Here is a 288358-nt window from a genome sequence, read left to right as displayed (position 1 = left end):
CGACTATTATACTGATTCTGAAGGAGTGGGTTCACGTACGTTAGTCATGGGGTTTTAGAAAATGCTTGTTAATTAGCATACATTCTTAGGAACTAGTTAACAAAGAACTTAGCATTACAATGTTTTTGAAAAAATCACCCCTGGTTTAGAAATTGATATTAAACAACATATAGACAAACGTTTTGGGACACCTGTTCATTTTTTGTTTCTTCTGAAATGAGTATCTGTCTCTACTGTCTGGGGAAGGCTTTTTACTAGACTGGCATTGCTATGAGGACTGGATTGAGGACTGGAAGACCCTTAGTAAGATCAGGATGTTGGACAATCACAACATCCTCATTCCTAACTCCCTAACTCATCCCAAAAGAATTGGATGGACTACCATAATTCCAGAGAATTGCAGATGTTTTCACATAGTGTTTACATAGATACATAGCAGATGTTTTGAACCGTATGGCAGTATGTAAGTCTAAAATGATACATTTGACTGCTTAAAAGTAAGTATTAAGCCTTGAGATGTCATGTGTTACAATGATTTTGCTCCAGTTACAGTAGTGCCTAATAGCCCCTTATACACTTTTCTATACTGTATGATAAAATACATCTATTCTAAACAAGCAGCTTAATTGATTGGCCTGTTATTAATAATAATCTCAATAAATAATACTGTAGGCTATGGTTGCTGAGCAATTAAACTGTCTATGATCAATTTATAATAACTGATGTGTCCATCCATATGTCTATGCATGTATAACAATGGTTTTGATCATGGTTCAGCCAATAATATATTAGAAAGAGAACTACTCATTTACAACTGACAATTAACTGACAGAAATTAATGTGGATTGATCATATCATATCTGATCATATGTCAGACATGGGTTAAGTCTAGCCCTAGATTTTACTTTCAGTGGAGAATTTCCATTTAGAATCATCTGAAGTCCAAGACTGGGCTTAATCCTTGTCTGGGAAAGCGGCCCATATTCTTACTCAACACAACTGACCTGTTACAGTCATGAAGTTGCCTGACCCTCAAATCTGTAAATATTATAGACATTTACGGAACTGTTACAAACAGATTACAGGAACTTTGCATTTAGAAACAAAAGTCACTTAGAGGAACAGAAAGCAGTGTGTAGTACACACAGTCACTGGGTCAGCAAGTCAGCGGCACTGGACCAGAATTGGCTTGTGTGTAGTAGTGAATGCCGGCAAACGCTTCCTCTGATAGTAAAGCCATTCTGTAGTCCATCAATCCCTATAGTAACCACAGACCTTTGGTCTGGACAGCTTTAATCTGCACCACTGCCTCTCACGTCTTCCTGTAAGAACAACAATAGAAAAGCCTCAGTGGGGGCTTCCTGTTTCTCCTCGTCCATCTGGCAGTCTGTTTCCACATGGCTGGCGCTGATGATAATGAGGACTCTAGTCTCCAGACACTTACAGTAAACCATAAGTGTTTTTCAATTAGTATTCTCAAGTTGGCTCTGCTGTGAAAGAGCATTGTTAATTAGACTTACTCTAATGACTGTTTTGATATGAGCAGATCAGAGTTAATACTGAAGGCAAGATGGGATGCAGAACAGTCTGATGTGCCTGTACATTATAACAATATGATTATATTCTATAAACTTGGAAGAAGGGTACTAAGCGATGACATAATAGAGCCATGTTTGGTCCTTAAATGTTTGTAAATGAGATGTAAATAAGAAATGAACATTTTGTATTAAGTTTTTCTTTTTTAGAAACATACACCCAGGCAGAGAACTTTTTAGAATACTTTGTTATACTCTATTCTCCCACCATTATATTATACAGTGATATGTTGCCTGTTGTTGTCTTTCATAGACTCATGGCTGTGTTATTGCAACAATCGACACTGTGTGAAATAAATCATCAAGACAATGAGGTGAGAAAGTGTTATGTATACTATCACTATGATTATTAATAACACTACTACTTTATTACTACTATCACTGCTACTACTTCTATTACTACTACAACTATACAAACTAACACATACTTTTGGTGAAAATGTAGGGTGCCAAAACTTTTACCTAAAAGATAGTTGGTTCAATAGCTCTTCCAATCATTTGGCTAATAGAGTTGTGTCCACAAACCTTTAGCCAGAATGTAGGGTGCAGACATACAGACAGACATAATATAAAGTTATAATATAATATAAAGATATAAAGTTGTAGAGATAGACAGACATACAGACAGAGTTGTAGTGAGATAGGCAAACTGACAGACAGATAGTTGTAGAGGGATAGACAGACTGACTGACTGACAGACAGAGTTGCAGAGGGATAGACAGACATACAGAGAGTTGTAGACAGAGAGTTGTAGAGAGATAGATAGACAGAGAGTTGTAGAGGGACAGACAGATAAGGTGATAAAACTTCTCATTTTATGTTCATGAGAAAATGACAGTTTTTCCATAATATCTTAAAGTACAAATATGAATTATGGAAGTATCCACCGTGGCATTTACAAGATCTGCATAGATCTACAACAAAGTTTCTATGTTAAGCAGTTCTTCTGTTATTGATCCTGACAGAACAACAATAGTAAAAAGAATAATAGACCAGGGGATAACAATACTTTGCTTGGCCAGCACTGTATTTAAAGAATTTGTACTTTAGTAAATGCTTGACCAACAGTTGTTTGATGACCTGAGGGATGTAAACAGGGACATATGTAACTGTATTGTGGCAAAGAGAGGTGAAGACCATGAAAAAAATTATGAGTATGGGGACTTGTGGGCATGTGTGATGTGGTCTCTCAGTTTAGTGTGTGTGAGAATTCTAGCAGTGGTGTTCTGAACACTCTTAGATTAGAGAAAGAGATTTTGAGTTAGTCAGATAAGAGAGTGTTGCAATGATCTAGTCATTAGTCAATAATACGTTTCTCACCATGTGCATAAGAGAATGTGCTGGTTTGTCACATCACTGAAGCTGAGTTCACTATCAGTCACTTTAATCACCTTTGTCACATTACAGAAATATCTTCCTCTATATTTTAGACTGATGTAACCTGTCTCCTTAAAGCCCCAGTCATGACTCACTCTTGGCTATCATTTCATGCGCAGTGACATTTAAAAGTCATTGAAAACCAGACGGGTTGGATCATGCTGGCCTGTAATTTTAATATTTAGCAGCCTGTACTTTATGTTCTTAATGGACTACGGGCATAGACTGTCAACAGAGGCACCATCAAAGAAGAATTTACTATTAAAGCTCCATAATTTCATTAATGATTTGAGATCCTGTGCATCCGGTCCATTCAGCTAGAGAGTGCATGTGTCTATTTCTGCATCTAGACCGAAAACAAGGATTAAGGTCAGGTGATTTTTCAGCTCGGTCAAAGTGCCTCAGCGTTCCATCATGTCTGTACAACCATTCAACCAGACATGAAACAGAAGTTAGTGGAAAGTGTGGGCTAAAGTGGGCAAGAAGTACCTGATCTGGCAAGTACATATAGACTTCCATTTGTGGCTAAGGGGTGTGTTTCTGCAATCTTGTAGGGGAGAGCAAGACACAAATTACATGGGATAGTGTATTTAAACAGGTCCATGTAAAATGTACTTTATACAGCCCTGCCTTCTCCTATTCATAGCAATCTGTATATATTGACCATATCCTGACATATATTGCTCAAAACGTGTCCAAAAACACACAAAAAAGTTTTTTTTTTCCACCAAATGTGTGTTGTGTGTGTTCAAGTAACAGAATTTACACAGATATTATTTGAATCCTACAAATGCAAGGACGCAGGAAACTGCAGGAAATATATGAATGTGAAGACCATGGCGGTAGATGTTTGAATCAATGAGCAACATGTAATGTATCCGACAAAAAAGAGCGGGCTCAGCACAGATCCCTGAGGAACACCTTGCATAGCAGTATCAGCATCAGATGTGTGCTGTCATAGACATTTTAAAGATTGTAGGGGGAAGCCGTGGCCTGAAGGTTAGAGAAGCTGCCTTGTAATCAGAAGGTCGTCGGTTCAAGCGGCCTTCTGAACTGACAGTACCTAACTGAAGTGCCCTTAAACAAGGCACCCCACCCCCAACTACTTCCTGGTGCCGTAGCCAGGCTCGCTGTTTCCTAGTGTTTGTGTATGTGTGTTCACTGCACAGATGGGTTCAATATAGAGGACAAATTCCTATGGGTGCAGCACAAATGGCATATTAGTGGTTTGCCCTACTTAATAGCTCATAGTTCAAGTATTTTATTCACAGTATCCTCTAAAATCCATAAATATATTACAATATATCATGCTTATATTTGTTGTTTTCATCTGTGCTCAAATATTTGACATACTGAAACAGCTTTCTTTAATTAAAATTGTCTCTATGTAGAGAACGTTCTAGGTGTTCTAGACCCAATGTAATAAAAGCCAGTATCTCCCATGATTCAGGACACAATCTGAAATTCTGCTATCAAAATACATTTCTGATTATGCCTTGGCAGGGAATGACCGCCCTTCACTGGGCATCCTTCCATAACCGCCCAGAGCATGTGCAGGCCCTGCTGCAGAAAGGAGCGGACCCCACGCTGGTGGATAAAGACTTTAAAACCGCACTTCACTGGGCTGTGCAGGTAGGACCGCTCATACCCTCTTTTTCACCATGGGATGATACGCTAAAAAAGGAAAGAAGAGATGTTTATGTGCCACCTCAAAAGTGTCACAGCTGTACTTTCAAAATGAAAAATGATCTGCTCATACAGTAAAACATAGTATCATGTTTCTTATATATTACATTGTTGTATGGCTGGACTGTGCTGAACTCATGAGTGCTCTGATTTAAAATTAGCAACGTGTGCTTTGATATGAACATGTATTCATCTGTAACAGCAGAACTGCAAGCTGTAGAAAGTAAATGCAGATGGCAATATTGCAGAGTGCACTTGATCTTTTAGTAGAAAAAGCTAAAGAATAGGGATGTTGAAGTGTGTTTTGTTTTGATTTGAATCCACTTAAATGCATATGTGTGTGTGTGTGTGTGTGTGTGTGTGGAGTGTCCCACTGAGGCCTGATTCAGGATGCTCTGTGTGTTAATGATGCACACTCAGCTTGCTTTCCCACAGGCTGTCATTGCTAAGTGAACACATGAGACTTCCTGCTCTCAGTCTGTTCACTGAGACTTCAGAGTGAGCTAATGAAGCTGGTGCCATATCACTGATATTATTTATGTACATTCAGCATCACAAAAAAAAACTTTATTCTACAAACTTTTAGAAGAGAAGGAAACTTTGCAAGAGAAAAAAAACTTTTATAATAATATATTATTTTATTCCAAGTAATTTTGGAGCATTTCTATTGGTCCTTTTGTCATAAAACAATGTTAAAGACAACTGCAAGATTCAAAATATATCAAAAAGTAATATATATATATATATATATATATATATATATATATATATATATATATATATATATATATATTATTCAACATTTTACACACAATATATGGCTTCCTATAAGGTAGTGTATAATTTTTGTTATCTATATCCCTCTATAATCAGCTTCAACTATCAGTATTGCACACAAGCCCACAAGTAAATGCTGGCCCAATGCAACTGACTTGCTGACCCAGTGACTATGTGTGTGTGTGTGTGTGCACTACGTGCTGCTTTGTCATTGTGGCTTTTTGTTCTAAAATTAATCTGAAAAACGTTTAAAGTTCCTGTAATCCGTTCACAACAGTTACTGTAAAAAATCTGTAATATTTACAAAATTCATGACTAAGCATCTCCAATGGTTTGCTATTTTCTTATAGCCTTCTCCTGCTTAGTGGGCATCAGGTATTTTAATTTTGAGTGCTAAGCAGCTGCTTAGAGGAGCCCATGGCTGCTGATTGTTGGTAAAAAAAAAAGTCTCTGAAATGTGCATCTCCTGGCCTTTTCCTGGCCTAAGAGCTCAAATATGTCAGGGGTGCCCAAAACTTTGCATGGTGCTCCTTCCTTTTATCAGTTCATTTACTAATAACCCAACTATTCACAGACACAGATCATTTGACCAGGGTGCTCCATTCTTTTGTCTGTCAGTCTGTATATCTCTCTAAACTAAAGTGGTGTGTTTTCTTTTCATTATCAGAGTGGTAGCAGATTTATGTGCTCACTGATTCTTGACCATCACCTTGGCTCCTCCGTTATCAACTACGATGATGAAAACGGGAAAACCTGCGTTCACATTGCCGCAGCTGCAGGCTATAGTGACATCATCTGCGAGCTTGCACGCGTCCCAGAGACCAACCTGCAGGCGCTGGATGTGGATGAGCGGTAAGAGAGTGTGTGTTATGCAGCATCTTTGCATCTTATCATCTATATCAGCCCCAAAAAGTGCACAGGATTTCCGACTGCTTATCTCCTCATTTGATACCTACCTCCAGTGTTCCTAATAACAGCCCTGACTCTTCCGACCCTGTGCAGTGCATCTGCTGAAGAGCCGAGAATGAAAAAGCACATTTTATTTATTGTTGTTTTTGTTGTTGTTGTTGTTTTTCCATACAATGTATTATCACAATCAAACAATTACAATTGATTGATACAAATAAATATTTCTATATAATCACACCATGACATGATGATGATGGGTATAGATGGACTGATGTGGGAACCCACAACCCCAGGCCCCCAGAACTTTGCGTCACGTACACTAATGTGCAATTCAATAATAAGAACAATGATAATAATAATAAACTGTATTTAAATATCACATTTTAAACATCACAGCTTGAAGTGCTTCACAACTTAAAATAAAACCCAGTAGAACAAGAAAAAGCAGTATAATGATAATAGTAATAATGATTGAGAAACCAACCCTTAAAGTAGCTGAGACCTTTAGTTCTCCTTTAGCCTTCCTACCAGCCTGTTTACACAGAGGATTCCTATCTTCATTCTCACTAATTGTAAAAGCTGAATAGAGCTCCAAAGTTTCCATCAGCAGTTTGCTGTAAACACTCCTATACCACAGATCTGCCACAGAGTTCACTCCATCACTCTGCCAACTGCTGTTGATGAAACCTCAAACCACAAAGGTACTCAAATTAACTCTTGGCAGACGTAAAGGTTTCAGTGAAACTTTGTAACAGTAAACTTGCTGTTTGCTGCATGGAGAACAGAGCAGTTAACAGAGAACAGGGCAGTTCTACCATAAACACATCTGGATGACTGTAGTTTGAGTCTGAACTGCATCAGCAGGCTTTAGTCATTCAGTCATAGTCTGAACTCATCATTTCTTTCATTTTTGTATTATTTTTACACATTATTTACTCATCACCACTGTCAGATCAAAACCTCATAAACTGCAGACATTTAGTTTGGCTAGCTCTTGATTGTTGAAGTGAGATGTATCACCATGGCAAAATCCCAGAAAGAAGGTCGTAGATGCAGATCTGAGTCTGAAAGGATTTAATAACATCTCACAAATGTAATCAATTTAATCATTTTGTTGTTGTTTTTTAATTAAAGTTAATTAAAGTGAAGTTTTGTTTTGAAGTCCAGTAGAAATGTGTGGGTTCTGAGGAGTGCTAGCACAACAGCAAGGTCTTGGTTTTGTAGATTTTCACAAAGGACATGGGTAGGATCTGAATAGCTTATCATGTAATATAGATAACTAGGTGTTTGGTGCCCCTGCACATTTGTCAGACAGTGTATACCATGATGTATGTGTATCTGTGTAACTCATGTTAGGACCCCTCTGCACTGGGCAGCTGCAGCAGGGAAGGAGGACTGTGTGCAGGCTTTGCTTCAGCTGGGTGTGGAGGCTGGCCCCAGAGACATCAACGAGAACACTCCTCTGACTTACGCCATGTACTGCGGCCACACAGCCTGCATCAAACTCCTCTCTGCTGAAAACAGGTTAGGGTCTCTGTTTGAAGGGTGCTTTTCAAGTGAACGTTAAAGAAAAACATGTTATTGTACTTCTTAACAAGGTAGTAGGTAGGTCAGTTTTAACTATTTGTCAGGTTTGCTTTAGCCCTTAACACTCCAAGGCTTATTATACACTAAGGCATATTAATCAGTAACTACAGAGACATCTGTGCAAGCTGGTGAGGCTATTCTTCGGTAAGAGAATAAAACGTTGAGGGGGTTAAACAGTAGTAAATGTTAAAGTGTGACATTTAATTTAGTTAAACACATTCTCATTGCAAAAGGACATGATAAGTGTGATAAATATAGGTGCTCCTGCACCTGGCCAATTGAGGTCCCACAACCCTCCAAGCTCACTTCATGGGATTTAACAAGATTTTACTTACAACCTCAGTAACACTATACCAACAGCATATGCACAAAACAGCCTATATCTCCCACCATGCTACACCTTCAGTCACACACTTTCCTTCCCTGTCCCACCTCAGCCCCTCTTATCCACAACCATTGACTGGATCTTCCAGCTACATCTGACAATTGCTTCATGGCTTATGGCGTCTGAATCCAAATTCAACCAGCAAAGACAAAGCTGACCTTTGCTACAAACACCTTTCTTTACTTCTCTAATATATGCCTGCCACCTACACACTCTCACTTCAGCCACAAAATCCACCTAACTTCTTCTTTTCCTTTCAGACGCTCTATCAGCTTCATCTTCCCATAGAACTGTTAGCTCTATATAATAAACTATCCATTTGCTCTCCAAGTATAACACCCTATCCGGCCTCAGTGAAGTTACCGCAATGCAATGTGGAAACTGTAGTTCAATGCCTACTTAAGCCATCACCCCTTTTACCAATTTTCACAGCCTGCACTCGTTCTCCTTTACAATGCTCCTCTCACACAAATCTAATTGCCTACTGCCACTAACAGTCAGCATGCTGTTAACCTCTTAAGTCCTTCTTATCAAATGCACCTGCTAAAGATGTAGGTACCTAATTTTCTCTCAACTACTAATCCTTACATGCTGAAAAAATGTGTTTCAACAACCCATTCTCAGCACGTAATTTACAGCCCACTGCCCAAGGGTGGTAAATCTGAGATTTTGGGTTAACTCAAAAGGTTCAATTAATATATTCAGAGTTATTCTAATAATGTATTTGTGCAGTTCTAACATGCAGCAGTGTTTAGTACCTTAGTACTAACCTTAGTAAACTCCTACTTTTGGGAAAACCCTGATTGGGTTTTCCCAAACCCTAACCCTAACCCTAACCCTTGACCAACCCAAATTAAACTGAAGAAACTCCAGAAAGAGGAGGATCAGGACAAGGGAAGGTTTCTGAAAACACATAGTCAATCAACAGTTATGATCTTCTTGTTTGCAGGTCCGACTCAGCCCGACAGCTTCACTCTCAAAGCACCGATCCGACTATTCGAAAAGAGGGCAAATTCCGTGTGCTGAACCACATCTTCTCCTGTAAGAAGAAGAAAGAGCTGCATGCGGCGCGGCAGAGGGAGCTCAGCCGAGAGCGCCACCTGCAAGAGGAGACCTCTGAAGTGGACGACATCATCACCATGTTCGACTGCATCGTTGACCTCCCGGGCAAAGAGGAGAGCAGAAAGCGCCCCAATGAACCCGAAAAGCTCCATCTGCTGGAAGACCCCGCAGCCAAGGACTACAAGAGCCTGCCGCCCATACGCACACAGAGTCTTCCACCCATCACTCTGGGAAACTCTCTGTTAGCCAACTCCCACACTGCAGCACACAGAACTGTCTCAGGGCAGATGGTCAGTCATTTGGCCCACAGGTCGCAGAAGAGCAAGAGCGAGCATGACTTGTTCGACAGCAGATTGAAGGGTCAGAAAGCTTCTGGTCCTGCATGGAAAACCGAATCGAGCCAGTTGTTAACCCACAAGGCTTGGATTTCGCCTCCATCTGACAGGCTGCTGGATAAACTGTTGCACGAAACGGCTAGTCCTATAGACGTGCTTTGCTCCAACCACACACCTTACATTCAGAGGAACGACCAAGGTCAGTCATGGACACATCCTCTTATTATTGAAATGTGTCTGACTGTACATATATAATGCCTTTTACCTTTTTCTCTTTTTAACAGCTGCAAACACACACCTAGTACCGCTGAGGACACGAGAATCTGGCCTGACACGCAACAGTTTGGCTCCTATTCGTGATCACTGCACTCACAGATGTAAGACATTTCTCTGAAGATGAAACTCTACTTGGTCTTGTCTAGATAAGAAAGGTGCTTAGGAATGTTCCTACATTGTTTCAGTCCTTTTTGACACAAGTGGAGCAAAAGCTGATTATGAATTTCTTCCTTAAACGAAAAAAGATTGAACCCAATCTGGAGTCTGAAATACACTGTATATCCAAATGCATGCAGATGAATGCATTCAGCTACTTCCACTTGCACACATTGCTGACACAGATCTGCAAATACACACACACATAGCTTGCCTAGTTCCTGTAGAGGAGCACTGCCAAAAAATTGGACTCTGGAGCAGATAAACATCAAGCTATCAGCATTCCTAATGCCAGGCATGTGCTAGAGGGGTATAAAGCCCCCCAATACTGAGCTGTGGAGAAGTTCTCTGGAATTATAATAATGATGGCGCTTCATACAATTCTTTTGGAATGAGTTGGGGATAAGGAGGGGTGGTGCTCAGTAACGTTTTTACCAATATATGCAATCAAATCTTCCCAGCAATGCTCCAATATCTAATAGAAAGCCTTGCCTGGATAACACAGACAGTTTCACCAATGGAAGAAACAATAACTAAGCAGGTTCCATCACTTTTAAATCACTTTTGTCCATATAATGTAGTTAATCATAAAATTGGTTGTAGGTGTAGGGGTGGGGACATGAGGGACTGAGTTCAGCACTCTTTGCTAACTGCTGGTAATTCGCTGTTGAATTGAATCAGGTTTGTTTGAACATGAATTCCAGCCTTTCTAAATTGTTTGAAGTTAAAGGAATGGTAGTGCCACAATTCACATAAACAGCAAAACAGGACAGTAATACCCATGTTTATTAATGCTAGCAAGTGAAGCAGCTGTTGGCTCCATCGTTGAGAGATTGCAGGTTTGATCCCCTGTGACACTACAGCCATCTGTGCCTGGAAGTCCCATAGAGCCCAACTGACCTCACTTTATCTAGACAGGTAGGTTTATGTGGGAAGCATAAACTTACCCGTCAGTTGTAATTGGTTGGGTATGTATATCAGTTCTAGGCTTTAAAATGGATATTCATATTGGAAATATGTGCTATTGTGCCATCTCTAAGCAGGGCTGGGCAAAATGACTATATTGTTTATTGTGATAAATTACAAAACAACACAGTGAATCAACACAGTGCTTTTTGAGCATATGGTGGATATCGTCGGTAGTTCTAAAAACTCCCCAACTGCCTGTTTCTTTACAAAGAGAGCAGAAACAGTTCTGGTTAACTGGGTTTAATGCAGTTTGTGACACATTGAAAGAAAATCAACGTTTACAAAATGTTTTCACTCAATTCTCTTCTCATCTTCAGTCTCTTTGCCACCTGATCAAGTCTCTCAAGGAGTAAAGAAGTCCAAATCTCTGCCCCTCAGCTCTCTGGGACGGAATCTTGCAGGACTCCCGCCCCCCTTGACCTCCAAAACCCAGAGACCAAGCGTCCACCAAAGCCAGTCTCTGTTATCCTTTCCTGCCCCGCTGACCACCGAGCCTCTGCGAAACATTCAAGTTCTTCCTGCAATTCCTCATCAAAGAAAACGAAGCCCTTCACCTCCAAAACTTCAGAAAACAACCCAGAGCAGTTCTGACAGCACTACCTGATAGAACTGGTGACAACAGTGAAGGAGGTGATCTCGACTCAGACACACCGCGACCGATTCCTGTCTGTAAACTTGAATTGATAAAGATCTTCAGGTTTTGATGAAAAACTATTGGACTGCAGGTGCCAGTGCAAGTTGTCCATACATGAGGAGAAGACTGAAACTCACTGCTGAGATGTTTGATAAAGTTTAAGAACTTATCTGCCTATTTTTTCATACATTTTTACAGAATAATTGATTTTTTGTCTATGGCATGCACTGTGTATTCTCTGATTTGCTGGTTTACCTTGTAACCTTAACACTTAAACAAATCGTTTGAGTGTCTAATGTGAATGTTTAAATTAACATGATTATCATTCATAATAAATGGTGCATCATTTTTTCAGCTTTGCTTTTGTTTTGTAGTTTTTTTTACTCACCATTTATAAACATCTGTAAACATCTGCATTCTTCACTACTATAAAGAGTAAATAAGCCGATTTTCAGTGCCGCCACATAGTTGCTGAATAGTTGCTTTAGCATGGCTTATTATTAAGTTCTGAAAAGTGCAATTCAAAGTAGTTGAAGACAGATGCAGAACTTCTGGATGGTACTAGGCTCTACATCAAACTATTTTTGCATCTGCTAGAAAAAATCTACTCTCATCTATAATCAATGCCATCTAAAAGGAAATGTTATCAAAGCTTCGCCACAGGCCTGAAGGCCCAGTACCAGGCCAGGCAGTGGTTAAAAGACAGCACTGAATCAACGAAGACTGGTGGTATTTTCACGCGGTTTTGTGCATTTATATGAATGATTTCTCAGCTGTAGTTTGATACTCTGTAGCTTATCCAGAGGGATTTGTCTATTATTATAAAGTAACCACATTTTTGCACATAAATAATACAACCTTTCCCCCAAATTGACTAAGCAATCTAGCCAGCCAAAGATCTTGAATAAAAGTAGGGTGACCATACTTTAGGTTTTGAGAATCCACCATGGTAAGGATGTTGTGGCCAGGGAGCTTCCTTATCATGTAGGCCTACCTAAGTTGTAGGACCATAGCAGTGTGTATGTGCGAGGGTGGGAGGGACTTAAATACCTTTAAAACTATGCAGCTAAATTAGTACATTAACATATACTCAATTACTTAGACCAATAAATAACCGTAAAAGCCTATATAGCCAAATATTCAGTTCTTATTTTCAAGTCAGCTAGCTTAAAAAAAAATGAGGACACGTTTCAGTCCTAATGTATATGTGTGAAAGGCTATATTTGTGTGTGACATTGGTCTGATTATTAATTTGGACATTTCAAAATATATTTGGTCTACTTCACGTTCATTACATTTTAATTGTGCTGAAATTTCATTAAGAATGGACCAACAGAAATGCTCCAAAATGACTTCAAAAATAATAATAAATAAAAGTTTTTTCCTTATCCTGTAAAGTGGCCAATCTGGAAATATGAGTATGTTATAAGTGTTTTATTTTTTGTAAAGATCAAGTGTTTAAAGTTGTACAAATCTGCACACTGAATGTGAAGTGATTGTATAATGGCAAACACTGAAATCAAAGCCAATTCCCTAATAAAAGTCCACACCATGTTCACACCATCATCATCGCTCCACTGGTTCTACCAAGACACCTCAGACTGGGGCAGGGTTCGCTGGAAAGGCATTCCAGTCATTTCACACTGACTCACTGTTTCGCGGAAGGATCATTTCCTCTGTTTCTTTATGTCTGCTATTCCTCCTGAGCCGCCAGCCCTCCCTTTTCTGCTCTAAGGGCGATTTCGGGCAGCAGGGCGGAGAATAACTGGAAATGTAATAGAAACAGTCTGACGCGACCACTTTTCACAGACTGACGGCTCAACAGCCCAATCACAGACGTCCGATCTCCTTCATTCATAAGCGCTTGCTTCCGCCTCTTCGCCTTCCGCAGATCTGTAAAACATACGTACCCTCACGGGCGAGGACGAACACCGCTCGCGGTGATTTATAAATCGCGTAACTTAGCAACGTGACATCCGGCTGGCAACTTGAGCGAAGGAATTGATGGATCGCGCACAACATCTCAGGATGGTATTAAAACAAGAAGAGGTTAATTAGGCACATTAAAGCGTCTTAGGACCTCCATTAGAAGCGTTTGAAGCTTGTAAGTTACTAACCAAGACACGTCAGGGGGGATGTACTGAAGGAAACCGCCGCGACCCAAGGTAACGTTAAGCGATGTTGGCTAACAGAGCTACGCTAGCACTGACAGTGTTTGCTAGCGTCGCTTGTTTTTCCATCCAGCTAACTTGGCTAAGGCTTATCTCGAGGTATAGCTAGCTAGATAAAGGAAGGGTCCCATCGACTTCTTGTCAACCAGAAGCCCTTTAAGTAATGAATGGCATCTGCTAAATATAAAATAATCAGTTATCTAGAGACTAAGCTAGCTGGCTAGCTAACGTGGTGCTGTTGATACGGCTTTTCGGTAGCTAGCTTGCTTGCTATCTGAAAAAGATGTAATTAGCTTAGCTACAAATTAATATCCTAAACCTATTAACTTCTTTTTTAGTTAGATAGCTAACTGCCACTTCGTTAAAATTATTAAATTAATTATTAGCTAATGATAAATCTATAGCTACGTCAGTTCGCTTACTCATGGTCCACCACTGACAGCTGTTTGGGTTCTCTTATGGGAGAATATGGGTTTGCTAGACAGACATAGCCAGCTAGATTAATAGACAGCTAAGTTGATTATTACATGAAGAAAAGAGACAAATAGGACAAATGAGAGATTTTAATACATTAAGAGATTATATGAAAGTAAATGCAGGGAGTGCTAAAGGTGCTATGCATATATTTAATATATATAATATAGATATATCAATCGGACACTATTCTGTTCATCAGTATGTACTGCCACACAGCTCTGTCATCTGCACTGCCACTTTAAAACTCTATACTGTAATGATACCCCAGGATGCCTTACATCACTACATTATATTAATGTAATTACTGCACTGTTACATTACACATAATTCATTCTGTATATTACATTATATTAATGTAATTATTACTGCACTACAATCACTTTTTACGCTTTTATGCCTCTATCATGCTGCTCTCTTGTTTGATTTTGCTGCTGTAAAAACTGACTTTCCCTGTGGGATAAATAAAGTGACCTATCTATCTATCTATCTATCTATCTATCTATCTATTTACACTACTACAACAACTACTATAAGCATCAAGTACAGTGCCTCATACATATGACCTGTTCAAATGTTTGTGGACACCCCTTCTAATTAGTGCAGCTGCTTTAAGTGAACCCATTGCTGATACAGATGTGCAAGTGCACATACATGCACTGCTTGTCAACTACCCATAAGAGAAGTATTGGCAGTAGAATAGGACTCCCTGGAGCAGTTCAGCATGAGCCTATTGGCCTTCTTGCCACCATGCCTACTGCCAGGTGTTGTTTAGAGGGCTGTCAAGCCCCCCCTGCATTGAGCTGTGGAGCAGTGAAACTGACCTCTCTGGAATGATGGTGCTCTATCCAGGACTTTTTGGATGAGAACATCCTGACCTCAGACATTCGCTTGTCGCTGAATGCTGAAGGAATCAGTCACACAGCAAAGTTCCACAGCCTAGTAGAAAGCATTCCCTGGACACTAGAGACACAAAGGATAAACCTTTTTAATGCTCTTGACTTTGTAAGAAACAGTGGATGAGCAGGTGTCCAAATGCTTTTGTACATGCAGTGTAGGTATACGTGCATTAGCGCAGCAGTGCATTGGGATTTGAGCAGGTTCCTGTTTTCATCCATAAAGAGGGAAGCAGAACACTGCAGTTCACACACCCACATGTTGAGTAATATTGAACATTTTAATTTCCCACATTAAACTTTCTACTGTAATGTGGGTAATAGAATGACTGACCACTGTTCAGCACTGCATATTTAGACAAGTATATTTCTGCACTAAAGCTCCTGAGTGCTTATGTTTTCAAAATGGTGTTAAATCAGCATTAATGAACAGGATGTTACTCCTAGAAATGCTCTATAGCTGCATTGGTATCTTGTCATATGCCCAGCTTTATACATATAATGATATGTGACAGCACTGTTTTTCAGTTATTTCAGATTGTGTCCTGCAAATCTGGATGTATAGTAACCTTTGTTTTGTCTGGAAGCTGGGTTTGATAAGCAAGTTACCTTGCTTTGATTTGTCCAGGCAAAGGGAACATGTCTGTGTTTTTGGGGGAAGGACATCTTATTTTTCTGCCCTTGCACAGTTCTCACTGAACGTTCTAGCTTAAATAAATTGTGATGTAAATCCAGATATTCAAGCTTTTGATGAGTAAAAATTTCAAAACTGGCTGAGTTGTTTTACTCTGTATTAAAAATTATACTTTTACTTCTGTTTGAGTATTTTAGCGAGAACAAATGATCTGTCTTTAACTTTTGTCACATTTAGTAACATTTACTTATTCATTCCTTTTGATTTGTTGATGGCCGCTTCAGTACCACTTCTGAGATTTATCCTTTAAGACTAATGGTCTCTTTATTTAAGTAAAAATAGATAATAAAGAATTAATAATGTGCAACAGGGGCTAAATAACAATACTGAATACAAAGCAGATAAATTACAATACTGAATAAACATGTGCATATATTGGTATTTAAGTAAAGTGTAAGTAAGTGTAATAATATCTGTATTTAATAATTTATAATATCCAATAAACATTATTTATAATATCATTTACAAGACATAAGACAGATATTTTCCATCATAAAAACACATCACGTGCTGAACTTGAGTTTGAGTTGTGTATGAAATGGTTGAAATTGTTATAGATTCTCTTTTCTTCACACATTGTCCGCAATTAAAGAATACATTTGTTAGTAGCTGAGCCTGTGTTTGGAGTAGAAATCTACTCACTGCAGAATTTAGAGAGGAACCGAAAGCAGTCCTTTCTGACAACTCAGCTGTAAAATAACTTACCAATACAGGCGGTTTTCAGTTTCAGTTTATATATATATATATATATATATATATATATATATATATATATATATATATATATATATATATATATATATATATATATATAAAATTGGATTTTATTTTTTCCCTCCACAAATGAACATTTGCAAAAAGATTTTCACCACCATAAAAACAACCAGCTTTGCTTGCAGAAGGCTAACTGGCGTACACACACACACACACACACACACACACACCATCATAAGATCTGAAGGATTTCGCCTACATAAGCTGTCTGTCTCACTTTACTATATTTAAACACCTGTACAAGTGTGAAGAAAATCTGAATGTGTGTTTACTGTTACAGTTAGAAACTGATCTTTTGAGTGTTTTTAACAAGGGGAAGTCTTTTGTAACCATGTGATTCTTAAAATAGTGACTGTGGTCTGAGTTAGCACTACATGTAAAGCAATGATAACCTCTCCTTCCTCCTCTTTGTGCCAGGTCTTTTGTTTCGTTTGTGAGTCACTTCATACTTGCTGTATCTTGATTCACGCTGCTCCTTTTAGAAGTTTTCCATTTCTTTTCATTTTTATTTAGTGATTTGATATAAATACAATTTTCATTTTTACAGGCACTGGCAATCATCACAATGGGCACTTCACTACAACCTTTATTGCTCATCTCCTGTATCTTCTTCGGCTTTGCAGTCGGTAAGCAGACTACTGTAATACGTGCGTAGACTTAGAAGTGGAGAAAAGTGTGATGCTGTCAGATCACATGAAGATATCCTGTGTTAATCATAACACATTGCATTATTGAGCTGCAGATAAACTGTACAGGAAATGATACTGTCATTTGGCCTCAAACTTTACATTTTAAGCAAATTCTTGTCATGGTATGGAAAATTACAGTATAAAATAAGCAGTATATTTGAGTGAGAAATTGCTGTTGAGTGGCAGCTGAGATATATCTTTGCTTTTCAGAACACCGACCGCCTGCACAATAATGATTGACACAATGTCCAACCTTCTTATTAGACATGAAATCTTGAGGGTTTAACACCAGGTCTAAAAGCTGTGTCTGGGTTAATTTAATGTAAATCTGATTTTCAGAATCCTTTTTGTCTGTTTGTAGTTTGCTCATTTTCAGCCTTATGTGTCTTAACTGATCTGTATGTCTAAATCTTGGAAAGCCAGATTGTTTTGGAATAATAAATTTTTTCTTAAATGTTAAAACTTGTGTGGTACTTTAGAACCTTTAAGCTTCACATGGCAGTGTTACAGTATTTTGTTATATCATGATCAGTTTTATTATTGTGATATCGTTTTTTGAGCATATTGTGGATACCGTCAAGGCTTAAAGAACACTGAGCAACTGCATGTTTCATTACAGACAGTGTAATTAGTCCTGTTTATTGTGACAGGAATAAAACTTATATGGACTAGAATTTGGATTGCTTTTAAATCTGCAGCTACTTGTGCGTGTTCATTTACTTTTGTCAAAATATCACAATAAAAATTATGTATCATGGAAATAAAGATAAATTAAATATTGTGATATGATTTTTACCATATCGCCCACCCCTATCTGGGTGCTGTTAAATGGCCTGAGTTTAACATTTGACGGGCATAGCAACAGCAACTGTAATGGGAAAATGAGTTATGGATTCCACACTTCTGAATGTGTTGATCTGGGATCGCTGGCTTTTTGTGTAATTTGTACTTTGTGACTTTCAGTCTAAAATGGATTGTTCCTTCTGTCCCCAGGTTCTATTCAAAGTTGTGCAAAAATACAACCAGACTCTCCAACACACATTCCGGTTGAGCTGGGAAAGGAATTCACAGCTACATGTTTGCTTCAGGAGGATTCACGTTACACTGCAGATGACATTGAATGGTTTTTTGCAAATGTTTCTGTTCCTCGGGAGTTTTACAAGAAAATCAACAAATCAGCTGTTGCTGTTACTTTGAATATCAGCACTGGCATGAAAAGCCCATTAAAGTGTAGTGCTTCCAAACAAAGTCCGTCATATGAACCTCCATGTACATACGGGATCTACCTTTCTATGGGATGTGAGTTGTTTTTTGGTTTTTATATATATATATATATATATATATATTATGTGTGTGTGTATGTATTTCTTTCTAAATATATTTGATATGATATGAAAACTGTAATTTTATTGTACTGTATTTTATTCATTTTAGGAATGCATTATGTGCTGATGCATTCAAAGACATGACAGTTTTGCTGTTACTGACAAAATGGTGACATTGATGTCTTTCAGATCAACCCTTAAAGCCTAACAATCTGACTTGTATAGTGGTTCAAGATGGCGACAGGATGTCACCCAGTTTAACATGTTCATGGGATCCCGGCACCAGAGATCCACTTATTCCCACCACCTATATCCTCTATGCAGGGTTCGTTTGGGTGCTTAAAGTGAATAGTAATGAATTGTTTTGTAATCCTTATAAAAAGTATAAATGTCTCTTAAACTCACATCTATGAAATTCATTACTTTCCCTTAATAAATGATTTGAGAGAAAGTCTCAAACATAAATATTTCTGCATAACTTTGTTTATTAACACTTTATTGTTCCTCTCTGTTGCAGGGCTCTATTGTCAGAGAAACGTCACAGTTCTTCTAGTACCAAGCCTCTCACTAACAAACTCGTCGTCAATTTAGGGACTTTTCCAAATCATATGGAATTGAATGCCTGGGTCGAAGTGAGGAATGCACTGGGGAATGAAAGTTCAGAAGAACTGAAGAAAGAGGCAGAATGTTTTGGTATGTGAGAAAAGTTGATTTTTTGAAGATGACGTGTTACGAGTGAAGTTAAAAAATGTCTAAAATGCCTGTTTTTTTTGTTTTGTTTTTTTGTTGTTTTTTTTCCTCTCCAAGTGAAACCAAATCCGCCATCGAATTTGAAGATTATTCCTGAAAGCAACTTTCCAACATCTTTAATGGTGAACTGGACACATCCCATTCACAGAACAGCCTTTCAACTCATGTACAACATCAGATACTGCCAAGCAGGATTCGTCAACTGGACAAATGTAATCCTAAGTACTTTGTAGTTGTGGACTGAAGGATGAAACTAATTAAATCATTAATCATCAAATTTGAATTTAATTAAGTTTTTTTCTCTCTAATATTCAAACTGAGTTTTCTGAGGTAGAGTAGATTGTATATTAACTCCATTCAATACGATTTCAACTTTTGCTGAAGATGCTGCATGGTTTCTTAGTTTGGTACTTTAAGCTATTACCACAAATGGCTGTCTGCCTATGAGTTAAACAAGTTTTCGGTTAGCCATTTTTCATGTGATTTTACGTGTTTTCTGAGTTTGAACTTTTTCTTTTAGGTATCCCAGAATGCCACTAAAGCTTATACAGAATCCTTCAGGCTGCAGTCCCTTCAGCCATACACTGAATATGTGGTTCAGATGCGCAGCATTCACCATAAAGAGTTTGGTTACTGGAGTGACTGGAGTCACAACGTGACCGCTCGTACCCCAGAAGCAAGTGAGTTGCAGTTGAATATGGATGTAGAACAAAAAAAGATAATAGGAGTTGCTACACCAATTGTTGTTTAATATTTAAAGTTGATCCATTGAGGAAGTGTCATGCAAATATTGTAGATTCCAAACAAAAAGTATATATAACCATACTTTTCATGGATTGCTCATTCTATTAAATTTTTTGTTGTTGTTGTATGTTTGTTTTAGTTCCTGAACGGGGACCAGATCTGTGGAGAGTTTATGGGGGTGATGACGGACTTGTGACGTTGATTTGGAAGGTAAAATGCTCATTTTTACAGTATGTATTTATTTTTTTATTTTTTATTTTTATTAGAATTATTTGTTTGTTCTACTGTTTCTCATTGATTAGTTATTCTGTATGGACGCTAACCATTTTGATTTCTGATTCTGTGTTATGGCGCAGGAGCCTGTGAGGTCTAACGGAAAAATATTAGGATATAACCTTTCAATTGAAGAAGATGGGTTCAGTCCTCAGAGGCTAGTTGTTCATTCTAATGAGCACCAGTTCCACTTAAAAGGAGAATGGGCTTATATCAAAATGACTGCAAACAATTCCGTAGGGGTTTCTCCCTTGACCACATTTAAGATCTCTAAGCAATGTATGTCATCCATCATCTACATCATTATCATTCATCATAGGTAAATATAAATGAAAATAAAAGTGCCAGTGAGCTGAGCGGTTTTGTTGTTTTTTCATTCTAGATCGTCCTTCAGGAGTAGGCCACATTCGTTCCACAGTCCATGGTGGGCTGCTGAGGGTGGAGTGGCTTATACCCACAGAGGCAAACAGACCTGTCCATGAGTACTTGATTGAATGGGTGTCAGTTCCAGACAAAAAGAGGGACTGGCAGAGAGTGTTGGGCAGTATGAATAGTACAGATCTTAAAGGTGAGAACTCGGACTTGTTAAAGTAATTGCAGCACACACATTACAGCTCACTTCATGCACATTATAATGTTTTTTTACAAGCAAGTGCCACACTTATATGGCATATCACATGCTAATTTAAACAATGTTCTCACTGGAATGAGTGGTGTCCAGTATGGTGGCACTGATGAAGCTTGATTGTTTTGAAATCTGTCAAGATAATATTAAGAATATTCTCTGTGATGTGTGTGTTTTTTATTTATTTTTATTTTTATGATTTTTTTTTTTATTTATTTTTTTACAATTGCTAACTACATTTTACAATTTTACGTGTATAGGTAACTTTGAGCCATTCAAACGCTACAACATATCTGTCTATCCGATTTATCGAGAGAGGCTCAGAGGCCAGCTTTACAACGTCCAAGGGAGAAATGTACCAACTGTAGAAGCTTATCTACAACAAGGACGTATGTATCATTCACATTCTTTACACATTTATCTGTGATCTTTTGAGTCTGAATTGTATAGTCTTGTTATTTATTTTGTTCACTGGTGATTTGTTCAGAATGGCCTTGATTTGCTAAGTATTTTTTTAGTTGTTGTATAAATTGTAAAAATGTGATTTTGTTTGTTGTAAAAAAAAAACGAACAAACTAAACCTTTTTTTTCTTCTTTTTTTTTCATTTATGGTGGACAGTGAGCTCTGCTTTTATTGTCTGGTTTACGACACCATGAGTACTCACAGATCACTCCACTATCTTGGTTATCTGCTCACGTTAATGGCTTTAGCTTCCTCAAATTGCCCTACTACAAACACTGGTACATGAAAGGCTGCAGTAACAGAAATTGCCTAAAAATCTTTTCACACATGCATGGTAACCCAGAACTTTTCTGGACATTACAGAGAGGAGCTGTATGTGTGAATGCAGATGTTTTGTTTGATCAGTTGTATCATTTAATACCAGGACTTTATACTGCCAGCCCCTTAGTGCATAGTCTGGTTAATGTCCCACTGAGCCCATGTGTGAATGGAGAATTCACAGTGGGTCATGCTGTGTCTCCTGCACAAGGAACATTTTCTGTAGTGAGAACGTGTCCCACTCGGAAAACCTCCAGCTGTGCGCTGTATGTGTGAACAGGCAACTTCATACGTTCATACGTGAAAACAGCTTGAAAGTATCAACACCACCATATACTTTTGAAGTGGCTGATGGATTTTGACTAGGGTTAGCTGGGTTTATGTAAATTGTGTGGGTTTGTAAATAAAACAAGTCAAGACTGTTATGAGAAAGTTTTGGGGGTTTGGAATTACAGTTGTCCATTCTAGGGCACCTTTAATGCATTTTGTGTGTAGAGGAATGGTTTAGAGGTAAATTAATTTTGCCAATTTTTTGTTTCACTGTTGTTAACATCTCAATCTGCCTAATAATTCCAGCTCCTCTGAAGGGTCCTTCTGTTGTTGGAACCAACACACAAAAGAACAGTGCTTTATTAAAATGGGAGGAGATTGCAATTGCTAGTCAGCAAGGATTTCTCACCAATTACACCATCTTCTACAAAACGGGAGACAATGAGCAATGTAAGTGAAACGGGGTTGGATTGATTGGTGAAGATTGTTGTTCACTCAGCAGTTCTGAATGTGAACGTTGTGTTTGGTTAGACCAGAAGAATTTAGATAATCTTGCACAAGACCAATAGTGTTCTAACTGGTACTGAATACAAAGACTTATTCATGACCTTTTTTGTCTCATCATTTGATCTGATTGGCAGCTGTTGTGGTCGACAGCAATGTCCTCTCATACAAGCTGACTGGACTGGCAAGCGAAAATAAGTATGAGGTACACATCATGGCATCAAATGAGATGGGCTCAGTAAACGGCTCCAATTACATTTTGTACACTAAGAAGTACGGTACGTGTTCCTTCGATTTTATTATTTTTTATATTTGGATTTTTTTTTTTTTTAGCAAAATGTTAAAATGTGCAACAAACTCTCCATGGCAAAACACAGCAGCACCCCAGACCTTACTGAAAAAGTTTAGTTTAGTTCACACATCTTAACGCTCATATGTGGTGTGTACAGGCAGTCGTAAAAAAAAAAAAAAGTGTGAATTTCAGGTGTGAACTGGTAGAAGGTACTTTCCTTAAGCCTGCTTGAAAAACGTATTACTCATTGTTCTGACACCAACAAAAAAATGCCTTTTAACATTGTAATATACATCGTGGGTAAATAAACTTGAGTAATTTATGATGCCTCACTATTAATTTAGTTTGGACTGATGTGTGTATTTTTATCTCTTCTGCAGATGTTGGTGAAATCGAGGTGATCATTGTGTTTGTATGCTTGGGCTTCCTGTTCTTCATAGTTTTCATAATGATGTTCTCCCTCAAGAACAGAGAAGTGTGAGTCAACGACATGTGCCAGCATGCTTTTTACTTAACTTGAAAAAGAAAGCTGTTAACCAGAAGCACACCATTGAATTTACAAGAAAAGGAAGTGCACTTTAGAGATGTAAAGCTTGTTTATTGTAATGATTTAAGTTGTTTTAGAAATCATCTCAACTATTTGAGCATGTTTTAATGATTAATTACCACCTGTTTGTAGCTTAAAGAGCTTGTTGATCATTTATTTCCTTAGGATTAAGAAGCATTTATGGCCACAGGTTCCAGACCCCCACCACAGCACTATTGCTACCTGGTCACCTGACTGTCCCATTAGGGTGAGTGAGCTAAGATCAGAATCCTTTCTTACTGTTTATACAGTCTTGTGTTTGTATTTCGAACTTGGTACCAGATGATCTCACAGGTTACACAGTGTCAAAGACAATTTAATTGTTTTGTAAATTCGTATTCTTTACCTAGGTTTCTTGAAGGTGACTGCTGTTTGGGTTGCTTTGCTTTGCTTTTCTTCTTATCATTTGTATCTGTAATTACACTACTGTTAACATTTTCAGTGGCGTCACAAAAAATATATCCCATTTGGTTACAGACTTTTTCAAATCTAAATAACCGACATGGGCATTATATAGAGATTACAGGTTCTGAATGTTAGTTTTGATTAATTGCCCAGCCCTATGTGTAGATGATTCTAAAATGAAGCTACAGAAAATAAAGCTAAAGTTAAATAAAGTGGCATAAACTCCCTTAAACCTTAATAAATCTTTGCTACCAGCGACCGGAGTCAGCACGGTTGGCCAAAAAGGGAAAATCTTTTAAAAATATATATATAATTTCAATTGGTGGTGGTGGTGTTTAAATTTCTAAATTTAAATATTGAGTAAAAAAAAGTGTGTAGTTTAAAAGACTGAAATTAAAAGTTTGGAAATATAGGCTTTGGAAGGGTAGAGTGTATTGTGGTGGTGTTTTTTTTTTTTTTTTTTTTTTTTTTTTTTTTTTTTTTTTTTTTTTTTTTTTAAGCAAAAGAACAAAAGGTCCATATATAATTACAGGAATGATATATAGAAAGACAGCAGTAACTAATCAGTGTCCTTGAGTTTCTTTTACCCATTCTGAATGCTACCCAAAATTCAGTTTAAATAATTCCATAAGAAGCTAACAGCTCTCTGGTTTCTCTCAGACGGACACTCCAAAAGAAGCTACACTGCCTGATGTGAGCGTGGTGGAGGTGGACGTTTTTGACAGAAAGTCTTTATGCGAGGAGGACAAAACCATGTTGCCACTGAAGAAGGACAAATACTTTTCAGAAGAACACAGCAGCGGCATTGGCGGGTCATCCTGCATGTCTTCCCCGCGGCAGAGCGTTTCCGACAGTGATGAGGGCGACTCTGGCCAGACCACTGCCAGCACGGTGCAGTATTCTTCAGTGGTGGCCAGCGGCTATAAGGGTCAGACCCCCAGCCTGCAAGCCCCTGTCTTCATTCGATCAGAGTCCACACAGCCTCTCTTGGACTGTGAGGAGCACCCTGAGAATATGCTGGACAGCAGCAGCCACCAGAGAAACTCTTATTTTAGACGCGGAAGAGGCCTGGAGCAGCTGCAGCCGCAGGAGGCAGAGGAGCCAAGCTGCTTTAGTCCAATGGAGGAAGAGGACACGCCCACACTTACAGAGGATCCTCCAGGCCCCGCCCCTGGGTACATGCCGCAGCAAAACGGCTACCGACCCCAGTGAGAGGACAGTGACCGCTGCTGCTTCTCAGTGTTAACACAATCCTGTGCCTTTGTTCAGTTTAACAGCCTTTTTAAGGCTTTACATGAACTGCTGCTTAAACCAAGAAAATGTATTTCAGCATTGTCTCACAGAACCTCGTATCTCCAAAATGCCAACTGTTCTTCTGTACTTGTAATAGAAGTCAGTTTTAAAAGATTTGCTCTATTCATCATGAATTGATGAAAAACAGCAAAAATAGAGATACAAGGTTTTTGTGAAACAGAATCAATTTGTTGGTTTGTGGCTGTATCAGCAAAACTGTTACAGTCATCAGGCTTAAAACACGCCAATGACGTGTGCCTGGAAAATTGAGCTCTTTTTCATTTTAATGTTCTTTTTTTTAATAAATATATATTCTATATGCAATACTTATACAATTACTGCTTTCACTGGTTTACTGAATTGAGAGGTAAAGATAGGTAATGTGAATGTATTGTTTTTAAAAAGTGCATTAAGGACTGCTTTGCAATTCTGTGGCCACAAGTGCTTTCAGTCCTAAAGAAAGAATACCAATTCTTGCCTTTGCCTGCATGGGCCGTTAAAGGACTGCAGCCTAAGCGTGTCTGGAATTAAGTTTAGTGTGAATTCCATCTTAATTCAATCTCCACTAACACTTGGACACCAACTTCCTAAGAGTATGCAAAAGCCCTACTGTGCATTTTAGCAAAATAGTTCGTAATATCTGATAAAGCTGCAACATTCACTGTTGCTCCTGGAGTATTATTGCACCTTTTTGTGTCATGATATGCTGTTTCATTTGCTTAATTAAACGTTTTCTAGTTTGTGCAGCAGAAAATGAACACTACATTATCAGAAGTGACTGTTGAGGATTTTAATGCATGCCTTTTCACATGTATCTTTTTCCATAATGTCACATACAAGTTCATCACTGATATTAAACTTTGTAATGACATTATGAGAAATAATAAAACCTCATTTATCAAAACAAACCTTCTCTTCCTTTCCTCCCTTTCCCTTTAATCCATTACAAGTGTTTACAAAAGTGCTTCAGAGAGCAGCACACACAGTAGCAAGCTCTATAAATGAGAACACTAGTGCCATTCTTTAAGATACAGTATTGGACTAGAAAGCCAACAGCCAGAATTGTCTATCATATGAAATATTAAAGCATGAATTTCAGTGTAACTACTGCAGTGTTTAAGACAATAACTGTAGTGAGGCTGCCGGAAAAAGCTGGTAATTCAGTGTACTTATACTTCATGTATACTTTTTCAGCAAGGGGCAGGGTGGCACTTTATCATTGTCCTAACAACCATACCATTCACTGCACACCTTGCTTTTTTGGTCCTTTACCCTGCACAAACATGTCTACTGTCACATATGTGGCAAGTAAGGCCGTATTATGTGGCTTTGGTTTCAGCAGCGTCTCTGTTTCTGAAGAACGAGGTTTTGCAATTCCTTGGAAGACTCTCGTTGGTGAGTCCACAGGGCTGGTCGCAGGAGTTTGGTTCCTGTAAGGAGAATGAGTATGAACAGGATGAATTTGTGAAGTCTGAAGGTCCACTGCTAGCAAAGGCTGCCTCCTTTCCTCCTTGCCATGAGATACCAGTTCCATTTGATTAGGCCTGACCAGAGCAGTGCTTTCTTTCTCTGGTGTCGTCGTCATTGTTTCCTGTATTGTGAAGTTGTGGCCTGTGGAGGCCTTCAGCTTACCCACATCTCTGTCCTCAGCTTCTACTTGACATATGAGAATCTTTTCAGACTCACAGCCCCAATGCATGGGTAGTTGGGTCCAGGGCTGGAAAAAAAAACAAACAAAAAACAGTACATTATGAGAATATATATTCTTTATTTAATGCATATACTGAGCTGCCAGATTATACCTTCACTCATTGGCCATTTTATCAAAAATAACACCCAATATATAGGTGCATTTTGCAGGGTCACAGGGACCATATGATATTATGTGGATGTTGACATGGTATGCATCAGCACTACCTTTCTTGTGCGTGTACAGTTAGACACTATAGCTCATCTTTTTTGTGTATGCTGTAAGTGAGTCAGTCATCCTCTAGTCTCAACCATAGGACCGTATGACCACTGTTGGCTAGATGTTTATTTAAAATGGTGTTCCTATGAGGTTCCTATGTTGTTCTCTTCTGATTGAAAGGGAAGAGGGAAGCTGATGTGAGTAACCTACAAAATGTCCCTGTGATGCTTCTGATAAAAATGGCCAACGAGATGAAATACAGCTCAATGTACACCCCTTTTACCTTTTTTTGTGAACAAATGACCAGCATTCAGTATAATTGTCATTTCATTCAGTCCATTACTGACATATTTACAAAAATATGACTAGAACATAAAATCGTAAAAAGACCTACATTTTTACATTTCTGTGAGGACCACAAAGACAGAGAACTAAATCGTGGGTCAGGAAACTTTTCACTCAGGTATTCCTTTCGTCTGTAGATACAATGAGGAAATCATTAGATCCGGACAGTCCTCCAGTTAACAAACATGAAAAAGAAGTAATGGAACACCAATAACTGGGAAAGATGAACTCACAACACAGTGAAGAGCACAGCAAGGACAAGCAGCAGTGTCAGACCAACACCACACACAATGAGCCCAATAAAGTAGTCTTTTCCTGCAAATGGGAAAGTCAGGGTCAGAGTAAGTGTTTTACCGCAGTAAGATTCATATTCTACAGTACTGTGCAAACATCTTAGGCACCTGTGAAAAGGTTTATTCAACAAAACTAAAATCAGAATAATCTGGGGAACACATCCTGCTGGCATGCCTTGGGGCGTCCAGGATCCAGAACCAAGAACCAAGCTTTGTTCATCAAACTAGTTCACAAGATCTCAACTACTTTCTTCTAAAGCAGAAATTCTTCTTTCTTTTTTATGGTATTTATGTTTACCTGCATCCTGGAGGTCTTTTTGCTAAAGGCACTTATGCCGAGATCAACAGTTTTAAATAATGTGCTTTAGGTACCTAAAGCCTCTGTGCAATACTGTATGTCTCTAGATAAGGCCTAATACTTAATGTATAATGTATAAAATGTCAAAAACAGAGATGCAAGGTTTTTGCAGCAATGATAAACATGTAACTTTAAGGAATTTAATAACACTGCTGAGGAATGTCTATGCCCAAATGAATGTGTATGAGTATGCCTGTGTGTGCATGTGTTGTATGGGCTCTGGGCTGTCAGCCAGTCTCACTCCTGATTGCTTAGTCTTAAATCATGGGGAAAAACCCTGTCCCACTGTGTTTAGACCCACATTAAGCAAGAATTCATTTGCATCACTGAGTGTAATTAATCCATGCCAACAGTAACCACAGCCAAAAAATGAAATATAACACTGATTACCGAATGGCTTTGTTGAGAATCTGTAACAGTTCATCTTTGAAGAGGCAGCCGCTGCATTGGCCTGGACACAAACCTCATACAATGTGCTTGGCTTCAGGTCATTCAAAATGACACTGTGCTGATTTCTATCCACACTCACATCTGTGCAGAAAAAGAGGGATGACTGTACACTCGAATCAACATACCAACAATATGTAAGAATGCAACTCGATGACTCAGACAACACTGCACTTACTTCTGAATGCAGCCTCTTTCTGTGTTTTATAAAACACTGTGTAGCTCACAACTAATGCACAGCACTCCGTGAGTAATATGGGCCGCCAGCGGATCTCAGCCTTCCTGCTGCTAATTTTCTCTGCTTTGATATTTGACACTTTTGCTAGATCTATGAGAAAACAGAAGAAATGGCTATTCAGATGTTTCAGTGAGAAAACCGGTGCGGTTTAACAAGCTTGCAGTCTCCGAACAGAATGTACAAAATGTACATTCCTCGAAAAAAAGGAAACCTCAAGACTTCTTAAAGAATCAAATGGGAATATTTCAAAAATGTCAGTAAATATTACCAGCCCTGGGCATCTGATAGCAGAGAATGCAAAATAAAGACACAAGAGGGCGCTGCAGAGAAAGCTAAAAACAAAAGGGGGTCTGTGGTGACATTTTTCCCCTTTTTTGACATAGGATATCATAAAACATGTCAATACTGTCAACTGGGTGGTCATACACAGGATGTATCCACATGAAATACTTATACACAGAATCAGAGCATGACCTGCACAGAGGGGCAAAGTAGAAGACCTAGAAGACCTAGAAAGTAGAAAGCAGAAGACCTTCTCTCTCCTAGGTTCAGGGATAGGGCCTGACCTCACCTGTTGGCATCCTCTTCATTATCCATAAAGCATCTTTTATCATCTAACACAACTCACTGTACTTCTTTGTGGCTGCAAAATGAAAACTCTTGAAAACATTTGAAAGCATCTGAACTCTAGTAATAGCAGAGCTGATTTTAGGGGAGCCTCCCACTATGCACATAAACAGGTGTAATGTGAGGAGCAAACTGCAAAGTTGACTGAAAAACACCATCACAGGGGACACCATCCCCAATTGATTTAACTTTAACTTTGGAAAGAGGGATGTATAAAAAAAACAACAACTAAACATATCAGTACTTTTCTGTTTTTGTACAAAACAAGGAGGAGTGCCGAATAGTTGGTAAGCTGATCAGCTCTTTGGTTAAAGTAGGTAAAACCTTTCAGTAGTAAAGCAGTACACACTGACATTAATATAAATAACATACAGTACTGGAAGCCTATTTTGTAAACTGCAGATTTTTTAAAGGTAAAGGTGCACGTATTTGTCACTGTACTATATACAGTGAAATGTGTCCACAAGATTCCACAAGATGTTGTAAACGCTTTGTCTTTTAATATTCTGGTCCAGGTTCACATGATTACGTCACGTAAATCCTGCAGATTTCTTTCAGGAGCGCTCATCCTGTGAAAATCTGGTTCTACCACATGCCTAAGGTGTTCTATCGGATTCAGACCCAGTGACTGGAAAGGCCCCTGAAGAACACTGATCTCCCTGTCATGTCCATAAAACCAGTTTAGGTTTGTGGTCCATCCAGGTTCATGGATTCATGTTGCTGGTGCCGAATTCTGACACTACCATCTATGAGCCACAGCAGAACAATTCATGAGACCAGGTCAAAGGTCTCTTCAACTGTGCACTTTTGGTGGGCCTTTGCCCACTGCAGCCTCAGCTTTCTGTTCTTGGCTGCAATAAGTGGAGCCCAACATGGACTAAACTCTAAAGTCTGTTGTGCTGAAATTCTCAGGAGATCAGCAGACCATACAGCAGGACATGGTCATGCCAGCCAATCTGGTGCCAACAATTTTGCCACGCTAAAACCTCAAAATATCAAATGTCTTCCATATTCAGCTGGTTCTGCTGGAATTACCTGAAGCTGCTGGCTTATATCTGCATACTGTCATGCATGTTACTTCTGCCACTTCATTAGCTGATTAGATAATTACATAAATGAACTCTTGCAAATCCCAGTCTTTAAATGTCTACTATATTTTCATCTAGTATCCAGTGCAAACTGCTTTACTCAATCACTTAAATCAGTTCTCTCACCAATAAACATGCAGTGGTTTAAATGATAGCCTCATACTCCCCAAAACCAAGGCTGTTTGCTTCAGAAAGTAAAAAACAAAAAACATCAGACAAACTTTTTAAAAAACTACACACTACCCACAATTAAAGGCTAGTCAAATATTAGCAACTTTAGCTGTTTAGTTCCATTAATTCCCATTCTTGTGCACCCTCTAGCATTTTGCAGTCATACTTCTGGTGTAATAGAGTGAATAAGAAGTGAGCTGGTTTCCCCTTTGTCAAACGAAAAATAAAATAGGCCTTGCAGTAACTCACCTTTTTCTTGAGCATAACTGTGAAGTTTGATTTCACTTCCAGGGCTGTTTTCATAGAGTGGCATCAGAGATATGGTGTAGAGGGTGAAGTTTTTACCTGTGGTCATAAGAAGCACTTTGTTTAAATAAAAAGCAAAAGCTGACAATAATAATGCTAGCTAGTATTTCCAAAGTGCAAAAACCTTTTAGAGAGAAATGTGTTTTTTCAGTTTGTTGCCACATGTGGTTTCTTTCAGTAGTGTTCCAGACAATTATGTAACCACTGACAGTGAGGTTGGGTTTGTCCCAGGTAATGTAGATCTGACCGCCACCGGCAAACATCTGGACATTAGTAACTGGAGGTAAATTAAAATCTGACCAAGTGAAAAAAAAAGATGAATTAAATTACAGGAGTGTATCAACACCATCACTGTCCAATGGAAATCATGGGTCTCCAAAATGACTTTACAGGAGAGGGCAAAATGTTCTTAACTCTGAATGGCAATTCATGTAAAAGAAAAGTTAATTCCAAGTATTCAGAGCATTTCTATTGATCTGTTCTCTATTGGAGAAAACTAAACTTAGACAGCATGGAGAATTGGTATAATCCGTCAGACATGAACAACCAAGACAAGAACCATTTAAGAACGGTCAAACTTCTCACCTTCTGCTATGGAAGGGATTTCAATGGACGCTTCACCGAGCCACTTGTTATTACGGAACGCGGCCACAGAAATTCTGTGCATGTTTTCATCTAAATCAATAAAGGTATGATTCCTGGATGGATCAAAACTTAACATGGTTGAGTTGTAAGTTTGGTCAATGAGACGATACTCATCAAACGCTTTACATGATGGAGGGACTCCCTAAAAGAAAAGGGGAGGGGGAAACAACAGTGAACATAAATTTCATTCAGATCATGACCATTGTAACCTTTGAGAGAACATTCTTACCTTCCACATTAGGTGTACTTTTCTGTTTCCTTTGTCAATTGTCACACTTCTCGACCTCCAAAGATGGAACTTTACATTACTGACTGTTAAATAAAGAGTAAAGGTATTTGGCTTTACTTTGTTTTTACAAATCTCATGAAAACGTGACATAATGTTTGAAATTTAACAAGCATTTTTTCCCAAATGTAAAAGTTCCATATTACCATTGAGATGGGTAAGACGTATTACATTCTGGCTCCATTCACCCCAGATAAAGATCTTGCAGCGCACTGAGATAGAGTAATTGGTACACTCCTTCATCTCAGTTAGTTTAACAGTACTCTCTGAAGTATATGGCACATCTTTCACCACAGGCTAAAAGACAGAGAAATATGGTAGGACTAAATAAGCATTATTAAGTTGGTTTTGCGTGACTATAAAATATTCCCTGAAGTAATAAATATTACTTAGAATATAAGCTGTGTGACTGGGCGTGTTCCAACTTGACTAACTGCAACAGGTTGAGGAGCTAAAAATATACACTTATACATTTTTAAATAAACGGTTTATTTACTACTTCAGTTTATTTGCAGCAAATGTGTAGCGTAGTGCTGAGCAGAAGTTGTTCAAGTTACAGTTTGTTCCACATAGTTTTTTTTTTATATATAGTTTTATAGTTGAGGTAGCTGGTATAGCCTTAAGCATAGTCTGTGATAAAAAAAATAAAAAAAAAACTTAAGCCCAACTCTCCCAAAGAAAAGACCCTTTTGATATGAAAGAAGCAGGCGGGTCGTCTAGCTCGTGTGTTATTTGCACTCCCCAAGGTTACATTTTTACCTTGTGTCGTGTCCCGCTCTCACTCGTACGGAAAAATAAAAACTTAACCATTAGCAAAGTCTGCACTAGACACTTACTGAAACACACAAAACAGCACAGCAACAGAGCAAATACAAGCTTCCCCAAAGGAAGAGGCTTTCTGTGTAGTTTAAAACACTTTACATGGAAACTCTGTGATCCTTTAAATCCTTCAGTGTTTTTGTCATGAACTCTTTTTCAACACTTTTGTAAAAATAACAGCAAACTAAGTGTGTAGAAAAGGAAACGGTTAAATGGTTAAATGCTCCAAGGTTTTCCAGCTAATCAGCGCAGGACTACAAAGTAAGTCTGTTGCTTACAGTTCCTGGGAAAAGCTGGTTAAGATCAATAAAGATAAATGACGCATTTTACTTGCAGTTGATTCCACAGACCCCATCACCTCTTCTAGCTTAAACACGCCATGATGTTTGATGCTGCTTTGGGAATGTGAGCAGCAAAGGTCTGCTTTTTGGCTGAAGGCAGTCATAATTCATATTAACATAGCAGATTTTCAGAAATCTGAAAGGAGCTGAAACTGGATTCAATTTTTAAAAATTGTATGTAACAGACTTTAGGATCAGGATCACAAAGTCTTCATGATGTTGAAAAAAGTCGCAGATGTGATATACAACCTCCTAACATCAGCACACAGCACAGTAGTGTGTGAATTTGATTTAGTGGTTAAAATGAACTATAGTCACCTTATTATTAAAACAAGACTGGGCAAGCCTAGTTTTGCCGGAACACCATCCGCTGCATAGCGTTTGTCATACAGGTGTCATATCAATGTCTTTGTTTTATGTGATATAAACTGTTATTTAAAAAAATACCTCAATGACTTTATTTATCCTAATATAGTGATTTACGCTACCCAAATATCTTTCCTACAGTTCTGCTAGGAGTATTCTTTTAGCCTATCAAACCTCGAGCCCATCCTACCAATATATACTATGCTAGCACGCTTCGACAAGGAAGCCCAACTTGACAGCACAATATATATAAAATAATGTATGTAAAAAATTAGAGCTGTCAATTTTAATGTGTTAACCTTTTTTTTAAACGCAAATTAATAATTTTACCAAGTTTGTCCCCAATATCCTCTTGCAGGTCCTTCACTTTACAGAGCCTAGTGACATACTGGCAGTTTTATTTAGCCATGTTAACACTGCTGTTGAGCCCAGAGGATAGATTACACTTAATTTATGCTAAAATATGCATTAACATATAACGCATAACTAACTCTAATTCTCTTACCCCTCGCTCATCTCCCTCTCTCTCCCTCTTTCACACACAGCTGCTCATCTCTTAGTTCTTAGCTTAATTCAGCCCAACGACTGATCATCCATTTATCTCTAATAAAGTTGTTGAAGCTTTTTCTCTATCTGAGCTTTGTTGTGTTCAAGGCTGAAGTTCTCAAAACTTCATTGAGATATTATAAGAAAAGAAAACTGGACTCCTCCACACATTTTGTAGGCACACCAACCACACACTTATTTGTTCTCCTGCTCAATAATTCAAGGATGTGCTAGCTAGAATTTTAACTTCACAGAATGTTGTTGTGATTAACAGCATTAACTTTTGAATAGATTGACACCACTTATTTAAATCCATTAAAACAGTATTTTGCAAAAACAAACAAAACAATGGTGCATTTACTCAAATCAGCATCATTTCTGATGTCCTTGTTTGAACACACACATGTTCTGCCTTAACTTGTTCAAAGCTCAAATTTACAACCTAGGAAAATATGAATGCAGTTTCCCAACACATCTGGATTAGATTATAAGGAATTTGCTGAAAGCATATTTTAATGACTAAGGACTACATCATGCAAATGCGTGACTCACCTCAGAACCTTCTGCAAGGGACCGCACTTGACAGGAGGTACTAAAGATTAACTCATTCTTCCACGTCACTCTGAGGCCATTCAGCTCAGCTTCCACAGTGATATTTTTCGGTGGATCTAACCGAACTAAAGACAGCAAACAAACATGATTCATTGCACACTCTTTGCTAATTTTAGAAAGACAACTCATGTAAACAAAAGAACCAAATTGTGTGTATTATCTTCAGTATTTTCACATTATACACATTGTTTTCTCTTTGTGTGAAACACACTGCACAGTACAAAATCTTTAAGCTGTCATGCCATAAAACCCTCTCAGCGGTGTGCATGTGTCTGTAAATTCACCATAGTAAATTTGGATAAATGTAATGCTTTTTCTTTCAAAAGCTGCAGAATGGTACATCTATAAGCATAGCTGAGCATCGTGACCCGTTTGAACACAAAACAGAAGTACACAGTAAAGTGCAAAAACACAGTTAAACAAAAAAAATAAAATCATTTAAACTGTAAAATGTGAATTTATCTTAAATCTAACATAAAGTAGCAGATCAATTCTGAAGTATCAAAATATTTGCTATTTACTAACATTTAATCATTTCAATTATTTGAGTAAAATATCAGTTTGTAAAAATACAGTGTATAAGAACGATTTTAACAACTGAACTGGCATAAAATTTCAATTACGTACCTGTTTCAAAAAAATTAGCATAGGTAACTTCTTCAGAGGGAGCTTCGACAGCTGGAGTCTTAGCAATCACAGTTATACTAATGTTTTTGTCATAAATCAATTTAGTATTTTCTATTTTAAAAGATTTTTCTTTAGATGTGTAGGTGTGGTTCCTATCGTTTCTGTAAATAAAACAACCCATAAGAAGAGTAATATATATTAATATATATATATATAAAAGGATACAATGCAGAAAATGTTTGGAAAAGTGTGGAAAAATCCAATACTGTAAACCATATATGCACAGGAGTTTAGCAGTCAATTTTGTTTTTATTTTTTAAAAATATATATTTTAAAAAGTTATTTTCCTTGCCTCACTGTAAGGTCAAGGCTCATCTTATATTCTGGGGTAAGAAGCATCTTTGGTAAATTTAAAAAATCTACTTTTGAACTATTTTCTATCAATGTTTTTTTATTTAAAGATAACACAAAAAGATTAACTATTTCATGCATGGTTTGCTGGAGTGGACATATATTCATATTTATATCAGATCATCTTCCAAACTAATAGAGGGGAATCTCTTAAATCTTTACTGTGTTGCTGAATAATCATTGTCTTTATTAATATTTGTTACCCTGAAATATTACATCAGTTCAAAATAACTGATGGTAATGAACCTCTGGAAAATCCACAAGATTTCACAAGATACACAAAAAAATATTGTCTGATTAACTAAATTGTAGGGAATACTTTTATTAAAGTTTCATCAATGTGTGTGTTTGTGCTTACATTCATATACACAACTTCAATAAAAAGTTAGCTACATTATTTCAAATATTATATATATATATTCTAATAGAAATCATTGACCATTGTTCTTATGTTCTGGTCATATTTTATCTCATACACTAGATCATAAATTGATATTATAATATTACAGAAATGCCATGAAAACTTAAATAATGTTAAATTATGGCTTGTAAACTAAGTATTTGTTCCACACAAGTGAACAAATTGAATTAATAGCTGGTGAAAATGAGTAACATGTAGCTTACAGTACTTAATTTTAATGTTTGCTAAAAAAAAAAAAAGAAAAGAATAAATTTGCTTTGGTCTGAGCCGTTTCTACTAAAACAGAACATTTATTGATATCATTGGACAGTTGTGTATCTTAATGTGAATCTTGTGTATTAAAATAATAGATATAAAACAAAAAAACAACTGGACATGTTTAGGTCTTGCTTGAGGGTAAAACAGGCTTTGAAAAAAGACAACTCTGTTATTTAATAATTCATGCATGAAACGGTTAACATAACAGCCTGACGGACAGTGAAAACAGTGTGTGTTGTAACTACAGTTGATGCTATACGCCAATGCTATAATAGACCTAATGAGTCTGGACAGTACTAGTTGCTCAGTGTACTGATAACAGCTAATCCCCACTCGTCAACTAAGAACAGCTCAATTAACATGACCATACTTATAAGTGCAATATTACACATATGTACCATCATGTTTCATGGATTTGGCAAGAACCTAATGAACTTACTGTTTCAGAATGACTATGTAGCTTGTGTCCGTGGTGTATTGGTCATGATCCCATGTGCAAATCAAATGGTGTTCGTTTATACTTCCAATGCATGAGATATTCTGGGGAACCGCTAATTAACACATTAATGCAGTTAGCATTCATCTGCATTATTTTTTTTATATTATTTAATGCAGAATAACAAAAACACCAACAAAACAACAACAAGAACGAATAATAACACTAATAATAGCTTGGACAGGCTACTTACTGTATGTCCGTATGAGAGTACCACTTAACACATTATCATCCATTAGGAATTCAACTGTTCCTGTGGTCAAAGAGAAATTCGGAATGGACACGGAGAAGGTGGAGCTATCTGTCATATTGTAGTAGTCTTTTGCTATCATCTGATTGTTTAGTTTCCAGGACACTCTGCTGGGGTCAAAGCCGGTCTTTTTGTGACAGTCGCTGTTGAAGGGGGCTCTGAACAAGACCACCACATCCGACCCATATTTCACCAGTTGGTTTTTTGGGAAAACTACACATATTTCCTGGCCTGGTGTGGAAGAGGTTGTGAATTATTAAACAACGTTAAGTGCGTTAAGTCATCGAAGAGTCATGCATATGCAGTCATAAATGCCTATTAGCCAACATTGCAAATATCATTAACATGCTTTTTGGAAAGCCTGCATTAAACCATACATTAGGCAGCGGTGGAGCAGATGATGAAGTCCAGGCTTAATGCTGAAAGTGATCTCAGGCTTAATGCATTATTTGCTACTTTACACATTTCTACTTTCTCTTTTCTTTTGCACTTATTGACTCATTTCCCCTAAACAGCTTTTTTAGACCATTACTAAGTTCCTTTTGTTATTTCCCCTCCTCTTCTTCATTACACTGGTATTTTCCTGTAAGCTTGGGTGGTCCATTGTGTTTATAAACAATAGCCTAAGTTACAGTAAAAAAAAACCCTGACCATAAATCACTTTTTTGTAGAACAATACAAATAATAATAATACAAACAACAACAATAATAATAATACAACAACTAATAATAATAATAATAATAATAATAATAATACAACTAATAATAATAATATTATTATATAAAAACACTCACCTTTACACACTGCATGGAGAGCTACGACCATAATAAACAGGGAGGTCTGCATTATCAGTCCGATTAATGATCCCTAGTAAACATAATGTATTCATCCAAAACATCCAACAGAGAGAAGTACAGCCTAGTCAGTCTGATCTCCAGACTTCAGTAAAGACATTATTTCAGACTACTATAAATGGGTTGGGTCCAAATCCTGGCAGACTTGAGCCAAGCGTTCCTCACCTGTTCAGAGCTTCACTCACTCTCTGCTAGACTGTAGATCCCCAAAAAACGGACAGATTTCACAGGAAAAAGTGACCATGACCTTCATCACTGTTGAGGTTAAACCTCATGGTCTTCAGTCGTTATCTGAAGCAGCAGAAACGAACTTTCTCTCATGATAGGAAGCGCAGTGTTGCTGTTCCTCTTGCGAAACCCCTCTGCTCCGGGATATGAGGAAACACCAGAAACACAAGAGCAGCTGGAGCACGTCCTCCTCCAGTAAAGCTGAAACAGAGAGGGCAGTAGAGAAGCTCGAGTTCACACAGAGGAGAAAATGATCATGCTCAGTCCCGGAGCAGAACACCCCGTTTCACCTGGCCTGTATCTGCATTTACAATCAGTAGTCAAAAAAATTGGCAGTGTGGCATGGAATAAGCAGTCATATTTAGTGCTGTGTTGTGTAGCTTTTGCATGCAATGACTGCTGGAGGGTGCTGGGTATCTTCTCTGGTGCAGTAATGCAGCTATCTTCAGCTCCTGTTTGTTGAAAAACACCTTAGTAGTATGTTTGGGATCCATGTCTTACTGTAGGATGAAGCACTGCCCAATAAGTTTGGAGCCCAAGCCATGACACCCCACTGGTAGATAGGTTTTCAGTTTGTTTGAATGTTTTGTCATGAAGTACAGACAGGATAATGTTATTCTGTTGGTTAATAATCACAATTGTGTAATTATTGCATCAGATAGAAAAGTGTACCATATGTATAAAAAAAAGCCTGTAGATAACTTAAAATTGCAGTTAGAGGTCTATGTAAATGCAGAAAGCCTGAGGTGGACATGGACCATACCAATGTCAAAATCAAACCTACATCTTTGATTTATTGGCACATCTCTAGGCCCCATGTTAATCATTCTTGACCGGGTTTGCTGCATGTATGAATAAGCAAGCACACCAGTCAGTTGTAGAAGAGTGCAAAAACAATGGTCATGGAGAAAGGACGGGATTTGGCTGCACTTTGACCACCTTCCAACGGCCCAACAGCAGTGCCATATGGATGCTAGAGAAGAGCGGATAACTGTAGCGAGTGATAAAAAGCAAGCTACAGTAGAGCAGTTAACCGCTATAATGAGCACCTGTCATCATCTAAACAGTCTAGGCCACGTTGTCTTGCTCAAGTCATTTGAGCAAAGGCTGGTTACTGCCATTATTAGGTAGATGGTCATAATATTCTATATGACTGGGTATACATTACTAAGGTAACCACCCCTCCCCCAAGATCTTGGATGGTGGGTCATTCCCAGCAGTGCAGTGACACTGACATGGTAGTGGTGCAAATGTGTGCCTCCTGTAGACAATCTGGAGATGACTGATTAAGGACTAGCAGATGACCAACAAACTGTACAGCAACACACAACTACATCTACAAGGTGGGTCAACTAGGTAAGGGTGTTGAGTGTTAAACAGTTTTTAACTCTTGTAGCTTGTGTTCTAGATCATCTTAAACATTATTAAGAAGCAAATCCCCTTATTTCCAAATCAAAGACCAAGAAAAAAAAAAAAAAAAAAAAAAAAAAAAAAAGGTTTTAATGACTGGACACCTTTCTGTGTAAATGACCATTTTATTTGCCCTCAAATATTCACAACTTAACTCTAAGGTCTTTACACAAGCAACCAGAAACATTTGGCACAAAAGAACTGCTTAGTCAGCTGAAAGTGCAGGGGCAACCTTTAGTTAAATGCTTACATGTTAAATGTGCTAAAAAAAAACCTCAACTAGAAACAGCTGCTGCTAGTACTACAAATCCACTCAATTTCCAAAGGAAACACAATTAAGTGCAAAAAACATCAGCAAAAGTGATTCATCCCCACATACTGCCCAAAGAGCAAACAAGCAATCCTTGATTAATACCCAACATTCACATTAAGGAATCCAAACCTCGTCACACCATCTTCCAGTGAATTTTTTTTTTTTGAGCCTTCTACTCTTTTCTGCACATTTCAACGTGGAGCCGTTAAACATAAGATAAAATCTGAACACAGGAAATTTTACTACAAAAGGAAAACCTAAAACAACGCAGGAGATGTGTAGATCTACTCCCATTCTTCATCGTCTCCTGCTGCACTGGTGCTCTGAACAACTGGCTGTGGTAAACGCTCTTTCTGAAAGGATCCACCCTGTGAGCAAAGAAACCCAAATTAAAGCAAACCCACACGGTACACAAGTTAGACATTAATCTCCAAATTTGTCATGTTCTACTTTAATTGTCCAGCAAAGTGTTCAGCCACAGTACAGACCCAAGAGTTATTCATTTTGCTACACAGCATGGTCAGGAGTAAGCAAAGCAGCATAAGATCAAATGAATTAACCTCAAATTACAAGTGCCAAAGAAAATGTTAATTACAAAATTTAGTAATTGCAAATTACTAAATCTGTTAAAGTTTACAATTCTGATATAATCAGTTTCATTCAAACTATTTGTATTTATGATGCATTTTAAAAAATATGGCCTATGCAGACACTGTACTTCATTACATGTACAAGTCACGTCTGCAGTTTCCAAAACGCAATCAGTAGGTCTCTTACTTTTGTCAGAATTCTTAGCAAAAATGAGTGCTTTAGTGATGACAGGTGGTACAGGTTTGATTTGATAATGGAAGATACTTGGTCTAAAAAAAAAATTAGGGAACCACTGGGTTACTTGTTGCAACTCTGGAAGGGTTACAGTTCAAAAGGAAGAATCGTTTGTCAAGAAATAACTTTTAGAACTAGCCAGTTCATACCTTGCGAGTGTCTGTAGAGGCAAACACTCTTCCACGTGGGTTAAATCCTGTTGTGCCATGTGCACTAAATGCAATTTCCTCCAGCCATGGTGGGACTTCCTGATGGGCCTAGTGACACAAATAGTTGAGCTTGAACGAAAAATAAAATAGTGAAGACACATACCAGATTCTTGTGTATACTGGATTCTAGGGTCGCACAGAAACGTGAAATAAAAAAATAAATAAAATAAATTTAAAAAAATCACAAACCCCTGAGAGAACTTTGATCAGAGACCGAGCAAGAGGAGTATCAGATTCCGGGTTAAAGAAAGAAACAGCTCTTCCGGTGTTTCCACAGCGGCCCGTTCTTCCAATGCGATGAACATACTCCTCAATGTTATTTGGCAGATCAAAGTTTACTACATGCTGGACATGCTCAATGTCCAGTCCTCTAGCCGCAACAGATGTAGCCACAAGCACAGGACATTGACCTGTGCGGAAGTCACAGAGAGCTTTCTCACGCTCTCGCTGTTCCCGGTCTCTGCAGACAACATAATACAGATGATACAATATGCTAGATAAGCTTGATCTTGTCCAGGCTACTAGAAAATGTATTAATTGAACTACTCTAATCCTTCAGACCTTAACAGAATTCTACATTTAAGAGTTTTGGTCTTTTGGTATTTTAGAGAAAATGTCAAACCAGGAAGTTGAGAATTTTAAAAACATAGGCAATTCCCATCTTTAAAAAATGAACTAAAAACTAAGTTAGAAAATCAACTACTAAAAGCAGTTAGCCCAAGAGAGAAAGTACAATGGACTAACAAAACAGTTCTTCCCAGCAACTATTCTGCCAGCCTAAGACACAGTAAGCAGCGTTTACCTATGTTACACGATCAGAAAAAAAAAAAAAAAAAGTTTACAAAGTGAAACCATGTACATATTTGCTGGGCTTTCAGTTTGATTTCAGCTACAGTACACCCCCCCCAAACCAGTTTTGATAAAGAGAATAACCGGAATGAGGAGTGAGCAACTCTCAGTAATGTATGTTTGTGAAAGAAAGAATATTACATATTAATCTTTACTTTTTTTTATTTTTACTTAAAATTCATGACCCCTTGTTTTGTACTCAAATTTGTCAATACATGTTTACCCACCCATGGATGCTTGTAGTTGGTACTTTCTCCTGACACAAAAATGTTGCAATGAAATCTGCACTTCTTTTGGTTTCAACAAAAACCATTGTTCGCTCAGTCCCTGCAGTGGCAATAACAAAACAACTTACATGAGCAACTGCAAAGTAGCTTTGCATATAAACCTTTTGCCTTTATTAAGAAACAAATAACATTTAGAATAAAGGGCTCACAGTAAACTGACAGGAGCAACTAGTATCAGACTCCCAAAGGTGCTAGAAACTGAAACAGTTTGAAGTCTGATATCTGCCTGGCAGAACTAATATCTAGTTGAAACTGCAATAACACTATTAACACGTATGCAGAATAACTTCAAGCACCTGTGGTCTTGAGCAACTCCAGCAGCTGCTCCCTTTTTGAGTATTGATCCACCTGAATGATATGCTGTTCCACATCACTACATGCTCCCCCCACCACGCCCACGGCAAGGAACAAATAATCCACCTTTAGGAAATCAGCTGCCAGTCTAGCAAAAAGCACATAACAGATGTTATGCAAACAGACTTAGGCAATCAGACAATTCTGCTTAAAGCACACTAAGAATAGGCCAACCAGTCTCAACATGTACATTTCTAGAACCAACCTAAGCATATAGGGTGACAAACCTTTGAATATCCTCTGGATAGGTGGCACTGAACATGAGGGTTTGCCTTTCTTCTTTAGTAGGCATGCCTGGAGAGTTCACCAGCTTTCGCATATCTGGTTCAAAGCCCATATCAAGCATACGGTCAGCCTCATCCAAGACCAAATAACGAAGTTTACTTAGTCCAATCTGCAAAAAAAAAAAAAAAAAAGAATTAGCGTCAGTATACATTCTTATTGAACCAGAGCACAAATAATGGAGAAGATTCTGCTAAATATTATAAAAATACCTTTCCACGGCCAATAATGTCCAATAATCTTCCAGGTGTCCCACACAACACGTTGCAGCCCTTCAACACCTCTCGAATTGTGTACCCAGTGCTTATACCTCCATAAACCACAACAGGACGCACACAGGTCCTACAAGAAATTCCCAATACTACTTTACAGACATACAATTATTTTACAGCCAGCATCCATATTGCTCCATTAGGACAGTGCTTCAGCAATACACGACCAGTAAACATGAACTTCAGAAAGGGTTTATACTGTTTAAATCCCACCAAAGATCAAAACAGTTTGCCTTCAACATTTAAGAAATGTTCATACCCATATGCAAACTTGCGGGCCTCCAAATATATCTGATTGATTAGTTCTCTGGTAGGGGCGACAATGATTGCCTCAGGTTCCTGCACATCACTAAACTTGCTGGCTGCCACACCATCAGTCATCAGCTGTTGAAGAATGGGAAGCAAAAAGGCAGCCTGCAGAAGGAAAATAACCAGAGTCAAGAATACAGATTGCTCGACCATAGTCCATTTGAACAGAGTGTGTCTTCATTACAATTACAAGACAACAATAATAAAGAACAATAATTTGAAGTAATAACAAGATTAAATATATGCCTATGAAACATAAGCAGCATAAGTTTTGGCTGTATCTTTGCTACAACAATCAGCAAAGCCTACAAATTAGCCTACAGCATGTGTAGATACGACTTATTACCAAATGGCGTACAGGGTATAGGTTCTCTTTGTGCATTTCAAGTCACCTCACTTACTTTTGGCAATAGCAGGGGAGGTAGGATCCATTTTTTTAAATAAACAATAGCTTACAAAATCAAGCCTCAAATCTAACAAATACTTTAATTCCTACATGTTTGCCGTTATTTATTTCCAAGTGTGCACTTACAGTCTTTCCTGATCCAGTCTGGGCACAAGCCATGAGATCTCGTTTTGCAGATATTATGGGAATACCATGTTTTTGAACAGGAGTCGGCTTTACATATCCAGACTTGGCAACATTCCTTCTGAGCGTCTCACAAAGACCAGCTTCCTCAAATGTCTAAAAAAAAAAAAAAAAAAGGGGGGGGGGGGGGGTAAATGTTTTTCTTGTAAACAGTACTTTTAAAAGCATTACAGCCCACTTTCTCCTACACCAGTGGAGGACAGAATTCCTGCACAATTTTGTGCTTTCCTGCTCAAGCACACCCAATTCAACTTCTTAACTGCCAGGATTAGTAGGTCTGTTAAAGCAGGAAAAATGCCCCTACCTATCTCACACAAAAAGAGAAAATAATAATAAATAAATAAATAAATAAATAAATACATAAATATATAATAATCACATACCATGATTGCCTTCGGAGGGTTGCTTCCACTTACATCCACAAGGATGTCATCATACTTGTCAAAATTGATGCCGGTCTCATAGTGGGCAAAAATAGAGCTCTCCTCTTCTGGTGGAGGAGGAGGTACATATATGACTTTGGGTCCTGTGGGTCGGAAGTAACACAAAAGACAGTTTAGTTACTAGACTTAATTGTAGGTCTAATTTCAATGTGATCTTTAAGAAGTCCTGTTTTAAAACTTACAACAAAGTAGGGATGAACATACCTGCATTTACATCTTTACCATCCTCCTCCACCACTGAGCCTTAAGTTAGCAAGGGGAAAAGTAAGAGAGTAAATAAGCAAGGTGACTTATCTTTAATTAATAAAAGGTGACAGTTAAGATATTGACCTACCCTTGGAAAACACCTCCTCATCTGCTCCCCTGTAACCTAAAACGAACAAATAAGTAGTAGATAAATAGTCTTATCAGGCAATGATTGTGTGCAGTCATGCTTTACACTGACAACATGCCTGTCCAAATATGAATAAACCAAGTCACCTCCACCTCCTCTTTCTCCTCCACCACCTAGAAACAAACAGAAATCGATCACTACACCATGAAGTCGTTCTATAATTGTATATATCTCCCAAAACCTTAAATACAGCTAACTGATTAATTCCACATGCAAACACTGAATGTAATTATGCACTATTGGTGATCAGCACAGTAGCCACTTCTACAAAAGAAAAAGTTGTAAAGACTTCTGCACCCCAATTAACTAACCTCGTCCAAAACCTCCACGGCCTCCTCTGCTCCCGCGACCTCCCCTACCTCCAAAACCTTTTTTGAAACCTGCAATAACCATGCAGATATTCAGACTGAGCATTGGAAACATTCATAAAAAGGACCACTTATCATAAAGAAGTCATTACCATCATCATTGCCATTTTCGTCAGCCTCTGTGGAAGTGCAAATACATAAAATTACTGAAAGGTCATTTTCAGACTACCATTAAGACCAAGCAAAATTAAAGAAAAATTACCAGAGTTGTTAGAATTCCTAAATCCTCCCCTGCCTCTTGATCCTCTCCCTAACAATATCAAACACAAGTCAGCACTGAGTCCTGCCAGTGAATATTGCCTAAACGTAATTTTGTCTGATTACATACCTCTGCCACCTCTACCCCTGAATCCACCATCATCTCCACTATTACTGTTCCAGTATTTGCCTCCATCTTCTACAGGTAGAGAACACAGTGGGTCAGTTGGATGCAGGAGACACACAGGAAGGGCTATACCATTATCAGGGAATACCAACCTTCACTGTTGCCATTTTCATCCATTCCTGTACAAAAGGACAATGCATTTAGTTACATGTAAGCAACATACTGGTGTAATATTTACAAGAAACACTATGCAATTGGGCAAAAAAAAAAAAAAAAAAAAAAAAAAACCCAGAAAAGCATACCAGAACTGAAGCTCTTGAAGCCTGCACCACGACCTCTAGAACCCCGACCTAATGTCAAAAACAGCAGTTTCAGAGAACAGCTAATTCATTACCACATGACCTTAGAGAGCTTCATTAAATCAGCTGGTTCACCTCTCGTACCACCTCGGAGCCCAAAATCGCCACTGTCCCTTTTCCAAGAGCTTCCCTCATTGTCTACAACAGATTGAGCTTTAAATTCTCAAAAGCTTGGTTATAGCTCCAACCAAAAAAAAAATAATAATAATAAATAAATAAAATACAATTATCTTAATAGTAATTACACCCTACCACTGGTTCTGAAGCCGTTTTGCTGACCCCCATTGTTCCATGAGCTCCCTGAATTTCCTAACAAAAAGAAATGTAGGTAAGCGTATATGTAATATTTTACTTATTTTATACATGCAAGTGCTTTCATTAGTGACGTGGCTCTGTAATATCTGCTAATCCAGGAAAATACATTTACCACAACTTGAGTTGCTCACAGCAGGGCTCTGTGGATAAAGGCAGACAGACAAAAATAAATAAAAGCACTAATTTATACAGACAAGACCCTGAAGTCCTGACAAGATGGTAGGCTAAAGCCTTAGTTTTTACACTGCAATTATAAAGCTCTGTCAGAGTGCGCATGAGTTAGTGCTTTAAACTAGTATTTCCAAACTGTGCCAAGGAGCCACTAAATAACCAGAATAGCTGTCATAAATGAGAAACTATTCCACTTCACCGCAGGTCTTTTTTTCTGTGCAGCCCGAAACAATGTAGACACCGTCCAAAATAAATAACACCCTCAAATCAACACAGGATCAGTGACCAGATTAAAAGGTCTGTACAAGGTCACTCTCCTTCATTCACTTTGGCTCATTTGCTTTCGAAATGATGCTACAATGTTAAAGAAGAGTCTAGAACGCTCTCCTGAAGAACAACTTGAGTATGTTTCATAAGTTTGGCTATATTTCAATAATTGTGCTTTACTCCCTGCAACGGACAGTGCATCTCACTGCAAACTGTCTCATTTAGCCTGAATACAAGATAAACACTTATGAAGTTCACTCATAAGTCCCTAAAAATATGATTCACCGTAGCATAGGGACAATTTAAAAGGTTTCACATTATGACGATTAACTACTGCGTCACAACTTTCAAAAGTAGAGAAAAGACCAGAAAAGGCCAAAACACAAACAAAAAAATCCCACACAGCAGGAATAAACATTAAAATGGGGAATCCACTTTTGCCATTTCAAATTGACAGGGTACTTTATATTGTATAAAAGGTCATGAAGAATGGACCAAAGTGAATTATTTACTTCCATCAAGTCATTTTCCCCACTTCCCAAGTTAATTTTGAGATACAAGGTGTCGACCCAACAGCGACTACACACTAGAAGAGCATAAACTGGAGAGAACGTTCTAGATGAACACACTGTCTGGTTGGTGTGCTCTGGGCTCATGGTTGTCATTTCCATGGGTTTATATTTCAATAACTGTGGTTTTCTCCCTTCACCAGAACACTAATCTGAATTGTGAAGTCTGTTTTACATATGATGAAGCATTTTTGCTGACTGGATCACATTCTGATTCACCCCGGGACGCATCGTGAGGGGATTACAATCAGACCACATCTGTTAACTGTGGATGAGGTGCAGAAGTGTGAGAGTAATGCGTTTCCTGTGCCTGTTAGGCAAGCAGAAGTGTTCGTATGTGTGCAGGACAATTTACTGACAGGTAAGAGAGCAGTATTACAGCAGGACCTCCTTTATGGTTTAAACAGCCCTCAGTTTCTCAGAGCTGTTACATGAATATATGGACCATCTACTGTTCCATCGCTCCCCTGGCTGGCCAACTGTTCAGCTGTTCAGCTAACCTGATGAGAAACTGTTGTCCACAGAGAGTAAACAGGGGGGATTAGGTAGCACTATACATGTTGAGCTTTGTTTAAGGTGGTAACAAGTAAAATCCCACCACGTGGTCACGTTTTCACCAGTATGTCGTGCCCACTTCAAGTTTACACCATTCATTAGTGTTCATTACCTGCTCTTCTTCCTCCCAGTCGTCCATACCTGACCACAGGTGTGTGAGCTAGCCAAATAAGAGATACAACAATCAGCAAGGCGTCGATAAGGATATAACTAGTACAGGAGGACTGTGAAAGGTCACGCATTACAACATGAAGGTTAACAACTACCAACTACCCATTTTTAGGTTTACTGCGCTAAACAAACAGCGAGAAACCTACTCCAGCTAACTGACCACGCTGGCGGGATTTCCCAGGCAGGCTAGCGCTGACCACGCTGCCGCTGGCGTCCTCCCATTCCACCTTAAACCGAACAGCGGGGGTGTTCAGGCACCTGTGACTGCTTCACCATTTAAGGTGGAATGGAAAGTTAAATTAAGAAATGGACGAAAACCGAAAACTAGGCCAGCTCCGACCTCATTTATTATTATTTAATGCCCCCACCCCTCAGAAAAACACAAAAATAAATAAATCTGATAAAACGTTCAGTGCTTAAGTTAAGGTTTCAGTGAGTTAGCAGACGCTAGCTAGCATTAGCACGAACGGATTTGGCGGCTAATCTAGCGAGCAAATAAAGAAAGCGTTAAAACACACTAAACGTTTTGATTGTAGCTAATATGAAAATCTTATTAAATTTGAGTTAGAACAAGAAAAACAGACTGAAAATGAACTTCGCTAAAGCTAATTTATTATTAAGCTAGCACAAGCTAGCACTAGCTAGCTAGCTAACTGGCGAATCCATGGGTCACGTGTTGAGTTTTAAGATTTTAACATTTTCTCAATTTTCACTCGTGAAAACATTTTAGCGACATTATACATTATTTCCCTACATACATTTCAAAGTACCACTCGTAGCCTCGTAGCTAAGCTCGTGTGTTTTACAGGCTTGCCCCGAAAGGTGAGGGAGCGCTTCCAGCAGGGCCGCAGGAGAGGCGCGGAGCGATCCGAAGAGGGAAGGGAGTGAGCGGGGCGCAGAGAAGAGCGCTGGGGGAAGTGGGCGGGAAACGGAAAAATCAGAAACAGAAAATAACAAGTTTAGGATCTTTCACATAACTTAATTATTTAATATCTTTGTAGAAAAATAGTGTTGATTAAAAACGATTTATTTGATGTTAAAGTTGGGCAATAGTGACAAATCCAGCTCCAGAAAGCGGAACTCTGCTCCAGGATTTCCTTCCGACCGCCTGGAGGCCTCTGCTGCAGCTCAGCTGCAACGGAACCATTTAGGCAGTCGGAAGAAAATGTGGGGCGGATCCGGGGTCTTTCTGGAGCTGGATTTGCAACCTCCGAAATTGCGAAAAGTGATAAGAAACAATAAAAGTATGAACTAAACATTTACTAATCTGCCTTAAAACAATAGTTTGGAGCTTACATAATTACAATGTCTGAATTTGTAAATCTCATTCTGTCCATATAAAAACCCTCACATTTAGATGCTCGTCCAAACAATAACAAACAATTTATCACTTTAGACACTTTAGTTTTCAATTGAACGTTAATATATATATATATATATATATATATATAATTAAATAAGTTTTAGATCAGATCAAGTTCTGTGATTTCCCCCCCAATTTATCATACTTAATTAATTAGGTTAAAACGAGTTAAAGTAACTGCCGTACTTTTTTTGCTTTTCTTTTCTTTAAATCATGATTTAGGAATAAGAAATGCGGGATGAACAGAATAAAAACAAGTACAAACAATTAATTAGATACTAAAATAATGAATTAAAAAGCCACAAACTAACAATTAATGCGATTTAGGTTTTTTAGATTTGTCCTTAACTGCATTCGGTGATTTGCTCAATAGATTAAACTCTAAAGTCTTTCAGTGGTTTAAGCTGTTATCTTAAAGCACTTGTTACTGTATTAATTAGGTAATTAATTAACTAATTGCTAGCTAATTTATGAAGCTGTTGTATGTATACATGTGGTCGCCAAATGAAGCCACAAGAAGAACTGCTGCTGATTATTATATTTTATCATTTTGTAGCTCACGCTATTTCTTGACTAGTGGGCTTAGACTGAGGTGTCTAAAATAAGAAGATGGATTTATTCGTTTGAATTGGAATCGAGCCGGAACAAAATACAAGGGACGTGCCCTCCAGGGGAATTATGGGTATTGTAGTTCACTGTACGTTCTCACAAAAGGCAGTTAGGTCGTGCTGGGGCGCAGCTTTCACTACAGGTCCAACAAGAACCTTAACCGGCGTGTGATCACGTTACGGGTCCTTTTCAAAACAAGTTAGCTTGGCAAGACGAATTGTTTCTTCGCTTTCTCTTAGGAGGTAAGTTACCGAGCTGGCGAATACACCATCGTTTCTTCACAGGAGACAAAAATAAATACAAAACACAGGATGAAAAACATCGTATTTAAAGCGTTTAATTAATGTCGGAACCTGAAGAGTGAAGGTGTCAGCAGGAGGACACTGCTTGTTTAGCTAGCTATCTAACATCAACCAGACTCATTTACTCAGTCAACAACAATCTTCAGCATAACTGTCCTGGCAGGGTTTTAAATACAGGTTTAAACCCTTTCCTGCCTCTGTGTGTCCCGTTTACAGTTCTGTAGCTGTATGAAATAACTGTGCTCGGTCATATACCAGCTCTTCTGCTTGTCCAGGTTTAGCTGATCACACAGTTTTCAGAAGCTTCTGCTTTTTCAGAAGTCTGATTCAGCAGCCTTGTCCTTCTGTGAACTCAAACATGTTGGAAGACCAGTAACGAGTATCTCTATATTATTCATCTGTTCTGGGAATAATGTTAAGACGGTTAAAGGAACGGTTGTGTAGCTTTGCATTATCTTGAGGAAGTAAGGTTAGTCGTTGTAGATTTACCATGTTCTTGGTTCTGGCACATCAGCAGTTTCCTTATTCATAGTTTACAGTCCTGTGAATGGTGAAGCCAGGCACATGACCCTCAGTATGGAGATCTGCTTCTGCTGCTGGAGTCAAAAGCTGAGATTAAGCAGCAATTTTCCATCCTAAGAAGTTTTCCTCAGGTTTGAATACTTGTACCCAGGACTGATTGGGAGTGTTCTGCTTAACTCGGCAAATCAGCTTGTTTGTTTATTGTTTGTTTATGAATTTCCAATAGTAGTACATCATTCTGATTCATTGATTAATTTGATTTGGCACATTAATTAAACTATATAGAATAATTTGAAATAATGAAAGAGCTGAGATACTTGATGGCAGTGGTCGAAAGCCAATCTGCACCAAGAGCCCTTCGAGCTTCAAGTACGGCACGGCTCGATCCACCATCCCTCAAGATCCACGGAAGACAAGCGTCCAGGCTTTTTTCTGTCCTGCACCAAAGTGGTAGAACGAACTTCCCCTGGGTGTCAGAACAGCAGAGTCGCTCGCTGTCTTCAAACGCAGACTGAAGACCCTCCTCTTCAGAGAATACTTTCACCTTCACTGGTCACCTTATTGCCTTGTGTGTGGTGGTGTCTTAACTTGGAGGTATCTTTGAATTGTAGCCTATTCAAACTAGCTGAGGTTATACTTAAGTAAATAGAAAAGCACTTTTGTAAGTCACTCTGGATAAGAGCGCCTGCTAAATGTCTTAAATGTCTAAATAAAATAAAAAGTGTCTTGAATTCACATGCCCATACCAGCTGCTGGGCAGGAATGTCGTAAGCTGTTGATTTGCTCTCCTCACAAGCATAGTCATGGTTTAGAGGGTGGATGTAAAGTGGCCTTTCATGTTAGTCATGCTCACGTGCAGGGATGGGGCGTCTTTCTTCTCGAAAGGGCTTGCACTGAGTTGTCTCCTCAGATTTGAATAGGGGCGCCAATGTGTTTAACCCTGTGAACCTTTCAGAAAGTTCTACATAATTAAATGGTTGAGATGTAAACATCATTCAGAGTGGTTTCATGTGAAATGAACTTCTCCAGGCTGAATTGTTCACAGTGGTGGTGAGTGGAATAAGACGTTTAAGGAGGTTTAATGTCTCTGAAAGTTCCTTCACAGAAATTCATTACACATGTTTAGAAATGCACTGCCTGATTTTGGAGAATCTGTTTTGCAATAATTTTATGAACAGCTTTCAAATACATTGTAAATACATTCATGGAAAATTCATGGAAATACTGTTTCAGACTACGTTAACGCTATCAGTGTTGCGTAAAACTCATGAGACATGAGTCAGTAAAGAAACCAGGATTGTAACTAAAATAGAATTGATGTTTATCTCTAATCCAGTGTTGTACATCACACTATTATGTATCATTTAGAATAGATGGTCCGATTCCCTTTTAAGCCTTTGGAATTATTGGAATACCAAGTTTGCCTTGCTTGTGGAGGGAAAATGTGGAAATGTATGTAAGATCCTGGATTGGGCTTTGATTGGGATTTGTATTTCACCTGCACAGGTAATGTTTTTTAAGTGAACCACTGAATTGGAGAAGACCATGGAGGAGGACTGGAAACCACTGTTGGGCTCCATTCAAGCAGGAGAGTACTATTCGGACCCAGTAGACTCCCTGGACCCCAGACAAAGAAGGTATGGCTTCAGAAGTTGTTCACATTGTATGCCCTTTTTACCACCTTCCACACTCCCTCACTAATTGCTTTCAATGGGAGAGATGCATTTTACTCATTGGTTTTGCATACCGGAACTCTTGCGTTTTATGTACTCTTATGATTTTCAGATCAAAGGTAGGTTATTGATTGTATACCTGGAGTTCTCTAAACTACATGATTTCAAAGATTTATTTTGATTTGGCTTGTGTTTGCAGGCAGAAACCTGTTGGCCTGCTAATAGATCACTTTCAAAAAGCTGGCGATTTCAACATGTACTTTTTAAAAACCATAGTTAGTCAGCACAGGTGATTGACAGGCAGATTGTTGCTTAACAAAAGAGACATGCAGCCAGAGTCAGCATTAAAAATTATATACACCGTATTATCTAGGCAATGACATAAGTGTTGAAAGTACATTAACCTAATGTACTCTTTAACTCTAAAGTACATCAGGTTTTAATGACGACTGCTTAGCTCAGCCACAATGTGTCAATAAGACATTTACTGATATCCTTACCAACACACTGTTGTGCTCTTTGTTTTAACACAAGTACAAAACCCTTCACACAACTTTTAAGTAGAAACAGCCTCTGTGTTAAAATAAAAGTCTTGTATAAAAATGTGCTGAAGGTAAAATATTTTGTGGGTAATATACTTGGCCTTAACCACACTGAGGTAAGCAACTTGTCCTCAAAACCCACTTGTTTGTATCTCAGAGCAGGCATTATGTGAATATTACAATGCATATCAGTTCCAAGAAACACTATTGCTTTCCCCATCCAATGGTGTGTTGTTCCAGCATCACAAACAAGTCAGCCTGATTGAATCCCGTTTGGAATTTCACAAACCCTGACCAAGATGTAGCTCTCTGAATTGTGTGAGTTATATTGAAGATGTTTGTGGTCTTGATTTCTCAGAACTGTAGCATGCTTTATTGCTGCTTGAGATTTAAAGAACCCTTAGCTAGTTTGTATCAGCTTGGATCCAAAATATACCTCTAAGCTTAAATACTGTTAAACACAAAAGTCAGTATGAATGCCATAATACTCAATATACACTACACTCTGCCTAAGTCCTCTTGAAAGAGGTGGGTCTTCAGTCTGCCTTTGAAGACAGCAAGCGACTCTGCTCTTCAGAGACCCAGGGGCACTTTAGAAAAGTTTGTTCCACTTCAGTGCCAGGATAGAGATGGTTGTAATTGTTTCCCTCACAAAATGCAGCTGCTTGCATTTAGTGCATGTTCAAACTGTTAAGTGTTCAACAAATTTTATTTGTTTTCCTCTGAGACAATCAATTAGTTTTTAATGGCTCAGCTGTTAAATACATGATGAATTAAATGATGTAATGAAATAATAAATAAAGTGTTGCTCCTTTTTTTAAGCATGACCTCACTAAAATCTAATTTACAATGACTGGCAGGCCTTTCCATGTGGAGCACAGGAACATAGTGGAGGACTCTGCTCAGGAGCGAGTGTCAGCTGAGGCTTCGGCACTGAGCAACAGGGTGCATTACTACGGACGATTGACCGCCTCCTCAGACAGACTGCTGGTACTCTATCTATGCTCTCTTCCCATCACAGAACCTACTATAGCAACCACGAACTAATTTCTAATTTCAATCTACTGCCTGTAACTGTACTGTTCAAGCATCTGGTTCACAGCAGTGTTTCTGTCTGACCACACAGCAGTTCCATTCAAGGAAGAGGGAGGGAGGGAGGGAGGAGGGGGGGTTGAATAATAAAAGTGCATGTTTATTTAATGAGTAATATTTATATATACAATTCTGTACAGAAGTTTCAGTGGCACCCAAGTACATTATTTAAAACCATTGATGTAGTCAATAGGAGTCTTTTTGCTCAAAAAATCAATCAAGAAGAACAAAGCTTGGTTCCAGTTTTCTTCTGAATATTTTTAGCTAGCGCGTGGATGTGTTCAGTGACCAGCTCTCCTGATTTAACATGGTTAAGAAAACTGATTTTCTAACTATACTAGACTCCCATGAGGAGAATTTTGGAGATGTTTTAATGAACACCTCGAAATTAATACAAAAAGTGGTGATTTGACATTTATTGTGTTTATTCTAATATCAGTGTTTTACTGGGCACTTGGACAAGTACTGCCCAGAGGAGCTTTTTCATTCTGATTTCCACAGGTATGTAGTGTATATATGCTATATAGACAAAAGTATTAGGACATGATGCCTACAAGAGCGCTTATGATATCCCATTCTAAATCCATAGGCATCAATATGGAGTTGGTCCCATCTCTGCAGAGCATTGGTGACCTGTGAACTCTGTGACCCTGCTCTGTTCCGTTGCTGTGGTTCCTTAACGCTTTCACTTTTCAATAATACCACTCCCTGCTGATGGTTGAATATCTAGGATATTCTCCAACTGCCTTGTTGCAGCAGAGGCATCCTATTACATTCAGTACCATGCGGGAATTCAGTGAGCTCTTTAGAACCACCCATGCTTTAACTAATAAATGTTAAGGCAGAGTGCTTGATTTTTATACACCTGTGGCAATGAGACTAAATGAAACTCCTGAATTCAATGATCAAGAGGTGTATTTTTGTCTATATAGTGTATGTATGTGTGCATGTATAAGCTTATAATTGATTATAATTCAATTCTAACATGAACTAAAATTATGTACACTGATGTATTTTTCTTGTTTTTAACCACTTAGTAAATGACTATTAGTCAATGGATGCTTAATGTGGTTGAAGTCCAGAGATAATCCCGTTTTCTCCCTTATCTCAGCTTTGTCAGTGTTTGCGTAACCAGAATGTCACACTAAATAAGATTTCATGTGGTTTGTGTTGGATCCCGAAGGCACTGAATTGTGCTGTACAATTCAAATCAAACAGGATTAGTCACAGATGTGCACTGATTCATTTCTTAAATCTAATGCTATTGCATGCCTTACATGAGCCATGTTGAGAAATGTGTTAACATGCCAACAGCAGACAGCGGTTGGCTCAGTGTCTCCTGTCTGCCAGAAGTTGTTATAGACTTGCCACATATACATTATCAGGTAATGATTTTGTTTGTTGTGCTCGTGTTCTGCAGGCTCCTCCAGACCATGTGATCCCCTCTCCTGATGATCTCTACGTTTATAGCCCTCTTGGAACAGCATTCAAAGTGCGTGGGAAAGATGGCGCTGCAAAAAACCCCAGCATTGTTACCATGTATGTATTACCTTTGCATGCTTTCACCTAATGAAACCTTATGTGAACACATATGGTATCAACTACAGATATTAAAAAATACAGTAACTGATGTATTGGAAGTGTTGGAGTTTGTATTGATGAAGGCTGTTGTGTGTAGTTTTGCTATATGGAACACAATGATGGGGACTTCTATATTGAGCATTCCATGGGGAATAAAGCAGGTATGTTTGAAATGTTATTTTTACACAAAATCACAGCATTACCTATACATACCTTTTGCCTCAATCTCCAGCCTGTAACTGGACCTTTTTTTTTTCCCTCAGGCTGGTTTCACCTTGGGGATAATCATTGTCATCTTAATGGGCTTACTGACCCTCTACTGCTGTTACAGAGTACTGAAATCAACTAAATCAATACGTAAGATACCGGCACCTGGTGTTCCTTCACCAAATCACATCACTTAATAACATTGACAAGTGATATGTCAGGTAAAGGGCATTGTCCAGGTGGAATCTCTGGGCCTTGTCCATGATCCATGTCCAGAGATCTATAAGGGTCATGGGGTAGTACACGCCTTTCTGCAGTGAATGAAAACAGATGGAGGAGTGTCTCTTAGCAGGTCTTTGAGACATTGCTGAGCTGTTTACGGCTGTCAGCACAGGACTGAGGGAATGCAGGAATGTTCTTGCGTCCAGTCCTGTGGATTATATACTGTACTATTAAGGGAGAGGCAATATAAAGACATGATTATAATTATGGCGAGCTTCTCTGAGAAGACCTAAAGAGAACTGATTAACAGCCCTTTTCTCTCACTTAAAGCCCTGTAATGTTGGGGCTTTGCCTAACCTAGCATAGTATAGCATAGCATATCTTTGTGTTTTTTTTTTCCCTTACTGGATAGTGCTGCTGTACTGTCTGATTCCTCTCTGTGTCTAGTTGGTACGCTCTGTGGTTACCTAGCTGAAGAGGTTGTTGCTGCTGATCAGTCTAGCGCTCCATAGGCTCCAGCGTGCCAGTCCTAACTGCATCAGCCCTTACTTATGTCAACTAGCACACACTTTTAGCTTCTTTTTTTTTTTAGCCAGAGTTCCCATATTCTTCTGAAGTAGCTGTTGCATTTATCCTCAAATGGCCTTCACTAGTGGGCTGGGTATATTTTACATTTAAATAAAAAAAATTGAGACGTCAGTAAAATTAACCTAGACTACTGTAACAGTTTGGGGTTTGCGGTTGCCCTAGGGTTTTCCAGTTGTTTTGTTTTTTTGAAAGAGGACACAGCAGTGTTTGAGGTTCATACTTTTCCATGTACTGAACTCTCATTATTCAACTATGACAAGATAAATACAGCATTTCTTTTTAGAGCACATATAAGCAGTATTTTACAGGGATGCACACATTGAACAAGATGCCCATGACCGACTTCTTTCTGAACCATGTTAACCATAATCAGACATGACGGTAGTTCCTAATGATGTATCAGTAACGTGGTTACTACCGTTCATGGATGAGCCTGCCCTGTAACTTCTAAGTAAAAATGCTCTCTTATATTTGCATGTTTGATGCTTCTTGTCACCCGCCCTTAGATGAAAATACTATAGTTGATGGTCCTTATATTTCATAAGTTTCCCAGATCTTATCAAGCTGCATTCTCCTGTACTATGAGACACGGTCATCTGAAGAAACAGGCTGAGCTCCGGAAATGTGATTTATACCTGCAAAGACACCATGGTGAAGTTAGCTGTTTCTTCCCCCTTGCAGCTTATATGGATACCTCAGACTGGGAGTTTCCTGATGTATGTAAATATTACTTTGGGGCGTTTGGACAGTGGTCCAGTCTGCTCTTCTCACTGGTGTCGCTGATTGGAGCAATGGTGGTCTACTGGGTTCTAATGTCCAACTTCCTGTTCAACACCGGGAAATTCATCTACAGTAAGCATCTCTTATGACGGTCATTCTGTATCAGTTATTGCCTCCCTCATATGTGATTTTTAGTTTCTGTGTGAATTTAAAAGTGCTTTTTCCCTTCAACCAGACTATGTTCACAACGTCAACATGTCTGATTGGGAGTTTGGAACAAATGGAACTGACGGAGGTGAGTATGTTTTAAAGACTTTCCCTCCTGTGCTGAAAAGCCATTTGCTTTTTCTGCCTGTTTCTGAGCCTGAAAGTGACCATCTGAGCATACTGTTGCGTTTTTAACCGCAATTAGTCTTTCCAGGAAAGTCTGTCCACTTGGCAGCTATATTAGTAATGCACATGAGGTTATTTTCATCTGTATTCTCCTTTTTAAATGGGGAGAGAATGCCCAAATCTGACACAATATCTGAGTGTTTTCAGGTAGTTTCTGCTACTATACATGCATGCATCCTGCTTATGCCTTTACCAACAACTTTTGTAACGTTACCAACCAACTTTTGTAATATCTGTGCTGTAACTAGGTCATTTAAAAGACACTGGCATCAAGTGATATCATTGGTCTTATTTAGCACCAATTTATCTTTGTTTACGTTTACATTTACATTTACGTTTACGGCATTTAGCAGAGGCTCTTATCCAGAGCGACTTACAAGGTAACTCGTATTACAGAGGTGGGCCAATGTAGTGTTGGGAGTCTTGCCCAGGGACTCTTATTGGTGTAGCACAGCATAGTCACCCAGACTGAGAATCGAACCTTGGTCTCCCACATGGTGTAATAGCTCACTAGCTGCTAGTGGTTTTATCTGTTGTGCCACACCAACCACTGTTTACGTTTGCTGCTGAACTGAAAATATTCAATAAAAGATTTTAAAAAGTGCCTTGAGGGGATTTGATTGGTTACTGATTGAACCCAAAGAACCTGCCTTAGAATCGAGAAGCTACTACATCCAATTGTTGTTGTTTTTGTTTTTTTTCCTCATACAGTGTTTTATTTAGATCTTCATCAAAGCAAATAACCGTCTAGGGACCTTTTTTATTTTTGAGATTGTGGCAACATTAACTTAAAATTAACTGCCTCACCACTTCCTCTGTTCCAGTGGTGTGTCCGTACCCGGACTTGGATCCAGACAGAAACGGCAGCATGAGCCTAAATTACTCCAGTGACAACAGCACAGCTGTGTTTGACCGTTGGTGGAGTAAAACCAACACCATCCCCTTCTACCTCATCATTCTGCTGCTGCCGCTGCTCAACTTCCGCTCAGCCTCCTTCTTCGCCAGGTTCACCTTCCTGGGTGAGCTGCCATCTCAACACCATCCCTTTCACTGCCTAAGGATATGTGGTGTATATATATGTGTATGCCAGATTTAGTGGGTGTGCTAGAACAAGGACATTACCAACATCTGGCCTTTGATTTTTTTTTGCCCTTGACCTAGAGTTACATTTTATTATATTATTGTTAGTTTGTCCTGTATGTTGTGGGGTCCTTTACAGTGTAATTTAATGTATTTGTGCTGAATCGTACTTGTAATGAATACCTTAATGCATTTTTTAAATCATTAAAACACATTAAAATAAAATGTGTTTTAATCTTTCTATAAAGCATTTTAGACTTACTGACATTTATTTATTTATTTATTTATTTATTTATTTATTCATTAATTTAAAAACCTGCCATGGTTTACACATTGCCCTACCATCATCAGGAAATATGAGATGATATTCAAACACAGACTTGTTTGAATATTTTGTTTGGGTATGATAACGTGTAAACTGTGATACCTTTGATGCTGTGGTCATGTGTTTTGTATATCAGATCAAACTGTTTTTGGGAATATATGGGATGTGCACAATATGCTTGTCTATGCAGGCACAACAGTTTGCATTCTCATATAAAGGATGTATTGATTTGTTTGTGCTGTTCCTCCATGGTAACACACACACTTTTGGCTGCTTGGTTGTTTTTTCCCATAAAGTTACTCGCATGATAAGGCCACTGATAACAACCTCTCATTGTTGTTCACAGGTACCATTTCGGTGATCTATCTTATCGTGTTGGTCACCCTCAAAACCATTCGATTAGGATTCCATCTGAAGTTTTACTGGTTTTATTCCACTGAGTTTTTTGTTCCAGGTAAATGCTGTACCAGTATTTCAGTATGCAATGAACCACTGTAAACAACACAGTAGAATACACGTACGGGAACGGGAGCACGATCCAACCTGTCTGCTATTCACTCATAATGAAAGGCTGGAAATCAACCGCTTTGTTTTTCTTTTTGTTGGAGTTTTAAAGACAAAATACAGGGGAACTGTCATTTGTGACAGTTATATAAACACACTCGCACTGCATTTGAATGTTGTGTGTGCGTGTCTGTGCATTCGGTAAGCAAATTAAGAATATCTTGGTTGCCTGTTGCTTTCACAAAGATTTTACCTATAAAAATCAGACACTTTATTATGTATAATAAAGAATAAAATAATAAGCCAAGATCAAGCAGTGCAGCTCCCAAAAGTAACCCATCTTCTAATGCTCTAAAAGGACTACTAAAGCCATAACCTTTTGACCTAAATCTACAGGCAGGAATGAAAATATGAAATTATGACTTGTTTCACAAAGCTTTAGATTAATTCCAGCACTGTGTACACAGTCTAGCATGTAGGTACCTTTGTAAGCCTCATTCTAGGAACCAGTTCAAGTTTCATGTCTCATGGAGATGTTTATTGCACTTCAAATGGATTTGAAATGACTAGTTAATTACTTGGGATTCCTGGGTGTGGACAATGATTGTGCATTACATGCATTTAATAAACCGGATTTCTGTAGTTACCTGATTATTCAAATGATCTACCAGCATGCTTTGATTTCTTAAATTGGATTAAGACCTAGAAATTCAATATAGAGAGCTGGAGTTTAGCTCAGTAGACTGATTTCTTAGCAAATGTATACCCTTAGACTGATTTTCTTTTGTTTTTCTCAGAGAAAGTAACCCAACTGAGGTGTGTAGCTAGCTTTGATCCTCCTCATCTGATGTAATGCATTTTCGTTGTTGTAATCATGAATCAAAGTTACTACAGTTATATGCTTGCAATAAGATTTTAAACTCTGTAGCCATAATGTAAGTTATCTAGTAATAATAAAGTAAACATTTTAAACAACTTGCCCCCAGAAATCCACCACTGTAGCAGTTGTGGTTCAAGAGTTTCTCCTAGCTTCAACATAGGCCAGTTGTTAAAGCAGATCATTTTGCTCCTGACTGCTCATGCTGCACACTGCTGTTATTAGGAATTTTATAAGCATACTGACATTCATAAGTGTTTCACTGCCCAGTATGTATCCTGATATGTTTTTTTTCCCCACTTATGAAGCCAGTTAGCACAAAAAGGGTAAACTCATGCAAATAATAGGCATAGGTCAACTTTTGCATGCTGTTAAAACGCTAAACTATGCTGCTGGGGTTAATGCCCTAAACTATGAGTTTTATGGACTTCAAAACAGTTTATGGTGGCAATAGGTTCAAAATGTACCTCAGAAAGCAGGCTTCTAGTGCACTCTGTAGTAACAAAGATCAAGCTGTAGTGGTACTGACCGCGTGTGTGTGTGTGTGTGTGTGTGTGTGTGTGTGTGTGTGTGTGTGTGTGTGTGTCTTTGTCTTCGTCTTTGTGAAGAGTTCCGGCTACTGTTTCCTCAACTGACTGGTGTACTTACTCTGGCCTTCTTTATCCACAACTGCATCATCACCCTCATGAAGAACAACAGAAATCAGGAGAACAATGTGAGTGTCCCTAATGCCCACGCACAGTCCTGAAGCTTTACACTCTAGTGGATTTTTTTATTTTTTATTTATTTATTTTTGAATAGCACAATACAAATGTATTTGTATTGTGCTACTGATTATATTTATATTTATATTTATATATATATATATATATATAAATTTCTATATTATTAAAGGTGTATGTTTTAACTCATACTGTCCCAATATTTCCATGACCTTTATATCAATGATAAGTCTATTGTAAACTTGTGATTGTAACTGTATTTAACACAAATTTAAAAACTGTGATTTCTACAAATTTAAATAGATGTGCTTACTGACAGTATTTGGCAACTGCCCTGTGACATTCTGTTGTAAGTGGTTTTGCAGTCTGTGGATTGAGTTGCAGAGAAATGTGGAAATGTTATGTGTGGTAACAGACTGATGCAGCCTATAGGTGAGGGTGGGCTGGATTCCTGCACAGTTTTGTAATTTTTCTGCTCAAATACCTGATTCAAATCCTCTGTTAATTGCCAAGTGTAGTAGGTTTGTTCGAGCAGAGAAATCAGAAAACTGCATTCTGCCCCCTGTTGCCCACATCTGCTACAGAGATTAGATAAAAAACCCATTTTATTGATTTAAGAGCTGCCAGTAAGAAACAAATGGGACTGTGTTTTTGAGTCTCTGCTGAGGAGTTTTGACCGTTGTTAATAGGAAGGCTGTTGCTTGTCAGGAAGTGTCCACTGTGGCCTCATCAGTGGAGAACATTTAAAGCAGTTGTCAGCAGAAGTGGGACACTGTTTTTTTGCATCATGGTTTTTAGGGCATTTCCTGCTTTGTTTCACATCATGTTTTATTGCAGTGTTTTCTTCACTTCTTGGTTGCATGCATTGCATTGCAACTGACAGTTTGACGGTTAATGCGAGCATTTTACCTGTTTTTAAGAAACAACCCTAACATACCATCCTTTCCCATTTAGATACATGAATATAAATATAAATATAAAGTATCGCACACTGATTTTACGAAAGCTTACGAAATGCTCTTAATAGTTGGCTCTTAAAAGTTCAAAACTATCACAGGTTCATGGGAGCAGGTTGTCTTGATATAGCTGTAAACTACAGTAAGTTATTTTTGTGAAACACAGGAATTAATCAGAGTGGCTTGGCAGCTACACTGGCCCAGGGGTTGGAATTCGAATGGTTGGTTCGTTGGTTCGAATCCTGAGCCATGACGCTTGGCCATAACCGGCTTCCTAATACTGGGAGCATTGTTAGTTCTGCTTTTGGGGTGAATGGGGTCAATAATAAAAATAAAATTGGTCCATGATGAGGCATTCAAATTTCAAAGACATCAAATTTGTAGAAAATTCTTGAAATGGAACATGCTGTGTTTTTGTGTTTGCAGGTTCGGGATTTGTCCTTGGCCTACCTGCTAGTGGGCCTAACATACCTGTATGTGGGGGTGCTGATCTTTGCTGCATTTCCTTCTCCACCACTGTCTAAAAAGTGTCTTGAACCAGTAAGAATCCTTTCTTTGTTTTTTACCAGACTAGTATAATCCTAGAGCAGTGTTTTTCAAACCAGTCCTCTGGTGCCTGAGATGCTTCAAATTTTTTTTCTATCCCTATCTGTTGCTGGGTTGGAGCAAAATCTGAACCGGTTTGAGGTGTGTGTGTGTGCATACCCATAGCTTAATATGGGTCATTAGTCAACAACAGCATTGCTTGCTCATACATTACATGAATGTGTATTTTTAACTGTAGATTACATCTTCTGTATCATTTGCTTTCATTTTGACACAGAACTTTCTGGATAACTTCCCTAGCAATGATGTTTGGGTGTTTGTGGCCCGGACCTTCCTGTTGTTCCAAATGACAACCGTCTATCCGCTGCTGGGTTACCTGGTACGAGTGCAGCTTATGAGTCAGATCTTTGGTGACCAATACCCCAGGTGAACTTCCTTATACATCACAGTTGAAACAGGATCTCATTATAATTGGAGATGCTATGCTAATGTTGTTAACAAAAAGAACACTTGGGCAGTCACCAGTCACCTCTCTGTATATGGACCCGACACTCAGAACATCTCCAGATCTTTTACTGGTCTCATACAAATCAGTGAGGTTTAGAACAGTGTTTCTGAACCCTGCTTCTCGAGGCTCACTGCCCTGTGCGTGGTAGTGCTCCTCCTGCTTTATCACCCCCATTTCTAACTCAATAATAGACTGTTAATCAGCTGATGAGTTGGATCAGGTGTGTTGGGAGCAATGTGGGGAAACACTAAAAAGTGCAGGGCACGTAACTGAATGGTGAGGCAGCCACTGGAACCAGTACAATATGTGGCATCACTTCATGCACTGCGGTCCAGTTTGAAAGCAGAATAGGACTACAGAGTTGGATGCTATGTGAGATGTGTTCTAATTTTAGCTTAAATGTTTAACAAAATGCTAAATGATAAAACCACACCTTTTTATACATGTTTATGTTGCTTTGTGATAGATTATTTAAGCTAATGCAGTACATTAAGATTGTGGAGTATTTACCAAAATGAGATTGGTGACAGTCTAGTGTATGTTAGCAATGTTAGGCTAGCATCTTCCATTATTACCTAAAGATTACTATTCCTTGAAGAAACACTGATGTGTATTAATGCAAGCAGCTAATGTTTTCAAACAATATAGTAAAAATGTAGTTACAATGTTTTGATATAACCCAGAAGATACAGACTAGCACAGTTTTCATACTTCTATCACCTCAGTCAGCTGATTTAAATGCTAAATTGGTTTACAGTACTGACACTGCCAGCATTGTGTCGCATGCACACACAAATGTTTCTCCCTATCAGTAACGGTTGCTTATGAAAATCATTACTTTTATGCAAATAAATGCAGCATTGGGCTCCATTTGCTTAAAAAAAGGTTATGATGTACTTTGTGTTTGCAGACTAGACAGAACTGTTGGAAAATACATTTTACATAAGAATAAACAGGATAAATAAAGACAGAATACAGCATGCTGCAGTCTTGCTCTGTTCAATTCCAAAAGCATCTTGATGAACAGACAATAAAGTCTGTAAATAACTGTAAAGATTTAATAAATGAAGTTCATAAGAATTAAGCTCTGTATTACTATAACTTACATAGTTTAATTGTTAACCATCAATTCTTTTCTTTTCTGTTCTTTTCTAGTTTTCTCCATGTCTTCATACTAAACACCCTTGTTGTAGCTTCTGGGGTACTTATGGCCAAGTTTTACCCCAACATTGGTTCCATTATCCGGTAAGTGAGGAGAATGACCAGACTATACAGTGCATCCGGAAAGTATTCACAGCGCTTCACTTTTTCCACATTTTGTTAGGTTACAGCCTTATTCCAAATTGTATTAAATTAATCTCTTTCCTCAAAATTCTACACAAAATACCCCATTATGACCATGTGAAAAAAGTTTTCTTGAGAGTTCTGAAAATTTATTAAAATTAAAAAACAAAGAAATCATATTTACATAAGTATTCAAAGCCTTTGCTTAATACTTTGTAGAACCACCCTTGGCAGCAACTACAGCCTCAAGTCTTTTTGAATATGATGCCACAAGCTTGGCACACCTCTCTTTAGGCAGTTTTGCCCATTCTTCTTTGCTGTACCTCTGAAGCTCCATCAGGTTGGATGGGAGACGTCTGTGCACAGCCATTTTCAGATCTCTCCAGAGATGTTCAATCGGATTCAAGTCTGGGCTCTGGCTGGGCCACTCCAGGACATTCACAGAGTGGTCCTGAAGCCACTCCTTTGAGATCTTGGCTGTGTGCTTCGGATCGTTGTCCTGCTGAAAAATGAACCGTCGCCCCAGTCTGAGGTCAAGAGCGCTATGGAGTAGGTTTTCATCCAGGATGTCTCTGTACATTGCTGCATTCATCTTTCCCTCTATCCTGACTAGTCTGGCAGTTCCTGCTGCTGAAAAACATCCCCATAGCATGATGCTGCCACCACCATGCTTGACTGTAGGGATGGTATTGGCCTCGTGATGAGCAGTGCCTGGTTTCCTCCAAACATGACGCCTGGCATTTACACCAAAGAGTTCAATCTTTGTCTCATCAGACCAGAGAATTTTGTTTCTCATGGTCTGAGAGTCCTTCAGGTGCCTTTTGGCAAATTCCAGACGGGCTGCCTTGTGCCTTTTACTAAGGAGTGGCTTTCGCCTGGCCACTCTGCCATACAGGCCTGATTGGTGGATTGCTGCAGAGATAGTTGTCCTTCTGCAAGGTTCTCCTCTCTCCACGGAGGAACGCTGGAGCTCTGACAGAGTGACCATCGGGTTCTTGGTCACCTCCCTGACCAAGGCCCTTCTCCCCCGATCGCTCAATTTAGATGGCCGGCCAGCTCTAGGAAGAGTCCTGGTGGTTTCAAACTTCTTCCATTTACGGATGATGGAGGCCACTGTGCTCATTGGGACTTTTAAAGCAGCAGAAAATTTTCTGTATCCTTCCCCAGATTTGTGCCTCGAGACTATTTTGTCTCAGAGGTCTACAGACAATTCCTTTGACTTCATGCTTGGTGTTTGCGCTCTGACATGCAGTCAACTGTGGGACCTTATATAGACAGGTGTGTGCCTTTCCAAATCATGTCCAATCAACTGGATTTACCACAGGGGGACTCCATTTAAGCTGTAGAAACATCTCAAGGATGATCAGTGGAAACAGGATGCACCTGAGCTCAATTTTGAGCTTCATGGCGAAGGCTGTGAATACTTACGTAAATGTGATTTCTTAGTTTTTTAATTTTAATAAATTTTCAGAACTCTCAAGAAAACTTTTTTCACATGGTCATAATGGGATATTTTGTGTAGAATTTTGAGGAAAGAGATTGATTTAATACAATTTGGAATAAGGCTGTAACCTAACAAAATGTGGAAAAAGTGAAGCGCTGTGAATACTTTCCGGATGCACTGTATTTCTATGGATTAGTGAAAGAAAATATGGATTGAATCTCTTAGATGGAAGTGTTTTATATTGAATCAGATGCTAAATGAGCAGTTTTATAATCTGACAAATCTAACAAATTAGCTACAAAACCACACAGACTCCATATATAAATACATTACTGTATATAATGGCAAGGGCCCTTGAGCAAGGTGCGTGTGTGTGTGTGTGTGTGTGTGTGTGTGTGTGTGTGTTTACTGCACAGATAGATTTAAAGGTGGAGCCCAAATTCCATCTGTGTCCAACACAGTTGAAGAATATGATTGTCTTGTTTTGTCACAATAACAGAATTGATCACAATAAATTAATCATATTTCCTACAGCTTGAATCACTAGAGGCGTTGAAGGCTAAAACAATTTGCCATATATTTTTGGAATCTGTCAAACCAGTCTGTCAAAACAAGTCTGAATGTGTGGTGTAAGACATTACAGATATGAAGGAATGTAAGCATGTATTTAGAGTAAAGGCTCCATAACCTTTGTTTGCCTGTTCCTGCAGGTACTCCGGCGCCACGTGTGGGCTGGCTCTGGTCTTTGTCTTTCCCTCAGTTGTTCACATGATTGCCCTGAGGCGTCGTGGCGAGTTGCGCTGGCCTTCTGTTTGCTTCCACAGCTTGCTTATTGTATTAGGGGTGGCCAACCTTCTGGGCCAGTTTTTCATGTAGCACTTTGTTTAGTTTTCTTCTTTTCTTTTCTGTACCACACTCATCACTCACTTACACTCAAGTGTCCCTCCCGCACTATCTCACTCATTCAGTGTAGAGAGCATGGTTCTTCTCTTGGTTCTGATACTGTACAGGGGTGTGAGTTCTGGTAGTGTACTGTAGGTGGCAGTACTAGTATTTAATGGTGTGTTGAAGTTTTCGGTTTGTACAGTAGGTGGCAGTTGACATACGTTAGTATTGCAGGAGAGGGTATTTGTTTGGAAGATTTTCAGAGCAATAAAGCTGCAGGATGTGGACCAGTAAGAATGTACCAGCATTGCACCACTGTGAAAATGGCCTTTAATTTATTTACACTCAGTAGTCCTCTACTCAGCTACTGATACATCTAATGCCAAGCACCTTCAAGCAGCATTCCTCTACTCTTCTATATACTAGTGGTTTGAGGTGGACAAATTACCTCAAACCAAAAGATGTAGGTATATGGTTTAAGCAGGTGTCATTTTCTTTTATATTTGATTGTACAATCACCGTACACATAACATTTAACACCACCTGCCTGATACTGAATACTTCCCTTTTGTACCATCACAAAAGATCTGAGCATTCGAGTCATGGACTCCACAATACCTTGGAAGGTCTCCTCTAGTGTCTGGCACAAATACGTTAGCAGCAAATCCTTTAAGTCCTGTAAGTTGTGAGTCGGGGCCTCCATAAATCTAATTGCTTCAATGAATCCTAGGTGCCCATGACCTTGTCACCAGTTGACAGGTGGTTTCTTTCTTAAACCACTTTTGGTAGGTACTGACCACTGCATACCAGAAACACCCCACAAGACCTGCCTGATGTTTTGGAGATGTTCTGACCCTGTCGTCTAGCCTTCTCAGTTTGGCTCTATTGTCTAAGTAGCTCAGATTCTTACACTGCCCAATATTTCCTGCTTCCAACACATCACCATCAAGAACTGACTGTTTACTTGCTGCCTAATGTAGCCAACCCCTTGACCGCTGCCACTGTAGATAAAGATAATCAATGTATTTCACTGTGGAGTGGGTGGAGTTACCTTTTAGATTTTTTCCAATTTTGTTTTTTTTTTACAGACCTTTCTAACTGACAAATGTTACTGATCCTTTTACATGCTGACAAAGGCACACCATTTTCAGATGTGATTTGCTCACTTTTTTGGATTTACTTATAGCCATTTTAAAGCCAGTGTCCTTCAATAATATGTTCAAAATCATGCAACTTATGTATATTATTGAATTAAAGGAGACTTAAGTTCTCCAACTTCTGTGGAATTGTGGGTGCTAATGAACAAGTGTTCCTAGTCAAAACAGAGCTTAATGTATTATTAATAGGATGACTAAAGGGATACTGCACTGTCTCTGGAAACGGGTAAGACGAGCAGACTGTAAGAACTGTGATTCTTTATTACTGTGTACGCAGACCTCGCTGGCCTCTTGTACTTTTGAAATGCTCATGCTCTCTTTTGATCGCTTTGATTCTTACTTTTTAAAGCATTAGAAAGTCATCAGTATATTTGTTTGCAAGGCTTCATTTTGCACATCACATGAATCCCAAAGCTTGAATCCCTTTAAAATGTATATAGAGATTTTGATTTGGCAGGTGTACTATGCTGCTGTATGTACTTTTAATAAATATTCAAATATCACCTTAGTGTTTTTCTGTATTTCCTGTTAATTGCAAAGTGGTAAGGATGGCTGATTAAAAACAGAAACTTTGTTTTTTTTTATTTATTTCAATTTGAATTTAACCTTTTTAACCAGTTTTTAATATAAATTCAGTTAACAGAACGTCTAGTGAAATACCAAATACTAATCATCCTTCCAGTTGGCACTCCCATATCAATATCACACTAAAGTGCTTTCTGTAAACAGTTCTGATGGTGCAATACAGTACTGACAAAAGGGTATTCATTAGTATTTCCATTATTAATGTACTTGAACAGATGCTATTTAGAAGCAAGTCCATGGTGATTCATATCTACTGGACTTATAATATAATATATATCTAATGGACATAGTATAATAAAAAACCACAAATCCAGAAAAGAACAGGAAATGTCTGTTCTACTGTTTTGAACTGAAGTTCCACTTCTATATTAATGACTACATTACAAACTTGCCTGAACAGGACTAGGACTATAATACTGCAGTTGTAAATCTAAAACTGCAAAACAGAAGACCTTCTGGCCCATTATCATAAAGTGCGTACGGGTGGCTGCAGCTATCTGTCAAGACCTCCTAGTATAAACGAAAGCACTGTGTTCTTCATTGTTCAGACTGTAGATCATTGAAAAAAGATGTTAAAATGCTAATTGCTGCATCTGCAAAGGCAGCGTGACCAAAACCAGCGTTCAGTCTGCAGTCTGCAGTCCTCCGTGCTCTGCTTTTAGAGCTCTACAGCATGTTTAAAACAACATCAGGAAATTCTCCTGTGCTGAAAGACCTGATGAGCAGGATGAGCCTCTGACCCGTTCATGCTGGCTGGACCTCAGCTGAAGAGATCGGCATAGTCCAGCCTGCCAGGCTTCTGTCCACATGCCTTCAGCAGCCGCTCCCCTCCAGATGGAGTTAAAGACTCCCCCTGGTGGCAGAATTGAGAAATACTTTGGTGAGCTGCTTTTGTTTTTTGTCCTTGTTTCATAATAAATTCTACATTTACATTAATGGCATCTAGCTGACTCTCTTATCCAGAGCGACTTACAAGGTTACTTGAATTACAGAGGCGGGCCTATTTAGTGTTCAGAGTCTTGCCCAGGGACTCTTGTTGGTGTAGCACAGCATAATCAGACAGGGAATCGAACCCCAGTCTCCTACATGACGTGATTGCTCACTGATGGGTGTTATCTGTTGCGCCACACCAACCACTTTTAACCAATTCTACTATTTTAGCAACGAACAGAACCTTCATGGAAGGAATAGTTATTGACAATATATGGACAAAAGTATTGAGACACATCCATTAATCATTTAACTCTGTGTTTCCTTCAGTCCCATTGCCACAGGTGCATAAAATCAATCACCAAGCATGGCAGTCTGCCTTTACAAACATTAGTGAAAAAATGGGTCTTTCTAAAGTCAGTCCGTGTCATTTCTTCCCTATATGTCAAACCTTGTTAAGTTACAGAGCGTAGGCGCTGAGTGCTGAGGAGCTGAAGAATTGCAGACCTGCTGTTAGAGCTGCAATTAATGTCTATGGATTCAGAATGGAAGGTCATAAAAGCTCCTGTAGGTGTTCAAAAACTTCTGTCCATATAGTGCAGTTACTGCAAAACACAACAGCACTGAATGATCATCTACCTCGTGGTACTCCACTAGCTCTCCCAGAGAAGTAAACCTGATCTGGTCTCCTAGCAGCATGTAGCAGCCATCTGTGGCATCAATGAGGAAATGCTTGAATTCGTCTTGGCTTCGGTAAGAGAGAACATATCCAAAGATCCTCTCGCTAACACGGACCAGGAAACTTCCAGCACTGCCTGTGCTCAGCAAATCCTCTGCCTCCTCACGGGAAATTATACCTGTGTACAAAGAGGAAGTGGTCAAACCAACTACTGTTCATGACTCTGCTTCTTTTCTTGGCATTTTCAGACATTTGGTTTAAGATTAGTTTCAGAGTTTGTGTACTTGTGTACTTTGTGTATATATTTGTGACTGATCGTGCATATTTAGATTTTTTTAAGATTATTAAATAACAAACAGATATTAGTAATTTTAACATAAAATGACACCCTATTAAATACATATTGAAACATATGGATATTTGATCTTTATTTGAACAATATTGAGAGATGGAGATAATAAATCTAAACACACAACAATTCTTAAGCATTTGTAAAATGTAATTAATAGAAATGACATTTTCTTGTGAGGAAGTTAAAACACCACAACATTTACAGCTACCTAAAATCTTAAAAAAAAAAAAAAAAAAAAAAAAAACTGAATCGGGTGCAGCACGTTAGCTACTGACAATTAAACGGTTAGAACATGGAGGAGCCAGTCTTATTTAAACCTCAGACATTTCGTTTACTTGCTCTTGATTGTTGGAGTGAGAGGAATCACCATGACAAGATCCAAAGAGCTTTCTGAGGCCTTCAGAAAGAAGGCTGTAGATGCTTATGAGCTGGGGAAGGGATAAATATCAGAACTACTCAAAATCAGTAATTATTACAAGTAGTAATAATAAATGTGGGGGTGTCATTACTTTTTGTCTCACATAAAAACAGCATTTCTGTTTATTACATTTGCCAAATTATTAGACATTTATAAGACATTTGTTTTGTTTGTTATATTATTTCTAAATGCTTAAATATGTTTAAAAAGACAATGTTTTTATGGAGTGTCATTTTTTTTACAAGATTGTTTTATCATGATACCAATATTACAAAATAATAAATCTTAATTGATTAATTAATTTATATTCATTTTTTTCTGCCTTAATACAAAAGAAGAGATCTAAATCTTACCAGGACAGATATAAACACTGAGGTAAGGTGTAACTTGGCTTAAGGGTCACAGATGGTCCACACCATGAACTCACCATGAAACCAGGGTGCGACGCGGCTCTGGTCCTGCTGGAAGCAAACTCTGAGGGCCAACTGCTCCTCTTTGAACCAACGGATGATTTCCTCCCGGCTGGTTGATGACAGCGAGCGGCGCATATCTGGCCTCCTGTCAGTCATAAGAGGAAAACAAAAAAAAGTAGACTGAAGAATGTCATCAAAAAGTCTGACTGCCTTTGTCATACTGGAATGTCTTGTGACATCAGTTCCCGTAACAACCCCCAGGAAACAATAGAGAGTTAAACTGATGAGCACTTTAGACATAGTCTAGAGATCAGCTATGAGATACTGCATGTCTTCTACGTCTCATCTTGGGTTTCAAACTGTCACTTCCAGGCCTCTATTCAATCATTGTGTCATTATGTCGTCCTCTCACTGGCAGTGCTGACGGAGCTGATACTGTTATTGTTTAGCTCTCCGGAGAAGGTTTAATAAGATCACAAAATGATGAAATTGTGTATTAAACAGTAATATATGAATTATAACAGAACAGTTTTCACTTAATGTATGTTCCCAGCTGAAAAGCCCACAACATGGATTGACTGTAGCCAAGCTACACAAATATATAAGGACACCATGCCGTGGTGAATCTGTAGTAATTAATTATTCATTCAGGGTAATGACGCTATTAAGGATGCTGCAGCCAATGTACCCTTATTGTCTACCAGTTAAAAGAGTCAAGTGAAAATCCTTGCACTAAAATGCTTTTAAGGAGCATTCAATCAATCCTAGCTGTAGAGTTTAAACAGACAGTAACATCCCTTAACTTAAATAGAAACAAAAAAGTATGTTCTCAAGACATACGTATAGGAGCTAATGGGTATGTGCTAAATGTGTTTTGAGGCAACAGGTTTTCTGTTCTTTTAGTAAAGTAAGTTTAGTAAATAGTTGTTTAAAGTAATAAGCCATAAGCTAAAGATTCGACAGCGAGTAAAACAGGGTGAAAAACTCTGGAGTACTGCTTTGAGATGACATTCAAAGGACTCAGATTATGCAAGTGGAAATTTGTAATCAGTTGTAATAAGAACGGTAATAATGTGAACTCACTGTTGAATGGGCTCGCTGGTGAGAGTGAGGTTTCTAGGCTTGGGTTTGGGGCCTGAGGCAGATTTCTCTGCTCCAAAGGCTTTCATCATAGCTGCCACTTTTCCTCTCTCCAGTGCCTTCACCGAACGCCTGCGATGGTCCTCTATGGTCTGTTTAGCCAAAGAACGCCTGCGCTGGTCAGCCGCTTTGGATTTACGCACTGAAACACACATACACAAATACACCTTTTTATTTTATTCATATTATCTATCTATCTATCTCTCTCTCTCTCTCTCTCTATATATATATATATATATATATATATATACCTCTCTCTCTCTCTCTCTCTCTATATATATATATATATGTGTGTGTGTGTGTGTGTGTGTGTGTGTGTGTGTGTGTGTGTGTGCTAGAGGGATATTAAGCCCCCAAGCACTGTGAAACTATGTTCTCTGGAATGATGATGCTTAATCCAGTACTTTTGGAATGAGATGGGAAGTTCTGACATCCTGAGCTCACTAACGCTCCTGTTGCTAAATGTAATCACACCCCTTACAGCAACGCCCCAAAATCTAGTAGAAAACATTCCCTGGAAAGTTACTGTCTGTTGTTATATTTAATATACTTGATGGCAATGGTCTAAAGCCGATCTGCACCAAGAGCCCTTCAAGCTTCAAGTACAGCTCGGCTCGACCCGCCATCCCTCAAAATCCACAGAAGACAAGTGTCCAGGCTTTTTTCTGTCCTGGCACCAGAGTGGTGGAATGAACTTCCCCTGGGTGTCCGAACGGCAGAACGACACTCGCTGTCTTCAAACGCAGACTGAAGACCCACCTCTTCCGTGAATACTTGGGCGAATAGCAGAGTGGTCACCTTATTGCCTTGTGTGGTAGTGTCTTAACTTGAAAGTATCTTTGAATTTTAGTCTATTCAAACTAGCTGAGGTTATTCTTAAGTAAATTTTTACTACTTTAAATACTTTTACTATACACTATTTAGACACACTATAATTGAGGTCTTATGTTTGAAAATGTGTGAAAATGTTCAACACTTTGTGCTTAGGACACTAGATGGTGCAGATGAGGAGACTGCTCTTTTTATAAACTGGCCACATGTTCTCAATCTGTGTTTTCAAAGTGTGTCCTTTTTGTTCAGTCTTAAACGTCTGATGAAAATGCTGACTGTGGAATGATCAGACAAAATCTGTTCAGCAGGTTTAGACTATGTGTGTCACTCGTTAAAGATGACTACTCTCTTACATGAATCCTGCCAGGCTTTCTCCTCCTTGTCTTGGTCTTTCTTCTGGTGGTGCACCTGCTTCAGGTCCTTATAGATCTGCTGGGCTCTCTCCTCCTTTAGCCTCTTCACCTCCTCCTCCGCCTTCCTTCTTTCCTCTGCCTCTCGCTTCTGGAATAAGGACATGATACAAGTGGTCAGAAACAAATGAAGCCTTGGTCTCACATTTGAAAATTTGGAAATATGAATGAGATGAAGGTTTATGTGCCACTGGCCTGCCTACAATACAGTATGTGTTACACTTCAACTTCATTTAAAGTGTTTGTTTTATTGCTGGGTTCTGCACAGTGACATCTGGACTGTCTACAGTCTGGGTAGTTCTATAGACCTCCTTGGTAGGCTGTTTCAATTGACCTATCCATGTTCCAGAGCTATAAATGCACTCATTTGTAGGAGCTGTTGGACAATAGGACAAGTTTTACTAGACACTACCAAAAAGCTCATTTCAGAGCTACCCAATCCATTCGTACAGTGTCACCACTAATAAGGAACCAATTAAAAAAATATTAACACACTGTTGAGTGAGTACTGTTAAAAGGATTAGGTCCCCCACACAAATCTGTAAAACCATTAATCTGATCCATAAATGTGTTTTTATTTGTAACACAGTAAAAAGATAAAGAAATAGAAAAACAAGGTTTGGAAACAAGTACACTAATGCACACATAATGACTACCTGTCTGTATCTTAACTTAAAAAAAAACCTTAGTCGATTTCCTGTCCAGTATTTGCTTTATTGCTGCTTCCTTTGCCACTGATAGTCACCAAACAGCTTGAACTGTTAAGTCACCAGAGTGACCGGTGGAGCAAGTGAACAGGGGAAACCACCTAAAGGCGTGAAGGTATGAGTGTACAGGAATTTAGTTATACCAGTATACCTTGAGTTCTTCCTGTTTGCTCTGCTCCAGGGCAGCTGCCTTTCGGGCCTCCTCTTTCCTGGCTGCCTCCTCTTGCTCCAAATACAGACCAGAGAAACGCTTCTCCAGCTCAGCCTCTTTCTTAGCTCTGCACATTATTAAAAAGACATCAGTTTTAGAGAGTCTGTGTAGAGATGCTGTAGACTACTCCATCTACATTTAAATGCAAATCTCAAATGCCACTGTTGGAATGTCAGTAATTATATGGTTGGTAAATGTCATCTTCATTACAAGACGGCAAAAGAACTTGTGGACACCACCCCTCACGTTCACACTGAGCAGATAAGACATTCCATGACCTAATGACGTTTTATTGTCAGAGCAAAAAACAAGAACTTTTTCCTTCAAATAAAATAATAAAAATCTGTTTTTTGCAAAAGGCAACCTCAGAATAGCTGAATTACGCTGTACAAATGATAAAGTATATGACTACAGGGTGTTTTTTGAAGTACCTCAACTTATTTTAGTCACCCAAGTTCACCTAACTTAGTTCGGATTAATAATACAGTTGAGCATCAAACTCATTGGTAAATGAGCTGCAGCTGATTTTGCTTGAATACTGTGAAAGGTTTAGTTTGTTACCTCCTTGTCAATTTGTTTACTGTTTATATTCCTATCTGCAGGTTAAGACTTCACTTATCACATCACATCTTCAGACAGAGCGGCTTTTGACAATCAGGCCCTCGGCCCTCGCAAGGATTTGAATTAGTGATCTCCTCACACCTGATGAGCAGCAGTTAGACTGTAGGGCCACTCTACGGTGTTCTTACACTACATAAAAACACAGTCCTGAGTAAATTTACCTTTTTTTGGACACAGATATAAGATAAGTACATAGTTTTACAGCTGCTTAACAGGATAGAATTGGAAGGCGGATGGAGAATGTATTTGTATAGCGCTTTTTACAATTGGTGTTGTTCCAAAGCAGCTTTACAGAATCAGGAATCAGTAAAAAGACAAGAAATCAACAACATAAGACATGAAAACCTAAGACCCCCCCAGTGAGCAAAACAAAGGTGACAGTTGCAAGGAAAAACTCCCTTTAGAGCTGAAGGAAGAAGCCTTGGGAGGAACTAAGACTCACAAGGGGACCCATCGTCCTCTGGTCAGAATAGGCTTGTGACTGAACTAAGTTGAATAAAACTCAAAAATGCTCTGTATGTAAGTTTTAAGAGAACTTGACTTTTTAAGTTTTTTTATTTTATTTTATTTTACGTTGTCCAGTTAGTGTCTAGTATTTCTAAGAAAAAACGTCCAGCAAACTAGATGAGAAAAAACTGTGGCTAGTATGAATATCAAATGTACGCTCACAGGGAGTGCCCTGAGTCAACAGCCTGAGATTAGGTTGGGGAATATTTAACTAAAGAGCATAAGAAAACCCTACAAGGACAATTAGTGATTAACTGAGACCTTTATAGAAGTTCATTCCATATAAGAGCTAAAGCGTTGTGGTAGAACCCACCTCTACACAGCCAAGTTGCAGCTTTTGCTGGAACCATACTGGTTAAAGGTGTCTTAATAAAAACAGATACACTCCTGATAAGATAATGCAAGGTTCCATTGTAAGTAGTGAGAGTGTGTTGTGCGTTAGTATTATTGCTTCTTAGGGAGTGGCCTATGTAACCATGCACTAAATGGAAGAAAAATGAACTCCAAAACAATTAGTATATTAATGTCAATGTCAATGATTAATGATTGAAAATAATGATTACCTCAATACATTTAGACAATGTTTTGAATGAAAATCCGGGAAAGTAACACACTGTTGTTGAATGAATGGTGGTTGATCTAAGATCTGACTGGGAGGAACTGTATTTCCTAAGGGCATCTCTAGTCCAGAGGACCACTAAGATGGAAAAAAGAGATATTTCCTGTTTACTGAACTCTTGAAGTAAATGGAAGCATGTACACACACACCTGAGCTCTTCAGCTTCTTTCTGAGCCTGCAGGGCTGCTCTCTTTGCCATGATCTCGTCACAGATCTGGTCGTAGGGCTTATCGTCCGGGTGCTCTCCCATAACCCAAACCCAAATGTCACTGTCCGAACTCTTCATCCAGGACACTGTCTTTTTTGACACTTTTTGGACAAACACAGAAATACAGGTTTAAATTATACAATAGGAGGACATGAAGTCATATACATATGGCCTATTTGTATAACATATACAGCTGGACAGCGACACAATTTTGCCCCTGTACACCACCTCAATGACTCTGACATAAAGCAATCAAGATGTGACAGAAGATTTGTCTGACTAATAATAATAATAATAATAATAATAATAATTTAAGCTTTAATTTAACCCGCAGGCAGGCAAAAGGGTTATTACAAACTTCTGTTACCAAAGAATAGTATCACCAGTTTGTACAGAAGTCCCTGTAGTTATTGAGTAATACACCTTAGTGTGTAATAAGGCTTGGAGTGCTAAAGTGTTAGGTAGTGTTAAGAATTACAGCCATGTTTCACACAGGGACATATCATTTTTAAAATGTTCCCTTGTCCTTTAGACAGGGCAAAGCAAAAACAAGTGCACTACTCTGTCACTGAGGGGTCATTTACACAAAGAGGCTTGTATGGAGACATTGGTGCTATTTATGTACATATCGACTTGTATAAAACATATTATATGTAAGTACCTATATGTAATAATAGTTTGCATTAAAGTTATATAAATATATGTATATATGAGTAGGTGTCAATTCCAATTTTAAATATTGCAATTAATAATTTAATTGTGTTTTTAATATTACTACAATTAGTACACCTATTAGTACTGATCCTGAAGCAGTAATTTGGCTTACTAATTAATCTCCTTCCTTCCTGTTGGAGCTTAGTAGCGCACCAACTGATAACGGACGAAGCTCAAGCTCGAATAACAAACATTACTTACTGCCCTCTAAACATGTTAGCACCATGTCAGGTGTTACAGATGTAAGATACTGGAAATGTTTTCATAAATGCTCAGTAAAATGATATGATTTAGTGTTTTTCTTTTTTTTTTTTTTTTTTTTTTTTTTTTACATGCACAAGTTATTGGGACAGGCACAATTACCTGTATGCAAATGTTGCCTATATCTTAGATTTATTAGGGTTCAAAGTAAAATGGGTCTAATAAGGCATTTCGGTTTTAAAAATTAAAAGTGTAAACTATACTTCAGGTCAAGTTAAGACCGTCTTGGTCAGCCAAACCCTGGTTTCCTCTTGTTTTCCTATTAGATATTAAAGAAATGTATGCAAACAAACACATAGAGGGCACAATACCTAAACAAGGATATATTTTTAATACCATTTCAAGTAGCAATGTTCTTGTGTCCTTCAGACAGTATAAAGCAAATATAAAGCAAATACACAGCAGCAGCAGCAGCAGCAACACAGCCTTTGTTTGTTATAACTGTGACTCACTGGATAGAGTTCTCTGCTTTCAGGGTGATACTCATACTGTTGACAGTACTGTAGACAGAAAGTGTTACAGGTGGGTCATTCTCTTTAAAATCTGGGATGGTGGAAGTCAAAAAAAAGATAAAAGTTTGCCTGAGAACTAAGACACATTTATACTGGCCAACACGGGTTATCTTCAGCTGCTTGCTATATATTTAATCCTGCAAAACAGAAGGTTACCTTTTTTAGTCTTCACTCTTCCAGCCTCCTCCTTCTCCAGCCGTTCCTCTCTCTCTTTCCACCTCCGGACCTGCTCTTCTCTCATCTTAAAGAACAGCACCTGCTTCTGCTCCTCATTGAGCTCTGCCAGAAGTTCTGGTTCGATGTACATGTCTTTCAAAATCTGCTGCAGCATTGTTATGGTCCCGTTTCTCCTTGTCTTAGTCAGGAATAGTGTCCACAGAGTCAAGAAAGGAAAGGCCAACTCCTTCTCATTGATTCCTGTCCATCACTGCGTCCAATACAATCCAGTACTGCCTGAAAACAAAACATATACTATATGGTACAACAATCTGAGCCCAAAATGGTACATGGGCTGTCAATAATGGAATAGCCTGAATAATCCCTATAGATCCCTACAGTCAGACTATTTCAGTCACTATTATGTGGTAGTCAGTGAGTCAGCCCTATTCCACTGAGAATGTGAAGCTGTATGCCAAAGCGTGCACGGTTCACAATCCTGTGCTTCAGTCCAGCCTTACCTACAGGCTACTTCCTCATTCCAGAGATTTACAAAGGTCTGATAAAGGAATGCAGTGACGGAAAGTGCACAAAATTCTCACAAGTGTCCGCATGAAGACATAACTTTTTCTCGTAAAAGCATGCCGAAGCTGATTATGCATTTCTGTATCTACTCTGCCACACTCATTTAGTCGGCCGAGTGATGTGAATCATGAACGTTGATAAAGTAGAAATATGAGGAAGACTAAAGAGGGTTCATGGTGTCACTTCTATCATGTCATAGAATAAAAAAAGATACACACACAACTGCAGCTCCACAATCGGAAAGTAATCTGGCTGCCTTACAAAGGAATTGCACCACATATCCAAATTTCTGCATGAGTAAACAGTACTGATGTGAAATGAGGTTCTGGAAAATCATTTGATTTTTAATGTCTCTTAAGCTACATCATAGAACGTTATTAGACAAGTTAGTTGTAGATACACTGTCTGATGCCTAAGACACTGTCTTACAGTACTTTTTTAAAGCGTTTCTGTCTGCGGAGTGGTATATGCAGGGGTTCTGTTTTCAGACAAAGGGTTTTAAAACTGACCACTGTTTTACTTTTATCGATGTTACAAATTAAAAGCTCAAAAAACAGATTCACTGGCAGTTTCAGTAGTAAAAGTAGTAAATGAAATGGTTACTTTGTGTTGTTAACATCTCAGCCTCTGTTTCCTAACACCACCACTGTAAAGGCAAGCCCAGTTCCTTCACATCTTAATGTACTGCTTACTCTTCAATGACCAAATGAATCAATTAATTAAATTCCCATTGAATTTTTACATCTGACCTTAAACAGTAAGCTCAGTATGTACAGAATGTATAGACAGGCACATACTATTGTCCTGTTAACCGTATTAAAGGTTTGACTGAATTTAAGACAGCCATTCTACTTAAAAGCAGATAATCTATTTAACAGTGCATCATGGTTACTGTAGTTCCCTGAATAGAAGTAATAGAAACTATCAAATAGGACATAATTTGATCAGTTACACCTCCAAGAACATTCACTATTATATTAATTGATTATTTCATCATGACTGTACTCTGGAGTAATGTGGGGTCTGAAGGCATGTGGGTTGCTACACTCTTACCCATATACATATACATGTACACACTAATGCTATAAAATGCACCAAGGTTCACCAACACTAATCTGAAACTGCTGCCAAAGCACACACACACACACACACACTTACCTATTTCAGAAAGTGTGCCAGGTCACATTTTAAGGTCAGGCAAGATCCCACACGTTTCATGGTGGTGGTTTGCTCCAGTAAACAGCTTTCAGAGGCAGGATCAGCAGCTGGGAGACTCAGCTCAGCACTTTCTGTCGGACCTGTGTCGAGTTCAGGGAGAGCTGACTGACTCGAACATGTCTATGAACACTGCAGTGTTTGTGGTCTTAAACGCGGTCATTGTAGGCTTTTAAAAACGGGTCGGGTAAATATTAAGCTGCTGGGATTTCTACAGCTGGAATGGGGCTTGTTTTCATTTCTAATTCCGCATGAATTCCTGCAGGCCACGCCTCCTGCGCTGATTGGTCCGGGATGTCAAAGCCTTCTTGGGATTGGCTATTTTACCTTGTGGAGGCGGGACTTGTGTCAGGTGGGAAAATTAAAGGGGTGGTAATATTAGTAATATTATTTAACGTACAAAACGCCTTTCTAGACAAACTACAAGTCAGAACTGAGAGCTGTTCACCTTCAAATCGACCTCACATAAAAAAAACCATGTATCTCCAAAATAACTATTTTACAGGAGAAGGCAAAAATGTATTTAACTTTAAATGGAAGTCATTGTAAAATAAGAGCTTACTCCAAATAATGTGGAACATAGCTATTGGCCTGTTCATCCAGAATGATTTACACAGCGTACAGAGCAGCCACACTGTTCAAACCACAGAGAAAACTAAAAATGGACAAAAATTGAGATACATGTTTTTTTATTGGACCTAAAATTAGTTATGAATATGTTTACAAAAAACAAAACAAAAAAACAGAAGTAGACTGTGGGCTTTTCCAAGGCTCCACTGTGTGCACAGTTTGGCTTATCTGAATGGAGAAAGGCTATAAAAAATGGATGACCCTGGATGAAAGAACAAAAGAACAAATCTGGTTCCTATAAAAATAAAGGTTTTTGAGCCATGCTAGAGAAGAACCATTTTTTGGTTCCATAAGGAAGCATTTTTGTAAAGAGATATATGTGTGGTATGTGTGGCTTGTAAATGTTTTAAAAAGTCACTGTAAAAAGTCTTCCCCTATTTAAAGGTTCTCTTCCCTCACAGCTCCTTTATTAACATGTTTTTATTGTGGGTTTTTTTTATATGGTTCTCCCTCTGTGGCATTATTTAAAGAACCCTTTTTAGCACCTTACATGCAGACTTACATACAAGGAATAAAAATCATACATGCCCGAAATTTGCCTTACCCCAAACACAGCTGAGAAATATTTGGTGTCTGAAATGTGCTTATTTATAGTTTACGTTATTTTATAGTCTAAGATTTTAGGTGACTTAGATGACTTCCATTGACTTCCATTAAGCTCACAGCACCAGTGTGAAACTAAAGAAACACACTTCAGACTCTAAACAGGTCTTTGCTGGCCAATTACATTTACAATAATGTGAATATTGTGTAAATCTGGCACTTTACTGAACCGCTGTGTTAATTAAACGTTCATGGGCAGTGTTTTGCCCAGGGAAGAGCAACAGCCAGTAAAAATGAAGACAGAAGCTGAGGGCTTTGAAATATGAGTCATCCAAATGATGTTGCACAAATTCCTCTAGAACTGCTTAACCTGTACTATGGCAATGAACTCTACTTGGTCAGCTGGTTGGATGAGTTTCAGAAGTGTCATCATCCTTGCAACCCTTGGACACACGCTTTTTACACGAGCTGATCTGCTGCTTGCAAATGTCAAACAAGTGGAAAGTTACGGGTTGTTAAATCCTGATGTAGAACCAGAACTAGATGTGTGGGGTTTGGAGAGTGCACTGGCAGCTGCAGACGAAACATCACTGTCATCCTGCTTGTCTTCAGCTGTGCACTAGGTGGCACTTGTATCACACATTTAGAAAAAACAGCTTCAGAACTGTAGGAAACAGCTGCCCAGAGCTTGCTCAACATCCAGATGATGTATCTGTCACATGGTTTCCATCATCACCAGTAGAAATTTCCTGTTTCACACAGAGTGGGATTATGAATTAGTGACTGGGGAAGGTCTGCGCTGACAGTCTGGAGCAGTAGTCCAAGTAAAAGTTAACTGAAAGGGACACCAGTGCAGTTTCATTGATATTCCCTCTTTAAACGTTCCACCCAAGGCGCCTTTCTTTGCCTAGAGCTTAGAAGTCATTGGTATTCACTTAAAGCCGGAATTGGTCTTAGCTTTTCCGGAACTTGTTGTACTACCTTTGTACTCCTTTCTACTCTTGTTTACACTGTGACTCCGGCTAGAGGGGCTTGATGGCTCTGTCTTTTGCAACACTGCTTTAAAGTTTCTTAACCACTTGATGACTTCATCGCTGTGCCTTCAGCTTGCCGTGATGTTAACCCTTTATTGTGTCCCACAGAGTATTCTGACCATACTCATTCAGGTTCCAATTAGAAGCAATTATAAGAGCCGTCATGTGTTTTTCACCACACAGTTGGTGTAGACTGATCTTATAGAACCCATATGATCTTCTTTTCACTGACTTTATGAAATAGTGGCTTAATAAGGGTAATGAAACTGGGCACCTGTGGCTCACAGAAGTCTGTCCAGCTTAAGGTTTGACGTGTTGTGCATTCTGAGAATACCACAATTATAACTTTGCATATCTGAGTTACTGACTGATCTTATAGAACCCATATGATCTTCTTTTTACTGAGTTTATGAAATAGTGGCTTAATAAGGGTAATGAAACTGGGCACCTGTGGTTCTAAATTACTTTTATATTGGTCTTGTGCACCTCATGTTGAAAGCATTACAACTAATGATGCTCTTGACTATTCCAAAAAACATACTCTAAAACTAATAAACTAGAACTGTGTTCAAACAGAGACTAAAGAACCTCCTTTTCCAAGAGAACTTGGGCAAAATGTAGTGCATGTGTAGAGAATCAGGGTCTCCATACTGACTTTAGCTAAGCAGTATCTTTTGGATACCAGCCAATACAAACTAGCTAATATTTTTGGGTGAACAGTGAAGCCCTTTCGTACATCACTCTGGATGAGAGCGTCTGATAAATGCTGTAAATGTAAATGAAAAAGAGACTTTCAACGACAATGTTTCACAACAGTGACAGGAAATCCATGATTCATTTGTAATCTGACTGTTGACAGTATAATTTCCAAACACACACACACACAGATATATCTATATATTTTCGGGCGGCACTTTTAATTCTCTGAGTGGAAAGGCCACTAAAGAACACAGAACCTATTGGCATGTTCATAAAACCAGTTTAAGATGGCAACAGTACTCAAGCAGGCTGTGGTGTTAAGGTGAGAATTGATTGGTATTAACAGGCCTACAATGTGCCTGGGCTTTTGACACAAGACGCAAGGTGTCCACTGCAGCTTCAGCTTTCAGTTCTAGGCTCACAGAAGTCTGTCCAGCTTAACGTTTGACATTCTGAGAATACTACAATTATAACTGTGCTTATCTGAGTTACTGTACTGTAGTTCTTTCAGACCGGTTCTCCAACCGGTCTGGTCATTCTACGTTGATCATTCTGTGAACGGCACATTTTCATATATACCTTCAATACAGGAAAATCTTCACATGATAACTCCCAGACCACCTCTGTGGTGGTTCAGTATTAATGCTCTGTTAAATTGTGCTTTTTGATTAGAATATTTGGCCAGCCTTGCAGACATTTGCCATGTGGCATGACCACAATGTCCACATCTGCTCTGCTCAGAATCCACAGGCCTCCATCTTAATTTGGTGTTTGTATACAAAACATAGAGTTGGGAATAGTACTGGGCATTAGCTCAAAGGCTATAATGATTTCCTGCTCCATGCTGGAACGGAACTCTATAATTTGTCCATGTTTATGCCATTGCGTGATGGTATCTCTCTGGAGCTTCAGTAACTCATGGATAGGGTATCGGGGGTGTAATTAGTAGAGGCCTGTGATGGGTCGTGCACTGCTCAATGTTTAAAGCTGACAATTTTGGGAGGTGCACATGACACGGCTAGGACATTCCTGTGCCGTGCCCAGGAGAGCAGCAATTTTGGACAGGACATTTACAGTGCAGATGCAGTTTACCCAGGGGGAGGGCGAGGGCCCGTTATTCAAGCTCAGTGGATCTGTGGAGATATTGCTGTGGAATAATGTGAGCTCATCATGGAAGCCATCCATTTCATTTCAGAACACTCAGCACTGCCCAGTACACCACCTGTGTTTAATTTCGGAAGGCTCAATTTTCACTTATTAACTTTGAGGGATAATTAAGATTTATTACCTAGTAATGGATGCCTTGTTTACATATATTAGGTCCAAAAGTATTTGGACAGTCATTTTTAACTCTGCACACCACCACAGGTTTAATCCAAGGGGCCTAACAAAAATATCGCACTGTTTAGGAATTTCCTCCATTTTTACACAGGTCTTCCAGTTCCACAGGCACATAAAATGGACAATTTCACTAATAAACAGTTTCTTAACTAGGTGTGGCTTGTTCCCTCATTATTTTCATGACAAATTAAGAGAAGTTCAGCTATCAGGAGTTGTAGACACTTTGTCATGGTCTGTCAGAAGACTCAAATTGTCACTCTTAGAGAAAGGTAATTGGATGGTCAGGAACAACACAATAACCACATAGGCCTACCATGACCGGAAAGCTGCTATCCAGCAAGTTGTATATTACCATATGCAAAGGAAAGTATTATGTGAGTGTTTGGAGGAGTAAAAGCGAGGCACTGTACCAACTGTAATGCATGAAGGTATTAGCAACGTGCTCTGGGACTGTGGTATCGGTACTCGGCACAAAGTTGAATAGTGAAGAAGAGGGCCTACCTCCGAATACTTCAGAATATCCTCAACTATCAGCAAGACAGTTGAGACTTAGACACAGGTGGGTGTTCCAACAGGACAATCACTACACAAACACTCATACTTTGGCACAGAACTTGAAACGCATCATAGAGAGCGATTTATAACTAAGATATGATATAGATAAACTTGATTGATCCTCGCAGGAAAATTTTTTGTTATTTGGTGGACTACAGTGTAAGTCTTAGACCCACTGTCTGAAGTTTTGAGCTCCACACAGGCTACTAAGAGCTGCCCACTAAAGCCCAGAAGGCAGCCCTGAAAAAAGTACTGGTGCAAAACTACAGCAGTACAAGCTCAGTAACACAAAGAGGTCTTGTTTACACTGACCTTTGTGGACTGGTAATTAATTTGATTTATGTTTATAACATTCGATGGAGTTGGGCTTATTTTTCCAAGTCAAATGGATCAGGCAGTATTTTTCTTCAGTGTGGATTTTGCTACTCCAGTCATTTTATGCCTGGTTTAATTGACATGTTTTTAAAATAGCACTAATGCTATGCTTGACTAGAAACCTGGATTTGCCAGTAGTGTTTTACATCAAAACCGGGTGGCCTATAACCATGGCAAATGGCTGGAGCTAAGTTTATTTTGGATAAAAAGCAGGGTATTACGTCTGGACTTGTGTTTCGCACAGCGTACAGGTGCAAGATGTTCATTTTGGTCTCAAACCTGCAACGTATGTCTTGTTAAAACCTTTTAAAAATAACGTTTATTAAATAGCATGTGTAATCTGTAGCCGGCAAGCTAAGCTAATGTTTGCTAAGCCAGCAGGCTACAACTTTAACACAGAACAAGACACATTTGGACCTTCTGTCCCTTTGTTCTTGTTTGTCTCATCATTCTCTCATGAGCAGGTATTTTACAATTTCTCAGCCTGTTGATTATGCTTATATTAAAAATGAAAATTTCTTAGCTTAATGCCAATTTGCAACTCATAGCCTCAAGGTGGTTCTAGTCCTGCTGTATTTCCCATCGTTAACACACTACTACATATGGAAAGTACACCATAAACCATCTTAAAAAACAACAACAACATGGACCTGCATATCTGGTCACCAGCAAAAAGCAGCATGCTTAGTAATGCAAGCTAATATACTGCTCTCTGTCAAAAAGCCTGCATATGATGTGTTTTGAAGACATGTATGCTGGCCAGCCAGCGCCACAACAGCACCAGACTAGAATCAACCAACTTCAACCAGGATGGAATTCTGGTCTACGCTGTTTTTTCAGCAGGGGAAGTACTCGATATGAGACACAGGGTCTGTTTACACAGAAGTGGGCGGCCTTGTTGAGTGTTGCCTCAGCAATAGGGCATATTGATATCAGGGTCAAGCAGGAGTAGAGGAAGGTCAACTCCATTGACATAGCTAAGCAGTGTAAATTCTAGCTATGTGTGTGTTTCTGGGGGTGGGGTCAATGCCTTTCCTCTTGGTCATACTCTTGCTCAGTCTCAGGGAGAGTTAAAGGGGCTTCTGTTCATTCACTGCTGCTTATGTGGACTGGCATGTCTGCTTTGCATGATCTAAGGGACCTCATTGCCATCGGGAGCTATTTCAGTGCCCCTCTGACATAAAATGACATTAAATGTGTATCTATATAGAAAGCATTCATTAAGTCTAAACTTGTTTCTTGGAGTGTTTAAACACATCAGCGTCACTGTTGGACTGAGAATAGTCCACAAACCAAAAATATCCAGCTAACAGCGTCCTGTGGGCAGCGTCCTATGACCAACGATGAAGGACTAGAGGATGATTAACATAAACTGTACAGCAACAGATACAGAGCTTCTGTCTAACAGTGTGGACAGTGAGGGGTTACAGTGTTTAAACACTCCAGCAGCACGGCTAAGTCTGATTCACTTGTGCCAGCACCCACTCTGTGGTGGTCCTGTGGGGTCCTGATCATTGAGGAATAGGGTGCAAGGAGGCTAACAAAGTATGCAGAGAATCAGATGGACTACAGTCTGTCATTATAGAACTACAAAGTGCTCCTATATGGTGAGTGGAGCTGATAGAATGGACAGTACATGTAGAAACAAGGTAGTGGTATTAATGTTATGGCTGATCAGTGTATATTACTATTATTTTATTATAAATGCTATTGTTCTCTAAATATTTAAGCTAAAATGTCATTTCTGTGTCCCTTTTGTGTGATGTTTTCTCACTGTAAACATTTGCGCTCTCAGCACTAAGGAAGCCCCCTCATTCTAGCCCAAAGTGGACTGAAAACCGAAAGGAGAAGTAAAACAAAATGAATGTCTAGTCTTTCAGCTCAGTCAGGTGACTTAGTCATATGGAAGCATTTGTAAATCTTACAGTAAACAAAAGGTTAACCTTTAGATGTCAGTTCATGTTTTAATGATTTGAACTTGATAAGAGGTTAGTGTTGTGTGTACAGTCCAGTTTCCACAAAGATCAATAGATCAAATGAAAAAAGTAAAAGGGGCAAACTCAAAACAATCAATACAGAATTCAATTAAACACAGTTCATTGCACAACTGTGTAACTAAAGAATAAAAAGAAAAGTTCCCAACAAAGGCAAAATAATAGCATTTCCGCTGCATAATACTGCATACAATGTATGTTTTGTTCAAACAGTGGTCAGTTTGTGTGATCTTTTTGGCTGGAGAACTATTTCCAGTTAGACTGTTTTCAAGGACTGTGTATAGGCAAGAACTCTGGTGATGCGGTATGTATTACGATACAGTTATGATTCAATATGTTGCGATACTGTAACCAGCATATTTGAAACATTTCAGGAAGCATTGCACTTTTGCGCATGCATGTCAGTTTAGGAGCATGAACTGTTTAGACCAATGATGGATATAGATCACATTAAAAATAGATTGTGAAAAGTTTAAAGAAAACATCAGATTTGGTGAGAAAGTTGGATTTGGGCATCTTTACCTACTGTATAAATATAGCCTTAGTATGGTAAAGAAATCAGATTTCCCCTTTTTTTTACAAGAAGAATAATGTTGTTTAGGGAACTGAATGTTGTTTGCCCTATTGAATTGTTTTTCACACTTTCACAAGTTGGTAAGAAATGCGGTTAATCTTTACATGTAAACTATTAATTAAAAATACTATGTTGATGAGAATCAATACAGTATTGCATATAATATCTTAATATCTTGCATTTAATATCATAAAATAGCACATAATACTTCAATATGTCAATATTTTTATTACGCCACTATTCTTTTCAAGAATTGAATCCCTCTAAAATGCATAAAATTTTTTTAAAACTATTGTAAGACTTCATAAGCAGTTATAACTAAAGAGTTAAAGCATGCAAACCTTTGTAGTCATGTGAGTATTCTTTCCATTAGTCCTTGTGGACACAGTCTATGAAAGGCTAGAAGATGAAAGGGTGGACCAGTGCTTTATCAGAGTGCAGTGTCTGGAGGCAAATCTGCACAGGGTTCTGGTGTGAAACAGTCTGTTTCTGCATGTTGCACAGGCCCTGAACAATGCTCCTTTTAGACCCCCTTCTGTTTTGACTGGAATTCAGCCACTAAGACACTGTGCTGCAATTAGACTGACCCCGGGGCTGGGGGTCAACATCTGGGTCCCCCAGTGCCTGTCAGAGCGGCTGAAGTGATTGCTTTAATGCTCCGCCTGGGTATCACATTCCATTCATCATCTGATGCTATTCACTGAACACTCTTACTTTTTTTAACTGTTCCCAAATGTGTCTAATTGCAGATGATCACTGATATTGTTTCTACTGTCTAGCAGTAGCATTTTCATGCATAACTTTGGTTACCTGCTTCTGAATCACAATAGCGCTGTGCAATCAGGGCTGCAGATTTAGTCTCACAAGTAGGATTACCAATACAGGTAATCAATAGCCTATATACAATAATTTAAACGTGAAAATGAGATGAACAGGAATGACCACATTCTTAATTAAATATAATTATTTTATATGCAAGCAGTAAAACACAACAACAAGCAATAATATTATTAGTACTCTACCTCCACACTACGCCCTGCCTCTGCACAATGTGAGGGCATTAGGTGTGCATGTACACCTCTGTCAGCCAAGAACAGGAGACTGAGGCTACAGTGGGCACAGGCTCACCAAAACTGGATAGCTGAAGACTGGAGAAATGAAGCTTGGCCTGATAAATCTTGATTTCTGCTGAGGAACTCAGCAGGTGGTACAGTTAGATGGCACCAATAGCTTAAATCCATGGACCCAAAGGCTGGTGGAGGAGGTGTAATTGTGTGGGGAATGTTTTCTTGCCACTCTTCATGACCACAATTTGCTTGCAGCATGATAATGCATTATATCATAAAGCAAAAGTCATTTCAAACTACTTTCATGAACATAATGAGAGTCAATGAGAGTCAGTGTTCTTGGACCTTTACAGCATGAAAGAGCTCATGAACATCTCATGGAATCAATGCCACAAAGAATTGAGGCTGATTTGAGGGGGGAAGCCCTATCCACTATTAGGCTTCATTCACTCAGCAGGTATAAGTGGGCCAAAGCCAGTCTTTTTATCATATGTGATATAGATGTGTTATCTGTGTGGCAGTGTGAACAGCAAAAACACACGATTTGGGCCACATTTATATGTGAAACCTCTCAGGAAGCATTGCTCCTTTGTGCCTGTGCGTCAGGTTAGGAGCATGAACTGTTTAGACAAATAACTGATATAGGTCACATTAAAGTCTCAGTGGAAACAGCCTAAAACACATCAGATTTGGTGAAAAGATGGATTTGGGCAAATTTGCCTGCTGTATGTATGGTTTGTCTAAACATTCTTGGTGTGTGTATATTTAAAGACTGTTATAAGGCAAAAACTCGTCTGCTGGTCCCATCACCACTACTGTAAAGAAAACAGAATTCTTCCTTGTTTAGGGAACTGAATGTGGTTTGCCCTATTGAATAATATATATATATATAACCTTACTCTCCAATATGGAAAACCAATGCTTTCACACCCACTAACTTCTGATAAAGAGGAACATTGATCTAAAGCCGTAGCTGGCTGAGGGACTTTTTCTGAGGTGTGGCCTTTTCTGTGAACAGGGAACTGCTGGCCTAAGTGTGTGTAGAGTGTGTGTCACAATCAGCTATTCAGCCTGGTGTGTGTCTCTCTCCCAGTAAGAGTGGCGAGCACAGCGTGCCATCATTTCCACAATCAGCAGTTACAGACAAAATGCTCCATTCTGTGTGAACCACCATGTTGTATCTCCTATTGCTGTTGCTCAAATCACTTGACCCTGACCCATTTCTTTATATTGAGACAATCTGTCTCAAATTAGCATTGCCCTCGAATCTGCAGAACATTCATCTCAGAAGTAGAATGCCCTCATTTCCTAGTTGCGGAAAACCTGTGGACTTCATGGTCAGAAAGCTGGTAAAATTGTGTCGTGTCTGTCTATTTACCTGTCATTGTTCTGTCAATTCATTTCTGCACATACACACACACACACACATACATTTACATTTACATTAATGACATTTAGCTGACGCTCTTATCCAGAGCGACTTACACGGTTACTCGTATTACAGAGGAGGGCGAGTGTAGTGTTAGGAGTCTTGCCCAAGGACTCTTATTGGTGTAGCACAGCATAGTCACCCAGACTGGGAATCGAACCCCAGTATCCCACGTGGTGTGGTAGCACACTGGCAGGTACTGACATACACATACACATAGGAATGCTAGGGGTCATAATACAGTATATAGACCATATCTGTTAAATGTACTGTATCTATGTAGCTCTTTATAATAACAATATGCCTTATAATAGTAATAGTAATAATAATAATAATAATAATAATAATAAAAGGCATGTTATTACATTTCATATTAATATAATAATATCTAGCCTACATGTGCCTTGCTTAGACTAACCTTTTACACTGTTACAATAACCTTTTGCTAATCGAGGCATGACCTGGGATTCAAACCAGCGATCCAGCGACCCTCATCTTTTAGCCTTTTAAATTTTGCCTTCATATGCTCCCATAGTAGCTGCTGCATTAAGCTTCGAAAGGCTACTAGACTGGGTAAATAAGTATTGAGTCAAGGGGGGCATAAAAGTATTGAGTCAAGATTGTAACATATGAGTTGTAAAATTGGCCCATTTTACAGCTCTGTTTTACTTATGTTAGTAGTCCAAGATAAATGCAGATTATTTATATTCTAGAGCACAATTAAGATATATGTAAATGGCTTTCACAAGCTCTAAAGGTTTGTGTTTATCTAGAAAATCCAGAAAATGTTTGTGTCTACTACCATTAGTTTAGCACAGGTGAGCTTTGGTGACAGGTGAGCACAGGTGAATGTGTAGGCCACTGACCTTTACTGGCAAGTAAGCAACCAGTAACGTATTGTAAATGTTACAGGATTTGTTTTCTGTAAACTTAACCTCAGCAACCTAAAAAAAGTGTGTTTGTCTTTTCAGTTTCAGTTTCAGTACTGAAAAACACAATCAGCAACAGTGTTTCTCATATAGGTTTTTCTATAGTTTTCTACAAAATCAGGACACTCAGGCTGAAAATCTAAACTGACAAAAAGAAAACTAAAAAATTGTGGCTTTGTAGGTTTTTACTTGTTCAAACAGCACTGATTATTTTGTTCAGGCTGTTAAATTCTAACTACAAAACTCCCTTTCCAGTATACACAGCAAGAGTGAACACTGCAGTACTCAGCCAGCCACACTGAGTAGCACAAAAATGGTAACTTGCTCCTACAGCCTTCAACATTCAATCAACCTCTGCATTAAATACAACTGCATCCCTCAGAGAAGGTGAGTGAAGGGGTATGGAGACACACCTTGTATGCAAATAGATGATGCAGGAGTCAATAGGAAAGTTTCAGGAACTACATGTGGGAGCTCTGTTCAAAGCCCCTGGTGTGCAAGACTCCATGTGCCTTGACGTCATGTGCAAACCCTTAGTCAACCAGCCACACTGTGTAACACAAAATAACCTGTTCAGGTAACACAGAGAATCTTGTTGGCACAATATTAGGGTGAAATTCATTGGCCTGACATGTTTTGCTTTTGCTTCCTTGAAATATGGCTGCTTTTATGCAGTGTAAAAACACACATACACAACAGTAATGACATGCAGAGCTATTTATCTGGGCAGGAAATGATTATTTGTTAAAGGCATCATATTAAAGAATGCTCCCAACAGAAGTACAGGAAAGATACTTGGGTAGCGTAAATCACTTCCTTCAACACATGTGCAACCTGCCACTGCCTCTTTTTGAACTACCATCAATGCAACGTCACCGGGAAACCAACTCGCTAGGAGGAACGTGCAAACAATGCTCACGGTTCGAAACATGCAGAGGTCATGCACTAAGTCTCTTAATTAATCATGGGTGTGTTTTGGGTGCAATCAATATGCAATCAACCAATCAGCATACCATTCCCTTTAAGAGCCAGTTGCATTCTGACTTTGGTGGATTGCTGTTTCAATGGTGCATTGCGCACAGTCTGGGACAGCTTGCTAAGGTGGTGCAGCGCCTCACTTCTAGAATAATGTTAGTGTATGTTGTATTCTGTTTATTGTTGATGTAAAAGATTGCATAGCTATAAACTGACATGCACAGTGGGTTTGTGCACTGCTATGTGTCCATGTGTGTATAACAAGCAGGGGTGTACACTGCCAAGATAGCAATGAACGTCTGACTGTTGATGACGCGTCTTGCAAATTCACAGTGAAAGATAGGGCCCAAAAAGTTGTTCTTTACATCGTGTCAAAATTACATGATGAATGGGCCAATAGAAATGCTTCAAAATAATAATAAATCTTCTTATATTGACATGTATTAAATGTTATGAAGGTTTTTATCAAGTGGCTTTACCATTTTGGCCATGTACGGTTTTTGTGTGACTGCGATGATACACTGTACACAGCATGTCCTGGCAGTGTGATCATTCCTGCCTGAAGTGCTGTAGGCCAATACTTAGTGTTATATGTTTTCACTGCGTTGTCGGTTTGACTGTTGTTTATTTAAGGCAGTAAGACCTGCCAGTATGAATGAATAGTTTCTTGGGTGACACACAAAAGAAAGAATACTTTTCTAATTGGTCCAACTTGGGCAAGAGGTGGGGAGGTTTGAGGGGAATGTTGATTCTCTGAGGCAGACAAATAAAAGGGTTCTCCGGTTTAATATTTGTCGTTAGCTATAGGATGGATTCATTAGTGGACTGTGCAGACTATACAGCCTCTGGTGAAACAGTAGGCCTACCACACAGAAACAAATGAGTCATGAGTCATGATAAAGTTTCATTATATTTATTATATTCTTCTAGATTGCTATGACATGAGAAGAGCATTTCTTGTTGGCACTGCTCTTGTTAAATAATGATCAAAATCAGTAGATGGAGAACAGACACATTATATTCTGTATTATATTCTGCTGCAGATGATAATCCTACTCCAGTCCATAAAGTGTGTTTTAGGAGCCATTGGGATCTGTTTCCCCAAACACCAGCCCAAAGGTCTTCTAAGTTTTCCTCCTCGTCCAGCCTCCCAGGGCGTGGCCCTTACTAGTAGAAGAAGGCATTGGTCTTTGATTACTTAACATGACATCACGTCAGCTGTCTATCAATGTTGGTGGCCAGCTGGGGAGTGTGTTATACTACACGCCCTAGAAGCAGCATTAAAATGAGGACTTTAATTACTCCTGTGTGTGAATATATTGTTCAATACCCATGCATATTGAATTGAGAGGCTTATGTTAAACAATACAGTACATCAATAATGCATTCATTAACTGTGAAGTTGTTCTTTTGGGGACTTTCCATTACAAAATTCATTGTACGGCTTGGAAGACCTGTTGGAAGAGCTTATTTGCAAGGGTATTTCCTTTCCCCCCCAAAGACTGGGAGTAACCCTGTGTTTATCTGAACACATTTAGGCTGAAAAGATTTTTTAAATGAATCAATTGACTTCCTAACACTGTTTACTGCCTGAATACTCACAAAAGCAATTTTTCCCAATCCTTTTAAAAGCCCAGTGGTGTTTGTGTTTAGGGCAAATGCCACATTTTGTTGCCTTGGCAGAAACTGGGCTGACCATTCAGCACACAAGGTAGCTGTGTGCTGTTTTAAATGCAGAATCACCCTGCTGGAGTGGTGCAGCAGCTCTACGTAAGGACCATAAGATCATTTCCTCCGAGAACAATCCATTCATTGTCCTAAACTGACACAAGTGCATACTTCCAGGCTTAAAGGGGGTGAAATGAGAAAAGGCCATAATTGAAAACAGGCCCGACTCCATAATGAACAGCGCTCTATGAGCCACTAATATCTATAAACTCTGCTTTACAATGGAATAAACACGTGTTGGCTGTACAACACTGGCCTGCTTCTAAATATAAAGGTGTGTGACCTTACTATGTGTAAGGTGAATGGAAAAGGGCTACATGAACGGGCTTATGTGTTTCAGAAGGCTACATTGTTGTTGTAGTAATAAACATAGAGCTGAGCTGCGGTGAGGATAACATCTCTTCCACTTGCTGGGCAGCCGTATTGTAATAATGTGTCTGACATTTCCTGTTCTAATCTGCCAGACAAAAGCCTATCGCCTTCATCTGCCTCACTCAGGCAGGGAAAGTTCAACAAAGTCTGTGGGGTAACAAGAGAGCGGAGAAAGGAAACCAAAGTATAAATGAGTTTAATTGAATCAAATACAAATGTAACTATGATTTTTCATTCAAGTGGAGCATCGGTACTAAATAATTCTTGGCCTAGAATCATTCGTGATTGTACAAACTGTGTACAAACTGACTGTAATGTTCTGCTAAGTGAGCAGCTGGCCTTTCACTTCACTTTAGACTCTTTGTCTTGTTATCAGAGGTATCAGGCTTTACTCAGTACTACCATTTTAATAGATTTGTACTTGTCTGACTGTTTTCAAATGATAATAGTTTTCATTTCAACTCAAGTATTTTAAGTATGATTTGTTCCCAGCTATATTTTAGTCATTAAATATTAGCTGTGAATTCCTTTTTCTGTTTATTTTCATTGTGTTCTGCTCTGATCCCACACTGTACTGTACATCCATTGACTATACACCTGGCGTGGGCATCAAATGTGGCTGTCCTTTATGGGTGTCACTACTAAAGCTGGTATTTAATTGCTTATAAAGTTGCCAATCTGGGGTCTTTGGGTATGATCTGGTGCTTCTTTTTATAACCCAGGAGAATATGGTCGACCTCTTCTGGAGAATCCTCCCGTGTCATTTTTCCACATGCACTTAGCTTCCAACTGCACGATTTGTACCTCCCTGACAGAGGTGTTGCAGAATATGGGAAATGCTTCTTTGTGGTTTTCTAAATTAATCTAGGGGTGTTTTGCACACTAATGGTGTGATGCATGACAACATTCGCTGTGGCCAGACTTGACCCTATCTCCAAAACAGTAACTTTACAGAAGTAAAAACCATTTCACTTTCACTTTAAGTTCAGACCTATAATAGTTTATTTTAAGCAATGTTGTAGTTTTTATTGGTCTGTTTATCATGACATATTCACACAATGTGAAAGACAGCTGTCATTTTTTAATTATGTAAAAAAACAAACTTGTAAGGTTTTGTACCAACTGTCTAAAAAATAAAATATCTAAACAGTAGTTAAAGATTCAGTGCAGACAATATAATATTTTATTGTTTATATTGATTTATTACACATTCTCTTAAGGTGATTGTTATTTTAAACGCTATGTACTTTAAATACCATAAGCATTTTGTAACATCTAGGGCCCAAAATAGATATCAACATGCCAATGCCCGTCATAACACTCAACTAACACATCAGCAAGTGGCTTTGTTTTGTTTACATACCATTGTTTACATATTTCACTGCACTTTCTATTGTCTATTTGTCTTTATATTTCACACTGATTAATGCTAGAATAAATTCCATGACCCTGATCATTCAGGGCATTTTGGACCTGATGCTTTGGTCCGATGGTGAAGTAGCTTAATTTGTTTTGGCAGCTACTCAAAACTATTGCCATAAGCGAACCAAAAGAAAGAAAAACACACTATTTTTACTATTACTACACTTTAGATCAAATTATGAAATAATGTGGGAATCAATGTAATCTGTATGTAATGTTTTCATTAATAATCCTTTATAGATCATCAACATTTTTAGCTGTGTCCCACAAAATCGGAAGATCGTGAGAAAAAAAGTAGTTAAGTGTATTTATTTTCAGTGATGTTGTGATATTGATAAGCTATCGACAATTTCACTTTAAAGGCACAACCATATTACCCAAATTATTGACTGAAAGCAAATTATTCATTTTATAAAGCTGAATTTTAAGTGAATCATTAGACTGCACTTAATGCCCCGATTCCATTAGCATATACGCTAGTTCACCACAGTGTGTATAGTTTCTAATACTGCGATTAAGCCCTGAGGCACAACCCTGTTACTCCTTTTGGTCATTTTAGCTAGAAATGTGTACAGAGACATATTGTTCCTGAGAGAGGTTAACATATTTTGTAAAATGTTAAATGTTTTTAAAACTGATAAAAGGTTTGTTTTCCAGAGCTACTGAGCTAACTGGAGCCTCCATTATTTTCTCAGCTGTGTTATTTTATATTTACATTTACATTTACATTTACATTTACGGCATTTAGCAGACGCTCTTATCCAGAGCGACTTACAAAGTGCTTTGCTATTTACCCAAGAAAAGCCTTAGCTAGTTAGAATAGGCTAATATTATTTAATATTATATAATATAATATTATATTATATAATATAATATTATAATATAATATTATAGGCTTATATTATTTATCTAACACTATTACTTAGGTATGGGATTTATGTTACTCCTCACATCTTGTCTGCTTCTCTAGTGGTCTTCTTGCCAAGCTATAACTCGGGCTGGTCAGTTTTTGGACTCCATATTGAAGTGTTTTAACTGAGAGGAGTTGACTGTAAACGCGTGGGAATTAGTGAATGACAAGAAGCAGACGGGCGTTATTTCCCACCCGTACTCCAACAAGCCCTGCCCCTCTTGCTTAGGATTGGCTAGCCTGTTAAATATAGGCGGGATATTTGTTGTTATATCCAATCCCTGCGCAGGAGGCAAGTTCCTACGCGCCAATGGTTGCGCGGGAAGGCGGGGCTTGTTCAAATACGGGTGGGAAACTGAGGTAAACTAACCGGCTTCGTTAGAAATGAGTGGACGCGCAGCTACAGCAACAAACAGGAGAACATGGAGGGATTTTATCTTCAGTCACAGGCGTGAGTACAAGCCTTTTCCTATTTATTAAGACCAGAGATGAGTAGCAGTGTCTAAATCCTCACTGAAGTTGTAGCTAGTGGCTCCAGTTCAGGGAAATTCAGACTCGAGCAGAGGTAAAAGTAGCTGAAGTGTGCTGAAGTACTGAGTTCACCAACCTACTCAGCTGCACAGGGATGCTTAGGTGCATCTATCCAGCATGATATCCTTTAAACCTGCACCAGAGTGCATAAAACTGAATGAATGGACTATAAATTGTCCATCTCTGTTTTTCTCTTTTTTAATGACCATTGAAAAAGAGCTGGAATAAGTCTAAAAAAAAGTTCAGGTTTTACAACAGAAAGTTTTGCAGAACAGGTGCTACCTTACAGAAAGTGTGATCTGACTTTTAAAGTAAATAAAAAAACTCAAAATATGTAAGCTTCTTGTTTAGGTTGATTTTATCCAGCATGGATCAGTTAATAATCTCATCAGACGTCAATTAAAAAAGCACAGAATCTTTTAAATGCACCTCACTCGCAGGCTGAAGCTGCATGTAGTGTTAAATGGTCCTTCTAATGCAACTGATGCTGCCACTAATGTCGCTTTACCTCATTCATGCATGATTATATCAGGGCATGGTGCTGATGGTGACTCTGGACCAGTTGATCAGTCATCTAAAAGGTTTATTATTATATAACTTAAATGAGTAAGCTGTTCATGTATACATACCCATCAACTGTTGACAGCCAGAGTTGGCTGACGTTCTGGAGTTGGCTGACTTTGTCCTCAATAAAGAGAGTTTTGTCTCACGCAGAAATTCCTCCCTGTTTTGCCGAGGCCACAAGCTGTGGGCCGGATTAGGGAAACACTTCCCACTCTGTCTTTTTCATCTCCTCTGAAAATGTTTGTTTTGGTGCCCACGCATTGCCCCAACAAGTCCGCGACTTTATCAGCGAGATGCCACCAGCATCGACGCAACACGCTTGTACTGGCTCCATGCTCCACTCTTGTGTCTGAGTGTCTGAAAGGGCTTTGCTGTCTGTGATGCCATTTTTTTCAGTGTCCATTTAGGAAGGCATTCATGGCATGGAAAACAGCTCTAGAGTTCCTTAACATTTAGGTCCCTTAAATGCCCACTTTAACATGGCTCTTTAAACAGTGAGGAAGCCAACACCCTGTGCTCTGAGAGTGAGGGGCTCTTTGATCAGATGAAGTGGTAGTGGGCTCTAAACTGCTAGGCCAGCTGTTTTCTCTTGCCGCTTCATGGCTGTCCAGCCCACATCGCTGGTCTGCCAACACAATGCTTTCATTGCAAATGAAACCATCAGCAACACGCTTTTCACTGGCCTCTAGTGCTGAAGGAGGGAGTGTATGGGGCTGATGCTGCCCAAAAAGCAAGGGTTCCCTTGGAGCCCCTTAAATGACATCATTTCCTCTGTGTTTGGTTTCAATAACAGGGGCCCCGTGTGAGTTGACGTTAGGAGTCCTCATACACACCCTGTAAGCGGGCCGCCAGTCTGTGCGTTTACCACGGCTACTTGACTTAGGAGACAGTTTTAGTTTTTCAGCTTCATGCCGTTGTTCTGAGTCAGTAAACTCAGAACGAGAGGAGAGGGAGAGAAACAGCTATAATAACTGCTCTCTCTCTCTCTCTCTCTCTCTCTCTGTCTCTCTCTTTCTCTCTTTTTCTCTCAGAAAAAACAAAACAGATGTGACCCAGCACCTCAAGGAAGGTAGTTCATTACTGGAGTTCATTATAAACTTTTCAGAGCAAATCAGTATGCATCATCCAGACGTAAATTGCCAACAAATTGTTTTTCTAAGACAAGTGTTTTGTCTGATCATGTTCATTTATTATTTTAGAAAATACTCTTTTGCTGTCCCAAACCTAGCTTGTGCCCCAAGAGGCTGAAAATCAGTTCTGCTGCATCTGTAACTGGCTCCCATTGGTGGCCATGGCAACACATGAAGCAGAACAGTCTCTGATTGGCTCCTTTGTACCCTGCCCAACCCCCAATAAACCCCACCCCCACATGCTCTCTTTCCCCCTGCATTTCTCAAATGTGAGACCACCTGGTAATATTGAATATTGAGGGTAAGTATCTACTCTTTGACCTTGTTTACACCTGGTCATGTCATGTGACTAGTATCTGGATTATATTGCACTGCTATAACATGCGTCTCAGATCACTTCCTGAAGTGGTTTGATTGATGGGATTTGTATCTTGTTTGAATGTGGCTTGGGTTCGTTTACACTTAGGTCTTTAAGTTGCTTGGCCTTACCCAGATATAATCCCGATACTCAAGACGGAGGAAGTGACCAGGTGTAAACAAGGTCTTTGAGTAGCCTTGATCATTTGTTTGATTATTTAAAAGAGAGCAGAACTGGCCCTAAATGAACAACCCAGGCTCCGTCCATAGCACATAACTTAGTTTCTGTCAGTCTTAGTTTTAGTTATAAACCCACTTAAGTGCTTCTTTAGAGTTTCATAACAATATAATAGAGAGGTCCTCCTTTATAATGCTAGGCTAATGGGCTGGACTATGTTGTTGTAGTGAAAAAAAAGAAGACAATGGAAAATTTGCCATTTGCCTAATGCTAGCTTGATTACAAAACCTGACTGACTGACTAATCAGCCCTGGCCTGATTAGTAATTCCCTCTAGAGAAGTGTGCTCCAGTCTCTCATTAGGTTGGATGAACTTTTCGCCAGCAGTCTGAAAACCTGTCCAGCTTTGTCTAACCCTGTCCAGTGTCTTTGCATATTGTGATTATTATGTCATATTATTTTTGCCATATTGCCCAACCCTACTGTACTGTAGGAATGTTTACCCTGATGATAACTGGCAGATAATTTCTTGACCATTCATCTTTTCAGAATACTACCTTATGCCCATATACCTCAGGTTTCAGGACCAGTGCACATCCTGTGGGTTGATAAAGAGAGAATTATATACATTACAATGGCTTTGCTATCATCATAATCATCATCACTTTTGTTAACCTGTATGTGCCACTCACTGCCATGCACAACACCCAAGCTGCAATTATAACACCAGTCTGCCCTCTCTGAGTATTACACACAATCTCAGTCTCTGAACGTATGTATGATTTGGGTCAAGCAGAATGACTGCTGCCATAGACTGTAGTCAGTTCATTCACTAGTGTTAAGTATGTTGGCTTGCTTGGCTCCAGATATGGCAGAGCTGTTGGACTGGCCTGGCATAGAGCCATACATGTCACTCAGCTGAACTCTGGTACATGGCTTTAAGTGGAGTTATGGGTCCACAGAGGTCTAACCTCCAGAGCATAGCTAAAAATAGTAACAGCCACTGATAGAACTTTACCATGCAAATGATGGTGAAACACTGGAGTGCAAGGAAGGCCAAACTCATTCACTGAAATGAATGAATGTTTATGCGGTATTAGGCACAACTACCTTGTCGTTACACTTATTGATCATTTTTTCACAAACACTATATGCTGTACTATATAGTACCATATTGAGGCACTGTGTAGAATTACAACTAGAAGCTTATTAGCCATCCTCTACCCTGCCTATCAGTGGAGAGAGACCACTGTTGGACCGCCAGTGACCAGATATTATTTTGGTGAGGGTTCATTCTCAGCACAGCAGTGACACTGACATGTTAGTGTGTGTTGTGAGGTCTATCAGGTGCACCAGCATGGCCAGAGTTATACTGTGTACTGCCTATGAGGTTTGGTGTCCTCTGTAGTTTCATCCCACCTTCTAAAAACACAGATGGTAGGTGACCATGGTGAGCTATGGTGAACTGCCACTTGTTGTGAGTGAATGTTGTGTGTGCGGTATCCTGCAATGGACTGGTGCCCTTTCAGGGGGGGTATTACTGCCTTGTGCCCAGTAATTTCAGGTAGGCTCTAGACCCACTTCGACGTCGTCTTAAACTTGACCACCATTTTTTTTGGCCTGTTTAATGTGATCTTCTGTTTGTCAGACAGCCTTTTGTATATGGTTCTTTAGTCTCCACGTTTCAGCAATTTTCATTTTGCGTGTCCTTTTTAAACGTTTTCAGCTGTTGTCAGAACTTCAGCTTTCTTTTGAAGAAAGTGACTCAGAAAGTGACTCAAAATGTCTGTGATTTTTACCAGCTTTGTTGCTTTAAACTGAGTCTGCATATTCCAGGATAAATAGTGCAAGCTCATGGATTGTACACATCGCCTCAGTGCAGGTGCAGAAACCTTGTCCACATAACACAACACATAGACTATTGCTTTCTCTTTCCTTCATTATACAGAAACACAAAATGAGGTGGAAGCACAGTTGATACGCCCCCAACAACAAATACCCCCATTTTCTCTACACTTGCTTTCACTTCTGCCAGCTGCTTAAATAACCAAGTCATGAAACAGTGGACAAACAGTGAAAGGAAGTCGCACTGTGGTCTTTTCACAGCTTTCTTCAGCGACCCACCAGAAGATGGGATATGTTTTGCTGGAGTTGGCCATTGATATAAAGGTACGGAAATGCAGGGACGGTAATGTGTAGTGAGGTAAGCTGTTGAATCTTGTTACCTATTCTGTCTAAAAGTCTGTCCTATTGTGCATTTTTAGCATGTGACTATACTAAACAAGAAACTGGAAAATACATGTTTGTAATTGTAGTTCATTCAGTTGGATTGACTGGAATAATGCACATATTTAAACTCTGCAAATGTTACAGTGCTAGGTCTATTGCATATTGAACATCCCCCCGAAATGAAAACCTGTCCAATGAGACAAAATGTGACACTCTGGACCTTTTGGTCCTTGGTTGTGCATATGACTGGTCGACAGTGCAGCAGCAGCTTACCAAAAGTGTCACTGTTAAGCTCCATCGTGTAAGGTAAGAAAAATTCATTACAACGTGTGTGTTTAATCAATTATGGCTAAAATGTTTTTAGAAAAGGCATCTTTTTAGGATACATAGGTAAGCATTATCATTCAGTTAGGGTTTTGTCCTGACCAGATTTTGACATATATGACTCGAACAGAGGACCTATGTCTCACAGTTACGGTTCGTCAGTGCTTGTAACTCAAGGCAATGTAATGAGATATTAAATATTTTCACAATATAAAGGCAGCTAGCATTTTCAAATGATGTAAACAAATAAAAATGCTCATTGTTTGCTGACAAGATTTTGATATGACTGTGACAGTATATTTTCTGCTTTATAAAATCAACCTGTCCATATGGTAAGGTGTTTCTCTGTTCATTATCCACACCTTTTATCTAGCCGTCCTCATTTGCTACTCTAATTTATATTCAGTTATGCAAATCTCCTTTCCTGCCTCCTACCTTCTGTAAAGGTTTAGCTATAAAACAATACCATGATGATCTCACCTGTGTGTCCCATGTGTGTCTTTGTGCTTTTAGGCCACAGTGACCTAGGCTAGCCTGGGGAACCTGTGCCGCTCTCAGTTGCTTTGTGTCCCTCCCTCTCACTGTGCCAAGAGACTACCCTCCCATTGAGGAAATGGGAGATCATCATCAGGTCAAGACTTCCTTCCTTTTCATCCGACTGCAGTCACCCTCCAGGGTCCGTCAGCACCAGTCTCTTACTGGCTCTTCTTGCTCAGTCACCTTGGTGGAAGGATCAGACAGAGCACAGATTCCACCCAGGGACCTGGAGAGCCTCTACAAGGAGGCAGCCTGGGAGGACAAAGGTGTAGCTATACAGAAGGGCACTTTGGAGAACACATCATCATCAGAGGATTTACAGACTGTGGACAACACTGCTGATGGTATATCAGATGAAGCATCCTCGCCAGGACTAGCCAGGGATTATGCTGCTGCTCATGGAGGGACTGCAAAAGAAAGCTCTTCACCAGATGCACTGAGGATACTCGTACAAAAGAGTAATATATTGAAAATGCAGCACTATGTCAAAGTCTTCAGCACCTGTGATAATAGTATTTAGGATTGTTTGGGTAATCAATCATTTATTAAGTTAAATCAGGTGTTCTGATGATGGATTTGAACACAATCAATGTGATAGCTAAGGGTATTGAGAAAAATCTGGAACCAAACCGTTGTAACTAGCTCAAAAGATAGGAATGGCTTCTGAATAAAAGGAACAATTAGTGCCAAGATCACAGTTTTCCAATGTGCCTAGGAGTTTTGCACAGTACTTTATGTTAACATATAATGCTGCTGACATATCAAAGCCCTTTTTTACACCATTTAAAATGACTGCTGATCTTTTCATTGCAATAATTAATGATGAATACACCAATAGAAATATTCTAAAATAATTTTTTTACAATACAGTGATGATTCTGTTTATACTTCTGTATATTCTGTAATTATAACGCAATATGTCACTTTTCCATAGGGCTTGACAACAGGACAGCTAACCAGGAGGCCGTTCTAGAGGGAGTCACTCCATCATCAAGCTGTCCTTATCCAACTGGAGATGAGTCTATTGCTGCAGTAGACCTTCATTCTAAGGAGTGCTCAGACCCCGATCTTGATAAGCTATTCCTTAAGACAGAAAACTCCAGTGGTGACCCAGAATCTCCAGTTTGGATCTTGCGTCAAGACACCCTTGAAACCATGAGTGAGACGATTCCATCTCCTTCTGGGGGGAGCTCTTCTGTGCCAGTTTCTCCCAAAACTCCTTCAGCTCCCAGAGTGAGTTTCCTCTACCCAACAGCAGCGTCTGACTCTCAGAGTAATACACCAGGGGTCAAACCTAAATTGAGCCCAAAGCCCAGCGTGATTCCTCCAGCCTCTGCGCCGCCTTCCAGCGCACATCGCCTGTCAACCACCAGCTGGGTGCACAGTGCCAAGCAGAAAGAGGACGCCGGTGCTCTAAGTAGATCGCAGACGCTGGCAAGTAAGAACCCAGAAAGGACGAGCTTCGTATCAGCCGTCATCAAGAGGACCTCCAAGCTTTATGGAGATGCCTACAAACCCACAGCTAGTCAGAGTTCTTCCAGGGTGACACCTCCCAGTGAGGAGTCTGTTAAAATTGAGCCTCAAGTTGCGGTGGATGGTGGTGATCCAGCAGTGACTTCACAGAGTGAGCCCACAGTAGCTACAGCTTCCCAACGTACTGAGAAAACGGCAGCACCATCAACCATGCTCAAGCCTAAGACACCGGAGAAGGTAAGACTGGCTTATGTAGTGTATATAGACTTACATAATTACTATTAATTATTATTAGCTGACATTAATTCCAGTGCATACTGTTTCTACACTGGATAAATTGCATAGCATTGAATTACATTTCCACATAAAAAATGTATTAAATCAGCATTTGACTGTGTTGATGTATTCATGTGGAAATGATGTATCTTCAGTACATTGCTTCAGTATAGGTAGGTCTTTAAAAAATAGAAATGGCCGAAAATACTGACTAATACAAATGTGCTGTCAGAGCGTTAGTCCAAATCATTAATGTACAATATACATAAAATGCTCTGGTTATTGAAATGCTGAATTCAGGATATTTTTTTACCATGTCAGACCATTTTTTAAATGTTTATGAACAATCATATTGGTCATAAATCAAGTTTTCAGGTCTTTGGGAGACGCTGTTAGGAATGAGTCTGTGGGATTTGACCACACAAGGGTGGATAATGCTTGGTGGCTACCCACCCAGATGGGCCGATTACAGCTGGGTATTCAAGATTAATCACTGTCATTCCTGCCATTAAATGAACCAGAAAGTATTTTCATCTTCCGCCTTTGCGCTTACCATTTTCCATTTTCCCACTTCAGTGTCTTGTTTTCATAGGAATTGTCTTGATTAAAACCTTACCTAGTGTTAAAACACGACAGCTTCACATTTGTACTGAAATAACTTGGAGAAAGAATCCAGAAATTAATAATGCTGACGGCTTGTCCTAGTAAATTTAATACTGCACTCTAGACACAACTGACCCAGCAGAAAGTGGATCTGATTACTTCAAAAGTATTCCCTTATGTGAAACGCTCAAAGTCCATAAGTGCTTTCCTCTGTATATAATTCTATTTGCACCTCATTCTGTCTAACAGAGGGGCCCGCGTTAAGTGATACTGCAGGGTTGGACCACCCCCTAGTGTTACACTGTCAATATGAGTCCTGTGTATGGGCTCCATTAGGCCTCCTGTTGAAGTTATTCACAGCAGTGCTTCACACCGAGCGCATGTTTTAATTAATGTTTGATTTGAGTCACAGAAGTAGGCCTAAATATATGACTATTTCATATCTCACATATTTCCACATTTTGCTGAAAAAAGAGGAAAGATGCCTACAGGCAATACAACCTCAGTCAATGGCCTTTCTTTAACCAGAACAATATACAAGTATATATGACTTTGTATAACCAGAACTGCAGGCCACGCAGTTGCCCTCAGGGTTAACTGATTTCACACGCTTTAGTTATTCTAGTCTATATGGAAATTTCCCTTAGGTAGGACAATTTTACATTTGCTTTAATATCTAGTTTGGCTGCTGTTTTGAAAAAGGAAAATATAATGTAGTGTATAATGCACAAGTAGTGGATAAGGATATAGTGATGTAAGTAGTGTATCAAACAATAAGCATTTTAAACAGGGTATTGAAATTGCTGAACCGGCCCTCTGTTTAATCCAGTGGTCAGTCATTTGCTGTCTTTGAAAACCACTGTCCATATTAATATGAGCTTTTTTCCTGTACTTATCTGACAATGTTGACAATGCTGATGCAGATACATAAACATTTATAAAGCGCTGATTTATAATATTCATAATCTATAAAAATAACATTTATAATATCTGCTGATACCTGATATCTTCCTGCATCCCAGTTAAAGTTAGTTATCTGGGTGCAGCCTATCAGACTTGATCAAACTGAAGAGGGTGGAGAGGGGCAGGGCTTATGTTCTGCACACACCCACACATTTTTTTCCTGAAGTCACTACAAACATTCAGATTCTTAATATTAATATTTGTATCATTTCACCCATGACACAGAAAAAGCCACACTTGAAATTACATGATTTTAATATGGCGAGTGCTATCAAATACATAACCAATAAATAACCTCTTGCCAAAGCTAGAGGTAACTGTGTCGATGTATTCATTCGGACTCGTTTGCCACATTAATACTAATGTCCAGAAAGGCCATGAGTTCATTATATTGTTCTGTAATATTTTTCAAGATAAAACGTATTTTATATGATCTCAAGAAAACAGGTTGATTTGCTACAATAACAAATGTTTTTCAAAATCAGAAATTATTTTCTTGTGATCTTTGGATAAGTTGTTTTGTCAAGATCACAAGTTACATTAGTTTTCTCAAGAAACTATTATAAGAAATTATTATCTTGAGGTAACAAGAAAAAAAGTTGTGATCATGTGATAACACAAAAGTAGAATTAAGTCATGGTCTTTCTGGACTTCTGTACATTTAGTTCATGTAAAGTCAGTAGTCTTACATCCTGTCAACCACTAGTGCCTTCATTTAAACAATAGACACAGGATACTGACCATCATCCAGTTCATCTTTCAGTTCATTTAAACGCTTTAAAATGTCCATAACCCCAGGTGATTGCCTGCTAGCTACTTCTGGAACCCCCATCCTTTAAGCTTGATGGATAATCAAGACGTTTTTCTTGCTAAACTTTGGTGCACCCCCCCCCCCCCCTCCGGCGCATACCATAATTCTGCTGAAAACTGGGACGCGCTGGACCGTACCAAGTGCATCCGAGACAGAGGGGGCGCCGAGCGGGCAGCACAACACAAAGTGATAACTAGCGCCCGGGTCAAAGCGTGACAGATGAGCTCCAGCGGAGTCCAGCTCGCCACGGCGTGTGTTAGATGAGCTCGGGTGGTTGTCGGTGAGTGCTGTTTAGTTCAAACGAGCACATCTTTAGTGCCATGCCTGAGCTGCTCAGGCTGGCCTTGTGCGCTTTCACTTCTTCTCTCGTGTTTCTCAAACAGCGCCGTGTGTCACGCCTTCAGTGCAGGGCGACCGTTCAGGTGCTCCGTTTGTTGATAGTACTCTCCAAGCAAGGGGGTCGGCTGTCTACTTTAGAGGACTTTAGACCCCTTTCACCACTTAGGAATAGTGGATTTTCCTTATGGTTGCCTATTCAGTAGCAATAGTAGCGGGCTAACCTCCTTAGCAAGCTGGAGGGACGTAATGTGAAGGAGGAGGAGAGCAGATTTCCTATGAAAACACACTTTGGACATGGAGGAGAGAGATGGAAGGGTGAGATCCTGTCGTTAACCTTAATAGTGCTCAGCCTGTGTGCAATAACTGTTTTTTTTAATGCAGTAATACGGTGTTTAATAGAGCCCTAGAGTATCACTCAGACCCCCCTTACAGCGGCATAGGCGCTCCTCTAGGTGCCTTTCCCATGCTTGTGGTGGCCGGTTAGCCAGCAACACCACCAGCAGCAGCAACAACACCACCACCAGCAGCAGCAGCAGCAGACATGGGATGTTTGCAAGCTATTCAGAGCAGTGACAGGCTTAATCTGTGTGGCTAAAGCTAACAGAAGGGTGTGTGAGGGGTAGCCACTTCTTTCACCATCTGGCTGGAAGTAGCTATCTATAACGTTACACGTTGCACATGTATATCTGGCTAGATAAAGTCCCACCTGAAGTTGTGTTTACATTTCCAGCGCAGTTCATAGACGTTTGCACTACGTTGGTTAGCAGTGGCAGGGTAACGAGCCCTGGCTGAGATGCTGAGCTTCATTCCGAGGCAGAAAGGATGTGGATTTTCCTGTCAGACCACCAGTATTCCTCCCTGTCGTCTAACGCTTCTCTCCAGGCTGGAGGATTAGATTTAAGCATCGTTGGATCTGGGCGCACTTGAGCAGCACCCCAAAAATGGTCCCCTCTCTTTGTTTAGGACACTGATGTCGTGGTCAAAATGGCATAGCATTGTGTTTCACTTTTGTTCTGCTTTGTAAATGAATGAAATGCAGGCATGGCATGAGGAACCCCTGTTTTGTATATGCATACAGTTGTAGATCAGATGCTGCTTTGTGCGTCTGGACGGCAATTTACTTGTGCCTGGCTAAATCCCCCTGGCACCCATTCAGGATCTGGGCTAGAGCCCACACTGTGTATTCCCTCAGCAAATGTTTCCACCTCAGGATTTTTCCTTCCCCCGTTCCCTCCCCTTCATTTACAGTAAATACAGTCTTCCAGAGCTGGCATTTGAGCGAGCACTGAAAGAGTAGCTCACTGTTTTCTTCAATAATGGGTTGTCCTTGGTTTAAGGATGCTCTGGGATTTGAAGTGAACTGAAATTGTTCAAATCCTCTGGACCTCAGTGTGTCATTAAAGGCTATTCTGCCTCAGTCGTTCACAAATGGCTTTGTTCCCGTAGGACTGAAGGAGGAGGGGAGCTCATTATAAAGTCCAGAGAATTCAACCCTAATTTGCATATTCCTCAGCCAGTAGTGTCCAGGTTTGGTGCCTAGTTATGAGATATTTACATGCACATACATTACCAATCTAATTCATTTACCCAACCCCAACTGGGACAAAATGTTGTAATTGTCATTATGTGGGAATTAATCTGGACCAAAAACAATCATTTCGAGTTTCAGCCTGGGCACCAAAGTGTTAAACAAAAAACACAAAGCTAAAACACACAAGTGTGCATCAGAGATTGCCGATGTGTAGCACACATTTACAAGTGTGTTCCTTTCCTGTGAGAGAAACGGGCAGGTTTGGGGTGTGTGAATGGTAATAATGCAGGTAGAGCTTTTTAAAAACCTGCCACTGAGAGAAATGCCAAGTGTCGATGCCAGTCACTGCCTAATGCAAAGCAACTGTATTAGATGTCATATGCCTGTTCTCCATGATTCACATTGTCAGTTTTTTAGCATTGTGGCGTCACAATTGCGTGTTTGCATTGTGGCGTCACAATTGTGTGTTTGCATTGTGGCGTCACAATTGTGTGTTTGCATTGTGGCGTCACAATTGTGTGTTTGCGTTGTAATGTCACAATTGTGTTTTTACGTTGTGATGTCACAATTGTGTTTTTACCTTGTGATGTCAATTGCGTGTTCGCGTTGTGACGTCACAATTGCGTGTTCGCGTTGTGACGTCACAATTGCGTGTTCGCGTTGTGACGTCACAATTGCGTGTTCGCGTTGTGACGTCACAATTGCGTGTTCGCGTTGTGGCGTCACAATTGCGTGTTCGCGTTGTGACGTCACAATTGCGTGTTCGCGTTGTGGCGTCACAATTGCGTGTTCGCGTTGTGACGTCACAATTGCGTGTTCGCGTTGTGGCGTCACAATTGCGTGTTCGCGTTGTGACGTCACAATTGCGTGTTCGCGTTGTGACGTCACAATTGCGTGTTCGCGTTGTGACGTCACAATTGCGTGTTCGCGTTGTGACGTCACAATTGCGTGTTCGCGTTGTGACGTCACAATTGCGTGTTCGCGTTGTGACGTCACAATTGCGTGTTCGCGTTGTGACGTCACAATTGCGTGTTCGCGTTGTGACGTCACAATTGCGTGTTCGCGTTGTGACGTCACAATTGCGTGTTTGCGTTGTAATGTCACAATTGCGTTTTTACGTTGTGATGTCACAATTGTGTTTTTACGTTGTGATGTCACAATTGTGTTTTTACGTTGTGATGTCAATTGCGTGTTCGCGTTGTGACGTCACAATTGCGTGTTCGCGTTGTGGCGTCACAATTGCGTGTTCGCGTTGTGGCGTCACAATTGCGTGTTCGCGTTGTGGCGTCACAGTTGCGTGTTCGCGTGGTGGCGTCACAGTTGCGTGTTCGCGTGGTGGCGTCACAGTTGCGTGTTCGCGTGGTGGCGTCACAGTTGCGTGTTCGCGTGGTGGCGTCACAGTTGCGTGTTCGCGCTGTGACGTCACAGTTGCGTGTTCGCGCTGTGACGTCACAGTTGCGTGTTCGCGCTGTGACGTCACAGTTGCGTGTTCGCGCTGTGACGTCACAGTTGCGTGTTCGCGCTGTGACGTCACAGTTGCGTGTTCGCGCGGTGACGTCACAGTTGCGTGTTTGCGCGGTGACGTCACAGTTGCGTGTTTGCGCGGTGACGTCACAGTTGCGTGTTTGCGCGGTGGCGTCACAGTTGCGTGTTTGCGCGGTGGCGTCACAGTTGCGTGTTCGCGTGGTGGCGTCACAATTGCGTGTTCGCGTGGTGGCGTCACAATTGTGTGTTGCTGTGATGTCACAATTGTGTGGTAGTATTATGACGTCACAATTGCGTGTTCGCGTTGTGGCGTCACAATTGCGTGTTCGCGTTGTGGCGTCACAATTGCGTGTTCGCGTGGTGACGTCACAATTGCGTGTTGCTGTGACGTCACAATTGTGTGGTAGTATTATGACATCACAGTTGCGTGTTTGCGCTGTGATGTCACAGTTGCGTGTTTGCGCTGTGACGTCACAGTTGCGTGTTCTAGTTTTTGTAATTTATGGGTTTTTTTCACACTTGTGATATATCCCAGCAGTTTTCTTTTGCTGTACTTTTCAGATGTAATTGTTATTACCATTCTTTTTCTTATGTAATTACATTATAAATTGCATTTACCTTGTATTTACATTCTGCTCCAAGTCTCTACTTTGGACGTTTTACCTTTATTTTGATGCATTTGGATTTTGATACGAATGTTTTCATGTCTTTCTGTATATGTAGCTGTAGATTGGCTTTTAGACCTGTGATGATGAAAAGTACATGGCGTCTGCATGGCCGTGTGGTTACTGCATAGTTCAGTGATTAGTGCTCTCAGAGCATGTTGGGGCACTTGACAGTTCTTCATGGTCAGTGCTTCGAAAAGATGTGGTAGAAGGCTTCACACGCATGCATTTTTAGGAAAATATATCTTTACTCTTCTGAACTGGTGGTTCTGTTCCAGGACATGAGACAGAGAGAGACAGAGAGAGACAGAGAGAGACAGAGAGAGACAGAGAGAGACAGAGAGAGACAGACATACCATATCTGCAACTGGCTGTGATTACATTTGAGGAAGTTACACACTTTCGTAAGACTTTTCCCCCATCTACCCCTATCTTCCTCTGCAAGCTCAGCTTGACTATGAGCACACACACGTCTTTCACTTTTTACTGGGTAAAGGACAAGCTCAGGGTTGGGCTGAGATGATTCATTTTTCAAGTGAAATCATAGGAAAACATTATTGGAATAAATGCTTGTTTAAAAAAGTGTAGTCTATTAATCTGTGTTTTGCATAACCGTGTGTGTTTGGAAAGTTTGGGTCATAGAAGGATGTTCTGCAACAGCTGGAGATAGAAACGGAACATTTTACTGGCTGTTAAGCTGCCTGCCTTTTTTTTTTTTAGACTGCTAAGAAGACATTAAAGGAATACGTTCCTCTCTAAGCTATTCTCAGCCCATCATATCTCTATCGTAACGTGACAATTCTGTAAGACACACATTTGAAACTACAACACTCTTAGTGATACAGGTTTTAGGATGAGACAGACATGAGTCTATCATACCAAAAAGGGTTTTCAAACTTGCAAATACTAGCCTAGAGCAACACATTGCCAGTTCTTGTTTCCCTCGCTTTCTTTGGTATTCATGTCTGATCAGACAGAGCTTGTGAAATCTCCAACCATTTACCACATGTTGAATTAACATCAAATTACTATGTACTTTTCCCTCTGGCAAAGTAATTATGCATGTTTACAGTATTTAGCAGCTATCCACTGGAGTAGTGTATAATCTGTGATCTGTATGGATCGCCTCCCACAGTTTGGGACGCATGTGAACAGTGGATTAATCTCTTAAGGTTAACCACAACGGTGTGGAGTGCAGTTTTACTGCCACGGTTACTTTTTACAGTAATAATTCCCTCAGTGTGGACACTGCAGAACTGCAGGAGTACATACATACAGACTGAGCAGCTGTCTGTCTGTCTGTCTGACACGTGAACAGCGAGTGTGGATAAAACTGGAACGGCTTGTAAACACTGAGCCTCGAGAGCCATAAGGCAACGCATTGAACTCTGCCACACATCTGCAGCACCATCACTCAGGTGTGAGTGGAGAGCAGAGTTGTATTGGTGTGAGGCATGAGAGTCTCATATGGACACAGGCTGAGTGTAAGAAGGGGACACAGATTGAGTCAAAATAAAAGTCACTACTACAAACAAGCAATCTAAAGTCACTGCTACAGACAAACAAACTGACCATGTCAAAATAAAAGCCACTAATACAAACGAGCAAACAAACTGAGTCAAATGAAGTCACTCATACAAACAAACAATTAAACAAACAAACAGACCGGGCCAAAATAAAAGACACTAATACAAAAACACAAACCAACCATGTAAAGAATGTTTCCCTAATGCAAACAAACAAACCAAGTCAAAATATAGGTCTCTAATACAAACGAACAAACAGACCATGTTAAAATAAAAGCCACTAATACAAATGAGCAAACAAACTGGGTCAAAATAAAAGTCACTCATACAAACAAACAAACAAACAAACAAACCATATCAACAGTGTTTCACTAATGCAAACAAACCAAGTCAAAATAAAAGTCATTAATACCAGCAAACAAGCAAAGTGTGTTAAAACTAACCCTGACATTTGGAGGCTGTATGTGTCTGGCTGGTTCTCACTGTGGGCTGTTTACCTCCTTTACCATTGTGCTGTGTTTCTCTAAAGGATTGTAAGTGTTAAACTACTGTCTATGATGAAGTATTCCTGTAGCTGGACGTCTGTTAGATTCAGGTTGTAAATCGATGAGGTCACTCAACAGCAGAAGACCAGAGCTCCAGAGCTTGATGAGCAGAAGATGATGAGTGTGGGACGTTTCCCTTCAGTGACAACGGTTGATTTCAGTTGGGACCCTCCCCCCTATTGTATGCAGCACATGGGGGCGTGTGGCACCGCTGCGTGCAGTTAAATAGATCATCTCTAATTCCCAGCCTGTGCTCCTTGTGTCTGCTTCCTCTTAGGCGTGCCCTACATGGGAGCCCTACATTTCACCTCATTAACTCATTTTATTATCACAGCTCAAATTCTCCTGGCCCTTATGGTCAACATCCTGTCTCTGCTGATATCCTACAATTGCACTATAGCGTAGTTCATAACTAGAGGAAATCATATAAATGTAATGTGGGATACTGCACTGAGTGCATGTAATGAAAGGAACCAGGTCTAATGAGTAAAGATTGTACAGCATTTGACTATTTCAAACTCACAGTACACTCACAGAGCAGAATTAATTTTACCACATTTGTAACCATAACATAAGAAATGTTTAATTTCTCTGTAAGGCTAATCTAGATGTGATCATAGCTTCAGCTTCTACATTTCCTGAAATGTTTCTGTATTAAAATCCGCATCAGCAGAGATGTACATGAAAAACATTGGATATTGGAACTAGCCCACACTTCCTATATTGGTGCATCCTGAGTTTAAGCTACGCTGCTTAGCTTTTTTTGCTTATAATAACAGCTTAGTCATTCTCATGCTCCACTGACCTGTAATAGAAAGGGAAAATGGTGTCCATATTATTCCCACTCCAGGCTCAACATGCTGTCATTTTCATGCAAAATACTGTAGTATTACTTTGCCACCTCAGCCCACATGCTTCTTTCACTTTCAGTGACAGTTCTGTGTCTCTCAGCTTGTCCAGAAATGCATGTCCTGTAGTGGTGGCTCAAAACTAATTCTCCCTGGTGGTGCTTTAAAAGCCAGAAAAAGGTATCCACTTGATTGGGACATTGTGGGCGTGTTGGACTGCATGGTGATTTGATTGTGACATCTCAAAGGCTAGCTAACTAGTTTGTGTGGGGCGGGGCTGTGGCAGGGCATAGCTGATTTAAAGTCTGAGTGATTTATTATTAATGAGATGAAAAGGTCTGCTCTGTCCAGTGTAGTCCCACCTATTCCAAATCCAACTGAGGCTAAAAGTGCAAGAATCTTTCAGTCATAACAACCAACACTGCTGTTTATCTGAGTTAGTGCATTCATGCAGAGCCTTGTAGCTAAAAGCATAAACAGATTAAGGAAATAAGTTGACATCCTCTTTAAATTCCAGAAAGATGTTGTAACATCCCATAGAACCTGTAAAACATGGGTTATAGTGTATCTCGTAAATATGCACAAAAATAAGAGCTGGTGCCTCAAGCCTCTGAAGATAATTACTGTGTTAAAACATCACAGTCTGACATGCTGGGTTATCGTACATGAGTCCCATAGGGCAAAACCGTAGACGTTTGGTTTACCCATCTGGTTGCTCTTAACTTTACCTTGTTAGCCAATATGAGCTATATAAAAGCACTTTTTTTTGGGATGTGCATTCTTGCCCAAAGGCGTCTTTGAAACGATGCCATTGAAAAATCACCTAAAACGTGTTTCAATAAATGCTTCTGGAAGAGTATGTCCGCATTTTTCAGCCTGATCTCTGTCTGCTGCATTGGATATTTTAATTGCTTTCCCCAAACAATGGCTTCAACACATTTCCTTATACTTTCAAAAATAAACTACAAACCTCTCAGTGGGTTTTCATTTAGGGTACACTATGTCCAAATGTTTGTGGACACCCTTTTTAATGAATGCATTCAGCTACCTTAAGTTGCACCCATTGCAAGTACTGCCAATAGAATTTCACTTTTTGGAGCAGATAATGTAATTCCAGATGTGGGCTATAAAGCCCCCCAGCATTGAGCAGTGGAGCAGTGGAACTGTGTTCTCTGGAGTGATGGTGGTGCTCCAGCCAATACTTTTGGGCTGAGTTGGGGATAAGGTGAGGTGGTGATCATCCAACATCCCAACCTTATTGATGTTTTTGTTGCTGAATGCAATCAAATCCTCACAGTAATGCTACTTTTTTCAGCAGAAAAGCTTTCCTGGATAGTAGACAGTTACTTTTTTTTTTTTTTTTTTTTTGCATTTTTTTGCATGGACAAATTTACTTTTGTCCATATAGAGTTCCATCTATTGAAAGCTTCTCTAGGAAACCAAAGCTGGGTCTTGTGTGGCATGGCTCCAGAAAACCTATTAAGAATATTTTTTAGTGAGTGTGTATAAATGAAACTCATCAATGAAGTTGGTCTGAACTGTGCAGAAGTCTCAGTGTTGTTGCTAGCAAGATACGTGGTAATCAGAGATTGAGGAATAGACCGGAGTAGATAATTCTTGCTCATGTTATTTTACATGTCAGCTACATTAGCTGTGAGATAAAAATTAGTTTAGTTGGATTGAGGAAGTGGCTTCTGCAGATGGAACAGCGAGGAGTTTTGTAAGCGTTTTCATCCAATGCATTTGGCAGTTAATCCAAACCTGGACTGGAGCTCCGCCAGAGTGCCACTGCAGCAAATCCCAGCTGCTGGAAGGCTTAAAAAGAGCTTGATTAAGCCTGTTCGTAAACTCTTTCACTTACTTTTCACAAGTGTGTGTGGACTGGCGTTGTTTAATGTGTCAGAAGTTCAGAGCTTTTTCAGTGGGCGAGAGAGGAGTACAGCCTAATGCGGCTTAAAATATGACACTTTTTTAGTTGTTAAGTAGTTAAACAGATTCAAGTAGAGCAGGCTTTTGGTTCTCTTCGTATTCTCATAGCAACATCATCTGCAAATTTTCACAGCAATACAACAGATGTTTCTCCAGATTCACCCTGAAGACCCTGTTTTGGTGCCATAAACTTTTTTTAGATGACTGAGTTGTGAAAGTCACCAAAATCACATATGTTATTTTAATATTCTCCTTGGTGGCAGTAATAGAGCTCTGTTGAAGTGAATTAACATATCACAGTCAGTGCTGGCTAGGCTAAAAGTATAGCCACCACATGGCAGGTTAGTTTTAACAGTTTTACTTAACTAACCCACCAAACACCAACAAGAGAAAAGTCCACATATCCAGAAATAAATTGATAAAAATAAAGTTTTTGGAAAATTGTATTTACTAAGTAATCAAGAGTGGAGTTATGCCACATAATCACATACTCACTGCATTACACTGCAGCACAGTGCAGCACGAGTTTTAGTGTAACTGTATATAGAACTGCCATGGTTGGACAGCAGGTGATGCTGGCCAGATCACCTACAATAAACTGTAAACTCACAGAAAGATGATGATGCAGTCCCCTGACTCACTGTCCATTGGGTCTTATTCTTTAATTAGATTATTTTGAGATCGTGGGAAAGAATCGGTTGTGCTTAGACATGGCTTACATTAGCATCTCCTCAGTTTTTGGGTTTTCTGAGCTAGCTCTTCCCTTCACAGGTCAGTGCAACCTAAACAGGCACATTGTTTGTTGTGGATGCAAATTCACATGTCAGAGTTGACCAGATCCTAACTTGACGCAAAGTTTCACATGTGAAATATATTTGCTCTGGACGTTGACGCTGCAAAATTGCTCATTGACCCGAATCCCACTCATATGATTCTAAGGCACCGTACACATGTATATATTTTTTTATACTAAGATTTCCTCCCTCCGGGATATCGATAACAGGGTTGTGGGTTCGATTCCCGGGCTCTGCAAGCTGCCACTGTTGGGCCCTTGAGCAAGGCCCTTTACCCTCTCTGCTCCCCGGGCGCTGGAGTTGGCTGCCCACCGCTCTGGGTGTGTGTGTGTGTACTCACTGCCCCTAACGTGTGTGTGTGTGTGTGTGTGTGTGTGTGTGTGTGTGTGTGTGTGTGTGTGTGTGTGTGTGTGTCCACTACCAGATGGGTTAAATGCGGAGGACACATTTCGCTATACGTGCACACAAATACGTGCACCTTTTACCTTTTCGAAAATGCTTGCATGAGCATGCTAGCCCTGTGTGGGGCAATGTTTTAGTTTTCATGCGTTGTGATGTTAGCGTTTTCATAAAGCTGTTTTCCCCGTCCACACAGAGCGCTTTTAAAAATATTCGGATATGATAGATTGGTGCCTAATTTTGCTAGTGTGACTGCAGCTATAGTTTTGTATTAATATTGGAACTAAGAGCCTGTGCTGATATCTCATATTTGTCATGTACATGTCTGCTGATGCTGATACAAATACACAAACATTTAGAAATTATGACTATATATTTCTCGATGATAATTAAGGAAAAATAGGCCTAGAACATATATTTCAAATCTAATAATAATAATAAAAAGCAGATATTTTAGTGCAGTTCATCATCGTCACCTAAACGTTCAGTAAATACGCCATCAAATACTGGTGTTAAACTAGTGATACACTGAATGATTGAATTCTGGGATGATGCTGATATTCAGTTAGTCTTTATTTAAACATGCTAAAACTACATTAATATTGTGTTTAGACAGATCAACTACTGATTTACCTTGAATGCTCCTGCACATAATCAGTGTAATGACTGACCCTGACAACTATCATTTTGCTCCTTCTAGAAGACAGACAATAGCAATATCAGCTGACAGCACATGCAGCTTTGTAAAGCCTGTCACAAGTGACTTGTTTACTAGCTGATGGATGTGATGTCACACAGTTACAAAGCTTTTGTAAAGTGGCATCAGTACAATGAAATAAATACTCAGGAAATAATATTAGACTTAGTTACATATTAGACATATTTCTTGTGTCTGGCTTCAAGCATACCGTCATACCACAAACCTCCAATATCAGTTAAGGTATGGACAGTAACCTGCCTTACTTGTTCAGCTGATGAGGAAGTTCTCATAGTATTAATAATCAGTGACTCTCTAAGCTCTTTGAAGTACACATTAAATTATTTGGCTTCTAATTTTTTTCATTGGGACTTTATTTGATATTTTTCTTGGGATTCAGATGATGACCATTGGTTTTCTCACTCGTAGAAATAATGGAACCCTTAAAATCTATAAACAACCATTTATGCCATAACCATTTTACAACCAATCCGAAAAATGCTTTAACCAGGCTAAACACCATTAAAGCTCCCAAATGGTTGTTTGAGTGGTCATGGTTCCATACAAAAAACCATTGCCTTTGCTGAGGAACACTTGAAGAATCTTTTTTTTTTTTTTTTTTTTTTTTTAAAGGGTCACAAATATTTGCTGGTTAGTAATCGGTGGTTCTTCCGCTTGAAGACTGAACTTTGCTTCCATTAAATTATTCACAAAAGCCCTTTCAATCCAGCCTCTGTGAGGGAGTCTACTCACACTGCTTTACACATGATTTTACATGTTTTCCTAGCAGTTATGAAAAGATCTATCTGCTGCTGAGCGATCTGGAGTAGATCTTGGCTCGAGTTCAGCTCATTCATCCAGCTCAGCTAGTGAAGATTAGAAAAACCATTCTGAAGCACATGGAGTGTTTTAACAAGCATGTGAAGACCTCGTACACCAAGACCAGTCTTTTGTGGTTGTCATTTATTTATTTCAATATTTAGGCCGAGCTTAAACCTTAACACTACAAACCCTGAACTCCTCCGCCTAATTACATTTCATCAAATACTTCCTGTTCATGGCACTGGGCCCGGCAGCTGCTGGCCAGGAAAGCAGGGGTAAAACTGTGAAGTCTCTAAAGGAAGGCTGGGAAGGTGGGCGTACCTCGATGGAGTGAAGGGAAACGCACGGTTTGAATTCTGTCGTTCTTCATTCGTCCGTGGAGCAGGAAATGCACACCTCAGTGTTACAGTTCACACTTTGATTCCCTGCCGATCCTGTGTGACCTGCTCTTGTTAAGTAAGGTTGGACTCCACAGGCCAGGCAGTGCTTTGTTTTAGTGGATTCACTTTTAGCGCCGACTTTTACGTGCTTTCATTTTCTTTTTCGATTAAGAGCATATTTAACCACAGGCGTTTCACTCATAGAGCTCCGGACTAACAGCATTCCTCAGCTGCTGCTAGTTTATTTTTACTAACAACAAATAGACAGCACATTGTATTCATTTGCAGCACCTTGCCATGCTTAAATCATGTACAGGGTGCTGGTTTTCCAGTGTAGGAAAGGTTGTCCTTTATTACTGCAAAAAAAAAAAAAAGAGCCACTGTTTCTCTGGGAATGCTTTACACTAGATGTTAGAACATTGGCATTCAGATACAAGAGATTTATTGAGGTCAGGTACAGATGTTTGATGATTCGTTCTGGAAAAGGTATTTTTAATACATTTTGGCTTATGAACCAGATTTGGCTTAATACTTGGCATTATTGCAAACCTTGTGTCTGCATGTCAGAAGAGCTAGAGAATAAAAGATTAAGGAGAGATTCCTTATTGCTGCTCTGTTCTGATTAAAGGGAAGAATTACCTGCTGACCTGCTGATCACTGCAACAGTGACTTCTTTTATTAGAATTTAATATTTTATTCTAATATACAGCTCTGGAAAAAATTAAGAGACCACTTCATTTTTTTTCTTAAATTTGCATCTCGACGTGTCTGGCAGTCATTTTATTCCAGGCATTTCATCAAACAAAGCCGAGTTACCTGAATTTGCATACTGTGAATGGCATAAAGTCACCCAACAGCAATGTGAAAGACTAGAGGAGAGCCTGCCAAGACATGAAAGCTGTGATTGGCAGTCCAGGTTATTTTACCATAGTGATTTTTGAATGCTCAAATATTAGTACTGTGTTGTTTAAAATTAACTGCTTTGCATTATAATTAGTATAATAATGTGTTAGCATAGCAATAAATAGCAATATTTCTATTTGGAATTTAGGGGAAATGCTCTCTATGTCGTTTTTAATAATGTGCGGTGGTATACATATGTGTATATAAATATATATGTTGGCGTAACCGTGTGTGTATGTATGTATGTGTGTGTGTGTGTGTGTGTGTGTGTGTGTGTGTGTATGTGTATGTGTATGTGTGTGTGTGTATATATATATATATATATATATATATATATATATATATATATATATATATATTATAATACACACACACACACACACACATATATATATACACCCAAGTATTAGAAAGGAGCACCATCATCATTCTAGAGAACACAGTTCCACCACTCCACAGCTCAATGCTGGGGGCTTAAACCCCTGTCAGTAGGCATGGTGCTAATAGGTTCATGTTCATCGGCTGAACAGAGTCCTATTCTATTGGATATCTAGTTCTTGCTATTTTGGGAATATTACTTTAGACCACATGGCAGATAGACATAGTGAAGTACTTTGTGTTAACTGATTAAGACTGTGTGCAGTGTAAACTTTGCAACATTAAGCGGGCCCAGCAACGTGCCACCACTTCACAGAGAAACCTTCTGATAAAGCATAAAAGGATCATTGATGGAAATAGCCAGCGGCAACAATCTTGCAACATTTCGGATTCTGTTGCAACTTGGTTCCAGTGTTTTGCTGAGCAATTATTGAGATCGTGATCTTCCTTATTCTTTAGTAATTGCACAAGTTTCTGCATATTTTTTAGGCTGTGTTGGTTTCATATATGGTCTGTGATCACTCACATGATGTTGATAAACGATCACTTAGGCATATGTTATTGTTATGATGTTATAACAATGTTGTATCAGCCATGATTGGAAAGGGATCCATGCAAAAGTAACATGGAGGTGGTGTGGGCAGTATGGTGATATTTTCTTGAATTGTCATGCACAATGTGCTTTTATGAGCATATCATGGATATTATCAGTGTCAGTATGGGAGAGGACCTGAAAGCCAGTTTTCTTTATATGCCACTGCAGATGCAGTTTATCTTCATTTCAAAATATCATAATAAATATAAAAAAATTCTCAAAAGTCAAATAAAAAATGCATATATTTTTCTGCATGAATGATCCAGTAATAAAATTTGTTCAAATGTAAAATAAGGTTATACACACATCCCTAGTAGTAAGGACGGGTGTAGGTAGGTAAGGTAGTGTTGAGGTTTTCATTTCATCTGAAATATTTCAGTTTTTCTGTTTTTATTCCTAATGTCAGATTAATATCCCTATTAAAGACAAGTAGACTGAAAAAGAGCTTTAATCAATGTTGCACTGAATCTAAATCCAATTAACCAAGAAAGTTCACATCATTAAAGGCTATTTATTATTTTATTTGTTTAAATCTGAGTCTCAATAAAAGGTGACTGAAGTAGCACATAGATAGCACAAAGAAATGAAAGAAATCAGCTTTGTTAAATCATGTTTAGCATCGAGAAGTCACGTTTATTAAAAGAGAAGGGTGGATTAAAAGGCAGAAATAGCTGCTTCTTTGCTTTGGCATTAATCCACACCACAGCTAAGACATGAGCAGAGGAAAAAGTGACGGTAAAGAAACATGCCATGATTTTCAGTGGTAAGCTGCTGAACTGCTAGTGTTCCTCGGCTGCAGTGTTTAGCCTCATTAATACCTCCACTACAGTTTGCCTGCTTTGTCGTCTCAATCAAGATGCTGTTTCTCGAAAGGCCTGACTTCTGAGCTGCTTGGATTGGTGGTGGGCCTATCAGACACGTTTCTGGACTTTGAGCATGTTTCACAAACAGTGCTATCTGACAAACGGGCAAGGTCTACTGCAGTGGTGTGGACTGCTGTCACTACAGAAAGCCGGCCTAGATTCGCTAATGCCTCCAACAATGACGCTGAGGTGCTTCTATATATCATGGAGGCCTGGTTTTAAATAAATGCCATCTAAATCAAACAACCTATTAATTACATGTGTATAACTTTAATGCAACGTCACATTTCTATTTAAAGTTTCTATTTTAAGTATTTATTTTGTAAATGTATGTACATCTCTAAACTGTGCTAGTTATGGCTCTCTTCTTTGGACTTCTCTAATAACTGACTGTGTGGGTAGCTCTGAGTCAATTACTCAGCAGCTACAAAAAGCCCTTCGTTAAAAAACGAGTATAGGGACCTAGTGTGAGAGCACATTGGTGGGAATGCATGCCTGCATTCCCAGTCCATCCATACGGAGCCATAGCAACTGCTCTGTCAACACTCTAACCTTTTACATCTGTGGGAACTCTATCACCAGCTTGTAGGTTGAAATTTACACCGGCATTTTAAAAGCAGTAGCCTGCTGTCTGGGTCACATTTAAAGAGTAAAAGTGAGGTCTTTTGATTGAAGGTAAAGAGATCTGTCTTGGGATTCATCAGATTTTAACATGGTTACATGTCTAATCGAAAACACAATGTAAACGCTGACTGAAACATCAGACTTTCAGAGAGACTTTCAGTGAAACCAAATCCTTTAAAAAGACTTAATAATTTTGCACTAGAAATGACACTAAATGGCAAGAATATGGCATATAAATGGGTATATAATAAAGAGAAAAACATACATTATCATCATTGTTGGGTACGGTTAAGGGTTAATGTTAATCTAATAAATAATAAAATTTTAATAAAAATAAAACAAGGTTAATGATGTAATTGTGCCTTATTTGAATGTATTGTGATTTTTCAAATTTAAGATGATAGGTTATGTTTCTGATTGGCCTTTTGCATTACAGAGAAGGTCCTCAGTGATGTTGAAATGTGTCTTAAATGGTGTTTCTTTTTCTGCAGGCTAAAAAGCTTTGGGTCAACAGCTCCTCCTCGCATGCCCAGAGTGTCGCCAAGGCCAAGTACGAGTTTCTCTTTGGAAAGGCACAAGACTCAAGTCCATCAGGCGGTGGTAAGACACCTTCAAACTGTACACTCATATTAATTCCCTTTAGAGCTATATTAATTATAAGTCAGAAAGCAAAGCGCCATCTGGTGTCAAGGTGCCATTAACGAATGTAAGTACGAAGAAATGTAAATCTCTGTTTTACCGGTGGTAGAACCGCACACCTTTCTTTCTCAAATCAGCACAAAAGAGTGCACTCAGAACCAAGTAAAGGCTAATGCACACATGCCATAGAAACCCAGATCATAGCACATTTACAAACTTTGAACCAGGTATTTCACATCAGTAGTTGATCAGTTCGGATCTAAAAACACTCCGGTGGGAATTCTCTGAGCCATGTTGAGATAGCTACCCTTGGCCAGTGAGGAAACATCAGAATAAATACACAAACAACAGACAACAGTACAAAAACTAATCAGAAGACACCGATATAAAGTGGTCAGTTTGCGGAATATGCACACCATTTATCAACTATTGACTGTGCCCCCAAAGAATAAAATTATTTTTTAATTAAATGGAAAAAATCTATTATTATTTAAAACAGAGTGATTTAGTAGTATGTTAAATCTGGTAAATAGAGCTCATGCTATGATGACTAGCTTCTTTCTATCAAAAACACTTTGATTCATGCTCCACTGTACGTGAAAAGCTTCACTAAAAAAGCTAATCTTAGCTTCAGACCTTAGCAATAAGTGACACTTGACAGCTACAGCGCTGGAGCTTTAGCTCCAATCAGTGGCTCGTCGGGTCATTGGTTGTCAGTCATTTGCTCTAAGCTCATCTCTCCAGTGTACTGTGCTAACATGATGGATCGTATAGAGGAAAGGTAAATCTCGGTCCTCCCACCCCTTCAGTGAACTAGAGTTGCCCTCACTCGGCCGTACTTGTTGACTGACAGCTCAAGCTCCATTAAAGATTGGCTCTCTGAACACTGTGCCCCTGAGCTTTTGCTGTGACTCTCTTGACCTACATAAATGCCATCTCTGGAGCTGCAGGATTGAGGCAAAAATCCTCACTTCCTTGAATAACAGTTGAGCCTATTACAGCATACAGTGGTTTTACTGTTCTGTAGGTCTGTGGATTCTTCTCTATTATTTGATAAAGGGACTAATCGAATCTGTACGCCTGTTGTGGTTTCCTCTTCCTTTGTTCTGTTAAATAAAAGAGCAGAAGTCGTATCGTCCCTACAATTCCTGTAGTCTGCCAGAATTACTGTGTCACAAAGGTATCATCAAGCATTATAGAGCACGATGCCCATGTCAGATTTTGTTGACGAGTCATCGACTTTGCACTAAAAAACATATACGTTTACGTGTGTCATTAGCAGACTCATATTCTACTATATAATATTACAATCAATTCCTGTGTTACATACCGGTGGAATATCTGTTTTATTTATTTATATGTGTAACCAGTTTAGGATTATGTGAAGTGTTATAACGATAACAATTAAAAAAATGTGCAACAGCTCCAAACTCTAATTTTCCACAATATTGGTACTATTGATATTATATTTCAGAAGTAATGAAGAGATGCACACTGTAATCATTTCTATGTTAGGTAGTATGTGACTTGCACACGTTACATCACATTAACAAACTTAATTCCAGGTGGAGAGCACTGTTAGATCTGCATTGATGCAATAGGATTTTGTACCAATCTTGAGGCTTACAGAATAATTCTTTAAGTTATTGTAAAAACTAAAAACCTATTGTCAATAAATAATAAAATACTGAGACAAATGTAAATGTCCACATTCTGACGAAATACATGCTCTTCATGTTGTTGCTGATATTGGTGACCGTTTCCCTTACTGGGTTCCGCAGCTCTACTTCTTTTGGAAGCTGGAAAATGGAAAAATGTAACTGGAGTACTTTTGGCATTTAATCATTTTGACACCACAGTGTTAGGTGGTGTTCGTTGGCTTGGACAGACACATTGGCTTTCACTGTGCATTTTACTTTTAAGACAAGGTATTTGTTGTACACCTAAAAGTACTAGCACCCGCCTTGTTGTGTGTGACAGGGAGCTGAATGAATAGATGACATGTACTGATACATAAAATAAGCTGCTCACTAACTGATCTAATGTGACTTTCCCGTCGCCTGTGTATTTACATACATTCTCATTAGGTCTATTTCAGGTTACCTTAACTTTAGTTTGCTCTCTTTTCAAACATTGCTGCTTGTGCATGATCTACAGTTTTTTACATTACTACATTTGATTAGGTGAGTTTTTGTAAAGCTCTGCATGAGGCAGTCAGTTCTAGTCAGAGATCTCTAATATTAGAGAAATTAGAGCTGTAGGAAATTTCGAAATATTCAAAATAGTGTAACAATATTTAACATAATTTCCAGTATTTTCTGCTTTGCTTGTTAAATTTTAGAGGTTATAACTGGACCTTATAAAAGGAATCCGATGTGATTCACAAATACAGAGACACAACTTATTTGTAACTGAAGACTGACCTATAAAAGTACAGTGTTTTTGCAGCAGCCGTTGGTGTAGAAAATGCGGTCAAGCCTGGTTTTGCAATTAATGATTAAAGCTGCATAATATTTAATGACTTTTTTCTCTTTTTGTCTCTCATATATGCTTTGCTTGTCAAAGTAACAGACTTCATCAATAAAACAATAAGCATTGAACATAAATATGCAGTGCACACTGTGGAATCATTGACAATGTTGTTTCCCGCTTTCGGATTTGTTTTCTCCATGCTAATGATGTATTAGGAGATGTGTCCTGGTATTTGTTTACAGGGTAGCCTATTAAGCATTTTGTTTTGTCCCAGCGACATAAAAATGCACATGAACATTTTATTGAGATGCCGTGTACACATTCTGATTCCACTGAGGGAAATGCTGGCAGATGCTGCCACCTTGTGAAGACAGGCTCTTATTCAGTGTCTCATGAATCGTTCCTGTTTGGCATGATGATCAGAAGTGCCTTGTTCTCATCACCGAGGGGCCTTTCAGTTCCACTGGTATCTTGTGGATTCAGCAAGCACTCAAAGCTGTGAAAATAAAGCATGTAATCCAAGTAGTTCTGTCTCGAGAATGTTAACTAATCCCCGCTGCAGGTTTCATTCATTAGCTTTTCCTTCTGTGTAACAAAACACAACTGAAATTAGTTCAAATGAAGAGAGCTGTGTGGTGCTGTGAAGATTAAAGGCTGGTTTTACATGGAGAAAAGGTAGTGCATCATCCTGCAGCGCTTCTGTGATGTTTCTGCATTGTCCCTTAAGATGAAGTCTACTTTGCTTTTTGGAATCGACCACATTTAAAACCCTGTCGAACTCCAAGCAGAGCTTGCAAATTCTCGTACACCAACTGCACTGTGGAGCTCATAGTGGAAACAGGGCTGTTTAAGTTGTACTAAAAACTCATTTCATCACATTCCTTTAGTTTTCCAGCTGTTGCTGCTGTACTGATTTTCAGTCGATGGTCAAGGTGGTCTGCACTGTTCACTGGCTTTTTTTTGTGTGGATAGCAGGGTTGGTTAGCTCTGCTGTGTTCTGATGCTCACTGTATTGAGTTGATTGATGCGCTCTCAACTGTTAGTGGTGTTAAAAGAATGTACTCTGCTTCATTCACGTGGCGCATTAGTTTTACACATTCTGGAAATATGTGAGTTTGAATTAGATACGGTAAACCCACCAGACTGCCAGAATACACACACAAAGCAAAGTACAACACTGGCTCTAATGTGATTCTGCAGCCGAGCACAAGCTGCATAGTTCCATCCAAATTGAACAAGCAACTGCAGCCTCCTGTGTCTGAGGAGCTTCATGCAGAGCTGCTGTAATCCTTAACTTTTGAATATGTTCTGATCAACTCTGATCAAATATCACATGAAAGTCGACTGATGCTCATACTTAGCCGATTGATTTCTCATCTGTAGTATGTTGACATGTTTTTATGGGATGTTTCATGAAATTTAAAATGGGCTGGGCGATATGACAAAAGAAATGATCTTACAAACATCATTTTGATTTTTCTGGAGTGAGCTGAACGTTCCTTAAACTGAGATGGCGGTCACAGCTGTTTTGCTGGTTCTGGTTAAAGCTTTGCAGATGATATATTATGCATATTATCATTTACTAGCATCCATGTCAATATCTATTTAACACATCTTAACTGAATTAAATCTCATAGATTCCATTGAATCTAACCTAAAACCTAAACCTAATCCTAAACCTAACCCAAAGCTTAACCTTAAGTTTCAGAAGTTGCCTGAGTGTCTCAGCAGACTAAGACGCTTACACTATGGCCTGAGGATTGCTTCTTCATCAGCAGCCGGAGCCCGAGAGAGCACAATTGGCTATGCTCTCTCTGGGTGGGTAGATGGTGCTCTCTCTCCCCTCATCACTCCCATTGCAATGTATCAGAGCTGCGGTTCCGGTGCTGGCCCCAAAGCCTCCCCCCCCAAGTGTGTTGGCTTCCTATTGGTGCCTATGCTTGTAGATCAAAAAAAGTCGGTGGTTTGCTTCATATGTATTGGGAGGAGGCATGTGCTTGTTCCCATCCTCCTAGTGTCAGGAGCATTGCATTTGATAAGGGGGCTCCTAGTAAGTGGGTGGGTTATTTGGCTCAGATAAATTGTAAAAAAGTAAAAAAAAAAAAAAAAAAAAAGTTTCAGCAGATTTTTATAGATTTCAAGGGAAGTTTATGGCTTTACATTAATCTAAAAAAGTGTAATTTAGCCATCTAAAGCAAGTCTAACATAAAAAGATGGTCATCTCTAAGTAAATGTTTGTACATTTTCTTTTTGTTCCCCCCAAAAAGCAGTGAAAGAGACATCTGCATGTTCCGCAGCCAGTGACAGTTTAGTCTGGGCACTTTTCCCATTCCTCCCTCTCCTTTTATAGAGTGTACACAGTAATGCTCTGTTCCCTGACTACACTAGAGCTGTTCATGATTAGCTCAACCAGCAGTCCCTGAAACACACAGTCTCTGAAGTCAACTGCTAATACTGTTGTAACCGGGATATTAAGATCTGATAACAGTATCTTAATTCTCAATCACTGATTGCAAAAGCAGATCAGCGCTTAACATATATCAGAGTCTCTTACATGTTAATCTCAGTGTTAATCAGCATCAAGATCATTGTTGTTTGAAGATTGACTTGGTCAATCAGGTGAAAGACAATTTGAAGTCCTTGTACTCCAGTAGGGTCAAAGCTAATGTGGGTTTGTGCAGATGTGCAGTCTGGCTGTGGAGCACTGGCTTAAAGCGATAGTTTGGCCCAAAAACAAATGTGCACAATTTCCCCCTTACCCCAAATGCAGTCTATTTGCCAAGACATGTTTGTCTGAAGCGTCTTTAGTTTGGCTGAGAAGAGGAGGCTGTTGTAATGTAGTGGAAGCTCATACTGCACCACTTAGCATCTTGACAAACCGCCTAAAATTATCACACAATTGCTTCAAACCTCAAACACTGTGTGACACAGTAATCTATCAAAATAGATGAATATACTAAAGCACTAGAAACAGCCTTAAAGTCTGAAATACTTTTATGATGTATCGAGTAACATTTATTTATTAAGACCAAATAATAAAATACACTCCTAAAAATAATGTTGCCCCAAAGGTTCCTTAAAGTAAAACTGTAGAAGAATTCATCAAGAATTGATTAAAGATCAAATTGAATTCTTAGACAATACTGCATATTAAAAATGAATAGAAATTTGTGTCCATCAGATTGTTTATTAGTGTAGGAAGGATCAGTAAGACTGTAAAATATGCATTATCATGATATTTGTATATATGTGCACATTCATACCTTTTTTTTTTTTAAGTGATTAAGAAATCTGGTTTAAAATTTGACAGCTTTTAGCCTTTTATTTTATGAATTTTTATCACTTATATATCAGAACACAGCAGTGTTTCTTCTTTTATACAATAACACTGTACAGTATTATTATACAGTTAACTAGTAGATGGCTAACTACCACTAGTGCCTGTATAGAAATTGTAGTGTTATGTTAGGGCAAAGCCAGCAATAAGTTTACCAATACCAATTTTATTGTCTTCTGTTATATACGATTCTTTAGTTTGTGTGTTGCAGTTTTATAGTGGTTCTTTCTACGTCGCCTGAAAGTTAATGGAGTAACTGAAAGTTATAGAAGTAGTATGCTAGCCTGTTAGCTGACTGCCGAGCTGTATACCTTACTCATAAGTAAACAAAACCTTTTACTTCATATACATGAAATTTGTGGCTACAAATGTGTGTTTGTTAGATTCTACTGGTGTGGATTCCCTCTTTTTCAGTGAACATCACAGAAGTTCAGATTGTTAAACATGGCTTTTAAAAATGACCTCCGAATTAAGTGTTGCCAAGTGCTGATTCATTGACTTTTTAGAAAAAACTGAAAGCACATTTTTAGTGAACAAAATTGAATTCAATATATTTTTTTTAATTGAGTAGGTTTAATCAAATATTCATGGCCGTCCTATTCTCTATTAATTCCTGTTGTCAGTTTGCAGCTGTTTGTTAGTGGTTGGTGTGGCGCAACAGAACACCACTACCGGCCAGTAAGCTACCACACCATGTGGGAGACTAGGGTTCGATTCCTGGCCTGGGTGACTGTGCTGCACTACACCAATAAGAGTCCTTGGGCAAGACTCCTAACACTACGTTGGCCCACCTCTGTAATACTAGTAACCTTGTAAGTCGCTCTGGATAAAAGCGTCAGCTAAATGCCGTAAATGTAAATGTTTTAAGCACAAAACCTTTTTAAAGCCTGAATGTTTTGCTTCTTTTGTCTGTATTTCTGTCAATTTATTGGAATTTTCTCTTTCTCTGCGTGCATTTCACCTTTACAGGAAATTCCCAGCCTCCGCCTGAGGAGAACAGTGTTACGAACCTCGACCCTTCCATCCAGGATGAAATCGACGAGACCTCCTTGTTTCTAGAGATTGACCGGGAGCTGGCCAACCTGCTGAGCGGCTTGACGGCTCGATCTCAGGATGCTGCATCTGCCGGTCAGAAGCCGGAGGAACAGGCCAGTCAGTCAGAAGACTCGGCCATGATCCCCTGCAACGGCTACAGTGGGACTCTCCCTTCTTCCTCAGGCATGGCCAATCAGGGCTCCGAGCTACAGAACGGCTGCCCCGACGACAGCCAGCCAGAAAGGCCGGGCACGTCTCTCCTGACATGCAGCGCGCTGTTTGATTCGTGGTGCGAGGCGCTGATTCAGGACCCCAGCTCAGCGGCAGCAGCCACAGAGGAGCTGAGCTGTCTGAACGCCGGGCTCAGGAATGCTCCCGCCAGCCAAAACAAACCCGCTGCTGCCCTCAGCACATCTGCAGAGGAATCCACATCTGCAGAGGAATCCGCAATGCCCTTCTCCTTATCCACACAGCCTGGAACGAAGACAGAAAGGAAGGAGGAAGAGACCCAAGAGGCTGGCCTTGGTGGAGACTCCTCAGCAGCAGGACTGCTGGACACGTCCCTAGAGGAGTCTAGCAAGATCCTGGCCGAAATCCCGGGCATCTTCACCGCTTTCCTGGAAGGGGGCAGGCTGCGGCCCCAGAAGAAGCTGCGATTTGCAGAGGGCCGGGCGGAGGGGGAGGCTGTGGTGAATGGAGAACCGAGCTGCAGCATGAAGGAGCAGCTGACTCAGGACGTGGACGGGCCTGCACGCGATGACACTCTCAAGGCCGCAGTGCCGCAGGTGTGTGTGCTGAGCCCTGACAGCGAGTCGACAGAAAATAGCTCCGCAAGGTACCGGCTCTCTTTTATTGTACAACTCCCATGCAAAGTTTGTTCAGAGCATCTCTGGGTCATGAATGATGAGGATAATTTTGGAAAGCGAGCATTTTTTCGTGTGTAATGGCATTTACTGCATTTTACAGAAGCTGACTTGTCGTGTTACGAAGGTAGACGAATACAATCATATTCTTAAAAACTGTCAGCAATAAAATATGTATGTATTTTGACATCACTTAGAGCAGTGGTTCCCAACTCTGGTTCTGGAGGATCCCCTGTCCTACACATTTTAGTGGTTTACCTGTGTGACAACCTACTCAGGAAGGGCTCGCCAAATAGGTTATTAGCTGGATCAGGTGTTTTAGAATCAGGGTAAACACTTAAACATCCAGGACCAGGATTGAGAATCTTCGAGAGACTTGAGTACTAGTGTTTGTAATGTGTGTAATCTTGGCTACAAATGCTGCCAAATAGCCTTAATCATGAGCCTTGATTACTGCTACCTCTGCCACAGGTCATTTTAGCATTATAGCGGATGGTGGATTGTAGCATAGTTGGTGGAAAGACCATGCTTCCTGTGGCACACTAGGGTTCAGTTAAGGATAAGCACGCCGCATTACATAAAAAAAAGTCCTGCTACATGTTGGTGAGTTACAAATGTAAGTCACCCTGGATAAGGGCTCCAACCAAATGCCAGAAATGTAAATGCATTACAACGTCACACTCTTAAAAATGAAGGTGCTACAAAGAGTTTCTTGAGTGATGCCATTGAAGAACCATTTTTGGTTCCATAAAGAACCAATTTCTAATAGTATCTCTTCTACAAAAAGGTTTCTTTATGGAAACAAAAGTGGTTCTTCTATGATATTGCTCAAAGAACTCTTTGCTGCATATTTGTTTTTGAAAGTGCAGTTTTACTTTCTGTGGATCTACATTTTTGTGTTATCTCTGATCTAAGAGATGTCACCTCAAGGGTGTGTTCTCTTTTATCACTTTATAGTGAACCGCTTCTTCTTCTGCTTTCTTCTTCTTAGCTGAGCCTAGTTCTGTATTTCTGTTTGGTAAGTGTTATGAGTTTGAAGGAGGTGCACTCGTAGATTGTTCTGGATCCAGCTGTGTTTGTGTGAGTTTGAGGTGAGCTAGAGGAAGAGGAGAGTTAAGGCGCTGCTGTGATGATTTGAAGATGAGTCTTTTCTCTGAAATATGTCCAAAGACATCACTGGTCTGATTTTTCTTCTCGTTCCTCTCTGAAATGGCTTTGACAACAAAAAAAAAAGTTTCTCTACCATGACCCAAAACCTTTTGCCCCCCAAAAATAGACAAATGTGACTGTTCCCCTTTAAGTCTGAATATCAGGTTTACAAACAAATCACTGTTGCCTAGCAAGTGGTCCCACAACGCACTGCAACACTGCTGCAGGGCTGCAACGTGACCACTAATGCTTACAGCGGTCAGTTACAGTTCCTCTTTTAACAGTAGCTGTATCTTCAGTAATGAGAGTTTTAATACACTTCACAGTGCCAGTGGAACGTGATCAACAAGTTAAGGGTTTAGTACCCATGTTAAGCTGCCACTGTTATCTGTTTTTGCTCTGGGGTGCTGTAGCTATGGCTGACACGGGACCTTATCCTGGCTTTTCCTAAACTGGCATTTGTGAAGTGATCATTTAGTTGTCCAAGTGTATGGTAACAATAAAGATACTTAAAGCAGCAATATGCAAAAATTGGCATTCCTTGCTCCTGGACTCCCCCTGCAGTCTGAAACTGTAATATTGCATAATTTTACACAAATTTGACATTGTCCTATAGGCGCTACTCTTCCTTTAACAGTCCGTATCAACATGTTATTTTATGGTAAAAATGCCACATAATGTTAAATTAGCGTAACTAACCCAAAGGCAGACAGGAAGTAAATGTATGCAGGCATGCTCCAATCATAATGTATTCCTACATTTCTACACCCACATTGACCACCCTTTTCTCTGCGTCTTCTGTAGGAGTGTAACAGGAAAGGCCAGTGAGAGTGAAGAGACCACGGACGTCTTCAGCTGGCAGTTTGAGAGCATTCTAGAGTCGGAGCGACTCCGAGGGACGCTCTACAGCAGCCTGGACTCGCTGGACGCACTCTCGTCTTCGGCAGACGAGACGGACACTCAGCCGGAGCCTTCTCGGTCCCAGCTGGACACGGAGCCGGCCTTGACCCTGGACATGCCCCTCACCCCCATGATTCAGCAGCGGCTGAAAGAGAGCGGCCTGTTCCTGGACTCAGCTGGCGAGCTGGGCTGCAGACAAGAAGTGCTCAGCGTCACCGCCACGGGAAAGAGCGGGAAAGCGGCCCTGGAAGTCACCTCGTCCTTTCTGGTCACGGACAATGAGGCAGTGGGCTTCACCATAGGACAAGGTGATGGAGCACTTGCCAATGGCGTGATGGACAGGGACACAAAGGACTGGCTACACGGCTGCCTGAGGTAGGATGTGAGATTTGCTAAAGTAGCGCCACAATTGCTGTTGGAGCCACTTAAAGCTAATTTGAACTTGTGATTTGAAGATGCAAGATTCTCTGGCTTGTGTATCTTATAGATGGTGTTCCGTCATCTCTGATGTTTGCAACTTTGCTGCTTTCTGCATCCGTATGCATTTTAGAGAATGAGCTTTGGGAGACAGCCGCCCAGTGCAATTAAAATTTACTCGTGCTTCCCGGCTTTTTTTACACACAGGTGATTTGATATAATAAAGTAATGCACAAAGGTAGAGATACTACATCCATTAGTCATTTATTCCAGCTCAGGTTAGAAAAGACTGACAAAAATGAAAAGTTTAGAAACAAAAGGACACAAACTTTTGTAAAGGAAATGAACTATTAGAAGGCTTGTTATTACTGTAGTTTAAAATACTGTTTAAAATTGATTATTACATGATCGATTTCATAATTATTTACACATTAAATTGCATTTACATTCAGTTTACATAATGTCAATAAATTCCAGCATCACAAAAAGGCTGACCACAATAACCTTTTTATGAAAATCAGTTCAGAATAGAATATCAGGGCATATATATATACACACACACACAACCTTGAGTGTTCTATTGCTTTTCTACAGGAGATCAGAAAAGAAATAATAATAATAAGTAATAATAAGTAAATAAAAAATTTAATATGTTTTAATGTACGTTTATTGTCCGCCACATTATAGTTCATTAACAGGCAGCTTGTTGCTACGTCACAGAAACTCCACTCACGTAGAGCCTGCAGATCCTTACACAGACCACCGCGGTCAATTCCATTTTTCACTCACAGGATTTTTCTTGTTAGCTTGTTTGTTTGTTATTGTGTCTTAATATTATTATCCTTTTGGTTTAGTTTTAGCTTATTCTTGTTTTCTTTTGCTTGTTTTTCTTTTTTGAGGGCAATTACGTTACTTCCTGGTTGATGATAAGATATATAGCATCATCGTTCTGCGGAGTGAGACATTGTTGAGACAGTTGGTTGAGAAGCGTTCTAACTGTGCTTTTACTTCACCATCAGCTTACACGACTGGAACTGTTGTACAAATTAACTTTAATCACTGGGACCGTCCAATGAGTTAATGAAGGACAAACATCATGTTTCTAAATGTTAGCTCGGACAAAGTAGAACCTAACCTAGATCTTTATGTCTATATGTATATCTTCTACACATTTTTCTTCTACACATTTCAGTTGCCAAAAAGAATTTTTCAGAGAACAATCAATGAAAAACAGTTGCGGACTGAGCGGCCTGTTTTAAATTTATACTACATTTGTTATCTCACAAACAACAAAAGATTTACATATGTGCCTGTTCAGTCGACAGCAGTTTAGCTCTTCTGAATATCAGTCTTAAAGATGCAGTACTTGTAATAGAGGTATTATTAGAAGTAATAAAGGATGGACCATTCTCATGTAAAAACAAATTACGACTGTTTGTGGTACATAAACACACAAACATCATCAGTTTGACCTCAAGAAACCAAAGAAAGTGCAGGAGATGGTCCCTTTTACAGCGCAGCAGTACTTCTCTGTAGTTGCCGATCTAGCTTTGCTTTGTGCCCACTTTCCCTTTAGAAATGGAGAAAATACTGCTCCAAAAATAGAGAGCCTGCCTGTCAGTTATCCCCTCAAACCAGACTGACTCATTTTAGACACTGTCACTCAACATACACTGCTGCGATAAGATTAGAAAATAAATTCTGACATTTGGCTTCAGCTTGACATGTCAGGATTAGGTGTAGTACACAAAGTCTGCAGCTAGTGTAGTCTGTGTACTCTTGCTAAAACAGGTTGTTTTCCCCCAGACTTAAACACATCGAACAGTATTGTCTTGAGTGAATTATTGGGTCCCATAATGTACCGGTCTGCTGGATCAGGGGAAACAGTAACACAGCTGAGGAATTTGTTTGAATGGAGCCAAAGCAGAATTTCATTTTGTCATGTTTAATTACATGACGCCATCTGCTGGGTATTTACATGAACTGCATTCAAAAGACCAGGTTGATTGTTAAACCTGCAGGAGTCCCCTCTGTAAGAGCTCCTGATATTTCAACACTGAAATCTCCCATAAGAGATTTCTTGCTGCCAGAAAAATGCAACATTGTTTTTCATTTAATAGCTTGCTTATTTGTTGATAGCTAATGAAAATGTATGGATCATATGCAAACAAGGCAGTTCTGTTCTAATGATTCTGGCTTATGCCACAGCACCCAGTCTTGGGCACAAGGCATTACTGGGCAGTCTGAAAATGTTGGCCTATGTTTCTTTGACTTTCAGTAGGGAGGAAGTGTCTACTGGAACCTGCATCAAAAGGGCATCAACTTTCGATTATGAATAGAAATTCATGAGTCGAAGTTTTCAGTTTATGTCAGGCAGTGTTCCCCACAGGCTCCATTCACAGTCTAAACTAGACCTGTTCATTTTCTGGATAACTTGCATGAGTATGATTAGTAGATTTACTGAATACGTTATCTTCTCTGTTCATAAATTAATCAGATGAAGAAGAATTTTATCGGCATCCCAAACAGCTTGTTTCTTTTTAATCCTTCTTGAAATAAAATGGCTGTAAACACTTTTATGAACTCTGGACGAATTCTCACATAATGTGAAAAGTGCCCGTTTACGGCTCGAGGTGTGACGAAAACGAGAGGTAACGATATTGGAAAAACTGACATTGCAATATTTTATTATTTTGCGATTTGCGTTGCATATAATCACCTGAATTTTCACCTGATTCAGCATGGCATGACATAATAATGCCCTCTGTATATTGAAGATTGGAGTAAAACAAATGATATTGAGTAGACAGAATCAATATCAAGCACATTGTAGCACAACATGTATGATTTAATAGCCTTGCATGACATCAGACATCCTGCGGTGTGACTATTGTGCATGCGCACATTGCGATGATGAGCCCTAATTGGACTGATGCTGAAGATTTTATTACTAGTATTAGTGTCATAAAGGAAAGATGTGACAGCTGTGTCCTAAAGCTAGAAAAAGCTCGGGATTGGAAGTTCAACCCTCTGGACCAGCAGGAAGTCAGGGTGGGGAGTTAAGGATCAGCGCTTAGGGGCTCCTCCCTCAACATCAACACTTAAACACCCCATGAGTGGTATATTGACAGAAATTATGGAAAGAATGCAGTGACTGGACTATAAACAAAAGACTAATTCTACTCAGAGCAGGTCCCAGTCCTGCACTGCACATCATTTTAAATGGATACTTTCCATTGAAAGTTTAGTCCATGATTGCCTTTTTAACGGGAGACCAGCCCGTCTATGTAGTCATTGTTTGCTTACATTGCGCTGCATTTTGGGCCCAAGCGTTCTATAAATAAAATAGCCGAGCTGAGACTGTGTCTCTCTTTTCACTGTAACACAACCTGTCCTATAGCTGAAACAGCACTGCTGCCTTGCTGAGAACTCCTCATCGTCCTGTTGGCCCGATGGGTCAGAACAAAGGCCCAGGGCAACCAGCTGCTGAGCTCTGTTCAAACTGTGCCTGATTAGCCTGTAGGAGCTGAAGCTGAATTCTTCAGAGCATTACGGATTCTGGGCTTCTTCCTTCGTAGAGCTTACATGCTTTTCTGGTTGAGGAGAGAGAGAGAGCGAGCGAGAGAGAGTTCAGCTTTAGAGCTGTAGTTGTTCCTCGTGTTTTCGTTGAACCTGGTTAGCCTGGCCTGGAGCAGGGGCTCACTATTTATTTCCCCAGGGCTGTAAGGGAATGATATGGATGTGTCTGATCTAATGCACTAGTTCCAGTATTTTTATACTGTATCTTCGCTGTTAAAAATTACATTAAAATATAGACCTGTAGTCCCTTTTTTACTTGTGTATTGGGTATTTTTGGCCTGCTATAACAAACACTTCGCCCCCTTAGGACAAATAGTTTGAGCACCCCTGTCTTATTAAAATAAATATGAAATTTTTTCACATGCTAATCCATAATAGATCGATAGTATCATAGTTCAGTATTTCTATATTTGGTAATTGTTATATACAATATACAGAAAAAAAGTATTGGGACACCTGCTGATTCTTTAATAGCTCTATCTATTAAAAATGTTTATCCTGCTTTTGTTGGAGTAACTGTCTCGACTGTCAAGGAAAGGCTGTCTACTAGATTTTGGAGCTTTGCTGTGAAGATTTGGTTGTATTCTTTAGAAAGGTTGTCCACAAACATTTGGACAATTGGCATGAAAAAAATGTATATCGACTGCTGTTCCCATATCAGTAAAGATAATGTACTTGATTTTTAGGTAATTAGTGTGAATTTTAAATGTGGATGTTAAAAAAAACAGGATTATAGTCCGACAGCATCAGTACTGTAGATAAACTATAGATAGCCACCACGTAGGCCGGCGCTGATACTGTGGCCCTTGCCTAGTGTGAACTGCATTGTCCATTTAGCGTTGTTTACCACAGCGGTCTCACTGAATGCGTCTGCCGTTAACCAGCATGCACAGCTTGAGCGAATGGGCTGTAGCCTCTTTGCGCCGGTGTATCAGCAGGCTAAAGCATGCATTGTCATCGGCGTGCTCATGAAACATAAACGCGGCTTAACTGCAGCTTAAATGCGACGCTTTTCCCTCATCGTCAGGTCGTGTGAGCTGAGGAGCAGAGCCGGCGTGTTATTTATAGCTCCAGCAGAGCAGCAGCAGACTCCGCAGGCTGCACCCAGGCAGGCTCCTGACTGCTTCCCCACAGCGTGTCGGACGTAAATAAAGCCCCTGCTGACATCACGGCCTCTTAGGCAGCACAATCCTCTCCATTCACTCCTTCAGCAACCCCCCTCCTTCTCTCTCTTTTTCTTTTTTTTCCCCACTCTCTCTCCCTATCTCTCTTTTTCTCTCTCTCCCTTCTGTAAGGAGGGGCCGTGCGGCCCAGCCCCCCTCTCTCTCTCCGTCCGGCCTGCAGATGGAGTGTGAGGCAGGAGGCGCGGCGCCCGTCCAGCCGGATCGGGCTGAGGCGTCCGAGGCGCCGTCCTGATGAACTAAGGGAAAACAGAAGCGGCTACCTGCGCCCCAGCGGCTGCTCCGTCGCCTTCATGTAGGTCAGGGCAGGGCGCTGAGGGAGCGATCACATGGCGCGTGGAGTTCATTAGCAGGGGACTTTACCTTCACCTCCTCTCTCTCTCCCTCTCTCTCTCCTCCACCACTTCCTCCCGCTCTCTGGTCCTCCTGCTCTTCCAGCAGCAGTTGATTGACCCCATCATGGGCTCCTTCGTGTCTGGCTGCTTCGCCCAGCCCGGCCCGTCCAATACCGGACGCTCCTCCATCCCGTAAGTCGTGACCTTTGCCTTGCATGACGTGGTTGCGTGATGCTGAGCGGTAGGGCGCAAGCAGCTGCTCCTGCTGTGTTTCCTCGTGCGCGCGCGCGCGCGTGTGTGTGTGTGTGTGCGTGTGTGTGCCGACCGCAGTGACTCCTCAGAACAGTAGCTGGCAGCATCTCTCTCTCTCTCTCTCTCTCTCTCTCTCTCTCTCTCTCTCTCTCTCTCTCTCTCTCTCTCTCTCTCTCTCTCATGCTCCCTTTCTCTCTCTCTCTCTCTCTCTCTTTTGCTGTCTGTCTCACTCTATTGCCTCACTTTCTCTTTTTTCCTCTCTCTCTCTCCAACGTCCTCTAAACCTGAAGGTTGAAGCTGTGCTTGGCTCCCTCTATATAATCCCCATTTTCCCCTCCAGAAAGTGGGCGGTTCTTAATCTGAAAGGCAAATTAAGGAGCAAATAATAAAGCAAAACACAGTGCCATGCTTTCTGTCTATATTAAAAACAGGCTCAGCCTCCAAAGAAGTTATGGACTTAACCAGCCGCTGGCTTGCGTAATAATTCATGTTCTTACTCGAATCCAAGACATGTGATCAATCTGTGGTTTATTACAGCAACAGAAAAGCTCAGGGCTTGACCAGTTCAGGCGAACCTGTTCCCGAACACTGAGGTGAAGTTAGCATTTGCAGCACACCCAGTCGAAAAATGACTCCTGTTACAAAACAGGAAGCTTCGTAAGGTAAAATGAGAAGTCCTCTTGCAGATGACATCAGAGGAAATGTTCTTCCAGAGCATTTGAATGTGGCCATCAATATACGCCTGTATGCTAGTCGGGAGTGCATCCTTCATTTTTGCAGAAGATTGATTGTGTACTGTGGCATACGGAGGAGAATTTCATTCCTCATTATATCAAATTGATGGCAGTAAATTGCCTGCCTCAGCCATCCCCTCTAACATTCAAATCCCCTGATTCCACGACACAGATCAACACAGAAGCTCTGAAGCCTTCAAACAGCCTGCATGAGCTCTCCGATTCATTATTCTCTATTTGATTTGAGGTGGCAGTTTAAATATACTCTATTTACGGGGACAGTTAAAGAATACACCCAACCAAATATCAGCGCCTGTCCCGCACTGTCCCAGAACATTTGAAAAAGGCACGTTAGGGGTTGATGGCAAGCGTGTGGATGTTGTTTTACAAGCCTATTTACAATCTTGTCATTTTTGCCTCAGAATGAAAGGCTAATTTTCAGTTTACAGAGGGCTCTGCCTTTACTGGCTGGTTCACCTCACTGTGACTGCTCACAGGAGCAGTATAGCATAGCATAGCTTAGTCTAGCTTAACACTGTAACAAGAACACTGCCAATATTTTATTGTAATTATTGCAAAATCTTATTGGATAGTGTGGCTTTCCTCTCAGTAAAGTGTACGGTTAGCTAGTTGAAGAGATTATAGCTGGTCTGCTGGGTTACCTTTTAGCCTAGCACCTCCTCGCTTCCCCAGCTTCCCCACAGAGTGCAGTGCTCCCCTGGCTTTCCTGGGCATAACTTTTAGCCTTTTCAGCCTTGCCTCCATATTCTCCAGACGTAGCTGTTGTGTTTAGCCTCAAAAGGCTTGCATTGCAGTAAATGCGCTGACAGCATTGAGAACTTGGTGTTTACAGGTGAAGAGTGGATTAAAAAGCTGAAATAGCTGCTTGTTTTGGCTTGGAATTTAAGGATTAATGTCTCAGACTGGAACTCAGTAAGGACTTTTACTGAAAACATATTTGACAGACCGCATCTCTTCCAGAATAAAAAACGACAAAAGCACTTCCACAGTTACTGGAGAAGAAACGGCAGCCTGTGCTTTATTTATTACACGTTACTCCTGCATGACTAGACCCTCACGGAGTAAACAGTGTGTGTTTACGTGTGTGTACCAGGTGGCCCGTTGATGTGTGCTGATGTCATGTGACGGAGACCTGCCCGTCGGGTCCCATGGCCTCTCAGCTTGTGCTGAGAAAGCTGTCACTTCCTGGCCCATGGGAGTAGATCCTGGGCCACGCTCAGCACCCATCACTGCCAGGGGTGTGACTCAGCACAGCCGGCCAACTGCCAGACGACCGCCTGCCTGCTTCAGTCTGCTGCCCCGCCATGCCTACTGGCTCTCTGAGCTCACTGGTTAAAGGGCCAATTTAAAGGGAAACAGAATTTCCGTGCAATTCTAATGAGTTGAAGGTTGTAAAGCGTACTTTTCACTCCCCACTCTCTGCAGTTGGTATATTTACACTGACAGTACAAAACCTCATCTCTGAAATGTAACTTGTAAGTTAAAGATTTAGATAACTATGGACTATTTCTACTGATCATGCTACCAAACGCTTCTTTCTCCTTGGAAAATGAATGTAGTTATGTGAGTTGCATGCAGCATAATGTCTGTACACCTGGACAGTTCCACAAAGCAGTTCAAAACCAGGCAAAATTGCAAGCAGTAAAAAATGAACACCCTGTATTTTAAAATGTTGTGTTATGTATGATTTTTCCTGCTGTCATCGCTGTGGTTTTTATATAGTCTTCTGTCAAATGATCCAATTGAGCAGTTATTCTTCATGTGAACCATTAGGGCCCCAATGCATTCTTGGGTAGATTTTAATACCTTCATATGTAAGCTCAACGTACACATTTGACACTTAAATGTAGTTCTAATTTCTGAAGCAGTTCATACTAAAATAGATAAAGAATAAAAAGTATTGCAAATATGCAACTAGATGATGACTAGATGATGAGTAATTTTTTTTTATATATATATATAATATATATACACCATTTGGTTTATTTCTCTCATGATAAATGAGAAATGTCATCTTTAGAGGGCATCAAATGATCTAAATGAGCTAAATAGATCACGGTCTGTTTGAAGTCAGTCATTTAAAATGATGCTCTTTGGCCTGATCATGTGATGTGTTGTCTGTGTTTTTATTTGTTGTTTCACATTTTAGTTCAGCCTGCCAGTGACAGAATGGAAGCTAAGCTGTAACAGAAGCCTGTATTGAGTTGAATGCATAATGGTTCAGATGTCAAAAGCATGAGCACATTTGCATATGATGATTCTGAAACTGATGATCAGTTTAGCTACCCAATCACATTGAAGTGATAAGGAAGAAGATATTGTTGAAATTCAAATAGAAAATAAAGGTGTAAAGCTATTCCTGGCTGTTGGGAAGCTAATGTATCATTAAAACCCTTTAAATGATGCAGGCAATTTGAAAGCAATGGCTATTGTCCTAAACACACTATAAAATAAGCACTATATAAATCTATAAATATCTATATATAAAAATCTATATATAAATTTATATACAAATATATATATATATATATATATATATATATATATATATATATATATATATATATATATATATATATATATATATATAAACCTAAATGGACTCTTAACTATCTGCCACTACTAATATCACCACTATTAACTATCATTACTCTCATTACTCTGACCATCACTGCCATGACTATATTAAGTTCTACTACACCATGATTATTATATTATAATTGTGATCAAAGCAGTTCAACAGTATAGATGGTTTGGTATTTTTTATCAATAATTTATAAATAGTTCTGACCAGAGGAGGACGGGTCGGGTCCCCCTTGTGAGTCTTGGTTCCTCCCAAGGTTTCTTCCTCCAGCTCTGAGGGAGGTTCTCCTTGCCACTGTCGTCATTGGCTTGCTCACTGGGGGTCTTTGATCCTTCATGTCTTCTTACATTATTTCTTTTTTTTCTTCTGTCTTTTGAGAGAAAAGAAATTGAGAAAAACTTGAAATGTAAATATATATACACATGTTACAATGCAAGACACAGACACAGACCAATCAGAACAGTGAACATAAGTGAGGCCTGTTTTTTGTATGTAAAAAAGTGCAAAAAAATAAAAGAAAATGAAGAATGGCTCATTTAAGACCTAGAATTGTAGGTGACTAAACTACAAAGTAAAATAAACAGCGTGGCCTAATCTGTTAATGAACATGAGGGGAAAGCTTAGAGGTACCATTTTACTGCTACACAAACTGGAGAACAATTATACACAGTCATAATAATGTAAAACCAGAATTCGCTCTGAAGCCTTTTGCTGCTTTCAGAATGAGCAGGGCTCTATAGGGAGGTGAATTCTTGGTTTGCATATGGAGTGAAGGAAGTGGTTTACAGTTTATGGTGTGGTCTACAGGATACTTAGGCATAACTCATTAGCCTTGCTATTTGAGGGACTGTGTTTTAAAGTAAGAACATTTTTGTGTGTTTGTGTGGGAGTGTTTGTCTGTGCGTGCGGCTAGAGGTCAGTAATGAGCAGACAGAGGGAGAGCGCTGCGGCAGCTGTTTGCACACAGCAAGGCGAGGGAGTGGACTCCCTGCCCAACCCTACAGAATACTGAGAACCATCCCTGATTCTTCAAACAGGCTCAGACAAACCAGCTGAGGAAGATTAAAACCATTATTTAAGGAGTGATGTATGAGAACTTGACTCTCCCATTAGAGCTGAGCATTATTCACATAGCCAAATACTTTATCGCAACATGTTTAGTTTGGATTGGTAGATCCACAAGGGAACATCTGGGTGTATAGTAGCAGGACAGCACTGTGTAAATACACCTAATAACACCTAATTATGTCATGCAGGGATCTCCTCAAGGTCTGCTTCATCCCAAATTATGAGCATTAAAATAGAAATGCAAAATAAAAATGCTATTATTATTATTATTATTGTTACTATTATTATTAATAATAATCATTACACAAGAGATCACATATCTGCTATATATGGCTGTTTGAGTTTTTCCCATGTAGAAAGTCTGCAGCCTTTTTTGGCCATTTTTCTTTATTAGAGGCTGTTTACACCTTGGATCAACATGTGTTTTCCCTGATCACATTCCAATGTCAATAAACATGAACCTACTGGCACCATTCCTAATGCCAGGTGTGGACTAGAGGGGTGTACAGTTGTTCAGTTGTTTATATACATGGAAAACGTCCCGCAGATGGCTCTTCATAGAACTGCCAAAAAGAGCCAGAGGATCCTTTTTCAGTACTATAGAGAACCCCTCTTGTATAAAGTGTACAGCCTCCCCTTGTCAGTCTTGAGATGTTTAGACCTAAATAGTCATTGTTATCATTCCTAAGCCCAGGAACTTCACAGTGTGCTGAAAGTGGATTCACTGCTGATTCTCAGCGAGGAGTGTGAGCTGGAGTTGTGAGGGCATTGCTGAGTCATCGGGTTGACAGCTGATGCTGTGCTGCAGGGGCCCGCGTTGGGCCTGCTGGAGCTGGGAGTAATCAGCACGTCCCATGTTTATCTCCTGACCTGAGCCTGATCCCACAGGCAAGGAGAAGAGCATGGCTTTACTGGATGCCTGTGTTTGTACATTAATCATGAATATGCTGTTAAGCCAGACAAAAACTGGGAGAACCTACCAGATTAGAAACTGTTGAGTCAGTGATGTACCTTTTGACATATTTTATTGTTCAGAACTGAAAGGTTACATTCTTAACATTCCTCAAATTCTTTTTGGTCACTCAAGATAAGATTAGAGGTGAGTTCTGGGTTAGACGTTTTAATGATACACTATATGGACAAAAGTATTGATTTCATTCATTGTTTCTTCAGGATTCAAGGGTATTAAAAATAGTTCATCCTGCTTTTCTTGGAGTAGCTGTCCCTACTGTCCAGCGGCAGGACTTTCTACTAGATTTTGGAGCATTTGAGGATTTGATTGCATTCAACACCAAGAGTAATTGATGGCACAGTCATTTCAGAGGACACAGTTCTACTGCTCCACAGCTCAATGCTGGGGGGTGCTTTATTCCCCACTGGCATTAGGCATAATGCCAATAGGTTCATGTTTATCTGCTCCAGCGAGTCCTATTCTATTGGCAGTACTTCTCTACAGCGACTGGACAAGCTATGTGTTGCTGTCTGGGTCAGCAGTGGGTGTAACTTAAAGTAGCCGAATGCACTCATTAGAAGGGGTGTCCACAAACATTTGGACATATGGTTTATGTTATTATTATATTCAGGCAGGTGGAGGTGTGTAGAGTAGCCTGATGCCATTCTTATGTAAAATTATTGTTCCTTCAGTGAAATAAATACTCAAATAGAAGTAAAACTTTCCAAGAACATCCAGGTTCAGAAACGGCAAGTTCCCTACAGAACTGCAGTGGGACTTCTTAGTATATCCAGCATCTATCAGCATAGAACCTGAAGGCTATTAGTTGCATTTTTGGGGGGGGGGGGGGGGGGATGTGGGGGCTCATTTTATGAAAGAAAAATCTCAATATAGAGGTATGACATTTTGAGATGTCATACCAAAATAGAGGTATGATATCTCAAAATAGAGGTATGAATGTATTAGTTAAAAAAAACTAATACATTTAAGCAAATAAACAACATAAACATAAACAAATATGGCTAAAATGTAACCTCAAAGAACCATTTGAATGTGTAAATGATTCTGTACCTGGAAAAATGGTTCTTTGTGTACAAGGAACATTTCATAGATGGCTGTTTATCTCTTTTTTCTTACAGATACATTCTTTAAAACCATTTGTTTCAGCAATATGAGTGTTTTCTTACAGATCACATTAGAACAGATAGAAATCCTTGTTCCTTTTTACTGAGTTGATGTTTATCTCTGAGTGGTCCAGCAGACTAATGTGCTGCCACAATGACCTGAGGATCACTGGTTCCAATCCTAGGTCATGCTGCCTGCCATCAGCAGCTACAGCCTGAGAGAGCACAATTTGACCCCCTCTCCCCATATCCTAATATTGGTAAAAAATAAGTAACAATAGTTTTTAATTTTAAAGAAAGTAGTTGATTGAGTAGTCTTCTGAGCTATATTGAAGTTCAACTCTTGGTTTCCATATTTCTCCTGGATGCTTCCAGCCTGAGCGTGGATTTGTTTACCTCCATCTCCAGCTAACCTGATTTTACATCATGTTGCTAGGGGTGGTAGGCATGTGAAGCCGAGCCCCTTTGTAGTTGAGGTGAGCCTTGGAAAAGAAGGAAGAGTGAATTAAGAATTTATATATATATATAGAGCCGGGGAGGAGGGGTTCAAGGCATGGTCCATCTCCCAAAATAAGCAAAACTAAGCAGTGATTTACCAAAGCAAATGTTGGATGCCAACTATAAATAATAGACTCTCATGAACAGATATTGTAATGGACACAGTGATGTAAAACCGCTACTTTTTGTATGAATGTTATTTATGTATGTATTTTAATATTTGCATAAATGAACTTATATTGTCCTAGATGATTAGCTTTCTAATTCTATATTTCACCAATGCCTGAAACATTTGTACAGTGCTTGAGTAGTAAATGTAATGATCCAGAATTGTAGTTGAGTACATTAGTTATTAGTTAGTTATTAAATAGTTATTCTAAATACACACAGTGTACACACTGTAAAATACAATACCGAATGGCTGTAAATTCTGTCCACATATAAAAACAAGCCTCTTCTCCTCAGCTAACCCCCAGAGTGTGCTCCTTTGGCTGGCGGAGAGGGCTGTAATGTGGGTCTGAGTCATTGCTCTGCAGCCTCCCACTCCCCCTCAAGGCCGACTGCTTCACGGCCAGCACTTCACCTCATGATGAATGGCTATTAAAGACAAAACAGGTCTAGTTATCCTTGAGGAGGGAAAAAAAGACCCCAACACAATGCGCGTTGAGCCTTTTAAGCTTCATGAGGGAATTCTGTAATGTGCCACAAAGCGCTGTCAGAGCATGGCTGTTGGTCTGTTGTGCTAGCGTACGCAGGTCCAAGCAGACATGGTGGTGTTTTCTGATGTTGTTCATCTTTTCTAAGACCAAACTCGGAAGGATCGGAAGGATTGGTATAGCCCTAAACTGGGAGAGGGTAGTGAGGCAGAGGAGAAGAGATGTGAAGGGCTACGCTTGTCCAAGTCAATACAGTTCTCTCTTAGTGCGCAGTAAGACCAATCATGCTAGCACACACTGATGTCACAAAATGCTACACCCTCTTACATAAACAACAGCTTGAGCAAAGCTTGCAGTAATTGCATAAGCATGGTGCATAAACATGTTGCGACAAGTCTGAACGAGGCCCTAGTTACTAGTTATAAGTTCTTAGTTGTTAGCAAGTACATGAACTTTGCAAGTGCAACACCTCTTAGTAGCGAAGCAACCACAGGTCTAATTCCTCTGCTGGCTGGCTGCAGTATGGGTATGTGTAGATCCACCCATCCCCTCATGTTTCAATGATCCAATTTTTAATCTCATTTTTCTCCTCTAAACTGTCTTTCCATTTCCAGTGTCTAATTCCAACAGTTAGTTTATAATATTGGCACATGTATCAGTTTCTGCCATGAATCAGTTTTATAAGAAGTTAAAGTTGTTTTTTAAAAGAAGGCGGAGTTACACTTAGGAATTAAGTGATTGACAGCCTTGGCTGGAAGAGACGGCTGTCTGCAGGACCTGCCTGGCATCCCTTCTGTTCATTACATGGAGTAGCTGAGTTGTAGTGTAACATACATGAACTGCACTTTTACTTTACATTTTTACTTTACACTTTAACTTTACACTTGCCAGATAAACTGATAATCCAGGGGGAACATCCTCTTTGCTCCTGCGCTGTAAGCTCAATCAAGGTGGTCAGAGACATGCTTGGTTTTCTGCTCTCTACTGCTCAGACTCCGGTTGCAAATTTGACAACATGGCGGGCAGTTTTCTTCATTGTTTTAAAACGGGAAGGATTAGAACATGATGTTTTCTACAGTCATTAGTGAACACCCATATTTCATGTCCTCAATGGTATCATTGCTGCAGTTAGTGTACGTTCTAGCTCTGTGGAAGTGTTTGAGGAGATGGGGAACCTTGTCATTTTGGAGAACTCCAAACCGCTGCCTTACCGCATGGTTCTGAGTAAAAGATCAGTAATGTCTTCATTTTTCCTCGCTCTACTGCGAGGGCCTGCTATTAGTGAAGCTTAATATTCTGAAGATTGCATCATTTATTCGGGATATAAATGTTTTATTTTGAGGAGATTTTTCTAACAAGCCAGTTTGAAACCATCCAGACCTTAATTTGGAAACCGCTACCCCGGGTAATGACAAAAGATTCTTCAAGAATATATAATGTGGACTAAAAAAAAAAGGTTGATTTGCATGCTTAGCAGAGGTTCCTGTGATGTCGGCCTGCGCTCCTCTTAGAATGCTAAAGTCATTTTAAGTGGCAGCAAGCCAGATGAATGATAATGATGACCGCTTCCCCTGGAGAGATCAAACCACAGATTAACAAGAAGTCAGACACCACTCAATATGCTGGGTGACAAATGTTAATCTGAGTGGCAGATCAGGTCTCATTAATATCAGCATAATAAAGGTATTTCTCAAGTGGTGTAAGAAAAGTAAACATATAGGTTGTGTTACTGCTGTTGTTTTTGTTCAGTAACCTTATCGGATTAAGAGGCTGTTCCGTAGAAGGACGTTGTTTGATGATCTAACTGCTAGAAGGTTAAGAACCAAAGAGAAGAGACTTGAGATGTCCTTTTAAAAGCATGGATTAAACTGTTTCCGAACATAAGACAGGACAGATGCCTTTAGGTCATCAGGCTAGACGTGCCGAAACTCAGTAAAAAGCACCCATGGTTTCCAGCACCTACTACTCAACAACTGAACCAAAAGCCAAAAAGTGAAAGGGTGCGAACCACTAACCTCATAGATGGGGTAGAGTGTAACAGGTTTAGGTGCTGCTTGCAGCTGCTGCTAGGATAGTCACAATTACATTTATTTAGTTATTTGTTCTTTGAGCCAAATGATCCACTTATAATATACACCAATAAGCCACAACATTAGTACCATGTGCTGAATATTGAGTAGATCTCACCATTCGAGGCATGGACTACACAAGACCTCTGAAAGTGTCCTGGGACATCTGGCACCAGGTGCCACAGCAGCCCTGTGTGCCCTTGAACCTGTCGCCAGAACCACTTTTGGGAAGTACTGACCACTGCAAACCAGACAAGTAGGCCTACGTTTATCTAAAATGAGATGATTTGGTCATATAGGCTATTAAGGCAATTTGTTGGTTTTGCTAAAAGAGAAATGGTTGTATTAATGTACATTAACATACTGGTTTGATCGGTATTTCCACTCTCACATTGCCACAGTCCTACAACTTAGGTCAACTTAGGTCCACTTAGAGTCCGCAGTGTCCTCTTTTTAAAAAAAACAAAAATATGGTTGACCATTTGGATCATATGTTTCAAGATGATGATCAGCCAGATTCTACCAGGTGTGTTCAAACTTTTGACTCCTTTCATCTAACACTACACTTCAACTAACCCCACAGTGCGGAGGCTGTACCTTAGTCTGGATTTGGTACTATGATGCAGCCACCAAGAGTGAGTAAAATATAGAAGTTCAAAACAGTGTTGAGAGGAAATCTTGAGAAACAGCTTTTCGGATACTGTGACCGTTTATAAATGGTGTTGCCAAGGGAACAGGAGCGGATGAAACCAAAACATGGTTAACAGGAAACGCCCGTTCTTCCCTATCAAGTCGAAAGGAAACCAAAGGCCTGGTGCCCATTAAGACACGATTCCTGCGGTTTCAAAAGTATGTACATGTATTATCTTACAGATGTAGTTTAATATCGTAATTTATGATAAAAAAAAAACTTACTATCATGACAATTACCACTAATATTTTGTCTGAGCATGCCTACATCAGAAGAGTTAGGCATGGCTCTTGGCCCTGGGCTTTAGCTACTGTGCAGTTTTTCCCTTGTAGGCATATGTAGGCAGCTGTTTGCCGTTACTCCCGAGGCAGTTTCTACAGTGCTCTTTCTGATTGGACCTCGTTAAGTGAGGAGACACATTGTTTTGCAGCTTTGACCACAAGGCCACACTGCGTTCCTTTTTGGTTTCACATACGGCATGAAGACCAATGGCATGTACAGAAATTTGCTGTAATTAAAAATGTGATTTATGAAAAGAAGTAATAGCAGCACCATTCAGTAAGTTCAGCCTTAGTCAGTTCAGTGGTGTGGAGAAGCGGGTTAGGTCTTGGGCGTTTACATTCATTTCACAAACTGAAAGGCATCTGGACTTAGGGCAGTGGCGTGTCATACTGAAAGAATGACTTCCTGGTTTTGGTCACTTCCCCTGAAAGTGGTGCGAGGGGTTGTGGACAAAATGTCAATATTGAGCTATAGAAGCAAAACCAGAAGTGCACTGTGCAGAGCTTAAATGATTTCACTCTCACATTCTTTCAGGATGAGGCGGGTCTCTCTGAAGAGCTCCACCTTGAATGATCTCCCAGTCCATGTGGAAATGATTATGCATGATTATCGTTCACTTTTAGAAAAATGTTGAGAAAAGTTGACAGGAAATGAAGGACATGCACATTTTCCATCATTGAGATAAGTGTCATAATGTTGCTCCGATCTGACTGTTTTATACGGTCACTTAAAGCAACACATCTCAGCTCCAGCGTTTTGACAAGACCACTTTTTTTTTTTTTTTATAGAAAATGAGCCCCTCATTGAGAGTGTAATTACCAAAATGTGGACCATCCCTGCGAATGAACTCAATGCAATATTCATAAGGTTTAGTTAGTCAAAGTGACAGGTCTTTTAGTGCAGCTTGATCATGTCCTCTGTGTAATAGAGGAGGTGTTTTGGGTCTGAATATGTATTTGAGGTATATGCAAAGAGACAGAGACAAGCATATTCACCATTTGTGTTGGACACGGGTGGAATTTGGCCTCCACCTTTAACACATCTGTGCAGCAAACACACAAATTGATACAGTGAGCACATGCGCCTGTGAGACATTGCCCAGAAAGAGTTCAAATTGGCAGCCTAGCAATCCCAGGTATCAAACCCACAACCCTGTCATCAATAACCCAGTGCTCTATCCATTGAGCCACAACAGTCATATGTGATGAGCTGTAAATGTACCCGTCTGGGCTGTAAACGTTCAGATGTTGTATTTCACATGTATTTGTGTGAAATATGCTTCTTGCACTTTCAATGGCGGTTCTGTATCTAACAGCTTGTCCAGAAATGTAAAAAGTGTGTTCTAAAGGGAAGGCTCATAGTGTGAGATGTATTTCCTGCAATACAGTAAACATGAATAACACTCCCGACCTGTAGGAAAAATACCAATTCTCATTTAATTCTACTGTAATGTTTGAATTGTCTCGATATTGCCTAATATATCATTAATCTGACTCCAAATCTTTATCACTATAATCAGTATTGATGAACCACATATTAGCCCACCCCTAATGTACATGCATTTCTTTTCCACACAGTGCTTTTCTATATTATTTGCCGGTAAAACTTACTGTATAGTCAATTGTTAATCTTTAGTCTCAGTCTAAAATGAATAATAGAGATTATGAGGCATACTCTGTTACGTGTGTGTAAGGCATGGAAAATGTCCAGTTTCCAGTGTAGTCCAGAGCCTGTATTAAGAAACACATAGATTTATACAGTGTCCTGAACATGTCCCAAGGTCACTGAGAGAAACAGAGAGAGTCACTACTGGGAAATATTTAAACATCTGCACAGACACTCCCTACGAGCTCTCTATAAAACACACAAAAGCTATTGGTGTGGTCCATCTGTGGTCACAAGTGACAGAGGGGAAGCAGCCTTTAAAGTCACTACACCTCCAACAAGTCATCTGTAGAACCACATCCTTAAACGCTGGTTTCTCATCCTGCTGGCTTGCTCCTGGCCAGCGAGCACTGAACTCTCCGCATTCTTCCTCAGCCACTGCTGTTCCAGACACATTCCTGCCCGCGTACGATTAAGACAAGCCTTCATGGTGTTTAAGTTAAGGTGAGGAACATCTGCTTTGACGCATTCTGAAGAGGGTTTGTTTGGCTTAAAGTAGGAGTCTTTGGTGGAAGCTGAATGTTTGACTAGATGTTGGATGTTGACTGGATGTTGATTCTGGGGGCTATTCATAGTTTGCATTTACAGAACATGCGATTTACGAACAATGCTGGTTATCAGGCTATTGATCAAAAAGGAGAAACAGCCTGTCAATCCACATTAATATAGTGAACCAAGACACAGGGCTTCTATTCAGTAAAGGGGAACTCCACCGGTTTATCTAAATGTCTGCAACATTTAGTTAAACTGTAAATAACATATAATAATAAAATAATTAAAAATAAGAAATAATCAAAATTCTAGATTAATTTACTGAGTTAAAACTGTCCATTAAGGTCTGTTCTTAATCTTGTTCTGTAACTGTTGAAGATTGAGTTTAGAGATGTAGAACATTTTAGAAAACAATGTGCATCCTTTAAAGTTTTTAGATGACTGCAAACTTTGCAAACGGTGCTAGAAAATTCCATGTATATTTCATTACTGTCCAATGAAAAACATCAAGTTATCTTTTTAACTTTCAATAAAAGTCAGTGTAAAGATTTTTAATCAAAGTCATTTCTATTGGTCAGTTCAACTGGACAAAAATAGAGATACTTGTTTTTCATTGGACAGCAGTGATTTACAACCCTGTTATTTAGTTTTTTTTCTTCAAAGGCTCATCTCTGTTTTCATTGGCTGGCGTCCATCACTGCTACAGCTCACAGGAGCCACATAGCTAGCACAGCATGTCATAGCCTAGCCTATTCTACCTTAGCACTGTAACAACAACACTTACAAGATAGTGTTGCTGTCCTCTCTGTGTCCTCTAGGTGCAATGTGCAGTTTGCTAGCTGAACAACAAATTGTAGCTGGTTTTAGCCTTTTTTTTTAGCCTCGATCCTGTGTTCTCCTGAAGTAGCTTTTACGTTTAGCCTTGGAAGACCTTGCTAGTGGGTTGGCTGTACGTAAATTTTGGGGGTGTAAATATAACTAGTCCAGACTGTTACGTAACATATTTTAGGTTTTGGAATTTGCTGTTTTCTGTTTTACATGCCGACTCTTCTTTTTTGTTGAAGAGACATTTATTATGTAGCCCTACCAGGGTACATTTTCCATTATAGGGCATCTTTAGATGTAAAGGCATTCAGGGTGGTTTGTTGGGTCTATTTCTCTGATTCAGAGAATCCGACCAACTCCGAATCGTTCACAGTATTAAGAACTTTAACCAAACAGCATCAGACACCTCTAAAAGATTATATAAAAAAAAAATAATATAAAAATGACATGACATGTAGGTTCACTGGTGGTTTTAGGAGCACTGTGACCCCTGGTCCATTCACCATCACTGCAGCAGGGGTCACAGGGGTCTCACACCAAACCACTCTTAAAGACAGAATTAAAATCTGAGCAATTAAAAAATGCACATTTCAGTGCAAGGAATTCCCCTGTATTCACTTCTCCAGTCCAGTCCAAGCACATGTAGTCTGAGAGTTAGCGAGCATTTGGGTTTAGCATGAGCAGGTAGGTGATGTGATTTTGGCCCTTGTTAGTGGTTTTATGTCCTGGAGGAGTTTTTAGCTTTGCTTCAGACGAGCTTTGTCTTTCTTAGCCCGATTTCAGCAGACTTTCTTTTCTCCTCCAAATCCACACACCGCCTTCCTTTCTAGGTACTCTGTCTGTGTGTGTGTGTGTGTGTGTGTGTGTGTGTGTTTGACTGGGTGCAGTGCTTTGTGGGAAACGCCACCTCTTTTCCGTCCAGAGATGAGCCGGGATCCAAGAAAGTGAATGTTTTAGCGCGCTCGGTGTGAATGATGGTATGGAGTGGTTTCCATATGCTCCCCAAATGCTCCTAACACGGCGCTGTAGTCTGGACTCGATGCTAGGAGAAGGCCACTCTGGCTGCTGCTGGAAGGCATTGCTCGTAGCTCCGTGTGGATTGCCGAGTTTTGCAGGTAAACAAAGCAACTTGTAGCTGCTCGTGCCTGCAGCGTCGTGTCTGCCTGCCTGCCTGTCTGTCTGCCTGCCTGTCTGTCTGTCTTCCTGCCTGTGCTATTACTGTTGGTGCTTTTAGTAAAAGGCAGGCAGCTGCACTCTGTACGATTCTGTTACTGAAACCTGTAACTCGCACAGCGCTGCAAACGCTTTTACGACTACGTGGAGCCTTCGTGCCTTTTAGATGCTAGCTTGAGATTTATCAGGAAAAAAATGTTAACAAAGGTGAACAAACGGACGTGTAGCACGAAATAGTCTTTGAGATGAAGTTTCATAACTTTTTCATAACTCTGATCACGGCATGCTTGCTTGAAGTTGGCTGTTTTTTCGACTTTCCAGTCCACCTTAAATTTTCATCACTTACGTCCCAGCGCCTGCGCGGCCGCCGGACTGCAACAGCTGCAGAATTTAAGGTGGAACGGAACTTCCAACTTCTTCAACTGTAAGTCCGGGTTATGTGCTACATATAACTTCAATAAACTTGTAATGTTCAATGCATGAGTTTAGTTACTTGCTAAGTCACAGTTTATGCGTTTAGGATTTCGATTTCGGTCTGATTTGGAGCAGTGGTGGCTGGTTGGATGGTTGCGCTGGCTTGGTTGAATCTACTGTGCGGATTTTTGAGGCTCAGTGCTCTTGCATTGTGAATATTTCACCGACCCCTTTGTGTAGTTGGGGGGCCTCATTCTTTAGGATTGAGGCTCTTTTCCATATGTATAAAGGACATTCCCTTACCAAAAAAAAAAACACACACATAAAGCTTTTGTATTGATGTAGGTTATATATCTGTATACAACTGCCCCCCTGTTTCTGATATTCTGTCCAATCATACTAATCCATAATGCTTGTGTAAAACCCTGTTTGTAAAGTATAGTGATTGTGCAAATTGACTATCATTTTTCTTTTAATTCTTGAGAAACTCTTCTCTTACTATTGATCCATTTCATAAGCTGATTAGCTTGTCTGATCATTGCAGACAGTATTAATAATTCTTATTTATATATTTAGGTACTCTGCTTGAAAGGTTTCTCTCTGACTTGAGCTGAACGCAGCTGAAAGTAGTTGTTCCTCTTTCTTTACACTCATTTCACTCGAACCGCAGTAATAGTTTATTTAGTTTAAAATGGCAGGGTGTGTCCACTCCCTGGCTCACTCTATTGTAATGTTCTACATAAAATCACTACTGCCTTACTCTCCCACACTCGTGGTGCACATTCATGTTCAATGTACTATGTAAGATGTGATCCATATGAATGGTTCACATGCATAGAAACCATGTGTGTTTTAATTATTGTATTTTATTGATTCCTAAAAGACGTGTTTAAAATGGCATAAATGTGCCTCTGTTAAGATCATATGTCTGTTTCTAACTGCTTTCACACTCCTAGCTAGATAATACTCAGAAATGGGGTTGTATTTTTTTTTTTTTTATTACAGCCACAGAGGGCTAAATGGTTAACAGTCTTCATTCAGGCCTGAACATTGACTCATAAAGAGCAGTTGCAGACTCTGGAAGTAAACGCCTTGCCAGCTGTATCTTATATATATCTGCTTTCAGAAGACATGTGCTTTATTCTGGAGACGTCTTTCACTGGTGTAAGTAGCCTATATTTTATTAAAGCACATTTGTGTGATGTCCAGTAAAAACTTTATTATTATCTTTATTATTTTTTTTTTAAATAAATGTCAACCAGGGAGGACTATGCAAGGATTGTATATGTTGGTTAACATTTTAAACTCATGTTTAGCAGCCTGTACCTGACTCAGAAGATCTGTTGGTGGCTCCAGACGTCTATTCCTCAGTTTGTATTAGTTACTGAGTAATGCAGTTTGTGGATGATGAGCCTTTATAGTGATAAAGTTGAATACTAAACGTTGAGGTTATGGGGTTGGTTGAGATTTGTTGGTAGTCTAGGTTGCCTGCTAGGTGACGCAACAGAATTGGCAGTTAGTGTGATGTTGGTGAGAAGATGTGGTGGCTCCTCATGTGATTGAGTCCTATGTATTGGTTGAGAATTGGCACTCACAGCATCTGAGGTAAATTTATTACACACTGTATATTTAAACAGTGCTTGTTTTTCCCTTAACAGTATTGATCGATTTTTCTCGGAGGAATCTTTCAGCATGATTTGTCCAAACGTGTGCCATTTTGGGGAATAAAGGTAACCCTTTCAGCATTTTGGACAGTCTATAAAAGGAATCTGGTTACTGTAGTTTTGGTTCTTCTTTGGCATCCAACTGGTTTGTCTGCATAAAATGGAAAAATCATTACAGTATTATTGCTACACTCACCAGTCAGCCATAGCATAGCACCACATGTCTAATACTGAGTAGGTCCTCTTATGCTGCTGCAACAGATCTCGCTATTTGAGGCATGGACTCATGGACAAGATCTCTGAAGGCGTCCTTTGGTAACTGGCATCAAGACATTAGCAGCAGATCCTTTAAGTCCTGTAAGTTGTAAGATTGGTCCTCCATGGATCGCATCAATGAGCCTTTGGTGTCCATGAACCCTTTGCCAGTTCACTGGGTGTCCTCTCTTTCCTCTCTTGGATCACTTTTGGTTGATACTGCCAACTGCATGCTGAGAATACCTCATAAGTCTGATGTTTTGGAGATGTTCTGACCAAGTAGTTTAGCCATCACAGTCTGGCCCTTGTCAAAGTAGCTCAGATCCTTATGCTTGGCAATAATTCCTGCTTTTAACACATTACTTGCTGCCTAATTTACCCACCCCTTGACCGATGCCACTGTAGATGAAGGTAATCATTAATTACATTTACATTTACATTTATGGCATTTAGCTGACGCTCTTATCCAGAGCGGCTTACAAGGTTACTGGTATTACAGATGTGGGTCAGTGTAGTGTTAGGAGTCTTGCCCAGGGACTCTTATTGGTGTAGCGCAGCATAGTCACCCAGACCGGGAATCGAACCCCTGTATTCCACGTGGTGTGGTAGCGCACTGGCAGGTAGTGGTGTTATCTGTTGCGCCACACCAACTACAATTATTTATTTATTTATTTATTTATATATATATATATATATATATATATATATATATATATATATATATATATATATATATATATATATTATTATTATTATTATATAATAATATTATTATATTATTATATAATAATTATTATTATAATTAAGTGTTTTTCACTTCCCCTGTCTGTGATGCTTCATGCTATTGTTGATGCTATTCTATATTCAATGTTATTGTATTATATGATATAACTTACCATATCAATAATGTCTTAATGAGAGGGCATAATATATTGTAGCCTAGAAAAGCCAATACAGTGGCAGTGATATTCCTAGTAACTGACTAGGGGACATGCATTGTCAGAACCTACATTGTAATTCTCATTCATGTCCCAGTGTCCATGAGAGAACATACTTTTTTTCCTGTCAGTCTACGGCCATACAGGCCCGTCACGGTTTTCATCCAGATGTGTTCAGCTGCTGTATGACTAAGTAGGAGTTAATAAAGATATGGCTTCATGTGGTTTTGTGTTTTGGAGAAATCACAGGCTTTCTTTTACACTCCCACTTTGCTCAGTGCTGCTGTATAATAGGAGAGACAGCTCAACAGCGTACTTGTTGGGACATAACGAGGTGTTCTCCTCAAACCAGATAGTCATTTAGGTCCAGTTGCCAAGTTAAGGATGAAGTTTAAAAAAAGTCTTTCAGATCCTCTTTCATAAATGAGGATGTCCTTAAAGTAAAAAAGAAAAAGAAAGAAAAAACATTATCTGTGTATCTGTGACAACTACCGGAACATCTTATGTCATATCATAACCTGGATGGCATTAAGATCCTAGTCCAGAGCTGCCCGAAAATGTGACATTACACCCCCTGGCTAAAGCTGCAGTCACTAGACTGAACCAAGACTGATCCAGAAGATAGGTAAATATAAATATAGCCATTTTGGCACAGTTAGCAGTCTAGCTAACTCGCCAGCTAATAAGCTGTAAAAACGCAGCTTTTACAATTTTGTCAGATACTAATATATTAATGAGAGCGCTGATGCACACTGAGTTGTAGATAACTGGCATGGTACAGCTGCACATCGCTGAGGTGCCAACTTGCCTACCATAAACAGCCAAAGTAACTGGTGTGGTTGCTGTCAGAGAGGTGACTTGTATGTGTGGCTTGATTAGCCAAAGAGCTAACAACAGGAAATGAGCACCAGGCAAATGTTTTGAGCTCTCATAACTTTTACGAAGGTTTCCGTCTATAATTAGCTTGTAAGAGCCAAGACTTGTTCAACATCTCTCCAGCTATTAAACACGATGGTGGATCGATCAGGCCTTGGGCTTGTGTTGCAGCCAGTGGGACAGGGAACATTTCACTGGTAGAGGGAAAAGGGAAGTCTGTTACAGACCAGCAAATTCTGTAAACAAGCTGAAGATGAAAAGAGGATGAGCTTCTACAGCAGCATAGTGATCCTAAACACACCTGAAAATATAGAGTGGATTACCTCAAGATGTTTTACATTTGACCTAAACAGAAATCTGAGAAATCTGTGGATAGACGTCATAAGAGCAGCCTAAGAAACTCACAGACCTAGAATCCTTTTCAAAGTTAAATGGGCCAAAATCCCCCGAACAAGAATGGAAAGACTCTTGGCTGCTATAGAAAGTGTTTAAAAGCTGCAATGCTTTGCAATAGGGAGTGTTACTAAGTAATGACTGTGCAGGGTGCCCAAACGTTTGCATTCTTTATTTGTAAAACTATGAAAGATGGAAAAAAAAGAATCTTGCTTTAAATATTGAAGACTTTAATCTTTTACAATCTTTTACCTGCTTAACTATGCATAGTAACAGAAACTTTGACAAGTGGTGCCCGCATTTTTGCATGCCACAGTCTGTTTGCCGTTACATGTATAAAAAGCTGAAGGGTTAATTTAAACTGGCCTTTTTTTGCTCTGTGTTTGCTGATGATGATTCATGTGCACTTCAGGAACTGAAACTGATGGGTCCCCCCCCACCACTGCCACCATTTTTCTGCCCGGGTCAGTGTGTTCTGTTTTGTTGTGCGTGTTAAGCGCCTGTGCGGCCGCTTCTGTTTCGGGGTGAATCATAGAATGAGAACATGGAGAGGTTCCCCTACCTCACCACAGTCACATCCTCCTCTCACAGCTCCACTGCCTGAGCCTGAGGGCCTTTGCAAGAGAGAGGGAGAGAAAGCGGGAGAGGAAGGCATTCCAAGTATAACACTTCTGTGGGTGGAGCTGGGGTCATTTCTAATACACGTCCCATAGTGGAGCTCTTGTTTATACCATCCATTGCCAAGGACCACACTACTATCTCAGAAGATTACAGCCACACGCTTTGTGCTCATGAGAGCCAGGGGCTGACCTGATGATTCCATTTCTTACGCCTTTACTAGTTTGCATTTATGGCTTTTTGCAGACTCTCTTATGCTGAGTGATTTAAAGTTGAATGGATTATTACAGAAGTAGGTGAATGTAGAGTGAGGAGTCTTATCCAAGAACTCTTATTAGTCTAGCATGGTGTGCTTGCCCTTCCACATGGTGGGCATAGGTGTTACCCACTACGCTAAATCAGTGATTTTGATGTATGGTCTCTAGAGAGGACCGTGTCATGCAGGGGTTGCGGTAGTCTTTCTCTTCGTCTGTCATTTTGACAGACCTTGCCATGTCCGTTCTGTCAATCTATTGTTACACAACATTTGAATTGAAGTCTTTTTAATTATAAGACATTTATTTTGCAGTGATGTGTGGTTAAAATGGCTTTGCAGTTAGAGCTGGCCAATATTTTATTGTATTGTGATAAATTTCTGTTTTATCGTGATAATATGCTTTTCTAAGCATATGGAGGAGACTGTTAGTGCTTAATAAACACTGATCAACTGCAGGTTTCATTACAAACAGTGTAATTAGACTGGTTTAATTAGATGAAGTTAAGCAGATGCTGAATATGGGAGACTATCTAACAGTAGTTTTTAAGAATCTATGGCTCCTGATATTTTTGGTCTATGATTACATGTATTGTGATATATATATATATATATATATTATAATATGTAATATTGTGTATCGCAAAAAAAATCTTTAAATATAGTGATCTAGTATTTTTACCATATCACCCAGCCCTAGTTGAAGTGCAATTAAGCAAACAGGCTAGGCTTGTGATCTGCTGAGTGTGTCCTGATTGTGAACAGATTAGTTAAACTAACTCGTGTTAGTATGTTATAGAAATGTCTTAAAGATTCATACTTAAAAACCGTTGTTAAGTATAGATTGACACTATTATCCCATAATGCAGTGTGGAGAGCAAATGGAGGAGCAACTCATGTTTGGAAAATGTTGAGGAACAGGTACTTAGTTGGTCAAAACCTTCAGATTTTTCAGTCATTGTGGAAACAAACTTGGCTGACAATTTACAGTTTACATGACCTCCGGTGTCGTGGTATAGTGAATAGGTTATTATACCATGACCAATTCAGCCTGTAACACCCTGACTACCGAGTGTAGTACAATGAAATTGACAAAATATAGATGTACTCAGTCAACTATACCCCAACTATACAGTCGTCCGTTAGGAAAGACTTTTAATTCCAAGTTTTATTTTGCAGTAGAGCTAATGTTACTGACTGATAATGGACACTAATGCTCCACTAGTTAGTATTACTCAAACTGCCTCAAACCAAGTGCATTTATGAAGTCATCTGAAATAAACTTCTTTATGCGGTTTCTGACCGACAATGACACACTTATTTATAAAATACATAAAGGCACCAACAAAGGGTAAGCTTTAACGCCAACAAAGGGTAAGCCTTAAGCTTTAACTCCTAGTATCTGTACAGTGTAGTTTTGTTCTTTTGGGGGTATCGTAGAATGTGTGAAAGCACATAAGCAAGTCTGTTCGAGAGAACCTAAGTAGTTGGCTAGTTAGACATGTTTGCTATCTGCTGTTTGCTTCTTTAGTTTTATACTAAACTATATAGAGTTATGAAACTAATGTAGCTACCAAGTTATGGATGCTAATACTCAGTTGGTAGGCACTGTACGAACTACATGTCAAAATACAGTTAGTAAATAATCTCAGCTAGAGTCCTTATGTAGTTTCTGACATTTTGTCTACTACATCTGTAAAATGGACAAAAGTGCATTGCACAGCTAATAGAAGTCATGTTGAAGCTAAATTCTGTGGGTGTTTTTATGCGTCTTATAAATAAGTGTGTCAAAGAGTGTCAGAATCTACGGACTTCTGCTTAAGATTACTTAATAACTGCACTTAGTTTGAGACAAATATTGATCTTTATATGATGTATTGACAACTAGGTGATGATTTTAGATGTGTAGTTTGCCTAATATGATGGCTCGGCAGTTAGAGCATCGGGCTATTGATAACCGGGTTGTGGGCTCGATACCTGGGCTTGGCAAACTGCTTCACAGTGAATTTAGCTAATGATGATGTAGCTAATGGTGTCTGAGGTGTCTGATGCCAAACATGACTAACCAGTCGACTACATTTAGTGTGAGTGTAGGGTGTGCGTTGGATTTTTGGCCATACCTTTGCTTTAAAACCTCTTTTCTCAGCACCTGTTTGAAACGTAAGGAGTATTTTCAGCTATAAGGCTTGGCCTAATATATTTATTGGCTTTTCCCTGTGCTGAATGATTCATGTCATATTGGAGAGATTAGTTGTGTCTGCAGAGCTGCATATATTGGAGATGTGTTTGGTGCCTTCAAACTGAAATAGAAGAACGGGTTCATCCACACTGATATGCAAATATACCCTTTTGCAGAAGTACAGGTTCCCTCCACACCCGTGAGCATCTCAGATTCACACTTCTGAGTTCAATAGAAATGTTGTTTATTTATTATGCGCAGGATCTTGATGCCTTTTGAGTGTGTAATTTATTTCTAAGTTCCTTTATGGTTTATAACCGCTCATGTTGTTATTCAGTGTTTGTTTTTACCCTGAGTATTCTTTGGATTAGAAATGAAATCCATCATCCAGTAATCTCTTTACATTTGTGCTGTAGTTTGCCTAAATGGTCGACAGGTGGCACTGTTGTTTAAAGCTTGCCCAGACCTCTGTGCTGCACGCTGGTCGCCCAAAGCTGTAAACACCCTCAAAGGCCAAAACGTGCTCAAATAGTCAAGTGAGAAATGGGCTGGTTATCTTTTGAGGAAAGGCTTGAAATATCAATTCATTCATATTTATATTGCTGGAGCTTTTGTAGCCGGTCCTGTCCTCCTGCATTTCCGGCCACTCCACTGATCTCCACCCTCAATTTGCGAGCAACTTCGCCAGGCTAGGAATGAGAGCGTCATTGGCTTTCTTACCGCTTACAATTTCAGTGAACGCAGCCCCCATAACAGCCACCTCTCTCCACTTTGTTCTGGTCTTAAATATTTCTATTCAGTTTAGGATTTTTCAGAGTTTAAAATTCCTGTCTGAATAATTATCGCCCTATTCCAGGTCTGCCCTTGTGGAATGACTTGGACTCCCCCCCCCCCCCCCTCCTCTTATTGCTGGCTGTTCTGACCCGCTGCCAGCGGCAGGCTGAATTGGGTTGGGCTGTGTTCGGATGTCTGTGCGGACAGCCATAATCGCTGCTGCACCGCCTCTCATTGCTACGCCAGTGGGAGTCGTCTCTAACGACTTGTCTAAGCTGGTTTTTAAGTATCATTTGGTTGCATCTTGCCGCCTGGTTCTCTGTTGCTGTTAGCAGGATGTCTGTGATGATGATAAGTAAAAAAACAGCATTGCGTAACGTCACTCTCCGGATTAGTTTTCTCTCTGGTTGGATTAAAGATTGTTGCGTGTGCTTTAAAGGGTGGTGCACTGGGTGGTGTGCTGGGGCTCATATAAGCATTTGTTGTAGAAATCTGTCTCGGTGCTGTTCTGTAGACACAGTTTTACACATGCAGAGTATAAAGTGGATTGGGAAACATTACCTTGTGGTTATATTACAGAGGATTTGGCTTAAACACTGATTTGATGGGCTCCTCATATTACTGCTAAGACTAATTAATGGATTAATGGCCATATAAGACTCGACAAGCCAGTTTGGTCTGTAGTCACATGTTAGTTGCGGAGTTTAGTTTAGCAATGCAATAATCAAGTTAAACCATGTTCTAAAACCTGCCTAATTATAATAGTAGGTATAAGGAGTCTAATGGTTCGGTTCACCCCACTGTTTGGACCTCATGGTTCTGTATGAGTTCAGTACAACATTAAAATGCATAAAACAGAATTTCTTTCATTTTAAATTCAGACACCAATAAGTCTGAGCTTGTTGCTATGGTGTGTTTCTAACATGCCTTCAGCTTTCAGCTTACAGTTTAAGACAGGAGTTCCCAAATGTTTTCATTCTAAGACCCCCCTTTTTTATGTATTTATTTTCTTTTATTGAATCTGTTGTTCTTTAATAAAACAATAAATTATTTTAAATAAGGCCCCTACTTCTTCATGTTTGGTTTAAACTACATTTGTTTTATATTGTCACTTAAATAATTAAATTAAATGTAATTGAAGTGGATCTTACTACTACGGCTCCTCCGTATCTGATTACCCCATCAATGCTGTCAACATTGATTTTAGTGGTGTGGATTATTTAAGATGAGATTCTATTGGCAGGGCACTAGGGACTTCTACAGAGCCACGCCATTTGGCCGTCCACACACAATTTACCGTATGCAGTAACCTTTTATCCGTTGCACGCATGGCCATGCTTGGGGTGCAGAACATATTGTAGCTAATATGAGCAATGTGGATGTGATCAGAATAATTTTTGGGAGGTACTGGAGCTGAAATTTGCTTCTCTATGACGTTCATCTTCTCACACATCAGTTGGCTATGCAGAATGTGTATTCTCTATGCAGCTACGTGCAACAAAACTATGACGTCCATACTGTGACTTTTTTAAATTAATTTTTTTTTTATATATTTTTTTTACGAATACATGTACCGTAACACACCTAGTAGGTATACAGAATTATTTAACTCGCCCGTCACTAAAAATTCACCACAAGAGCTTAAAGTTACAGAGGACTAAATGAACATTGCATACAAAAAGTGTCTGATGTGTTTGACCAAAGAATAATTATTCTTTCTTTCCTTCCTTCTCTCTCTCTCTGCCTGTCTGTAGCAGCGATGAGGGGTTGAAAGACGCGTTGTCGGACTGGGACTTGGACATGGGCAGCACGGAGCCACTGAAGGAGAACGCAGACACGCTCAACAATGGCCACCGCAGTGACCAGGAGGCGGCACGACGCCTGGCCCGGCGCCTCTACCACCTGGAGGGCTTCCGCCGCTCCGACGTGGCCAAGCACCTGGGCAAAAAGTGAGAAGGAGTGAAAATTTAAATGAGCACCTGCTTTTTTTTTCACCAGCCTAAAATTCATGGTGTGCTGATCCTCAAGCCTGAGTAGTCCGCTTCAGACTTAGGCAAATTTAAATAAGTAGACACACACGCACTGAGGTTTTTCACATAACTCTCACATGCTCGTTCTTGCTCATAGGAACGAGCAGTCTGCCTTAGATTCAACACATGCCCTCGCACACCAGCACATGAATATATGCAGCATATATACATATTTATATACATATGTACACACACTTGGGCATAGACAGTCGTATCTTGTCGTTCTGCAATATCCCCTAGTGTTATTAGCCACCAGCACTCAGTCTTATGTGTGTGTTTAGCATGGCAGGTAACACAGTAACTCATGCTTGCTTAAACCAGAGAAAATAAGCATGTTTATGATTCTGGACAGACACTTGTAGACCAGTGGTCATCAACCCTGGTCCTAGAGATCTACCTTGCTGTGGAGTCTGCCAAACCTGCTCCAGCTTCTTAAGAATATGTTTCATTTTGGAACTGAACTTAGAGTAGTAGAGTAGAGCTTCTGAGCATCGGGAGGGTTGGTGATCACTGTTGTAGGCTGTAATCATCTTGCGATGGTTGAAGGCTGTCAATATTGGTTTTATTCAAGATTCCAAACCTTTGTCAATAGCACAGTGGTGAATATTGTTGTCACTCAAAAACCTCGCATCTCCATTGTTCGCATTTTTCTCTTTTTGATAAAATCTAAATCTGACAGTTGTCCTGTACATTCTGTTAGAATTTCATGACAGTGATGGTATGGGGCAGTATGGTGCAGTACAATGAGGAGAAAAATATAACGGACACTACAGAGCACACACACATAGATTAGAATTAAAGTAGCATTATGTGAAAATTGGAATTTCTTGCTCTTGGGGCTCCCCCCTTTAGTTAGAAAGTGGAATTCACACTTTGAGTCACCCCTAAGGGAAATGCTTTTTGCATGCATTATACAAGCTGAGAGATACAGAACCGGCATCTGAAAGTGAAAGAAGCATGTGGACTGAGGTCGTAGGTTCACGCTTGTCACCTTTGTTGTAAATACTCAAGTACTCAAATACTCGATTCTAGGCTTCTTTGAGGGAGGGGATTAGTATCCCTGGTTATACAGGTGTATACAGTGACTTCTTTTTTCTGTATTAGCAATCACAGGGTTTAAAGTAAGCCAGCCAGTAAATGATTAAGAAGTGCTTTTGAAAAAAATTGACTCTAATTAAATTGAAAGCCTTGAAAACGAATATATAGAACTATATGTGACATATATATATATATATATATATATATATATATAGTAAATTAAATGTTAATGACTGTGGTCATCACTTCTTTTACTTACTGTAACAGAGATCATTACTATGCATTATAATTGTGCCAGTTTGTCAAAAAAAGTACATTTCAATCACTGATTTTGATTTTTTACAAACATTTTTATTGAGTTTAATCAAGTAATTGCCAGCCTTATTATGGTCGGGCTTTTTTGCTATAGGTGTAAAGATTAATAAAGATTACAAGACACAGTCTTTTCTGAAATCATATGGGCTTGATGACTGTGCATGGTATCATCATCAGTCAGCTCAAGCTTAACACAAATACATGCAGAGCTTCACACATGCCAACATCTATCAGCTCTAAATCTAGTCTGACTCACAAAAGCACAGCAAAGATCTGGGGAGAAAAGGCTAAGTGCTCAAACACCATCCACTGCCTTCCATTCCCCACACCCTTCTGTATTTTATTTCTGGATGTCTTAAGGGGAAGGAAAAGTAACTGAGCCACTTTACATAAAAGCCTGAAGGTACAGAGCACTGTCAAAAGATTTTGGGTCTTCATATCATCTTGGAGTGCAAAGTTTCACCCTGGGGTTGAGACTCTGGCTGGGGTTTTGAGATGCAGTGGATGAAAATGATGTCAGTGTTGCTCATTCAGCACTAGATAAAAGCACTGGGCTGCTGAACGTGAGTCAGTGCTGATCTGCTGTGGTGTGAGGGCCGAGGAGTTGTTCTGTAAGAGATTGCTGACCTGCAAATGTTCAGGGCACAGAAAGAACGTAGTCGGGGCAGTCTGTCACTCGCTAATCACTCAGATTCAGGTCAGATTTGTCATAGCTTTCATTCCCTGTGAGTGCTATCTCTCGCTCTAGTACTGATGAGCTAGAATCAGCATCAGGGTTTTAAATACGAGGCAATTTGTCACAGGTGTGACTTGACATGGGTACCACTATTATTCAATTAGCCTTATTCAGTTAGCTTTGTTCAAATCTTCATTGAAACTGGCAGCAGATAAAGTTGTCACTGTGTGGATTGTCTCTCTGGAAATGAAACTAAGATTGTCTTTGAGAGCTGAAGCCAGATGTTCTAGGTGTGTCTTTATTTAAAGGAAAGGTTCAAGCTAATGATCTACTGACTTGATGATTAAATGCTTAGATAGTAAAGAACTGCATTTATTAACCCTTCATTTTTTCTTTTTAAGAAATCTTATATAAAGTACATTGAAATAAGGCTAAGCAATATGGTAAGCTCCATTTTAACAGTTGGCCCTGGTTTCTGGTTGTCTATGGGGTTGTTGTCTATGTCTGTTATCGGGGTAGCTCTAGATTTGGCCAATTATACAAGGTAATTTGCTCCAGATTTATTGCTTAGCTGACTTATCAGAACTACCGACATGACAGATTTGCACTGGATTAAAATCACAGATATTGCTGGTTATCAGTCAAAACACCACCTCCCCAGGTGAAACTAATCCTGCCCAAACAGGCTTTATGTCACTGAACTGTAATTTTCTTTTTGCCCTCGAATATCGCTGCAGATTTTCTACTCTTGTGCCTCATAGGTGTGCAAGTGGTCCTGTGCACTGTGCTTAGTAAATCGAACGCTAATTTGAGACGCATTGAGTGCATATTGCAGACGTATTAGGGGACATCTGTCTGGCCCCTCACTGTTTACGGCAAGGTCGTTGGCATTAAACTCTGTATCTTAAATTCAGTATGGTTCAAGTCAGAGGCTTTGTGGCTCAGCTGAAGATTCCTGAGGGAACAGGTGTGTGTGTGTGTGTGTGTGTGTGTGTGTGTGTGTGTGTGTGTGTGTGTGTGTGTGTGTGTGTGTGTGTGTGTGTGTGTGTCTGAGGGAGAGAGAGAAAACGGAAAACCATTACACTGTTAGATTCCACTAAAAAAGACTGATTCATGACACCATGCCTTTATGCATTACACAATATTGGGCCCATGGCTATATTTCGTAAAAACTAAATCGCATAAACGGCAAGGCCACTGAGTCCGATCATTTTGTCTGCCCGCTGAGCCGCCGCCTCGCCAGACTGCAGTGAGAATTTGTGCATAGTACATATGATAAAGCCTCCTATTATTCGATGACAAATGTCCAGGGACAAGGCGAGGCCGGTGCAAGTGAATTAAAGATGGAATGATCTCTGCTAATCCTGCTGCCAGAATCAGGAACAGCCACTTTGTCTTCTTTATGAAATATACTTGGTGTGCTCAAGCTACTTATCTTTAAAATGATCTTCAGTAGGAATGACCTGGCAGAGTGCATTTCTGAGCCAGTTACTTTTGTTTACGTTTGCTTTTATTCAGTGTTCATGACAATCCATCAGAGAGTAATGTGTGTTAAAATTGCTTGTATTTTAGGTTATTCAGTTTTTTTCTCAGCGATATCAATAATTTGAAGATTGACCTTCAATCTTGTACAATGTTGAACTTCCTTTTTTCTGGATGGGTCAGTGGTGAACCATGACTATTAGAGCAGGGCCTTCAGTTCGGGCCATGTCAAAACCCTTGCTGATTTAAAAGCAGTAGGCGGGTCTTCTAGGCCCTGTTTGTCATTTGCACTCGCCGTAGTCAGGCGCCAATCAAGTGGAGCCAACCTTAGCATTGGCATGTTGCTTGATAATGATAATGACTTAGTTTCCTGGTGGAACTCTTCATTACCTTGATATTGCTCATTTTTAATGCTGTTGAATTCTAGTATTATGTTGCCACTAACGACAGTGCATGTCATCGTTTAGGGATGTTCTAGATAAACCATTGAATTACACAGCATTCTAAATGTAGGTTCTCCACTAAAAGGAAGATGTAGCCCTGGACTGTGCTTAATCCTTGTTTAATAAGCTGACACTTAAAACACATATTAACATACACTTTATGGACAAAAGTATTGGGACACCTAATTAATTTACCTCTGAAGGGAATTTTAAAAAAATGCTCGTCCTGCTTTTGGTTAATCTAACTTTCTTTACTGTTTAGGGAAAGGCTTTCTATTAGAGTTTGAAAAAATTGGTGTGAGCATTAGTGAGGCCAGGATTGGTTAATGTCACTGTTGCTTGTTGGTGGATTCTCTTGAAGACTTGAATACACATTACTACAATGCTTCCAGAATTAAATACAACAATATGACGATTCTATTGAACAAAAAGTAACAAACAATGTACTTTTTTTTTTTTTTAGTTCCCAGAAACTATTATACCTTCTTTCTGAAGGCCCTGAAGGTTCCCTTGTTGATGAGTAGTACCCACATCTGTTACCCACTGCTCCTGAAGCATGACATCAAGCATTTTATTCTCCACATAGTGCTTCGTTTTACACAAACTGGAGCCATGCTTTCTAAAAGCTGTAAAAATTGTCACAATTATGGCGGAAATGGATTGCTTGTCCTTAGACAAGCTCTAGCTTAAGTGGTAACATTTTGGCAGCTTGATCATCCCATTTAGAGTGTTTTCTCCATAGTCCATACAGGTCATAGGACGTTTTTAGGTGACAAATTTGCCTGAAGGTCAGATTTGATGAAGACAGTGCTTTTCTTTTTTGTTATGTTCATTAGAGGGTATGTCCTGTTTATCTAAAGGATCTTTGAGCTCCATCAGTAAAGGTTTTTTACCCCCACGTCCTCTTACTGACTTTTACTTCATGCCTCTAAAGCCATGTGCTTCAGAGAACTCATAAAGCTTTTCAGGCTTGTTTATGAGAGGACGCTGAGTGGCTCTGCACTTTCTGTTGCCAAGCAGGCACATTTGTTTCATTTGTGTGGACCAGCGTGTGCCTGTGAGCCTTCAGTAATGATCCCCTTTTTCCTTTTTAATCCATTACCTATTAAGGATGGGCGTTTTCCTGTTTGAATGTTTGTACAATTAGGAGAGTAGTATTTTGGTTGAGTGGTGTAGCTGTCCGAGCCTTGGACATGTTATTGGTTTGAACCCCGGTGATGCTGGGAGACTAACTGGCCTTACTCTCTCTGGTTGAGTGTCACTTAATGCATTACTAGCCAGTCTAGCCCCTGTCACTTAATGCATTACTAGCCAGTGTGGGAGTGTTTTAACTGACATAAGAAGAAACAATTAATGAGTCCAATCCCAATGCTTATGTCCGTATATTTTAGCAGTGTTGTACTGTATCTTCAGATCCCATCGTTCTGATTGCATACAAAGCAATTTTTACTAAATTTTGATTGACTATCATCATGAATCACCTTCACCATGAATCACCTTCACCATGAATCATCGCAACCCCTGTATTGTGATCCTTATTGATCAGCAGTTTCTTGCCAATACACAGCCTAGCAACTATAGACCAGAGATCACCGCTCTTACTTACAAAAGGGCCAGATTGGCTGCAGGTTTTCATTCCACCCAAGCAGGATTAAGCTTGATTAACTGTGTGAACACTGAGACCAGCTTGATTGTGGTGAAAACCTGCAGCCAATCTGGCCCTTTGTGGCCCTTGAGAAGATTGGTGACCTTTGCTGTAGATAATACCTGTTTTATAGAGCTTAACTCGCTCTGGTCTAATATAGACAATTCCCAATCCATTCAAATATGTCGTTTTTTGTATGTTCTGCAAAAAAGATTGACTGTGCATTAGGATTTGTTGAAGAGACTGTATTTTATGTTGGATTAGCTACAGAGACTATAGACTACCTCGGCTAAGTGACAAAATGTGTCATTTGGCCAAAGTGCTCAAATTTTAGCATACCACTATATACGTCCATCTCATGTGTAGAGCCACGCTAGCCTGGCTTATTTCAGCAAAACTGATGATCTGAATCTGCTCTGTAAAAAGAAATCTGAATAAAAATGTAAACAGAATGTATGCTGCTCCCGGCTGAACCCGCCCTTGGTCTAAAATGCATTTTTGTTTTTCTTGTCTTTTTTTTTTTTTCCCCCCCTCCATCCGCCCGCGGGTGTGAGTCAACCCGCACACAGCTAGCCTGCGCTCTCCCTCAGCCTCAGCAGAGGTCTGGAGGACAATGCCAGCCTCAATATACTGCCATCAATCCCTTCCCTCCATGCTTGATGTCGTGATTTTGAATTGGTGCTGTGGAAGTGTGTGTAGGCGTTTATATAAATCTCCCCTTCTCCTTCTCACTCTCGTGCTTGCACGCTCTCTCTCTCTCCTCTTTACCTCTCTCTCTCTCTCTCTCTCTCTCTCTCTCTCTCTCCCTCCCTCTCCCTTTCTTTCCCTTCCTCCCTTTCTCCTGTCTTGTTATCTCTCATTCTCTCTTTCTGCCTCTCTAATATACAGTAAATGAAAGTGATGTCATGACCCGCTACTCTGTTCATGCTTATGAAATGTGGCGCATACACAGCCACTGCAAAAACAAGCTGTCCTTGCCCCTCACTGAATGTGTGGGATTATTTTTCATAGACATTATTAGAGGACTGAAAGTAATAAAAAGCACGGTGACTCTACAGTGAATATGGTGGGTTTCTCCCTGTCTGGTTCTAATACGCACCCCTTTGTTTGTCTTCCTACAGCAATGACTTTAGCAAGATGGTCGCCGAAGAGTACCTCACTTTTTTTGAATTCACAGGGATGACATTGGACCAATCGCTCAGGTATAGTTCGTCAGGGCTTTTCTTAAAAATATAGATATCAATAATTTATTTTAGCGAATAACGAAAAGCTTAAATGTGCCAATGAATGTGTTTATTCAGTATTCAGTAAGTTGTTCTTTACATTTCTGATGTATAAATTGGAAATGTGTGACTTTGGTTGAGGTGAGAAATGCTCAGATGTAGTTTTACAATTTTCCTTTTATGGTGGCCTTAAGGGGAAAAATAAGCTCTGCTTTTATCGGCTGGGTTACATTACCACAACCTCTCACAGTAGCCATATAGCAGAGCCAGCCTAGCCTAGCTACAGACTGTAGCAAAAAAAAAAAAAAAGATTGTGTTATTATTATATTATATTATTATTGTTATAGATTGTTTTGTAATCATTCTGAATCACGTTGCTTTGCTTACCTGGCTCCGATGGTCTTCCGGCTTCCTCCGGTTGGCTCTTGGGTTGACCACCTTCAGTCAGTCTAACATTAGCTTTTAGTCTTTTTCTGCTCCCCTGGCTTCTGCGGGGCTCTGCCTGCTTTCTTGTGGAAATATCAGCCATTCTCCCTTCTTTTGATTGGATTAGCTTTAGCTTTTAGCCTTTCTTGTAACTCTGCTGCTGGTGTGCTAGGTTTATGTAAATTGTGGAGGCTTTAATATAATGAGTAAAGATTGACCCTCATTACTCCATCCTAGAGCACCTTTGATTAAACATCATGTATTAAATAATTAATAAAGTTTTGTTTTTTTGGGCTAGTTGAAGAGCTGACTGGTGTTATTAGAGGTATCATATTTTTTGCTTTGCGGATGTTGCTATTAATGTTGATGTTATCCTTTTTTGTTTTTCTTCTGCAGATCCTTTCTTAAAGCCTTTGCACTAATGGGTGAAACCCAGGAAAGAGAGCGGGTTTTAATCCACTTTTCTAATAGGTACTATCAATGTAACCCCACCATCATCGCCTCAGAAGGTACTAGACTTCTTGCTGCATTTTTCTTTTTCTAAATAAATCTGTTTGTTTAGTCCAGTCCTGAATAAACCAGTATACAAGAAAAGCCTTTAGATTGGGAGTCTAGTCTCTGAATTACCTTGTCAGTATTAATATTGCACAGGGCCTTAATCTGTGTCTGGAAAACCAATCCTGAGATTAATAGCTATAAATATGTAAATATGTTGTTTTTTTGTACATTGTGGTTAGTGGATACCAATTGAGAACATTGGAATTTCATTTTCCATTATGAATCATGTGAGGGTTTAGCAGGTGGGTTCATTTCCATGGCTGTTTCCTGCCCACTCATCCTATGAATTAACTAGAGATCAACTCAACTGTCCCTTGAGAAATTATGGAGCTTGTTCGGCCTCAGGTTGACAAATGACCGTTAAAAGAGACAAGCAGAGGTTCGGCAGACGGTCCCATCACCAGAATCTGCCTTTCAGACCGGTCAAATAATGCCCTTATGTAATAGGTTTGCATTGTTTCTTGTCTACATAGTGTATTTACTGAAATGTGGATATGTCATGCCTAGTATTTTTGTCTCTTTTAATGTTCATTTTTGTTCAATGCTGAAGTGTCATGTCTCCCCCATAGCAACCATCTTGGTAACAACAAGCCTCTGTGACCAGTAGATGGGTAAAAGCTAAAACGGTCTCCTTGTTGCTAAGACTGTTGCCATGGAACTGGTGTTACACTTTGGCCCAGTGTAGAGATGGATGATATCAACATAGGGGTACTTCTGCATGTTTAGAGGCTCTTCATGTCACTCTGTGAAATGCTGAATATTTATTTTACAGAACAATGAAGCAAACGTAAAGTATGTGGCTTTGCCGTCACAGGCTGTGAAACATGAGGTGCATGAGCAGAGTTAATCGGTTAGACCTTTCGACTGATGCCTGTTAAAGCCATGACTAAATAATTAGTTATTAAATCTCATTAATACATATTTCTTTTTTCCCCCTTTTCTTTTTACAGATGGAGTGCATTGCCTTACGTGTGCTTTGATGCTGCTCAACACTGACCTTCATGGCCAGGTATGTGGGGATGCCCTCTGATATTTTCCTCCTGGTGTCGTATCTCTTCAGTTAGTTTAAAGTTGGTTGTGGTTGTTAAATGGAAATGACTGCAGCCTCTGCTCTTCTCCTTTGAATGAACTACGGGGTGACCTGGCATCGTTTGGCCTTATCTGAGCTGATTATTCAGTCCATAAAATTGATAAATACCTTTTCACTGGTTCCTGGTGGAGAGCCCTAGCTCACAGAGCCTCTATTCGCTTAGCACAGGATTTTAGACACTCCTTCCAATTGTGGTGCAGTGAACCTTCAAAGTCACTTCTAATCCCATTCTGCTCATGAGGGTGGACTTTTAGACTAGAACATTTCACATGTAAAACATGGGCGTGGTAACGTTGACATTTCATTCGACAGTTTAATTGTCTTTTAAATCCTTTTGTATTGTAATCAGCATGTGAAAAATACCATGCTATTATACAGAAATTCAGTGTATGGATCAAGACTAACTGTGGCTGCTAGTTCTTCATTGTCTGTCCTTGTCTATTGCCTCTTATATCCCTTTTTTTCTCCAGCCGTCATTGTTTTTTTAATTGTTCCTTTTACTGCGGTTTTGAAGTCTAGCTGCCAATCTTGGCATCCGTCTAAAGATTACCTGAAGCTGATTTGTTCCTTATTCCCTTTCTTTGCCCTTTATCCCGTAGATCTCCCATACCCTGTTCAATATGACTCATTTAATGTCAATCTTAAGATGTATAAATAAATAGACTTAGATAATGTTTTACAATATGACTGAAGCTTTAAACTAGTGTTTAGTGTCTACTCATTTTTCTTGGAGTAAATGACAAATGCTTGTTCTCTAGGGCTTCGTGATTAGCCATTACAATAACACCTCTGACAAGTGAAGGAAAAAAACATCGATTACCTTCTTCTACAGATCTACAGCTGCATCTGTCAAAGGGTGGGGCATATTGGGCAGCAAGTGAACAGTCCGTTCTTAAAGGTGTAGTGTGTTAAAAGCAGGAACAGTGAGCTGAAGAATCTGAGCTACTTTGACCAGGGCCAAACTGAGAGGGCTAGGTGACTGGGACAGAGCATCTCCAAAACCTCAGACAGATCTTGTGGGGTGTTTCTAGTATGCAGGGATCAGTACCTACCAGAAGTGGTCCAAGAAAGGACAACCGGTAACCAGCAACCGGGTCATGAGCTTCTAAGGCTCACTGATGCAATCCATGGAGGCTCCGCCACACAGCTTACAGGATCTGCTGCTAACAGATGAAGACTGGTCTGATGAGTCTCACCTGTGTACCCCAAACTGGTTTCATGAGCATGACTGTGTGTTCAATGTTCAGTATTGGTGCAGGCATCCTAATGAGGTGCTCCTGTGAGTGTCTATATTATATGCATTTCATATATTTGTAGTTCAGAGTAAAATAAATCTCAAGAATTTGAATAAGTGAAAAATGAACACTGGCGTTTCTCAAGCTTTCAGGAAATTCAGCAGAGGAAATAGTTGTTTCCCAATAAGAACTTAATCTGTGGCACAAATTTGCTGTGATTATTATCTGTGAAACGAGTGCACAGTATATACACGCTCCTCAGAATAGCTCATCTTTTTGTCTCTGTGGAGCGTGTTCATGTGTCTTTATACTCACGGGGTGGCGAATCTTGGATTTGACGTTTCCTGGCTCCTTCTCAATAGGACACATATGCGCCATGGAGACGCCAAAATTTCACGCCCACACCACGGCAGTTTGCTAGACGCTTGATTTAAAAGATTGGGTTGTTTTTTTTGTTTGTTTGTTTGTTTTTTTTGTTGTGGCCTTCACACAGGTGCAGTGTGTGTGCTTTGTGAAGTTGTGTGAAATTGGACATTGAAACATCCCTTATAATCTCTTCACACATACGCATCCATTAATATTATTATTATTATTATTGTGGATAAAAAAATAACATTATGAAAGTTTCCAAGAAAGAGGTGAGCTGGCGTGGGCCGACGATGCTGTCAGTCTCGGAGATTGAAACGGGTCTCGATAAGAAACATCTTCCTTAATTACTTTTGCCTTTAGGCTGGGGGATTTGATTCCATCATGTCCAGCAAGGGTGTTGTGCACACTGTGGCTTTTCTGCTAGGAAAGACCACATCAGTCTACTGCCTGAAAGACGTATTTGCCGTCATTTTGAAAAACCCTGTACAAGCAGTCTCTCTCAGATTGGCTCTGTGTGTTTTGCTGAGCTTTGATTTTAGAAAATTAAGGGGGGGAAAAGGCATATAACCATAGTATCTGCCATGACTGTGTTTTCCCCTCATTAATGAGTGTTTGGCCCTTTTAAAAGCATTTTTATGAATGCACAATCAGAAGCCTTTACATATCAGTAATAGTCCAGTACCTTACCAATGAGTAAAGGGTATATATGTGTAACATGATGTAATTTTCTGTTGTATGAATTACACCATGATGTACTTCTCTGAGCATACCCTGGATATTATTAGTATATTTGAAAAGAGAGTAGAATTAGTGTTAAATTGGCTGGAATTGGGGTTAAAATTATTTGATTTTTGAAAGGTCTAACCACCTCATTAATGAACAGCCATTAAGACATACGGAGAACATTCATAGATATATATAGATATAGATATATATAGACATTCGAGATATATATGGATATATGTTTTATTCTTTTTTTTTTTCTCCCCTCACATGTCATTTTATTATAATCTTAATTTGTGTTTTTTGTGAAGCGCTTTTCTTAAATGTTGTTCTTTTAAAAAATGAACTTCAACTTTTTATTCAGTTTCCTCTCTCTACTACAAGGCAAATAGTCATTGTATTTATTAAATCTTGTTTTAGAGGCTTGTTTTCAGAGTTCTCTTCACTGTAGTTGTATCATGCTAGAACTGCTTTGAGATGGTCCCATATTTTACTACAATGACTTATGAAATATGACTGATAGTGTTTTGATATTGCGGCTTAAATCTTTAAAGAATCCTAACAATGACGGTGCTACGAAAGATTCTGTGAGCAATGCAATAGAAGAACCACTTTTGGTTACGTAAAGTATGTAATTGAGATGTATGAGTGTGAGTAACTTTTACGTTGCTATTTGTTTACGTTAAATGAGGGTTCTGTGGCTATGTGGATATCGCCAGCACTTTACCACTTTAGTCCTAGGCTACTTTTTGTGTTTTCATATTATTTTGTAACTGCTGTAAATTATTTAGTAGCTGCTATAATACTTTAATTGAACTTCCTTAGTTTGAGGATGAGGAATTGCCCTTTAGGTTTTTAATGGCCTTTTAAAGGCTCTTCAAACGCTCTACTACTCTCTATTACAAACATGGTTCTTTATGGACCCTAAGTTGGTACTTCTATGGCTTCACTCAAAGAAACTTTTAAAGCACCTTGAAGTGTATTACTGAGGTTTGGAAGATACTATAATCCTTGTGGGCTATGAGTTGCCTAAGTCATTTGATAATCCATCCCCTGAAAGCCACCATTGGGCTGCTGTAGTATTTAGTTTGTGTGAAATTTATGTACACATTTGAATCAAGTCAATTCAGCGACCTTTTCATATAATGCAAATGCTTTTTGTGGACCATAAAAGTGGTCCACTTGCCTAATGGATGGACGTCTGCAGGCAAGGCTTTTCATACATTTTCATACAGCAGTGTCGAAGGTCTTGTATGTATTAGACGGAGGCCCTGTGTCGCGCCTTGATATCTTGTGCCAGTCTGAACATTTGTCAGAGCCGTCCACCTACAAACTCGGCTGGTGCTGGCAGAAACTGTAAAGTCATTGGAACAAACACCGTCTGCTCATTATTTTAGTATTCACAGAGGCCTGCTCCCTCTAGCCTTTGTCCCTGGCGTTCCGAAAACCAGTTAAGCACTCGACCAGGATCCTGTATTCAGATCCATGCTCAGCTTTATTCATAGTAATCTCTTTCTGAGACTATGCAATATGTTAAATACATTTATGCCAAAGCTCTTATTATTATTGGTCAGTGAAACAGAATGTCTCTTTGAGAGTAGACGCTCTGAGCACAAGTTTAGATGGAGAGCATGTTTCTTGAATTGCAAAACACTGCAAGCCTCTTTATTGTGAAGAAAAGGATGTCCTTGTCCCGGAATGACTGCATGCAGGCCTCATGAATCTGAGGCACTAGCTGTCTTGTTAAAGCCTGTCGCAGGCATAAAATTGAAAGAATATTGTAACAATCTCATTCATATTGATGTTTTTTCCCAGTTTTTTTTACCCTAATGCAAGCTGTTTCCATTTTCCTCCTCACAGGCTAGGTGTTCTGTATAGCCTTTAATTTCAGATAATACAATACCTTCTAGATCAGTGTCAGTCCATTATCGAAACCATAGATATCCTATGTAGAACCCCTTTTTTAAAATACTAGGTAATGCACAATAATCGATAACTGCTTAAAATCAATATCAGAGATTGGACCATTATACAATATTTTGGTATTTTTTGACATTGTTCTCTGAGAGCTATTTTTGGGTAATATCTGCACAGTATTCATTTTGCTGAATATGCATGCTATAGGTCACTAATGGTCATCCACATGGGCGCTGTCCAAATTCCACATTTGATATGTTTATAAAAAGTGATAAATAATAAGTTCAGGAAGTGTTTAATGGATTATATTAAACCTCACTTGTATTCTGGTCTTTATTCCTGTTGCTGCAGTTATAAGAAAAATGAACCTGTGGAGGTACCTGCATTTCTGCACTGATTCATAATCAATGATCTGTTCATCATCAAGTCACAATTATAGACAGACACAAACTAACTAAACACCAGCTGTACAGTTTGTCTTTTATTGAGCACATTGAGTAATCATCTGCAGTGCAGGTTATCTAAGTCACTGCAACAAACCGTTGAACTGTTCATGCTATTTTTATTGAACACATTGAATAACATTCAAAGCCCAAATTCAGTAACTGTAGGTCCCCTTTAGCAGCAATCACCACTAACTAACATTTTCCTTCAGCTGCAAGAAAGATTTGCACAGTGTTGAATTGGAACTGTGGACCTTTTTTTCCCTGCAAATGTTTCGGTTTATCAGTTCTTTTTTTTTTTTTTGGCATACCTTGCTTGCACAACCCTTTTCAGATCACGCCATCTTGAACATTTGGTGCGTTTTAAGACCATAGCATGTAGTTTATAATTCATTGGTTAAAAAGAATATGATGAAGATATGTGTCTGCATTTCTGCTTTAATTAATTCTTTTTTTTTAATGAGATGGTTTTAAATGTGAAATGAGCAGTGCTTTAACATGGTTTTTATGCAGTGTCTCCCTTGCGATTTAGCAAGTCAGCATTGATGGACGTTTTGTATTTTAAAGCAGAATGTCTACCATGTTTTTTGAAAGATGAGTTCAAAAGGCTGGGACCTGTCTGGAATAAAAAGCATTGCTTGCAGAGAGAAAATGTTCCAAGGCGACTGTAGACTGTAACAGCCTCGCGGTTCAGGGACATCAGTTATGATAAATGGAGGTGGTTGACACGCTCTGCTGGTTTCATTGGTGATCATACAGTCCTTTCAAATAATCAAACATTATGGTAATTGATTAGTTCCTGATTGTAACGGATCGTTGTCGTGGCCTGTGCACTTAACAGAGCCTGAAATCTTTGTTGTTTACACAATCAAGTCAACGAGTGGGCCTTTGATATTTACATCTTCTTTCTGTTTGAGCTTCGCGATTATGATGATCGTTTTTCATATCACTCATGTGCTGCCGTTCGTTTACATCCTGTGGTCCTCGCCGGTCGGGTTAAGACCGCAGTGAAATATTAATGCTATGTTAATACGCAGCCCTGTACTGATATGAAACAGAGAGTGACTGATACACAGACAGTACATAGCTGCAGATATGGCATTGCCAGCCCAGCGACACACAGCTTGAGCACCAATTCATTACAGGTACACCTGATATACCCTATGACTTACAACCTTAGGACTAAAACATCCTTGTCCTGGATTAATTAGAAGTGCTTAGATGTTGTCTTTGGAGACAAAGCGGGAGGGGAAAAAATAGGCTAGAAAAAGTAAGTGCAGCCTTGAATTTAATAACCTGTAGATTAGGGCTGGGCAATTCCAGTCCAGGAGGACCAGATTCCTGCACAGTTTTGTGCTTTTGCTGCTCAGTCACATCTGATTAAACTCCCCTGTCGATCGACAGGTCTGTTTGAGCAGGGAAACCAGTAAACTGTGCTGGACTCTGCCCCCCCCCCCCTTGCCAATCCCTGCTGTATATCTTTCACCAAACATTACCTGTAGCTGCAAATAACATTTGCACAATGTTAAAGAGGACCCCCACCCCCTGCGAATGTGTTTCACTTCATTAGATTGTCTGGTCTAGATCTTCAGGTCGTGTCATTGTGATGTGAAACCAAGAGTGACTGATGTAGGTACAGCACAGTGGTGCTGTATGAAAGTTGAAGATGCGCTGTAGCAGTGACAGTTCAGATGTGCACAGCTTGAGCACAAATTTATTACCAAGGTTTCCTCCTCTGTCTGCTGCTGATGGGGTTAAATAAGGTCTTTGTAGGATGATGTATTGCAGTCCCGCTACATTCTCCAAGTAATAAATGTGTCTTAACACCTTGCAGAATATTGGGAAGAAGATGACGTGCCAGGAATTTATCAATAACTTGGACGGGTTGAACGCAGGACAAGATTTCCCCCGAGAGCTACTCAAGGTAAGTTCATCTGCCTCACCTCGTGAAACGGTAAATCCATAGGCCCTCGTCGGTGAGCATCATGTGGGAATGCATGGGGCGATATGGCATGTAAGATGAGCTGGGTCGTGATGGTATGGATAAAACAAGTCGGGCATAGCAGGCCAGGCTGTTAATCTTGTTTGAAAGGGGAGAGCTTTTGGATCTGGTAATTCAAAACGCTATGCTGGTCCACTGCGAACAAATGATCATTTGATCTCTATGGCTTTAGAGTACAACTCTTCATAGCTATTCAGCAGGCACCCACCTGATATTTGTACACTTGATATACCCCATGACTTACAACCTAAGGACTAAAACATCCTTGTCCTGGATTAATTAGAGCCGTATAGACGTTGTCATTGGACACAAAAGCAGCAGTCTGAAATGAATGTCAGGCTTTTAGCAGGTATATTCATAGACTTTTTGCTAACCGCTTGTATTTCTTTAGACACCCCCCCCCCCCCCCCCCCACCCCCCACCCCCCATCAACCATTCTCCACCAACCATAGACCAGTGACCTTCCGGTCCCAAGCCCATTTCTCTGACCTTTAGTCATTAAGTTGACTCTACTACCTATATTTAACCACTATTACAACATCAGCTACTTAAAATACTATACTATAGTACTTTAGCCAAAGCAACTTAACTTAAAGGTTGCCAGTCAGTCAGCGCGCAGCAGTGTTCGCTCACGTCTGGCAAACTTTGCATTTCGGCTCTCTTTGGAATTCAGAGGTCCCAGCAGCATTCCTTGGAAAAATGTACATACAGCAAAACGGATTTTGTTTACCACAAGGTGCAACAGCAGCAATTTTTGGGAAATACCATTAATTTGTGTTTATTTGATTTACTGGTATGGGCATGGTGCCAACTGCAGAGTGAAAAGACACCTTTAGGGATTTGTGGTTTTTGCAGTTGAGTGTTCTGACCAGCAGCACGTTGAATAATGTGATTTACAAGGACTCTATAAAGCAGAATGCTGGGAGGAATTAAATATGGTAATTGGACAAAGTTATAAGAAACATTTTAAGGGCCCTAATCTTGAAAAGTTTTTTTTAAATTATTATTTATTTTAATTAATCCGTACTGTTTTTATTCTAAGGGATAAAGAGCAGTTGGGAAAATTGTCATGTAAAATGAATAAATGTAGTATGGGGTAGTAGGGAATATAAAATATAATAAAAATGTGGGATGTGATCCCTTTAAGTTTAAAACTCACTAGGTTTCATACTGTGATCTGTCATATTGAACTCTACATGACTGTGCAGCGGGCACCCACTTGGTATTTGTACACCTGATATACCCCATGACTTACAACCTAAGGACAAAAGCATCTTTGTCCTGGATTAATTAGGGCTGCTTAGATCTTGTCATTGGAGACAAAAAGGGAGGTCTTGGGGGCAGCAGCCTGAAATGAATCGTCCGGCTATTAACAGGTGCTGCGATCACTTACAAAACAGCACACATATTTTCATTGTGTGTGTGTATGTGTTTGTGTGTGTATCTATGAATGACTGGGTGTCATAATATGAGCTTCATGAAAGGGGGAAAAAGCAATTGTGATAGAATTGCTGCTACTACTACTACCACCACCAATAGCGAGGATGAATCACAAACAACTGTTCGGTTATTGCCTCGTGGTTATTTACCCTCTGCTGAGAGCAGCTTATTCTGCCTCTGTTCTTTTCCTAATGTGAACTGACTTGAAGTTTGCTCTACTAAAATGCGCAGCTATTATTCCAGGTGTTACCGTTTACAGTAAAGGAATATGCTGCTGTTTTCCTATTCAGTGTTCTGAAACTGTAATGTGGACATTTGCAGTAATTTAGACAATTAAAAAAGAACAAGAGCTTAATGTCAGCACATAAAAAATCTAAAAATCTAAATGTTGTCCATACTGTCCATAATAACTGTGTATTTACAGATCACCACTGTCCTGCAAAAACCTTCTAGCTCCATTTTTGATGTTTTTCACTGTGACGTGATGTGAATCTGGTAGTTGTTCTGAACATTGTGTCAGAATTTGGTAATGAATGGACTAATAGAAATTCTTCTAGTTTATTGTCCTTTTTTCTGTAAAGTCTTCATTTTGGAGATAAAAGGTTTTAGCGTGACAGCGCCGAAATAATATCTCCTCTATATCATCTTGTATTTCTGTATCTGTATTATCTTATCTGCCTGTACAGCCTACAGTAGTTTAGCTCTGTCCATTTGCGGGAGCGTTGTAAGGAGTCTATATTTATATTGTTTTCTCTATAAAACAAAACCCAATGGCCAATTTGAATCTGACTGTTGTTCCTTTACATCGTGTCTACATATCTTGATTAATGTATCATGGATGGATAGAAATGTCAGTCTTAAAGACACAGTAACAAAACTGACTGTTTGATTCTAAGGGATGAAGAACAATGGGAAAATGTTCATATAAAAATGAGTTCTGACTGGTTTTGGTACCTAAAGCTATTCAGGTCATAATTGAACCTGAGGAAAGGAAGTGTAATGAAGGTACAGTGTCCGGTATGGCTCCTGTAAAACACTCAGTGAGCCGTTACTTCAGCATGCAGTTAACATTCAATCAGATGCATCATACAGATAAAGCAGATCAAGATCTGCTTGAAAAACACTGACTTATTCTTTAAACCCATATAAGAGGGGATTATATGCATCATCACTGTACCGTATTGTACACCAAAAAACAAGATTCAATCCAACAGCTTGGGATTTTTTTTTTTTTTTTTTGATACTCTTCTTCCATTAAATGTGAGTGTTTGGCCCACCTGCCAGACAATCCTTTCTCATGGTCACTCTGACACGTCCAGTGCTGGCACATTAGTTGCAGCAAAAGCTTATTCCTGCACCGGCAGACCGGAACACAGTCATATTGGGCATACGCTTCGCTACCCGAGAAAGAAGGAAATGAGTTTGCCAAGAAGCGCTTCTCAGCAGACTTAAATAACCCCCTGCATCTTCCCCTCCTCCTCCTCCTCCTCCCCCTCACACCCCTCCACTTTTAATAAAATGAACACACCTCACCCTTGCGGCAAATTTGATGCGTGGACTACAGCGTGGCAATAACTTGGCCTGGCTCTGGACATGGCCAAGTGGAAGATATGATGATGCCCTCCAACTAAGTGGAATGCCCTGGCTGTGCCTCTGTCATGGTGCTTCAGCCACTGCCAGATTGGATTGGCTTGTTGCTTTCATAAGCTTTTCATTACCTGCTCACAGTAGGGCTCCCTGGGCTCCAAAGCCTTACAGGCTTATGGTTTTAATTAGAATAGAGTGGTGCTTTCAGTGTCCTCTTAATTAAATAAAATGTCTCTTTTGAAGTGAAGTCAAAAATATGGCAAAAATAGGCGCTCTTTATTCGTTTAAGTCAGGCTGATATCAGCTTTTACTAGGGGCATGTGTGCTTGGTGAAGGAGCTGTTAGCAAAAGTTGACAATCACAGACTAAACCCATCGTTGGCATTCTGTTCAAAGATGGGCACAGTATGTATCGTGCCATGAGAACACAAGGGCAGAATCAAATCCTTTGTTCTTGCGGCAGAGTTTAAGCTCAGGTAAAGCTCAGAGCTCATTATGGGTAAATGGTAGGCCAAGGTTGCATTACCTGGACCTTGAATAGCTGTGGGCTGCTTTCTGCCTAGAAATCAGCCGGCCAAGACTCCAAATATTTTGATGAATGACTTTGTCCTTTCAAGCTTTGTGGTTGGCGTCTGCAGGAACTGTGGTAAATTGGTGACGGATTCATTGGCTCTGATGTTCCCATTAACACAAAGGCAGTTTTACAGGCTGTAATGCATCAAAGCATTGATTGTTGTGATATTAAGTCATTCATGCTCACCAAATAAGCAAGTCCATTAATATTGTCTTTATTCATGATCAGTTTCATTCTGATCACCCTGGGTCTCGCACATCAGCAAGCAAATGCGAGATACAGAGGGCAAATTAATCCACTGTGATGTCTTTTATTGATTCTTCCTCAAGTCTGTCCAGTTCAACAGATATGTCTGGTCAACTGGTAACTAACTCTTGCTAATGAAAAGCTTAAGATTTTGCCCTAGTTGACGTGTTTTACTTTCAGGATCCTCAGTAGAGGCTATGCATTGGCGTGGTCACGTTCCCGCTGGCACACGCCCCCTTTAGTCGGACTGAGCAGCAAAACATTCTGCAGAACGGCTGCATTTATTAGGGAAAACGGCCAAAACCAGAAATGAAACAAGCGATTAGCTGCTCAAGTTAAAGGCTGGACTTGACATTGATCCATCCAAATTGCCAAAGGACCAATGGTCCATGGACAGCAATGTGTAGACAGGAACATCCAGCTATCTGAGGCTCAAAACACAGCTGGGATATATATATATAGGATATATAAGGATATGTAAGGATCTCATATCTAAGAGCACAAAGACAGGTGAATCGTATTGGAAGTGTTTTCCACTGTTTCCAGGCATATTTTCGTTAACTGGTTCTTCCAGGTTTGCTGGCTTTTCCTTATAGTCGAACTTAGCATGTAGCTAAATTTGCTACTACAGTGGCCTTGTTTTTCCCACATAATCCAGCTACTTTTTCACTTGTCTGTGAAAGGATAAATTCTTGCTGAATCTGTTTGTACAGTAAATCACACAACAGCTCTGTCCTGTTTTGTGTTTTAGCGGCATTCACACTGTACGAGAGTAATTGTTAATAATTGAGAGTAATATCTGTTTCCTTGGTTTGAGAGTTGTCCTGGTTTTTAAAAGACATGTATTCGACTCGGAGGCAGTGGGTTTTCCTGCCACAAGAACGTTTCTGACCCAAAAGTATGGTTAAGCAAAGAAGTAAAAAGTTTTATGTAGCTTTTTAATAATATTTTTTCTAATATACTATACTCAAACATCAGGGGAATCAAACTGGTTTCTGCAGGTTTCATCTTAAAACAGTCCCAGTTGAACGCAATGGTTAAAGGAAATGAGTCAACCAAGGCTTTTTTTTTTTTTTTTCCCCCCTTTGAACATCCTATCCAGAGCCCGCACATGCTTAATATCCGAGTGACTAATCATTTTAAAGCGTTTTTGAAAATGCTTTTGAATTTGACTCCACTTAGTCCACTTTAACCTTCTTTTTATCTTTGAATGTACTCCACTCCTCTCCAACTGGGCATATCCAAACTCGTATAGTCTATGTATTCTGCTCTTAAATGAATTACCCTGCTCTGCTCCAGTTGTAGAATGGAAAATAGGGCATGCTGATCTTGTATCGTGACGACGCAGACTTGTGTGGAGCTGGGCTGCACCTGCCAGAATGAGAATGGAACACTAGGAGGACGCTAATGTGTTGTGACTGGGTGTCCTCAGTGTGTCTGTGTTAGAGAGAGCGAGAGAGACAGAGCTCTACCAGCTGTTAGCCTGCCACTCCTTTCTCTTTCATGTCTATTCAGCTTCCTCCAAAGAAACAGGCTGCCAAGCCAGTGCAGTTTCACATACGTAGCCCAGCAGCAAAACTAGGGAATTCCTCTCACCAGTGTGTTTTATTATGTACAGCTTGTTGCAGCTTCTCCAGGCAGAGGCTACAATGCATTAATGTGGGTTTTATGAGTGAGTTGTCTAATTCAGACAACTGTAGACTGTTATTATCCAGTGGCATCAAGTCGATTTTGACTCCTGGTGACCATACGGGCAGTGTTTCTCCAGAATGTTGGGTCATCTGTTTGGGTTTATAGGTTTCTAAATGGCTTGTTCATTAAATCTCTTGACTGTGTCTATCCAAGTTTCTGCTGGCTGATTCCTTCCTGTTATGCCCTCTTGTTAACTGTGGAAGTTAGAAATGTATACATGCACTGAGAAACATGACAAAATCCAGCTTAATTTATCGGAGTATGCTGTTTACATGACTTCTTGAATAATTCGACTATTAGATAACTTATGATCAAATGATACATTTTTTAAGTGCATGTAAACACACTCCTTGTTTCTCCTAAAATGAAGGGCATTCAGTTTGTTGAAGTAACTGTCTCCAAAGTGCTGATGTTGGAGTCTCTGTCTCTACTGTCCGAGGTAGGCTTTCTATTGGAGCATTGCTACAAGGATTTAATTGCATTCAGCAACAAAGCCGTTGCCTATCTCATCCCTAACTTGTCCCAACTGCTCCACCACTCCATGGGGGGGGGGACTTCAAAAATACGTGCCAATAAGGTCATGTTTATCTGCTCCAGACCGTCCCGTTATTTTGGCTATACTTCTCTATAAGAGCTAGTCTTGCTGTGTGTGTACATTTGCACATCTTGTGTCAACAATTGCTTCAACTGAAAGTAGCCAAATGCATTTATTAGAAGAGGAGTCCAAAAACATTGGACATACAGTGTTTAAGATACACACCTATTGCTGGTGTGGAGTTTATCTGTCGTGGGTAATGCTGTAAATTGGTGTAACTTGGCCAAGCACAAATTAGCTAGAACACCTTGTAAAGAAGAGCTTGTTGGATTTTGCATCTATGAAAGGAGCACTGAAGTATAGAACACAGCTGAAATGTGTTTTTTATGAATCCAGTCATACAATGTGCATCCTTCAAAGACAGCAACTAAAAACTTCTTTGAAAGAGGTTCAGCCTGCTTCTCCATTCAGTTCTTCTTCTTCTTCTTTTCTTGGCTTCTGTCTCCTGGACGTAGTGGAACTGTGACCTTAAATAACTTTACTTGTTCAGAAGAAGTTGATTGTCCATGTCAGAAAATAAATGGAAAGGGCTTCACTGTCAGAAATGTTCCACAGTCACATCACATTTTGATTTGGGCCCACATTTTATTAGAATGATTCCACAAGAGAACTGTTAAAGAAAGGCACATGAAGGAGAACAAAAGAACAGTAATACATGTAATGTTTCTACACTTACTTAAACGATTGTGATGTCCAATATTACCAGTTATTGAGCTAAGCCTTGTCCGAGGTCAGCCTTTATTATAGTGTTTGACACATCACTGCATACATCCCAGATTGTACTCTTGATCTGTGCAGCAGTGTTTCTTCATAATGGAAAGTAAGTAATTAAATGCACAATGGAGCCAGCAACCACTTCTGCTACAAATGCTGTTAAAAACAGAACGGCCTCCATGTGTCCTTGAGCTATCTTGTGGAGATGAACGTTGGCAAGGCACCAGGAGTGTTATGGAAGATTGGTGCTTTGCATCTATGACACTGTGTGTCCTTGTTGATTTATTACCCACATAGGGCTTCATTTAGTAGTCAGTGCTTGGCTTCTTTGCTAACTTTTTCCCTATGTGATCAAAATATGATGGCTGTCTCCTTTTCAAATTTCATTTGATCACATGATTCACATGATCAATTTCCAACCTGTTTTAACCCCTTAGAATGAAATAGACCGTTTGATTCAGCACCTTTAAGATTGCTGAATGTAAATGACTCTTCACTAATTGGTTTATATCTGTTGTGTGTCTTGTTCAGAAAGCAATCCAGACTGAAACACATTCATCTTGGAGAATGGGTGAAGCTAATCTGCTGTAGATTTATATTGAAGTACACTGAATATTAAAAGATCCTTAAAAATCTAAATATTTCTGCTCTGTGTTTTCTATTTAAATGTTGAAAGCTTCACTTAACACTCAATTTTCGTATTACACAAATAAGTCCATGTATCGAAATGTGTTCCCAGTGGCTTCACTTGCAAAAGCAGTTTATTCATCATGAGACATCCATATATAGACTGAATTGGACAGTGTATGGCACATGTTGAAACCGCAGCGATGTAGTCGTCCATTACATGGAGCCTTTAAAACAAAGAGCATGTTGGCATATTGAAAACTGAACCAACCCAATAGCCCATACCTAGCGAGGTCACGTCATCCCTCTATAATCCTGCTGTTCCTGTCATCACATGAAAGATTAGCGTTGCCGCTTGTTGTACAACGCACACAAGGTCAGCACTTGATAGCGATTTGGCAGCTGAAGGGATGCTCCTGTTTTCACCTATACTGCACCTACAGCAATATGTGTATTTGGAAAAGTGCTACATAGGCAGAGTTCGTTTGTAGGGTCATCATTGACCTGATGAGTACATCCTGGTGTTTGGAAATCCATGTGTTTGTATTTGACTTTGACAGCACGAAGGGATGTGTGATGTGCACCGTTGTTCATTTTGTCTTCACACCTGTCTGAAGCTGTTAGTTTCCAGTGTTAATTGAATGTCCCTAATGGGATTAGGAATGTACAAGTTCTAGAGGTGTTTTGTGCTGATTTTGCAACTGAGCCCATTATGCCATCCCCTCCGCTTTCTCAGTGGTAGTGCAGCTACTGAAAGTAACTTTCATGATGGCTCTGCAAGTTGTATTTGTGGCAGTGGTTGAACTTCTTTTGCAGTTTTTGGGTCATGCAGCAACGTAGCATGCTCAACACAGCTGAGCAAAGAGAGTGATATTGATTGGGAATCTGTTGAAACATTCAGTTTATTTTTATCTACAGAATGAGTCTTAAAATGCAGTGATGTGTATTGATGCATTGCTGTGAATGTTGCGATTCAGATTCATACATTTTTGGGAAAGTATGATCTCGGGCACTTTTTAAATATGTATAAAAATAACTAAATAAAATAAAAACGTATCTATTGTTGGCAAATCCACCCCTTCTGTGATCTTTAATATAATTTTTATTTATTTACAAATTTGAAATTGATGGATAGAATAACCTTCTAAAGAACCCGCTGCATCCTTGTAAAGTTGGAGATTTATGCCCCTACTGGACAGCAAGCCTAGAAGTATTCAGGTCGCGTCTCACGTACAGCAGCAAAACCTGAAGAAGTTTTATGTCATTTCCCTTAACTGGAGCTATGCCACACTGCACCATGGAGACAGAGACACTGCACAGCTCTGCCTGACTTGTCAGTGGACATGACTGTTATATCTTCCCCATATTTTCCAAAATATGAGATGGGCCAGATTCATAAACCTTGGCAGTAACGATGCTACCTCACTCAAAAAGTGCAGCAGGGCCCTGTTCAGCAAAGTGGTATTCAACATGCCGGTCCTTTTCTTTGAAACGTGACTTCAGCAAGAGCCAATCAGCATCAGCAAATTAATGAAGTAATGCTTTATACCAGAGCTCGGCACCTGTTTTGGGATCGAAATGGACCGAAAACCTCAGAATTCAAGAATCAGAGATACTGCTCTGTAGAACGTTACAGGTGTTGCACTTGACCACTTCCATCCACTGTCAAAACAATGGCCAGATGAAGAAAAAGCTTTCAGATATCACATTTTCAGTCCGTGAAGCAAGCTGAAGGGCTGGACGGAATTGATGAATCACATTAATCATATTATAATTCCCTAAAAATTTCTCGCTGACCTATTGTTATATTAGTGAGGTTAGTAGGAACCAGGGAGCTGCATATATCGCTACTGAATAGATTCTTTCAGGGCTTTCTTTTTTTGGTTGTGGCTCATTTTAGGTCTTCAATGGTATAATTCCAGCCAAGCAAATGTAGCTTCTGGGCAGTAGTGTGTTTTGTCATTAGTGGGTTTGATTGGTGGCAGTCTCTGGCCTCCATTATGGATTTAACCCTCCTGCAGTTATCATCCACCAGAGTGATAAAGCACATCCTCCCCGCAGAGAACACAACCGCAGTGGACCAGAGAAAACATTTGCAGGGTCAGTCCTCCAGGGTCCATTCCGTTTTAATATGCACAATCGGCATTGGTGTTGCGTGGTGGCTCTAACTTCTGACCAACCATCTGGCAACTGAGGACATTTGGAACCTAAGAAAGCGAGCATGCCCTGAAAGCGTTAGCAGTCGTGCATTACCAAGAGCTTAGAGCTGCAGGGTTTGCCAATCAGAGTCTTTTCCTGGGAGAAGATTTTCACACAAGGTCTTCTGACCGCTCCTCATCCTGGCCAACAATTCTTTGTCTCTGTTTCTATGAACAGCGTGAATGGCAAAGGCTGACCTTTTGAGACAGCAGGGACATGACCGGATCCCATGCTTCTTTGTAATCAGACACCAATCGCTGCCATCACAGTAATGATGTTTCTATTTTGACCAGACTCATTTGACAGCTGTTTAAAGATGAAGATCGCTTAACAGAAAGCACGTTTGTCGTTCTGGATGTTATCCATCACTCCAAATGATGAGGAATTAAAAACTAGAATGGAATAACAAGCTACAGATTTCAACAAACTGACTAGTAGCAATGATTAACAGTGGAACTGTGCCATCATGATTACTCAAAGTTGATTATGCAAATAAAAAAGAACATATTGGTATTTACTTTCTTGGGTAAGTGGGCAATTTCAGTTGTTAAGCATGTTTTAAAATGGGCTCTCTTACAGGATACATATTTATATATACAAATACAGGATTTCTTTTCACTCTGGGTATCTTGCACTGACAAGGATATTTAATTAAGCAGAATTCCAGCTAATCAGAGCTAATCACATATTTGTTAATGTAGTTTTGTTGCACCGCATTTTTAAATCTGGATTAACAAATTATTGGTCAAAACTTAATACCATCAACATGCAATTCAGTTGTATTTTCTACTCTGATGGATTTGTCACTAAGTAAGTGCCCTTTTATACACATAGGACACAATAGATCTATAGCCTCCTGTAGATTATCTACACATGTACACATCTACACATTTGAATTGCAAACAAGGAATGTCTGCCTGGCACTGCTGTTGTTTGATTCATGCTCGATGGGGAAGATGGATGGGTTTTGTCCTTAGATATTTTAAAATATCTGGTTGTGACCTCAATGTCAGACTTGCATCCTTTCCTGGTGCATGTGTACATTTTCTGCTTTTCTTACATAAACACATAGTTTATAACATTTAAAATGGTAGATATCCTTAACCCCTTTTACATTCATGATATTTAGCTTTTATTACACCCTAAGGATTACTGTTTGTTAAATACATGCAAACTGGCAGAGTTGTTCCTGGGATGGTTCAGTGGAGTTTAAGAGGTAATTAAAAGTTTAAATCTGTGTTTAAAGTAATAGAGCAACATTAATCTTAGTCTAGATTAATCTCTAGAATAAATCTAGGCGCACTGCAAACCTGATACCGGGGTTAAAATAGTAGTTAAATCTCACACTCATCAAGTTTGCCACAACTGGATTAATAGATTAACTTAATCTAAATTGAAGATTAAACCATGTTGGTGCACCTGACCAATAGTGTTTCTAAAGGCTTCCTGCTTCACCTTTTCCTAGTCCCTGCATGGCTTCTTGTTCACATTCTCAGATTAATTATTTAGCTTTAATTTAATTGGTAGATTATTTGATTACTAGTAATTACTTGACTATGAATAATGGATACATTTACTATATTACCAGATGACTAATCCACAGTGGCAGTTCTACAAAGGAACATGGTTTTCAGTGCCTGTTGCAGAAATCCAGCACTGGATTTAAATGGACATGGCTGTTTTGTTTAGTTTTTTAGGGGGGGGGGGCATGCAGCGTTTCTCCTTCTCTCCTGTTTGACAGGGCCATGAATACACACCTTGTGTCGTGATGACAGTACTCAGATTGTGTGTGTGTGTGTGTGTGTGTGTGTGTGTGTGTGTGTGTGTGTGTGTGTGTGTGTGTGTGTGTGTGTGTGTGTGTGTGGGAGAAAGAGCAGGTGGGGAGGCTCCTGTCTGAAAATGTGGTCATGCTGAGGTCAAAAGATAGATCGCTGGACGTTACAACAGACACAGTAGCTATCTTTAGATGCTCAGTTCTTTAAAGGTGAAGATGGTCATTAGAAAATATGGTCATTAGAGAAAACATTACCAGCCCGTGCCTCTCTAATTGATAAAGTCCTGACATTACATTACTTGTTTAAGTGTGGCAGCATTTCTCTGTCGAATGGTCAAGAACAGATCTGCATCCCACACCTCGAGACCTAGGAATCTCTCTCCAGCCACGTCATATCAAATGCTTTTCCACTGTTTCCATCCTCGAATCTCAGGCCAGTGTCTTAAAATATACATTGTCTTTGATCGCCTACTCTAACCACGCATTTCTTTAGGCAGTATCGTTATTGACTGTGTTTAGAGGTCATTCTTGAGGAGTTGCTTGAGATGCTGAGGGATATTTTTTTAAGGATGCACTGAACGACCTGGAGACACTGAAAGAAATATCAGTGTTTCATTAAAGAGGCAGCATCGTAGCAGAATTGTGAGTGAGCTTCATCAGAGCAGCGTGGTGAGTGAAGCACTGAAATATTGATATTCTTGTTAACGTGACAGATTGGTGGTCTGGTCACTGTTGGTTAAAAATCCTCGTTCGTCCCTCATTCATTTGGCGCGGCTGACATGTTGACATCCTTCCGGCAAGACTTCATTGCTCAGAGTTTAATCTGTGACATAACATAATGATTATATTCAGAGTAGAAACCCCACTCGCCCCGGCCCTTTGGTTCCTTTGTTCCTCAGTAGTGAGTAGAGCTGGGCAGTAGTGATGAGCCGTTGTGGTATTTGCCAAGTATATCATGGCATCAGGTGATGGTTAGGTTAGCATTAGTACTCTGATAAAAGACCCTAGTATTTGTATATAGTATGTAGTTGGCAGTATGCAGTATGTAGTTGGCAGTTGGCTGTTTACACTAGCTAGGTCATTTCTAGGCTAAGAAAATATTTTTGGCTTTGAGTCCGGGTTGGCTTCTCTGTGGTCTATGTGTGTAAAGCCCCCCGTTGGCGTTGGAGGTTTGGTTAATTCAACACCGAGTTGAACTGAGAAGCTGGGGTATATAATGGCTTGAGTCCAGGAGTAGGGTTTCGGGCATGGTCTTTCTCCAAAAATGTAGTTATGTCATTACTCCATGTTGTGATGTGCATCATATTACCAGGTTCTTCCCAATACACAGCCCTACTTCTACATTCTTTAAATGTAAAAATGTTTGAATTGAGCTTGGTGTGTGTTTGTTTATTATGTATTATATACAGTAGAGGTGGGCAATATGATCTTTTATTGTACCATAATTAGTGGTGGGCACTATGGTAAAAATATCAAATCACAATATTTACACACAATATGTATTGCGATATAGTGACTGTTATTCAAAAAATGCTGCATGTCTTCCAGTTAAACAGCACTGATTAAACCACTGTAACAGAAGTGCAGTTGATCGGTGTTCTTTAAGCACTGCCTATATCCTCAATATCCAAATTGTGAAACACAGTAACAAAATGTATCACGATACGATACAGTATTGTCATATTGCCCATTCCTGACCATGATCAATTTGATAGGCATTTTCTAAGCATATTGTGGAAATCAGTGCTTAAAGACTGTGGACCAGCTGCACATTTCATTACAAAGTGTAATTAGTGTTGTGTAATTGGATGGAGTGCAGCACATTTGGAAGAAAATTGCTGTATTGAGTGTCAAAATATTGAAATAATTATTGCATATTGTGAAAATGTCTTTTAGTAGCATGATGTAGTATTTATCCCACCCACCCGATAATATTTATCAAATTTTTTTTGTTAATGTATCTAAGGAAATTCTCATTACTTTAGCTTAAATGAATTGTGTCAGACTATTGTAGGCTGAATAGGTTCATACATGTAAATATGTACTTTGTGTGACATCACAAAAACACAAACAGGCTGTTTTTGCCCTTTAGTTTTCAAATATGGATGGTCTTATGTCGTATTGTAAAACATTAAGCAGACCTGAAGCACACTTCTAGAGAAGAAATCTGTCCTTTAAAAGCAATACACCTTTTTTTTTTGGGGGGGGGGGGGGGGGGGGGTGTTCATGCATCAGTACCAATACTGGTATAAATCATATATGCCCAGAACCACACCAGCATGTTCTTATGTGTGGTATGGCTTGTAGGAATTGCTGCCGTCAGTTCACGATTGATTTACCCATATATTTAGCCCAGCAAAGCCTGTCTGGCAACATCCATGTATGTTTGTAATGCAGCACCTACTTGGACCCTCGTCTTTTGCTTTTTATGGAAGGATGTAAATAATGTCCTGATATGCTGTCACGTTTCAGCGTGCAGGCTGGACATACTGAAAACATGCATGTCTACTATCAAGCATATGCTGGAATGTTCATGTAACATAAAGCTGTACCTGCTAGTAATGCATGCATGCCTGTAAATTGCTGCTTATGTGTTCATAGCTGTAGCTCATGCAGTGTAATTCTCTGTTGAGGTATTTTAAGTAGGCAGTGCTGTGTGTGCAAGCCAGCAGCAGCAGCAGCAGCAGCAGCAGCATTGGACTGACCTCTGCTTATTTGTTCACCTCATTGTACGCTGCACTTGGATTGGATTGGCTTGGCTACCATCCTACACATTCATTTACACATTGCTGGATAAAGGTTGTGTGTGTGAAGGCAGGTTTTTTTTAAATACAGATTTTACTGCCACTGACCTGCTATTGCTAATAGACATGATCCTCTGCAGCAGTTTTATTAGATGTTGAATTACTGTCTTTAACTGTCCCACATCTTTTTTGAGTTTAAAGCAGAAACAATATTTTGTTTATTATTAATAAAACAGTCAAATAAGTAAAAATATATTATAAATATTTTTATAATATAAAATAAAAATATATATATATATTTATTGATTTTATTTTTTAAAATAATGAAAACAATACTGAATTAAATAATAACAATAAAACATATGATACATTAATTATAATACTGTACAGTATCAAACACAGCCAGATGGCCACTTCTAGTTATATGAAAGCATTTTTTTTATTATTATTCTTTTCATTTGGTTTTATAATAAAAGGCAATGTATGGTGTATTATAGCCCAGGTAAATCCATTGTTGTCATTTTGGCCTTTTTTTAAAACTGTAAATACTTGATTTATCATAAAACATAATCAGTAGAATCAGTTGATTTTAATCAGTGTCCAATATAATGACCTAGTTATGTTATAAGCTGTCAAATTTAATGTCTTTACATTTATTAATATAATTATTCATTATGCATTGAATTAGCAGATTACACTGGACAGTACTTGTGAAAGTTGTGTTAATAAGAAGTGGGCCGATATCAGGACAAATGTTGGATCAGATATTGAAGGTGAAAAATGAATGTGTCCAATTTGATCCTGTAACAAACCTAGCCTGACACAGCACAGACTTAAGTATGTTTCTTAAAGTAGCTTGATGCTTTTGAAGTGTAGTTGATTTTAAAGCAGATATTGATTTATCACTATCAGAAAAGAAAAAAGTGGCATCATGAGATGTTTAATGATTAGCAAACTAACAGAACAATAGCAAAATGGAAATCTACAGCTCGAGTGTGTCCACAGATACAAGGATCAGTGCTGTACCATACCTTTATATTATAACTATTGTATTGCATTGCCAAAAGTAATGAATGTATTCTGATTAAACTGATTCCGTCCACTCATGAATAAAAACAATCTCTCTTCAACTCATTAAATAAAAAAAATGTTTGTTTAGTGTCATATTTGAGCAGAAAACTGCAAATAATTGTGATTAATGATTAATTATGGTTTATTTTTGCTATTTTGGCAAGTATGGTGCTAGTTATTAGACAAGTAATATGATGAGTTAAAATTAGAGATGCACAGATATGGAAATTGTGTCCTAATGCTGATGTTTAATCATGTTCAGGTCTGCTGATGTTATTAGTTCAGGAGTCGACACTAACACCAGAGTTTTGGACAGCATAAATAAATCTACGAATTCAGTAAAATTAATCAAATGCAGACAGTTTAGCCCAGCAGTAGCCCAGCATGACCAATATGTTCTGCTGTTCTGGAGTAGAATAAATACATCATCAAATATCGGTTTGGAAATATTGGTCAAAATAAACCTCTGACATCTGTCTGATTTTGAAGTGAAGCAACCTGCTGTGAATTGATCATTATGTTTTTTTCTGTAGTATTTAAGCAGCCCTCATGGGAAGACTGGAAAAGATGAATTACACGATGCCTCACAGTGTGTGGCGAAGGAATTGTGGTCTTTTACACTGGAGGCTGTGCTGGAGCTTCTGATATATTCATCAAGCACAGCTTAAATCAGTGTGCATCTCCTGTCCTGAGGATAGTGAAACAATTCACTCGTAGAGAAGATGAATTCAGAAAATGTCAAAAAGATGAAAGACATTACTTACACTCTCACTTTCCCTGTCCCTCAGTTCCTTCACCCGTGAAATACCCAAACTGGTGAAATGTGAATGAAGACTTTACCACCCATGAACCTGCAGGTGAAAGAGAAAATGCATTAAACTATATATTATTATTATTATTACCACCTTTTTATCATTTACTGAAGCTCTCGGAGTTCACGGATGCCATTTGCAAGGACATTCCTCTGGGAGCATCTCAGATCAAAGAGCCCTGCTCAGGAGCAGGATGCCAGCAGCCGGATATTATCAGCGGAGATTAAACCTGCGCATGCAGTAGCTTAGAACCAGGTTCTCTAAGAGCTGGACTGCCTCCACTCCGGTTACTGAGTGATAACAAGTCTAAAATGACTAAAACAAACACAGTTCTGTAGGTCTGTAAATAATAAATATGTATTCTGACAAGTTTAATATTCTAGTATTAATAAAGAGTCAGTGAACAGATATTCAGTAAACTGTGGGCAAAAATGCAGAAACATGGGGCAAAATTCACATAATGCTGTGGGTGTAGTTTTTTAGGGAATAGCTCTAGTGTTTGGGGGCAAAATGGTAGCATACATACAAAAGTAACCAAGGCTGGATAAGATGAAGCTTGTGAGCTGTTAGAGCTAACAGGTACATCACTGGATACTGATGAGGATTTGTCATGTTCTACACAAGGTGTCAACATGTTCGTTTGTCAGAGATGTATCTTTTTACGTTGTTTTGGTACATGGACATGACAGTTTTGCCTTGTAATTGCATTGTAATGGACATGACGTAGTCCGAGAAACCAAAACAATGTAAAAGTACTTCTTTGAGTCATTCAGTACTTATTACTGGGTTTTTTTGTTTGTTTGTTTGTTTGGTTTGGGTTTTTTTTCCCTCCATTTGGCACCTTAAACGGTTAACTGAATCCTCAGGTACACAGGTACACCCCTAGTAAACAACAGTCTGTGTATAGTAGCACCATAATCTACATCAGAACAAGTGGTTGATTTTGGTGATGCTGTTGTACATCCACAACTCCACAACTCATCCCAAAAGTACTAGTTGGAGCACCACCATCATTCCAGAGAACCCAGTTCCACCGTGCCACAGCTCAGTGCTGTTCTTCTGCTCCAGAGTCCTATTCTATTGGCAGTACTTCTCTACAAGAACTAGACAAGCTGTGTGTGTGGAAGCAGTGGGCTCAACTTAATGCATTCATTAGTGTCCACAAACCTTTGGACCTATAGTGTGTGTGTGTGTGTGTGTGTGTGTGTGTGTGTGTGTGTGTGTAGTGTAAATATTGTTTATTGTAAAAATTGTGCAATTATAATCTTGCTGTTTCACCCCCCCACCCCCCCCCACTGACTGAACAACAGCTTTGAAGCATTTCATTCAACTACAGTCCTGCTCCTAATTGCGCCGTGTCACAGCTGCAGTGTGGTTTGCAGTGTGCTACTGTCAGTCAGCTGCATCTGAACAGCTCTTGAAGCATCTACGCAAACGCCCACTGGAATACGTCATGATAATATCTGTGTGGCATCAATGTGCTGTTTGTTTGCTTGTTTGTTTGTTTGTTTGTAACTTTTTCTCGATCACGTCTATGGATACCTTGACATTTATATAAGGAGCTTGTAAGGTTCCACTCCCAGCGTGTCGTATAACTGCGGAAATAATGGTGTTGTCAGCATCAGAAGCCTTCTTCTGTTTTTCCTGAGCAGCTAATTGCCCTGTGCACGTGAGAATGCGAGCGGGCCGATCTGCTCGACACGACAATAGCACCTCAGCGCCAGCAAACAGTCCACCCACATGTTCTGTGGTAGGCATCAATATAGCAGTGAGGCTGGTTGTTTCTCTGCCCAAACACTGGGCTCCCAGCCAGCGGATAAGTCATGTTTTCGAATGTTCTCATACAGTACATTAATGTGTTCGGGGTGTTCTTCAAAGTCCTTGCCCGATAAAAAGACTGAGTGAATGAGCCCTGCCTTATTTCAGTGGCGTCATTTAGTGTGTTCCCCGTCTGATTTCCTTCACTTGTGCTTTCAGCAGTCCGCTAAGTCAGTTAGCTCTTATAGCCATAGTCATTTCTGATCAGTATTCATGCCTGAGCTTTAGAGTGAGATCAAGTGTCAGGTATTATAGGTACATGTGGGTCTCGGTACATTCATGCCAGTAATAGGACTGCTTGAGATGGAGAAACTACCACACTCCAAATGAATTGCTCCCAGTGGTCTGGAAATGATTCACTGTACTAGACAAATGGCTAAAACTCCAGTCCTATATGTGCTGTGTCTCCAACCACACAAGGAACAAACTGTAAACTTGCTAAATGTAATGCACTTGGCATTTGTGATCTCCTGTGTGTCACTGCATGTTTCAGACTAGCGCTGCACTGTTTATCAACTACAGTGTGACCAGGACAGGACATTAGTGTAGGATGACGTGGTCAGCCATTAACGTTAGCCTACTAGGCTTTTACAGTGATAGTCATGTTTGGGTCTTTACTGAAGCAGATAAATGTTACTGAGAGTTCTTTTCTGATACAGTCTGCTCTTTGAATTTAAGCTCTTCATGAACATATATGTAACACACACACGATATTAGAAATGGCCTAAAATGAAATCCGGTCTGCCTTGTCAAACATATGAGTCACATATCCAAATTGTAACCATACAAAAGTTAATCTTTTTTTTTTCCCCCAGATAAAACAAAACACACAGACTAAACCATAAGTCACGAAGTACGGACAAGAAACGTGGTTAACAGGTAGTAATCCGTCCCGCTGCTCAGGTACTCGAGCTTGGACTGATTTGCCTGATGGTGACACTGTATGATATAGATTTTGAGGTCATTTGCATAATATGCAAAATCACATGTATTTACTGATGCATTGGGTATCATTGGGCTAATATGTGCTTAGACTCTGAGAATGGCTGCTTGCGGCTAAATTTATTATTGTTGGTGGTGTTTTTAATACATTTAAAAATCTGCATTCTGGCCAGAGCAGAGATCTTTTACATGTAGTAGTCCCAGGTGGCACATGGATGGGGGATCGAGGTTGGAAAAGGGTCATGTAGAAATGAATTATGACTTTTATCTTTGGAACACAAACACACAAACATCCCAATTTGATAAAATAGAAGGCAGTTTAGAGTGTGAGCTCTTTAAAGTAAGGGTATTGCAGAATGCCCTGTTGATATTGTGTCACTTTTTTATTGTGCAGTGATGATGACAGTAATCGAGTTTGTGTGAGTCTGTTTGCTGTAAAGTAGTTCATGCTTGCTGCCGGAGGAGATGGCAGGAGAGACGGCTCTCAGAGCCCCTCTGTCTCTGCAGTAGGGGAACAGATGGACAAGATGATGCATTGAAGTCACTGGCCCAGTGATCACGTTAAGGCATATTGTTTGGCATGTCTTAACCAGACCACACCAAACTACCCCGCACTGGTGAGCAGTCACATGTATTGGATTGTGCGTGTTGGTGAGAGCTTTTCTGAATATGAATACGGCAGTACAAATTGATTGGCATGTAAAGTCTGTTCATTACACAGGGAGTCTGAAATGGGGTCGTGCGAACTCCTTCCTTTTGCGATGATTCACTTAATTATATGGCACCTACTCCAGTAACGTCTTATTTCCTCATTGTCTGCTGTGCAGAATGGACTCCTCTGGCTGTGCTCACCAAGGTCATGCAGATATCGAAATTACAGCAGTACCACTTAAATGCCATGGTCTTTTGTCCAGAGGCTTCATATCCTCCAGCGCTGTGAACATTTCTATGTTACTTCAATTAAATTAGACTTGATTATTCATGGAGAATTGTGATGTGATCTCTCTCCCAGCTGTGATCCCACAGTAGATTTTCATAGATCAAGGCAAATTTGCAGCCTTTAATTCTGCATCCAAATGGGTACTGAATGGTCCCCTGATGAGCCAAATTGGATTCACCATCCTCACTCCCTTGCTACATCGTCACTCCAAACGTTAATACCCTTTATCTAATAGAACAATGAACCTGTCCCATAATGCGCAAGAGCTTCCCTCCAAAACCACTCCCCATATGATGGCAGGCATTTGCCTACTGTAATAAAACTGTGGACTGGAGCGCGTCCAATCGTTTGCAGATTTGTTCCCCCTTTAGAGTTCAAAGAGACATTTACAGCGTTTTATTTTTTCCTTCTTCAATTCCCTTGAAAGCCCAGCATGCGCTCCAGCCCACTTGCATATCCACTCGAATATGACAGCTCATCTTTCTATTGGTGGCCTGCATGCTTTCAGACTCGGCCCTCTTTCAGTGAGGAATTGTCACACAATTTCACAAAACCAGTGAGAAACTGGCTGACCGAAGTCGTCGCTTTGCCATTGTGTCAAATGGGCGAGAGGCCAGTTGCATCAGCGCCTTTACCCGTGGAACATCACACAGCAGTTCTGCACTTATTGAATTGAAATAATTAGACCCATCTGTTATAACCCAACCATCATTTACCTCATTGTAGACTCAATTGAATTGCAGACATATAAAGAATTAGTGTGATAACACTCTTGAATTATTGATTTTATTGAAACCCGAATGCAGAGGTGTTGCGTTACATTGTATTATGCATTATGCTCTATTATATTAATGGTGTTTGTGCTGTTATTATGTCAGATACCCGGTCAGAGAGGTATGCTCTAGCTGTGGCCTTATTCAATTTTCTGTCCAACTCCAAACAGGTTTCAGAGAACAGGAGGAAAACGTAAGTGGTGTGTGAGAGTGTGTGGTAATTAAGGAAATGATCACTGAACTGGGCATGTGTGTTAAATACAAATGGATGTGTGTGCTGCATTACAGAAAAGACACTAATTTACAAATGTGCTACAAAATCACCCTGGCAAAGGGGTGTGTGTTGTAAGAGTAGTGCAGTGCTGTGTTTCAGTGACTCTTTGCTCAGAAGTAAGTCTCCTCAAGAGGAGCTGCTGTTCTGACTGTTAACATGGTGACTAAAGAGCTGCTGGTTAACATCCTCAGGGGCTCTCACTCCACAGATACTTCTAGCTCTCTAGCATGTGTATGGGTCTGTATGTGTGTCTCCTACATGTTCAGGTCCTGACTCTGTAGGTGAACAACAGTGAATGACCGTGAATGTTGCATTAGGAGGCTTGTCCCTGTACTGATTGGTACTGCATGGTCAAACATACATTCAATACTTATCAAACTTACTTACTTGCTTGGTGTTTCTGTCTGGACAGTGACTCGTTTGTGTGTGGCTTTGGTAAGTGTTACTAAATTATTAGTTATTATTAACTGTAATTCCAATTTTGAGCCTGATAATTGAAGTGTTTCTCTCTTTGGGTGTGTATGATGGCCCTTGCAGTACCCTCACTACTCAGCGAGATGTTAGCCAACACAAGCGTCTGTTGGCTGACGTAACAGCATGGGAAGTTCTTGTCCAAGTGCATTCAGCTGTCTAATGATGGTGCGTCTGTGGCAGTTGGAAAAGATAGGGTGGTGCTCCACGTGATTTGGAGGAAGCCCATGCCAGCCTTCACCCTCCTATTTCATGTGACAGTGTGTGATAGGTGGAATCCTTGCTAGTGGGCGGGAATTCCCAGCACAATAAAATGTAATTGGGAAGAAAACCTGATTCCAATGTTTATTTAAACCTTTAAAGAGCCCATAACCTACATTTTTATATTCTTATATTTTTCTTGAGGCCCACCTGCAATGTTTGAGTGGCTGTTTGTGTTCCAAAAACTGTTTCTGTTACTGCACCTTTAAGATGGATATTATAACTCCGCTCTGATTGGCTGTACTGCATTGTGACTCCTTAAGAAAGGTACTCAGAGCTGAAACACTGTGGTGTGTGAGTGGATGGGGCTAAACTGGGGTAAGCTGAGTGAGCTGAGACATGGAAAATATTTTGTTAATATCGGGACCGATATCCGATCCTAATATCGAATCGGTGCATCCCTACTCAAGTCTTACAAATCACTTTTTAGCAAGACCAGAGCTGGCTGGTTCTTCTATAGCATCACTCAAAGAACCCTTTATCGCACTTTTCACTTGTTAAAGTGAAGACCATAAAGTGAAAGCGCAAAAGCATTTTCGGGTGTATGCCCCACATCCTTATTTTTAAACACATATGGTCCAACTGCAGGCATTAATGAGGATGGTGCTCAGCATCAGTAGAGCTGTGTGTTGTTGCTGTTTGAAATAAAAACATTGGGTCGCTACTGAACATTGGCTTGCTCCAGAATGGGAGGGTCCACCCCCCCCCCTCTCTCTCCCCTTTCTCTCTTCTATTCTCTCTCTCTCTCTTCTATTCTCTCTCTCTCTCTCTCTCTCTCTCTCTCTCTCTCTCTCTCTCTCTCTCTCTCTCTCTCTCCTATTCTCTCTCTCTCTCTCTCTCTCTCTCTCTCTCTCTCTCTCTCTCTCTGTCTCTCTCTCTGTCTCTCTCTGTCTCTCTCTCTCTCCTCCCCTATCAAACTCCCAGTCACTGATGTGTGGCTTCCAGGGGATCTGGCTCCGACTCCAAACACTAGTGGATGCGATGCTGGAGCTTTGAAGGGAGGAGACGCCTCAGAGAGTGTGTGTGTGTGTGTGTGTGCGTGCGTGCTCGAGCGTGTGCGATCGCTCACACGTTCCATCCACTGTATCTCTGTTCGCTCTCTGCGCTCCCTCTCACGCCCTCTCTCTCTGTCTTGCACACACACACGCGCTCTCTCTCTCTGAGCACCAGCAATCGGGACAGGTGGCTTTTTTCTTCTTCTCTCCCCGTGTGTGTGCGCCTTAGCTGAGGAGATGATCGGTGTAAACAGCGTTCAGGGCACTGGAAAGGTCCGCAGCATGCGGGCCAGCGGCTCGGTCAAGTACGGCAGGGAGGAGTCGGTCAGGCGGCAGCCCCAGCACCGCTCCAAGTCCCTTAAAATGTCCAATTCTTCTGAATTCTCCCAGCCCAAGAAGGACAAGGTAAAAAGATCTTTTTGCTTGCAGTCCAGCCAGCTTTGACATTGGATGCAGGTTGTTGCTGATGTTGTTGTGGTGCTGTCAGTCACGTGTTGTGGTATATTAAAACATGCTACTTTAATCAGTGACCTCGACTGTACCGTGTGTCTGCTGCACATGCACTGAAGCTTCTGTAAGGCAGTAAATCGCCACTTGTTAGTTGGAATGCTGCTCTCACGCTGGTGTTCAGTGGTGTATTGCCTGCGGCACTCAGCCCACTAATTTCACTTTGAACTAAACGCTGCATTTCCCCTTAGTGGGAAGCTTTCTTGGCTTCTTGGAGGGAATTTCGCCTCCTCGTCGGAAGCTAACACCGCTTTTCAATTTAATGGACGGCTCAGTGATTCCATTCCCTTAGCTAACTAATGCGGGACAGATCAGTTGTTGCTGAGTGAGAGTCAGACTCCTCGCTTCTCTAACGGCTTGATAAGTCACCTTGCCCTTAGCGCATTCTCTCTCTCTCTCTCTCTCTCTCTCTCTCTCTCTCTCTCTCTCTCTCTCTCTCTCTCTCTCTCTTTCTAGCGCTCTCTCCACTTTTCCCCTGCTTGTTTGATTTGATTGACGTTGAAGCCAAACACATGTAATTTCAGTAACGTCACATGCTCACCTGTTCCCCACTCAACCTTGGTCTCTATGAGACGCCCCCGCTTGCCATTAGTGGGCAATTAAAGTTAATGTGTCTGGTCTCCTGCACCTATAGTCCAGATACTGCTGCTTAAAATACACTTGATAGGAAGCTGCTGTTGTGTGGGGGTGTATGTAGAGATGCGCGTGTGTGTGTGTGTGTGCACCTTAGCGGTTTTGGTGTTTTCAGAAAGGACTTGTTTGTTGGAACGTGGAGTATTTGGCTGTGTAGGAATATCAGGAAATTGTGCAGAAGAGTTAGAGCTGAGCTTTTTGAGTTTAATCTGTAAAGATGTGAATCTGTTGAATTTAAATTCTGACTAATTCATGTCATGTGTAATGGTTTTGGATGCTGTACTGAAGAGGAAATATTAACACTGGTTCGGATTACCCCGTCTAAACTACAGCCACAGTCTTAGTTGAGGTTGTATTTCCAGTTGTCTTGTTAGTCCTGTTTTGTGATGGATATTTGAACCATTTGTGATACTTTGATACTTGGTGCTTCTTTTATGCTGCATTGCATTTTCTGGGATAACCCTATACACCCTACATATATATATATAGTGCTGTCCATGTGCGTCACGCAGGATTTTCATCCTCAGGCTAGGTTGCATCTGCCTTGTCTGTCAGTGCTAATGGTGACCAGAGGAGGGAGCTAAACATGCAGTAGTGGACGCTACACAATTACGGTGGCATCTTTTGGTGCTTTTAAGTAAAAGTATAACTTGTCATTTACACTCTTAAGAATAAAGGTCCTGCAAACGGTTCCTTGAGAGATGCCATAGAAGAATCTTTATAATTTTTTTTAATTTTATAATTTTTTTTCAGATATTAATCAAGGTTCAAGGTTCAAGGAGACTTTATTGTCATTCGCATCACATGTGGTACATGGGGTGGAACGAAATTGTGGTACCCAAGGACCCAGTTTTACCCAGACAGCAGTACTTAAATAAATAAAATATACATAAATATATAAAAATATATGTAAAAATGAAAATAAAATACAGAGAGAAGAGCATCAGTAAATGGAGAAGGTAGCAGCAGAGTGTATTTAAAGTGACTAGTGTCGTCAAAGTGTCGTTGCAGTGGTTTCTGATCAACTGTAATTTATGTTAATTCAAGTATTTTCTTTGTCAGGCATAATTATACATTACCACAAAGGACCACAGTAAATGTCAGGGCCTGACCTCAGTGGTGATAATAGGCTTAAAACTGACTGGCATTTGCAGTTACAATTTTGTGGTTTCAAAAGTAGTTAAAGAGGTCTGTCATCATCTACATAGAGTCTGAACAGTATTCGATGATGGAGGTGGGTGATATGGCATAAATATATTATCACCTCACACTACCTAGTATATTGCAGTATTTATTTTAACCCAGACCCTTTTGTAAGGTGTAACGAATGAAAAAACAACACCACCAAAAAATGTCAGCAATGATTACGCCTTAAGCAGCACACACCCTTATTGTCATGTTAGCTATGTATTTCTTTCTGGAGGGTAATCGGGTGTTGGAGTAGTTTGAACGTACTAGCCTACTTTTAGATGCTTGTCTTAACTGAAATGCTTCAATTAAAAATGGCTAAAAGTAGGTAGTTTATGAAGAAAAATTATTTGAATCATTTTGAGTCATTTTGAGTCATTGTCTGTATCGGCTGATGCTTAATAACTGTTAGTGTAAATATGTCAGTAAGTCATTTCCTGTAGGGGTGGGGGATATGGGGAAAAATATCACAATATTTAAAGACTTTATCACAATACACATGATTGCAGACAAAATGCATCAGGTTCCTAAAAACTGCTGTTCAAAGTAAAATTATTTGAAAGGGCAATACACTTAATAGCGTACTATTTTTATTCAAACTGTGCTGCACCTCATCCAGTTATATCCCTGATCGGTATCCCTGATATGCTTAAAAAAAGGATATTGTGTATCACAATAACAACATTTATCCAGTACAAAAAAACGTCATATTGCCCACCCCTGTTTTCTTGCCATCCTTTTATAGTATAGGTTCCACCCATTGCTGACACTGATGTGCAAATGCATACACCCAGCTTGTCTAGTCCCTATAGAGAAGTACTGCCAATAGAATAGCACACTCTGGAGCAGATACACATTAACCTTTTGGCATGATGCCTAATGCCAGGTGTGGGCATGGAGCTGTAGAGCAGTGGAATGGTGTTCTCTTGAATGATGGATGGTGCTCCATCCAGTACTCTTGGGATTAGTTGTGTATGTTGTGATGTGCCCTCACTAACACTTTTGTTGCTGAATGCAATTCTCACAGCTGTGATTCAAAATATAGTAGAAAGCATTCTTCCCCGGACAGTTGAGACAATCACTCCAACAAAAACAGAATAAATTATTTTTTATAGCCTTGATTTCAGAAGAAACAATGAATGAGCAGGTGTCCAAATACTTTTGTCTGTGTGTGTATATATAATGCTCATCACAACTCATGACAGTGTCTTCACATATTGTGAAGCTGTTTCTTTGCTGTATTGCCCACCCTTATAGTAAAGGACTATCTGAACTTTAGAAGGTCAGTGACAAGCCTCTGGCAGGTGATTATATCCAGTCTGGTTTTCCTGTGGGCTTCTGTGAGCTGCAGTGATTTAAGTTAAAGATATGGAGAGAGGTACTGAAATCTGCTGCTAGCAGATTGTAAAGTTTTCTATCAAACACAGACTGGAAACGTGCTTCCACCCTTCACCCCCTCACCCCTGTGCTGATATGGGCTTTGTCCCTTTATTTTCTTATAGTGTTTAAAAGCATCTGAAATGAGAGCTCGTGATCTTCAACATTAAGAAACTCCTCAAATACAAAGTCCAGTATTTTGGGTGCTTAATCTCTTATTGCACTTTACACTTAATTCCAGAGAACTGTTCGTCCATTTACAGGCCATTCTCCCAGCATAAATATCATATTGGTATTAACTTGCACAAAAATCTTAAAATTCAAGATCAGTCTTTGATTTTGATTTTCCACTGTGTATATATATATATATATTAAAAAAGTAGTAATCCAAACTTTGATAAGTCCGGAGCTGTATGTGAGAACGCAAATGTCTGAATCAGTTGTCCCAAACATTACCTGGACTTTATCCTGCCAGCCCCCCAAGAATTCACAGAAGGCATGTTGTTGATGTTTTTCATGAGACCAAAGCTGTTTTTGAAACCGCTCTATTCACTATCCCCCACGTGTGAAAATCCAGAGCCGTAAATGGCGCACTATTTAAGGGGACAGAATTCCATGAAGGTAGTGACAGCAGATTGTGAACAGTCTGAACATCTTCTCCATAGAAGCTGTGCTCCAATCTTCAATCCAAACAACCCAATCAAGTATGGCTATTCCATGTCCACTAGTGGACGTCGTTTGTGCACTATATATTACAGTGCATTGTAGACGTTATAGTGCACCAACCATTCGGCACTATGTTTTCAGACACCACTGAACGTTGATGGAACCCCAAAGTAGTGCACTAAATAGTACTGTGTGTGTGTGTGTGTGTGTGTGCGCGATGTGTACATCCCAGGTCCTCCTGGACAGAACGTTATCGTAAGTGCTTGCTCACTAATACAGTTTGCAGTTCATCGTAGATCCATCAGCACTGCGCTACCTTAACCTTCTGTCTGTTGATTTAGCTTCAGTATTTTCCTTCACTACACACACACACACGCGCGCACACACACACACACACACACACACACACACACACACACACACACACACACTGCAGTGAGGTGGAAGTCTTTGGAAGTCTTCATTGTGTCCGTGCAGAATGAAGAATTCAGAGAAGCAAGAGGGATTGTCCAATCATGATTCAAAAGAAAGTAGGTGTGGGGAAGCTGTGAGACAAACACACTTGACATCACGCTTCACGGCTGCAGCGTTTGACCAGTAACTGTTGATGGCAGGGGTAGGAAACATATGCAGTGTCGCACCACACCAGCAAAACTGAATCATCTTGGGTTTCTTAAGCAATTGTTCAAACGGTTGAATTAAAGTGTTACATGCTATTTGGCCTCTGGTGAATCATAAAACACTGCATATCTCATGAGAGTGTATGAGAGACTGCGGAGCTGTGGAGTCAATAAGATGATGAATTTGCACTGAAGGGCTGAGTGGATCGTCATACTGATTTCTTTCTGTCACTTTTTCTCTGCAGGCTTTGTACAACTCGATCAAGAATGAGAAGCTGGAATGGGCAATGTATGTACTTTTCCTTTTAATCTCTTTTATCCACTGCATGTTTTAATCAATGCATGTCTATCGTTCATGTAGTTTGTTTTAATGTGTTTAAAAATATAGGACTTGGTGTGTAGGATAATAATGAAAGTTGATTGATGATGATGATGATTTATTATTATTTCTAAGTATTCAGTACTGAAAAACATTTATTTGACTCATAATTATAGTGGAACCAATTTTAGTGCTATGTGGAACCAATTTATAAGATCTATCTATCAAACTGAAGACCCCTTTACCAAGAAAAGAACCATTTTAGCAATCAGATGCTTCTTTGAGTGGTCATTGTTTTATATTTTCACGGTCACATAAAAACATTTAAAAAATCTCCAAAATGGCCATTTTACAAGAAAAGTAGAAGCCTTGTTTACTCTCAGAGGAAATCAATGTAGTGTCATTTTGGAGTACATTTATTGTACAATGCATTTGTATGACAGTGCCATTGTAAAACTTTTACTTCGTTTAAGAGTGTTTACCTGTGTATAGCCTGTATATATTTGTGCTGTAACATAAGCTGTACTTTAATTATTTCAGTCTTTTTATTCCCATACAGTTAATTACATTGTCTGTTGCAGATGAACTAGCAAATTTGAAAGTACTTTAGTTATGTGGAGAAAAACGACGCCAATTATAGGCTGATTAAAAGATGCTCAGATCGCTGTACACAACGCTCTTCAGAATTACTGCATTAAAATTCTTTGGATTGATGTCCCAGAGGAACCACTTGTGGGTCCCTTAAGAACCTTTCAATAGATGCTTCGTTTAAAGAGTCGTTCATGTAAATGAGAAGCGTGAGCATTTTTAAAGTTCTTATTATAAAGGTTGTATACATAATGTGGTTTCGTAACAAAAAACAAAAAAGGTGCTAATGGGATGTTTGATTCTCTAAAAAAATGCCCAAGTACAACAGTATTTAGGAACATTGTTTGTAGTGTAATAAACAATTAATGATCGCTTACTGAAAGGCATCACTTCTTATAAAGGTTCTGTAGCAATGGTGGGCAACCCCTGTCCTGGAGGGCAGGATTTCTGCTCAGTTTTGTGCTTTTCCGTTTTTTGTCAGGTTTTGTAGGTCTGTAAGAGCATCAAATCAGCATCTGTGCTGGACCCTGGTCTTTGTTGCCCACCAGTTTTATTGAACTTCAGATTCTTTGAACCGGTGCTCTAAACAGCATTTTAGTGGATGGTTCTTGAGTCATAGCTATGTATGAGATGAGTGAGCGTGAGAAGCCTTTCAAAGTCTAAAGAATCTCATAACAGAAATGTTATATGCTAATTAAAGCTGTTTCCTAGAATCATAATGTCAAAATATATTTAGGAACCTTTACTTTCAAGAGGGCTGTGTAATAGAGAAGCAACACTAGCTCAATAATACAGTCATTTAAGATGTCTTTTTATTTCTGTGCATCATTTCTATTTACGTTCAGATAAATCATGTTCTAACAGAATAATTGTGAGGGACTTGTATTTTGTCTCTGTACTGCATTCATTATCCACTGAATCCAGTCCTCGTCTGATCTACTGTGGTGACCTAGAACGTGTATATATATATATATATTAGTTTTGGCCGCAGCAAAAGGGCATTCCAGACCAGCTATGACAGAATATAAAGGATGGTGACAGACTGGCACAAATACACAAGTGTTTGTTTTTGTGTGTGTGTGTGTGTGTGTGTGTGTGTGTGTGTGTGAAATTGCACAAGCATGTATGTTCTGAGGCAAATGATTGGATTGGTGACAGTTGAGACAAGAGCCATAATTACCATCAGAAAAACATCACATTAGAATGACAATCTGTCTTCCTGATAACAATGATAAAGAGTGAGGCTGTCCCATTGTGCCTTAGGTAATCTACCAAATTACAGCTTGCAAACGCCAACTCTGCCGCATGCATGGCGAGCCACATGTGATTTAAAGAGCCTCTCTCGCTGTGTCATCACCGATATGTTTGAACCATGATTGCGATTTACGTTTGTCTGTGGCTATTTATCTAATTTATAACCTCACAGGCCCATTTGTGCCTGATCCTGAATTGCATTATTACATCTTCTTTTTAGATTTTATTTATTTATTTAGTGTTCAGACATTTTGATGTAATGTTAGTAATGCAGCATAAAACCAGTATGACAGTTATCTCCCTCTAGAGAATAACATTGCTGCATATTAGTTGCATTATATCATCAAATATTAGCTTTTCAGCTCTTCAGTTCAGCTGCATGCAGTCATGCAGTGTTTGTTCTGGTCATGCATTCCTCAATTTTATAAATCAGGAATGTCAACCAGGTTGCATTGTTATGGTTGCACATTACCTTCTTCATCCTCGTCGTAGTCTTCATTTTCTTCTTTTTTATTCTTAGTCTTTGTTCTTGTCACAGTTTTTGAGATATCGAGACAGTTACAAAAAAGTTATTTGTCTGAGTTGTCTCAGTTATTTGGTTTCTGGCTTGTATACAGCTTTTTGACTGGACACATGGTTTCCGTGTAGCGATGGATTTCCCCCTTTGGTATGAAGGGGGTGCAAACATTTTGGCACCCTTTTTATGTCACAATGTTACAGATACACTTGTAACACCCAACCAACCATGTAGTGTACCACTACTTACGTTGCAGGCACCTGAGCCATTTAAGCTGTGCAGCCTGTGTTCCCTTCAGGAACTAAAATGTTCTAGTGATTTCTAGCGATGTGATTACTGAAGTCTTAAACTGTAAGAGATTTACACTAGTTCTTGGTAAATTATTTGACATTTCAGGACATGGATAATAACTTTTTGTAACAATACACATTTTATGATTTAGTATCATTGCCAATTGGAACTATATATTTCTTTAGCATTATTACTGCAATGTGCACATGTGCAGTAGTCACATCGCTGGACCGTGCAGTGGTTTGTGCAGTGCCATATTGAATTTTCACTGTTCTTTTCAGTTTGATACAAAAGGAAAAAGGCAGAGTCTAATTTTTCCTACCCATTAACTAGCAGATGGCACAATGTGATGTATCTTGATGTACATGCTGTATATTATGTTCTGTTTTTTCCCCCAATTATCATTTATTTTTGTCCATTTATACTTTTTGACATAATGTAAAAAGTTGTTTACGTTGTGTCTCAAGTACCTTATGTAAGGACCAGTAGGAATGTGTGAAAAGTGTGTTTTATAGCAGAGGTGCTCAAACTTTTACATGCGACTGTAGTTAAATCTCTTAATATGACAAAGCCGAACATAATGAAGGCTTATTACAAAGTCAGGTCGGCTTATTAAATGCCATTTAGGGGTGATGCTTGTCTGCTGTTACTTGTTGTTCGTAATTGCTTGCATGATCTTTAATAAGAGAATTGAAGAAGATGCATGAGCACAGTGCGCTGCCTTGTGGTGCTGAAGTTGTGATCAGCCTCTGAATGAAAGCTCTCCGTTTGAAAACTTGACTGTGATTAAAAGAAGATTACAGCTTGATTGGTGTTTGTTGAGCTGAATAGCTTTAGCGCAGTGTGTCTGTGTTTTACACACAGTGGACATGTCCTTATCTGCTTGGTCTTGGTCAGTACTTATTCACAGTTTTGCTGGAGGCTGTTTACTCAAAAGTTCCAGAGCCACAGCACTGAGGGAATGACCTCAATGCAGCTTTTCTGTCCTCCTTCTGACCCCATCCAGACTGTGGCATCTGGTAGAACTGTTCTCAGAGACAGCTGCTTGTGTTTTATTAAGAATCTGTGCGTGTGCTGAAATGCCACATCCCTGAGTTCCCCACCTACTGCGTGTACTGAGATGGGGGACACAAAGAACAGCAGCACAATGCACAAACCTAAACTCCCAAACATAAACATGCACTAATACGATCATCCTGCCTTAATTCCTAATTCATAAGTAGGGCTGCAACTGTGGAATATTTTGGTTTTTGAATGTTTGTACATTGATTTTCTTCTTAATTATTTAAAGATTCTGTAAGGTGAACTCAAGAAAAGCTCAAGGCATTAAAAAAAATTAATGTAGCAATTCTGGACCATTTTTATCGATCCAGATATCATGAATTGTTTATGCAGTGCTGTGAATATCAATATCAAAGAATATCAAATGAGTGCTGGGGGTACACAAAACATAAGGCTTATGAGTTTGAGTTTTTTTAGGTTAGGTAAATTAGGTTGAAACAACTTTCTTTGACCTTTGTCTTGAATAATGGGAACAAAGTCTGTGAGCACGAAGGGGTCTGCTAATTAACCATTTATATAAACTGTGATCAACTGTAAATAAAATCGTGTTTTGAAATGTAGACTAAAGACTGTTTTACATATTGCTAGCATCATTTCTCAAAGCTAAATTATATGGGAATATGTATATAACCTCCGGCCAATACAGTCCAAACATCTCACGGTTCTTAAATTGAGTTGAAAAGTCCTGACTCAGTCATAGTACGTATGCATAGCTTGTGTTGTATTGTACCCCTGATATAGGACAAAATGATATAAAAATTAATATGTTTACCTTTGGTCAGAAAGCTGTCAGAACGCACGTCATTTTTTTTGACACCTCAAGGCCACAGGTAATTTTTCAGACGGCAGTGTTTATAATAAAGCCGTATTAATAAGGGAGTTTGGCATATTAAATGCCACTCAGATGTGATGCCTGTCTACTGACATACTGTTACTTGTGTAATGGGTTGCACCTTTAATAAGAAAATTAGGGAAGTTTTCTGAGATGCAAGTGGTTGTTGCAAAAACCTTGTATCTCATCAAAATGGCAACTTTACTGGAGAACAAACAAACTTTCTTAACCTTCAATGGAAGTCAGTGTAAAGATCTTCCAAGTGATTTGGTAGCATTTCTAATGGTTATTTTATCTTGAAATGTCAACAGAGTTTAACGGGACTAAAGTTGTATTTAAATAATGTCAAAAGTGGCAAAGAATTTGATTTATATTTTTTTATTTATTTATTTATTGCAAACTAAATGGCAGCTTTACAGGAGAAGAAAAAATCGTTTTAACTTTCAATGCATGTTAATGCAAACAGATTTTATTCTTAGGCATTTTTGCGCATTTGTGTTGCTCCATTCATCATGAAATTCTGATGTAAAGAACAACTGGAAAGAACAACTCAAAAAAACGCAAAAATGAAGCTACAAGGTTTTTTCCCCCAACACGACGATATGTAATTTTTCTTTATGTGTATCTATGTCCACATGATATCACTCATAGTTTCAGTAATCCTCTTCCTGCTTTAGCATTCAGCTCGCTAGCTAAATTTCACCTGATGCTAAAACCAATACTGTCACTTCATTTTGTATTGAATTTTCCTTTCAGCCCTGCTCATAAGCCTGGCTTTCCCTAACTTCATCCTGTGCTGTACCTTTATCTCAGTTTCCCCCTCACTGTTAGCATATGTTAATGTAACATGACCAGCATAGGAAAGTGGCATCTAATTCCCCAGCAGGCTGTAGGAGTGTAGGAGTAAGAGCAGCACTGATGGTGCTGTTACTCACTGTCCTCGTGCTTTTTGGCCCCGTTCTTCACTCTCCAGGCGGAGCCCTCCTCTGGCATAGCGAAGGCTGCCTCACGAGGACAAAGAACAGGTGCTAGTCCCATCCAATTATAACAATTTATTGCCCTGTTCCTTTTGTAGGTTGATCGAATAACTCCTCTCCATATATGTAGCTTGCTTTCTGCTGCTGTAAAAAACAACAATAAAACCCTTGCGAATGCGCGATGAGATGAGTTATGGCTAAAATGGTCCATATGGTCAAGCGTCAAAACACGCAGACACAGCACATATTCACAGAGTAATTGAAGACACTGCATATGGGTCTTCTTTGGTTTGGAAATCTTAGTTTGGCGTGTTTGACAGGTGTGTGTTTTTAGTTTTTATGATGAGTCTGATTTCTGCTGATCTTCACAGGACCGGGGATGTCTGAGGATATTTACAGAGTTTTGAAGGACTGTGAATGATGGACATATTCATTCTTCAGTTTAGATATACACACAGCCAGCTGTTCCCAGTCAGTCATCTGAGAGGCCTGCAGTGCCTTTGTCCTTAAGGGAGCATTTTAAAACTGAAGAACACTTTAACTACGTCCAACGCAGATGCACACACGTCAGGGATAGTACGTTCTTTATTGAGGCAATTTTATCTACTGAATAAACTAACTGCCTATATTTAAATTTTTTTTTTTTAGTTTGATTTTTTGGGGTGGTTGTTGTTTTGTTTTTTTTTGGGGGGGGGGTTGCCACCTCCTGGAGCAGAGAGGGTTCAGTACTTTGCCCAAGGGCCCAATAGTGACAGCTTAGCAGACATGGGTGAACCAACAACCTTATGGCCAGTGCTGTAATTATTCAACCTTCACTGCCCCTTCATGTCTTCACCTTCGGTGGTTCCTAAAAATGTTGTCGTCATTGTCAGGAATAATTGTTTAATTTACAGGCAACAGAGTTTTACAAAGCTGTACATAGAAGTTGCCTAAAAGTGCGCGAAGCATTAGAAGCATCTGCCAGCACTTGTGTCCCAAGAATGTCAGTAATAGTGCCATACTGACCAAAATTAAAAGGGGCTGCAACTACGCCCAGTGACCATACATCAGCAGCAGTTCGAAAAAAAGATGGTGCCCGGTTGCACATGTTTCAGTCCTCACTCTCCACGTCTGAGGAGCATTACATGTGATAGGGGAGAGATTCAGCAAATGGGTACAGTGTTGATACAGAGGAAGAGTCAGGTATGTTATGTGTTACATGTTTGTGGCCACACACTCTTTACAGTATACCTTTACTAAGTATGCTGATGCTGGCCAGAGCGAGATGGTGAGAGCTAAATGACTGGGCAGTTTTCATGACGCAGACAGCCTCCCACACAGCAACCCACATGGGTACCAACCCATCATGTTCACCATCCTTCAAATAGTTCAGTCAAGTTTGTCTTTAGCTGAATGCTTTCAGAGCGATTCTTATGAGAATAGGAGACCATTCACTGGTTACAATATGAATGAGAGAGCTTGTAATGCTCGATAAGGCAGTAGTATTATGGTAGTAAACAGCCATTGGCTTCACAGAGATGAAGCCCCCCTTGTGGTTGATGTGCACATGTGAAATAACCAGACTAGTCCAAAAAAGAGATAGTGGAGAAAAGCTCAAAATGTATAGGATAAAAAATAGATTAAAAAAGAATGCAGGTTTTGTTTTACTTTACAAATGATTTGTCATTTTCATTTTATTTTTATTTTTTTATTGTAACAGTTTCCAGTTAAAATGTCCTTGCCCAGTCTTTGTTATTTCACATTATTATAAACCACTCTTGCTGTGTATATAGCGGCATGGCCTCCATCCTCAGACTCAGATTTTTTCTATCAGAGCGTACCTGATTGCATTGGACTTCACTGTTTTGTGTAAAATCCACAGCAAATCATATTCCTGTAGTCCTGTGGAATCTCGGGGGGGAAAACAAACCGGCCTCGCTGGGCTGAATTTGGCCAAGTATAAGACAATCAGCAGTATTTGAGAACATTTGGTGCTCAGATTTTGGGCTCGGTTTTGTGTCCATGCTTCATGCTTTTGTTGCTATGCCCAGCACTGCAGCCTGATGGGAGGGCATGAGCAAAACACCTCCCAGTATGGTCACGAAGAAGAGAATCAACCGGCCACTATTCAGATGCAAATTAAACTGGGTGGGGAAGAAGTGCAGATAATCTTACACTATATACTCTTCACATATCAAACCTTGTGCCCTTCCCTGTAATTCAGCTCGCTTATTCTTGCGTTAAGGTTCTAAGGTGTTTTCTAAACTGGGGATGCTTTTTGAATGAGGCCAAATGCAGAGACCATTCATACGTACCAGTATCAAAGGCATAGTAGCAAAACAGCCTGTGTAAATTTAGAGGATCTAGAGAGTTTGATACGTGCTAATGTAAAAATCAATGATGACTGTTTTTGGTACCAAAGGGAACCTTAAAATAGACAAATCCTTGATGCATTATTTTTAAACCACATGATTAATCTTAGATCAGTGGAAGTGAGTGCTTTGATTCCCCCAAAAAAGTCCATCTGGAGCATTTTCGAGTTTGGTCAGGACACAACTCACAGCACATAAAACATTTAGTGAACGGTTAGAGGGCTCATATGCAGCCTTCTGTGATATTAGCATTGCATTCAAATATTGAGATAAAAGTTAGGAAATTATATTTTACAGGTTTAATATGAGGAATTAGAATGGAATTTATAGCACAAAGTGATGATTTCTGAAACTGTGAAACTGAGTGTCCATGAATTTGTTCCCTTGAACCCTAAGTCTATTATACAGTTTTTAATCCTAATTCAGAAACTATTGTGAACTACATGATGACCATAAGGTTTTGCATATCTTGTGGAGTCCCACAGGGTTCTAATTTGGGGCCTGTGAAACTGATGTTAATTATGACCGTTACGTCATAACAGTGACCAAGTGTGGGCTTACATACAGGGTCCAAGGGGTTAGGCATTCCAACTTAGTATGTAACCTTCCAAAAAAAATGCATTAATTGATTTTCTAAATATGTAGAGCGTTGGATCCCTTCAGTTGTTTATAATTAATAGATATATTTAACCCTATTGCTCTGTGGAGTGTGAAGAGGTATCAGAGCGGAGGGGGGGAAGCATAGCACCAATTAGTACGTACCTCACAAGAGAGAAGGGAAAAAGAAGGGCCTGCTCTGAGAGTTCAGTCGTCTCATATATGCTTTAAATACCTTTATGCTTTGTCACATGCTGGCTCCTACAAGGAGCAAAACAAGATGCCATGTCTTTGCTTCAGCAATATTGTTAACTATTGTTAACTTTGTAAGAGAGAATTTAAGTAGTAAATGTGTTGAGCAGAGGGAGAAAAAAGGTAACTCCGCCTTTTGCCTTCGTTTTTCAGCGATGGGGACGAGTTGAAGAAATCACTGTCTGAACTTGCCGACAACAAGACGGACAATGCCCACACGAAAAGCATCAGCAGGATCAGCAGCGGCAGCAACCCTTTCCTGGACATCGCTCATGACCCCAATGCTGCGGTTTACAAAACAGGCTTTCTGGCCCGCAAGATTCATGCTGACATGGATGGAAAGAAAAGTAAGTCTTATTTATTTGCCTCTGAATCACAATTAGGATTTTGCCTGTTCGATTCCAGAGTTCCCAAATATGTTACAGTTAGCACATAATGGTGTCCGATGTGCTAATAAACAACTTAAATTCTATATAGTCGTCACTATTCACTATCGACTGCTGTTAATTGCCTGCTTTTCTGTTATTTAAAGAGCTTTCCTCCAAGTAGATCCAGACAACTGAAGCTGTGATTTACTAGATATAGATTTGTGATGAAGAAAAGGAAAAGGTCATTAAAATAATTGCAGCGTAATGTGTGCTGGCACCAAGTCCAGGTTGAATGCAGCACCGCTAGCAACCAGACAGGAATGGATGGGATTTGGCATTAGTGCCTCGTATTTCACGTCCACTTATCTCCCCCATCTAATGAGTTTCAGCGCGCCAGAGGAAGAAAAAAAAGAAGTTGCTGACTTGTTAGTGGTCTGCTTATTTCTGCGAAAAAGGCTGAAGATGAAAGCCCATCTCTTTGGCCATGCCATTTGAGTACACAAAGGAAGTCATTTCCTCCCTCTATATGATACCATGACAGACAGATGTGGCAGATGTGGACTAAAATTGAATATAGTAACATAGTAAATGGCACCTAGGCCCATAAAATGCTTTGAAAATCTGACAGGTCTTTTTTTCCCCTTCCCTTAAAGCGATCAAAAAATCAAATGTATGGTTTTCTCTCAGCCCAAATGCTATGAATAATTAAAACATTTGGTGTCTCAAGTTTGCTTAATTTTCTTATTTTTTCAGTTCGTACATGAGACTTAGCCTCATGCAGACTGTTTGCCTAAATAAGAACACGCACCTCATACTCAGTGCCTAAGGTTTTGGTGTTTTGCTCAAGGGCACCTCAGTCATGAATGCTGAGTGAGAAGAACGCAATCTTTGCAACACCACCGGTCAGTTATTTCAGTCACACAAGACCAGGCTCCCATCTCTATGAATGGGGAGAGACCAAAATCCTGGAAACTGAAGATCAGATCACCACTTTAAAAACATTTAACATAACATAACGTTTGGCTCAATAATGCTCAAAAAACTTGCACAGATCTCCACATCATGGAGGAGCTGGATAATGTCGCCTAATATCGTCAACCATCTCTGCTCACGCTGTAACCAGCAAGCTGATTGGCTCTTTTTGTTGAAGGACAGAACTTGATCCCTAAATAGACACCATGTTCAATGTTCATGCATTTGTATTTCAACCAGTGACCGGTCTCCTCATTAATAACGTCTCTCTTATTACCAAACAGCTTGATTTGGTTTAAGGCAAGTGAAGATTTTGGCATGTGGTTTGCATGATGCTAATCGGTGACCATTAGCTTCTGTGTAAATTACTTGTTAGCAACAATAGCCATGTATCTCCTCTGCAAAACTGAAGAAGCAAGCTTGACTCTAAAACATATCTTTACTGATCGACTGCCTTTGGCACAAGAGGAAAACTGTGTAAATATGATTTTTATGTAACCTATCACTTTAACTTGGCAGACCCTAATGGTAGTATTTCACAGAAATAGGCTGGCCGTGCACCATTGCAGGTCTCAAAAGAAAATATTTACAAACCAACCAAGTGCAAGAGATCCTCAAACAGCCCCTTATTTCTCACTGAATATAGTTTCAAAAATCAACAAGGTCAGAAACTGATCTCGCAACAGTAACTGCACTGCTTCACCGTTTCCAAATAGAACCGAAGAGGTGGTGATTACTGAGACTGGTTTGTGGCGCCAGCCCAGGTACAGGCATGCCAACCAGTCTCTAACCATGCCTGTAATACTTTCAGTACCAGCAAGGTTAACGCCACCCTTGGGGCTCATGGACCTTTATTATAGTAGAGTTAAAAACAGCAGGGCTTATGTGTTCCACCACTGCGCTCCAATCTGACCCGGTCAGTCATATGGTGCAGGAATGCAGGCCAGCGTCCTCACCAGAACATCCAACCAAGAAGAGGCACATTTCTTCAAACAGAGAAGCAAGGAAAGACGAGGGGGTTCTGAAAGGTAGACTGGAAAGAAAATGAGAGCAGAAGGATTTGGATGGCTCCCAGAGCTCCTATAGCAGGCTTTTAAAGTTGATCTATTGAGGCACTTACTGCGAGACAGATTAAGTATTATGCACAAAATGAAAAGGTGAAATGTGTTTGGATTTATTATTACAGTGCAGGGCTGCCACGATTAATTGGTTAAACTTGATTACTCCATTTAACCCCTTAAAAAGCCTGTGGATCACCGGCGGGTCCCTATAGTTACTGAACTATACACCTTGGTGTGTAATAAGCCTTGGAGTGTTAAAGGGTTTTTATATATATATAGATAGATAGATAGATAATAATAATAATAAGAGCATTATATAACAATATATATCAAACTAAATGGTTAATTACTCAATTAGTAATCAAGTCAGCAGTGACAGGTAGCTAAGCAAGTACCCAGGTGCACTACTGACATCAGAACCCATCCAAACATACACACCCCTTCTTATACACGTGCACTTTATGTTCATTAAACGTAAAATAATATGTATAAAGTAATTGAAAAGTGGAGACGTTCAGGAACCACAGCATCTCCGCCATGAAGCGTCACACCACATAAAGTTACTGAGCGGGCTCTCTGAGTGCACAAAATTACCCAACGCTCTGCTGACCTCAAACCTGCTGTTAGAACTGCAAAGGGTGGTCACCTTCATGTTAATGCCTATGGGTTTAGAATAGGATGTCATAAAAGCTTCTGTAGGTGTCTAAATATATATATATGTATTTTAAACTTGTCCATATCAAAATATCTACTGTTAATTTACTTTTCTAATGTAATATGTTGGGGGATTTTTTTATTCATTCATTTTCAGGATAAATGGTTTTAAATAATATGGTGACTGACATTTCTGCACAGTGCTGTGTATGTGAACATAAATACCTCTTTCTGTTTTGCTCTTAGCACCAAGAGGAAAGAGAGGCTGGAAGACCTTTTATGCTGTTCTCAAAGGCATGGTCCTCTACTTACAAAAGGTACAGTTCCCATTTTCTCTGATAATTCATGTTGCTACTGTGAATATAGGACTGGGTATCAATACAGGGACCTGGTACCAGGGACTTTCTTTACCCAACCAGTCAGTCTCATCAGTGTCGGAGATTTCAAAATCTGGAGTGGTCGTCATTCCTGATGACTACATTTTAGTATGTAGGTTGTTAACATCAGAGCTTCTTGATTGGTCTGCAGTGTGTTGTGGTTTGCAAATATACTCATTTCCAGAAGCTCACGCTCATTTCTGTTTTAATCAACACCCAGATTTGGTTTGCTGAAAAAGTTTTGTTCTGAAATTGATAATGAAGTTTAGACATAAGTATAGGTATGTTTGAATGAGACCCAAGTCTACTATTAATGATCTAACACACATGCTAGTAGATTCATTTGTTTTATTTATGTAATTGACCTTCTTTTCGCCTTTTTTCATGTTGCTTTGACCTTCTGCATAAATGAGTAATGTAGCCGACATTAAAGATTTTGATTGTGGTGGTGGTGCGTAGAGCTGATAATCAGTCACTCAGTGGAAGCCGGTGTCTCTGTTGTCACTCCAAGTGCAGTGCTGTGTAACTGCTGTTAAATATGAGCCTCTGCAGTGCCTTCTACTTCATTCGTTTTCATGCACATCAACATGTGGAACGTTCAACATGTTTCATGTTGAATTATTAATGTTTTCAGAATAATAGACGTCGATGCTCGCTTTCCATTCGAAATTTAATATGCTCATTAACAACTACAGAACAAGGCTCAGCTTTCCCTGCGAGCAAAAAACCCATTTACAATAAACAGAGCAGTCATTCACATGTTCCTGTGAAAAAGATGGAACACAAGCACAAGAACCATTAGTCGTAAATTGAGCTGTTCAAGCAGCTGATTGAGGTTGTGTGGGTTTTTTTGTGTGTTTGTTTGTTTTTGCATTGATGGCCGAAGCATCTCTGTGTCTGAGGTCGTAGCTGTTCACTGGAATGCAGAAACTGATGTGCTTTGGAATAATGTCCCTTGCTGGGGTCTATTTTCTGCCTGTTCCCTGTCCTCCATTAGGTCCACTTATCACATTTGTGTGGGTTAAGAATGAAAATGCAGCTACTTTTTTACTACTGTTTGTTTATTTCTGGGGTTTTAGGGATGATGTGTGTAAATTGTTTAGCAATGCTGTATTGTACCTCATTCAAAAAGCAGTTTGGGTTGAAACACCCCTTATAACTTTAGCGTGAATGGGCGAAGCTAAACTGCTGTAGGTTGAGAAGGCAGATATGTACATGCCTTGGTTTACAGTGGTTTTCCAAATGTACTGGTTAACACACCAGTGCACATTGTGTGCATCAGTAGGGAAACAAACTTTTGTTTTGGCCACAAGCTGTAATATGAAATGAATGATCTGTTTCAATGGTGATTCTTTTGTGGGTAGCGGATAACATTGCCTTTCCTGTGGCAGCCTAGGGTTCGATTCCCCAATCAGGCAAGCACACCACAATACATCAATAAGACTCCTAACACTGCATTCACCTAACTAATGCAAAAGCAAGTCGTTGTGGATAAGACGGTACATAAATGTGAAAGTTTTGATGGTTTGATTACTAAGTACACCATTAAGGATGTCTTTTTACATGTGGTTCAGTTCCTTTTTGTCCGAATCAAGCATATGTGGTTTGCCTTGCATTCCTTCTGACATATTTGCAATCAAACCAAAATGTGTCCGCAGGTCCTGCGTGATCCACACAATAACTAGCGGACAGGATCTAATTTTGCAGCATTGTGATCATAGCGGGCAAACGTCCAGCAGGTTGTTGGTTGAAGCAGGCAGGTAATATCTCTCCCTGGGAGAAGCAGAGCTTGAGCGGATATATCACTGGCTTATTCAATTCTGCCATCTTTATCAGTATTAAACCACATTTTGATCATGTACACATGTTAATTTATTCATTGCCACAGAACGACGTTAATGTTAAAGCTGTAAAATGTAACCTTACTGTGGCTGCATCCCAACATGTCTTTTACTTTATTGAGTCAACTACACTAATAAATGCAATTCTAATGGGGACTAGTTTTGAAACACTGTGTAGTGTGGGAGTGGGAGGTTTGGGACACAGCCCCGCTAAACTTTAGCGTGAAGAAACATGAGCAGGTCAACACGGACCAGACCACAACCGTCTTGTGACATCATCTTGTGTCCTGCATGTAGTTCATTTGGATGCCTTTGGTCCAGATGGTGTTCATACATCAAACAAACCTCAACAGAGTTTGAGAAATGGACGAGACCCACCCGCTCAGAGGGTCTTGGTCTGTTTGTTTGGTGCACAGTGGAGTTCAAAAAGCAGCATTCACTCTTGCTCTAATGAACTGCACTAAAAGAGGAAGCGCACCAGGGTTTATTTTAACCAACCCAAAGCTGAAGAGAATAATCACACCCTAAAAGCATAAACACATCCTAAGAGAGAGACTTCTGATGCTACTGGATCAGATGTAAACTACCATGGCATTTGTATTCTTTTTTTATGATGAATACTAAATGCTACATTTTCCCCCCTTAGGGGCATCCATTAGCTGAGAGTGCTTTGAAAACCTATGTTTGGTATTAAAATCAGTGCCAGTAGAAATGCAGACATGCAGACCAACGCTGCCTGTTTCCTAGCAATCCGTTCATGGCTCTTTTGATGTAAAATGCAGATTCACAGTTGTGTGCAGAAATGCTAATACTCGTCATTATTTTGCATGAAGAGAAAGGGGGGGAGTTTAGTCAAGGTTTTTTTTTACATTATTAAATACAAAGCTTAGAGTAAATTGCTTAAAAACTATTTTAAATATAATGGAGATTTTGAAAGCAATTAAAATAACTACAGGCATTTAAGTAGATGGACATGTTTGCCAGAGCTTTGCAATCCCATTAGAAACAGCTGTCTGCGTCATTTATTCTTTTTACTGTGTATTTCTTACATTTTTTGTCTTTTCCCCCCCTTTTTTCATTTCTGTTCTTATCAGCTCCAGAGCTGCGGTGTCATATGGCAGGCACAGCCGTGAGTGCATTGCTAGGAAACAGGCCGTGTTCGTGCTTACGTCTGGACTTGTGGCTGATTTCAGTGCCAACCGTAGCTTTCCATGGCAGTGTCAGTCATTGGAACGTCGTGCCTGTTACATTAACGGAGGAGTAGCAATCATGCTAAATTAGTCTTAGTGGCTCATCAGTAGAGCAGGAGAAGTGAAGGATCGTTCTGAATTTTAATATGAAATGGACCTTGTGACTTTCTGTGGAGGCGGTTGGGTCGCAGTCTTGACTCGCACTTATCAGAGCACACCACAGATTCACTTATTCTGTCAGTCATCTGCGTCTGTCCTCGGCACTGCCTTACTGGGTGCCTTTGAGGATTATGTGTCAAGTCTTTCAAATGTGTTATATCTAATCTTTTAGGCCGTGACTCACTCTCTCTGTCTCTCTGTGTGGTATCTTGCCTTGCTTCGTAGACTTGAATACTAAAAGTTATTCATAAAGAGGTTCATTTTTCCTGTTTGATTGATTGAAATTGTGAATAGTACCTGACACACTGGCAGATATCAGCTTGGTCAGATTTTTTGACACAAGCACATGGATAATCCAATTTCTTTTATGGCTGTCACATAATTAAACTCGTTTATATAGTATATTGTGTTCTAACTATATAAACAGACAAAAATACACTGATACTAATCATAAAAACCACAGGATATCTATACAGGGAACATAGTTGACGGTCTACACATGGACTCAAGGGGAGAGGTCTTCTGTATCTATAGGTCTTCTGTGAAAGGTGCCAAAAATAATGCTTTAAAAGCCATTTTTAAAAGCTGTATTTGAACGAGTGGCCTACAATCTTATATTACATTGCAACAACTTACAGCGCACAAGCAGATGGGCTTCAGCCTGGAACTGCAAATAGCTCAATGGGCTGAACTAAGAAAGTGTATTAAAAGGTTAGTGCTACTAATTTGCTGCATCAGCACTAATGCGTTAACTTTCACAGCCCTAGTTTTGGTTTCATATGCATGTTTTTTGCACATGAGTACCAGCTTTGGTTTATTTGACACAATAGCTTGTCATTGATTTCTTTTTTTATAACACAGAACTGCCAGTTCTGTCATGTCCGCTAATGGACGTCTGCACTGTCGAGCACCGCGCTATCCTGTGATAAGGGCAGAGGGAGGGCCATCCCATCCTTCCAGATAGAGCAAGTCCAATTGGGATCTCTACAAATTCAGGGATTTCACAAAGCTTAAGCGGCTACCCCTTAATTTGCTCAGGGTTCTTGTTCAGAGTGAACTGGTATTAACTTGAAGTTATTCCTGCTGACTGCAGCATTCATATACAGTACCAGTCAAAAGTTTGGACACACCTGGTTGAATGTGACCTGATCATCCTTTTAAAAACATTTGCTCTATATAATAGGGTGACCATAGTTGGCCTCATGTAGGCCTTATTTATTGGACTGTGGCAGTGTGTTTTGAATGAGGGTGGATATACCTCCCAAACCATGCAATTGCAGTGTGTTAATGTACATTAATACATACACATTTTCTCATTCAGCAAAACCAATAAGTTCAGCTTACAACTTGGGCCTTCTTGAAACTACGGCCCCCCCAACTCTGACATCCTAACTACTGTGGATACCTGAGTATCACCCTAGAATTTGGATTAAATTTTTAATGTATATTCTGTTGGTGACATTATTTTGTTTAAACGTTTATTTAATGTTTATACAGTTTAGACTGTAAATTAGAGGAATCAGTGTACTGCTGTTTAGAGGTTGTGGAGTAAGCACAGTTTAAGTTAACCCACTAAAGAAAACTGTCTCACCACAGAACTTGCTCTGATTTCCTGATTGCATTAAAAATAATGGTCACAGATTGGAATTTGAATTGCTCAGTGATGGCAAGGGTAAACACTTTATTAGAAGTGTTTGCAGAAAGAAGAAAGAAGAAACAGAAAATGTCTAAATGTATGCAAATGTTTACAAGAAAAGAACACAAAACGCGAAGAGCCTGAAATCTCCATACTACTGCATACACTTTATTAGAAGAGTGTATGCAGTAGTATGGAGATTTCAGGCTCTTCGCGTTTTGTGTTCTTTTCTTGTAAACATTTGCATACATTTAGACATTTTCTGTTTCTTCTTTCTGCAAAGCTTTTGAAGCGGCGGAGACAGACTTTCTCCAAGGCTGGAGGCATGTAGCTTTAGCAAAAGCACACCCTGTGAAGTCCATCAAAGCTGCAGGCTTTTGAGAACAGCTGAACTTTTCATGAGAGGAGTTGCAGGCCTGCAATGTGAAATGATAAATGATAACCTTGACATCACACCTGACAGATTGACTCTCAACGCCCAGTCAATACTGTTTGCCATTCTCCACACATCTGTTAGCGTGGCCAGCCACAGCAGCAGCAGCAGTGAATTCATATTAACCCAGCCTCCACTGCTCCACGCTGGCCTAGTTTACGGTTCTCAGCGTAGCCACAAGCACTCAGAACACCTCCCACTCAATTATTTACCCTGGCCTGTGCAATGTGTTAGAATAGCTGGAAAGTTATATCATTCAGTGACATCAGCTAGGCTTTAGACCAATGTGTGGACATGCTTATTAGTACATTAATAATAATAATCGGTCATCTTCATCCTCATTATTGTTATCATATACACTGACAGATAAAGTGATTACATTGATCATCTTCATCTACAGTGGCATTTGTCAAGGGGTGGATATATTAGACAGTAAGTGAACAGTCAGTTCTTGCAGGTGATTCTTGTCAAATTGTGATGGCTAGACGTCAGGGTTTGAACGTCTTTAAAACATCAGGCAGGTCTTGTGGGTTTTTTCTGGTATGCAGTGGTCAGTATCTACCAGAAGTGCTTCTAAGAAAGTACAACCGGTAAACCAGCAACAGGGTCGTGGCACCTAAGGCTTATTGATGCGATCCATGGAGGCCCCACCTTAAAACTTTAAAGAATGTGCTGCTAACGTCTTGGTGCCAGATACCACAGGAGTGCCATGATTGGTCACATCTGTTGTGGTGGCTCAATATTGGCATGTGATGCTAATGAAATGGCTTATTGGTGTGTGTGTGTGTGTATGTGTGTGTGTATGTGTGTGTGTATGTGTATGTGTATGTGTATGTGTATGTGTATGTGTGTGTGTGTGTGTGTGTGTGTGTGTGTGTGTGTATAGTTTCACATTGATTTCAATTATTCTGATCACTAAAATGTATGTAATTTGTTTTGTTATCTGTATACATTAAATATGATACCTAGAACTCCTCATTTATCCAAAGGAACAGTGGAATCATGGAGCAGATTGCAGCACAAAAACTAAATATAACATTTTAATTTAGTTAAAAATTATCAGATGCTTTACATAGAAATATAAACAACATATTGGACGAGTGATTTTAAGTATTTTAGATGAAGTTACAGCTTAATTACAGCAGACTACAGAAGGAAAATTGACAATCTAATGCAATTTTTTTTATGAATGAATGTTTTTAAACTGAAATTAGAGCCACCTGTAAAGATTGCAGAACTAATTTTAATTAAAGTAATTTAAGTAATTTTACTTAAAGTAAATTTTACTTCATTTGTTGCAGTAGTTAACACAGTTGAAATAATTACTTCGGTATGATACACTTATTACTGTTTTAATGCATCATAACAGTTATATATTGTGTAGATGCACTTTATCTGAATGTTTTAGTATGAATGTTTGTTTTCTGTTATTTCTAATATTTCAGCTTCTAAGCAAGAAATCATCCAGAAAAAAATAATTGGATGAAAAATAGAGGCGCCTTGTTGACTCTTCCCATCCTAACTGATAATGGATAAAGTCACGCCCTGATTAACTTACTAATCTAATCACCTCCCTGACTACGGGCAAGGCAGTACATTCCTAGTATTCCAATCAGTCATACTTCTTAGAAAAGTGAAAGGTGCCTTTTACTGATCCTCCCTTTCTACCCTTTTTGCCAGTGTTTACACTGTCTGCTTTAATTTAGTTTCCTTTATTTCTTTTCTGCTTCGGTTCTTTTTTCTTTGTGCTGTTGTGGGCTGGGTGGGGAGTTGTGACTGTGACTCATGAGTAATGCAAAGACGTCTGAAAGTCATGGAGGTTCTCTGAGGTGTGTCTGATTGAAGATGGATTAGCTTATAGTGGTGATATATCACACAGCATGTCTGTTATTTCTGAATTCATTAGCTGAGATGGTTTTTGGAATATAGTGCAGAATGAGAGAACATCCACTGTTGTCGAGTGTTGAGTGGAGGCTGATGGTTACAGTTAAGGTTATCAGTGTTGGTGTTGATGTAGATGTTTTTGTGCTTAATTTAAAATAGAACCCAACCAATCTGTTGAACATTTGATAAATGTAAAGAAAATAAGAAAAGCAAAAAATTGTCATTAAAGGCTCCACTATGAATGATTTTATCCTCCTACAGGATGAGTACAAACCTGAGAAGGCCCTGTCTGAGGAGGACCTGAAGAACGCCATCAGCGTGCACCATGCCCTGGCCATCAAGGCTGTAGACTACGAAAAGAAGCCCAATGTGCTGAAGCTCAAGACAGCTGACTGGAGAGTCTTCCTCTTCCAAGCCCAGTAAGACCCACTGTCCCGCCATCCAGGAAACGCACAATTTATTGCAGACAGGAACCATCAGCCTGACCAGGAGCCCCAGAGACTAAGTGAAAAATAAGGGGCCTTACTTGGAGCCAAAATCTAATTTCATGCTTGGGTTCAAGCATAGTGAAAACACATTCATCGTTAGTCTTAGTCTATCCAGGCCAGTGTTTTCTTTTTTTTTTAAACTTCTGCATGAGGCAGTATTCATAGAAAACCAAATACAGGCTCTTATCGAGAAGAAAGATTGGGGCAGTCCGCAGAGACCATTTTTTTAAAAATGTGTTAATTAGAGAAGCACAGTGCATGACATCCTAGTAAAATATTGGAGCACCTTAATTGGGTCATTGTAGAGGATTGGCAGTTCCTGCGGTTCCTGTCAGTTTTCCTCTGTTAATGTTTACTTCCGCCTTGCACTGCTGACGCTAGCAAATGATGAGGTGGTGCAGTCTCACGGTGTGGTAAACAGATGTTTTTTAAGAACTTTTATCTGCTTCGTACTGTAATATGCAAGGAAATAAGCGATTTAAAGCTGCCGAATCTTAATCCACTTAATGGACAGAGGAAGCTTTTTAACTCCTGCACTTTGCGTACCAAGTGCTGACTGTCGTCAAAAGCACATCTGTTTTCCCTGCAGGAGCCCCGAGGAGATGGACTTGTGGATCAGAATAATCAACTCTGTGGCAGCCATGTTCTCAGCACCCTCCTTTCCCGCTGCCATCGGCTCACAGAAGAAATTCAGCCGCCCGCTGCTGCCTGCCACCACCACCAGGATGTCTCAGGTGAAATGAGAGCATGTGTGCAATAATTAACTAACCCTAGCGCAACCCTGAAGAAGTGGTGGAGCTGGATATAGCAAAGCATGACATTAAAGCTTTGCCATAGGATAATTCTGACAGTGAGAGAGAGAGAAGTGGCAAGTCTTGACTCTTAATGAAATTGCTTGAGAGTAATCACTTAGTGGCAATTATTTACTTCATCACCTATTTAGCTCTTCTCTTGATTACATTAAATAAATGATTACACTAGGGCACTTTTTGACATTTTAGTGTTGTAATATTAGGTGATTAACCTTTTCAGTAGTGTTTATAAACAGTAGCGTACACTCATTTCAATAATATGAAACCTAGGGACTCCCAATTGGTGCAGCCATCTAAGCCATGGCCCCATCATCAGGAGATCACAGGCTTGACCCTGGTAATGCCACAACCGTCTGTGGCTGGGAGTCCCTGAGGGCGTAATTTGCCTCGTTCTCTCCCCATTGCTTAGTGTGATGCTAGCCAGTGTGAGCTTCTGTTAACTGACATGACATAAAATTGGCAGTCAGTGTTCTCCTCCAAGCACATTGAGCTGTCCAGCAGTTTGAAAAGATGTGTAGGGAGCACATGCTAGTGTTCAGTCTTCACTCTTCATATTTATACGTTGTATATACAAAAATATGGAAATGTAGTCTAATATGATGCCAGGATGCTCTTAAAGTTCTGTTTAATAATTTGTTAGTAATAACTAAAAATAATGAAATTGACACAGATCTCTGGATGATTCCACAATAGTTGTATAACATCAGTATATAACCATGTAACAGTAGAATATCAAATTTAACATGACATATTAACATATATACATTTAATAAATAAGATTTGTATTACCAAAGAAACAAACATATTTTTATTAAATGTATATGACCTAACATATTAACTTAAAAAAAAAATGTATTAACATATAACAAAAAATATAGCAAATAATTAACAACTTATGCTGCTTTTAAAAAGACTTTAAGAATCTTTTGGAAACCAGAGTACACAACGGAGTATTTGGTGTCTAGTTTATAATATTCAAATTAATATTTAAATTATTATTCAATAAAATGATGGTTAATGCTGAATTAAATTTGTAATATGAGTAGTTTAAGTTAGTACAAGAAATTCATATTATTTAGTTTTGCAGCGTGATTGGCCTTCAAGACATTCTATGAGTGACATAATCTCTCTAACCCATCTCTTTAAAAATCAGTTCGTCACCTATAACCTACCGACAGCCAAGAAACCCCTCTAGGAATCGCACCACTGCTCTAATATTACACACAACTTCACTGCCTTCCTGCCTGTGTAAATACACTAATACTGCATGCATGTAATGTCACTTTATCCACCCAGTCATCACAGTCCTTAACAACACATTCAGCATGGAAACCTGTTTGGTGATAACACTGGAGATACGATTATTTGTAAGCTGTATGTTTGTTGGGTGAGTAATCAGTATGGTCAGTGTGGGTTGTAGGCTTACCGGAGCTTGTTATATTATTGCAGGAGGAGCAGCTCAAGTCACATGAGGCCAAGCTAAAGCACATCTCCACAGAGTTAGCTGAGCACAGGTCCTACCCTCCAGATAAGAAGGTCAAAGCCAAGGAGGTTGACGAGTATCGCCTGAAAGAGCACTACCTGGAATTTGAGGTAGGAGGATTACCTTAAAGAAAAAAAAAACTGCCTGTTCAAATGTAGCTCTGCTGTTCCTTCCATTACTGAATCAGGGTTTTTTGTTTGTTTTGTTTTTTGTAATAAATGTTTTTCCGCTCCCTGCAGTACATGCTGAGACTTGCACTCATCGTCTTTGACATGTTTTCTCCAAAAGAGTGCCAGACCAGAGCTTGCATAGATTTTATGGAAATAGGCTTGTTTGTGTGTTTGCTGATGAGCGTTCTGCTGAACCAAGCCTGTCTTGTTTACTTGGCTTCAAAGAGTGCCTAGGTCAAGGAAGAAGATAGCTACAATATTACGATACTGAGAAGTTTTGTTTTCTAAGGTTTTGTGAAAATTAGAACATTTCTGGAAATAGTTTTAGGTAGTTTTTAAATTCATTGTTGGCATTGAAGCAACTAGAGGAAAATCAGTCAAGTACTAATGATGCCCATGATGCACTCAGAGAAGCATATTGTGACAAGATCTATTACGATAATGATACCATATCATCATATTGCCCACCGTTATATCTTCCACACTTCATTTGAAATAAATGAAAGGTCATTTGCACCCAGTCAACTTCAAATTTCTGTAATTAATGACATATTTTAAACTAATTAGCAATTTGCAAAGGCTTCAGTTAATGAATTCCATGAAGTAGGGTGCATGATGTATCTTGTCTGTCATAGCTGTTCAACCATGCTAAAAATCTATCAGGACGCCACGGAAATGGCAGAGGCCGTAAAGGTAGCATTTGCCAAATATATAGCAGCATTTGTCTTCTGCCGTGAATATGTGAAGTTGCACTCTAAAAAGCACCATACGCCACTTTTATCTTTTTTATTTTGTACTCGATTGTTGGTAGTGGACTTTGCACATGCAAGAAATATCAATGCTTTATTAGGATGAAGAAGACCTATCTTAAAGAAATGAAAGCATTATACACCAGCTGTTCGTCCTTAAATCTCTTTATATCCAAACTTTTCAAATTACAGATTTTGTAGCACTTTGCACTGAAACACTCTTTTTATTCCACTTTCTCTTATTTTGACCTCTTGTCTGACTAACTTTACAAATAACTTCAGGAAGCAGTAGTTACATACATTACTTTGCTCCCCCACACAGTGTCTCATATACTTCTCCTCCACCTGCTGCAAATGAAGCTCTATGTGAAAGTCATTTCAGTCCATAGACTTGATGCATCTGGCACACAAGCTGTGTTGCTTGTGGGCAGCTGGGCACTGCACAAACTGAGCTGAAGGCTCGCAATCCATGGAGTTCTGCCAGGAGAAGCTGCTAACTGCTCTGTGCCTTCAGACTGAATTTACGTTCAGATATTTTTTTCTGAAAGTTTCTAAGATATATTTGAATGGAAGTTTTTCTCCTTGAGAGAAATGTGTGCTTGTGAGCAGAAGAGGAGACAGTGTCAATATTGGACAATTTACCATTGAAACAAACTGAAAAGTAGAACCAGAGTAGAACCAGCCAGCACAGAATGTATATTGAATGCAAGGGTGCAGGTTGAGGGTATGCAGCATATGAGAACAACAAAAACCAAGATAATTTCGGTCACTGACGTTGTTCCTGGAAATTGTCATACCATCCCACCCCCTATAGAACAGATTAAATATTGCACAGAATATATCAAGATAAGAAAAATCCGTCATCAGGGAGATCAAGTTCTTTTTTCAGGAAAAGCATCAGAAATCTGAAACTACTTATCTTATGCAGTCTGCCTTCTCTCATTTTATGGTGCCGTTTTTTGAGCTGGTTTAATGTTAATGCTCTCTTTCTTCTATAATAACGATTATACTGTTATCTCAGAAATCCATGGTGTCACTTCACCACAGAGCTGGCAGATCTAATCTGTTCATGAATGCTCTCCACACTGATTACACACAGCAGCAGAACAGCAGACTTTCACTGCACCTCAAACTGGCTTCTTTTTTCTTTTCTTTTTTTACTGGAGTCCTCCCCAGTATTCTTTCCTGTACTCTCCAGTATCCTTTCCTAACTTTTACAGTGAAAGTAAGTCTTCATAAGACAACATTCAGTCAGGGGCACGACAACTTGACAAAGCTGTTAAAAGATTTGCATACAACTGAATATTGGTTGGTCAATATGAGACAATATAGATGACCCATGGTTTAAATGCTGCAGAACTGCAGAAATATCAGCATTATTTACCTGTTGTTTTGGTCATGGCAACGGGCATACTCACAATCTATAAAACCTCCGAGCGCTACATCACAGTAGAGCCCACAGTAGAGTACATGTTCTCTCCTGTTTGACTACATCACGGCAACACAGGCTGAACTTGAACAAGTTACATGGTTATCATGGTTAAAGAAACATGCCAAATGCACCCTTCCTATGAAGAGAACTTATTAAAAAATATGACAATAAGTGGTAATAAACAGAAAATAGAGCATAAACAGAAAAGGTTTTGAGAGTTTCTGCTCTTTATTATAAAGGATAAGAAATGCGTCAATTGAGAATGAATAATCAGTCAACAAAGCTCTGTTTAACCAAAACTACTGGAGTATAAATTTAAGCCTAAAATACAGTATAAATCTGCAATTGTATTGGTCATTCTAAGTTAGTATGACCATGTTTAGTCCCTTAAAATTTCTGTTGTCAGCCAGGGTCCAGTTTATACAGTGGAATATTGTTAAAAACGTCCCATTGCCAAGTTCTGCTGAAGTCCAGGATTAGCTCAGTCAGTGTCTGAGAAAAAACAATAAATGCGGGGCTTGAAGAGCAAGATGACTAAAGTAACTTTTAAAGTTGTTAGAGTTGTTAAAAGCTACAGTACTTCCAACATGTTGTTTTCTTTGACATTCTCAGAGTAATTTGTCAAATGGAAAAATGTGATGCTGTGACGTGGAACATCATTTATAATCCAATCGTTTGCTTAATTTTTTTGTGTCATATTGAGCAGTGCCTGACATGGAATGATGAGCTGTTTGAAATGGCAGATGGCAGGTGTGCTCGCTGAAGTAATGAGATGATTTGCAGTATAGCCACGACACTTCCAGACAGCTGCACGGTTAGCGAAGAGACACAGTAGACCAGCATGCAAATCTGAATCAAAATTCACCACTTTAAAATAAACTGGTGTCAAAATGGCATATTATGCTAATATAAAGCCTTTTCTTTGAAGCTCAAGATGGACAGTAAAATAAAGCTTATTTGTTGAAGTGCTGAAGGTAGATTGTGAAATCAATAAAGTACTTTTTCTGAGGGTGCAACATGGTTAATTAGAGCATGAATAGAGATGAACCTGAAATTTCTAAAAGAGAGCATTTAGTTTCAGCATGTTTCAGTCTTATGTGTGATGTTATGATGAAATACATAATTGAGTAATCTACAGTTGACAAATAATTGAGTATTAATTATTAATTAAGGAATTTTGACAGTTATTTGAGTAATTAGCTTTTTTATTAAGCCAAAAAATATAATGGACTTAACAACCTTGCGGACAAAGATTGGTGGTAATAAATAAATGCATTAAATCTTTAAAAAAAATATTTATTTTATTAATATAAAACTCTATTCTGAGTACTTATCTCAATAAGTGGAACTGACAGTTTAAAGGGGGGGGGGGGGCAAAAGGAACATGTCATAGGTGTTTCCATGTATGTGTGAAATGGGCATATTTGTTTATTTATATTTTACACAACAGGGCACTATGTCAAGTAGCGTTTTTTTCTTCATTATTGACCGGCAGCAGTAATTGCAGCAGTAATACACATATTTGATTGAAGTGTGGAGCAAACTGTAAGTTTTAAAAGCTAAAAGTAAGACCGTTATCACACATAACTGTGATAGAGCTATACCATGAGATATTGTCAGGGAGGCGATGCGCCCGAGTGCCTGTTTCCACATTATAGCATGACCCCGAGTGTATAATTGGGATTAAACCACTGTTTTAATAGTCCTGATATTTATTGGATGATCAGACCACGGTGACACAAAAAACTGATTTAGAAACTGAGAAAGTTTACTCACATCTACAAAGATCTGTAATCAAGAGCTGCTCCATTTAAACACTGAGTGTTATGCAGCCCTGTGGTTTCTACCTGATGAATTTGTTTCTCTTCATATGTTTAAATGGTTTGCTAGAAAGATTCAGAAAAAACATAGCTGTTTTAGTTCATATTAACCCCTTAAACCCTGTAATTATGACTAGTATTCAGTTCTTCACTCTCATAACTTCATAAACATGACATTATTGTCATGTTTATGAAGATTTTCATAGGCCCTAGAATGGAACCTTATGGGAAATATGCTAAACTAAACAGTTTCCAAATAATTTACAATAGTTTCTATGTGAGGATGAATCACTGAACAACAATATTGTAATAATAACCTGAAGTTCAAGTTAAATTATGTTGAGTGATGATCTGAAAAACCTGCCCTTTGTGTTAGGAGTAATGGAAGGTGAACATCTGTGATATGACAGAAATGTGCTGTTCCACCTATGGGCAAATCGTCCTAATCATGTTGTCTGCTACCTAAACCCATCCTGGCAGCGTTCCCAGTGTATTAGAGCTGCACTTCACACAGCTCTTGACTGGGCACGAATGGAGTGATCTTGCTGGTGGTGATGCTTCAAACTCAGTAGAGGACAGGTCTCTCAGATCTCCACAGCAGTAGTGTCTAACTGTTGGGAACAAAGCCCCACAAACCAAATTACAACCAGCCCCCAATAATCAGTGATCTTGCTCCTTTTCACTTCTAACTACCTCGCCCCACATCAAAGGAGGTTAGCCCTTAAATGGCTCTTAGAGCCAACTGCCAAATCACTTTCTGTGCTAGCTCGGGTGCACAGCTTGCACACGTTTATTAACTCAGTATCACTTTAGCTGAAATAAACCCTTCTCTGCAGTTTGGTGAACTGATCGATTCTCTCGGACCCCCTTTTGGCCCATTGGAGAGAGATCAATAGGCCTGTCTGTATGTCTTACAATTGAGTGATTAAAGGCTACCCTGTCCGGTGAGCTTTAATCAATGGTTCAAAGCCACATTAGACTGCATAGCTGCACCCACAGCCTTCACACTCCAGCTTGTGTGAACCATTGGTTAAGCAGTTCACAGTTCTGTGCAAAATTACAATCCGTTTATTTAATTTTCAGTTAAAGCAGCCATTAAGTACCATTAAGTACACGTTGTTGAGAAGATATTCTGATGGGTTTAAAGATAATATAAATCACTTGCGTAAGAAGAAGGAAAAAGTCAAAGAAACATAACTGGGGAAAAAACAGGACTTTCCAAAAATGATTGAAAGATACATAGAAATGGGATTCCTGACAATCATGCAACACATGATGGGTCTCAAACACTTTACCCCATCAACAGTTACATCATCACCCTCTTTTTTTCAAATATAAAAACAACACAGGTGTTGCTGTCCAGCCTTCCACTGTTGGGAAGACAACTCAAAATTGTGGGTCTAGAAGGGTGTAGAGATTGACAAGAAGCTCTTACTGAGAAAGTCATTTCAGCTCTGTACAAGTACACAGTGAAATGAAATGAATTTTTTCCAGAACAAGGTTTACAACATATGGGGTTGCTGAATCTATTAATACAAGTTAAATCATCAAATTTTGTGAAATAATTCATATAAACAATATTGGGAGATAATTGCGATAATAAATGCTATCATATGGTCCAGCACTGTATTACACTCTTTAGTGTGTGTCTAGTAAATGAGTGCAACCTTTTCAGTAACCTTTCCATGTAAGACGCTGCTTAAAGGCTGCATGTTCTCTGCAGGTGTACAAGACCCATTCTGACAGTAGCTCACTACACTGGCGGACAGCTTGCTGTAGGCAGAATTGTCTCCATATATATCATGCCAGTGTGTAGTGTTCAGGTCTCACAGATCGTCTCTCCTCTCACTGCCTCAGACCCTCATTAAAGACCACAGTGTAACATACCAGAGTGTAGCTTTCTAAGAATAGTTTGACATTTGTTGTTATGAGTAGAAAGAAACCTTGTAATGTAATTATATCTTCATCACTGATACTGCCAACGTTTTAGCTTGTCTGTTGTTGTTTTTGCTGTATTCTTCTTTTTGATTGAAATATATTCAGGATTTATTGTAGATTTCTAGGAACAGTTTGACGTTTGTCGTTATGAGTAGAGCGGAGCGTGATAATTATGTCTTCATCATTTTTCCTGTCAGTCTTATTGCGGTTTTTGTTCAGGTGTTATGCTCTGACTGAAATATCAGTGCTTTATTAAAGATTTCTGAGGACAGTTTGTGACAAATTTCATTCTGAGTAGAAAATGACTCTGAATGTTTAAATCTTTTATAGCTTGTTTTTTCACAATTATTGCTGTATTTATTTGTAAGAGTGTAACTGTTGAAATACCGTAGACGGCTGCAGTTGTTGACTTCTCGTTGACCTTTGCAGGAGAATCGCTATGAGACGTATGTGAAGCTGTTGAAGGAGGGGGTGAAGGAGCTCCTGACTGGGAAAGATAACGACGCTGCGCTGAAGAAATCCCAGTCCAGCCCCTCCCTCAATCAGGAGTCCCAGCCGGCCGCGGCCAAAGTCAAGCGCAACACATCCGAGAGGAAGGACTACCGGCCTGAGACCCCCAAGGTCACATAGGCGGTCACTTATTACCTGTCAAAGAGCCATTATACACAACATGTGAATATATTTTAATGTAATTTATTTATCTGCCACTGTTCTAACAGAAAACTGTTGTGTAAAATGTAATTGACTTGATAATCGTCCTCCTTAGACTGACTGGTGCTTGCGTAGCTATTCGTACGGGACGTTACTTATTTACATATACATGTGGTCCTCTCTCTCGCTCTCTCTCTTGTTCTTTTTTTTTTTTTTTTCACATTGTTGTTGATGTTGCGGTCGTCATTATCGTGATGAGCGTGAGATTTAATTGTGAGGCGTTCAACTGTCACTCGATTCGTTCCCGCCGTGTTCCGTCCCAGAACTTGATTTGCCTTTCATTCAAGAGGAGTAGGACTTTTTTCTCCACTGTAATTAAGTGGATGTTTCCACATCAGTTTCTTTTGTACATACAGTAGGCAGTAGATGTGGTCTTGCTCTGAAGGTAAGTTGAGTCTGTAAATTAAGTGAATGTTGCAAACACACCACCGTACAATTCAGACGAGTAAGGCTTCCAGAGAAAACTGACAGAAGTCTCTTTGTCCTCTTGTTTCTCCTGAGATGGAGAGCGTCGTTCTCCACGGACCTTCTTGTCTCTCCGAGATTTTTATTTTTTCATTGCAGCGATGCGTCAGGGTGTAAATACAGGACAGCGGTGCATCAGTTCATTAGAAAGAAGTCTCAGTGCAGTTTTGTGGTCTCCTCAATTCTTGATTTCCTATAGCAAAACAGATACCCAAATGTTCTGATATACTCATCCACATTTATTCTATTCTACCAGCATGTTACTGCAGTTTAACAAATATGCCAGATACATTATTTTGTAATGATAACATAGGGGTACTTAACCAGGATCGTTCGAAGCTGTATTGAGTTATATTTACAAAACATGGCTTTTCAGACTGCGGAATGATGTTCCCGTTAACATCATCGCTTGTGCAGGTTGAGCCATTTATTTTTTTAACTGTTAAAGTAAAGAAAACAGAAAAGGTATACTTCTGCTTTTTTGAGTAGTGTAAATGCCGATGCTCCTTTTGTGTATTTTATAATCTTCTTATATATTTGGATTTATAATTCTCAGTTCAGAACATTATTGTTGTAAAGATTAAATTAGTATTTATAGTGCACTTTATGACTTAGTTCTTTTGAGTATTTAGAGCTTTATAAAAGGTAGTGATATGTTTCTTACCTACATCACAGGTTTTTTCAGGCAGTACTAAATCGTGTTTATCTTATTGAAGGTACTGAGCTGAGTGTACGTTGTTTTTTATTTTTGTTTATTTTTTTCTTTCCTTGTCAGCTCGAACCGTAACGTGTTAGTTTGTCAGTGACTCTGTAGTTATGCTGTCATAGTTAGGTTGTTCAAAGACAAAGTTTCCTTTGTAGGAGGCTATTTACAGTGCTGTATAACATGGAACTATTGCCTTTCGTGATTGATATTGATTTTGAGATGTCACTTTCGGCTTTTTCTTTAGTGATAGAACTGACGTGAACACTATGAACATTTTTACACTTCCATCGCTAGCTGTACACCAACAGAGGTTTTCCATACCAGAATACACGTTTTCAGTTCTTGAAGGTTTGAATTGCGTCATTTTAGTGCGTCGGTTTTTTTTTGTTTGTTTTTTTAGGTGAAGTGTAGCCAAGCTATTTGAAGGTATTTCAGGATATGTAAAAAAAAATAATAATAATAATAATATTAGTAATAATAATGAAAGAAAGAAATTAAATAGGCTAGTTGACACGGTCCCTCCAGTCTAAAATGTTGTTTACTTGAAATGTATGTATTAAGGACACTTTATTTTTAATATGTTTAAGTTTTTTTTTATTGTTATTGTTTATTTACCACACTTATACGGAATTTGAAGAATGTGAGTCGAGTACAGAAAAGGAAACGCCCATATCCGAATTACATTTCTGTCACGACAAGCTCACTCCATACACTCAGCATTTGCGGATCTTCTGTCTTTTTTTCTGCTGGCTTTGCTGCTCAGATAGCTTTGTTTTACCGCGCTCTCTCCGCTCGTACCACTAGTTTGAACCACAGCAAGCATATTAACATTGAAGCACTTAATAGTCATTTGCTTTATTCTCGTCCCTTTTTTCGCCGCGGATATGGGTTAATGTGTCTGTGCGGAAGGCGAAATGAAGAGTCTTTATGTAACTGTTGTTCATTTCCCACTACATATGCTGACCAAATGGTTTCCCTCGATTACATGGATTATTTTTACTCTAGCAGCGCCCCTTTAACGGTGGATACGTTGCACAAGACTTTTTTTTTAATTGTTCTTAGTAATTATTTTTGATAGAGTTTGAAAGAGGCACAAAGATGGCACAAAATTGTAATGGAAGCTGACAAATACTTTTATTGGTCAGTGTAAACACTTCATATTAGACATTAAATGTATGTTCTGTGTTTATTTGAAATGTCTTTAATTTAATGTAAAAAAAAAAAAAAAGAACAAAACACTTTTTGACTGGAACATTGTGTTTGTTTCTTCTGTTTTTCTTCTGAACAAAAAGGAAAAAAGTGAAAGCTTTTTAACACAGCAGTATATATATACATTCACCCACCACCCACTCGAGGTAGAGATATGTGTTCTTACCTTCATTCTGGAACTGGAACGATGGTTAGATGTGTACGCTTTGCTGCCTTATAACAGAGACGGTTGTATGTACTGAAAAGATCAGATGGCAACAGCTTCATCAGTTTGCTGTATCAAATTCTGTCACTTTGGTTGGTGGTGTAGTCAAACGCAGGTCAGGACAGATTTGGACAGTGGAGGAATCAAGACCAAGACCAAAGCAGAGGGAGTGTCATTCAAGAACGTGGCTGAAATTGTTAATTTGCCATTTTTATCTTCCTGTTCTGATTTTTGGTCTCCTAAAGTATGTTTGAGAGACCGTGACGAGGCCGACAACAACAGTACCCTGCACTCTGACACAAAACCATGGAAATTCTGTCTTGAGTCTGATCTTGAGCTTTGCTCCCCCGTATATATATATGCTCGTCATCTCTGTTAGGATAGAATCAGTCATGCACCTGTTATCGCCAGTAACCAAAAGGAGAGCAGCTGACTTTGTAGATACTCACGCCTCAGTAGACAGTGATGCACCTTAGCCTTCAGCTAGGCTGTTTGGTCTCCAAACAATGCATAGAAATCTCTCTCAAAGCTGTGATCTTGTACAATCCTTTAACTCTGTAAATGTTGTTAAATATAACTGTTGCCCTGTGTGCAGAGGATTCCATTTTCTCGCTCGTTCAAGTGATCTCTTGGCACAAGAGCGTGTCTTACGCCCTCCGGCCAAGATCAGGGACGCAGTGCTGGTGTCATACAAACTGTAGACGGTTTCAGTGAATAAAACAGTATTTAATTCAAGCCTGCTTTTCTCTTCATTTCTGTCCTTATCAAGCTGAGCTCCCGTGATTGCATTTTATTACATGTATATGTATACACACATACACCAACACGCATTGATTATCCTCTCCTACAGTGGTGTCTGTCAAGGGGTGGGACACAGTCTGACGTGTCAAGTAACAAAGTACAAATACTTCGTTACCTTGCTTAAGTAGAAATTTCGGTTATCTATACTTTACTGTTATTCTTTTTAAGCCAACTTTTCAATTCTACTCCTCACATTTTCACACAATTATTGATCCTTTCTACTCCTTACATTTTAAAAATAGCCTCGTTACTCTTATTTCATGTTTGTTTTCATTCCGACGGGTCATCATTCAAAAAAAATAAAATTTCAAGTAAATGGCACCATCTCAAATCAAAATCAAATCAAATCAAATCAAATTTTATTTGTCACATACATAGTCATACACAGTATAACTTGCAGTGAAATGCTTTTTTGACAGTCTGCCCACATCAAGCTATACAATAAAAATCTACATTTAAACTTAACTAAACCTTAACTTAATGAAGTAAAGTGCAAAAGAAAAATAAAATAAAAATGAAGAAAATAAAAATATAATAAGTTACATTTAAGTTAAAGAATAGAATATAAAAATATAAATATAATATATAATATAAAAATATGGAAATTTATTGTGGTTGGATGAAAATAAATATTAAGGTTTATAATAAATATAAAGGTTATTGATAACATGACTCTGAGAATTTGACTTTTTGCACCATTACAATACTTATAGGCAACTACTCATCATATTTTCTTCTCCAATGAACATGTTAATGCTCATTAGTACTAAAATGCATTCATTTGCAATGTGCAGCTGAAACGGGCAGCCTAGTGTATCCATTTTAATAAAACTTTATCGTCATTATGGCTTTTAGAAAAATGTTTTTGGGGAGGTGGGGTAGTGCACCATAGACCCCTGTGGCACAGCTTAAGCTTTTGGCCTTTCTTTTCCTTACATTACTTTTATACTTTAAGTAGTTCTGAAACCAGTACTTTTACACTTGAGTAAAAAGCTTAGGTTGATAATTCTACTTTTATAGAAGTCTTTTTAAACCCTAGTATCTCCACTTCTACCTGAGTAATGAATGTGAATACTTTTGGACACAGTGAACAGTCAGTCAGTGAAGGTGATGTAACCAGATTGTGATGATTAGATGGCTGGGTCAGAGCATATCCAGAACATCAGGCAGGTCTTGTGGTATTTTTCTGATATGTAGTGGTCAGTCAAGAAATGACAACCCGTGAGTCCGCTACAGAGTCATGAGCACCTGTGGCTTATTGATGCTATCCCTGTTGGTCCATCTCCCAACTTAACAGGACTTAAAGATCTGCTGCTAACAAGTTGGTGTCATTCCTCAAATGGTCATATCTGTTGTGGCGGCACAAAGGGGACCCTCTCAATATAGGGCAGGTAGGGCTAATGCTAGAGCTGATGTATATACACATTTTTCTCAGGAAAGTGCCTCAGGCATGTTTCCTTGAACATGTAGATGTCTACAAAAATGCTCCCTTTAATGTTCTTACTCAGGTAACACTTGAATACTCCATGGAGGCGAGCAGAAAAACATCATCCAGTAACCCATGGCAACACCAAGAACCAAGAGTGCTCATTTCATGCAACACTATCAATTTTGAGCTCAGGCTTGTATAAATGTGGCCAGTGCTGGTTGGTAAGATCTCTGTATGCTGACGATAAAGGACATTGCCTCTGTCATTTCGAAAGGGTTTTGCTTATTGTTACATTATAATTTCATGATCTGCTGTACAGTCACTATGAGCAGATATAGTTATAGTTGGCAAGGTATGAACAAATTAAATTTAGGGGAGGTGATACTGATAAGATTTCTACCTACCTGTGCAGAAGCACACGCCCATGCTGTACCTTTAGTATTAGGCCATTAATATTTCCCCAATCAAAGTGTACTTAAAAAGTCTCTCATTTGCAACAGACCAGGACTAGCTTTGTGTCACCAGATGTGTCTAGAGTAGCCAAAACTCATTCTTAAGTAAAGTGACTTAAGTAGAAGTGAACGTTGCTGAACGTGATAAAATGTTTTTTTTTTAAGATGATCAGTGTATATACAACCAGGTGTCCAAACTTTTGCCTGGTACTGTATATGAAGCACATTGGTTGAAGGTGTAAAAAACTTGCATTTAATATTTTCACTGAGCCATTATTCTTAAGAGTGCACACAATGAGAATTTACTAAACGTGTTGTTTCCATAGTCCCACAATAACCTTAAATGATCTTGCATTAAAAAACACTAAAAGATTGCAAAGGCTGCACTGAATCAGAGCAAACCACATATTCGATCCGGATTATCTGGTAACCAGGGTTCAGACCAGGGGTGCAGTGTTCTTATTTGGTCTGAGATGAGGGAAATAATACCCTGCATACACCATTTATATGAAAAAGTGAACAAAATTCAATTCATATTCATGGAATCTTTGCATAGCAAGACTTTATTGATATACGTTCAGTACTAAGATGATGTTGCCATCTCACAATCACCTTAAATGACCATGTTAAAAAAATAAAGAAAGGAACTTTGCACCAGTGTCTGAGACCAGAAGAGCTGAGAGGTGAACTGAGAAGTGCTGCTACTGACAAATACGTCAAATAGTGTAAACTAGGGCTCACTATTAGAGCTTTTAGACCCACAGGAACAGCCTATTACTATTGCCTAGATTCAAAATACCAAAGGGCTTCCAGGAGGACATTAGACATGCTCCAAATGCAGCCACTCCTGATTGAAGTTTATTATACTTTTATTTCAGGACTTTAGCTTTAACACATCTTTTTAAATCTTAATCATATTTTATTAGCTTTTATATCCCATATCTTATTTATCACATCACTATTAATTTTTTAATACTCATGCCAAACACTAGGCTGCATAAACACGCCTGGCTTGCCTAAACAGGAGAGCTGAGCTGGACTCAGACAGCTCTAACTGAGGCACAGCAGCACAGGCCGCATAAGAGGGTGAACAAGGAGAAGTGGTGAGAGCTTTTAAAGTGGAATTACAGCAGGGATTTGTGATGGATTGGAAATTAAAGGCTGTGACAGAGGCAAGGAGCGGTGGGGAGGCTAAAACAGTGAGGCGAGTTTAGTTTCTAATGAAGATCTCAACCAAAAAAAAAAAAAGTCTCATTCATGATGCTGAGGGACCAAGGTCAAACACACTGAGCTGGCCAGTCAACAGCAGTCTGCCCGCCAGTGCCCTCCAAATGTGTTCTGAAGACCAGCAGTGATGGTTCCTGATCAAGGACAGCAGACCTCAGCTGAAGACGGTGAAGCAGTTTTCAGCAGCTTCCTGTACTTTACTGTACTGTACTGTACTGTACTGTACTGTACTCGAGCGCCTGCGAGCATGTGCATTAAACTTACACCAACACGAGCCGCGACTTCAGTGATCAGAAACAGTTGCTTGGAAACCAAGAGCTGCGATGCACTTCAGCTGATTGAGACGTGGAGCTGAAGAGCTGAAGGAGGAACACGGAGCTAAAGGACAGGACGACTGATGTCAGTAAGCACGTCTGCGTGGGTTTACCTCTCAGAGCACTCTGACATTCATATGCTGGAATGTCACTTATTGTGCACGGGCACAGCTCTGTACACACTTCAGGCTAAGGCCTCGGGGAGAGGGTTTACTGATCACGGGACACTCTGTACGGCAGGACATTCAGCACTGTGCCGTGCCTAAAATAACCTTCACTGAACTGGGCTCATATATGAATAACACTATTTGGAAGGCTAGCTGGATAGAGACTTCCTCAGATCATTTGGCCAATTTTTACTTACATTGTGTTTAGATTTTATGCTCAGAAATGACCCTGAATAAAACCTCGGACTCTGACTTCAACTGAAAGTTAAGTTTGGAATTACAAGATTTTTGCATGACAGCAACATCAGGTTAGCATCCACAAGAGGTCAACATGACACAGCCACTCAAGAAGCTGCTAGAATTTAGATTTTTTTTTTGTGTTTTTAAAGGACATCTAAGATAAACATGGACAGACACCGGTTGGTTAAGATAATCTCCATTATTTCACTAACTTAAAAATAAATAAATAAAATAAACGTCGGTCTCTTTTCCTGCAGGAAAAGAAGAGGGTCATTAGGACACATGGTGTAATGGCTGACTTTCACATTTTAAGAAGTTCTATTTTTATTTCTATCAAGAAATATGTTCAGTAGTTCCTTAAACTACTATAACGGACTACCTGATCAAGCCATAGAGAGAAGTCACTCAACTGTGATCAGTTTCTGTGGTGCAGGCCATCCACCTCTGCTGCCCCACAGGGAAAGCCTTCAGCGCGCGCCTGAGGCGAGTTTATTTCCAGCCAAAACAACCGGAAGTGGCGTCACACCCCGTCCAGTTTGGCAATATATAAGTCCAGCACAAAGCAAGTGGTGAGGAGACTGGACTGTAATAGAGTCTGAGGGTTGAGGTTAGAGAAAACTGCTGATTATGTTTCCTGAATGTTTCCTTTGCAGTGCTGTTGTGTTTTGGGGTTTTTTTTTTTTGGTTATGTGCACAGAACACTGGGTAACTAAAGGATTGGAAGGGCACATCAGTTATTTTGTCAAAATCTCACTAGATGTGTTGTGCTTCTCTACAAAAATGCTCCACTTTTGGACAGTGAGTAACAGCTGAGAAATGCAGTCTAGGCTTTGGGACACTGCTAATAAAAACCCTTTCTCTTGCACCTAACCAGAAGTGTTCCTATGTGTGTGGGTTGTGGGTTATTTATTTATTTATTTATTTATTTATTTATTTATTTAGACAATTAAAGGTTTAGTACAAATTACTGTAAGTGTCCATTTATTTATGTATTTATTGATTTATTTATTATTTAGTAGGACATCTTTCACAGAACTGACACAGTATGTTCTAAACCAATCCCCTGCCTTAAAATATCTGTATAACCAAAATGGTGTAAATGTTCATCACCTTAGTTCAGATGTCTTTAATCTTTTGCTATTAAACATAAAAATAATCGAATGTAGCTGTTTATAAACACTCAAGTGCACAAATGCATTCTCTCAATTCCCTGGTTCAGGCTGTATTTGTTAATATTCATGATCCACCTCATGCACTTGATGTAAAGGTTCTTCACCCTTCTGCATTTCTTATAAACATGGTCCTTTTATAGAAGTGGTTCTTCTGTGGCCTCACTCAAAACCATCAGCTCCATTCTTTTATTAAGTGTATGTAAGATATCTTAAATATCCCTTCATTTGAACTGAATGTAAACCTCCCCTTAAAATCCAGTGAAGCTTTTCAAGAATATTTTAGGAGGTGTTTAGGGATGGGGAATTGTATGTGGGTTTTATACCAAGCAATGAGTAACTGGTGTGTAAAATGTCAGAACACTGGATTAACTTGGACTCCGTTAGTCTTTCTGTAGCTGTTCAATCTGCTGCTGATGGAAAGAGACCTCTGGTGGTCGCCAGAAGTACTGCATGCACGGACGCTGTGGTCTGCCGTTAGGGCGGCGATATACTTACTGTTAAGCAACCCGTGCAGGGTCTGCATATCATCTGCCCCCTTACAAATCTCAGATTCATGCACAAAGCTGCTGATTTTCACCTTTAGAATTCAGTGGTACTTTTAAGGGAATTTAAGGTGTAAAAAAATGTTATATTCTGATGAGCCACTTCCACATAAGACATGTGTTGACACCTTAAACTGTTCTGTAATAAGATTTGGTCTATTAATGTCATTATAACTGTATTCATCTAATTAATTAGCAATTGAACTTGTTGCTGCCTACACAAGTTGCCACTAGCAACCAAATGGAAAATGTCTCTTTTTACAGTAAAGATGAGCAGCAGCAATAACTGAGGTTCAGTCGTCCTCCACTGAAGGATGTTAAGCAGATTTATTTCTCCTACAGTAACTGTTAAACTCATCAAATGAAAGAAATCTCCAGTAAGCTCTGCTCATACAACGAGGTCTCGAAATAAGCATAATATGACAAGCTTGACAAGAGATATGCTGAGATATAAAATTCAGATAATATCATTCTGTCCCTCTCTGCACCTTTATGGTGTAGATCAGTGACGGACAGAGAAAGCAAGGGCTGGGAAAAGGACGGATGGTTGTTGTTGTTTATTTTTTGTGAACGGCTAATCATCTCCATGAAGTGCTCCTCACATTGATTAGCAAACCGCTCGGAGATCGCGTCTCAGCTAATGGCTGGTAATTACAGCCGATGTGATTCGTTTGGCCTTTTTTTAGCCTTTCAGCCAAATGTCTCTCCTGCAGTACAAAGGTCACTCTCACAAATGAAGCTTAGGCTGCATCAGTTTACATTTAAATGGGATCCTGTGCTAATTTCCTAGTAGCATCCAGCTGCACAGGGGTTGCTCTGTAATTTCTTCTGCCTGGATCCACAATGTCTGTGTTTTTCTACCTGGTCCTCTGAGAGAATCAGACTGCTTTTTAAATGAACTCTGAAGGGTTGGTCTTTTGCTTTAGTCACATCTGGATTCACATCTCTGCGTGTTTTCAGGCAGATGGTTCTGGATTTGCCAATATCTTAACATGAATCATCTGGACTCGGCTGTTGTATTTGGTCTCTAGTGTGAAGCCAAATCATACACCCCTGTCCTAACACTACTTCCCCTAGTTTCTGTTTCACAATGTTAGTGGAGAGATCAGAGCTACATCAGAACCATCAATCAACGCCTCTAGGAGAAACCTCAAGAGGCTAAATTGACTAAACTATAACATTTTGAACATGATGCCAAATTTAGCCTAGCATGCTAACTTGCTAAAGCAGCTCTTTAGGGGACAATCCAATAATGCTATAATGAACTGTGTCCAAAACTCTATTCTCACTCCTACATGTGAAAATACAGATCACTGGGATGGTGTCTGAAACTGGAGGTAGCTAGCTAGCTGCCTTGCTGCCTTGCTGTCTACGCTGTCTGGTGGTGAAGGTCTCTGTAGCCCAATCATGAAGGCAACAGTACATCCTGACATTGCCAAGGTATCAACAGCTCACTGCAAGATGTGATCGTTTAGCGGTGTTGTCATTAGCTATTAGCATTTATATCCAATAAAGTAAAAGCTAGGTTACTAATCTTTAGACATGATTTAGACATGCTAGTGTACACTGTTTATACATTACTTATTGCAGTGCATTGTGGGATTGTTATAATGCACTGAAAGTTCATGAAAGGGTTTTTTCAGGCACCATTACAAAACGGCAGACCCCAAAATAGTGCATTATATGATGAACAGGGCACAGTTTACAGGCCACATGCTCTGCCTAATTCGTTTAACTTAGACAAGCTAAACTTTGCTGATTGAGTGTAATGCTCAATAGTGTTGCAGAGGACGCAATAACTGCCCAATGGTCCTTAGGGAGTGATACATCAGGATGGGGATGTGAGACTGGGCTTTACACTGGACGCGAATATCCATTAGAGATGGACTTTCCGAATTCCAATATATCCAGTTGTCCAAGAGCCAGTCTACTCTTGGTCCAAGTGAAAAGAATGGCCACACATGATGTTATAGGCCTTCAGAGCTGGTATGACGTACGATGATAATAAACATTCTTTTTTTTAACAAAACTGTTGAAAGCCAAAGATTGGGAGCACCCGAACAAAGCAAAAGGGAGAGGCCAGCCTCAGAGAAAAGAGGGAATGTGGGTGGAGCATGCATAGATCAAATTGATAAGCGCAATAAAACAGACCACTGTCAGGACGGTCTAAACCCTCTCGGCTGTCTTTAAAGATGTGCACTTTTCTGCTGTGAGTGAGATGAACGTGCTGATTTAAAGTCAGGAACTGAATGAGTGATTGAGTGATTGCTCCTTGAAAACATTAAAAGAACCAGAGAGACTGATGAGGGTTTTTGTTGTTGCCATGGAGGTGACCAGGTATGAGTCAGTGTGTTCCCTTGTGAAGTGCTCACTGATGTAGACACAAGCCACACAGACATGCACACGCACACACACATACACACACACACATACACTCACACACACACACAAAGCTTTTTTTTTTTATTCTGAGAGATAGTCATGGTTACCCCAGAAAGAAAAATCACATGAACAGCTGCACAGGTATGAAATACTGAAAACACTGTATTCATTCATTATTTCTTGACCAGTTGAAGAGGAACAGATCGTTTTACATATGTTTAAAAGCCAGAGGCTTAAAGGTGCTTCTCTGACAAATGAAACAAATGCAATGCAACATTACTCAGACTGTTTTGTAGGGAAAAGGTGTCTCGTACCTTTAGCAGTTTTTATAGGATTCTGTTGGAGTCATTTGGGTGAGCAGCCCCAGAGCTTTTACATCAGCTTTAAAGTCGTCGTTTTAAAATGAACTTCATTCTCGCAGTTCTGTCAGATTGCCATAAATCTAAGCTTTTAGCTGCTGGCAGGATGGTCTGGCCACACTGCCCATTGGCAGTCATCTTAGGTCACGGCCATTTGTCTTTTATTATTTTAGTCGCAGGGCTTTGTATCCTTCTCAGAGACAAATTCGATTAGTATCAGCTCAATTGAAGTCTTCAGAAAAGAATCAATGATTGTTCTGATTGGAGGAGGAAAGGCTTCCACTCTATAGTGAAATCAATAGTATGGTCAAAAGGTTTTTTGGTGTTGGTAACACTTTATCTGAACACTACTTACTACAAGGACTTCATAACACATGCATTGCTGTATTCATGAACAGCTTGTGTCTGTGTTGAAGTACATTGTCTTTACATAAGGGCCCTTCATGAGAATGCAATGTGATGAACAACACAAAAGTATTGGGACACCTGCTCATTCATCGTTTCTACCAATGGTATCAATGGTAAAAAAAAAAAGAGTTTATCCTGCTTTTGTTGGAGACAAGGCTTGCTACTAGCATTGCTGTGAGGATTTGATTGCATTTAGAGATATGAGCCATTGTGAGATCAGAATGCTGGAAGATCACCACCCCACCTCATCCCAAAAAGTGCTGAATGGAGCACACACCACAGTTCCACTGCTCCACAGCTCAGTGCTGTGAACCTCCATTTAAAATGTTGTCTAATCAAGAACTAGGCTTAATCACTGTCTGAGAAACAAGCCAAAAGTGTATCATTCCCAATTCAAATGTTAATGTTGGATAGTTAAATGGAACAGCTGTCCGTCACATTAGCTTAAAGGTCATGATCGATACAGTACAACTTGATATTTTGTGTATACTGACATTAGCTAATACATGTAGACACCAGAGCCAGTTTATTAGCTCTTCCTAGCCACCAGAATTTCAAATTCACTAGAAAGTGTGCCAGAGCAAGCAAGGATGTGGTGTATTACGCTAGGGCAGTGGTGGCTCAGCGGTTAGAGCGCCGGGATATCGATAACAGGGTTGTGGGTTCGATTCCCGGGCTCGGCAAGCTGCCACTGTTGGGCCCTTAAGCAAGGCCCTTTACCCTCTCTGCTCCCCGGGCGCTGGAGTTGGCTGCCCACCGCTCTGGGTGTGTGTGTGTACTCACTGCCCCTATCACATGTGTGTGTGTGAGTGTGTGTTCACTACCAGATGGGTTAAATGCGGAGGACACATTTCGCTGTACAGTCCACACTGTACAGTGACAAATACGTGCACCTTTTTAAATAGCTGAAAAATATAATACTAAAAACATAGCTTTATATGGTATGCTATGCTATGCTACACTGTGACTCTTGTGAGCCGTTGCATGTGCCAGTCAGTGCACAGCCCCTCAAATATTCACAAGCCCACTATAAAAGGAAAAACAGGGTTTTATTGAGGACAAAATAATAGGGTTGTGAACAGGTGTGTGAAAGTGCTTTTTTGCACCAACCAAAGTCAAATACTAATTCTAAGGCAATTGTATTAATCTTTTAAATAATAATCAAAATAAATGATAGATTACTTGAGGTAATGATTGATCACTAGTTATTGAGACGACCCCCTTCCCCCTTACACTCGTCCAGCGCAGTAAGGGAGCAGGGAGCGCCTCGCTGTGTTGAGATGAGCCCCAGTGTGCAGCTCTGAGGGGGGAGTGCTGGCTCCTCCTTCTGGCGGTGGGACTTTATTGTTCAGCGGAGCTGTTTTCCACACACTGCTGCGCCCGAACAGGAAGTTTGGAGGCACAACGTGGAAAATGGCCGGATTACAGCAACACACTACATCCCAAACTTGAACGATGTCAAGAATATTAGCGTTACACAGCAAAAACAAATGTCCGGGTGTGATATTTCAGCGACGCACCTGAAGTGAATCATGAGACTCGTCGCTCTGACTGTGTTCATCCGCGCAGGACTGTGGACATGGCGAGACTCTCTGTTAAGAGACTCTGTGTTTGGTGCCTCTGCGCTTCAGCCTTTGTTTTCCTAATCATAACTTTCCAGGTAACTGAAACATTGCTCGCTGTAAGACGTTAAGGCTTAAGGTTATGGCCACACCCATATCCCAGATGCCAGAGGGTGATGGAGTTTAGGGTTGCCTCCTGCTCGGGGTCTAACCCACTGCTCCTGTAAGTCTGTGTTACTTCGAGGCCTAGAAGGTAAAAGCAGTACAGAGCAGTACAGCGCAGTACAGAGCGGTATAGAGCGGTACAGAGCGGTACAGAGCAGTATAGAGCAGTATAGAGCGGTACAGAGCAGTATAGAGCGGTACAGCGCGGTACAGAGCAGTATAGAGCGGTACAGAGCAGTATAGAGCGGTACAGAGCAGTATAGAGCGGTACAGAGCAGTACAGAGCGGTACAGAGCAGTATAGAGCGGTATAGAGCGGTACAGCGCGGTACAGAGCAGTATAGAGCGGTACAGAGCGGTACAGCGCAGTATAGAGCGGTATAGAGCGGTACAGCGCAGTATAGAGCGGTATAGAGCGGTACAGCGCAGTATAGAGCAGTATAGAGCGGTACAGCGCAGTATAGAGCAGTATAGAGCGGTACAGAGCAGTATAGAGCAGTACAGCGCAGTATAGAGCGGTACAGAGCAGTATAGAGCAGTACAGCGCAGTATAGAGCGGTACAGAGCAGTACAGAGCGGTACAGAGCGGTATTGAGCAGTACAGAGCGGTATTGAGCAGTACAGAGCGGTACAGCGCGGTACAGAGCGGTACAGAGCAGTATTGAGCAGTACAGAGCAGTATAGGCTGCTCCTCACCTCCATACCTCCATAAATCTCACTTACTTTGAGCAGTTCAGTTGGTGGAATAAGCCTTTATAAATATTTATATATATATATGGGTGTATGTTAGTTGTCATAAAAAGCTTGTGTAAGTCTAGTGAAGCCTTATTACCACTGCCCTCTTATAAAAAAGTGCTACATGCATTTTTAGCACTGTTATTTTACAAGTGTAGTCTTGACTAAACTGTCAGTCAAAGCCTGTATGTGCCTACTGATCTAGCTCATTTGTGCTTTTTAAAAAAATTAATCACACATCATGAAATGAATGGGTTCAAATATTACACTAATCTCATATTAGGCCTCATATTTAACCTAAATATTAGGCCCAAATCTCAGGGTTGGAAGAACTGGTGTAGCTGTGTCAGTCCGCTCTTCTCCACCATGTGTTGTGCATTAATGTTTTCTTGTTTGCAGGCACAGTTATGCACTGGTTGTCCAGTGATGCTCTTCCAGGGTTAGCTGACTAACTCTTGGATGAAACTATTTCCCTTTCCTCCTTACTGGTATTCCTTATCTTTCCCTCTAACCACGACAAACATCACCTCATCACCTTTCCTCTTTCCATATCCACACTGAGAGAAACGGGTCTGCTCAGTTCCTCAGCTGCATTGTTATTCTGAGGTGTACTTTGCCCTACATGTAGTTTACTATAGTAGTGTCTTCTGTTTGAGGTGTTAATGCTGTGTTGGGGAGTCTGTGCTATTACTTTTTTTTCATTTGCCTTTTCCAATCCATCAGAAACTGATCTTTCATATCTTAGATGTGTCATCTGCCTTTTCCTTTCAACTGCAGCTTACAGTGATGGTTCTGCTACAAATTAGATGTACCCTGTTTTCCTTTTACCTTAAATGAACTGCAGCTAGAAGGCTAATGTAGCTAAAAAGCATTAGACATGTGTATCTCACCATGTAGCATCATGCAAACAGCATGTCTAAATCACACTTTTCTCAAATTGACTTTGATATATTTTCTATCAAATGGATGTGATACATTTCTTTAGCCATTATCTATTCGAGATTTTTAACAGCTGAATTGAGCTATGGAAAAAAATGACCGTGTGACTAAACCATCATTTTAAAAATATTTAAAATGTATTTTTGTCACTTTCCATCTTTTCTTAGTCTTTTATGGACTATATAAAGAGTATTATGTATGTTCTTTTGTCTTAATGAAGCATGGGAATGTAGATTATTTATGTTCAGTTGTTTGTCTGCATGTCAAGTCCATACCTGCTTCCACCTAACTGTACATTGCTGTACATGAATACAAAAGTAATTTCAGAACATGCTATGGTGACCAAGTTTCAGCGTGTCCTGATGGGTCTTCTATTTATGTTTAGGTTGTAGAGGAGCTGGGCCATGTTGAGCACACAGCACACAGACTCCCGCTTAAGGGAAGAGAGGAGTTAACCCAAATCCAGCCAGACAGCAGTTTGCTCGCTGAAGACAAGATATCTGCTGCTTCTGAAGACTGGTACCCCTTTATAGTGTGGTGGTCCCCACTGACTGGCGAGCTGGGGCGGCTTGGGGAGTGTGGCAGTAACAGATGCTTTTTCACCATCAACAAATCATACCATGCTCACCCATCTACACACGCCTTCCTGTTTTATGGTGAGTCACACTGGACCTGTGCCTCAGGGCAAGATGCTGTGTTCTTATTGTATTGTATTTTAGTCATTAGCTTGTTTTGCAGATCGGCATGAGTGATAAAGCCAAGAGATACTCCATCCAGATGCACAGTATGTATAGTGATATATAGATTTTCTGAGGTTTTATACCAACAAGAGCAAACACATTGCAGAAAATACAGTGTTGCGCGGTATGGGCTCTTTAAGTGAATATCAGGCGCTGTGGGAAATGGGCAGAGAAGAAAAGTCTGTATTATTATTCTGTGAAATAAAGCAATAGACTATGGTAAAATGAAGTTAGGGATGTCCCAAACCAAGCATATTTTAATGGATTGGGTGTCAGCAATTTTATTCCCATTCTAGTTCCAATTCTTTGTTTTAACCATGTTGTTCAGAGCACCATCTGGTGTCCTCAAGGTGCTGTTAATGGACATTATAGCCTTGTTGGCAGCAGTGAGGATGTTCTTAGAATGTAAATAAGCCACATTAATTGATTGATGACTTTATGTTCTGAGATACGAATTAGCTGTGCGTTAGGATTTGCTATATTGTGTTTAGCTACAAAGGCTGATGGATATACCTGGAGTATCGTGGAACCTTCTGTTCCTTCAGGCTCTCTGTGTTCATAGTTAGGTTTCTCTGAAGGAGAAGGACCTTGTGAAAAGAAAAAATAAAGAAAAAATAAAATCAATCAGAGAAAGTTCAGGATTGAAAGGAAAAATTAATAAACGCATCTTTTGTAAACATTTAGCCCACAGGGGGGTTTGGATCACATTGTTTTTCTCTGTGTTGCCGACTGGTGCTGTTGGCACGTGCACATGACTGACAGATTCACACTGTGCACAACTGAATCAACAGTAAGGCAACAAAGATGAAGACACACATCTGAGCAACATACAATTGTGAGGATTACAAAAACTCCACTGTTACAATATAGCAGACAGCAGAGTGAATTGTGAATTCAGAGAAAAGCAGCAGTGGATTCAGTTATATTTAAGGACAGAAGTACATATGAACTGTATGTACAGCTCATGATAGTGGATGTATATGTGTCCCAAAAGTATAGTGGCACAGTGACACCATTTTTGTAATTTCGCTTCTGCTCTCTCTAAGACAAGGGCTTCCCACTTTGCTACCTACTGCTGCACCCAGATACTAAGTATTGATCACAGATAATGGGATCAGTGAGAGACCCACAGAAATAAATCAATCCACTGTTTAAAAGTTTATATATAATTTATTTAAATATGTATTGTAATCAATATCAAAAGACTGTATTATTGTATATGATACGGTTTCTTATGATTCCTTGTTTTTATGGCTGTTTTAGGCAGTGTAAGTATGTATAGAGATCAGTCAACTGCCGGCATTTTGTTTGTGCAAACAAGTTGACTGATATGAAAATGCAAATCCATTTGAGCTTTGCCTCTCTCAGTCATTCACAAACACCCTTTGAATATTTTCTCCTGAGCATTCTGGCTGCTAAATGACTTCTTAAATTCTGCAACATTCCTCACAATCCTCTCAGCTCATTTGCTTCCCAGTGTCTCTGTGGTGGTTTTAGTGGAAAGTCTTTGGCCTCCAGCAGGAAAGTTAATCCTGGCTTGGCTGACCCTGCAGCTTTCAGAGCTGCAGCCTTTGCAATCTCGGCCTTAAGCAGAGAACTGAAACCCTTGAATCAACTAATTATCTCACCTCGCGGACTGGAGGAGTGGTGGGGGGGTGGGGTGATGGGGGGTGGTGGAGTGAAACCATTATACTTTGTCAAGACTGTAATTCACATTAAGTCACCTCTCAGCAGAATACACAATGCTGAAGTGTGTGCTTATATATGGTCACACCATTAAAATGTCAAAATACAGCAGCGTTTTTCAATCTAATTTCTGCCACTTCTGTGGTAGTGCACAGCTGATTTTCAGAGACCACACTTCTGATAAGTTTCACATATAATAGAGACTTATGGACCATTTCTAAATTCTGTCAGTAAATGTTAATGTTAATTATATTATGTGAAGGTTGGGATGTGCACTCTGGTTTTGATAATTAAGTAATCGTAAGACTTAAAGAACGACTGACTGCTTAACTGTGGGGAAGGAAAAACTGTCAAAATGACCATATTGCCCTTAGCTTGCTCTAGGCTTAAGATGCAGTAGCGCAACATGCAGATGAATACAACTAAAAACCAGGTCCATTTAGACCTGTCTGTTTATACCTGGTCACTTCATCCGTCTTAAGTTTCCACATAAAAATGCAAAAAAAGTGTAAACACACCCAAGCCACATTTAAACCAAATCCTCCAAGTCTCTCCAAGACCCATTCTACAACCAAAACACCAGTAATAATTGAAGTTCGACTGGTGTGTCGCTGTGTGGCAATTTGACTAAGCTGAGACGCATTTAACTACCCAGTGTAAATACATGTGACTAAAATCATATCAAGATGTAATCCATGTAGTAACCAGGTGTAAATAGGGTCTAAGCTGCCACTGTTGGGCCCTTAAGCAAGGCACTTCCAAACCCCGACCCTGTGCACTGACCCCAGCATTCGGAGCGGGGAAGAATTTTGTTGTACTGTGTAAAATGTACAAGAGTAGAAGTATAATGCGATTAATGGTACTAAGGTACTAACCAGCACAGGGTTAGATGCTCAAGGACTCCTCGTCTTCTACGTGAGGTCATTTCACCTCGGTGGATGATATGCCAGCATGTTAATTTGTCAGAAAAATAGTTTCAACGTTTCTGAAACCTGGCTGAAGCTAAGCACACCAGTACGTGAAGGCTCTTTAAACTTGTAAAAAGGTACTTTACAATTTCTTCTTCAAACATTTCTTGAAAATCTATTTTTTTTAGGGAACCAGAAGTGTGTTTACAGAACCTTTTGTGGCACCTTCTTTTTTATTTTGTTAGTTTTTGTACAGGGAACCATGGCATAAATGTTAATATCTATGGAAGCAATACTACACACATGGGACAGATTAAAAAACACTGAATATTCCTTTAAAGTATGCCGTCTTCTACAATATATGGACAAAAGTATTGGGACACCTGCTTGTTTATTGTTTCTTCATGTATGCTATTGTCCAGAACAGGTGTGTGTGTGAGCGTCAACAATTGGTGTGACACAAAGCAGCTCAATACATTTAAAAGAAGGGGTGTCCACAAACATTTGGGTGTATAGTGTATATCAGTCAGTGCAGAATGGCTATGAAAACCACATGTTCTATATATATATATATTAATTGTGAGCAGTGCCTATTTAAATTTCTTTGAAACAAGTGCGGATAAGAAATATGGAATGGTGTGATGAAAATTTAGAGGCTAAAGCGTGTAATTGGTTCGTTGCTACTTTGCTCTGGGCTTACAATAACTCATCATATGCATCAGCTCTGTTCACCCAATACAGAAGAAGCATTTTGCCTTTGGAGGTTTTAGGAAAGCATCGTCCAAACATTTAAGTGCGGCACCACCCAAGATTTAGATCCCATTTGTTGTTAACGTTTTCTGTCATTTTCCTCTATACGGCACTGCACCTTTTTATTTACAGTCCATCCTTTCTCCTGAATAACAGATAACACAGAATGGTGCCCTGCGTCATTCAAGTGATTCTGATCTCCAGAGGGGTTCATGCACAATTACAGTGATAAGAGGCACTCGTCAATCCACTGTGGATGCCTGCTGCAAGCTAACTAACCTAATGCTGTGTCCCCTGTTCAAGTCCAGAAATATATAAGTGACAATATTACAGCTCTGCTAATACAAATGACTTATCCTGTGAATGAGACCCCACATGGAGAGATGTGTCTGGAGAGTTAAAGCGAATAGGGACAGTATTATTTCTACCTGAGTGTTTCCATAAGAACTATATAGTTCTTGCCAACTGTAATAGAGCAAATGTGATACATAGGTTTTTTGCTTTGAAAGGGTTATTCTTAACGAATGCTATTGATGAAGCACAGTCTCGTTGCGGTCAATAAGGAGATGAGTGTAGCAGAGCAAAGTCATGGACTTAGAATGTAGGTGAGTAGTATCTGATTGAGTAACCTGCTCTAACTGCAGTTTCTGGTCTAAGGCATTGCTTGGCTGGAGGTTTTTTTTATACAGATTTACACAGATCAGGGATAACATTAGCACCACCTGCCTTATATTGAGTAGGTTCACTGGTTGTGCTTTCTTGAACCACTTATTAGGGTAGGTAGGTAGGTACTGACCACTGCATACCAGAACACCCCACAGGACCTGCCGGATGTTTTGGGGATGTTCTGACCCTGTCGTCTTGCCATTACTGTTTAACCCTTGTCAGAAGGACTCAGATTCTTATGCTTGCCCGATGTTCTCTGCTTTTAACATCTTACCTTCAAGAACTGACTGTTCACTTGCTGTTTAATATATCCCACCAGTTGACAGATGCCGCCGTAGATAAAGATAATCAGTGTTTTTTACTTCACCGGTCAATGCAGCTGATGTTATGGCTTTTTGAACCTGCAGGGAAACAAAGACGATTGCAGATATTCCATCTACACTGTAATCTGTAAACATTACGTTTCCTTCAAAACGTTGAGAAACTGAAACTGTTGTGAATTAGCAAAACTAATTCTGTTAGTTTAAAGTCTGCAGATGGAGTAACTTAAGTGAACCTAATTCTGAAGTAAGGCAGTACCTGCATTCGACAGTTCAGGATCAAAAGTTAATATTTGTTGTTATCCTAATTATAACATATCTGGCTAAACTTAACACTTTGGCAGTTTTGTGGCTCCATCTATACCACAAAAGGGGATCTTTAAAGTGTCAGCTGTTATCTTGGACTGGAGGTCTAAACAGGTACCTTTACAAACTTCCACTCAGTCCTGGTGTTTTGGAATTGTGACCGTTGCACAGCAATAGTACCTTTTATTGTGGGACTGACCGTATTACAGCATATTCAGTATGAAATTCAAAGCATCTTTGGTTTATATTGTTTCTTGTAAAAGCAGTTGTATAAAAGCAATGGGAACACTCAAGCTGTGGTGGCCTATCTCATTGAATCAAATATCTAATTAGGTTATTCAAAAAATGGAAACCTACTTAAAACTTTGTAGTAAAACAACTGTTTTTTTTTTTTTTTTTTTTTTTTTTTTTTTTTTTTTTTACAGGATCTTTCTGTTAAGGCCTGGCCGATATGGAAGTTATAACTGATGCCAATACTGTTTACAAGGACTTTAACATGATCCTTAATTAAACATTTCAGTGGAAGTCAGTGTAAAAGGATTTTATTAGATTATATTGATTCATTCATCATAAAACATTACACAGTTGCTCAGTGGTTATTGATGACAGGGGTGTGGTTTGCTAAGCAGCCACTGTTGGGCCCCTGAGCAAGGCCTTAACCCTCTCTACTTCCCGAGTGCTGCAGCAAAGGCTGCCAACCGCTTCGGGCATGTGTGCTCACTGTATCACTGTGTTTGCTCACTAGTGTGTATATGTGTGTTCACTGCACAGATGTGTTAAATTCCATTTGTGTCCAATACAAATGATGAATATCGTTGTCTTGTTTTGTATCTATCAGCAGACTGTGGTTTGATTGGACATGCAATTCCTTACTCCTTAGGCCTGCATATTTACTGCAGTTGGCAGTAATGCCTATCCAGAGCAAGTTCTAACCCATTAAGAACTTGTAGAACTGTTGGAAAATATGTGGAGAAGGAAAATCCTGTGTAAGGTAGTCAACATGGTTAGAAGACCTACAGTATACTGCCATAGTGTGTGTGTGTGTGTGTGTGTGTGTGTGTGTGTGTGTGTATATATATATATATATATATATATATATATATATATATATATATATATATATATATATATATATATATATATACTCAGTAGTTGTCTATTCATTTCAAAAATGAAATTTGAGCCAATTTTGAGTGGGGGAAAAAGAAGAATTATTAGATATTCGCTTGTTTTTTCATCTCTTAAGGTACAGACCTTAACATCGAGAGCCTCCCTTTGCCAAGGCAGGAACACCACCAGTGGGCTCTGTTCCACGAAGAGTCACCCAAAAACAACTACAAGCTCTTTCATCAGCCAGTCATCACACTTTTCAACCACACAGCCACCTTCAGTCGCCATTCCCACCTTCCTCTGACCACCCAGCACCTGGAGAGCCTCCGAGTGCTGACCTCCCACACATTCCTGCTGCCCCTGGCTCAGAAGAACCACCTGAGACGGACTCTGGCTCCTGTGGTCTACGTTCAGTCAGACTGTGACCCTCCGTCAGATAGAGACATCTACGTGCAGGAGCTCATGAAGCACATCGAAGTGGACTGCTATGGCCAGTGCCTGAACAACAAAGATCTTCCCCCGCACTTGAGAGACTCTACAGCCATGGAGGAACAGAGCTTTTACCAGATCTTAGCGCAGTATAAGTTCATCTTGGCTTTCGAAAATGCCATCTGTGAGGACTACATCACAGAGAAACTGTGGCGGCCGCTCAAACTTGGAGTGGTCCCTGTGTACTATGGAGCCCCAAATGTGCACATGTGGCTCCCAAGTAACAGAAGTGCAATTGTGGTAGACCCCAACGAACCCCCAGAGAGACTGGCCCAGTACTTAAAGAGACTGGACAGAAACGACTGGGAGTATTTAACATACCTAGATTGGAAGCTGAAGCAAGACATCTCAAACCAGAGACTTGTTAAAGAACTGAAGGAGCGTCGGTGGGGCGTCCAGGATATCACCCAGGACAACTTCATAGATGTCTTTGAGTGCATGGTGTGTAACAGGGTTTGGGAGAACATCCACAGGCAAAATGAGGTAACCCATTGTTTAATAGCCAAGATGAAGTGCACACAGTTTTCCAATTAACCCAGATGTAGTTGGTTAAGAAAGACCTGTCTGAATCTTGCTCCTTTAGATTTGGTCAGGAGATGCTAGGCTAATGTAGCTAACAGGTGATGAATGGCAACTTGCAGCAGCCAACTTGGCATTGTGCAGACTGCATTTCTATGTATTCTGCAGAGCATTTCGAGTTAAGTAATATCATAAATGTTTGTTTCTACAGTGTTCTCACATGGTATGCCATGCTGTTGAATACTTTTATGTACAAATATTGCTATTAGTGTTATTTACATAGAATTAGCCTCATAGCTGAAGGTAATATGTCTTTATATACGTTTTATTATTAAATTTCTACATTATCATATTCCAACCTCTCTGAATTCCTTACAATTACACTGTAAGGTTGTCCTTGTTCCTATGCCTTTAGTGTGAATGACCTCTCTTCTGATTAGCTAGTCTGTGTCATATGCCATTTAAAAACTTGTCCAGGTTAAATCACCCCTTATAACGTTAAAATAAATGGGTGGAGCCAAACTGTAGCAGGCTGAATTGCTTGACATATGTAAATGCATCAATTGAACTCTTTGTTTGCCACTGTGGAATAGGTAAAAGCAGGGTGCTCTGCATTATGCAGAAACTAAATTTCATATAGCACAGTGCTGCTTTTCCAGCTCTGGATTTATCACTTGAAGTATCCAAGACCACACAGTCCTTAAACACACTTTGTATTGGTTGTAGAATGGCAATGTATACTTCATTTATTATAACGCTAACAGGAGGAGGCAGCTGGCCATTTATAGAAAGAGCTTTAGATGTACTGTATAATCCAGTAGTCAGTAACAATCCTCAAGAGCTTTTGAAGCTCAAAGAACTTTCACATATGTCTCTGTTTATTTGCGATTGTAAGGCATCTCGAATTATCCTGAAAACAAAAAACCCTTCGGAAATCCTAGATTATGCCTTTGATTTTCTCACTTGCTTACTTGCCAGCATTCGTGCTGTTGCCATGTCAACACGTTTCTTTTGTTTTACATGTCTCATACTCTCTCTCTCTGTGTGTGTGTGTGTGTGTGTGTGTGTGTGTGTGTGTGTGTGTGTGTGTGTGTGTGTGTGTGTGTGTGTGTGTGTGTGTCTCTCTCTCTCTCTCTCAATCAGGGTCTGCCTCCCCGGCTCTGGCAGGCTGAAGCAGACCATCTGAGATGCCCACCGCCCAAGCTCTTTGACTTTCCTGTAGAACCTTCCAACAGCTCCTCTCTGCGGCACATCTGGAGAGCCAGTTACGATCAGTCGAAGAAAGAAGCCAGAGCTCTGAGAAGGCTAGCATTAAGGAACAAAAACTTCACTCTTACACAGTTCTGGAGGGAGGTCTTCAGTGACTGAAGATGCATGCTCTCATTTATGCATTTAAAGGTTCAGTAAGGGGAACCTTTATTAAGAATTTAAGTTTTAAACACACACAGAATGTCTATGCTTCAGTTTAACCCAGGTACTGTTGTACCGCTTCTGTAGAAGCTATTCCATTGCTTTTATTATATTCACTTATGCAAAGGTTTTTAATTCTTCATTATCAAAGCATATCTAATCAATTGTTTGCAGACTTAACACATTAGATAAAACATAACATGTTAAATATTCAACAACTTTTGTAAATGTTGTACAAAAGCTTTCGGCACCTGTGAAAACTTAAAGTAGTAGTGCTCATTTACTGCTAAAAACACTGATATTAGAATAAATACATAAATAACATTTCATACTAAAAGTAGTGGCTTTACATCACTGTGTGCATTAAAACAGCTCTTTAACCATTGTTTAAAACAAGATTTTTTTTTCTAGATCTAATTCTTGGAAGTGCTTGGTCATGGGTTCATGAGATGCATGGGGAGTATCAGTGTTCCTGCCTGTGAATTAGTGTTCTTATAAGTCCTATGGTCTTTTTTTTTTTGTGGTCTTAAACATCAGATTTTGGAAAGTCCAAAATTCTGATACAGACACAATGTTGTGAGATTTGCATAACATAAATATACATTATTTAGAAAGTTATAAAACTGCTAATATAAAAATACTTATATATAATTAGTATAAATATCACAAAATGAATCTCAAAACGACAGATATTCAGACTACATCAGTATTTTAGTAACAATGTTATTGTTCTTCAGCTAAAGAATCTGATCTATGACCTATGCATGTAGCTAATCAGCCATAACATTAGTGCCACCTGCGTAATATTAAGTAGGTCCCTCTTGTGCTGCCACACAGTTTAGAGCATTTAAGGCATGGATTCCACAAGACTTCTGAAGGCATCTTGTGCCATCTGCCACCAACAGCAGCATCATTTTAGGTCCTGTAAGTTGGGAGGTGGGGCCTCCAAGGATTGCATTAATGAGTCCTGGGTGCCCATGACCCTGTCACTGCTTCACCGGGTATTCTTTCCTGGGCCACTATTGGTAGGTACTGACCACTGCAATCCAGAGAAACCACACAAGACCTGCCTGATGTTTGGAGATGTTCTGACCCAGTCATTTAGGCTTGTCTCAGAAAGTATCTCATCCCTGTGCTTATACCCATTTGTCCTGTTTAACACATCACTTTCAGGAACTGACTGTTCACCCCTTCGAAGATAATCAATGTTTTTCACTTCACCTGTGAGGGCACTAATGTTGTGGCTGATGGGTGTAACTGAAACCACATTTAAGTGTATTTCTGTACACAGTACTGGAATGACTAATGCTCACAGTTTTATTAAAGAAATACAATTTTTTATATTTGCTGATGTGTGTGTGAATGCTGTGTCTCTGCTTCACTCTCTACAGGCAAAGCCTTTTAAAACCTTTAGTTTACAGCTTTGATTTGAACATCAGAGATAGCACTTAAGATGTGTATATGTCTTTGTGAGTATTGGATGGAACGTTTTAAAGAAATGAGATGAATCGTGTTTGTTTTGAACGAATGTTCAGTATTTTTTGCAGAGCGTTAAGCCAACTGGAAGGAGAACAGACACTATGGAAAGACGCTTTGTGCTGGTAGAGCTTCTGCTTTTAGCCATACACAGGCACAGTAGGATCTCAGCTGCAGTCCAGGATTGCTGGTCCAAGAATATGCATGTCACTCAAGGTGATTACTACAGGTCATCTGAACTGTTTTCTTTGCAGCAAGATGTAATGCAATATGTATGTACCTATAATACAGCCCTTCCACCCACATTAGTATTACCACTAACTATTAATATTACCACTGTCAACCATCATTACTCTTACCATCTCTGCCATGACTATTTTAAGTTACACCATGATTATAATATTATGATTAGGAATATGTTGCACACCTGAGCAGTTCAACAGTATAGATGGTTTGGTAACTTTTATTAATAATTGTTAAATAGTTCAGACCAGAGGAGGATGGGTCGGGTTCCCCTAGTAAGTCTTGCTTTCTCCCAAGGTTTCTTCCTCCAGCTCTAAGGGGGTTATTCCTTGCCACTGTCGCCGTTGGCTTGCTCACCGGGGGGGCTTAGATTTTTCATGTCTTTTTATGTTTTTTTTTTTTAATTGTGTAAATCTGCTTTGTGACAACGACAGTTGTAAAAAGCCCTATACAAATAAATTTGACTTGACGTGACTTGACATTAGGAGGCCTGTATGAAATTTATGCTATAGATTCTCAAATGCATTCCTACAGAAACTAAAGAATATTTCTTGTAAACATTTGCTAATAGTTTATGGTACAAAATAGTTAAAGGTATTAAAAGGCAAAGGTATCAGCAGTCAAGTGATTAAAAGGAACTATTTTACCTCGTGGAATGTTGATCAAACCTAAATTGTAAAATAATAAGTAATATAAAAAATAATAATCGCAATTGATGACAGGGTTGTGGGTTCGATACCTAAGCTTGGCAAGCTGCCAATGTCAGGCCACTGAGCAAGGCTCTTCACCCTCTCTGCTCCCTGGGCCCTGCGCTTGGTGTTAGGATGCCCTTTCTTTAGTTTTTTGGGGGAAGGCCTAGTACCACTCCCCAGTTGGCGCCTATGCATGTAATGATGGACATCAGCAGAACTTGAATAAGCAATGCAGGCCTGTTTACACCTATTGCAGGCCAGATTTAGAGAATGATTTCTAATCAAGTATACACAGGTCTAACACAAATAGAACATGATGGCAGAGAAATGGAGAAATGGATTGTCTTTTTTTGTCTTGTTTTTCAAGACCTGTGTGAACTAGCCGGCCAAAATGGTAAGCTGGATAAAAGGAGTTGGGTTCCAGTCCAGTGGCCTTCCTTATGTGTGCATTACCCTTGTGGCCACTAGATGGAGACTCTAATCTTTTAATTATAAGTTCAGCACCAACCTTTCAACATTTCACAATCAAGCATTAAAAAGGTGTATTCGGCTGAAACTGACTGGTTTAAAGAAAAGACCAGAGTACTTTTCTTTCAGTTATTTTTCCACCTAATATTCTTGATATTCTGCCAGGCAGCACTTATGCATTTTGGAGAATGTTCTTCATACTGAGGTTTAGGTAGATGCTGCAAGATGTCTTACTGCCTTGCAGAGTTAAGTTGTGGTAAGCAGTTATGTGGTAAGCCAGTTTACCAAAGTAGCACACTGCTGCAGTATTTATGCAATAGGATTCTGGCTTGGGCCCAAATGATCTCTAATGTTGGAGGTAACATAAGGTTGATGTGAGGGTTGAGACTATGTAGTGTATAGCCATAGTAAAAAAGGGTCATGACTGTGATGTGCTGTGATGAATTATGAAGAAACTGAAAATGGAAACCTGCCCAAAATGGACATAAAAAGGCTACTCCAGAAGCCCTTCAGTGCAAAGGCACAGTTTCCAGCCAAACTAGGTCAGCTTGCAACTTTCACCAGTTTACTGCCGTGGTTCTCTGGAGAGACCTTGTTGAGGCTGTATAACAGAAGAAGCTGTTTTCTTTCAGCTGCACTGGAAATCTTTATTTTGTTTAAGATTGTTACAGTCCAGTTCAAAACACTTTTTTTATGGATCGTAAAGAATACTCAAGCTTTTGGTCAAGATTTCAAGATTTTTGTGTTTTTGCTTTTGCTGTTTGTGCTGGGGCCTCCTGTGTGCTTCTGTAGATGCAGGTCCATGATTGACCACAAGGGATGCTCTCTATAAAAGCGTCAGAAGAAGCTTGACCCAGAGAGAGGTGTTTTGACCTGGAAGGACATCGTGCTCAGACTGACTCAGCACTTCCACTATTCACTCTGTTGGCTTGCTAGCTTTGTTACATTTCCATACCCATCTCTGTGAGGATGAGTAGGGGGTAGCTACATTTTCTCCTGGTTTGCCTTTTCTCCGGTTTCTTTTGTCTCAGGCTTAGTTAGTTGTGTTTTGATCTAGTTGCTCTGTTTATTTTGAGTTATGCTCCAGTGATTTATAATAAATTCATACTAGTTCATTCTTCTGTACAGTGTCTGGTGTTTGGTCTGGCAGAGGGTCTGGGGAGAGAGCCCACTCTCATTTTCTGTCATGGCCTGTCCCTAGGTGTGTGTCTCTAAAATCTTGCAACTTTTGTTATTGAACATTAATTCTCTTGTTTTTCATGATTAATAAATAGCATTTTATGTATGTAGTAAACCCACAACTGTTTCCTTATTTAAGACACAAGGTTTAGCAATTTAGGCCAGTTAGCCCTGGTCCTGGAGGCACCCTGCCCTGTGCCTTTTGGTGGACTCCCTGCTGTAACACACCCCTGTAAATCTGAAAGGGCTTGTTAATGAGCTGATTAGTTGAATAAGGTGTGTTGGAAGGGAAAGTAATAAATGTGCAGGGCAGGATGCCTCCAGGACCAGGGTTGAGAAAAGCTGACCTATATTGCTAAATCATCTCCTTTCATTTTAACATGTGTGTCTTAATTAAACGAGTTAATCACAGTTGTAGCTGTACCACCTTTTCCCTCATTCCAATGTAAAATGTCAGGTAAACTGAAGGTGCATGTATTTGTCACTTTAGTGAAATGTGTTCTCTGCATTTTATCCATCTGTGGTAGTGAACACACACACACAAACTAGTGAACTAGGGGCAGTGAGCGCACCCCCCCCTAATACAGATAATGCCATCTGTATTAACCCCATTAGGTAATAACACTGCAAGCTTTGCTTCATTTTGTTAGAAACATGAAATGGTGTTACTAATAAACAGGGATCAGTCATATCGTACCAGGCTATTAAAACCAATGTAGGACATGTTGCAGACTTTGTCTGATGCAAATGTAATGAAATGACATCTGTCTGAACAGCTAAAGGTTATTTAAGTTGAGTAGTTCCGCTTTCACTCTGAGACTAAGTGTGACCTCATCAGAAGATTAGTCAGTTTTGATCTTTGTCCAAGTATCACTGAATACCACACTGCTGAGACAGAAATTACTGACATCACCCCCCCCCCCCCCCCTCTCCTTTCATCCAGATGTCTCTTGGCTTAAAATAATGTCACTAAACAAATCCAGGCATATGAATCACACCATTTCTGCTAGGTTCGCATCAGGCAGGCTAATGTCAGATAAGCATCTGATAAACAGCACACTGAGGACATAAAGTACTGTGCCAACACTCAGGGAACATACCCTGATGGAAAGCAGAATCCAGTCAATCAAAATAATGACAAGGCACAGCATTTGGGTTTCTTAACAGAATTCAACAAGGTAGTGAACAATCAGACATCGGTGATTAGTCCTGTCTGAATGCACTATGCCAGTCACTTTTATGCACTGCGCAATGCAGGCACCTTTTTCCTTCTGTAAAACAAGCCCTAAATGACCTCAGGTTACATTAAGCAACATTACATCTTACCCTGTGGAAAAATAGTTTTCTAGCTGACACCACACATGGCACAGATACATCTGGTTATTCAAGCCCATGGCAAATTTCAGGTTGTTAATGTCCAGAAGACGAGGCACAGCACTTTAGAGGAGCGACACTTCTGGCAGCTTTAGGCAAGTCATTAGCATAGCCTTTAGCTAGAGCTGGGCGATATGGTAAAAATGTACCATCACGATATTTAAAGACATTTTTACGATATACGATATTTATCACAGTATTTTGTCATGTAGATAAAATACATCAACAGCGTACAAAAACTCTCCCATACTGAGTACTGTGATTTTTGCTCAAAATATGCTTCACTCTATTTAAATAAATAGAAATAACTCCGTATTCTATAAGCACTGAAGAAATCCACAATATACTCATAATAAAATAGTTTGTCACAATGACACATTTTTTCACGATACAATAAAATACTCATATCGCCCAGTCCTACCTTTAGCCTATAAAAAATAAATAAATAAATCAAGTTCAAGCCATTTCTGTCTCACACTTATTTACACCAAGATTAATCACATGCAAATCAGGTAAGATTTAGACATCCTGTAGTAAAATGACATTATTTTACCTCCTTTTGTAAAATGAACCCTTTCCAAATAAGGCTTACATCTATCAAACAAAGGAGGTCAATTTAACTAAAAATAATAATAATAAAAAAAGACACATGCAGTATCCACCCATTTATCTAGCATGTGTACCTGCCTATGCGGTTTATGTACAGGCCCACCCAAACAAGGCCTAGATTCTAAATTATCACCTGAATTGGATTTGGACATCACCAAGGCTAACAAGTAAACCAGCATTTTACAGCATCTCTCTATAAACAAATCTTCACATCAGACTACATAGAAACGATGTAGATTCAACACAGTGCTGCTGTTTTGTTGGCAAACGTTGTCATTTCATTTGTGTATTCTCTGATCATCTAAATAATGGATGACCAAGAGTGTTATCACATTTATACCCCAGTGAAACAAGAAGCTATGAATAACGTAAGTTGCTAAAGACTCAGCAAATATTAAATGCCGTGTTTCAGTATTTAGTGCATCCATCCTCTTTCCTCGCAGGGAGCTCTGTAGAATTTGTTCTTTGTATGTTTTGCTTTTCTCAGTAAGAGCTTCTTAATCAGCCACACATTCATTCAGACCCTCAATTTCAACTTGTATTACATGTACATGTACATTTACATTTAGGGCATTTAGCAGACGCTCTTATCCAGAGCGACTTACAAAAGTGCTTTGCTATTTACCCAAGAATTTCACCTCAGCTAGTTTGAAAAGGCTAAAAATTCAGAGATACCTCTAAGTTTAGATACTACTAAACACAAATCAATATGGAGACCATAGTACTCTACTATTCGCCCAAGTACTCTCGGATAAGGAGGGTCTTCAGTCTGGGTTTGAAGACAGTGAGCGACTCGGCCGTTCGGACACCCAGGGGAAGTTCGTTCCACCACTTCAGTGCCAGGACAGAAAAAAGCCTGGACGCTTGTCTTCCGTGGATTTTGAGGGATGGCGGGTCAAGCTGAGCTGTACTTGAAGCTCGAAGGGCTCTGGGTGCGGATCGGCTTTTGACCATTGCCATCAAGTATGGAGGTGCTGGTCCTTTCTTGGCTTTGTAGGCCAGCGTCAGGGTTTTGAATCTGATGCGGGAAGCAGCCACAGGAAGCCAGTGAAGAGAGAACACAGCAGTGGAGTGACATGGCTGAACTTAGGAACGTTGAAGTCGTCTTCTCACCGTGGAAGGCTGGACAGAAACACCTGTTCATTTCAGATCTGAAGTGAGAGTGAAGCTTGATTTTCTCCTCTCTCTCAGATTTAAATAATGTGTATCTGATGAGTAAAGTTTTGGTGGCCCACCAGGTCTTGCATGGTTGTTAGGGCTCCCTTTTCTTTGGTCTTTTAAATATATATTTTTGTCTGGTTCTATGTCGTGGGCAACATCTGGATTAAGACAGTTTGCTTTTGAAAGGAGAGGCTTGAAAAGGATTGAAAAGGATTGAAAAGGATTGAAGAGACACACACACAGTATTTGAACAGTATTGTTAAGCTGACCTTTAGGTGCCATAATAATGTTTAATATTAGCATAACAATGTTTAACATAACATTTTTTTTGAGGGAGGAGACAACAGTGAGTGACATTTGTGGTACGTCACATTCATATAATAAGCTCTCATTGTTCAACTGTGCTCGGCTTCCTCCTTGCTAAACACTGACATTGCTCAATGCAACAGAGAACTTTTGTTTACTATACACTCGTTGAGATTTTGCTGGATGACCACTGTGTGGAAGGGCTGGAGTAGTGCTGAATTTACTGCATTTGTATATTATCTGCTATCAGCAGATTGGTGGAGGCCAAACTCTGTACAAAAGGTTATGTTGCCTTTTTTCACTCGGACAAGCTTTCATCATAAATGTCTTTTGTTTGAGGCAGGGTACAGTCTCTGTAAGACTCTAAATGAGAAGGCCCAATTTTATGTTACTGCCTTTGGCTTCAGTTATCTCATTTCAGCTTTTATTCGATTGGAATATGGATACAGCCGTACAATAGTGCAGTAGTTCTCAAAGTGCATTGTGTGTACCCCAAGTTGGTATGGCACATGGTAATGGCTGTGGAGAGCAGCGAGATAACCTTGTTTGGCTTGCTGTGTATAAGTGTATGTGTGACTAATGGAAGTGGTAAAGGAAAGTTTTAATTTGATCATGGGTGGTGCAAAGTCTATTTGGGGCTTCTTGTGTTTTCCAAGCTGTTTCAGGTTGATGTTGAGAGAGAAGCCCAAAGAGAAAAGAAAATTCAAACAGTGCTAAAGGAGAAAATTCACATTACAGTCTTCTACACTCTTCTCTAGTCCATCTTCAATCCCTGTAGGAGATCTCTGCTGGGGCTTGTAAACCTCTAGGTTTATTACTAAGACAAAAAAAAGTCCAAAGAGGTGCCACACCAAAAAGTACACAAGCACATCAGACTGACTAGACTGACTAGTTTAGTTATAGAGGTGCCACACCGAAAGTGGAATCTTAAAAATCTTGTTAGTTTATCTGACAAGCTTTTAAGAGGCTTTAAAGGTTTACAAGAAACCAGTTTGGTGGAGCGGTATACCAAGTACAATGAGGACATTTTGCACAGATAATTCTTCCTGGATATATAAATGAGACTCTTAGGAGGAAAGCATTCCTCCAGTTGTGCATCTTGAGAACAACATGGCTTTGGCAATGGCTCTTCTCCTCTCAGCCGCTGTCCTCATTCTGGCCCCTAGCATTTTCACCGCAGGTCAGAGATTTCATGTTTTAGACATGTTTTATTTAATCAGTTTTCATAATTGTCAGTGTGGCACATATTTGATGTGCCAGGACAGAGTACTACATAAAAAGTCTAGTCAGTCTGAGGTGCTTGTGTGTCATGCTGTAAAGATTGATGTTTAAATGTAAAGTTTTTTTTCCCCCTAAATGTTCTTTTAATGTTTAGAACAGTCCACTCCGTTGTATCCCATTACCATGACAGTATATGATTCTGTCACCAACAAGCCCAACGTAACCTACTCCACTAGAATTCCCTACAGAGCTGTGCTACTCGGAGCTATGAAAAGGGCTCAACAGAATTCCAAGTTCAGGTACACACACCATCTTTAACCAAACTATTTCAGTTACTTACATTTTTAAACAGGAAAATCTCAAACAGCTAAATTAACCTCTACCACGAACTGTTCAATCTGACGCAAAGCTTTCACTACATTACAGTTGATGTCATCTTACTGCCTAATGCAGATCAGCTTACTAAAATGCTCAGTTTAGTCTCTACTGTCAATTAAAGTCTTAAAAACCTATGGTTGTCATATGAAAACCTTTTTACACTATTGGGACATCCTAGCTGCCTTTTAAATTGCGACTGTTTAAAACTAATGGACATAGAGATGGTCCACAGTATACATTAACACTAGGAACACTTTTCATTCTCCTACAAAGTTACAATATGGGAGATATAAGGTTTTGTTATGACAACAAAATATTAATTCATGTCAGATGCCATGAAGGGCTTAGATCGGTGTTATGAACTCCACTGAAGTGAGAGGTTTCTTATTTTTGTTTTATTGTTTAATGTAAAGTTAATTAACAGGTTGGTATTGTTATTAGTAGTAATTTTTCACTATAACATCTTTAATTTTTTTTATGAAAGTTTAACAGCAAAAACTAACAGATGTTTTAAATGTATAGATTCATGATCAAAGACAATCCAGACTATGGACCCTTCTTGGAGAGTATTAATGGCATGAAAGGGAACACTGCTAAACACACTTACTGGCAGCTTCTCATCAAACCCCAAAATGGCACTGTTATTGTCGCTGATGTGGGTCAGTTCATTTTCTTTTATTCTAATATGTTTCTTACATTGTGTCCAAATTTCATGATGAATGGACCAATAGAAATGTCCCAGAATTACTTTGAAATAAAATCTTTTACATTGACTTTAATTGAAAGAGCCTGTAAAGTTAACATTTTGGAGTTATGATGTTTTTGTGTAACAATTACAAAAACAGAAATTATTGTTGTGTTTGTACTATGTACAAATTTGTACAAATTATGTTTGTTTGTATTTAAAGGCATTGGATGCTACATTCCCGACCCAGAGGACCACATTATCTTTAAATTCACCAAATGGTGAAGAGACACCAAAATATTATTTAGGCTGCTCTCACCACAGGCCTGGTTGCTCCACCTCCAGTTCAAGCATGTAGTTGTATTTCCAGTTCTGACTTTCCAGTTAATCAGCCTCTGTTTCTGTATCTCTGCTTTCGCTTTCTTGTGTACTGTTGTTTGCGGCTCCTTCACTTTTAATTGAAATGAAAATGAAATGATCAATAAGATAGTGATAATGGCAATGGTAATTAATAAAGGTACATTTTTTTTTACTTAAGTCTTAATTTAAGCAATAATCCTACAAATCTTACTTTTTATTGGTCTGTTTATTTGGAAGTGGAATTAAACTCAACTCCAAGTGTAGAGTGTGTGCTTTTATTGACCCTGTAAACCTTTGCAATGAAGTTGTAAGTGAACAACTGTACTAGTTTAGTAGTAACTGTACTAGTAACTGTACTAGTAAAAAATAAGTAAGTAGTTTAAATTGCTACAAAATCTAAGTTTACTAGTTTCAACTGAAAAAGAAAATATGCACTGAACATACTGTCTCATTGCTTGTGATGTTGTTCCTCACATTTACACTCAATTACAGGATGAATGGACCAATAAAAATGCTCCACAATGACTTGCAATAAAATCTTAACATTGAAAGTTCATACGTTTTTTTTTTCTTCTTATGTAAAGTTGCCATTTTGGAGAAATTTGTTGCGTGACTGGCAATATGCAATGTTTACCTAAGCATGAGAATTTCTTTATTTGGTACAATGACACATTCAAACTGATAAAATTAATGAATCCAATTATTAATAGAGCCGGAACAGCAGGTTATTTAAACTGTGTGTGTGTGTGTGTGTGTGAGAGAGAGAGAGAGAGAGAGAGAGAGAGAGAGAGGGGGGGGGGGGGGGGGGTCTGTTACCTGTATGAATGGATCCGTAATATTTGGGCTTGTTATTTGCAGTCCACTAAAAGAAAGTGATTTGCGTATATATTGAAAATGAACTCTCCTCCCCTAACCAACTCATAAATGGCAGCATATGAATTCCCAGCTATTTCCAGCCATGGAGGAACATGTTCAACTTGACTCTGTTGGATGTCTGTAACACAAGAAAAGCCACTTAAAACTAAAGGCTTTGAAGTGACTGTGTCCTCAAGGAACCCTTCTTAGCTCTCAGTGATTGTGATGACTGCCTCTTTCATGTCCACTTCATGGATATTCAGCTTTCAGTCTTTTTTTCCAAATGATTACAGAGCTACGCCAACAACTGCATTTTTTTCACGAGCTCATTTAATGAAAGAGTATGGGTCATTGCAGTGCAATATAGCTGAGAGAGAAATACAATTGTGAATAACTGACATTATGATAGTGATAGATAGCGACCGTTTTAGGGCATCCCCAAAACACCAGGCAGGGTTTTTTTTTGTCTGTTATGTAGAGGTCTGTACCTATCAAAAGCACTCCAAGGAAGGACCACCAGTAAACCAGCAACAGGGTCATGGGTGTCCAAGGGTCAGTGGTGCAATCCCCCACCTTACAACGTACAGGACTTAAAGGATCTGCTGCTACCGGCTTGGTGCCAGATACCACAGGAAGCCTTCAGAGGTCTCGTGGAGTCTGTTTTCATGGCAAAAGAGGGACCAGGGCGACAGAATATTAGGCAAGTGGTTGTAATGTTATGGCTGATTTGTGTATTCTTCAACTCCAGTATAATATTATTTCCTTACAGAATGTTGGGCTGTGAACTAATGGCTACCTGAAGTTTTATGAACTATATTTTAGAACGCACATATACATATTCAAAATATTGAAAGTCTGCTTTTTCAGATTACAAACAGGCCTATGGGTAAAACATTTGTGAGTAGCAATGCTAGAAACAGGACAAAAGCAATTTTTTGACAATTAAACAATTGTTTATAAAGACCCATTTTGCTCAGTATTGCCATTCAGTCCTGAAGAATATATATATATATATATTCTTCAGGACTGAATGGCAATACTGAGCAAAATGGGTCTTTATAAACAATTGTTTAATATATATATATATATATATATATATATATATATATATATATATATATATATATATATATTTCTGTCATGAAAACACATTTGAAATGAATTACTGCAGCCTGCTGTCAGTAGTGATATATATATATATATTGGATTTGCAAACTCACAATTACTGCACAGCCTTTCTAATGATGTTCTCATTAGCTGCTGTCTGCTCTTTAGGGATAGCTCCTAGATTAGGATGTGTGCTAAAAACATGCGCTCCATCTTTCATCCACAGCTAAACCCTCGTTAGGGCCTGGTCCCAAACCTCTATCCTGCTCATAATTAAGAATGTGTTAAGTACTTTCTTCTAGATGCTCTGAAGATGTCAGTTGTGTTCACAACAAGAGCAGGGGGCAGGTCAGCAGAGTAATGCATAGTGTCAACCAGCACAATTATCACAATATAGAACTAATGTAGGCTGGAAAAAGTCACTACATGCATTGTTTTTTCTGTTTGTGACAACCTTTCTGCAATGGCCTTTGCAGCTTGGGTGCATTGTGCAGCTAGAGGGTACCTTTATTCATTACTATTGCCATCATCATTTCATTTAATTTCATTTTCATTTCAATTAAAAGTGAAGGAGCCACAAACAACAGTCCACAAGAAAGGGCAAACAGAGATACAGAAAAAGAAGCTGATGAACTTGGAATACAGTTAGGTGCTTGAACTGGAGGTAGAGCAACCAGGCCTGTGGTCAGGGCAGCTTTGACAAATATTTTGGTGTGTCTTCACCATTTGGTGAACATCATAACTCCAAAACTTTACATAATGATCTGTTAATAGAAGTCAAGTAAAAAATTTTATTTCAAGTCATTCTGGGGCATTTGTATTGGCTAAAAATAGAAAAAGGGCTGGAATAAAAATATGGGCTGAAAATAAAACATTACAAATTAGAATTACAAGAATCACTGCTTAATTATTTAAGTAGACAACTCTCAAAGCAACAAAACTAACTGCTAAGACTGCACACTATGCATCCTGCATGCACTTACTGGAACGTCTATGCTCAGTCACACGGCACCCACAACGACTTCTAGCCACTCACACTACACCTATCCAGTGTCTTTTATAAATAATGTATATCATATCTAACCTGTACATTAAAAAAGCTTTAAACCAGTGCAATATTGTAAATAGATAGTATATATATATATATATATATATATATATATATATATATATATATATATAGTGTATATATATAGCTAATTTAATCACACATTTTTTTTCATGAGTTCACCATAAAAGGAAAAGCAGGGTGTTTAATTCTGAGGTAAAATAACAGGGTGGTAAATAGGCTTGTAAATCTGCATCTGAGCATTTTTCTCCCCAAACGGTCACACACTTACTTATTTCTACATCAAATAACTATTAGAAATACTCTGTAAATGCATTATTTGGCACCTCCACATAATACAAAGGTTTTATCTCAATAAAGGATTTCTTTTCGACACACATCCAAGCCAAGAACAACTTTAAAAAGTTCATTTGTAATACAGTATATTCATTTTAAAGTAACCTTTCTCAACCCGAAACAGAGGCAGTACATCCAGCAACGTTTGCTACGAGTTCCGGGGCCCTCCAACAGCTGTGCTCTGGCGCTGAGAAAGCCTCATTTGTCAGTGTGAAAGATGGGAACCAAACAAGACATCATGGCTCACACAGAATTCCACGGTTAACCTTTCAGGACCTCAGACATATCAGTCGTACAGTAAATCACAGGTTCAGACATTTTGCTGATATTGTAGACGAAGATGCTGACAGAACACGGAAACAGTGCATCCCAGTGGAAATCACAGAAAAGTGAAAACAGCTATGCCACACTGTTTGTTAATGGACGTCAGTGTCAGCGTCTTGAGTGAAAATGTGAAATGACCTTGAGCTCAAAGTGAACGGTTGGTTGAGGCTGTAATTGACTGACCATATGAGATTCCTGACCGATGGCAGATTGCAAGACATAAAAGAGAAGTAAGCGTGAATAAATCAAATATGGAGTGGCACAACACGACTAAACAGCTGGTTTTCGTTTATACTCATGACACGCACACAAACACACACCGTGTGTGCTTTGAGGAATGCACACACTCTTCAAGTGGTCACTTAACAGTAACAGTGTGAGCAGATTGACATTCTGTGCATTTGAGAACATGAACAAAATCAGAACAACTTTGCTACTTACTTTTATATACATGCTGCAGAACAGCAGGACTTACTGGAGCACCCATTTTCAAATGAGGCATTTTACTGTTTTCACATCAGCCTTGGAGTAAAATGAAAAGTGTGTAGTTTTATGTTCTATGGCAACATTTTACATCCTAATAAGAAAATGCAGGTTCACTGATGACTGAATTATCTAGGAGTCTGCACAGTTTGTGACGGTATTCAAATGTAATGCTTTGCATTTGTATGATGTACTTCTAATGGTCCAGCAGCAATCCCTTTTCGATCCCTTCCTGTCTACAGATTCATTCATAAATTTCATCATGAAAAATTATCAAATACAAAAATTTTGTTATTCTAACCATGTGTCTGTTTTCATGTGTATCCTAAATGTCCATTTCTAAACCACAGTGTTCATATATATAGTGGCAGAGAGTAGCTCTGTCATGGCACTATACAGCAGTGTTCAGTAGCATGTAGTGCAGCCCGATATTAAATGGAAAAGTTGGTCTGAACCTTCATTACAACGTCTGATCAGGTATGATTTTGCCATACAGAAGCTGTGACAACACTCCCTGTTTGCGGCTTCACTCTGCCAGTATTGAAAGGCTTCTCCATTCTCTTTGCAATTACATTTTCATGGTCACTGGAGTAAAACACCCGTCACTTTTAAGAGGACGTCTTCAATGGGTAACAGCCCTGTACATCTATGTGTCCTTATATAGCGAGGTAAACTGTCTGAATTAAGAAATTAAGAAAAATACCAAAAATGAACTAAATGGTGGTTACTTGGTGTCATATCCTTGATTGTGATTTTTTATTTTATGTTTTCCTTCTCTAAAGCCACTAGATCAGGGTTGGGCAACTGCAGTCCTGGAGGGCTGGATTCCTGCACAGCTTTGTATTATTCCTGCCCAAGCACACCTCACTTGACTCTCCTCTTAATTGACATTTTTTGTGGGTCCGTTAGAGCATGGAAATCTACAAACTGCTGGACTACAGCCCCTGTTGCCCACCCTTGTATGTCTTTGTGGTAGAATTCTTGGGCAGAGCTTCACAGGGATTTCACCATAAAGAGATCACTTATCACTGCTGTACATAAGGGTGCCACAAAACATGACTGCTGCTTGTATTTCAGCGGTAACATTCTCATAGTTCTGAAGTTACACCAGTTGATCAAATCTGTTATGTTTTTGGAAACTCATTCCTGACCTCTTCCCTCTAAGCTAAATACCAGGTAAATTAAAGAGATGTCTGTCTTAAACATCCACCCTCTGTTGAAATACCGCCTGGGAGATTGTATGCCTCGCCCTTTGTGCATGAAGAATTGGGCAACAGCTTGTCAACTTGTGTGTGGATGTGTGGAATTTACTTTCAGATGATAAACTGCCTCTTCATGCTGACCCCCTAGTGGTGTTAATAATTACAAATAAACACTGTTTGTTTGTTTGTTTTTAATCAATAAGGTTGTCATGTTTATAAGAACAGGTTTGGCCATCAGACTCCTCAACACAACTCAACTCCTGAACTGATATCTTACACTCTCCCTCTCTCTCTCTCTCTCTCCCTCTCTCTCTCTTTCCAACCATTTATCCCAGATAACATGGGAAGCATTTTTTGCACAAGCATTTGCACTGATAACTTTACTACCTCACTGGACTCTATTTATCGCACATTGCACAACTTGCACACTACAGTCATTATTTATTATCCTCTGTCTGTACTGTGTTGTCTGTCCGCACTTGTTTGTTTGTGTTGCACTTGTGTTTCACTGTGTACTCTGTATGTAGTTGAAATGACAATAAACCCACTTGACTTGACTTGAAATGATTAGTTTGAATTAAAAACTGTAACAACTGCAATTTTCCTCCTGGGATCAATAAAGCATTTCTGCTTCTGCTTCTGATTCTAAAACTAGGTGTTGGATGGAAACTAAATACTGACCTTGAAGAGAGCTATCACAGACATCAAATCCCAACTGTATTGTTTATTCATTTGCATTTGCTTTAGTAGTGTTTGAAACAGTATTCAGATTCTTTTAAAGTTTAAGTTTAAATTTAAATTATTTTTACTTTAAACAGTGGGACAACAGCCACTGTGGTCAACCATGAAGCAAATAATGCTTTTGATCTCATAGAATATTTGTGTGGGTTTACGTACTGAAACCATTGGAAATTCATTACCATTTTCCAACCTTTATCCATTACAATTAACATTCATTTTAATGAATGTGAAAAGGTGAGGCTGCATGTATATTATAATTTCTATGTTAAATAATGTTTTTACAACTTCAAAACATCAATCAGTTATAACATTAAAAACACTGGGTATGTCTGCATTGGGTAGGTCCCTCTCATGCTGCCAAACCAGCTCTGACCTCAGCTCAGACCCCACAAAACCTCCAAAGATGTCCTGTGGTATCTCACACCAATTCTGTTGGCAGCAGATCCACTTTGATAAGTACTGACCACTGCATACTGGGAACATCCCACAAGACTCTCCTTGCTCTTGCCTGTTTTTCCTGCTTCCAACACATCAGCTTCAATAACTGACTGTTCACTTGCTGCCTAATCCACCCTTTTAAAAAGTGCCTTTGTAATGAAATAATCAATATTATTGATTGCCTCTCCACAAATGAGCATTTCCCGTTCCTACTTTGTGCAAATGCCATTCTCTAATTAAAATCTTAGGATGTGAGCAATAATGTGACCCTATTAGTATTAGTATGGTTTCTTCTTGACCTAATTAATTGCTGGTAATGTTTAAAGTATTAAGCACTTCCAGGCCTTTGATTTTTAAATGTATTTATTATTGTTGTAAGGATAGTTTTATTGTTATTTTTGTTATGATATTTGATCTTTGTTCACTATGGCATAATGGAAAATGTAAAAGTGGAATGCATGCGTGTGTTTGTGATAAAGAATAAAGCCTTCCTTGCTTCAGAATTGCCAGTGACATCACAAAATCAAGCTAGTGTTTAAAAACACCAGCACTTCTTAGGGCAGAGTGTCCTCTCGGTTTAGGGTTGTAACTTCATTAGCACGCTGCCAAGTCCAAGCAAACGAAGTGCTGCTCACTTAAGCCATGTGGTCTTACACGCAGAGCCTCGTTCAATGATTGTTTAATGTTTCGGGAGACCAGGTTTGATGTCAAAGCCCATATCTTCTGCTGCTCCTCAGAAGATATGGGGAGCTTCTGAGGGAGCTTCCCCATCCACCCTGCAACAGCTGTAGAGATAAGAGTGACGAGCGGTTTCATTGGGCTCCGGAGGGCTGCTGGCTCACTCCAATTAAAAGGTCAGGACACCAGCAAAGAACCCCTGGCCCCCCACCATCTGAAGGGTCCAAGCTGAGTCGTTTAATAGAGGACTTTTCTGAGGGAATTCTTTCCACAGTGAGAGTACGGGTTTCTCTCTCCCACAGAAAAGCCTGTAAAAGCACCGAGGCTTTTGTGATTTTCACACAGCTTAGATGATGGAAATGTTGGGTCAGCGCTCTTCCTTAGGAACAGACGATTCACAAACAAAACCATTTATCAACTGCCATGTTGACAAAGCGGCTTCCTTCAAGTCTTCAGGATAAAGTGTGGAATGAGAATAGAGGCCTCACATATTTGTTTGTTTTAAAAGAACCGTCTTGAGGAATTCTGCAGAAGGCCTACAACTGCCACACATTAGCTGAAACAGTATTACAGCAGTTAGTGGGACAGTTTACACCAACTTAACAGCCTGAACTGCAGCATTTTACATGGCTATTAATGCTGAAATGGGTCTCCATATACCATTAAAGTACTACACTACAGTAAAACATATGAAACTGTGCATGGCTGCTGTGTTCTAACTATTCAACATGTAGAATTTAGGGGAACATGACGCATTACAGTCAAGTTTACCTTCTTAAACCTTGCTCAATTTCCTAAAACCAGGTTGAGGGTCTTGCCAAAGAAGACCCCTTCAAAGAAATGATTAATTGAAAATCCCACAACTAATTGTCCAAGAGATTCACCTTTTTTTTGCTCTGGAGCTGCAGTGCTAATATAGCAAACAGATAATGGATAAATCCCTGTCACTAAAAAGTGTTTTGCATGCTTATAGCTCCAGTGCACAAGTAAAGAGGCAAACTTCAGACACCAACATGTTTTAGCTGATTGACTACATTGATTTTTCAAACTTGCCATGAACCGTCCCTAAAGGCGACCTAAAGGTTCCCCTTTAAAATATTTTTAATGTCCCACAGGACTCATTTACAGCCGGGACTCCAAAAACAATGTTCTTGAAATATCCATGTAGCGAGACCTCAACACTTTTTTTTTTGGTGGCTCATTTTGTTCCCACCACTTTTACTGAAGTGGAGAAAAACATCATCATAGTTTGTTTAAAATGGGCCTCATTTATCAGTATCTTCCTAAGCTTTTTCATAAAATTGTTCTTAATGACAAAAAAAAGTCTACATCAGCTTCATGGTGTGCTTTTACTTTACTTCAACCGCAGAATTGTTTGCAGCTGACCTCTTATAATGATGGTAAACTGACCGGTTTCCTATTTACGAACATTACTATCTTTTATTTTAATTTTAATTTTATTTTAATTTTATTTATTTATTTATTGGGGGGGGGGGGTGATATTAAATCACACTCGGAATATTAAACAGTTTCAATTCATCTTCTGAATGTCTGAAAAGTCCCATGTAAAACGGAGCCACAGCTACGCAGAGCTTGTTGAGCCAATTTTCTGACAGTGGCTCTTGGCCTGACTGGTAGGCTAGCTCATCATGCTACTACGCTGCAGTGTTCGGACAGTCTGCAATGCTCACGCTGGTTAATACGAGTTCATGTGCCTGAATCAGAGCTTAATCCAGCATCAGCAGCTACTGCACTCTGCTGCAGCCGGTCTGCACAGTCACGCGAGCCGAGTCCAGCTCTAAATCCAACGGAAACCCGGGGGTCTGCGCTGACCCTGTTCGGCTAACGTACTAATACATATATCTCCTTAGTGCTGTGTCCTAAACTAAAATGTAACAGGCTTGCAGTGATGTTTTGTAATTAATTAACGTGACAAGCCCATTTCATGACTGAGTAATATTAGCTAGCTAACTTAACTGGCTAATATTAGCTGTCTCCCCTCTTGTCAGTATGGTCAGTCAGCTAGCCTAGCATTGCTCAATAACGAGGCAGAGTAACATGGACGGCCAAAAAATCTTAGATAATGAGGGGTAAGTTTCCTCCTCTGTCTTTTCTTGCCTGGTTGCAAGTAATTCATCTTGCTAATTAGTGTAAGGCTAATGTTAGCTAGCATATCTGTGTTAGCCTGTGTATTAAACCTATGCCTGCATGTAGCATGTAGCATGTAGCTATCTATCTAGCATACTGTTGCCTTTATACACACAAGCGTGTATCCCTCACTTCTGCTGTTTTTATCACTATATTTACATACAGTTATTCTTTACAATGGAATGATTATTAGCCTTTTTACATTAAAGTTGTTTTTATTTTATTTGTTTTACATTTTTAAGTTTTTTTTTGTATCAGTGGCAATATGTAGCCTGCTTTCTGTTTTATGTGATTGTATTTTAGATATACAGTAATTGCTAATCTTTAATGTCTATTATGTAGTTGTTGCTCTTATGTATTATGTATTGCAGTGATGTGAAGTACAGTAGCTTAAAGGCTTACTGACATGATCTATCTAGGACAAATATGCTTATATATTTGTGTCTGTCTCCTAATTTTAGCCTATATGGCATTATTTTCATTAGGTAATGATGTTTTGCATTGTTAGTGAAGAGTATCTCTTTAGCTTGAGGCCAGTTCTTTATGTAATTGTCTTATGGCTAGTTTCAAGTGTCCTATTGGCATCATTGCTTTCCTATCAGATCTAACATAATAGTAGAGAGACAAGTACCAAATAATAGTAGAAAAGACCCACACCTCCGATACACTCTCTCTCACTCTCACTCTCACTCACTCTCTCTCTCTCTCTCATACACACAAATAACAGTGGTGAAAGTTCTTTAAATACACTTGTATACAACATGACTGATTTAGCAGAAAGGTGGTAGCTATAACAAGTACCACCATTACTATGTATATCGTTGCTGTAAGACAAAGTGGTGTCTCAGCGGTTAGAGCGCCGGGATATCGATAACAGGGTTGTGGGTTCGATTCCCGGGCTTGGCAAGCGGCCACTGTTGGGCCCTTGAGCAAGGCCCTTTACCCTCTCTGCTCCCCGGGCGCTGGAGTTGGCTGCCCACCGCTCTGGGTGTGTGTGTGTACTCACTGCCCCTAACGCGTGTGTGTGTCTGTGTGTGTGTTCACTACCAGATGGGTTAAATGCGGAGGACACATTTCGCTGTACGCTGTACAGTGACAAATACGTGCACCTTTACCTTTAAATCCATTTGATTTATGTTTTTAAAAATTAGATTTAATGTGAATCTGGCAATCTGGCAATTTTGGCATCTGGCTAAATTTCACGAATGCTCCAAAAGTCTTTGAAGAAGGTTTTTTCTTGATTGGCAGATTTAGAGAGAGAGAGAGAGAGAGAGAGAGAGAGAGAGCGCAAGAAAGATTCCTGGCAGTCTACACTCTTGGGCACTTTTTGAGAAAATGTTAATCTACCACAGACACTGTGACAATCTCCATTAGTCTCAAGTCTCCATTAAAATAGTTCTGCAATGTAATGAACAATCAGCAGTAAATGTTTAAAAGGCAAATTTAAACTATAACAAATTGAATTAAACAGATCAGATAAATTGAATTGGAAATCATACAGCAAATGTATTTAAAAATGCTGCGTTTTTGGTGAATTATACTAAAAGAGCTGAACGTTCATGGTGTTTTTAATTTACACCCCCTCCATGAACCCTGACTGTTTTCAAGGTCGCTTCCATTTCAGTGACTGGCAGCCTGTTCTCTGAATGACTGTCAGTGGATGCATTGCTGAAATGCCTGTGTTTATTATTTTTCATTTGTTTACACTAACATTGTATTAAGTTAAGACAGAGGGGTGGGGAGGGGTGGTACTCAAATGCTGATGCTATTATTTCGCACCTTGTTTTGTCAAGGAGATATGTACAGAATGCTCACACTCATCCTTTGGTTATGCATGAGAATATCCCAGACATTCCTCAGGTACTCAGTTATCAGACATACTTACTGTACTTTCTCAACTTAATTCTCATTGACCTTTCAGACCTGGTAAACAACACATGTTTACTGCGTGTGACATCCTATCAGATGACAATCAAAGCTAAAAACTATCTGGTTTTAGATGACAATCAGGACTAAATATTTTACATAGTTTGGCAGAAGAGAGCATTACAGGCTTATGAAAACACAGTTCATAAGGAACTTCATTAGACACTTTTAAATCTAGTGATGGAAGGTCCCTCCACTCACGTTTCTTTTCACTCTTATCATTGGTACTTGTTGGAATTTGTATTGTTAAATATAGTATAGATCTTTAAAGAATTTCTTACCTCTAAGGTTCTATTCCTAAGACTTTTGTGTCTTTATGAGGACAGGGGTATGTTTGTCTACGCATGGAAATCATGGTCCTTGAAGTGTGATTGTTTTTTTTTTGTTGAGAAAGTTATTGTGGCATGAGAGAAGGACTTATGCTCATCTCCAAACAGTCTGACCAGACATGGTGCTGCAGCCTATGATAAGTGCTTATGATAAGAACCTTCAAGGCCTAATGACATTACGTTTGTTTGAGAACCAGTCCAAGTCTCCATTATGCATATTTTTAAAATGTATACATATTTTCTAAATATGTAACTGTGCTGACCAAGTCTATGTTAGGTGGGTTGTCACAGCTTGTAAAACAAGACACAAGACATGAGCCCCTTTAACTTTTGCGATGAAAGTGGATAATTTCTACAACTTGGTTAAAGTTACCTAAATATACTCTTTTATATAATTATATGAAATTATTTGCTGTATTTAATCACTGTCACACACAAATTTTATATGTCCAAAATGCCAATATTACAGAATAGTTAAAAAAGAAATCTGTTAACTTAAAATTTTTCCAAAAATTTTTTTCTATTGTTCCATTTTATTAATTGCTAAATTAACCATGTATTAGTCTTACAGTAACTAACAGAAGTGCTGATCAATAATGACACATTTAAATCAATTAAATTTTTTGAATATTCATGCTTGAGCCTCTTAGCTTAGTGCACGTATACAGTATGCTGGCATGTTTGTATCAACTTATGAAAGGCAGCTGCCATTAGAAACGTTAGAAACATGTTTACAGACAATCAACAAAAGACATGAAAACATGCAAAAGTAAAATACCAAACAAGTGCATCTGTACTACTCTACTCTCTACTACACTCTACTACCCCACAAGAAATATACTGATAACAAAATCACCTCGCACAGTGTGAGTGTGTGCTGTTTCAGGCTAGTTTTGTTACAGAATTGGTTTGGCATTTTTAAAAATTATTATTATTTATTTATTTATTTATTTATTTATTTTTATCTCTGATCCAGCAGAAAAGTATAGCAAATTCAAAGTAATGTAAAACTTTGAACAGTCAAGAACCTCAAGTCAGTAAATTAACATTATGTTGATTATTATTTTAACGGTACAGGATTACTCACAACTAGAACTTACAACACTGGGACAAAAGTAAAGTGGTAAAGTGGTGACAAGGCCATATGTGGGACAAGTACTTCAATAAACTTTGCAAGTTTCTGATAGTGTGCAATAAAAATAAAAATAAAATATATTATTGAAGTGACCACTGCTATAGGCTACAGTAAATTAGCTCCCTCACAAGACCCTCAAGCAGCTGCTGCTCTCTGATCTCAGTTTGGTTCTCCTTGGTTACTCCACTGCTGGTCCATGTCTAACCCAGTGTGTCATATGATCAGAAGAGGTAGATTACAGAGCAGATGAAAGTAGAACGTTTGTAGGCCTTCGGCGTGTGAGCAGTTTCAGAACTGCGATGGAAAACTGTGACATGTTGCGTGTTCTGCTCTGTACAGAGAAAAACAACAAACATTGGTGTTAAGCCTCCTTGACATTGCATAATTCCATGTCCTGTTTCTTTCTCAGTGTGGCATGAAAAATGATTTTACCCTGCTGACAGGGGTTCAAACAGCTCCAAAGGCTCTGAACTGTTTCCAAGAACATACTCCAACATGTTAGCCAAACCTGCTGCCAAGATCAAATCCCACAATCCGCTATCATGCATGTGCTTGTCGGTGTGGCTTTCTTTGTTTAAGGTAGTTTGCATATAATTGAGTCTGACTGCTTGAAAAAATTAACAATTTCTTTCCCCCAATGCCATTGTTTCCCCTGGCAGAATGACATCTCTTTCTCAGATTCCCACACAAGACCATGATGCAACATCAAGACTCATTTTCTTTTCACTTTGTTCTGTAAGCACTACAGCCAATACTGCATGTCCAGGCCACAATCAAATAGCATAAAACATGTTGGACAAATTCTTCAGCCAAGTTCTCACTGGAGTCTTCTGTTTCATCTGTCAGCTAGTCTTGAGCCAATAATCAATATTATTGAATACCGTGATAAGTTACATGGGTCAATATTATTCAGATATTTGGTTCTCTTTGGTTCAAGAAAACTATGAGAGAACTGCTCGTATATGGTAAGAAAGGATCAAAACACCCTGGCAGAAACCTGCATGACAGTACTCAGTCAAGACGGTGCTGCACCAAAAGCTTCATTGAAGAGTCAGAAGAAGACTTATCTGTGACCTCATCATAAAAGCTACAGAACATCTAGACAAACCACAAGAGTTTTGGAAACAAGTACTGTGGCAAAATAGATGAACTGTAGAAGAAAAAGAAGGACTACTTTTCCTGAAAAGAACACCTTGCCAACAGTGAAGCATGGGGATGGATCTGTCATGCTTTGCGGTTGTGTTACTGCCAGTGGTAATGGCAATATTGCACAGGTGAAAAGAAGAACATATTCCACAAAAAAACAAGCAAATCATGGGTGCAACTACAACACTTCTAGAACAATAATAATCCAAAAGATACCTCAAAATCACCATGGACTACCAGAAGAGACACACACTGAAGCTTTTCGAACAGCTCTCACAGTCTGCTGACCTGAATATCATAGAAAATTTGAGCTAGATCTTAAACAAGCTGTGCATGCAAGATGATCCAAGAATAGAAGTACTTAGTCTACAAAAGCATTTGCAACTGTGATTTCTGTCAAAGGTGGCTCTGTTGATTAAATGTTTTTAAAATGAAGGATTTCAGGAGAAACTGATATCTCTTTCAGGAGAGATATCAGTTTCACTTTATATCTAACCTCAGAATTGAAAGAAAAGTTGTGAGGCCTTCTGATGTTTCCATACGCATAACATCATACGTCTTGATCTCCAGCACATTTTAATCAGGCATGTAATTACATTCATATCTTAATCTGCTCTCTGAAAGATAGTGAGCTCAATATAGCCCACAATTGAGGCCACCGTATATCCCAGTAAATAACACTTCATTACTTCTGTGTTGGACAGATAAAAACTTGTTTTTATTTCAGAAATGTCAGTTTCATGTTCATGGGACTTCAGTTTTCTAGGTTGCTATTGTCGTGCAGCCTGTTTCGGTCTAATATTGGACACTCCACACATGATGCTATTATGATTTCAGTAATATGGACCCTCAGAGGGCAAAGGCCCACCAGCCAACCACACTTAGTGCTTTAAGACAGTTGTGCCTTTAACATTGGATGGAAAAGTCTTATCACTAAGTTTGTTAGGAGTCCATGCAGACTAGCTTCTCATCTCATTCACAGCAAGCTTAGGTACTGAATGACGATGTAGGTGTGAGCTGAGAAAGTCAAGTTAAAAAGTTATTCATTGTTAGTGGGTGTATTGAGCCAGCAGTCTGCAATAACTTCAGGTGAACTATTTACCTTGGCCCGCATCCTGCATAGCAGAAAAATGTGCCTGCCCAGGGACAATGTTTTGGGTTATTTCAGTGCTTGGCCAATTACAAGAACTGAGCTCCTACTACATGCCATAAAAGCCAGTGATTCCATTAACAGCATGAGTCAATGCTGTAAAACAGATGTTATTTCAGTAGGTATGGAAAGAATAGTCTATATAACTCGACTGACAATCTGAATCTGCTGTAATAAACTGTTCCATTTAATCACAGTGCTGCTTAACCAGAAAGTGTAAGAAATTATGAAGCACGCCAATCCAAATGTGACAAATTAGGGAACCTAATACCTTGAATTAGGGAACCTATGGCAAACTATGTAAAAGCAGTACTCAATCTGTTTTTTCCCTAATCTCCTACGTTGTCAATCCATAAGTTTTAGTTAGTTGCCACTGGCAATAATTCAGATGTCCCTGGAAAAGAATCGAGACAGAAGCCTTGGATTATGTCCAGTCAACACATGTATGTGGTTCCCTTATTAGCTATAACATTAAACCATCTTGTGGCATTTTGCAGCAAAACATTAGCAGCAAATGTTCGGTAAGGTGGACCTCCATAGATCACATCAGTGAGCCTTGGTTGCCCATGAGCAGGTCGTCAGTTTACTGGTTGTCCTTTCTTGGATCACTTTCGGAAGGTACTGACCACTGACCACCGAGAACACCGCACAAGAAAATTTAAAAAATGCTCTGACCCAGTTGTCTAGCCATCACAGTTTGGCCCTTGTCAAAGTATCTCAGATCTGCATTCTTGGCCATTTTCCTGCTCTAAACACATCATCTTCAAGAACTGACTGTTCACTTTTGGCCGAATACACACAGCCAACCGTTTGACAGGTTCTATTGCAACAAGATAATCAAATATTATTTACTTCACCTCTGTGTTTTTAATGTTATGGCTGATCTGTGTAAAGACTGCAAACTGTAGCATGTCTGTTTATGACAACTGAACTTTGTGACAAAGGCAATTCAGAAAGCGAGGGTTCAGTCACAGGCTCTGAGATGCATCCGACATGTGATAATGTGGGTCAAGGTATTCAGTGATTGCTTAAGGCTGAGAGAACGGAAGGAATGCTGAAAGACCAACAGTACAGGAACCATAGCAAGGCACATGCCTGGACATGTCTGAGAAATTGGTACAATGCTTTCAGGGAAGTGCAGAGGCCACTGAAGATTTTCCTTTACCAAGAACACAGCTGATTCTCAGAAATGCACTTATTATTAGATCACTAGCAAGAGGGTATACATATTCAGCATGGAGGGATATAAAGAAGCTCATGGTGGGATAATTACAGTGTGGTGAGATACTTGTGACTGCCAATGAATTGCCAGAGTGACAAAGAAGCTCTTAATTGGATATCTTGCTTTTGTGTACTGTTCACTTAAGTGCATGACCCCCAATGTCTGGCAGGCAGACTAAAGGGAGTGAAGCTGGTGGAGTAGATTATGTTTGCTGTTTTTTTTTTAATTATTAGAAATTAGAATAGTTCAAAATAAAAAAAGATGTTCTTAAGTTAAGAAATAAACAAAGAAAACCCCTATCACAAAAAAAGTAAGAAAGTCTCATATCTCCACCCTACTAAGATTATTCGAGAGGGAATACATGTTCTTACCCTTCATCTTTGGATGATTTCTATTTGTGCACTTGTCATAAAATGTTCACACAATGTATTTTGTATAGTGTAAAAATGTTTTACATTTTTTAAAACTTTGTCAGGCAGTAGTGGATGAAAACAAAGAGTTCTTTAATAAAACTTAAAAAAGATCTATAAGACAGTGACCATCTTAATGACTACACTGACATGCACAATTTGTGCAATGCATGCCTGAATCACCTCATGAATCTTGCGAAAGTCACTCACTCACTCACGTTTAGCTGGTTGGCAATTCTCCACATTAGTTACTATTAGTGTTCAATTAGCTTTCCATCAATTACATAATTTAGTCACTTTTCTCCCCTCATTTGCACCTGGAACAGTGTAGTCATGACTTGCTATTCTCACACAGAGAACCAGAATGAACTGAAAAATCTATATTTAAACATTTCTGGTCTAATTCTGCACATAACAGCTGCTATCAATGTCACAAAAGTACCAGAATTAAGATGGAAACAAATGTTTTTTAAGTAAGTGGAAGGAAGTGGGCCTCAGAAACACAAAACTTGCCTTAATAAATCTCACATAAGTCTTTTGGAGACTTGGATATTTACACAAGCTGAACACTGACACTCCTTGGTTTGAAAGCAATGCATCATGGGGTATTTTCAAGATGGATTCCACAGACAAACATATCTCTGGCTTAATCAGCTTAGCATGATATAACCGTACACGCAGGACATTCATCAGTTGTAAATTTATTTAATGTTTTAATGATAGACTAGGCCTCACACAAAACAATGTGTAGGAATATAATGAAACGGTGAAAAAGTGAAACAAATCTGAAAAACTTGCTGATTTCTGCGATATATTTAAATATCTGTATTTGACATTATTAAAATATAGATTGTAGTAGATAGATTATAGGAGGCCAAAGTAATAAATAAATAAATAAATAATAAATAGACAAAATAAATACTATAAAATGCAAAATATCAATGGGCCACACCTTTTATGATGGATGATGTTATTTTTGATGATCACAGGGAAAAAAACAGAAAAGGCCTTTGCACCACAGAGCTGATCACTGAGCAACATAGCTGTAAAGAAGGGCCATTTTTTTAAGAATGCGTTCTTGGTACATCTGTCCAGCAAGCTAAGAAAGCGGTCCAAGATTTATTTTCTGGGATCCAATTAAGCATTTTCTTTGTTATTTTGCTGAAATTAGTAAGTACTCATTCTGCATTGTTCGCCCAAATCCCAAATATATCATTTGTAACAAAATACTGTACAAGAAAAAAAAAAAAAGTTATATTATCTGTACATATACACAAAGGACAGGATAAGGCAATGCAAACTCAAAGCCTTGTTTAACGGACATGTTTGTTAAAACCAATTAGGCCACAAGAGTATTTTCCTTCAACACATCTGTAAAAACTAACACTAAATATTTACAATAAAGTGATGTGTAAATTGAGCCGTGTTATCATGACTTTTGTAATGAACAGAGCAGTGGCTCATTTTCTACA

The 288358-nt window shown here is 39.5% G+C and overlaps 8 protein-coding genes across 15 annotated transcripts in view; 5 read left to right on the top strand and 3 right to left on the bottom strand.

Moving 5' to 3' along the window:
* The window catches only part of ankrd55 (ankyrin repeat domain 55), a 17454-nt gene extending 5378 nt beyond the window's left edge, over positions 1 to 12076 (top strand). For both annotated transcript variants that reach the window (XM_072658720.1, XM_072658719.1), the window contains 7 exons: positions 1849 to 1909; positions 4476 to 4604; positions 6103 to 6287; positions 7701 to 7868; positions 9266 to 9912; positions 9998 to 10090; positions 11432 to 12076. In XM_072658720.1, the coding sequence (XP_072514821.1) occupies positions 1849 to 1909; positions 4476 to 4604; positions 6103 to 6287; positions 7701 to 7868; positions 9266 to 9912; positions 9998 to 10090; positions 11432 to 11718 (1570 nt within the window). In that variant the 3' untranslated portion in view covers positions 11719 to 12076. The remainder of the gene's footprint in view (positions 1 to 1848; positions 1910 to 4475; positions 4605 to 6102; positions 6288 to 7700; positions 7869 to 9265; positions 9913 to 9997; positions 10091 to 11431) is intronic.
* A 1641-nt stretch (positions 12077 to 13717) lies between these two features.
* On the top strand, positions 13718 to 26202 carry il6st (interleukin 6 cytokine family signal transduce). The gene is made up of 16 exons (XM_072658517.1): positions 13718 to 13913; positions 17305 to 17383; positions 18440 to 18745; positions 18961 to 19096; positions 19289 to 19464; positions 19579 to 19733; positions 20042 to 20201; positions 20405 to 20475; positions 20622 to 20817; positions 20921 to 21106; positions 21424 to 21552; positions 22521 to 22664; positions 22856 to 22996; positions 23391 to 23487; positions 23723 to 23804; positions 24662 to 26202. Exons 2-16 carry the CDS (start codon positions 17323 to 17325, stop codon positions 25211 to 25213), a joined length of 2592 nt encoding a protein of 863 aa, XP_072514618.1. The 5' UTR covers positions 13718 to 13913; positions 17305 to 17322; the 3' UTR covers positions 25214 to 26202.
* On the bottom strand, positions 26070 to 38363 carry LOC140536607 (interleukin-31 receptor subunit alpha-like). Of its 2 annotated transcripts, none has more exons than XM_072658518.1 (16): positions 38175 to 38363; positions 37950 to 38022; positions 37098 to 37400; positions 36848 to 36959; positions 35319 to 35479; positions 34632 to 34756; positions 32154 to 32304; positions 31951 to 32033; positions 31662 to 31863; positions 31201 to 31371; positions 31020 to 31115; positions 28825 to 28974; positions 28590 to 28730; positions 27782 to 27863; positions 27598 to 27679; positions 26070 to 27011 (listed from the first exon to the last, which is right to left on the bottom strand). In XM_072658518.1, exons 2-16 carry the CDS (start codon positions 37999 to 38001, stop codon positions 26535 to 26537), a joined length of 2388 nt encoding a protein of 795 aa, XP_072514619.1. In that variant the 5' UTR covers positions 38002 to 38022; positions 38175 to 38363; the 3' UTR covers positions 26070 to 26534. The 2 variants fall into 2 exon arrangements, with proteins under 2 accessions (XP_072514619.1, XP_072514620.1); XM_072658519.1 differs by having other exon boundaries at positions 37098 to 37385.
* Positions 38364 to 39930: 1567 nt separating this feature from the next.
* On the bottom strand, positions 39931 to 47841 carry ddx4 (DEAD (Asp-Glu-Ala-Asp) box polypeptide 4). Its single transcript, XM_072658521.1, has 23 exons — positions 47815 to 47841; positions 46253 to 46280; positions 46078 to 46134; positions 45901 to 45963; positions 45769 to 45816; positions 45619 to 45645; positions 45470 to 45538; positions 45344 to 45391; positions 45234 to 45260; positions 45085 to 45153; positions 44860 to 44886; positions 44714 to 44749; positions 44584 to 44622; positions 44320 to 44462; positions 43880 to 44032; positions 43298 to 43452; positions 42979 to 43108; positions 42712 to 42878; positions 42427 to 42572; positions 42071 to 42170; positions 41184 to 41454; positions 40935 to 41042; positions 39931 to 40328 (listed from the first exon to the last, which is right to left on the bottom strand). The coding sequence occupies exons 1-23, from the start codon at positions 47839 to 47841 to the stop codon at positions 40245 to 40247; spliced, it is 2022 nt and encodes a 673-aa protein (XP_072514622.1). The 3' UTR covers positions 39931 to 40244.
* A 2172-nt stretch (positions 47842 to 50013) lies between these two features.
* Positions 50014 to 68478, top strand: slc38a9 (solute carrier family 38 member 9). The gene is made up of 15 exons (XM_072659379.1): positions 50014 to 50087; positions 52176 to 52306; positions 53745 to 53874; positions 55397 to 55515; positions 55655 to 55718; positions 55821 to 55914; positions 57256 to 57426; positions 57530 to 57589; positions 58512 to 58706; positions 59439 to 59546; positions 61082 to 61188; positions 62578 to 62691; positions 62975 to 63123; positions 64361 to 64450; positions 66644 to 68478. Exons 2-15 carry the CDS (start codon positions 52215 to 52217, stop codon positions 66807 to 66809), a joined length of 1659 nt encoding a protein of 552 aa, XP_072515480.1. The 5' UTR covers positions 50014 to 50087; positions 52176 to 52214; the 3' UTR covers positions 66810 to 68478.
* A 117-nt stretch (positions 68479 to 68595) lies between these two features.
* Positions 68596 to 80260, bottom strand: sh2d4a (SH2 domain containing 4A). 2 transcript variants are annotated; one of them, XM_072659331.1, is made up of 9 exons: positions 79993 to 80260; positions 78250 to 78546; positions 76548 to 76707; positions 74592 to 74718; positions 73677 to 73824; positions 72436 to 72634; positions 71367 to 71497; positions 70130 to 70347; positions 68596 to 69413 (listed from the first exon to the last, which is right to left on the bottom strand). In XM_072659331.1, exons 2-9 carry the CDS (start codon positions 78422 to 78424, stop codon positions 69321 to 69323), a joined length of 1251 nt encoding a protein of 416 aa, XP_072515432.1. In that variant the 5' UTR covers positions 78425 to 78546; positions 79993 to 80260; the 3' UTR covers positions 68596 to 69320. The 2 variants fall into 2 exon arrangements, with proteins under 2 accessions (XP_072515432.1, XP_072515433.1); XM_072659332.1 differs by lacking the exon at positions 79993 to 80260 and adding an exon at positions 78034 to 78081 and having other exon boundaries at positions 78250 to 78325.
* A 49200-nt stretch (positions 80261 to 129460) lies between these two features.
* Positions 129461 to 238973, top strand: psd3l (pleckstrin and Sec7 domain containing 3, like). Of its 5 annotated transcripts, none has more exons than XM_072658139.1 (14): positions 129461 to 130242; positions 132224 to 132694; positions 163039 to 163230; positions 170032 to 170112; positions 170956 to 171068; positions 172068 to 172126; positions 178729 to 178818; positions 206681 to 206724; positions 215629 to 215822; positions 218777 to 218847; positions 226312 to 226469; positions 227128 to 227272; positions 228800 to 228943; positions 235372 to 238973. In XM_072658139.1, the coding sequence occupies exons 1-14, from the start codon at positions 129545 to 129547 to the stop codon at positions 235570 to 235572; spliced, it is 2661 nt and encodes an 886-aa protein (XP_072514240.1). In that variant the 5' UTR covers positions 129461 to 129544; the 3' UTR covers positions 235573 to 238973. The 5 variants fall into 5 exon arrangements, with proteins under 5 accessions (XP_072514240.1, XP_072514239.1, XP_072514241.1 ...); XM_072658138.1 differs by having other exon boundaries at positions 163036 to 163230; XM_072658140.1 differs by lacking the exons at positions 129461 to 130242; positions 132224 to 132694 and adding an exon at positions 137935 to 138023 and having other exon boundaries at positions 163036 to 163230.
* A 10103-nt stretch (positions 238974 to 249076) lies between these two features.
* Positions 249077 to 261378, top strand: fut10 (fucosyltransferase 10). Its single transcript, XM_072659297.1, has 4 exons — positions 249077 to 249391; positions 251517 to 251787; positions 257754 to 258589; positions 259769 to 261378. The coding sequence occupies exons 1-4, from the start codon at positions 249311 to 249313 to the stop codon at positions 259991 to 259993; spliced, it is 1413 nt and encodes a 470-aa protein (XP_072515398.1). The 5' UTR covers positions 249077 to 249310; the 3' UTR covers positions 259994 to 261378.
* The last annotated feature ends 26980 nt before the right edge of the window (positions 261379 to 288358 follow it).

Source organism: Salminus brasiliensis, chromosome 16 (genome assembly GCF_030463535.1).
Source record: "Salminus brasiliensis chromosome 16, fSalBra1.hap2, whole genome shotgun sequence".
NCBI lineage: Eukaryota > Metazoa > Chordata > Actinopteri > Characiformes > Bryconidae > Salminus > Salminus brasiliensis.
Note: the sequence above shows the minus strand (reverse complement) of the source record. Positions and strands in the feature narration are given on the sequence as shown.

Coding starts and splice junctions, on each gene's coding strand:
- psd3l (XM_072658138.1), top strand. CDS start 129,545: ATGATCCCCTGCAACGGCTACAGTGGGACTCTCCCTTCTTCCTCAGGC. Junction 130,243..132,223: donor ACAGAAAATAGCTCCGCAAG/GTACCGGCTCTC, acceptor CGTCTTCTGTAG/GAGTGTAACAGGAAAGGCCA. Junction 226,470..227,127: donor GTCTTCCTCTTCCAAGCCCA/GTAAGACCCACT, acceptor TTTTCCCTGCAG/GAGCCCCGAGGAGATGGACT.
- ddx4 (XM_072658521.1), bottom strand. CDS start 47,841: ATGGACGACTGGGAGGAAGAAGAGCAG. Junction 46,281..47,814: donor ACTGGGAGGAAGAAGAGCAG/GTAATGAACACT, acceptor CTTTATCCACAG/AGCCCTGCTGTGAGCAACTC. Junction 46,135..46,252: donor TGTGAGCAACTCAAGTTGTG/GTAAATGTATTT, acceptor TCTTTTTGTTAG/GAAATTCAGGGAGCTCATGG.
- LOC140536607 (XM_072658518.1), bottom strand. CDS start 38,001: ATGCAGACCTCCCTGTTTATTATGGTCGTAGCTCTCCATGCAGTGTGT. Junction 31,116..31,200: donor AACACATTTCTCTCTAAAAG/GTTTTTGCACTT, acceptor TTATGACCACAG/GTAAAAACTTCACCCTCTAC. Junction 27,864..28,589: donor ATTCTCAACAAAGCCATTCG/GTAATCAGTGTT, acceptor TCCCATTTGCAG/GAAAAGACTACTTTATTGGG.
- sh2d4a (XM_072659331.1), bottom strand. CDS start 78,424: ATGCTGCAGCAGATTTTGAAAGACATGTACATCGAACCAGAACTTCTG. Junction 73,825..74,591: donor GCAAACAGGAAGAACTCAAG/GTATACTGGTAT, acceptor TCCTTATTCCAG/AAGCGAGAGGCAGAGGAAAG. Junction 70,348..71,366: donor CGTCGCACCCTGGTTTCATG/GTGAGTTCATGG, acceptor CTTTGTACACAG/GTATAATTTCCCGTGAGGAG.
- fut10 (XM_072659297.1), top strand. CDS start 249,311: ATGGCGAGACTCTCTGTTAAGAGACTCTGTGTTTGGTGCCTCTGCGCT. Junction 249,392..251,516: donor TCCTAATCATAACTTTCCAG/GTAACTGAAACA, acceptor ATTTATGTTTAG/GTTGTAGAGGAGCTGGGCCA. Junction 251,788..257,753: donor ACACGCCTTCCTGTTTTATG/GTGAGTCACACT, acceptor TCATCTCTTAAG/GTACAGACCTTAACATCGAG.
- slc38a9 (XM_072659379.1), top strand. CDS start 52,215: ATGGAGGAGGACTGGAAACCACTGTTGGGCTCCATTCAAGCAGGAGAG. Junction 61,189..62,577: donor ACAGAAATCAGGAGAACAAT/GTGAGTGTCCCT, acceptor TTGTGTTTGCAG/GTTCGGGATTTGTCCTTGGC. Junction 64,451..66,643: donor AACATTGGTTCCATTATCCG/GTAAGTGAGGAG, acceptor CTGTTCCTGCAG/GTACTCCGGCGCCACGTGTG.
- il6st (XM_072658517.1), top strand. CDS start 17,323: ATGGGCACTTCACTACAACCTTTATTGCTCATCTCCTGTATCTTCTTC. Junction 21,553..22,520: donor AGCTTATCTACAACAAGGAC/GTATGTATCATT, acceptor TAATAATTCCAG/CTCCTCTGAAGGGTCCTTCT. Junction 22,997..23,390: donor TTTGTACACTAAGAAGTACG/GTACGTGTTCCT, acceptor TCTCTTCTGCAG/ATGTTGGTGAAATCGAGGTG.